General features: G+C 36.5%; 6 protein-coding genes and 1 non-coding gene across 11 annotated transcripts; 5 read left to right on the forward strand and 2 right to left on the reverse strand.

Annotated features, from left to right (window-relative positions):
* Positions 1-10119: 10119 nt before the first annotated feature.
* On the forward strand, positions 10120-25455 carry LOC127788946 (pectin acetylesterase 5-like). 2 transcript variants are annotated; one of them, XM_052317659.1, is made up of 12 exons: positions 10120-10439; positions 10520-10602; positions 16686-16815; positions 20547-20626; positions 20808-20897; positions 21856-21980; positions 22813-22873; positions 23373-23426; positions 23556-23633; positions 23729-23834; positions 24168-24313; positions 24932-25455. In XM_052317659.1, exons 1-12 carry the CDS (start codon positions 10223-10225, stop codon positions 25046-25048), a joined length of 1287 nt encoding a protein of 428 aa, XP_052173619.1. In that variant the 5' UTR covers positions 10120-10222; the 3' UTR covers positions 25049-25455. The 2 variants fall into 2 exon arrangements, with proteins under 2 accessions (XP_052173619.1, XP_052173620.1); XM_052317660.1 differs by lacking the exon at positions 23556-23633.
* A 4150-nt stretch (positions 25456-29605) lies between these two features.
* On the forward strand, positions 29606-29678 carry TRNAK-CUU (transfer RNA lysine (anticodon CUU)). The gene has a single exon. It is a non-coding gene; the product is annotated as a tRNA-Lys (tRNA).
* A 1799-nt stretch (positions 29679-31477) lies between these two features.
* On the forward strand, positions 31478-32739 carry LOC127787890 (metallothionein-like protein type 2). Its single transcript, XM_052315955.1, has 3 exons — positions 31478-31643; positions 32273-32353; positions 32440-32739. Exons 1-3 carry the CDS (start codon positions 31486-31488, stop codon positions 32531-32533), a joined length of 333 nt encoding a protein of 110 aa, XP_052171915.1. The 5' UTR covers positions 31478-31485; the 3' UTR covers positions 32534-32739.
* Positions 32740-34393: 1654 nt separating this feature from the next.
* On the reverse strand, positions 34394-71055 carry LOC127789242 (kinesin-like protein KIN-10B). The gene is made up of 12 exons (XM_052318080.1): positions 70648-71055; positions 70378-70546; positions 36483-36873; positions 36192-36397; positions 35802-36115; positions 35666-35720; positions 35283-35394; positions 35062-35192; positions 34912-34958; positions 34804-34825; positions 34632-34694; positions 34394-34533 (listed from the first exon to the last, which is right to left on the reverse strand). Exons 1-12 carry the CDS (start codon positions 70851-70853, stop codon positions 34450-34452), a joined length of 1800 nt encoding a protein of 599 aa, XP_052174040.1. The 5' UTR covers positions 70854-71055; the 3' UTR covers positions 34394-34449.
* Positions 71056-73978: 2923 nt separating this feature from the next.
* On the forward strand, positions 73979-75728 carry LOC127788008 (mitochondrial import inner membrane translocase subunit Tim9). Its single transcript, XM_052316125.1, has 2 exons — positions 73979-74189; positions 75303-75728. Exons 1-2 carry the CDS (start codon positions 74095-74097, stop codon positions 75487-75489), a joined length of 282 nt encoding a protein of 93 aa, XP_052172085.1. The 5' UTR covers positions 73979-74094; the 3' UTR covers positions 75490-75728.
* A 4092-nt stretch (positions 75729-79820) lies between these two features.
* On the forward strand, positions 79821-124140 carry LOC127788613 (transcription factor MYB3R-5). 2 transcript variants are annotated; one of them, XM_052317093.1, is made up of 9 exons: positions 79821-79990; positions 80422-80570; positions 87814-87865; positions 88214-88271; positions 101227-101321; positions 101447-101550; positions 102215-102343; positions 109635-110719; positions 123453-124140. In XM_052317093.1, exons 1-8 carry the CDS (start codon positions 79949-79951, stop codon positions 110707-110709), a joined length of 1704 nt encoding a protein of 567 aa, XP_052173053.1. In that variant the 5' UTR covers positions 79821-79948; the 3' UTR covers positions 110710-110719; positions 123453-124140. The 2 variants fall into 2 exon arrangements, with proteins under 2 accessions (XP_052173053.1, XP_052173054.1); XM_052317094.1 differs by having other exon boundaries at positions 79862-79990; positions 80405-80570; positions 123453-124139.
* Positions 124141-126198: 2058 nt separating this feature from the next.
* On the reverse strand, positions 126199-206797 carry LOC127788913 (E3 ubiquitin-protein ligase PRT6). 3 transcript variants are annotated; one of them, XR_008020463.1, is made up of 18 exons: positions 206453-206797; positions 190009-191085; positions 182947-184148; positions 182677-182817; positions 177624-177867; positions 176816-177538; positions 176330-176527; positions 175476-176161; positions 153583-153634; positions 152867-153497; positions 145793-146001; positions 145158-145696; positions 144974-145078; positions 144612-144678; positions 144415-144492; positions 127464-127532; positions 127076-127216; positions 126199-126884 (listed from the first exon to the last, which is right to left on the reverse strand). XR_008020463.1 is itself a non-coding variant. In XM_052317594.1 (18 exons), exons 1-17 carry the CDS (start codon positions 206516-206518, stop codon positions 127142-127144), a joined length of 6162 nt encoding a protein of 2053 aa, XP_052173554.1. In that variant the 5' UTR covers positions 206519-206797; the 3' UTR covers positions 126199-126884; positions 127108-127141. The 3 variants fall into 3 exon arrangements, 1 of the variants encoding a protein (XP_052173554.1); XR_008020462.1 differs by having other exon boundaries at positions 127072-127216; XM_052317594.1 differs by having other exon boundaries at positions 127108-127216.
* Between the last annotated feature and the right edge of the window lie 81561 nt (positions 206798-288358).

Consider the following 288358-nt stretch of genomic DNA (forward strand, 5'->3'; position numbering starts at 1 on the left):
ATTGTAAGTGACATATCCTGCAGATACTGTTTATATGGCTTGAATTGTTGTAATCTTGCATATAGTAGCTACTAAAAGTACTTTGATAATGTATTGTTTTGATGTTGATTCATGTAAATGTCAACCTTATATGCCAGTTATCTTACAAGTTGTAGTCTTAAAGTTAGCTTTCAATTCACATTTTCAAAAGTAAATTTATGGGACGATTTCATGATTCATAATAGAACAAAGACAGCTAAACCTGAACTTCCATAATTAAAGCCCAATGAGGTTACTATAATACATGAACCTTAAATCTTCATACAGCCAAAAAGGTTCAAAGTACTTGTTAATCTAAGATGAAAAAAGAAACACTCTGCAAACACAACTCTCTCAGCTTTCTCTGCACAACAAACTAACACAACTTTCTCTTCTCTATACACATCAAACTCAATCTTCCTACTCAACAAATCAAAATCTGTAAACAAGAACCCTGAAAACCAAAGAATTCTGCACAACAAAAAACTCCTTGTACAAAACCCAAATTTGAACGCACAATCCTAACAACTCTCTCTCTCTCTCTCTCTCTCTCTCTCTCTCTCTCTCTCTCTCTCTCTCATTTCGGTCATGCATGTCAAAAAGACAAGGTCAAATTCAACTGGGTTGACATTTGGCTTTCTACATTTGTACTCTACCACAATTAGGAACAGTAGTTAGGTGGAAATGGAGGAATTAGGACTAGCGATGCTATTGCTGACAGTTGGAGCTGGGATTCTAGATTCTACACAATTGGAATCCGTTTTATGCCATTATCAAAATTTATAGAACAAAATTTACTAAAAATTTTACTTAAAAAAATTAAATTAGGAAAGGGGCAATTCTCAATCGAAAATGACTTAGACTGCAAAATTACTTTACTAAAGTAATTTAATACCTAAACTATTAATTTAGTGAAATTTCACAAACAAAAATTAAATTGGGAAAGGGGAAAAATTAAATTGGGAAATCATTTTTGTACCATTCTTGAGCATGTAATCGACATGGTCTAGGCAGCAGCGATGGAGGGATGGGTGTGGAGCAACGGATGGCAACAAAGGCAACAATAACGATGGGCTAGGCAGCTTTGTTGTCGAGTAGTAAAGGGAGAATTTGGCTTCGGGCGATGGGGCTGTGAGGGAAGAAGAGGAGAGAAGTCAACTTTGCGAAAGAAAGTGAAGAAGAGGAAAAAAGTTGTGATGGAGAAGTGGGTTAAAGAGACTGAAGAAAAGAGAAAATGGCCCCCACAGGCGTAGCACGGTTGGTTTTCAGATAACAGATTACATTCAATAATGCAGATTCGAGTCATGACAATCGCAGTGTAAGAGTTTTACCCTCTTGTGGGGGTAGCTCCTTGTGGACACCATTCACTGTGTCTCTTACCTGGTGCGTTGTTGTGTACCGTGATTAATCTTTTTCATGTGCATGGGGTAATGTGTGAGGGGCCTTTAAGGTAAGAGATTTCACCTACACCCAAGAAAAGAGAAAATGAGAGAAGAAACCATGAGGGAGGAATGGGCTATGGAGTGGAATATGGGTTTTTGTTTAAAACGACACCGTTTGATTTAGCACTTCCACCTAAAAATTAGGAGCCTAGGCAGAGGAGCATTATCCCTCATATATATATATATATATAGATGTATGTGTGTGTATTGTATTTCATCGATTTGATACACTTATTAGTCAGTCTCATATTCGATTAATATTTCATCATTTATAATTGTTAACTTTTGTGAGAGCAGCATACGTTAAAATATTATATTTAATAATTTAATTTTAGTATCTAAATAATATTTATGCGATCATAAATTTGAGTATAGTAATATAATTGATTTGAAATTTATCTTAAAGATAATTATAGAAACATATTTAAATGCTTTTCACTAAATTTCCGGTTAAGCTTATAAAAACGTGAATTTTTACGATCAAAAATTCCGCAAATCCGTAGTCTATACACTTCCTAAAGATTAATGAATGTGTTGATAAAATTATAAGTTTAGAAATCATAATTTAAAGAGTTTTAAATATTAAAACGAGGGATAGATTTAGATAATTAAAACACATTTTTTTTGAACTTGTAATTTTGTGAACACTTTTATCTACTTTTAAAAAGTGTATCGACTATTTTTACAAAAAAATATATATATATATAAAAATTTCGACTTTAGATATATTTCTATTAAATTAAAAATGATTCGGCTATGAAACTATAAGGTTAGTAATAAATTTAATAAAAAATGTAAATTATAATAAATTTCATGTATGTTTTTATTATTAACCTTTGATTTGATTTTACGTTAGATATGAGAAGTTATGAATTGAAATTCTGTTCACATAATTTATTTTTAAATAAAATATTTTTTTAATATAATTTCATAATAGTAAAATGTTAAAACTTTCATGTTAGTGTTTTCTGCATATTTTGATTTTATCTAAACATATACTTTTAAATAAATTAAATGAGAATAATGAAAAATTCATCTTATTTTCAAATAATTTGTATTTATTATATATTATTTTTAGTTTCTAAACAATTTTATTAGTTGATTAAACAACACAAAATACAATCCATTTATGATCAATTAATAAAATTATTTGAAAATTAAAAATAAGCTAAAATCCACTAATTCCCTTAAAAAGTTTATTACTCGTGACACTTAACTATGGGTGTGCAATCAATTAGGGTGTGTTTGATAGGGGTAGAAAATGAGGGTAAAATTCATTTTCTATCTAAATTCAAAGAAATTCTATCAAATAACTTTTCAATTCCATGAAATTCGAATTCCATTTTAGTTCAAAAAGTGAAGATCTTCCTTGAAATCAAGGAATTGGAATTCCTAGGGGTTGGGGTGAGAATTGGAATTTCACCCTTATTTTTCACCTCTATCAAGCGCACCCTTATAATCGAATTGAACTGATTAAAATATATTAACTGAACCGGACCGAACCGAACCACATGTAATAATCGAACCGAACCAACCAACTAATCCCAACTAACCGAACTAATCAAAACTGAACTAACCAAAATCTAAACTGAGTTAACCGAATCGATAATCGAAAATCGATTGTGCAAAATCATAAATTGATATAGAAACAAATCAATTTATAAAAATTGATACAGAAATAGAGGAACATCATATGGGTAACAGAAAAATGTAAACCCATTTACAATGAAGAAAAACATAAGGAAATTCATACGAGAGAATACAAATTCATTTTTGCAAACAAAGGAAATATAAATGAACAACCTTAACGTAAATGAAGAAATACATCAAGAAACTAACCTAACTAAAAGTTAAAAAAAAATTGAAAATCTTACAAAACCCTAACCTAACTATTGATGTTAACCTTTGTAGACGGTCTGTCATCATTGGTGTGGGTCGATCGTCCAAGCACAAAGAAATGAAGAAACAAGGAAGTAAATAAACGGTTAGGATAGTCATCGGTGTGGGTCTGACGAATGATATGAAGGGGACGATCGGATAGCGAAGAGAAAGGTGGGAGCGGCCGACTGCCGACGGCAAAGGGAAAGGCAAAAGACCGGAGGTGACCATTATCGATGGCGACGCACCGACGAGCACAAAATTGATTGATTTGTGTTGGAGGCTCTCTCCCCCTCCCCTCCTCTCTCTCTCTCTTTCTCTCTATATCTATCTTTCTCGGTTTTGGTCTCCATGTGAGTAACTGCATCAGGGAAAGGGAAAACTTGGGAAAGGTCACGACTCACGGGTACCAATAACACGTGCTTTCGGTTCAGGGGGGTGGTTTCACAATTAATAACATTTCAGTTCGGTTCTTCGATTATTTATACAAAATAATTGAACCGAACCGAATACCGATTTTTAGAAGAAAGTATAATTGAACCGAATCGAATAATCAATTTTTTAAAGAAAGTATAACCGAAACGAATTGTTTTCTATGAAAAATCGAACCAAACAGATCGAACTTGTCGATTCAATTCGGTTAGTTTAGTTTACCCGAACTTATACTCATCCCTATAATTAACCCACTTAACCCTATTTTGTGATTTTATTTTTTATCGAGAACCCTTTTGACATCATTTTCTAGCCCCCAAAAAATGATCACAAATTCTCAATTAATTTTAGTCAATTACACATTATTTTGTTATTAAAATTAATTAAAATAAAAATATCAAACTTACCCTAAATAAATGAAAGTGAATGAAACTTACCCTTAGTCAATTACACATTATTTGTAACGACCCGTTAGGGGGTCTAGACGTTTTTGGATATTTTATTATGGGCTTAAAATTTTTTCTTTAATTAATTGAGGATTGAAAATATTTTTTTTTATTTATGGAATAAAGTGTAAGTGGAAATAAGAATTTGGTAGCCCATCCAAATGGGATTCAAAAATGTGGAAAAAATCCAAATGAATTGGACCATTGAGATGTGTTTAGAATTTTAATTATATTATAAATGGGTCTAGGTATTTTATTACTTAATGCAATTTAATGGCATTTTAAATGTAGGTCTGAGTATTTCAATATTTAATGATAAATTGCTCTGATGGCATAGAAATGATTTTGAATTGTATAAGTTTATATTATGGTGCATGTGATCGTGAAAATAAGTATATGAGTCTAATTTTTAAGAAATTGGGAAATAATGCAATGGGCCTCATCTGATTAGTTAATGGGTTCGTGGGTTTATCAGATGGGCTAAATAAATTATTGGGTTGGGCCTGAGTAAAGGATTTAAATTTTATTATGCAAATAAGAAAAAGGAAAAGTTAAAATAAAAATAAGTGTAAGTTGTCAATAGTGCCCTTGGTTTTTCTTTTGACCACTGTAAAGATGAGAGGCAATCAGGTAATTCGAAGGGGATACAGCATGTAGGCCTGCAACCCTCTCATTTTTCCCTCTGTTGCGCCCGAAGCTTTCCTCTTCCATGTAACCTGCCAACATCCAGCTTTTTCACTTGCCATCTCTCATTCTTCATCTGCATCTTCTTATTCAACATTTTTTTCATAGTCCTTCATCTTCTTCTCCTACTGTCTGTTTGCGTCTGGAGCTTCAACGGAGAATTCTTCATCAGGTAAGTTCCTTTTCTTGCAACACTCTTTTACTTTCATTTCATTCTTCCATTCAAGAGTTCTTTAATCATAAGAGTTATGTATTTGGAAATTCAGTTGAACTATTCTTCTTCTCTCTTCTATGTAAATATACTGTTCATATATATATATACACCCGATTAAATATTCCCTTCTAATCTAGCTTTGGATCACCCCAAATTCTCATTATTTTTCATTGGGATTGTCTTCCCCAATCTTCCTTCAAAATAGTGTAGCCCCTAGGTATTGCTTGTGTTATATATATATATATACATACATATAAATCGTCGTCTTCGTAAACGAGTTGCTGAATCGTTTCTTAGTCATCCGAATAGGAAATGGCTTATCCGAATGAGTCTTGGGAAGCCATGTGAGTAACATCTGGATGAGTGTGTTTCTCATCCAGATATATATCAACCCATTCGAATACTACCCTCCAAAGATAGCCATATCCGGATAGATCACCATATCAGCAACTTCAAACCCGATTTTGACCTTTATGAATCCAGAATCTCTTAAAACTCAAAACACTAAAGTTGTAGATCTTTTTCTTGTCTTTCCATATTATTTTGACTAATCTCAATCAAAGTTCGAACAAGAGAGATATGCACGGAATACCAAACGCTGTCGAACTGTATATTCACATTCGAATGTATCGCAATAGTAGCAAACTTCAAGCCAAATTTATACCTTCATTAAACCATAATATTTGAAAACTCAAAACATGAAAGTTTTATATCTTTTTCTTGGATTTCCATAGAATCTTGAATCATCTCAATTGGAGTTCGAACAAGAAAGTTATGCCCAAAATATAAAACCTTGTTGAAGTTGAATTTCTGGAACATGGTGCATCCGAATGTCCTAACCCATATCTGGATATCCATCAGGATGCGCTACTGTAGCATCCGGATATCACTCATATTCTTGACTTTGAACATCCAAATGTCTCCCCCTATATCCAGATATCACTCTCAATCACTCCCAGAGACATTCGAATATGCCTCCAGCCATCCGAATATCACTCAATGCTCCTCTAACATATCTGAATAGGCCATAACCCATTCGAATACACTTTCCCATATTTGAATATATATATGCTAAAATCCGAATACCCTATTTAATTTTCCAAAATTCATATGAATATCAATTTAGTATAATTATTAAATAAATCATCAGAAATTTTATGATGGGAAAATTAGCATATTAAATCTATATTACTCCTCAAATGGTGAATCAAGATTTAACCTTAAATAGCATCTCTCAAAAATTATTTATGTGTTATAATTTTCATCTTGATCATGGTAAATGTTATGAAGTAAGATATGTTGAATTATCTACTGATGGTAAAATACTCAGTATGGGTAAATGGTGTTGAAATTATGAATATTGAGGAAATGGGAATTTAAATACATGTGGTTGGCAAATGCATACATGATGTATACACGTACATGTTATATATATATATATAAATCTTGCGCATTTACTATTTTGCGCGAAGAGAAAGGGTACCCTAGAGCACCTGGCGCGAGACGAGATAGCCATAATCAGGTAGGTTGGCTCCATATTTATTGTGAGATTTTATGAAACTTATGCACTTTTGCATGCATCGATTTATGGCTTGTGAGCCGAGAAAATTGATATTGATAATGAAATGATGCATTCTTGCATGTATTGATTAATGACTTGCGAGCCTGTGAGAATTGATAATGATATTGAAATTTTATGCACATTTGCATAGTGATATATGGTGACATGATATATTAAGTTGAATTAATAAATTCATGAATTATGAATCTTGTATATAATTGTGGAGTCCTTGATTACTTTTCTTGGTGTCATCGAGTTCTTAAATCCTATATATTGTTTATTGTTTCTCGAACTTGCCGACCCTTGTGGCTCACTTGATCTTCTTTGTCATTCCAAGTAAAGGAAAGATTGTTATTGGAGGTGAGTCGAATAGGACTACAGTCAAGGGATAGTGGTGTATGGAGATACGTCCTAACTTCAAAGATCCTAGTTAGTGAATTGTGAGGTTTATAATGATGGGGATTTGTTATGTTTATGGGAATTTGAGCTTCTTATTATTTTATATGGCTATCGAGCCTAGAGTCATGAGATTTTGAAAATGTAATTAAATCTTATTTAAATTTCTGCTACTAGAAATGGAATGAGTTAAGTTAAGTTTTGTTTTATATCATCTTTGTAATGACCTTCTTTCGAGTATTCGGAAACGGGTCTTACACTATTCTTCAACAAGGACTTGGCAATAGGTCATTGACTCGTTGCTATACGATATTGATGGATTATATATTATTTTGTGATAAGTAATTTATTAAAAAGGTTTTCATGTTAAAAATGATATTATTATATTATTATATAGAAATTAGAGTAAAATAGCTTTCCTTGTACAAAAATTAGGATAATAATAATATTGTATAAACTTTTATAAAAACTTACACATGGTGCTCTGAAGTTTAAGATAATTGTAAGAATTATATGTGACATTTGAGAAAATATAATGAGTACCTCTCAGATTTAATGTTATGTTATAATTTTTCTCTTATCATTCGTTAGCTCTAGTTAAATATTTAAAAATATTGTTTCTCTTTATTTCTAGTGATCGAACCTTGCTAAGGTTCAATTCAAACTTACCTAAGTTTGATTATGAACCTAGATGCCTAATTAACCTAATGGTTGTTAAAGATTACTAGTTGTTTATTTTTTTTATAAAGGCAGATGAGACAGGAAAGAGATGAAAGAAGATAGAGAATAAAGGATAAAATAGTCATTTTATTCATTTATTTAACAATAAAGGAATTATTGTTATTTTTAAAAAGCGAAAGATAATTTTTACAATTATGTAAAATTTTAAGGTTAAAATAAGAGAAATAGGAGAAAGATGAAAGAAGAGAGACAATAAAGGATAAAATGGTCATTTATCTATTTGTTTAACAATAAAGAAATTATTATTATTTTAAGAAATAAAAATAATTTTTATAATTATATAAAACCTTAAGAGTAGTTATTATAGTCTTCTCAAATTTTTTTATAATTGGTAAAAATACAAAGAAGTGCTCTTTATTCATTTCTTTCTGAACAAACAATGCTTTTCTTGTGGGGTTTATTTTTTTTAATATTTTAAGGTAGCATTTGTTAAAATGAGTAAAAAAAAGTTGTATCAAGATAATATTAGAATGTTTTCCGAACTAAGATAAAAAATGGTCAAGATAAGATTGAAAAACATTACAAGATTTTCATTAAACTGTTTGTTAAATTTTTTAGAATACATTGAATGACATTTGCGTCATTTTTTTTTTATCTGTAATATCCAAAATATACTTATCTAGAACGAGAAGAGATAAACATATCTGAAAAATATCAAATAAAAAGTCACATGACTTCTTTTTTAAGGTATCGCCAAATAAATTTAACAAACACATTAAAAAAGACAAATTTGAAATGATTTCCATATCTTACATTTCTCGATCTATATCTTGATTAACAAGCACTACATAAATAGAATAATGATTCTCGATGTAAGTTATATGAAAAACTAAGGGCATGTTCTCTTTGTTGTTTTGAGTTTTGAGTTTTTAATTTTTTAAAATACTGAAAACGTATTTGTTTTCATATTTTTAAAAACACATTTTCGAAAATAATAACAAATTTTATAAAGAAAACTCAAAATAACAAGTTGTTTTGAGTGTTTTTAACTAAAACACTTCAAAAATCTGAAAATGCGAAAAACAACTATCAAACACTCATAGCCAACCCGAGCGTCCATCTCGCAACCTTTCCATGGCAACAACCCACTTTTTTTTCCTTCCCTTTCGTTCTCACACCAAGCCACTAATCGAAGCCCCTGGTTCCCTCTAAAACTAATTTTCTTTGACATCAATTGTTGTGAAGAAGAAGAAAAGAAGAATACAAAGCAAAAAGAGAGAAAGTAGAAGACGAAGAAGACATAGCAGCAGAAAATGAAGAAATCGAAGCAGAAACAAAGGAAAAATAAGATGACGAAGACAAAGCAAAAAGGGCGAAATTGGATCTAGCATCCAAGAGTCCCAAAGACGAGTTCGAACCAAAAGAGGGTGAACAGAAGAGTCATTGCTACCATGGAAAGAAAACGCATGACTGCTGAAGTAAGAGTTGTTGCTGCCATGGAATTTGTAGAAAGAGGGAGAAAGCTTGAAGCCTTGGGGCTTTCTTTGTGTCACATGGGCTTGGCTCATCTTAGGCTTCTAAAGAGTTACCATTAACATTGCCACACTCTATTTGTACATATTAATGAAAATAAGCCACATTAATACATTGTATATTTTGTATTTTATTCTTGTAACAAGAAAAATGTTGCAAGATTCATCAACTTTAAAATGTATATATTTTTTAATAATATATTAACATTAAATAGTTCTAATTTATTGAATAAAATGTTATAAAAAAATTATTCTCAAAATTTCAAACAGAACACGTTTTTTAATTTTTTATTTTGAAAAATAATTTTTCAGAATAACAAATCAAACGTATTTTTCAGTTTTTCAAAAATAGAATAATAAAATAAAAAATTAAAAATAAATTCAAAACTCAAAATTAAAAATTGAAACGCAAAGAAAACAAACCCTAAGAATTAGAGAGATTTTATCCTATTCGATCCAATATAATTTGAACCAAGTATCATCATACTTCTGAATTTATTTTTTTTAAACAGACAAATTACATTTAAATTCTTTTTGATTTAGGTTATTTATATGGTTACCTCTCAATCTCATGACTTCAAATTGTCTTTAAAAATTCTTATAATTTATTTAATTTAAAAATATTTATAAATAAGGTGTAAAAAGATAAATCACAAACACTTTTAAAGACGTATTTAAATTACATGAATTTAAAAATATTTTTAAATAAGGTATTTAAAAAAATAAGTAAACAAATTAAACAACGCAAACTAACGGTAACATTTGAAAAATAAGTATTTATACATTTTTAAATGGCAGAATGTTTCATTGTAAATGAGGCATGCAATTTAAAATAAAAGAAAAATTGATTATCGAACGGCGTCGTGATCTGCAATCGTTGACTAACGGTACGATCGATCAAATCGACTGTTCGATCCGGAGATTATCTGATTTGAAGAATGGTGAATCAGAGAGTTATTCGTCGCCTGCTTCGGTGGAGAAAATGGGCCAAGAGAGACTGGGCCATCGCCGCCTCCGCCGCCGGATTCGCCGTCATCATCTTCTCTCTCTCTCTCATCTTCGGTTCGTGGACGAAACGCTCGTCCGGCCACCATCCCCCCGATCCCCTCTGGGTTCACTTGTCCTTGTCGGAAAACGCCAAATCCAGAGGCGCCGGTAATTACAGTATATATGTGTATATATACCACCTATATATATGTGCTCTCTTGTAATTGTTATATGTTTCCTGGTTGCAGCTTGTTTGGATGGGAGTTTGCCCGGGTACCATTTTCAGAAGGGTTTTGGATCTGGTTCTAACAACTGGGTTGTTCACATTGAGGTCAAACCAGTGACATTTCCCCTTTTTTGTCTTTTTATTTTTATTTTTATTTTTCAGTTTTGTTTACTATCATTTTTATGTGTTTCCATCCTCGTCGTTGGTTGCCTTTTTGTGTAAAGTGATTCTATGGAAAGATTTAGTTTGCAATTGAAGGCTGGTGTTTGATTAAATGTTTGCCATAGAGGTATATTTCCAAATTCTGTCTAGTGCCCCACAGTATGTGTGGTACCAGTGCGTTTTCAGTTTCCATGTGTATGTGGGTATACCCACATTGTTCTTTTGCGTGGATTTATGTTGTCAATGTGATTTTTAAAAATCAATTGATATCATGAATGCCATGCCACCAACCCTAACTTGGTTAGGATATGGTGCCGTTAATGATGATGATGTTTGTATACCCACTTGTAACGCTGCTTTAACTTTACCTGTGCTTGGGGGCATAGCCTAAAGGAAAGGGTATACTTATTGCTATTTATTTTTTGGACAAGTCCCCTTGCATGTGGCCAGATTCCCCGTGATGAGAAACTGATGTGCATATGCATACAATCTGATTGTGGGCTAACAACAGTACAATAGCCAAGAGAAAACTTTCTCCTTTCTTCAGCAAAACAGAGACTTCATCCTCAGAATACACGGCACAGAAGGTAACCTCCCACAAATAGCTGTTACATAAACATGGAGACATGTGATGCAATTTTTGGGGAAACTCAGTTTTAATCCCATGCCATCACTCTCGTATGAACACGTTAACTAACAAATAGAAACTTGACACAATTAGAAAAAAAAAAAAAGACAAATAAGCAACTGAAATTAAAATAATTAATGCTTGGTTTAATTCCAAAATTGGCTCCCTTAAACCAATCCTTCAAGAACGCATCTGCTTTGCAACTTTATCTTCAAACAAAAAGCACTCCAGCACAATCTATTTGTCTTTTACCAAACCATGAATTAAGTATATGCTTGCTGTGACCATGGAACACTAGATTATTTGTGAAGCCAATTGTGATTTATTGCCACAAAAAATCTTTGTAGGCTTGTGTTGTTGATGTTTTGATTCAATAGGTATTCTTCTCAGCAACACAGCTTGTGTAGCACTACTTCCTGCTACATTATATTCTACATCAGCTGTAGAGAGTGCTACAACTTGTTGCTTCTTGGATTACCGAGAAAATACACCTAGGCAAAAATGGGAAGCATAACCTGAAGTGTCTTTTCTTGTTTCAATATCATCACCCCAATTGCTACCTGTATATCCAACAAGCTTTCATATAGTTATTACAGGAATTAAAAATGCCACCACTGTACGTACCTTTAAGGTATCTCAAATTACACTTCGCCGCTTGCAAGTGAGATTAACATGTGGTTTTCATAAATTTGCTATGATTCTAACACCATATTACCTTAGACAATATTGGGTCTTGTAGCCATTAGGTATCTCAAACTGCCTATGAAGCTTTCTAAAATTAGTTGAATCAACTAATTCATCTCCACCATCTTTCACATTCTTCAGTCTTTCTTGAACTGGAGTCAAAATAAGTTTCCATTTTGAAAATTTTCAAGATATCTCCAGCATTTTCTTTGTGAGATAAAGTTGCCATCAGATGTCTACATTTATTCTTTCAAGGAAATAAGACATTATCTGTCATGGTTTTCCCCGAAAATGGCCTTCCTTTTTCTCAAACTGGGTTATCTTAGTCTTCTTGAATTTTACCAGTAATTTTGAGTCGTTGACAAGAAAACATAGACCATCTATATACAAACTATGATGATGCCTGTCTCCATGTTAGATTTGACATATAAAGCATGCTCATAAGAACATCGACAAAAGCCATTCTCAACAAAATACGATTCAATGCATCTATACCACGTTGTAGGTGTTTGTTTCGAGCCATACAAGGCTTTTTTCGAGCTCTATACCTTGTCTTCTTCCCCTTTCTTCATATGGCCTATTGGTTTTTGGCATACATCTCCTCCTCAAGCCCACCATTCAAAAAAGCAGATTTTACATCCATTTGATAAAATTTATAGCAATAGTGGGATACAAGAGATACGAATACTATCAAACCTAGCAACTGGAACAAATCGATACCTGACTTTTGTTTGTAGCCCTTGGCCATCAAGCATGCTTTGTAGTGTCTAGCTCTCCATTTGGCTTGTATTTTGTTTTGTTCAGCCACTTAACTGTTAATACCAATTGATTTATTCTGTTCTGGAAGTGTAGTAAGCTCCCAAGTGTTGTTTTTCTTGAGGGCATGAATTATGCATCCATTGCTTGTATCCAATGGCCATCCATAGCAGCATCCTCATATGTTAAAAAGGATCACAATCCACAAGAAAAGCATGAAAAAAAGCTTCATCATAAATAGGAAATTTAGCATCATTACCATCCACATAATCAACTATGGCCCCGTTTGTTGCAGCTTAATTAAAGAAATTATAACTTCTAGCTTCTTAGATTATAGCTTCTAAAACTTAGAATAAGTTGTAAACTTGTTTGCTGCACCTTCTTAGAAGTTGTAGTTAAGTAGTTGTGGTGTTTGATACCATAAGTTGTAAAATAACTTATTTTTGTATAATTGTCCATAATACCCTTAATAGTTATAGAATGATAATTTAAAAATTAATTAGTGTATATGTATAAGTTTCAAGTGTTATAAAAAAATTAATTAAAGTATAGAGAGAGAGGAAGATGGCGAGAGAGAGGAAGAGATCTGAAAATGGAGATGGCAGTGGAGAAGAAAAACCCATGATTGCGTAGACAAGAGAGTAATTCTTTGTTAAAAATAAGGGCAAAATTGTCATAAAAATGTAATCATTTAAGCAGAAGTTATAAAAGCTGGGGTACCCCAGCTTTGAAAAAGTCAACTTCTAAAAGTTAGTAGAAACTATAAGTTAGAATTCTATAAACTAAAACAAACACTACATCCCAACTTTTTTTGAAGCTAGAAGTTAAAAGTTGCAGCTTTTAAGCTGCAACAAACAGGCCCTATAAGTAGGCAATCTGTGTTCACAATGTGGGTGACTAGATGACTCTGGAGGTACCACATCACTTTTAGACTACACATCTTGAAGCTCTATGCTTTGCAAAAATTGGCACTGGCAAGGATTTTTGCTTTTCAACTGACAAATCCCATACTTCATTCTCATTACGCATTGCTATTTTCTTATTGTCGCTAAACAATAACACAATAGCAGAGTGAAAACTCTCTTCTTTCTTCAGCATAAGTAGAGAACAAGATTTCATCTTCAAAATACATAAAACCAAAGGAGAACCTCCCACACATAGCAGCTACATCAACATGGAGAGATATAATGCCCTTTTTTAGGGAATTGATGACACATGGGATTTAATCCGATAGTATCACACTTATATTAACACATTAACTAACCAATTAAAGCAACTAAACTAAAATAATTAAATACTTGGTTTACATTAGATTGAAGGTGTCACAACCTGAATCAGTGATTACCCGACCCGGATCAATTGATGACCTGGATCAGTATTTATTTTTTGCAGAAAATTATTTTATTTTGCAGAAGGATTAGTTATTAATTTTATTTTCAGATTATTGTTGGTTATGGAGTGATTTAGGAGCAGTTACTGGTAGTGGAGGAGTGGTAACTGTTTTGTAGAAACTGTGGATAGCTTATATATAAAGCTATAACCACATTGCCTAGGGATTATGTATGATCAAAATTCAAAATTCCTCTTTTTTCTCTACAATTCTTCCCCACTTTCTCTCGGTTTCTCCCTATTTCTCTTTGTTCCACCCTTATTTCTATCTCTATTTCTCCCTTTCTTTCAACAATATATTCAAAGAATTCATAGTTAGGATAGTTAGGACTGGATTCTTGACAATTTGGTATCAGAGCCATTGGTTCTTAGTTGAGATCTAGGCGATTTCTAGTAGTGATTCCGATCAGACTTGAAGGCGAGCAGAACAAGATGATTTCTGGAAGTTGTTACCAGTGTTGTTAAGAGTGAAGTTAGAAGGATTCGACTGAGGAAATGGTAGAGGGGACCCGCACAAAACACATGGAGGCGAGGTTGGAAACCATGGATTTGGGTTTGCAGCAGATGTAGGAAGAAATGAATTGTCGGGAGGAGAACTGTTGAGAATCCCACATCGCCTCCACAAGGGAGACATGGGCTATATATAAGGAGGAGGATCCCTCCACCTGTTAAGCTAGCTTTTCAAGTTGGAGTTCCACCTCTAACTTCTCACATGGTATCAGAGCTAACCCTTGGTTGTCATGGTCATGGACCAGTACCCTGCCCGATCACCTGGGCATGTATCAGTTACTGGAGAAGTTTCGACGTGGGGGGGAGTGTTGAGAATCTCACATCTCCTCCACAAGGGAGACATGGGCTATATATAAGGAGGAGAATCCCTCCACACCTGTTAAGCTAGCTTTTTAGGTTGGAGTTCTACCTCTAATTTCTCACAAGAACATTGCCACCAGAGAAGCTATGCAGTCACTGGAGAAAAAAGTTGCTAACGTCGGCCAAAGGTTGGATGGGCTACTAAAAATGTTTTCTACAATGCCTCAAGCTAGCCTGCTGGAGGACTCTCCTCCAAGATCCATTTCAAAGCCGATCTTGACAAGAGTAGGCACTTCCAAGCCAATCTTGACAAGAGCAAGCATCCCTCCTCACGCTTCTACGTCACAGGAAGATGAGGAATGACTTGAACTAGAACAGGCATTCTAGGTAAGGGGTTCTTATCAAAAATCACAACACACACCAATGCCTAGGCTGGAAATCCCTACGTTTGAAGGTGTTAAACCAAGATGGTGGATTAGGAGGGGTGAAAGATTTTTCCAATACTACAATGTGTCTGAAAATCAGAAAATAAACCTGCCACAACCTACTTCAATGACATGGCTGATTTATGGTTTCAAGGGTGGAACAAAGTGAGGGTTGAGACCAATTGGATAGAATTTGTGGAAGACTTCTGTATTAGGTTTGGCGAGAAATCTATGACAGATATAATTGAGAAGTTTAATAAGTTGAAGCAAGAAGGATCAGTGATAGAATTCCATATCCATTTTGAAGCATTGAGGTCTTTAATGATGAATACACAACCTGCCTTGACTGAGCATTATTTTGTTTCTAGCTTTATCAGTGGATTAAATGATTAATCGAGGCCAATTGTTAAGATGATGCAGCCTACAACTGTTAAGCAAGCTGCCGAGAAGGCAAGATTACAAGAGTTGGCTTTGGAAGCAATCTTTGGAAAACACAAACTAGCGAAACTTCATCCTTCGACAAGACAACAGTTGGAAGGAAATTATGGGACTGCAATATCAGGACTGAATTAGGGAAATCTGAATCCTAGGGTTAATACTAGGATTCAATCCAGGAGACTATTGCAAAAGACAATTATTGTATATGGAAGGATTGGATGAAGGGATAGTAGAAGGAGAAAGACGTTGCTGGGATTGGATGAAGAAAGTGAGGCTAGTTACTGAGATTTCTTGGAACAACAAATCTTTTAAGGGGGAGGGAATGTCACAACTTGGATTAGTGATTACCCAACCCAGATCAATTAATCACTTGGATCAATATTTATTTTTTGCAGCAGATTATTTTATTTTGCAAAAGGATTAGTTATTAATTTTATTTTCAGATTATTGTTGGTTGTGATTTAGGAGTAGTTATTAGTAGTGGAGGAGTGGTAACTGTCTTGTAGAAATTATGGATAGCTTATATATAAAGCTATAACCACTGTCTTGTAGAAATTATGGATAGCTTATATATAAAGCTATAACCACTGTCTTGTAGAAATTATGGATAGCTTATATATAAAGCTATAACCACATTGTCGAGGGATTATGTATGATCAGAATTCAAAGTTCCTATTTTTCTCTACATTTCTTCCCCACTTTCTCGGTTTCTCCTTGTTTCTCTCTCATTTCTCTTTGTTCCTCCCTTATTTCTATCTCTATTTCTCCCTCTCTTTCAACTATATATCTTCAAAGAATTCACAGTTAGGACCAAGTTCCTTACATAAAGATTGCTAATTCTAACTCCAATCACTTTTTCTCAATTTTTAACGTTCTCATTCTTGTTATGTTTTCAGGGTGGAGGTTGGTGTGATTCAATTGAAGCATGCTCTTCACGCAAGAGAACTCCATTGGGATCTTCAAGATACATGGAAGATGAAGTCAAATTTACTGGGATTTTCAGCCAGGAATTGTTAGAGAATCCTGGTAAACCGTTAATTTGATTCCCATGGTTTGTTATTGACAATTTTAAAATTGCTAGACACTTTTGTCTTTGCCCCTGTTAAGAATTTTCTTTCTCTATGCTCTTCTACACATTTATTTTCTCTCAATTTTCTTTTTTATTTTTATAGTTAAGATTTGAATCCTTAGACCTTGTTACCTTGATATTTACACAAGTGAAGCTATCTGCATTTAGTTTCCATATGTCCAAATGGGATGGTTGTATGTTGTGCTATGTGTTATGTGCTTTTCTCATCTATGTATGTCTTGTGGGATGTGATACCTCCACATCTCTATGTATGCTTGGTGTGTGCTTCTTCCTTCATATGCATATTTGTAACTATCTGCTTATGTAACACTAAAGTTGATGAATACCCTCCCATTGAAAAATTTGTGGACATTTACCCTTCTTAAGTATATCAGATGTGGAAAAGAATACTTTTCTATATTATACTGTATTGTATTTTGTAACTATGCACTGTATATTAGGTACTTATTACTAGTGTGGATCCCGATTTAGGCAACCAATGCCAAATAATTAGGGATTAGTCAACTCAATCAAGGAAGAAAAAAAATAAGGGAAGCAATACCAAATAGGAAACATAATCTTATCCTAATAAAAAAAGGAAACTCTAGAAATAAGGAAATAGAGATATTCTAGGAAAGAAACAACAATTATAGGAAAGATTTCTGGATTTATGCCACTCCCCCTCAAATTGGTAAATGGATATCATCCATTCTCAACTTGTCCATGATCTCCTGAAATCTTGACACTGATAGTCCCTTGGTTAATGTATCAGCTAGCTAGTCATTAGTTGAAGTGTAAGGAGTACTAATCAATCCACAATCAAGCTTTTCCTTGATGAAGTGCCTATCTACTTTATGTTTGGTTCAATCTTGTTGAATTGGATTGTGAACAATATTGATGGCTGGCTGCTTGTCACAATAAAGTCTCATAGTCCCTTCTTGATTAACTTCGAGATCTTCAACAATGATCTTGAGCCATAAAAGTTTGCATACTCCATTCATCATTGCTCTAATTTAGCTTCCGCACTAGATCTAGCAACCCCACTTTGTTTCTTACTTCTTCAAGTTACTAAGTTCCCTCCCAAAAAAGTGCAATAACCTGATGTGTGGAACTTTTATCCGTGAGAGACCTAGCATAATGTAACATCTTGGTATTTTGAAAAATAATAGTAATTAATTTTTGTATTTGAGATGATTTATTGAAAATTTGTGGCAACATGGAATTTAATGGAGAATATTAAATTTTGAATAGGGAAGTGATTGAAAGTTTTTGGAATTTTCGGGATCTAAGTATAAGGTTGGAATTTGGGAGTTTCTTTAATATAAAATTAATTGTTGCAAAAATATAATTAAAGGGGTCTTGTAGCCTAGTGGTTACTTGTACACAAGAGAGCTTGGAATCCTCTTTGCTAGGTCCTATTCCTTCTGGGTGGCTAAGCTTTCCCTTCCCTTTAAGATGTGTGTTCACAATTTTTGACTATTGAATGTAATTCTTTCCATCAAGTCGGTATTCTCTCATATTCAGAAGTTCTCTATTCAATGAATTTGTTGAATTGGGAGCACTGGAATGCACTCAATCTCGGCCAATTCCAGTCACACACACACACGATTTGAATCTCAAAATACAGAAACAAAAGATAAGAACATAAACAAAAATCGAATAACAATGAAAGAGATACGCAAACCACAAGAAGACAGTCATTTATCCTGGTTCAGATTATCAAATGATAATTCTACATCTAGCCTCTTGATCCCAAGAGCAATCCACTAAGAACTTTGAAAAACAGTACAAGAATCCCTCACACGAGTACAGTCGCTTATGAGATTACAAAGACTATCTAGAACTCTAGGCTTTCCTCTCAATCACAACACTCGTTACAATAGAATGAATGATACCCAAGCGACTGCCTTATGCCTTCTATTTATAGACATTTTGTGCGGACAATACTAGGAATATAAAAAGACAACACAATACCTATTATACCCTTCATACATATGCTACCGTTAGACACAACCTCACTTAACTAATTCTGCCGCTTGAATATAATTGGACTCCACTGGTTTCTTCTAGGCTACACTCGATGCAAACATACAACAGAATTAGTTGAAGGCTGTGAAACAAGCTTGGTTGGTGTGGAGGTAACACTTCCTGAATGACTTATCATTAGAAAAATTGTAGAAGGTTGTTTATGGCTATTTAGGAAGAATAGAGTAGAAAGATGCTAGTTAGGCCCAGAAAAAATGGCAAGGGCACAGAAGGTAAGGCCGATTATCGGCAAGTTGCAAAAGGCATAGAGAAAGGAAAAAACGGGCAACAAGGCCGATTAACAATAGTGAAGGCTGATTAAGAGAGAACCTGAGGATGGTGGCTCTAATACCATGTGGGAAAGAATACTTTTCTATATCATATTATATTTTATAATTGTACACTGTACACTAGGCACTTATTACAAGTGTGGATCCCGATTTAGGTGACCAATCCCAAATAATTAGGGATTAGTCAACTCAATCAAGGAAGGAAAAAAAATCGAGGAAACAATACCAAGTAGGAAACACAAGCTTATCCTAATTAAAAGGAAACTCTGGAAATAAGGAAATAGGGATATTCTAGGAAAGAAACAACAATTATAGGAAAGATTTCTGGATTTCTAACACCCGGCTCCTAAGAATGTGGGATCAAAAGTCTAGCATCAGGCTTTGTCCAAGTAATAACTCCATTTCCAAATGTGGCACTTGAAATCCTAGTTGCCTCTTATTTAGTGAAGAGTAGGAAACAGAGCGTTCCCTTGGTTTACAATATCATAAAAAGTAGTTAGCAATGTTAAACTTATCAAGTGGTGAAGGATAAGGATATGTGGTGCTCGATTGTTATTCTTCCAACTAGACTATCTTTATTTGGTCCCTCTATTTAGGAAAAATCATCAAGACTAGAAACTGTATGCTTGGGCATCTTTTGTGATCTTCCCTTTTTAAGGAAGAGGAAAAACTTGTAGGTTTATGTCCATCAGGATAACTTTTCTCCTTGTTTTATGGAAGGAGATCAATGGCCCTCATGGTGCTTTTTTCCTGGACCATTTTATGGCTCCACCCTCACTTGTGGCAACTTGTAGAGGATAGGGCAAGCTACTATTTTTTTTTCTTTTTCTTTTTCTTTTTTGGGGAGCCTATTACTTTCTCCTCCATGGCTGAGTTTATAGGGAGGTGCTAATTTTATTCTGGTCCATCTATAGAATTCAGTGGGTGATGCGGCCTTGACATGCTTGGTTTGTTACTCCTTTTTATGGGTTTTGGTGCTTATGACAGGAGGAGACAACAAATGCCTTTTAAGTGTTCTATTTATCATTTGGATGGAAATATTTTCATATTTTTGATAGAAAATGCTTCCCTTTTTCTGTTTCTTCTTTCACTCGATCTTTATATGAGTTTTACAAGCATGTATCAAAGGCTCATTTGTTTTTGCTATTCTCTACATGGTTGTCCCCTTTCAAGGCAGTTTTCTTCTATAATGCTTTTATTTTTAAAGAAATAATAATAATAAGCCAAAGCATGCGGCCATGGTTTTTTGGGGTAATTGCAAGAAAGGAACCAAAAAAAAAAAGATGTGGTAAAGATGGTATACAGCTGCATATTTAGAATTAAGAAAATGCTAATATTGTATAGTTTAAACTAATGTATTGGGCATCTTCCAGATTTCTTCAACTGGAACAAAGTAAAAATACGCTATTGTGATGGTGCATCTTTAGCTGGGCACCATGAAAGTGAGTTTAAGGCAAGTGGAATAATGTTTCTCATCTTGGTTAGAGATTATGCAATTCTATACTATGCATATTGTACGTGTACATGCAGAAGTTCTTGTCTCTGTGTGTGTGTGTGTGTGTGAGAGAGAGAGAGAGAGAGAGAGATCTAGTGGCTTTTGAGTAATTGTGCATCTCTTGATATTTTGCTAACAGAACAGAACGCAACTCTTCTTCAGAGGTCAGCTTATCTGGGAAGCACTTATGAATGATCTCTTATCAATTGGATTGTCCAGTGCTAGACAGGTCAGTTCTGTAATTCATATTCATTTTTTCTCATTTTACTGGTATGCAGTGTGAATCTTGTTCTGATTATGGATAAACTCTTGTCAGTTGCCCTATCTAATGTTGGATATGTTTCCTTGACTTTGTTATAATTTTTCTCTTTTTTAAGATATATGATAAATTTTTCATGATCATATTTTTTGAGATTCGGGATACTTTACTCCTTATTCACTAGACAATATTAGTGGAAGCATGATGGAAATTTTCTTCCACTCCTTATTCTGATGGGCTAAGAATTGGCATCATGACTGAAGTTTCTTCATCACATTTATGCAAGGATTGTATGGGGTTTAACCCCTCTAAGGTGCTTCCTTTTGCGGAAATGATATACTGATTGAACACATCAAAATGTCCCGTGTCATTTGGATGCTGAATATTTCATTTCATATTTTGAAATTTACAGTGGTTTTATGTCCAAACAAATCTTGAATTTGTTCCTGTCATTAAAGTGGGTGAAGTTGTTGCTCTTCTTTTTTGCCCTTTCCTGCAACTGTTCATGAACTAATTTAGGTGAAGGCCTCTCTATCTCAAATCTCTGTTAATAGGCCTTATGTGGTAAAGTTCTTGTAGAAATGGATACAATGGATCCATTGTTTATGGGATCTCATCCCACAAATTGAGGAAACATGTATCTATGTTTCATGGGTTACATGTTTCCATTGTTTTATGGGTTTTACTTTTCTATCTTTTTGTGTATATAAGATTTTGTATGTAGATTAGATTGTGTGGAGATATCATTGTATTCAATATTGTCTTGGTTTGTTATTGGTTTGTTATAGTTCTGTTTGCATGAAATGTGAATGTATTAATAATTGACAGATTTTTCGAGGGGTAGCTTTCTTGTTCAATTTGGGAAAATTGTTGGCACCCCTCAGATTCGCATTTCTTGGTTTTAACTGATGCATTTGATAATACACAGGCACTTCTTTCAGGATGTTCTGCGGGAGGGTTGGCAACTCTTATACACTGCGATAATTTCCGAGAAATTTTGCCTAACAATGCCACTGTCAAATGTCTTGCTGATGCTGGTTTCTTTCTTAATGAGTACGATCTTGTGCCTGTTCACTTTTCAATACACCCCCTGTTTCGCATCTCTCTTTTGAGGAGTTTCAGATTTCAGATTTTTCTAAGATAATACTTTTCAGTTTCAGATTTTTCTAAAAAAAATTAAGATTTTTGTTGGTATTTACTGTTAATTGGCTTCTAATCCATATACCTGAGATCAGAGTGAAATTCTGGCTGTAAATTTCATTACAAGTTCTTACTCTGATCTCCTGGCTGTAAATTTCATTATAAGTTCTCAACGTGTTCTTTTTTTTTTTTCACCATATTATTAATTTGACCATGTTTCTGTGTCCTGTCCTTAAACTTCTACCTCAATGGTTTTGGCCACTCATGCAGTAGACATCTAAGCTAGTTAGGTGTAGAATAGACTACTTGTAACTCAAGATGGTCATTATTCTCCAACTTCGATGTTGGGCAAAGTGCAGACTTCCACCATAATGAACCCATTTCCCATACAATGAAGAAGACCTTTTTGACCAATTTACTTGGATGAAAATTTTGATGCATAACCCATGACGTGTGACAAATACTAGTGGTAACCAATGTTGTCATACAAAGCTTATCTTTATCATGAGCGGATTCCTGAAATTTGTTGGCATGTTCATTGTCCACATGATTTCCCAGAAATGCAACAGGACCAATCTATATGAAATGTCAAAGACCTTGATTTCTAAGACCTTGTCTGTAGGACTAGGATCTGTAAGAAACTACGCCCTGGATTAGGAAGAGCTTGTTTTCCCTATATGATTTGCGTGTTCAGCCTCTGAGCTTGAGATATGACTTCATTTTGGATACATTTTCTCCATTTCAGGAAAGATATTGCTGGACATCACACAATAGAATCTTTTTATCAAGATGTTGTCAGTCTCCAGGTTGTAACTCGGCATTACACTTTTTTTGGTTTAGTTATACATCTTGTCTATGGTTGTATTTTATACCCGCATTTTGATACAGCATCCTCTTTAAAAGTTAAAGCAGCAAATATTGCGTTAGCTTGTACAGGAGAATTAGCCTCATATTCTTTATTACTTTTATCTTATTTATTATTTATTTTTTGTGAGAATATATGACATTAATAGCTGAAATTTATGGATTTATAATGTTATTTATGGAGTGTCTCATAGCCCTATCTAAGGTGACTCTACCCACTATCTGTGAATAAAGGCATGATTTTGTCTGTACTCCCTCCTTGTTCCTTGTACTTGGCCAAAAAAAAAAAAAACAGATACAAATGACTGGTCAAATTTGTCTGCGTTGCTTTTGTTTTTATTCTTTTAACCTTTGAATTTGTTTTTGACAATCTTTGGTATCAATAGAATTTATGTTCCATCAGTATAGCTAATAGTTCATGCTTATCTATAATGGTGTCAGGGTGTTGCTAAAAGTCTGGACAAGGATTGTGTTGCTCGGATGAAACCATCTAAGGTGTGTTTTCTGTGTAACAAAATATTTTTTCAAGTTGGTGACGTTCATTATATAAGATGCTTTCCTCTTTTACAGCTCAACCTTATTGCCTAATTAGCAGTCACTGTTATTTGTTAACTCCAATGCCAGTGTTTTTTCCCTCAAGAATTTATTAACAACATAAGGACCCCGGTTTTCCTTGTCCACCCAGCTTATGATTTTTGGCAGGTGCCTTTCACAAATGACTTCTTCCAATTTTTTCGTTCTGTTCTTGTTAAATTTTGTCACCCTCATGTACCTCTTATTAGTGATATGATTTTCAGATAAAAAACATTTTTGTACCCATTGCATCTGATCCTCATGGCAACTGGTTCAAATGCAAGCTTAATATTCGTAATTGTGATCGGAGTCAGATTGAAGTGCTAGAAGGTATATTTCCTCACTATAACAGCTTGATAGTGGTTTTATCATGTGAACCTTGGCTATTTAGTCATGGCCATCCATAAATTGCCTTTGTTGCTCCAGGAGGACTAGTTTTAGCAATGTGCCATTTTGTAATTGACTTATCTATCACTTGATGTAAGATAGTTTATAGCTGAGATCATGGGAAAGCAATCCAACTCTTGAGTGGGAAGACGCCTTTCTAGGCAATGATTGACCTTACAGAAATACATTATATTCCATGCGCAGCAATGTTTAATTATTTTTTTTTTCAATCTTTCCAAATTTTGTTATGATTCACTGACTGGAGTTCTCATATAGGTTACCGTAACTCATTGCTTAAGACGCTGAGTGAATTCCAGCAAAACAAGGAGGGAGGATTGTTCATTAATTCTTGCTATATTCATTGTCAAACATGGATGGCTGAGACATGGCATTCTCCTAGTTCTCCTAGAGTTGACAATAAGGTAGGTTTTTATCATGGAATCATCTGATGGAATACTAAATTCCTGATAAAGATATAACTCGTGAATGTCATCTTTTCCCTAATAATTTTTTCATCATATCATTCTCTTCTGTGCCGAGCCCACCAAATGGGATTAATTGTGATTGTTGTTATATCATTCCCTTTCGTACATAAGATATAATAACCTTATAGAATATATAGCCTTTGTTAGATATGATTGGAGAACTAGGGTTCGTGTAGCAAACTTCACCTAGTGGGATTAAAGCTTGACATATTGTCATTTTGTATCCTTCCCTTTTGTGTCCAAATATGTTGGTGCAAATTGTTGTGCTCTCTCTCTCTCTCTCTCTACGTTCAGAATGCATGGATGTTTTATGAGGCAGCTTGTATGGTTTTCCTCTCTCAACCCACTAATTACTACTTTAGAGTTAGTTAACATGCAATATTGAAAAGCTCAAAAATCTATGGTCTCTCTCTCTCTCTCTCTCTGCTACTGAGCCATTCTTCTTGTTAGTTTGAATACTGTCGCCGCCTAAGGCTGTTGAAATCTGCTGCTTCTTTTCTTCTTTATGTTTGCATAATCGTATGGCAGACTGACTGCACTCTGCTTGCGAAACAGACAATTGCAGAGGCGGTCGGTGACTGGTACTTCAACAGAAATATTTCCAAGCATATCGATTGCCCGTATCCCTGCAACCCTACATGCTATAACATGGACTTTACCGGACATCGATAATCTCCATGGATTGCTCGGTGCTGCTTCTGTTAGCCAATGCAAATATCCTGTGGATGCCAGCGACGTTCAAAAGAAAACAACCCGGCTAGTTCATGCCATGGGAGGGAACAGCATATACAATTGCTGGTTGGCTTCTGCATATTTATGGAACAATATAGCCCGAAAACGGGGTCACATTTAACTGTACTCTGTCCTGATATGCTTTGCTGCATTAGGAGTGTTGCGACCCAAATGGGAGAGAGTTTGTGTAAACTTTTGGTTTGGTAAACCATATGACTTCTTGTGGGATAATGGAGGTTGATTTCGAAAGGTCAAAGTCAAGTATGCTCAAAGAGCCGTAAACAGAGGTGTCAAAAAATATTCAAAAATTGGTGAACCGAATCAGATCGGACCGAAACCGTATTTTTTAGATTGGTTCTATAGTTGAAAGGTTAGATTTTGGTTCTAAAAAATGAAGAATCAATATATTTGGTTTTATTATTACCGATATTATACTTATATATATATATATATTATAATTTCTTGGATATATATATACATACGTATAAATAATATCACTTCCTAGCTATGTGTTAATGTTGCTATTGAATTTTTTAGGCTGTTGTTGAGACTTTGAGTCTTTGACTTGATGGGAATACTTTCTGATGTTGTTGCTGGTGATAATGGAAACTTTGTTTTGATTATGATGCTTCAATTTTAATATGCTAGTTTTTGTTTATTTAACTCCGCCTGGGGATATTATCCACTATCGGTCCCAAGTTTGGATAAAGGAAGTGGGTTGTGTTTAGTAGCCGACAGCCAATGTAAAACTTAGTCGGATCCAAAACATGAACTCTAGACAAATTATGAAAAAATGTTTGAGCGTGGGCGTAACCCTTTATAGCGACGCGCTACACTGCCCGCGTGTAGTGTCAAGTGAGTTAGAGCCGCTGCATCGGCATCCAGATGTAGTGACAAATGAGTAAGGGTTCCCGTATTTGCTTGGACGAATGTAGATAAAGAAGTTAGTCCAACATCAAAATCAAAACCAAAACCAAAAACAAAATCAAATTCAAAGTCAAAGCCAAAAATAAAATCATAGATTAAGGATTGGGTCATGAAACATAGGAACATTAACAGGCAAAGCTATGGAAGTGGTAGATGTGATGATTAGGAGAAAGATTAATATTATGTGCCTTCAAGAGACGAGATGGGTAGGGAAAAAAGCAAAAATTTTGTCAGAAAATTGATATAAAATATGGTATACAGGAAATGATCGAGCAAAAAATGGAATGGGGATCATTATGGATAAAAGCTTAGTAGATGAGGTAGTGGATGTAAAGAGAATAGGGGATATGATTATTATGGTGAAGGTTATTCTAGGAAGAATGACTATGAATATCTTTAGTATATATGCACCACAAGCGGAGTTAGGTGAGGAGATAAAAGTAAAATTCTGGGATGACCTAGAGGGACTCATACAAATGATACCAAGAGAAGAGAAAGTGATTATAGGAGGTTACTTAAATGGTCACGTGGGTAGAAACGGAAATGGCTATAAAGAAGTACATGGAGGGTATGGATTCAGGGAAATTAATAATGAGTGTAAGTCTATTTTAGATTTTGCAATGGCATATGGGCTCATCATAACCAATACTAGGTTCAAAAAACGGGACGGACACTTAATCACATATAAAAATGTCACATCAAGCACCCAAATAGATTACTTCCTCATGAGATAAGAGGACCGGGTATGTTGTAGGGATTGTAAGGTGATACCGGGAGAGTGTTTGACTATTCAACATAAACTTCTAGTACTTGACGTCCAAGTAAGAAATTGGAAGAGAAAAAATCACATAAAACAAAATCCAAGAATCAGGTGGTGGGATTTAAAATAGGAGAAACAACTAATCTTCAAAGAAAAATTAAGGGGTAGAAGAGAATGGAATGGAAAAGGACAGACAAACTAAATATGGAGAGAAATAGCTAATGCCCTGAGAAACACAGCAAAAGTAGTGCTTGGAGAGACAAATGGTAAAGCCCCTAACCTTAAAGAGTCTTAGTGGTGGAATGAAGAAGTGCAATTGAAAATTAAAAATAAGAAAAATTGCTATAAGGCTGTATATCAGTGCAACAATAAAGAAAATCAAAAAAATTATAAAGAATAAAAAAAGACAGCAAAAAAAGCTGTTCGTGAAGCAAGGTCAAAAGCATATGAGAATCTATATAAACAACTTGATACAAAAGATAGAGAAAGGGATATATATAAATTAGCTAAAGTAAAAGAAAGAAAAACAAGGGATTTAAATCAAATGAAATGCATAAAAGATGAAAATCAAAATGTATTAGTGAATGAGAGAGCGATTAAGGAGAGATGGAAGGAGTATTTCACAAAATTATTCAATGATGATGGCGACACAAGAGTTAGGTTGGGACATCTTAGTAACTCCGAAAGGAACGTGAGCTATACATTTTATCGACGCATAAGTTCAAATGAAATAAGGTAAGCATTAAAAAAGATGAAAAATCATAAGGCGGTGGGACCGGATAATATACCAATAGAAGCATGGAAATGCATGGGAGAAGAGGGTATTTCCTAGTTAACGAAATTATTTAACGCGATTCTTAAATCAAAAAGATGCCAGATAAGTGGAGGAAGACTACTTTGGTCCCTATATATAAGAACAAAGGAGATGTTCAAAACTGTGAAAATTACAGAGGAATTAAGTTAATGAGCCATACCATGAAACTCTGTGAGAGAGTAATAGAGTAGAGGCTCAGAAAAGAAACAGAGGTCTCAGAAAATCAGTTTAGTTTCATGCCCGGTAGGTCAACAATGGAAGCTATATATCTACTGAGGGGCCTAATGGAAAGGTATCAGGATCATCAGAAGGACCTACATATAGTGTTTATAGATATAGAAAAGGCCTATGATAGGGTCCCTAAAGAAGTATTATGGAGGGTTTTAGAGAATAAAGGAGTCCAAATAACCTATATACAAGCCCTTAAGGACATGTATCATGGTGCAGAGACAAGGGTCAGAACACGCGGAGGGGATACTGAACCGTTTAAAATTACAATAGCATTGCATCAAGGTTCTGCACTAAGTCCATACTTATTTGCTTTAGTAATGGACGAACTCACTAAAGATATTCAGACAAAGGTGCCATGGTGTATGCTATTTGCAGACGACATAGTGTTGGTGGATGAAACAAAATGAGTGAACACTAAGCTTGAGTTATGGAGAAACAATTTAGAATCTAAGGGATTTAAATTAAGCAGAAAGAAAACATAATATATGGACTGTAAATTTAGTAAGAATGCAAGAGTGGAGGATATTATAATAAAATTGGAAGACCAAATCTTACAAAGAAAATACCATTTTCGATATTTAGGATTAGTGATTCAAAAAGATGGAGAAATTCACGAGGATGTCACACATAGAATTAAGGCAGGTTGGCTAAAATAGAGAAATGTATCGGGGGTGTTATGTGATGGTAAAATCCCATTAAAATTGAAAGGAAAATTCTATAGAACAACTATAAGACTAGTTTTGTTGTACGGCTCAGAATGTTGGGCAGTCAGATACCAACATGAACAAAAGACGAGTGTAGCGGAGATGAGGATGTTAAGATGGATGTGCGGCCATACAAGAAAAGATAAAATTAGAAATGAAGTTATTCGTAATAAGATAGGAGTAGTGCCAATAGAGGAGAAGATGGGAGAGACTAGACTAAGATGGTTTGGTCATGTGAGAAGGAGACTAAGAGATGCTCCTGTGAGGAGAGTTGATGAAATGGAACAATTAATTAAAAAAAGAGATAAAGGCAGACCTAAGAAGACTTTGAGTGAGACATTAAAGTTTGATATGAAATGTATGGATCTCAATGAAGATATAACAAAAGATAGAAATACATGAAAGTCTAAAATTCAGGTAGCCGACCCCACATAGTAGAATAAAGGCTGGATATATTGTTGTTGTTGTTGTTGTTGTTAGTTTTTGTTTATTTCTTTTTTTTTTTTGTTGTTGGTTATTGTTATTCTTGAAGTCTTTTATTTCTAGACTTTTATGCGTTATTGTTATATTAAATGGTCGACGTAATCTCATTTGATGAGATTGTCTATGAATTATTTTGTTCTACTTTTACTTCAAGACTTGAAGTATTAATGAAGTTATGATTTGGTTTGGTTTTATATATGTAATTATTTGATTACGATTCTTATTTTTTTTAAAACTATTAAAAATAATTTAGTTACTAATTTCTTATAGAACTGAACCAATTCGAACCGCTGATACCCATAACTGTGAGCTTTGGGTGTGCTCATCTTCTGGATCCAAACCACAAAATCAAAACTCGGTCCATTTACATGTAGATGCCATCTAGCTTTAATAAAGATCAGATCTAATAGATTTATGCATAATTTGTTTGAATTTTTTGATCAAATTAATCAGATCTGGTAAACTAGTGCTAATCAAATTCATTGGATAATAAATTCCCGACTATGAAGACGGTTGCGCAGAAGAGAAATGGGTCTACCATTTCAATTTATTTTATTTACTGCAACCAAGTGTCGCGTGCCCGTCTAGCTCAGTCGGTAGAGCGCAAGGCTCTTAACCTTGTGGTCGTGGGTTCGAGCCCCACGGTGGGCGCTGGTGGCCATTTGTGTGCAATTTATTTTTGCTCGAATCACTTTGTTATTCTTTCTACTGAACATTAAATCAGTTTTCTTTTTTTGTTTGTTTTTTTTCTCTTAACCATTTCAAAAGTATTAAATTACTCCACGTATGTTGCTTGGAGGGTAAATTGGACTTCGTACCTTTAAAATGATCAAAAAAGGTTCTTACTTACATACTTAGATTTATAAGAAAAATTAGATCTCATATTTTTGTAAGAGCCAAATAAATTCTTACCCTAAAGTTAATTAAAGTACATACAAATAATAACCACAACTGCCCAAACTACATTCGTTACAAGAATTAATGTTACCTTTAAGAATATAAAAAATAATCTGAAATTTGACCCCTTCTCTGCCTAGATAGATACGAGATCAATTATTTTTCTTTTGTCCTTCTAAATCTCTTAAAAGACTTTTCAGTTGTGGGCCGCACCAGAAGGGGATTCCGCAGTCACTGCAAAGGGACAGCCTTCGTTTTGGGCCCACCACATATCATGAAATGGGCCCATTCTCTTTGTCTTTAGTCCATCCATGGTGGGTGCCTTCTGAAGTAAATTTTGCAGTGATGCTTTGGAATAAAAACATTAAAAAATAAAAAAAAAGAAAAAAAAGCTTACAATCTACTGATTTGATATGATGATATATGATGGGATGGCTGGGACTGAGACGGAGAGTTCACTTCAGATTGGAACGCCGTTTGCCAAGATATTCACCTATTCTTTGATGGAAAAATGTTATTCATACATTATATTTTTGATTATTTAATAATATTAAAATATTTTAAATATCTTTTATTGAAGATGGTGGGACGCAATGAGACGAGACGATAAAATATAAGAAAATATTTGTATCATTTGTGATACATTATATAGTTTAAGATGTACATAATAATGTACCTATAACATGATTTTTATTTGGGATTGAGATTTTATTCATCCTATTTATCCTATTTAACGAGAGTTAAAATAACCCCTATGAAAATCTATTGGTCTCCCCTCTCTCTACTTCCCTTTTTTTCTCCAAATCTCTCTCTCTCATCTCTTATCTCTCCCATCTTTCCTCTTTTTCTTCAGGCCAGACTTATGCCACCATCACTGTTATCGTCTCCTCTCGCACGTCGACAATCAAGGTTTCCTCACACATAGACTGTTTTGCCTCGTTGTTGCATCCTCACCTCGTTGATTGTGATGCGAGGATGCAGCGATGGTAAGGAAGTGATGTAACGGTGAGACGAGACAAAGATGCAGCGACGAGGTAAGGTGATGTGATAGTGAGAAGAAGGCAACAAGAGAGTCAATGATGGGAGAAAGACAACGCAAGCAAGAGGGAGGAGTGAAAAAAATAGAATAAATAGCCCCCAAAAAATAACCTTTTTAACCCTGAGTAGTAAAATTACCCATTAAAGGAGTTAGAACAAAATCGCACTCATTCTTTGGGTCTTGCTTGCCATTGTTCAAGCGATATCGCACCACTACCGCCCCCCTTAATCCTTATCACAATCAAGCTGACTTCACCACTGATGATATCCACCGACTCGTCTCATTACAAGCGTGGCCTGGCCTGGCCTGGCCTGGCCTTAATATTTTTTCACTTAAAAATTAGATAAATGAAAAGTCCTGGAGAGGACGTACACTCGACGACACAGAAGTGCCCCTCATTTTGTTTGTTTGAAGCATACAAAAAACCGACCGGGACGTGGCGGATCTGCGCCCGTTGAATAGCGATGGGCACCGCATCAATCTTGACGCGTGTACGGCTGAGGCTCTACCTTCCCTCTATAAATGCAGTCGCCCGCTCACCTTCTCATCATCGTCGTTTGCCCTTCTTTCTTCGATCGACTTAGAGAGGAGTTTTTGTTATCCTTTTTCCAGAAAATGTCTTGCTGTGGAGGGAACTGCGGCTGTGGATCTGGCTGCCAGTGCGGCAGCGGCTGCGGAGGGTAAGGCTCTGGCTTTGGCTTTCTGTCTGTGTCTGTCTGGCTTTTGGATGCATATATGGTTTTCTTTCTTTTTCTCGATTTAATTTCTTCACGGGAAAGGATTTTCTTGTTTTATGTTCTGTAATCTTTGTATTCGGACGTAAATCAGTATTAGCTATTACGTTCTCTTAAGGTTTCTACGTAATTTCCGCGGAAGCGCTCAACGCAGAAACCTAAAAGGTGATGGATCTTTAGGTTTTCACTCTGGTTCTTCGTGAAATTACGCAGTTTCTACTGATCTTCCTATTTCTTAGATCCGAACGCGAGAATAACTTTGCTCCGCCTTTTGAGCCGCTTTTCTGTTCTCTTATAGCAAAACTGTCTCTCCGAGTTTCCAATTGTTGAGATATTTTATGCAGTCTTTTTACAATTTCTTTTGTTAATCCGAACAGGATACTTCTACGGAGATCTCGCTCTGTATAATGTGAAATTAGCTAGGGAAAACTAATCAAACAATTTATAACTGCAGAAATATACAAGTTTTGTACAAAAATTACGTATGTAATATCACGGTTTTAGTTTTGTGGTCAAAACATCCCTTTCAATTATTTATCATTGATGTGCTGTAACTTTCTGGCTGATGGTGGCAGATGCAAGATGTATCCAGACCTAAGCTACTCTGAGAAGACTACCACTGAGACCCTTATTGCTGGAGTTGCACCCCAGAAGGGGTATGTATTATTCATACATCTGTATAATTAATAAATTTCTAATTTATTAATTAAAGAAAATCTTATGTATGTTGATGAATTTGCAGACACTTCGAAGGATCTGAGATGGGCGTGGCAGCTGAGGACAATGGTTGCAAGTGTGGACCCACCTGCAGCTGCAACCCTTGCAACTGCAAATGAGAGCCTGATCAATCATCAGCCTTCCGTGGGAGCATCAAGCAGGGATGGTCTTTCCGGCTGTCCCTGTTAGAATAATAGATAATGCATCATAATATATGTTAGTAGTAGAGTTGTGTTTGTTTTGGTGGGTTTTGGGCTGCTTCATGTGCTGAAGAGCTCCTCTTCTAGCTCAAAATAAAGTAGCCATGGTTTCATGGTTTTGCTTCCTTGGTGACCTTTGTACAAAAGGTTAATGGTATTTGCTTTATTGGAGGCTGTGCTTGTCTTTTGTATGTTCACGAGCAATTGGGCACCAATTGAATGCTATAAATTATATGATACTATGTTTATCTTGAAAATATAATAATTGTATAATTGATGAAAAATCAAGGAAAATGTCGTTAGATTTTCTATTTTGTAGTTAAAACTGGCCCTTTTTATCTTGTCTTTATTCTCATGTATCATTTCAATCATAAATGAAAGTGTGATAAGTATGCTCTCACTTTCGCAGAATTGTCAACTTTATCGAGATATTTTGGGTTAAAAAAGTATTTTCTTTAGTGTGTGCATTACTTGCTTATTTTTAAAAATATATTTTTCAAACATAAAAATAATTTATACATAAAATTCAAAATGTTGAAATTATATTTTAGTTATTTTTAGACAAAACAAGCCCTTTAAATCTAAACGGTGGAAAATACTCTTCAAATTTATCTGTTTTTCTCTTTCATTTTTTTTCTCTTCTCTTTAAGGCTTGGTTGTCGCCACCATCCATGCTCGCTACTATTATCACATTTCTTCATCGTTCGATTATCGAATGACTATTGTTGATTGCCCTTGTTACTCATCTCGCATTTGTGACTGATAACTTATGTAACTTTTTCAAGATTTTAATTTTAGAATTAGGGTTTAATTTGATGGTGTTTATAAATTTAACGCGGTTGTAATAATCTTGTGCAATAGTAATGAAAGAGAAACAAAATATGTATGAAAGTTTTTTTGTTTTGTTTTATTTAAATACTAAACTGAATATGTAATATGCCTTTTTTTCTCTATTAAATTTTTTTTGAAATTCTAAATTTTGTTTATGATAAATTAATGTTATATTATTTTATAATTTATAATTTCGGTAATCTAAATCTCAAAATTAATGTCAAATTTTAATTTGTAAATAAAAATAAATTTATCATAAAAATAATAGTTGAGTTAAATCAAAAATAACTTTAAAAAAACACTTTACAATTTCAGTACATTACATATAATTAGATTAATAGTTACTTCTTATATTACAACAGTTTAAACCCTTTTGAATTAAATTTATAATTTATTTTGAATCGAAATTATTAAATAAAATATCATAAAATATTTTTTTTTTAATTTTAAAGTATATATATTTTTTATTTTGACAAATAATTTTTTTAAATTATTAAAAAAGTATTTTTAATAATTTAAAAAAAAAACTCAAAACATAAAATAAAAAATAAATTCAAAAATTAAAATCCGAAGATAACACTACAATTTTAAAATTTTCTTATATCTTTTACTCAGAACAGAAAGACAAAAAGCATTTGTATCAAAAATCATTTTCATCTCCAAAATTTCGAAGTGCCGCGTTGGTTAAAGAAGTACACTCTGAGGTGATGGTGGAGGTTGTGGTGGTCAATTTCATTGCTCGTCTCATCGAAGCCAGACATGAAAAGACAGCAACATATCTTGCAACAATTTACAATCTTATCCTAAATTCTAAACTTTAAAAAAACAACACACACGGGGACTTTGATGATATTCAGTCTCTGTCGGATCAAATTTGGGGCAAGCAAGAAAATTCCCATTCGACCCTCAAATCTGGTCCGAATTGTCCGACCGAATACATCACTATTCTAACCTCTCTTTTTTTTAAAAAAAAAAAACTTGGGTGTTGTGAGCACTGCAGAGCATCACAGAAAGAGTCCTCTGGCAGTTCTACCGAACATATTGTGCACCTGCTTCGCGGAAAGCCCGATCTTCTCCAGATCACTTAGCTGCATTCAAACACCAACCAGTTTCAGCATCGTTCTGATTGATACGAACAACCTTCCATCATCATTAATTTCGCACAAGTTTAGTTTAATTTCCTTACCGATTTCAGCGGACTCGATTCTCTTAGCTCCAGTATGTACTCCGCCATTCTCTCTCCGATTCCCTGGAAAATGTGGGAAAAACTGTTAGTAATGCCCGCCGCCCGGCGTAATGATCGATGTTTAGATTGGGGATCCATTTGATGATCCTTCCTCGTCGGTCGTTTCGTTTACCTTCAATTCCATGAGCTCCGCCCTGAAATCAAGAGCACCCATTGTTAATTTTAATCTCTCTTACCACTTTAAAGATAGAGCGGCGAACAAATAGAATTGGATTGGAACCTGCTTGCTGAATTCAGAAAATCGATGTATTCTCGGACCAGAGAGCTCTGTACGCACATTCAGCTCGAAAACGTTAGGACAAAGGAGAATGGCCTACTAACAATCCTAAGAAAGAAACGTAGTAGATAGATTCAAGTGTTTTGTGGGCACCTTTAAATTAGAACTGAGCGCGTTAAATTTATCAAGAGGAGTGCCCAACTTCTGCGACTTCTCCAAACTTATGTTCGAGTTGATGGGAGAAAGAGCTGTTCTTGGTGGGTTTTGAAGGGATTTGGTTTTCTCTGTAAGTGGTGACCAATGGAACCAAGTTTTTGAGTAAAAAAGCTTTGTTGTAAGTAAAATCAATCCTGTTGACAGAGTTAGCATATTACCAGGTGTGCACATTCTCGATTCCAGTTCTGCCTCAAGAACAGGTACTTCTACAGGGACTTCTACATTATTCAATGAAGCCTCCTCCTTGTCCCCCGTAGCAACCTCTGCAGCCTACAATGAAGTTTCAATGTGGCCTTGTTAGGATCGAATCACACATAAAATTTCCACTGCACAATAATGAGAAAAATCCACTCAATGGTAGTTGTAGTTTTTGAACAGGCAAAATTGTAAATCACACAATCCTCAGAAACTCTTTGATATGATCTTAGCATATGGGCATAAGTTTGTGTGTGGAGTAAATATCCAGGGGAAAGAAACTGAATAAATAAATAGTTGCTAGGTGATTCAACCATGAGGACCAAGAAACTGAATAAATGGTTACCTTCATGCTCTTATCAACTGGTCCTCCATTAGTGAATAAGTTTCTAGCCAAAACCCTGTAAATGAATGAGAGTAAGAGCCTGGGGTATGGCTATTCTGTGTGTAACACAATAAAAGCTTCTAATTGTGGAACTGACCTTTCTTTCATATTAGAGGCACCTTCGTTGGTGTTAGAATTCATTTTTCCACAGCTGAGGCACGCGCTGGGCTTCTTTGCCGAGGACAGAGAGCCGGGAGTGGTGCTAAAACATGGAGAACCAAAAGTCCCAGCCATTCTTTGTGTCTTCTTTGTCTTTCCTTTTGATTCAAGCCATGCAAGAAGCTTGGCCTCCATGTCAACTTTAAGCTTGGGTGTCTTGTTTTTCTGAGCAGAAGAGACAAAATTAGAGATGTGGCGCGAGCGAGCTGCCAAACTGACCGTGTGCACAGATTCCTGGTACTCCCCTGGATTCTGCAAATAACAATGAAAAGTTAATCCAGGATCATCACAATGCCATAGGAGATCATGAGATCGCTGAAGTCCTTACCAAACAAGCAACCATCAAAGCAAGACTAGTTCCACCAAGAGAGTCTTGCAGTATCCGGGTTAGTTTGCTCTCTCGATAAGGCACTCGGAGCTTGTTGTTATTTAGTGCATATATCACATTGGACAATGCAAATAAGGACTGATTGATTTTGGCACTTTCTTGCATTCGAATGCCTTCATTGCAGGTCCTCCGGTTGTCTTCATTACCTGGATAAATCACAAGTATACATTGAGAAGAAAGGAATTATGACTCAACTATAGTACAAGGTTGATCGGGATGCTCTGTCAGGACCTGCTAAATCAATGAGGGTCAGCTTCCCAGTCACAAATCCAGAACCATCACCGCGAGGAGATGAAACAGTAATTGCAAGCACTGCATGGCTCCTACTAGAGACATCATTAAGAGCTGTGTGCGCAACCTTTCTTCTACGATTTCCACAAGAAAACACCTCATGGAATTCAGACATTGAATGCACTGGAACCCGAGACAGTCCCTTGAGGTGAACCTGCCCATGTTTGTCTTCTAAAACTGCAATTTCCTGACCTTTGACTTCCATTATATCATAGCATCTGTCCATATAGACTTCATAGTAAGAAATCTCTGCAGTGCTCCCTGTGTTCTGGCACAGGGACAAAACTTTTGACATGGCCAGTGGTATTAAACCTGGAATTTTATCTGTTCCCTGCATCATCATCCATGCCATTGTTTGAAACAGATCCAAGTAAACAGTGACAAGAAAAGAACTGCACCAAGTATTATCTAAATGGGTTTTCCAGGTGCACGGTTTTACAAGAAGTACCCACTGTTCTTGGCAATTTGAACATCCATCAACAATATTTTGTTTACTGATGCAGGCATGTAAGACCTTCTCCAAAAATATCATATGCGTTTATTTTCTTTTTCACTGTGCATCAAGCTAAACAAAGTGAGCTCTATTTCATCCTTTACACTATTAACATTGCCTTTCTCTTCTATCTATATCAACTAATTATTACACTTCAAAATATAATGGCTAAAAATCATTTATAAAACTTTATTGTTTATCTTTTCTTTCATTCATGTTAACATTTCTAACTGGCCATACCAAGGGTGATTGAACAAGAGTTGAGGAGAGACCGAGGTCTAGGTTTTATGCCTTATAAGTCAATAATGGAAAGTATATATTCATTTAAGTGACTAATGAAAATGGATTAAGGGAGAAACAGATTTGCGTATCGTATTTGCAGACTTAGAAACAACCTAAATAGAGGTCCTAGAGAAGTCTTGTGGGAGAGTTATAAAGAAATGAGTTCATATTCCTTACACATACAAGGTATTAAGGACATGTGGATGTGGCCAGCAAAAAAAGAGTTATTAAGGACATGCATCAACAAATAGAAATGTGTGTTAGGACTTGTGGAGGAGATACTGAAACTTAAGAATCTGCATTGAATCATTACCTTTTTGCTATTCTGATGGATGAACTCACAAAACACATTAAGGAAGAGGCGTTATAGAGTACCTTGCTGTTTTGGTGGATGGAATGATAAAGATATGAACTAATAACTTGAATTATGGAGGAACAACTTATAAGAAATGTAAGTGGGTCAAAAAGCAAATATATAAAAATAGTTCAGGTTGTGAATAATTACCAAAATGGATAACCACTCAAAAAGGTAATTTTAAATCTATCTGTAGATCATTTGATCTTAACCATCAATTGTAGAGGTGAATCATTATAAATAGGGCTACCCTGTGACTCATTTGTATTATTCAAGAGATCAAGTATTCTATACATAGAGAATTCTTCTTCTCTTGTTTTATTTCCTTCAAGTTTTACAATACATTATCTACATGAGTCTCTACTAGATTGAAGCATAAAGATTATTTTTGTTCTTCAATCAAGGTATGTATGAATTAAAATACTTGAAATGATTTTATTTTTCTTTATTTTCAATAATCATTTATGATGGAAGTTCTCGAAGATCAATCTTAGCATACATGTTAAATGATGATCACATTATTCCTGAAGAACTATATATTTGCATTATTATATGTTGATTAATCTCAAAAATTAATCCTAATCAGTTCTTAAAGAACAATTTGATTACTCAACATTTCCCAATGGACTATATCTTGTTATTATTATATTCTTATCCTAATCAGTTTGTTAAGAATTGTTTTGTTACTAATAATAGTTACCAAAGAACAATATATTATGTTTTGGGTAATCCTGAAAATTAATCTAAATCAATTATTGAAATAGTTTTTTGAAGAACTGTATAGTTGTATGAATAAAACTACTTTCAGCCCAGACTGCACTTGTCTTTTGCAGTCCAGGCTATGAAAACCAGCATAACTAGAGAAGGGGACTATGCAGGAGGTATGACCTGGCCACAAGGTGAGCCCTGTCCAAGGCAACAACAGTCCCTCCTATCCTTTTACATGCATACCCACCCCTAGCTATCAGGATTAATGGTCTATAAATCAGATTTCTGATGCAGAGGATCCTACTAAGAGGCAACTGCAAAGCATACTCTCTTCACTACTATGCCCACATTTCATACCATCTTGGATGGATAACAAACAACCAGATGAAAGAAGTTTTAGAAAGCCAAGAAGGAGAAAACACACTAGTTTATTCCTTTCGTAGGCGATAGGATGCCTTGAGCATTACAAGCCTTCTTACTACTGACAAACCAAACTTATTACTAACAGCAACACGTGAACACTGACTTAATACAGACAAACAAATACAAACAAACTGCCAGTGCATATAGAAAACTGAAATTATTTAGCACGAGCAGGCAATACTGCTTCAGATTCCTTTAGCAGAAGGAAGACCCATGGTTTAACTAGATTAGCTTCAGGTCCTGGAACATCTGGATCATCAGAGTCAGAAGGAAGACCCATGGTTTTCCACCAAGGTTGGTTTAATGCTTCTGTACTAACTGGTTCCAGACTAGCTGAGTCTGCTGGTTTGTGATTATCTGTGAAAGTGTAACCTTGGTTGGAATTAAGATAATATATCTGAGCTTGATGGAGTTCTTGAGAATAATTAACTGGGTATTGCTCCCATGGAACATCATCACTTAGCTGAGGCCATACCTGAAGAGAAATAACCCAATTGATAATGGACATATGCCTCTGAAATTCTCTGATTTCCTGTGGGTATAATTCCCAATCAACATAAAACCATTCAAAAAAAAAGTTTAGCGTAAGGTGGAAATTTAGGAAGGCTACAACTCTGACCACTTCTGATCTTTCTAGGGGCATATTTGGTACTGCATCTTTAATCACAGCAACAATAACGTCAACCGATATGAGCATATCGGTGATTGCTTATCCAATGAAAGGAAGTTTGGACATGAAACTGGATATCAATGTCCAGTAAGTACCACAAAAACCATAAAAGGGGAGGGAAAACAGTCTGTGGAACCCAAGAAAATAGGTGTTAGAAAGGTAAGCTGGATGAACACCAAGCCCACCAAAAAGATGATTACCATAGGATCTAATTGTGGTAATTTGGTAATGGAGCATTAGTCTCTGAATTTCAGTGGGAGTGTTGAATACTGACTGTCATTCAGGAGGTTCTGTGGAGATAGAGTTCCCCATGGCAATGACTAGGAAGGGTAATGGCAGTAGGGAAAGAACAGGTGAGGGAGGTCTAGAGAGAAAATCTGCAAGGAGATTCTTTTTTCCTGGCAATTGTTTAACTTCAAAAGAGAACTTGAGAACCATTCTTGCCATCGGAGAAGGAGACTGGGTGGCAAGTCCTTTTACTTGAATTGTAACATTTTTGGGAAGGTGGACATGTCCATTTGGATGATGGAAGTATGTCCAATGAGATGAGCTTGAAATTTTTCAATGCCACATTTCACAGCAAGAATTTCTTTGAATCTTAAAGTGGTAATGTAGTTCACTTTCCTTGAATGCAACACTTTTATAACCACATATTCGAGTTTTGCCATCCTTTTTTTCAAGAAGAACAGCACCTCAGTGAATATCACTTGCATCTGTTTGTAGAATCCGGGTGCCTGTAAAGGGGATTTGCAAAGCAAGCAAAGTTGGAGCAATGGCTTTGACCTTTTAGACTGCCCATGTCTGTTAATCAAACCATGATCCTTTAGACTGCTTGTGTCTCCTACAGAACAAGTTCTCAATTGACAATCTGATAATCACAGCTTAGAATAAACTTTTGCAAAACATAGCCAAGACTCAATCCCGGTTTGAAGAAAAGGTTGACAGAATCCTGCCTGTTGTTCTCACTCCTTTACAACAAATGGAAAATAGAATGGCTGACCTTCAAAAATAAATACAAGTTTTTAAAGCAGACAGACAAAATTTCTACCATCTAGAACAAGAACTGAAGAAGTTGAAAGCTCATCATCTATTTTACAGATGGCCAAAGATCATCAAAACTCTTCAAACCCATCTTCCTCACCAACATCTTATCCCCATTCCCCACAACAATTCCAATCTAACCTAGCCGCCTTCCATGCTATCTATGGAGATTTCTCTCAGTTTTTACTCCAGAAGAATGGGCTAGAAAGACAAACCCCAACCTCATCTTCACCTACACTTACAGAAAAAAAAGCCTCATCTTCACCTAAAAACTTCCCTGCAACCACGTCCAATTATAAGCCACCCTTTCAAATGATGATGAGATCCGTCTATCATAATCCATCAAATATTTTAGAATCTGATGACTCTTCTGAAACTACCCCTTTTGTTTTTTTACCTCACATGACACTCAAGTTCCCACTTTTGGTCAAGATCCTTTACAATCTGAAGATTTTTTAACCCAAAAACCCCTAAATCTCCTTTACCACCTGAAATTCCTTTTTTAATCTCCCAGAACCGACCAGACCCTCCTACTATTTCTTCTTCTTTAACAGCACCAACTCCTTCAAGGACTCCTCAATGGTTTACCCTTGATGATATTCCTCCAACTCAGTGGCAAGCACCTATTCAAGAATTCTAAGCATGGTGTGATAGAATTACAATAACCCCATGCTACTGTTGCAGCAGTTATAACAAACTTTGCTGCTCGAACTGTTGGTATTTTGAAAAATTGGTGAAACAAAATGGATGACTACTGTAAAAATATGATTATTTCTGAACCCATAGTTGACAGATGCATGCTCCATCTTCATGTTGAATTCCTTGGCCAACCCTACCATATTATTGAAACTGCTCGGAAAGAATATTTCCAACTCAAATGTTGCTCTTTCCACCCCAAGGATCTCAACCACCACTTCAAGCAAATTGCCAAAAGATTCTATATCCTTGGTGGTATGTATGACTCCAATCTCAAGCAAGCTTACTAGAACTCCATCCCATTCTCCCTCAGTCAAGAGGTAACACGATATTTAGAAACCAAAGACCTTTATTTAGATACGGTGACTCTGGGCGAACTTCACCAAATTGTTCTTAAATCCCTGCAAAAACTTTTCCATCAACAACGGTCCTATTCTAAGTTTAAACAACTAAGCTCCAAGATTACCAACGCTTGCAATCGCTCTAATCTTGCTATCAAATGCTCATAAAGGGCTTGTGACTGTCCTACAGAAAAGAGTCACCACTTTAAGTTAGGCAGAAAGCCTTTCCAAAGAAGATTTCATGCTCCAAACAAAACTTGTTTAGCAGGCGCCGATTTTTCAAAAGGAGGACTTAGAAAGGCCACAACAAAGGTGACAAATGTTTCATTTGCCAACACACAAGGCATTATGCAAATAACTGTCCAGAAAGAAATCGAGCTACGATGATCATTTCCTCTGTCCAAACCATTACTCAAACATCTCTTCAGCTTGATGACTTAGAATCTCTGTTCTCCAAAACCAAGGAATCTAATCCCCATGTCATTTTTGGCATCTCCTATGAGGAAGATTCAGAGACAACTTCGATTAAAAATCTGAAGAACCTCTGTAGTATGAGTTAGACCCTGTATATACAAATCTTCCAACTCCCTTCCTGCAGTTACAAATCTTCCCAGACAAATACTCCAAACCTATTACAGTGATTTGATTATTTAACACTAGTGCAGCCACCTCTATATTAAATCCTGCTGTCTTTCCATCTCCATATTAGAAACCTCATCAACAATATTTTCAAGCTGCCAATGGGGAAATGTTTTCAATCAACTTGTGTAGCAAGCCTGTCTACTTGCAGTTCTTTCCCGATTTTCATATCTGGCACAAATTACTTGGCTTTACACTGCCTGGTAAAGACTTGATCATAGGATGGGATTTAACCAGCCAGCTCCGGAAAAATAAAATCCACCCTCATGCAAATGGACTCCTTTATAAAGAATCTTTTTTGCCTTTTATCACTTTAGGAAATTTATTCAACATCCAACTACTAACAAACATCCAAGCTTAACTTACCTCTGATTGTTGTGCCAAAACTCATTCTAAATTTCTTCAGAAATGTTCTTCTTCCTTATGGACTAATACCAAATTCTTTATTCGGTTGCCCTTTAAGAAAAATGAAGACATTAATCCTACAAAAGGTAGTCATGCTGGCATGAACCCAGAACATTACCAAAGTGCAGTAAAAGAGCTGTCTTAGCTCAAAGATGAATGTCTCATAGAAGACACATTCTCTCAGTGGGATTGCCAAGCGTTTTATGTGAAAAGAGAACTGACCAAAGACGGGGAAAACCATTTTCTAGCAAACACCAAATTTCCTTTACCTACCTGTACCAACACTTTTCTTACAACTCTCCAATGCAACAATATTTTCAAAGTTTGATCTCAAAGCTGGATTTTGGCAACTGGGTATTCACCCAGAAGATAGACCTAAAACCGCTGTTTGCATTCCCAACCATCACTACCAATGGACTGTTATGCCTTTTGGATTAAAAACTGTTCCATCTCTTTTTCAAAAGGCCATGACCAAAATTTTTAAACCCGTCTTATCTCAAGCCCTCACATCTACATTAATGACATCCTTTTTTACTTGTCTAACATAGATGATCACATCAGCTCTTGGAACAATTTCACTCTTTGCTAAAACAATATGGTGTAATGCTCTCAGCCAAGAAGATGATTCTAGGAGTCTCTTCTATTGACTTTCTTGGCATGCAAATTCAAGATGGTCAATTCTCTCTTCAACCCCATATTGCTGCAGAACTGCTCAAATTCCCATATGAGAATCTGTCTCAACAATAAACCCAACATTTTATTGGGATCATTACATACATGGCTGATTTTGTTCCCAACTTAACCTCCATCATTAAACCCTTGCAAGTCATGCTCAAGAAAAATCAGCAGACACGGGCAGCCTAAAAGGTCAAAGCCATTGCTCCTACTTTGCCTCCTTTGCAAATTCCCTCTACTGGCACTTGGATTCTACAAACAAGTGCAAGTGATCTTTATTCGGGTGTTGTTCTTCTTGAAGAAAAGGATGGCAAAACTCAAATATGTGGTTATAAAAGTGGTGCATTTAAGGAAGGTGAACTACACTAACACTCAACATTCAAAGAAATTCTCGTTGTGAAATGTGGCATTGAAAATTTTCAAGCTCATCTCGTTGGACATTCTTTTATCATCCAAATGGACATGTTCGCCACCCAAAAGGACTTGCCACCCAATCTCCTTCTTCAGTGGCAAGAATGGTTCTCAAAGTTCTCTTTTGAAGTTAAACACATCCCAGGAAAAAAGAATCTCCGTGTAGATTCTCTCTAGACCTCTCTCTCACTTGTTCTTCCCTTGTTGCCATTACCCTACACAATCATTTCCATGGTGAACCCTATCTCCACAAAACCTCTTGAATGGCAGTCAGTATTCAATCCACTAAAATTCACATACTAATGCTCCATTACCAAATTACCACAATTAGATCCTATGGTAATCATCTCTTTGGTAAGCTTGGTGTTCATCCAGCTTACCCTTTCTACCTCCGCCTTTTTTCTTAGGTTCCACATATTGTTTTTCCTCCTTCTCTCTTATGGTTTTTGTGGTACCTACTAGACCAATATTCTATTGGTATCCAATTTCATGTCCAAACTTCCCTTCATTGGGGTTAAGCAATCGCTGATATGTTCATATTGATGATGTTATTGTCCAACACCACTAGAGTGGGGCGTTCTAACTTGGTGGAGGCTCGACCATAAACCATCGAGACTCGAAATTATCAACATTGTTGGGTAGATCATGAAATAAGTCAAGTCCCATAACCTTTTGCAGTGTATTTAACACACTTGTCAACCCTCCTTAGCATATAAAAACAACCAAAGAATAGGACTGAAGGGACTATGTGTTGAGATCTTGAGTCTCAGCCCTTAAGGTTCGGGACACAACGGGCTCGGACAACAGCCCAAGCATTGGCGCAACTGGCAATAATTCAAGGCAACCCAATAGCGAGGAGAAGCATGATGCGCCAGTTGAGGCCCCACCTTGCATACCAGTGGACCAGCAGGGCCAACATGAGCCATTTGAGGCCTCAACCCACAACCAACCTGCAAGATTAGCCCACAGTGCAGCCACAGAAGGCCAACCCAATAGTATGAAGCCCATCAGACCAGGCCCATCAGCCCAATTCGTGGAGCCCATCAGAGGGAGAGACCAACAACCAAGTCAGTTCGCTTTTTTAATAGATACTTTAATTGTTTCCTTTAATTGTTTCTTTTAATTCAACATTGATGTATTCTCTTTATTTCCAGCATTCATGTGGATACATCAATTACATTTCTGCATTCATGTACTTAAGGCATCCAAGGGGTCATTGCCAGCCACTATATAAGGCTTTGATCTGCCTTCATTTGGGGACTTTTGAATCAATTAAGCTACGAAAATATCTAAATGTTTCAACACTTTTTCGATTCTCTCCTTCTATCCTATGATAGTTAGGTGAAAATTGGCCTTCTGAGAACTAGGGCATCCATCATTATCAAGTGAACTGACTTGGTTGTTGGTCTCTCCCTCCAATGGGCTCCATGAATTGGGTTGATAGGCTTGCTAGACTGGGCCTGGTTTGGTGGGCTTCATATTGTTGGGTTGGGTTGGCCTTCTGTGGCTGCACTGTGGACTAAGGCCTCAAATGGCTCATGTTGGCCTTGCTGGTCCACTGGTATGCAAGGTGCGGTCTCAATTGGCGCAACATGCTTCTCATCGCTATTGGGTTGCCTTGAATTATCGCCAATTGTGCCAACGCTTGGGTTATTGTCCGAGCCCGCTGTGTCCTGAACCTTAAGGGCTGAGACTCTAGATCTCAACATTCCCCGCCCCTTCAGAAACATCTTGTCCTCAAGATGCAGGTGCGAAAACTGGTAGGCCAGGTACTCGATTGACTCCCACGTTGCTTCCTCTGGTGACATGTTCTGATCCTCCCATATTTGCTTAGGCACGAGTAACGGCTACAGTAGGCCACTTGGCCGACCTTGCTACACAAGCACTGCCCCAATGCCTACGTTGCTGGCATCGGTATGGACCTCAAATGGTTGTGAAAAATTCGGCATGGCCAAGCGAACTTGTTGGCTTGCTAAGGTGAACTCCATGGCCAACTGCTTATAGTTAAACACAACCTTGCCCAGTTGGGCTAGCCATTGTGCCCCCAATATAATATCCATCCCCGACTAATGGTATGGCAAACAAATCAATAATAATCGAGATGTGCTAAATCTTTAGACTTACAGCCCTGCACTGTTGTGTGCATCCATCCCGACTAATGGTATGGCAAACAAATCAATAATAATCGAGATGTGCTGAATCTTTAGACTTACAACCCTGCACTGTTGTGTGCATGTGAGGCGCTCTTCGGTGGCAACTCGCACGTTAAAGGGCTCAATGCTAGTTGTGGGAATATGTAGCTTGTGGGCAACCTTGGTGCTGATGAAGTTGCAAGTTGACCCGTTATCAATAAACAAACTGATAACTTTGTCCCTGAGCCAAGCTGTCACTCGCATAATCTGTGACCCCCCGGATCCTACCAGCACATGAAGGGACACCTTTGGCAAATCCTCAGCCTCCACCCCATTGTTGGTTGCAATCGTGTCAAAGGGCATGTCGGGCTCTGCCTCTTCATCTTCCTCCTCCTCTGGTGGGTTATCTACCTCGATTAAAAAAGATTGGGCCACCTTGCACTTGTGGCCTGGGGTGAACTTTTCATTGCAGTTGAAACAAAGGCCTTAATCGCGCCTCTTCTGCATCTCGGCCCATGATAGCTGCTTGACTCCCGGTGGTATGCGCTTGCTAGCTGTAGCTTGCGACACAAGCGGTGGCTTGGGCTTGGGCGCCCCAGAACTGGATTCGGTCATGGCAAGCCCTTTGTGTGTCGTCACCTTACGCATGACGCGCAGCTGGTCTCCTTTAGTCGGGCAATATCGATTGCCTGGCGCATGCTGATGGGTCGATGAAGCTTGACTTCTGCAGCGATGTCCGGAAATAAGCCCCCAATAAACGCCCCGATCAATGCCTTCTCTGGCCAATCATTGACTTGTGTGGCCACCCCACCCTTCAAATTCCCGTTGGTAGTCCCTCAAGGATCCTATCTAGCGCATCTTTGACAGGACCTCATCATAGTCCACATAGCCTGTAAGGCCAAAACGAGTATGTACCTCCTGTTCGAAATTCTTCCAACGAATGCTTTTGCCTTGATTCTCATATGTGCGTGATAGCCACTGCCACCAATGGCTAGCCTCGCTCTCAAGGTAATAGGCGGCATGCTCCACCTTCTCCTTGTTGCTCATATCTTGTGACTTGAAAAATAAATTGGCCCTATTAAGCCACGAAATAGGATCCTCACCAGAAAATGTTGGAAACTGCAGGCGCGGTTTGAATGCTGACCGGTTGTTGCGTGTGTGGTTCCAATTGTTGCCTCGTCCATCTGTCTCGGATCCGCCATCAGAGACAGAATCGGACCTTTGGCTGGCAAAGGAAGTAGATCGTCGCCTGTGGGAAGACGAACAACTGCTGCCAAGCCCGGGCGTCTGTTGTTATTGTTGTTGTTGTTGATGTTGCATCATGATAGTCAGGTTCTGCAGGGTTTGCTCCACTCATGAGAATCTTTCGTCCATGGTGTTGGCCATGTTCTCTAGATTCTCTATGCGATCCTTGTGCATCTGTCCTCCTGCCATTGTTGGATGACTGTTGGATAGACAACTTCTGAGAACGTCTTCCAAGCACTAGAGCTTCGAAAGAGAGGATGGGAAACCTCTCAACGAGAGCACCAATGATGGATGCCCTAGTTCCTGGAATGCTGATTTTCACCTATCACAGGATAAAAGGGCAAAATTGAAAAAGTGTTGAAACACTTGGACAATTTCGTAGCTTAGTTGATTCAAAAGTCCCCAAATGAAGGTAGATCAAAGCCTTATATAGTGGTTGGCAATGACCCCTTGGATGCCTAAGTACATGAATGCAGAAATGTAACTGATGTATCTACACGAATACTGGAAATAAAGAGAATACATCAATGCTGAATTAAAGGAAACAATTAAAGTATCTATTAAAGAAGCCAGATCAAGTGAACTGACTTAGCTGTTGGTCTTTCCCTCTAATGGGCTCCACGAATTGGGTAGATGGGCCTGCTAAACTGGGCTTGTGATGGGCCTGGTCTGGTGGGCTTCATACTGTTGGGTTGGGCTGGCCTTTTGTGGCTATACTGTGGGCTGATCTTACAGGCTGGTTGTGGGCTGAGGCCTCAAATGGCTCATGTTGGCCCTGTTAGTCCATTGGTATGCAAGGTGGGGCCTCAACTGGCGCAACATGTTTCTCCTCGCTATCGAGTTGCCTTGAATTATCGCCAATTACACCAATGCTCGGGCTATTGTCCGAGCCTGTTGTGTCCCGAACCTCAAGGGTTGAGATTCGAGATCTCAACACTTTGTTCCTCTGATGGCATAAAATGGTGAAGGCTACCAACTGTTGGGATGAAGTTGGGCTGGGACGATGCGTTGTGACTACAACCATTGCATGCCAAATTCAGGAATTTGGAAATGAAGCTCCGAGTAAAGAGAGGCTTCATGTACCCTAATACTACCCTCGACTACTTCGGCAAGGCAAGTCTTCTCCCGCCTTGGAAGTCTGACGATGAAGTTCGGGGGAAATGGGAAAGAGGACTGAATTATCTCTAAGTCTCTTACCTCCAACTGGAAGCTCTTTCTAAGAAGAATTCAAACAAGAGAAGGGGGAAGAATTTGCAACCTAACATGCTTCATCCTAGGCATGATGATTGAAGTAATGGAATCACCAAGTAATCACCTTGGTAAAACACGTGGGTGAGTATTAAATCCGGGAGAGGTCACTTGGTGACTATAAAGCTGAGTGAGGTCTGAATGAAAAAAATGAATTGAATAATAGGTTTACTTGAGTAGGTTGCTGAATAGTTGAATGACAAAACTCAAGTAGAAAGATAACTGAAAGAGAATGATTTTTCTTCAAATGCGTTACTCGAGAGACATCAGTTTATATACATTAATACCTAATCTATACAAAAATAGTAAATAACAGGAATAGGAAATTGCTAATTTACAGTTATACATATTCTCCTTCCTATCAAGCTAAGTCATATTTAGAAACACGGAATAAAGGAGATAACTAGAGATTTGTATAGCTGGAGATTTGGATAACTAGTGATTTGGACAATCGTATCATTCCTGATTTTCCACAAGGTCTCCGGTCACAACTGACTATCACAAATGACTTAAAGCCAAGTGAGGTCACTGGTGACTAATAAAGTTGAAAAAAGTCATGGGTGATGGATATGGTCGAAAGCTTGTCATGGGTGACTGATGTTACAAATGAGTTCATTGGGAGAGTGTCACTGATAAAGTGTCACCGAGAGACTATAATACGTGTTGAATTTGGATCTCTGAAACACTCAAATAAAGCTTACAGAACCCGCACTCTCTCGCACACGATTACTATAGAATATAAGAAAACAAAACAATAGAATAGTATGAAAAATAAGAACATACAAGAACACTCACAAGACAAGAAGATTTATCCTAGTTCAAATCATCATGGGTTTGATGATCCTACATCCAGCCTTAAACCGAGAGCCAATCTTTCCACTAATCTTGATCGAACAGCACACACGAACACGAGCACACTTATAGAGATTACAAAGTCTATCGCTACTAGCATTTTCTCTCTTTAAACACTCATTTGATTCAATCGCACCTAATCTGGCAATCCAGCCTTCTATTTATAAAACATAGAGGTGGATTTTATAATGTAAATGACAAGTAATTTACCATTATAATTCTGTTAACTAACTGGCACCTAACTAACATAAACTTTACTTGGATTAGAATGTGCCTTTGGACTTACTCAATGCAAACAAATAACAATACGAATGACTCAAAATTGCCTGAGTGATCACCTAACAAACACTTGGGACATCTTTTATAGTGGGACCCCGAGAACTAAAGGATTGATGCATCTGTATTGTATAACACCGGGGGAGGTGAAAAAGTGAAAGATTTGTACTATCTAACAACTTACAAATTAATTAAAAATCAACAAAAAATAGTCTCTCAACAAATACAATTTCTCGAAGATAGCACGGTGAGAGGAACAAGACTCTTCCTTCCAGGATACCCAAAAAAAAGAGTAGGAAGCAATTGTTATATCCAATGACCAGCCTAAATCTAATGAAAAAGGACCTAGATGGGAGACCTTCAAGAGACTTAGGCATGGGACTAACCCCAAGTGACGGATCTAGAGAGGTTAGTCGAATAACCGAAAGACTACCAGGTGAATAAAAAGGTTAGTTGAGTAACTGGAGAGGTTAGTCGAGTGACCAAGGGAATAACTGAGGTGATAATCGAATGACCATCAAGACTAAGAGATTATTTGAGTAACCGAGAGAGGTTACTCAAGTGGTTGATTGACGATTACTTGAATAACACTAAGAGGACAATTGACTAACTAAGCAAATGAGAGACATGGCCGAAGACTAAATGACCTCACTAAGTAACCCTCTGGAAGCCTCTCTTGGGACATCACTAAGAGACCTTTCCAGAGTGCTTCATAAGTCACTCACCCACAAGAAGATATACAGAAGACTCTCGTAGGCCATCTAGACCCGGAAGCCTTTCTCTAGACCATGCGAGAGACCCTTCCAGGAGACTTAAACCCTGAGAAATATGATCTCTAAACGTGAGACCTTGAATAACAGCTCCCTTACCTCCGATATACTTGCCTATAAGTCCGAAAGGATGTCCAAGATGTCCGCCAAAAAACTCAATTTTTCTGGAGAACCACTCTCTTATTCAGGTACGCTCACAACTCTACACATACTATAGCTCTGCTTTCTTGACATTCTACACTCTCATCTAGAGATTGACTTAAGTATCAGAAAGTTCGCACGGGAGGTCACCTACGCCCCTAACTGATTTCTTTCTTGCAGGTCACCCGTAGGCTAGTCACATGCGAACTCATTGAGACACTCTCCCGCATAAAGAAATTTATTATTGTATTTGAGTAACAACAATTATTAACATCTAAGTTGTTTAAAACATATTCATGGAGATGTATATAAACCTATTCATCCGTCATATGGTCCATTTTATTATTTTATGATTTTAATTGATAATCCATCGGGTGGTCACATGTTTTATTTGTTACCACATGCAATGTTATATCTGTTAGATTCCTTGCTCAAATAGTTCATTCGAGGGTATGAAATTTATATTTGCTTAATTTGATTTTTTTTCTATTATTAGATATCTGAAGCTTTTGATGAGAAATATTTTTTGATTGTCACTTTGATGAGAATCTTTCCATCATTAGGGGGAGGAAAATTAACAATTGGAATATTTTTATTTTGTTTAATTTTTTATCCACATACAATTCAATACGAGTCAATGTGAACTAGAACTTCAAAATATTATTTATTTACAAAGTGTTGCAACTTAATTGCTTGATAGATGTTTTGATACAAAGACAATACAAAAATCATATAACAGTTATAATTTTTTGGAAGAATTGATATCCCTAAAGGATAATCAAAGAGTATAGCAATAGATGATTCATGCACACATTAGAAGTGTGGTAGACTTATTCATTTAAACGAAAAAGTTCCATGGAAGAGAGTCAAGCAAAATATGAATACTTATAAAGAAAATTTATCATATTTATATATATACTCTTAAAGAGAGTTTATGTCCATAAGAGATACAAGTACCCAAAATTTATAAACTCTATAAATTATGAAATTATATGGGACAAAAATAAAATTAACAGGGATGATAAATTAGCTTATGCAACCAGAAGTAATGAAGATCTTGAACTAAAATTGTCAGTGTTAACTTAAAATTGATTGGCCAAATTGAAAAGAAACAAGAGAAATAGAATTGAACTTCATTATCAACCCAAAAAATGTTTTAACTTGTCGTTTGAACACCAGAAGATGTTTAACCTATGGGATACAAATATGAATTTGTGCACAAAGATCATGAAGATATTGAAATAGTGCAATATAAACCATGATATATAGTATGAGGTTTCTCACAAAAATTAGGTATAGATTATGAAAACGCATGTGCCATAACAGTGGCAATTAGTGGATGGTGTTAGTAAATATAAACCATTGAATAATATATATATCCTAGCATTCGAATCATGTGAAAATCCCATAAGGAAATTATATTAAAATCCTAGAAGGATTCAAGATGCTTGAAATACAAAATCATAAATTATAGCTTCAATGACCATAATATGGATTAGAAAAATCCACATGGAAAATTTTTTATCTTATTTTTTAATGTTTAACCTTTATTTTGAAAAGGGTAAATCCTCTTATGGTTTGATGCATTTGCAAGAACACTAAATTGGCCATAGAAGTCCTTATGTTTTCAATTCTTTGCATACACGCATTTTTCATCAATTTTAAAACCTAACACCGTCTATTTTGAGTCATACAATGTAATTTTTCTATTAATTTTTTAAAATTAATTATATAAATTAAATTTAACTAAAGATAAAATCAAAAAATTGAAAGATGAAAAAGAAGAAGAGTTAGACTAATGAAGACCAATTTTTGGTCAAGGACTCCTTTGGAATGATCTGGGTTCGTTTCATATCAAACGATGGGTTGAATCAAACCCAATAGGCTTGTCAGTTCTAAATTGCATAATGGGTTGCATTTTTCAATCTAGATTGTCCCAGATTATGGTCAAATTCCAAATTGTTCACCAACAATAGATTGTTTCAAAGGAAGACAAAAAAAAAAGAAGAAGAAGTAGAAGGGTTGCCAACCTACAATGCATTTTGACTCTTTTTCTTCATTATCTTTCAATTTCTTGATTTTTTTATCTTATTTTTAGTTAAATTTAATTTATATAATTTAATTAAATAATTAAAAACAAAACTATATTGTTTTGACTTAAAGTAGACAATTTTAGATCTTAAAATTGAAGGAGAGGGTGCATGCACAAAGAATTGAAAGCATAGGGACTTTAAGGGTTAATTTTAAAGTATTGGGAGTGTCCATGCAAACGCATCAAACTATAGAAGGTGTGTATGCAATTTACCCATTTAAGAATGCTCAAAAAGAAATGAAATCTACTTTCAAATGCATACCAATGTATTTTGCAGTTGCCTATAAAATATATTTGTGGAAACAATATACCTTAAATTATTTACTAAAATATTTTACTCCAAAATAAACAAAGCCCTACTATAAAATATTTCTTTAAAATGCTTAATTAATAGTTACTACTATTGTATTTTTCAATCATTTTGCACATCTACAACACAATAATAAAATATAAATTACACAATATCGCACTCAATAATCAAATACTACTTTTATCAATGTTGCTTTCATGATACAACACAACAATGCCAAACATGCCATAAGCTTGAGAATGTTGTTCTTTTTTCTTTTCATGACCTCTTATTGACTAAAACTTTTGACTTTTCATGGCTTAATAGACCTCCAGTAGTTTGTCTTTGATGAGATTCAACACAATAGGTAGGATTCCAGTGAATTAGGCGAGTTTCGACTGTATTTCAACTTCCAATTATAAGGATAAAAATTGTAAACAAGCAACAAAACTGGGCATTCGAGAGGCCCAGGACTCTCCTGCAAGAAAACTCTAAATTCTTCACACCTTTCTCTCTCTTCTAATCTCCTTTTATAGGTTGTTATCCCTCCTCCATAACCGTATTTGGTTATGCACATGCACATGACAAACCAGCCAAGTGCCTACTTTACCCTTGGCGCACATGCTAGCTGTTACGCCCTCCAGCTGTGTCCCCAATAGTCCTTTGATTCTTGTAGCGCCTTTGGTATGTTTGCAGTACCGGAGGCCTAACAGTCTTCTTATCCACTTCCTCTCTAAGGTTTTCTATAAATTTTCTCAATGCCTCTTTATATTATCTTATTTTAGTCTTCTCATAAGCTTATTTTAAAGTCTTAACATTAATATACCTTTCACCTACAATATACCTCCATCTATACTCTAAACACTTCACTATAATAATGAAAGGAAGTTGGCATATCAGAAATTGACTAATGAAGGTAGATGAAAGATGTACTACTAATTGTTGGCGGTTGGAAGAATGAGCAGAACTAATTTTGGGTATTTTGCAGGTACCAAGAGATATTTTTAGTTACTTCGCAACCACCAACATTGATTTAACTCTACCACTATTGCTACTAATATAACATTTTTTTATATATTACATATGAATACTTCACAATTTTAGTGGATAAAGATGGTAGATAAAGTTAATGAAATAGATGAAAATTGTTCTACTATTGGTGATCGGAGTGACTAACACTCATATTGATATTTATAGGGTGTGATATAATATGCTCTCTTTACATGCCAAGCAAAATACAATATTACTTGGTGGTGATAAATAATAGCTTAGGACATGTTTAGAGAAGATAACTATATTACTTAGTGATTTATGCCAAGAAGATTGCAAATGTTAAAAGTTCTAAGGAGCTATGGGATATTCTTGAACACTCCCACAAATGAGTCAACAAAGTAAAAATAGTAGATCTCTCTTGCTAGAAGGAGATAAGGAAGAAAGAGTAGTTCAAGAATGCTGATAAAGATGATAACTGATATTCAATCCAAGAATAAGGATAAATCAGTCTAAGATCTGGATACTTGCTAATCTTAATCTGTAAAGTAGTTAGTAAAATTGTTGTAATCCACTCCTACAAAATAGGAGAATAGATAGGAGATTTTATAGTAGATTTTTTAGGAAGTTTTCTGTATATATATTTCCATAGTTCAATGAATCATTCAAGGTGGAATGTTTTCATAATTCTATACCTAATTCTTTCATGGTATCAGACCCAAGTTCTTGTGGCACCTGATAGCTTGAGTTCTAGTTCATATAGGACTCCTAAGCTCACAGTATGGTTGAGAATCAAGCAGCAATCGAGACTTCCACCACAACCCCTCTTCCAATGAAGAATACTCAAGTTCCAATTGCTCCTACAACACTCGACAACCATTCTGTTCAAATCACTCTACACAAACTGAATGGAACCAACTTCAGAGAGTGGTCCCAATCAATTTTGTTGGTAGTTCGAGGGAAGGGAAAAGTAGGCTACTTAACAGGAGCTATTTCAAAGCCAAGTCCCAAGGCAACAAACTATGGTGTATGGGAGGCAAAGAATGCCATTGTTATGGAACCTAAGATTGGAAGAACTTATCTATTCTACAAGACAGCTAGTGAAATTTGGAAGGTTGTCCAAGAAATCTACTCAGACCTTGAAAACACAACCAAAAGTTTTCAAATCCAGTCAATCATCTGAACTACTAAGCAAGGTGCAAATTTAGTAACTGTGTATTACAATACTTTAACTAAATTATGGCAGGAGATGGACCTTTTCTATGAGATTAAATGGCAGTGTTCAAAAGATGGCATAAAATATGACAAGATGGTGGAGAAAGAAAGGGTATTTGATTTCCTACATGGCTTAAACTCAGATTTAGATGAAGTAAGAGGCAGATTACTTGGGGCAAAGCCCTTCCCATCCATGAGAGAGGTATTTACTGAAGTAAGACGAGAAGAGAGTAAGAAGAAGATAATGTTACCAGCTTCAGGGCATTCAAGCAATGAGGTATCCATTCAAAACTCTGCCCTAAATATTTCTCGTGTGAGATTTCCTACTATAGCTAAAGGAGAAGTCTAGAAAGACAAACAATGGTGTGACCACTGCAACAAACCCTATCATACTAGGGAAACCTGTTGGAAAATCCATGGAAAGCCAGCTAATGGGAACCAAGGAATCAGAGAAAAGAATGTCAGTCTACATACATGGTAAAAGCTGAAAAAGGGAGTTCAACTAATGTCACCCTAATAGCTAATCAACTGGAAGTTTTGCAGCAATTATTCAACCAAACTAAGGTGAATAAGGCTGAAAATATTAGCAACATAAATTCAATGGTATCTCTAGCTAAACAAGGTAATGCAAATTATTCTCTACTTTCTCAAAATTTCTCTACAAATGTTTGGATCATAGATATGAGAGCATCAGATCATATGATAGGTTCTCTTAAAATCTTATCCAATTATGAACCTTGTGATCAAGGGATTGTTTTTTTTATGGCTGATTGTACAACCTCTTTAGCCAAGGGAAGAGCTTACATAGCAAGATTAACTTTAAAATCAGTACTTTATGTACCTGATTTAACATGTAACCTACTATCAGTGAGTAAATTAACCAAAGAAAGGGGTTGTGTAGTAACATTCTCTCAATCTTTTTGTGTTTTTCAGGACCTATCCTCGGAAAGATGATTGGCATCCTATCGAATTTAGGTCATCTATTCAATCCTCTTTGGCTACTATTTCAAAATTTGACATAATGTTATGACATCCTAACTTTGAGTATCTTAGAGTTTTGTATCCTTCTATTTCCAACAATAAAATTCAAAATTTCCATTGTAAACATTGTATTCTCGCAAATCAAACTATGAGCTCTCATCCAAACCACATCTATAAACCCTTAAAACCATTCCATTTGATTCATAGTGATGTTTGGGGACTAGCTAATACTCCCAATCTAACTAACACTAGCTAGTTCATCACATTTATAAATGACCATACAAGAGTTAGCTGGGTATTCCTAATGAAAGACAAATTTGAAGCCTGTCTTGTTTTCAAAAGGTTTCATCAAATGATTCAAAATGTCTTTCAATCATCTATTCATATATTAAGATTTGATAATGGCTAAGAGTATTTTTCCAATAAATTCAATCAATATCTAACTGAGATTATTCACCAAAGCTCATGTCTCTATAAACCCCAACAAAATAGGGTAGCTAAAAGAAAGAACTAACATTTTCTTGACACAGCAAGGGCTTTAATGTTTACTCAATCAATTCCATATGCCTATTGGAGAGAAACTGTTCTTACAACAGCTTATCTCATCAATAGGCTTCCCTCTAAAATTTTGGAGTTTAAAACTCCCTTGGATGTCTTTCTTGAAACCTTTCCTCGCCATACCAGAGTTCTAAACTCCCTTTTTCCTAAGGTTTTTGGTTGTACTATTTTTGTACACAAAAACCAACTCACTCAATCCAAATTAGACCCAAAAGCACTCGAGTGCATTTTTGTAGGATACTCTCCCATTTTGCAAGGATATAAATGCTATAATCCCACTACCAGGAAGTTTATTATGTCTTGTGATGTCTCTTTTATCAAGCATCAATCATTTTTTCAAGACAACTCCTTGCATGAGAATACCTCAAATGCTGAAGATTATTGGAATCCAATTAGTCCTATACCTGCTAGTCCTATGTCCATTTCAACCTATGATCTATTACTTGTGTAACACTCCACTTAATCAGGGCATGTTGTAACCTAGGAAATTCGGGACTTACTTTTTTTTTTAAATCCTTTTCACATGCTAAATTTAATTATTCCCAAAATTCCCATAAACCTATCTAGTGCCAGACTATACAATTCATACACTAGGTTTAAACAGAATCTTATATAGCGGAAGCTGGGATCGAACCTGAACATAGCATCTCATACATTGGTAACCGAACATGGTTCTTGATACAAAATCCTTCAAAACTTGGTACAATACATAAGCTTTCAAAATACGACTTAAAACATACATTCTTGTCATGACATAGTACATAATACTTGAAATATTTATGCTGAAGCAAAACATGGTACAACTTGCTCATTTCTCGACAACTTGTGTCGTAACACTTCTTTGGTTTCCGTACCTTCACTACAAGTCCCAACTGGAACGTTTGAATGTTCCAGGGGCATAACCCGAGTTAGATGATGAACCATCTAAGTAAGGGTACAAAATGTTTTATCATGCATGTATGCAATATCTTACTTCTTCGTAAGGGGCAACTGTACCTTCATGCTACTCACCATTTTTTACGGCCACCTCTTTCGAAGCCGAGGTGTGTGGGGCACCCTTGGTAAAGCAGCGGTGCCAGTTCATACTCCCAAACGGACAAAATGCTCGTGATCAATGATATCAATGTGTACATATGCATTTCATAGCCATGTCATGTATGTAGTCTACAGGATGGATACATATCAGCGCATGTTAATATGATGAAAACATTCCTGAGGATCAAGGTTTGAAACATAAATCACTTACGTAGCACCAAGTACCTACTTAAGGGTATATCACTTATAACCATACAAAGCTTATAGAAATACACTTACCTTTCAAAATTAAGCTTCCTTGATAAACGTGTCAACCTCGAGAGACGTGTTATTTCTCAATCCTTGGCCTCAATGTTCCTCATGCGTCTCCCTATTCGAGAAGTACACCAATATATCATCGATAAACACAATCACCAACGCAGCTGGTGCATTGCTCAAATCATCAAATCATGACTCCATGATCGCACATCGATCATAGAAATATCCCAGTCTCTTACAACTGTTTTATAATTCATCAAATTCGAGGTAAAGATATCGACTCTTAATTATCACTTCTTCCAAAGTCTGATAATTTACGTTCTCAATCAAGCCACTTATAGCTAAGCATCTAATAACCTCAAGCTATTATTGGCAATTTCATCATTAAGAAATAATTTCGATAAATCTTTCGAGAATATCTCCTAGTATTTTCCATTTTTCTTATGGCTTTTCACTGACCGAAGTGCCTGTACCACAGATTAACAGGCTCCTTATAATCATAACTTGCTGACATCACTCAGCAATACATCTCACAATTTGCCCACCAGGCTACCTAAACTAACCGTCTAGCCATACAAGTTCCATTCCCCAAAATAAAAAATCTCGGATTTCTAATCAATCTAGGTCTATAGCTTTTCCTACTGCGATCCGTTATTCTGGCACTTCTGTCATTACTTGATTCTCTCAATCACGCCAAATATTTGCACAATCTTCAAGATGGCAATCCATAACTATACTACCAGCTAGAGTAGGCAGGTACTTACGTCACCTATGGTACTCCAATCTTCGCTGGATTTCTTCCTGAAAACTCTAAAGTTTCCTCATAAATCCTTAGATCCTCAATTAGTTCTTTCAAGAAATTCCTCAAGAATCCCAAACCGATTTATCTCCAAAAATCTCGAATCAGATCATGATATCTAGTTCCAATCATCTTCCGTGAACTCTATTTCCTTGCAACTATTTCTCTCAATCCACCATTCATCATGGTGCTTCCGAGTTCTCCTCGTCGGGTTGATCACCAACAACTTTACCTGATTCCGTAGGTCTATTTGGCACACTGAACCGTAGTCACAACCTCTGTTGACTAAGTCACCTTATCATTCCTTTTACAGTCGATACGACCTATCAAGCAACTCTCTCCTTTTTGGTACCTGAACTCTACCTTGAATCTAGTTTGCCATCTCACAACTCATCGTCAATGTTTTAGACTAGCCATGCTCCACTACCTAAAATCTCATTTATCGAGAATCCACTAACTTTGGCATTCGTTCTTCAGATCCAGTTAACTATCAGCACACGACCATTAAATTAGTTCTTCCTAGGCACTACACTTACCGTCAGCTAGCACATAAGCTGTCATCATCACCCTGATCACATAGTAGGCTCACTCCTACACCATACGTCGACCCTCATACAGGTACGTCCCGGGTGAAAATTGCATGGTTTCGTCATAGTCCTCCAAGATCTATCATTCGTTATCGCTGCCCCAAGTCTAACTCCTTCTATAAGAACATTTATTCTTGGCCCTCATCACAGCCGATGATTTCCTTACCTCATAGGTAGCGCCTAAACGGCTCACGAGCATGCATCTACCATGTTCATTTCATACGTTGGGTAGCTTTTCCTTTGCAACCTAATTCTTTCTTTGAGCCAATTGTAAACGTGACCATCTCATGATCTCATTGCCATATCAGATACTGAGGTGTTCTATTCCTCGAGCCTCGCATTGTTCGTTTTGTCACCCTCTCCCAAGATGATCACGAACTCCGATGCAATTATTTAAATAAGACACTTAGTCCATCTTCAATCCATTTCATTTTGGGACTTAAACCTATACAAGGTACAAACCCTACTGGGATGTCCCAGATCTTCAGCATCTGATCGTCTCCCATGCAGTCCGCTATGATGCTCTGCACATGGGTCCCTAGATCCAGATCCGTCACTGCGAACACCGAACCAGTAGAGCTATCACGCTATTAGGGTTCCTTATCACATCTCTGCGAGTCCCATCGATTGTACCACTGTCATCTCATCTGATCGTCTCCCATGCAGTTTGTTATGATGCTCTACACATGGGTCCCTAGATCCAGATCCATCACTGCGAACACCGAACCAGTAGTGCTATCACGTTGTCAGGGCTCTGCGAGTCACATCAATTGTACCACTGTCATCTCATCAATTGGCGCAACTCATACGCCATCATTTGGCCATCTTCGGCCTCTTGCTTGACCAAATCCATTGGATCCCTAATCTTTACATCTCATTTCCGAAACACTAAATGATCCTCGAAAATACTTATCATTTGATCATAACTCTTTAACTAGGCCATGTCTTATCAGACTATTCATCCATGATTCGATTATCAATAACCACAGTTATCTTATCTTTCATTGTAAGGATTTCAACTAATGACCTCAAATCAACTATCTCTGAATCTCTCGAATCCATAATCATGGTTACCAAGTCAACCTTACACCTGAATCATATCATCGGATCCTAACTTCAATAGCTAGATCATTCTGCTTGTACTAGCTTCGATCAGCCTTCCATTATTCACTGAGAATAGTAACCGTATACTGGAACAGTGTCTGTACGTGAATAGTACACGAGGTAAGTTCCCAGGAAAGAGAAGTGGGTCACAAATGGACACACTTAAATACCAAGTCTTTCTTTAACTAGAACTTTCCTAGACATGCACTTCCACTACATAACACTTAAATCCAATAACCTCTAAGCCTTTAACCGACAATCCCTAAATCTCCAAATATGGATTTCGTCTTACGAACCCTTAGTCTCTTTCCCCTAAGCCTCCACTTGGGTTCCTACTAACTAGTTCTATCAACATCGAATCCTCTTAAGTCTCCAAGCTGCTATTCCCTAATTTTCAAATAGGGTTTAACTCTGATATCAACTACATCAGTCACTTAAGTATTAAACTTAAGCCCTGATACCAATTATAACGCCCTGTTTTTTTCTCGAGTGCGTTATAAATTTAAACAATTCTGGGATAATAAATTTTTTCTTCAATACTACTAAAACTAAACCACATAATTGCTCTTATCTATTCCAAAATTTTCATACATTTTCTCGAAAAAGAATCATTATACACATCAAACGCGGAAGCAAAGATCGAACCTAACATCTTTAACATTAATCGAAATTTAGTTCTTATATCATCGTTCCTCAACATAAATTAATACAAAGCATAAGTTCTCAACTAACATTAACCCTAAATAGGGTTATACATCATCATTCTTTCAAAACGTTCAGAATTCAAAGTAGCAGAACTTAAATACATGGGCTACATTACATACATTACATTCATCATGCACTTTGCTAAATGACATTTCATGCCTCATTCATCCTCATTTCTGCTACAATCTCCATCTGAAACGTTTAAATATTCCAGGTGTTCTTTTCATCCTCGGACTTATAAGGTGGTCCTTCGAGGTCATCTCTAACTTCTTCTATCTCCACCTCATCCTCGGAGTCAGCGTCCTCGAACTCAGGAGGGTTATTTTTTATCCAAAGCACAGGTACATTTTCTTCCTCCTCAACCTTGATCAGGTCGTCCTTTTCAGATTCCTCTACTAACACTGGTACATACAATTCTACCAATTTTTCGCGAATTTGCTCACAATAGAGATGGAATTCAGGAAATTCTTCGCCATGTCGAACCCATTCAACAAAGTCTTGTAGGTTGCCTTCTAAAACACCAATGAGCATATTCATTTGAAACTAAACTAAATTAGGTAGAGACGATAGCTAGGGCAAAGAATCTCTTCCATCTGGACCAAATGCTCCATAATGCCTTTGTCAGGTTCTGAGTTCCTGGTGCTAAGGCGATGAGCCCAGTGATCAATTGACACCTGTTAAATTTCCTGCCATTCTGCCATCATAATCCTCGTCAGTACCCCTAACTGACCTCGAGTTGGTATTTCTAATCCTCCAAGATTCTCAATATAAGCGTTAATGTTCAACCTAAATTCTCCTCACTAGGTTCTCTACTTAATTGGGCTCTGATACGAGCTCCAAGTCAGTTAGGGGTACTGACGAGGATTATGATGGTAGGAAATTTCTCGGAACAGGTGTTAGTTGATCACTGGGCGCATCGCCTTAGCACCAAGAACCCGGAACCTAACAAAGGCATTATGGAGCATTTGGTCCAGATGGAAGAGATTATTGATGACGTACCCCCTAGCTACCGTCTCTGGCCTAATTTAGTTCAGTTTCAAATGAATATGCTCGTCAGTGTTTTAGAAGGCAACCTGCAAGACTTTGGGGGTGTGTTGTCCTATTGCGCCACATGACAATAGAGGGGAATTCGTGTTCAGATATGGAACCCACAAATTTAGGAAAGGGTGATGAAATTAGTGTCAAGTACAGACGCGTGTCGTAATATTGGTAACTGTGTGGGTTGTGCCCTTAAATTGCGTGCGAGGGGCCGGCCCAAAGCCGCACGAGTCTAGAGGGGTGAACAGTTCAGATCGAGGACAACTATGGCACCTGCTGAGGAGATACGGATCCAATACTGTTTTAAGGGAGTGCACCTTGTGGTCTATCGAGCAGTCGGGCTCGAGCTTCATCGGGTGACTTAATGAGCTGGGCTGGGAGGAGTCCCTGATTTTCGACGGCCTCAAGAGGCTGTCCTATAGTGTAGCGGGCCCCAATGCAGCCGAGGAAGATGACATTCCTGTCACTTGCGCCAGGGACCGACACGCCCCCGGCCTTGACCCCCCATAGTCCCAGTGTAAAATGTACTGGTGCACTCATGAATTATAAATAAAATTTTATTTATAAATTCCAATCGTATTCTGGGTAGATACTAATACGGTCATAACGTATATCGTAGCCGGTACATAAAGGCCATTCGTCCATGGCATTCTTAATACAAATTAAAACTAAGTCAGGGAAAATACAGCCTACTGAGTCTATCCGGGCCATGATACGCTGCCGTATATGCGTACCCATAACCTGCTCCGGGAGATCGCTGCGAATCCGGCCAGAGATCCAGTACTTCAGGTGGATCACCCCCGTCGTCGCCTTCAGAGCTTTCCGGAGGTGTAATTAAACTTGATCAGGGTGAAGTACACGTGGTCGTCGAAACCTTTATAGTTGCTCTTGGGCCCGTCGTTGCATAGGACGATGCAAGAGATCCTACCCTTGTTCTGCTTTGGCTTTGCGTATTTACAGTTTGACTGCCAGTTTTTGTTAGCCCCAATAAATTCCTTCCAGTGCTTCAGGTACTGGGGGGGTCGTCGATGACGTTGTACCATGCGTCATCATTGTGTCGGCCCATGTCGAGGTGCCCCATGTAATAATTGTGCAGGCCGAGGCCCCTTGCCCAGTAAGTCTTGCCAGTCCTTGAAAGGAAAGAATGATGCTCCTGGGCCTGCTCCGCTCGGGCTTAACATTATCTGACGGCCCATTCAAGCATGTCCACGGGAACGTGTGAGAAAATACGAAATTCGGGCTCATATGCCTCAGGAAGCTTTTGGAAATGTTTTTCGAAATCATGAAAAAGCCTATCCCTATTAAGACAATAACCTTTTGCGTCACCTTTTTGGACAACCTCCAGTGCCTTCATCTTATCCCCGGTGGCAAGCGCAGCTGTGTAGAGGTCAGACATCTTGTCCGCGTAAGCCTTGTTCCGGCCGAAATGATCCCCAGTCGATGTAGTTGCCACCATTGGCAATGTAGGACTGGACCGCGGAGCATGACTTGGCCCGCTGTACATTGGGGTGAAAGTGGGCGGATCTAGTCAGAGAGACCAGGTCGAAGAACTTTTGGTTCCTCGTCTAGAACTTGCCCTCGAACTGGATAAGGCAGTACAGGTGCGGGGGCTACCATCTTAGTGCGCCTCCTGGCATACCCGTATGTGCACGGGTTTTATCGGATACTAGAGGTTGATGATTTGTTGGAGGCACTGGGATAGGTTAGGAAAATATTTTTGGCATTAATACGAAATTCGGAATGAGGGCGTGGCATTTTCGTAAATAAGGAAGGTGACACTGATTGGGAGCCCGTGGCCAAAGTCCCTGGAATGGGGGTAACTGGTGTCGCTTATATACCCCCCTATACATACGGGTATGCCAGGAGGCTCACTAAGACGGTAGCCCACACCTGCACTACCTCATCCAGTTCGAGGGTAAGTTCCAGACGAGGAACCAGAAGTTCTTTAACCTAGTCTCTCCGACCAGGTCTGCCCACTTTCACCCCAACATGTAGCTAGTCAAATCATGCTCTGCGGTCTAGTCCTACATTGCCAAGGGTGGCAACTACACCGACTGGGATCATTCCGGCCGGATAGCCGGAACAAGGCTTATGCGAACAAGATGTCGGATGTCTACACAGTTGCGTTTGCCACCGGGGATAACATGAAGGCACTGGAGGTTGTCTAGAAAGGTGACGCGAAAGGTTATTGTCTTAATAGGGATAGGCTTCTACATAATTTCGAAAAACATTTCCAAAAGCCTCCAGAGGCTTATGACGAATTTCGTATTTTCTCACACGTTCCCGTGGACATGCTTGAATGGGTCGCTGATAATGTCAAGCTCGAGCGGAGCAAGCCCAGGAGCATCATTCTAGAAGGCCTTTCAAGGACTGGCAAGACTTGCTGGGCAAGGAGCCTTGGCCCACACGATTATTACATGGGACACCTCAACATGGGCCGACACAATGATGACGCCTGGTACAACGTCATCGACGATGCGGACCCCCAATACCTGAAGCACTGGAAGGAATTTATCAAGGCAAACAAAGATTGGCAGTCCAACTGCAAGTACGCAAAGTCAAAACAGATCAAGGTGGGATCCCCTGCATCATCCTCTGCAACGACGGGCCCAAGAGCAGCTATAAAGAGTTCCTCGAGATGGATGAGAAATCATCCCTAAAGAGGTAGACCCTAAGGAATGCTGACTTCTACTTCATCTCCGACCTCCTCTTCTCAAACGGAGACTGAGAAGACACCCCTGAGCGTGAAGGTTCAGCATGCCATAGCCAAGAGGAATAAGAGGCGCAAGAAGTTTCGGCTACAATGCGGGTGCACCCTCTACCACGTCAATGGCTGCCTACGACCCCATGCTCTTCTTAGAGCTCATGCGATCAGGGGTCTACTCCGACACCCTAAAGAACCTGCTATACTTTAAGACGACGAAGGGCTTCGACGACCGCGTGTACTTCACCCTGATCAAGTTCAACTACAACCTTCGAAAGGCTCTAAAGGCGATAGCGGGGGTGATCCACCTGAAGTATCGGATCTCTGGCCAGATTCGCAGCGATCTCCTGGACCAGGTTATGGGTACGTGTATACGGTAGCGTATCATGGCCCGGATAGACTCAGTAGGCTGTATTTCCCCTGATTTAATTTTAATTTATATTAAGAATGCCATGGACGAATGGCCGTTATGTATCGGCTATGATATACGCTATGACCGTATTGGGTTCTACCTAGAGTACGACTGGAATTTATAAATAAAAATTTTATTTATAATTCATGGGTGCACTAGTACATTTTACATTTTACACTGGGACTATAGGGGTGGGGGATCAAGGCCGGGGTCATGTCGGTCCCCAACGCAAGTGGCAGGACCGTCATCTTCCTTGGCTGCATCGGGGCCCACTCTTCCCGGCCCAGCCCATTAAGCCACCCGATGAAGCCCGAGCTCAACTGCTCGATGGACCACAGGGTACACTCCCTTAAAACAGTACTAGATCTGTATCTCCTCAGCAGGCGCCATAGCTGTCCCCGGTCTGAACTGTCCATCTCTCCAGACTTGTGCGGTTTTGGGTCGGCCCCTCGCCCGCAATTTAAGGGCATGGCCCACACAATTAAAAATATTATGCCACGCGTCTATACCTGACACTAATTCCATCACCTTTTCCTAAATTTGTGGGCTCCGTATTTGACCACAAATTCCCCTCGATTAACATATGGCGCAATGGGACAACATACCCCCACCATCAAGTGACAAGTGTTCGCACCAGGGAGCAAGGGAGGGAGGGCCAAAAGTCACACCAGGCACACGTACTTCCCTCATGACCTGTCACATCAACCCATTTAAAATTTGAAAACACATAAATTGTTGCGCGTACCACCCTACAGGCTTTTGACTCACGAGTGGGCCCCCTCTGTACCAACCCACCCTCTTTCTCTAGGGCGAAGAATTTCCCGAATTCCATCTCTATTGTGAGCGAATTCGCGAACAATTGGCAAAACTGTATGTACCAGTGTTAGTAGAGGAATCTGAAGAAAAAGAAAAGGAAGACCCGATTAAGGTTTAGGAGGAAGAAAATGTACTTGTGCTCTAGATCGAAAATAACCCTCCTGAGTTCGAGGACGCTGACTCCGGGGATGAGGTGGAGATAGAAGAAGTTAGAGATGACCTCGAATGACCACCTTATGAGTCTAAGGATGAAAAGAATACCTGGAATATTCAAACGTTCCAGATGAAAATTGTAGTAGAAACGAGAATGAATGAGGCATGAAATGGCATTTAGCAAAGTGCATGATGAATTGAATGATGAATGTAATATATGTAATGTAGCTCATGTATTTAAGTTCTGCTACTTTTAATTCTTGACGTTTTGAAAGAATGATAATGTATCTATTTAGGGTTAATGTTAGTTGAGAACTTATGCTTTGTATTAAGTTATGTTGAGGAACGATGATGTAAGAACTGAATTTCGATTAATGTTAAAGATGTTAGGTTCGATCCTTGCTTCCACATTTGATGTGTATAATGATTCTCTTTCGAGAAAATGTATGAAAAATTTGGGATAGATAAGAACAATTATGTGGTTTAGTTTTAGTAGTATTGAAGAAAAAATTTATTATCTCAGAATTGTCCGAATTTATAACACACTCGAGAAAAAAATGGGGCGTTACAACCTGCTCTTATTCTTGATCCTAAAACTTTTAATGACAGTTCAGATTCTATTCATCCAACCCGAAACCATCAAAAGGGAGAGAGAGAATGCCAAAATTCTAGAAGATGATCAAGTCTAGAATAAACCACCATTAAAGGTTTATTCTAGAAAGCCATGTGATCCTCAGGCAACCAATTTATCTAACCTAGAGATAAATCTAGAAAATATGGTTGCAAATGATGTTGAGGCACTGAACGGGATGGAGCATGAAGGGAGTAACAAAGAAGATGATCTAAGTATTCCAATTGCTCTCAGAAAAGGGATAAGATCCTGCACAAAGCATCATATTTCTCATTTTTTGGGATACTTTTAATTATCTCCTAATTCAGAGCATTCACTGTTAATCTAGATAGTGTGGATATTCCTAGAGACATTCATCATGCACTACAAGATGATAGATGGAAAGGCTGCGTCTTGGAAGAAATACAAGCCTTAGAAAAGAATGATACATGGGAAGTTGTAAACCTACTAGAAGGAAAGAAAACAATAGGCAACAAATGGGTATTCATTGTGAAGTATAAACCTGATGGGAGTATTGATAGGTTCAAGGCTAAACTTGTGGCCCAAGGCTTTACTCAAACTCAAGGCTTGGACTATGAGGAAACATTTGCTCCAGTGGCTAAGTTAAATTCCATCCGGATATTGTTATCCTTGGCAATTAATCTAGATTGGAGATTGCATCAATTAGATATCAAAAATGCTTTCCTGCATGGAGAGCTGGAAGAAGAAATATACATGAAAATGCCACCTGATTTAGAGGAGAATGACACAAGCTGAAAAAATCTTTGCATGGTCTTAAACAATCCCCTAGAGCATGGTTATGGTTTAAGAGATTCAATGATACCTTACACCAGCTTGGATACAAGCAAGGGCAGGCAGATCACACTTTCTTCACAAAGATCGAAAATGATGGGAGAAGAACAATGTTGATAGTGTATGTAGATGATATCATCATCACGAGAGACAACAACCAACAACATACAACAACAACATATCCAGTCTTTATCCCACTATGTGGGATCGGCTACATGAATTCTAGACTTCCATGTATTTCTATCTTTTGTCATATCTTCATTGAGATCCATACACTTCATATCAAACTTTAATGTCTCCCTCAAAGTCTTTTTAGGTCTGCCTCTACCTCTTTTTTTGATTAATTGTTCTATTTCATCAACTCTCCTCACAGGAGCGTCTCTTAGTCTCCTTCTCATATGACCAAACCATCTTAGTCTAGTCTCTCTCATCTTCTCCTCTATTAGCACTACTTCTATCTTATTACGAATAACTTCATTTCTAATTTTATCTTTTCTTGTATGGCCGCACATCCATCTTAACATGCTCATCTCCGCTACACTCGTCTTTTGCTCATGTTGATATTTGACTGCCCAACATTCTGAGCCGTACAACAAAACTCGTCTTATAGCTGTCCTATAGAATTTTCCTTTCAATTTTAATGGGATTTTACCATCACATAACACCCCCGATGCATTTCTCCATTTTAGCCAACCTGCCTTAATTCTATGTGTAACATCCTCGTGAATTTCTCCATCTTTTTGAATCACTGATCCCAAATATCGAAAATGGTTTTTTCTTTGTAAGATTTGGTCTTCCAATTTCATTATAACATCCTCCACTCTTGCATTCTTACTAAATTTACATTCCATATATTCTGTTTTCTTTCTGCTTAATTTAAATCCCTTAGATTCTAAATTGTTTCTCCATAACTCAAGCTTAGTGTTCACTCCTTCTTTTGTTTCATCCACCAACACTATGTCGTCTGCAAATAGCATACACCATGACACCTCTGTCTGAATATCTTTAGTGAGTTCATCCATTACTAAAGCAAATAAGTATGGACTTAGTGCAGAATCTTGATACAATCCTATTGTAATTTTAAACGGTTCAGTATCCCCTCCGCATGTTCTGACCCTTGTCTTTGCACCATAATACATGTCCTTAAGGGCTTGTATATAAGCTATTCGGACTCCTTTATTCTTTAAAACCCTCCGTAATACTTCTCTAGGGACCCTATCATAGGCCTTTTCTAGATCTATAAACACCATATGTAAGTCCTTCTGATGATCCCGATACCTTTCCATTAGACGCCTCAGTTGATGGAAGCATTTGAGGTGAAAAATTCGGGAGAATTAAGATATTTCCTAGGATTGGAAGTAGCTAGAAGCAAGGAATGTATATTCCTTAGATTTGCTAAGGGAAATGCACCTTAGATTTGCTAAGGGAAACCGGCAAACTAGGGTGTAAACCAGCAAGTGCTCCCCTAGAACCCAATTGGAAGAATAAAGAAGAAAAAGAAGAGTATCAAGTTGACAAATGAAGTTATCAATGCCTAGTAGGGAAGCTTATCTACCTTTCCCACACGAGGCCGGATATAGCATATGTTGTGAGTATTTTCAGCCAATATATGCATATTCCTACTAAAAGACATCTTAAAGCAGCTCACAATATCCTCATGTATCTCAAAGAAACACCTGGGAATGGGCTAATATTGAAGAAAAATTAGGATAAAGGAATATATGGCAATGCTAATTCAGATTAGGTAGGCTCTATTGATGATAGTAGATCCAAATCAAGGTATTGTACTAAGTTGTGGGGTAATTTAGTGACTTAGAGAAGCAAAAAACAATAGGTTGTTGCTCGCAGTAGTGCATAGACTGAGTATCGAGCCATTACTCAAGGTATTTGTGAAATCATATGGATAGAAAGATTGATGAAAGACCTATCCATGCATGTATCATCTCCTAAATTATTTTACAGTGACAACAAATTAGCTAACAGTATTATGAATAATTCGGTACAACATGACTGAATGAATCATATGAAAATTGATAGACATTTTGTCAAGCAAGAGGAGACATCTTGAAGATCAAGAAGCAGATATCTTGACCAAAACAATGCAAAAACAAGGCTTTGAATTGCTTAGAGGCAAGTTAGGAATGATTGACATCTATTCACCAACTTGAGGGAGAGTGTTGGAAGGAGATAAGGAAGAAAGAGTAGTTTGGGAATGCTGATAAAGATGATAACTAATATCCAATTAAAGAATAAGGATAAATCAATCTAAGATCGGAATACTTGCTAATCTTAATCTATAAAGTAGTTAACTAAAATTGTTCTAATCCACTCCTACAAAATAGGAGAATAGATAGGAGATTTTATAGCAAATTTTTTAGAAAGTTTTCTGTATATATATTTCCATAGTTTAATGAATCATTCAACTTGGAATGTTTTCATAATTCTATACCTAATTCTTTCATCTCCAAATTCTTAGAGGTAGGTTTGAATCAATTTTGAATTTTTCTAGAATCTTGACTAGTTAAGAAATTGAAAAAATGGAGAAATTTTAGATGGTACTTGAACGAGGAATGCAGTGCTGTGGCAAAGAAATGGTGGACACTAGCTAGTTGACATAAGATTAAATATACAAGAAATCATTAAAACTTGTAATAAATAATTTGTGTTAACAGGACTTGATTTGATCGGAAATACTAGTTCAGATAAGCCTTTCCACGAACCAAATGGCAAAACCCAGAACAAGCATGTCTGTGAAATACTTAAACTTGTGAATACTAATTGACATCAATGGAGAGTTTCCTGATAAATACGAACAGAAGAAGCAGAAACTTGCACCTCAATCGGCATTGTTAAGTTGAGCTGAAGTAAGATACCTGCATGGTGTAGGTTTTTCCACTGCCAGTAGCCCCATATGCAAAGATAGTAGCATTGCAGCCACGAAATATCCCTGGAATCAAAGGACTGACTTCTCTGTCGAAAATCTTACTTAAATTGTTGTCTTCTTGCCCGAAGAATGAATCCAACTTGTAGCACTCGTTCCGGCTATACTTGCCCCCAAAACAAAAAAGTCAGCTTCCTTGGCAAAAACTCAAAACAGCTTTCCCTGCAAGTTGTGCTGGTATATAGAAGAAGAAAATCCTCACCTGGTTTCATGGTCTTTGAGATGAACAGAGACTTCTTGGTCCTGGCCGGTCTGGAGGAGTTCCGATTCGGGAACGGTGACGCAGGGAGTGGAGTTTCCGTTCCTGGAAGCGACTTCATGGAGGAGAAATGGGCGGACCCTTACGATTACCCTCACCTTCGAGATCGAACCGGGATTTGATTGCGAAGGCTTCGCCGGAGTCGACATTTTCGCTGTTTGTTTCTCCAGAACTGAGCGAGAGAGGAAGAGACTGGATCTGGTAAAGGAACGACGAAGAAGAGGTGAGATTTCGATTTTCCGGGCTGAATGCGGAGGAAGTAAGGGGAAGACGAGAAAGAGGAAGAGAGTTTGGAGGATTTGAATTTTGACCGTTGAGGCGCCCGTTTTAAAACGCTGGAGTGGAAGTGCGCTTGTTTGGTTTGTTTGTTTGAATTTGAATGGGAAGGAGGGGAGAGATCGCATTTCAACGCTTGTCTCCTCGTGTAGGTCTTCTTGTCGTTTTTTTTTTTTTTTTTTTTTTTTTTTTTATGAATAATGTTATTGGTATATCTTTGTGTACATTTTAAATTACACAAAAGTGTATCAATGATAAAAATATTCCTCATGAGGCGTATAGAAACACGTGAGGCGCATGAAAAAACACAGGGTATTTTGGTCATAATACCCCTTGTGTAGCTCAAGATGTACAAAAATAATGTACACGTAACATGATTCTTTTTTTATTTTTTTATTTATTTTTTTGACTAATTACCAAATAAATATTCACTTTTGAACCCTTCTTTAATTTAAAAATAATATTTTATTTTATTAAAATTCATCATCACTTTTGTACCTACTATTATTATTGTCACATTTGGTTATTAAATGTTAACCTACATAATTAATGCACATGTATAAATAACAATTGTCGTAGATTAAAATAAATTAAAAATTAAATTTAGATTAACTAAATCTAAGTATTAAGTTTTAATACATTTAATATTTTTAAAATTACACTACTTTTTTTTGTATTAAATGGACATTAAAAAATTCATGTAATTATAAAAAAAATGTTTTGAGTATCCCATAAAATCATAAATTTAATTTAATGGGATGGGATGAGATCATATAACTTTCATATAGTAAGAATTAATTAGTATAATTTTTGAAAGAATAAAGTCATCACCTAGCAAAGAGTAAATTTCAATAACTATCATTGATATTTGCTCTAATTTGCAAAATGTACTCTTAATATTTTTAAAATTACATTGACTTCCCTTCATTAATAGGAGAAATAGAACCCCCACAGTCATGGCTTAACGGTAAAACATTTGAAGTTTCACATAAAATATCAAAGATCAAATCCTTGTGGTGATATTTGTCTCATGTGAAAGTATGAACTGAATGTTTTATTTTATGTGTGTATATGTTGTGACTGCATTCGACTTTACTCGACAGGTCAAAAAAATATCACACGTCCCCAAGACTAGTCAGGTGAAACTTAAAAAAAAAAAGTTAAATAACTATTTTACTCGTATTTGACATCTTTTCTCTTTTTCTTATTTATGTTTTTATTAATAACTATAAATAATAATAATAATAATAATAATAATAATAAAAAGAAACTACACCTCCACTCATAAGATTTTACAAAAATTAGAAAAAAACAATAAGGCCTTGTTCTCCATTAATCTAGTGTGAAAATTATTCATAATTTTTATAATAAATTTTATTCCTCTCTTTTATCGTAGGTTATATGAAAAGGGAAATAAAAATATATATATTTAAAAAAAAAGAAAAAAAGTAAATAAATAAAATATGAGATATTTTGTAAATATATTTTTTAATAGATAATATTATAAAAAATAGTTATAGTTATTTAATAAAAAATAAATATAAATTTCATATTACATTCAAATAAATATAAACATAAGTTATATCATTCAAGAATCATGACTTACTAATTAAAAAATAAATAGTAAATTTTAAAAATAAAATAATAAAACATAATTCAAATAATAAATTTAAAATTTTACTTATTTTTAAAAACAAATAATAGATTTAAAAATTTTGAGTTTGAGACGAAAAAAGTTATATCTCTAACCATTCCATCTCTAACATCTTTGTGGAGGAAAACGCGTTTCAATATTTTTCTAATATTATAAAATAGTTTCAAAATGTTTATGAAATTACAAAAATTATCTGAAAACGTTTTTTGGTGTTTTGAAAACAAAAACGTTTTAAAAAAAGTCAAAACGACACTCTTGAAACGTTTCCATGCTTCATAGTTTTATCCCTTTTTTTCTTTCTATCTCATATCTCTTGTTGAAATCTTTATTTCTCTTCTTAATTTTATCCATTTGGTCGTCAAGAGGGTTCTCATTTTTCTTGAATACGGTTTCCATCATTAAAATCTAATAGTGACTAGAGTGAGAAGAAGAGAAATGGAATGAGAAAAATAAAAATGTATAAAAAAGTAATTGACGGCAACCACTAACCAACAAAGACTAAAAAAAAAAAAAATGAGAGATATGAGACCTATAAAACATAAAACCAACAATAAACAATGATAATAATAACAATAAATAACATTTGGGCATTGTCAAACCTTTGGAGAGAAAAAAAAATAGAAGTGTAACTTATACTAATTTTTTTTTGGAGATTTTAAAAGTTGTAAAGGCATCAAAGTAATCGCAAGATGAAAGTCAAGTGAATTAATAAAATCGAGAGAGATATTTTTTTATTTTAAAAAATATAAAATATTCAATTTTTATATTAAATTTTACGAATGAGAAATGTAACTTACACTAAAAATAAAAGATACCATTGTTGGTTGCTAGTTCATCAACTAATTGAGCATCATTGAGTTCCATATAATAAGTTTACTACAATTTAACACATTGAGAAAGAAAAATATATAAATTTTAATAAGATTTTTACTCAAAATCAACCTCATTGTAAGAGAAAAAAAAAAAAGGGAGAGATTTGACGGATGGAAAGACAAAAAGGGAGGAGGGAGAGATAGTATTCTAAAATTTTAATGGTGAAAAATAAATATAACAATATTTTTAAAATTAAAAAATTATTATTATTATATTATAACTCACTTTCAATTAAATCTCAAGATTATAGGCATAATATCAATTATTGCCCTTATATTTGTGGTTATGTTAGGAGTCGAAATCTGTCGATTATATTTCTTGATTTATTTTTCCTGTTGAAATCATGAAGTCGAACAGTGGAAGCATTTAAGATGTGCATTAATAATAAAAGAAAAAAAATCTCATCCTCACCCAAAATAAAAAAAAAAAAAACTGAATATTTATAGCGACAAAGGAGAGAAAATAAAGAGAGAGAGAGAGAGGGTGTCGCGCGATTACTAGGGTTTTAGGTTGCAGTCGGTGATAGCATTGCCCCTCCCCCGTCCAAACCAAAACCTCTCTCTGTCTCTCTGCATCTGGAAAGGAAGATGGACAAGAGCATGCTCGGAGACCTCGACTCCCTCCCCGATGAGGACAAGTTGAGGATGTCCGCCATGATCGACCAGCTCCAAATCCGCGATAGGTTTTCTCTCTGTCTCCCGTCTCTCTCATGTTTTTGTTTACAGCCGCCATGCTTTGTTTTCCGTGATGCAATTTGAAGTAGGACCTTGATATCTGCGATCTAATGAGTTTCCTGCGTGTGAATGTGATGCAATTCCTTCGTTGGGCTGCCAAAAATGGAGCCCTAATTCTGATTGTGTTGGCCGGCAAGGATGGCAAGTGCCGTAATTCGCGTGGAGCCGACAGGGTTTCAACATGCTTTCCGTATTTGATTTACGTTTTAGAAATTAGATGATTTGTTGCCGGGTTATGGATCCTTATTCATGCTTAAAACAAAAAAGGAGCAAGTATCCAACCACGGTACCAAGAGGAAGTAGAAAATGGAGGAACTACAGTACTCAAAGTCACCAAATTGAATGCCTGACTATGAATGTGAGTTAGAAGTGAGACAGAGCCATGCCATGCATTCACAATCTTCCTTTCTACATAACTTTCACAGATGAACCCTTATTTGAATGCTTCAGTATGATTAGAGGTCAAAGATCAATGATTAAAATCAACCCTTGATTGACTATAAATATATACAATAAGTGCAGATTTTGTGTATGAGCTGTGATCTATCTGGTGCTTTTTTTTCTTTTCCCTTATTTAGTTATTTTGGTGTATATTTTCCTTTTGATGAGCAATATGGAAATTGTCCCAAATATATTGCTTTATATGTTATGAACTCTATTTTGATTATATGTACTCTATTAACAAATGATACTTTAATCTGACTTCAACATAAAGTCAACCTTCATTTCTAGTGGCCAATGTGTATTATACTTTGCTGTCGGGGTTGGTATCATCTTTGAGATTTGCAGATATTCTGGGAATCGTATTTGTGTGTGCTCTGCAATTTGTCTTGTCCTTTTCTTTCATCTTTTTTTGGGAAAATATAAGTCTGGGTTATGGTTGTTGTACATGTTCCCGTCTATACTTCATCTCTTTGATCAACAATCGATATTGTTCCTCAACTAAGTTGTTTTGTTGTATTAGTTCACTGTTGTATTTCTTGAGGAATAAATGGTTCTGGGAAATTGACATAATGACGGAAGGAGATAAAACTTACTCATACCCATGAATCCTCTTGCAGTTTAAGGATGTATAATTCACTTGTAGAGAGATGTTTCACCGATTGCGTGGACACCTTCAGGCGCAAATCCCTTGACAAACAAGAGGAAACCTGTGTCCGCCGGTGTGCTGAGAAGTTCTTGAAGCACTCAATGCGTGTTGGCATGAGATTTGCAGAGCTCAACCAAGGTGCAGCTACACCAGATTAAGGTGGGTAGTAAACTTGGAAGTGGTTTATGTGCCAATCATTTCTTCTGGACTTGCATTGTTGCCAAATTGTGTTACGCGTTCATGTTACAAGCAGAGGAACTTTTAGTCTCTGATTATTTCCGTCATTCAGAAGAGGTCAAATAAGTTGGATCATCATAGCTTTTTCTTTAATTAATGTATTTTGGTTGAAACTAAATATATTCTTCTCGAGTTAGTGTTAATGTGTCTTTAACTTGAAGGAAGTGTGCTTGTTTTAAAATCTTGGCACTCATTAACAAATACGAGTTCTTTGGAACCCAGTGTGTTTGGCCAACTCGTAGCTTGAAACCGTGGGTTATTCTCGGCATCTTATTGATGAAACTTATTGAGTAAATCCGTTACTAAGAGCATTGACTTCAGTGAAGTCAAATGTTTATGATTCTCAGTTCTCTGAACTTCCATTGCGATATTGTTGTGGACTTATGTTCCATGAAAATACGTTGTAGGAGTTGTTTTTTCGTTTTCGAAATATTTCATATTTTTATTTCGAACTTTATTTATGTCTATTTTTTTTATAAAAATATCCGTTTTCATGTTTTCGTTTTCTATTGAAAACGTTTCCGTTTTTGTTTTCGTGTAACATAGCTGTGGACTATGGGCCTATTTGTTGCAGCTTAAAGGTTGCAAGTTTTAGCTTTTAGCTTCAAAAAAGTGGGTATGTAGTGTTTGTTTTAATTTTTAGAATTATAGCTTATAGCTTCTATTAGCTTTTAGAAGGGGTAGAAGCTGGCCTTTTCAAATCTGGGGTACCCCAGCTTCTACAATTTTTGATTAAATAGTTATATTTTTTTTTGACAATTTTGTTGCTATTTTTAACAAAGAATTACTCTTTTATTCACGTAATCAAGAGTCTTTCTTTTCCACTGCCATCTCCATTTTCAAATATCTTTTTCTCTCTTGCCATCTCCCCTTCTCTCTATACTCTAATTAATTTTTTTATAACACTTGAAACTTATACATATACACTAATTAATTTTTAAATTATTATTCTATAATTATTAAAAGTATTATAAATAATTATACAAAAATAAGTTATTTTACAGCTTATGGTATCAAATATCATAACTGTTTAACTACAACTTTTAAGAAGTCGTAACAAATAAGTTTATAACTTATTCTAAGTTTTAGAAGTTATAGTCTAAGAAATTAAAAGTTATGATTTCTTTAATTAAGCTATAACAAACGGAGCTTATGTTGGGACCTCGTCACCTCCAGAATATGAAAATCGCTTAGCAGTGAAAATATGATTATAGAATCCAAAAATAATACGAATTTTATTTCTTCTCTCAATAAATTCAAAAAAGCATACCGTTTAACGGCTTCGTGAAATTTGAAACATAATTACCTTTGCAGAAAATTGGAGAAGATTAGACCAATATTTGAAATCAAAACCATGAAAATAGGAACGGAGTACCGATAATCTCCTGCGCCTGTTCTCGTCAAATCTTAGCCGTTCATTTCAATCACTTACCGTTGATTGACGTCCCAGCAAAGATCCGTGCCCTAATCAATTCTCAAGTCGGTTAAAATGTATCTTTCGTACTTCATTCACGTATCGGCTTAAACATCGACCATAGATTCCCAATCCGACGGATAAGGAGCTGCCAGCAAGCCTTCGATGGCTTTAAATATGTTCGACCCTTAAAGGATGGCTGTATCCGGAGAATGCCGTTTGAGGTTCAAACTTTTGTCCCCTAACGTTCACGTGAACCACTGACGCCGTTAAGCCATGCAGGGGATTTACAGAACACGAGGCACTAAGTTCGGGTTTAATTACATATAAGCCACTTTACATTATTTTAACTCCCTAAAAGTTAAAATAATCAATTACCAAGCAATATATATAAACCAACCAACCTCTAACTATAAAACGATATTTGAATTTACCATTATTAATTGAAAACTATAGATTACTTTTTAATTTTAATAAGTCAAATACTTTTTTAAATTCATCGTTTGACAACAGTGATATTTTAAATATTTTATATATTGATATATTTAAATTGATACGTAATATTTTTTGTTTTTATAGTGTAGTACATTAATGGTAATTATAATGTTAAACATGTATATTTTCGATATATATATATATATGTTTTTTAAATAGATTTTTCTATCTTGTGCTTTTAAGATATATGATGAGAATAATTAATGATGTTTGTTAAATTATTATTTTTTGTATTACAATAAGGCATAAATTATAATAATCACTTTTGAGATTTAATGCAATTACAAAACCATATTTCGTGTTTAAGAAATAATAATAATCTTCTATATTGTCAAAAAGGAAAATAAAATAATTATTTTATCTTCAATTCTCTCTCATCTCTCTTCTAATTTGAGAAAAAAATAAAAATAAAAAACAATCAATGGTCATCGCCAATAATAATTGGATGTTGGCTGCCAAATATGGGCGACCATTGAGTTAATATGGGTTTGATTCGCCAACTTAAAACATTCAAAAATTATTCGTTAATAGTATTTGAATCTAGATGGAATTTTAGTTTATTTGGATTCTTGAATAGTTAAAAAATTAGGTTGCATTCATTTTACTATTTTCAAGTTATTTTTAATTTTTAATTTTCTAAAATAATGAAAACATATTATCTTTATTAGTTTTAAAATGTATTTTTGAAAAAAAAAAATAAATATAAATAAAACTCAAAATAACAAAAAATTATTTTGAGTGTTTTCATCTAAAATAAACTCAAAACTCAAAATATATTTATTTATTTATTTATTTATTCATATTTTATTATTGTAATGAAAAAAAATATTATAAAATTCATTAACTTTAAAATGTATATATTTTTTTAATAATATATTAACATTAAATATTTTTAATTTATTGAATAATCAAATTTATTAAATAAAATATAATTAAAAAATTATTTTCATAATTTCAAAGAGAACATGTTTTCTAATTTTCTGTTTTAAGAAATAATTTTTTAAAATGACAAAAAGAACGCGTTTTCAATTTTTTAAAACAGACTACCAAAATAAAAAACTGAAAATGAATTCAAAATTCAAAATTCAAAATTAAAAACAAAGATAACGCAACTTAAATTTTGATTTATCTGGATTCTTGAATAACAAAGTAAATATATGTTTTTAAAAAAATATAAATTTAAACGTTGAGAGAAAGAAATTAAAATGGTTATCTTATTGTTGTCTTCATGCTTTTATCATATTAACGCGTGTCATCCTAAAATTAATGGTGAAAACTTATTATTTATTTGATTGAATGAATAATCTAAATTTTTGAGTTTTTCAATTGAACTTCTTTAAGTATAAAACTTCAAAGGTCCAGAAAGAGATAAAAAAGAGAAAAAATAATACCAACTCTAAATTGTCACCTCCATTGCCACTACTACTCGTTAAGAGGGAGAAATAGATAAAATATTTGATAAGAAAAGAAAAAGTAAAATAAAAAATGAAGAAAAAGTCTTTAAATATGAGGTTATTTTGATCATTTTTGAACGCTCAACTAGAGTTAATTAATTGTAAGAGAAAATTATAATATAGAATTAAATGTCAACGGTACATTTTATATTTTTTTATATATTAAAGCTAGTTCTTATAATTATTTTAAATCTCAAAAGTATTGAGTTTAATTTTCTCACAATATATAACAATTATTATTGTCTTTAACTATTTTTATTTTTTTGACCATAATAATAACTTTCAAAAACAAAAACATTATTTTTAAAAAAAGAAAACTGTTTTAAAAAATAATTATTTTTAAAACTTTTCAAATTTAAAATTATCTTTAAATGCTAAAAATTAATTATTTTTATGCATAGAATAAAAAAAGCCTTAAACATATTATTATGACTCAATAATTATTAAAAAAATTATATCATTATTTAAGATAGAAATAACATGGCAAGCATAGATACTCGATAAGAAAATATTACATACAATTGTGTATTATATTATAAATCATAGTTTAATTATATGTTTTTAATATATTTATAATTTTAGTTCATAAATACATGATAGTAAATAGTTTATAATAAATTTTAAAACTAAAATAGAATTTATTCTTATTTATTATCATGTATACATAATTTAAATATATATGATAATTGAATTACAATACCATAGTCAATAAATATAATCCCATAATTATATTGAATATGTTTTTGGGAGAACATGCTGCGGAGGGGTTTTTATGTAATTAAGGCGAAAGCTCTAAGTAACGGCACGCAATGGAGACGTCAGGGACCTATTCGTTATATACAAAATTACTTGTACAAAATTCCATTGATTTCTTTCCTAATCTCTCCCCGGCTTTCAACGGGCAAAGGGACTCTCTCTCTCTCCCCCCTTCCCCCCCCCCCCCCCTCTCTCTCTCCCTCTCCCTCCACACATCTAAGGTTTCTTCGGCTTCAAGGTGATGAAACTCTCCAGGACTCGATGAGCTTGACTTCTATTCCCGCCACTTATCAGCCAGCGGAGGTAGTTTCACTATTAGATTTTGCTTGAACATCAGAACATCGGAACAATTTTTTTTCCCAATACGTTTTCATAATTCGAAATCGTCCTTTGATTATTTGAACTTCCTCTGATTCCTTTGATTTGGTTTGGTTGTTTGTGTTTTTGGGTTTTACGGGAACTGATAATTGTCCGAGTGGGATTGTGCAACTCGGATTTTGCTAATCGTGCTTTGATCTGATTGTTAGTTTCACGATCTGGCTGTAGTTTGTTTTTATCGTCGGTAGTGCGGATTTAGAACAATTGTTTTGTGAATAGGGTTTGTTAGGGTTTATAGTGCCTAGGGCTTTGTTTCTGGATTCGGTCGGAAGGGTTTTGTTTATATTTTCTCTATGCTATGACGAGCTTTAATTTTTTAGGTATTCCATTTTTAATTAGGGTATTGGGTTTTGGAGGTGATGGCTGAGGTGAAAACAAACGAGCCTTGTCTTGAGAACAAACAATCTGTAGCTGCATCAAGTTCTTCTCTTTCTGAAGGTAGTGGCAGTGCTACGCTGAAGTCACCAGGGATATGCAGCCCCACTCCCACATCGCCATCTCATCGGTACTGTTCTCAAACTTTTTTGTGCTTCTTCATTCATTTATATGGTCTATACTGTGTTTTATAATTGTTGCTATAATCAAACTTGGGGCAAGAGAAATTACATCTGAAAACTGCAGGCAATGACTTGGGTTGTTTAGTCTATCGAAGTTCTTTGTATTAGACTAAATTATATTTCATTATTCAGTTTTGCTTCTTCCCATTATATAAGCTGTATGTACGAGTGGTGCAATTGGGTAGACATCAGAATATTATCAGATTGTAGGGGGCAGTTTTATTGTAATTGAGCTAAGAATTCTTACAAAAACAGATGATCTGTTAAATAACCAGTATATTAAATACATCTTTTATTTAGGGAGCTCTTACATCAATGCTGCAACAATTAATAATTAGAACATTTAGAATATGCAAAACTGGAATCGAATAGTGAAAACAAGTCTGTGAGGCTAAGAGATGCACTATCACTGTAGTAAGTTATTTTTTCAGCTAAAGGTTTTGACATCTATAAATCACTCTAAGATAAGGCTCAGTTATGTAGTATACATCTACTAGACAATTTGTGTTATTGAAAATGGATCATATGGTGGAGATAGAGATTTTATGTTTATATTTCATACAGTGGAGAGAGAGGATTCTCTTATATGGTAGGCCAAAAGTACTTGATTTAACGACCAAAGAAGGGTAAAAAGGAGTTTTAAGGGAGGCCTTAGAAACCAAATGGCGCGTGTTTGTGAAATATGACTCCTTGTCCAAATCATAACTGCCAAAAGAAATTTTAAAATGAATAATGTTTTGGATTAGTAACTTTTCTATTGTTGTTACATTTGGTGAAGGTTGAGTTTGGGGCCCTTAAAGTTGAAGATGGTGTGCTATTTGTTGTTGAAGGAATTAAGGCTGGTTAAAGCCTTTTCGAGTTGCTGATTACTTTCTATTATGTTTGTTTTAGTAATAGCTGCTGCTTTGTAGTTGTTATTTTGTTATGTTTAAAGTGTTATTAGAAGGATAGGTTAGCTGTATAAATAGTCTGTTCTCCTATCATTAATTCAGTGTGATCGAGGCACATTTTCAGAAAGTCTCTCTCTCATCTCTGTCTGTTTTTCTTTTCAATTCATCAACGCTAATTACATTTGTTGTAAACTTTTTAACCTTCTTTGTGGACTAAAGGTCTTATTGGGGAAATTTTCCTGGGGGTTGCTATAAAATGCATTAGTGTGTGCTAATAAATGAATATGTGGGCATTCATGAATGATGAATTGAGAGGAGAGGTGCTTCAATGGAGAAGAGAGCTTCTTGAATCAAGAGGAGAGAAGAGAGCTTGAATTGAGACTCGAGAGGATAGAGAGATGCTTTTTGCGGGAAAAGGGTGTCAAGCCCTTAGGTTAAGGGTTGGCAATTGGCGGAATTCTGAGAGGAATTCCGGTGTGAGAAGTAGAGTTTAGGGATAGAGAACGAGATAGGGAGAGAGAAGAGAACGAGAGAGATGGAGAGAGAATCGAGAAGCATGAGAGAGAATTCTGTTATTCAATCCAAGCATAACACTTCCTTCTACAACAGCCTACTTAATAGGCTCATACTCAATCTGTTAGATGGCTAACTGCCATTCCTGCTAGTTACAACAGCCCCTCCAGTTAGTTTCCTACGGTTGGTTGCCACCTCTATTGATTACACTGGGTCATAACAAAGGGGTGCACAGAAATACCAATAGTTCTCGGTGGTGACTGCTGCAAAAGTCCTAATGTCATACTTGTAAATATGCATATATGTTTGGGAATTTTCCGTAAATTTTAATTCAGTCTATCTGGTTTTTAACTGATTTATAATCTCCAAAATTGAACCGAAAACCAGATTTCTAAAAAAACTGAAACCTAACCTAATTGAATTTACCAAAAAACTGAACCAAATTGACCAAAATTAGTTGGTTTTGTTTGGAAATTCAGTTTTTCCCCAAATAATTCTCACCTCTAGATATAGTGAGTCATCATTAAACAAATAAAGAAACAGATAAAATATTTGAGAAATGAACATAAAAAATTTTAAAGTGCATAAATTAGTCAAGTACACTTTTTCTTAACTAAAGCAATAGGTAGGTGAGGATAGAAGATTATAAGGTTATATTAGGAGAGATTTTAACATTGCACAACACAGGTTGATGGTTTTAGATGTGGAAATAAGTAATGAAAAATGAAGATCTTGTTTGTCCTAAAATTAAGTTGTGGAGTTTGAAAGAGAAGAAATTAGAATTGGTTAAAAATAAAATATTACAAGAACATGGCATTTGAAAAATGTTTAAACATGTAATTGAAAGATGTTATTTGAGAGCCAAATGGGAAGTGTCCACACTATAGATTAGTCAGGGGCTTGCTTATCACCCCATAGCCCTTCACAAACCGCCTATAGTACCCAATCAAGCCCAAAATTCCCCATAGGGCCTTCACATTCATAGGTCTTGGCCAAGCTAACATAGCAGCCACTTTTTTAGGGTCAGTACTCACCCTTGCACCGGATATCACATGCCCCAAGTACTCCACTTGTGGTTGAGTAAAGGCACACTTAGATTTCTTGATAAACAACTGATTGAATCTAAGGACCTCTAGGGCAGTCTTTAGGTGGTCAATGTGTTGCTGAAATGAAGGGCTATAGACAAGGATATCATCGAAAAAAACTAATCTAAATATGTTAGGTAAGGTTCAAAAATGTTGTTCATTAGGGCTTGAAATGTGGCAGGAGCATTGGTAAGGCCAAAAGGCATTACCAAGAACTCATAGTGCCCTTGGTGAGTGGTGAATGCAATTTTTGGTATGTCATTAGGGTTCATACGAATTTGGTGGTACCTTGATTGAAGATCTAGTTTAGTAAAGACCACTGGATTCTTTAGTTCGTCTAATAGGTCTTCAATTATAGGAATGAGAAATTTGTTTTTCATTGTATAAGTGATGAGTTGGCGGTAATCAATACAAAATGCCAACTCCCATCTTTTTTCTTAACAAGGAGTATTGGGGATGCATAAGGGCTTTGATTTGGTTGAATGATTGGCATTGTCAGCATATCTTTGATCAACTTGTCAATCTCGGCTTTTTGTTTAGGAGGGTATCTATATGCTCTTATGTTAATGGGTTCGGTGTTGGGTTTTAGGACAATAGAATGGTCATAATGTCCTGGGGGGGGGGGGGGGGAGTGATTGGGGTTCTTCGAATAGGTCCCTAAATTCAAGTAGAAGTTTATTAGGGGCATCTAGCTCATGTACCTTCCAATGCAGGTTGTTAGATAGATCCTTCTTTCTTGCCTCATGCTCCAACTCCTCCTTTTCATGTTCCATTGCATGGATGGAGAAATGTTGGGCCACTTGAGTCCATTTGGACTTCAAAATTTTTTGTAACTTCCTCCCAGTGATCATTTTACACACCCCAGTCTCCAGACTTCAAGTAAGGGTTATCGTTTTGCCTTCCTTCTCAAACGTGACTTCCATTTTGTTGAAGTCAAAGATAATAGGATTGACCCCCTTCATCTAATCCACCCCCAATACTATGTCATAGCCCCCAACTTCAACAATCTTAGGTTTGCTTCAAAAGTCTCCTCGTGTATTTCCCAACAAAATTCCACACAAGCAAACCGACACATCACTTTGTGCCCGTTTGCTACAGTCACAGATAGTGGTTGCGTCCTTGTCAATTCACATTTCAGTTTCTTAGCTGTCCCTTCGTTGAGGAAGCTATGAGTGCTTCCTCTATCTATCAATACCATGAGCCTGCTGTCTTGCACCTTCCCCTCTACTCGGATTATCTTACTGTTGGTAAGCCCTCTTAGGGCGTGGAGTGAGATCTCCACATTCTTCTTTTCTCCTCCCTCCACTTGTGAAATTACCCCTTCATCATTGTCTTCTGTCTCCTCTTCTCCTTCAAGCGACAAGAGCTGCCTTTGGCATTGTTGTCCTGGGGTATACCAGTCCCCACAATGGAAGCATAGGCTTGATTGCCTCCTTTGTTCAACTAGCTTTCCGTTGTTTATAGGCATGGGAACAATTGCAGTGGATAGGCTCATTCCCCTACCTCCGTGATTGTTCCTTCCTCCATCCCTTCCTACACTTCTTCCTCCTAACTAGAGTGTTCCCAAATTCATGCTCCTCATTTGCCACCTTTGTTTCTTCATCTACGCCTCCACTGTCAACTCCTGCAACCATGCATGCTCCGCTGCTTGTTTGATAGTTTTGGGCTACTACATCTTGATGGTAGGCCTTAGCTCTTCACTTAATCCACTCACAAAACTAGAGACAAACTATCCCTCCATTATATGTGAATTCAAGATCAACATAAGTGATTTGAGCTCCTCAAATTTCAATTGGTAGGATTGCATTGATCCTTCCTGACGTAGTTTGTTGAACTCCTCCACTACGTCCATCATATTCCTATCACAGAATCGTTCATAGAGGTCCTCTACAAATTCAGCCCACTAACATCCTTCCTTAGCACCTATCCACCCTTGGAACCATGTATCCCCTGCATCATTCAATTAAGCAGCGGCGAGAGTCACTCACTGTTGTTCAGGTACCTAGTAGAAATTGAACATCCTCTTGCACCTATGCACCCACCATCTCGGATTCACTCCATCGAATATGGGGATCTCCAATTTCAAAAATGGAAAACTAGGCTGATGAGGAGCATCTTGAGTTCCTTGTCTTCTCTCCATTGTGTTTTCCCTTACTACCACTGGATTTGCCTCAAATTCAGAGGCATCCTCCGCTCGTGAATCTGGAATGTGTCTCGACAAGATCGGGTCAGATCTTTCCCTAGAAGGGAATTCTGGAGAGAGTCTAACCGGGTGTTAGCTCGTGAACATCTTGACGAACATCTGCATCTACTCCTTTAATTGATTATGCTGCTCCCGGTTCTCTTGCCGCCATCAATCCATGGCTCCTTTAATTCTTCTTTCCACCACTGTCTCCATGGACGACTCCATACTTCCCATCCGAATTTGCATATTGGTCACTATCTCAGTGACTTGCTGCAACTGTGCCTCCATATGCTTCATGTGGGTGCTATCGGCCATGGTGAATTCTGGAAGTGACCTCTGCCGGAGATTGTGCTCTGATACTAGAATGTCAGAATTGTATTTTGACATGTTAAAATTGGGAGCATTGTTAGTCCAAAAAATCACACTATAAACCAACTAATATGTTCACTCTTGGACACTCTCATAATCCTCCCGGTTTGGACACAAACATCACAACAGAAAATAAATGTAATCAAAACAGAACAAAATGAAACAAATAAGAAAACAGAAACACAAACCACAAACAACAGATTTTATCCTGGTTCGGATTGCCTTTTTAGGACAATAACCTTCTCGAGGAGCCTTCTTTTATTCAAAGAATGATCAGTGTATAGTTAGCTCTCTTCCCTTTATTTCCCGAGTACATCAAGTCTTCGCCCCAAGATTACAAAGCTATCAAACTCTAGCCTTTCTCTCAGAATGATCACTACTTGTTACAAATAGAAAATGAGAACTCTCCCTCTCTCTCGGCTACCCCTTTGCCCTCTCTATTTATAATAGTGGGTGGATATCCCAAGGAAGACTATTAGTTATTTACAGTTTAACCCCCCAACTATCACTAATTGCATGATTGAGATATAAACTTCTATTTAATGTTTCATTGGCCTTCAAAATGAATTGCTTTCATTGATCTTCTTATCCTATACTTGAGACAACCTTTTCAACATGACGTGAGTGAATTCTCCTTGAATTGAGGAGAATTGGGGAAGTGAGAGGAAGAACAAAGAGAAGTGAGGGGGAAAGGGAAATTAGAGAGAGAGAGAGAGAGAGAGAGAGAGGGATTGGCGGGAGAAAGAGAAGTTTGTATTGATAATTCTCTGAATGGTTTAGGAGCGGTATCAGTGTGCTTTATATATTGATCCGGCTCCCTAGTAGGTGTTAATGGCCACTTGATCTCAATTTCAAAATAGTTCGAATTTAAAGATGTTTGAAAATTAGGCCTAAATGCCCGACTAACATTCTCGCCTATTCTAACAGTTTAGCTAATTACAATTCACCCTACTATATCAATTGCAATTGAAATTAGTTTTTCTTTCAAATTAAATATTTAGAATGTGGATTTGTTTGTGGTTGATCTGTTAAACTATGAAGCATGGACGTGAGATTTTCCGAAAAAGTGGGACATTAATCCAAGATAAATTTACAGTTGGGATGAAGTACAAAATCTATATTCCAAACTCTTAAATATGCATTTAAAATTCTTAATCCAAGTTTCCTAATAAGTGATCTAACTAGCAACCAACTGACAAGTCATTACTCATTTCAAATTCAAACACCAAAGCAAGTATTTTATCATCATCATCATCTACTACACCTTATCCTAAACAAGTTAGGGTTGGTAGCATGACATTCATAGTGTCAATTGACTTCTAAAAATCACATTGAGAAAACAAATCCATGCCAAAAAACATAGCAAAATTTTACACTAGCAAACCAAGTGTTTTAGATTCATAGAAAAACTCAATCTAAAAACTAGAGCTAGGAAATAAATAAACTAAAAATGTAAATCAATCCTTCATTTGTTCGGCTTCTTCATCTTCAACTTAGTAACAGCATCATTATCATCTGCAAAAACCATATCCTTTTTTTGTTGTTTTATAAGTCCTCAAACTATTATCTCTTTTAAAATTTGCAATTTTCACCCAACAGTGTTCATGAAGGGTTGCCTTCATTGTCCATTGAAATGATAAAATTTTTTTGGACATGCCACATGGGTGTGTGATGCATATTGCCGGCATGTCTGTGCTTTATAGCTGTTAACTGTTTTGATTTTTACAGATAAAAAAAAAACTGTTGATTTTTCTCTTGCACTTATTTATTTTACTATTTTTTATTGTATTTGTTTAAACAATATGGTTGCACCTGCCCATGATGAACTCTTAGTATTTGAGAGAAACATTGGGCCTTTGCTGTCTCATTTATGTATGGACATGATCTGTTAAACACTGCCTCAGTTGTTGTAATGGAGCAGGATAAAGTTTTAAGCTTGGTTTTAATCCTGAAACTAGGTGCTTTCTTTATCTTTTTTTCTTCTTTTCCTCCAGAAAGGTTTCATTTACCTTTTATATGGAATCAGTGCCTCCTGGATTGGAAAATTTATATATTTTAGTGAGAATTGCTTGACAGTTCAATTATTTTTTTCATTCTTTTGTCAAATGTTCTGGCTAATAGCCTAACTATTGTGAGTTTTACATTGCAGGAGAACCACTGGACCTATTAGGCGAGCAAAGGGGGGTTGGACTGCAGAGGAGGTGAGATTTTCTCTTACATGTGAATAATGAGATTACAGGCCAGCTGAAGCTTACTTTATGTTAATTTGCTTGTAGCTTATGGTTATGTTGATTTATTTTTAAGATTGTTGTGTATGCTTCATATCTATTCCTACTATTAATGAATTTGAAATGATTTTGATTTTACATAGAATTTCTGCATTAGTTAATATACACGTGCAGAGTCATCATGCTTTCTCATTGTTGTGACTTGCCTCTGCAATTGCCTACCTTTGGACCATTGTTCTCCCTGTTAGTTGCTACCTGTGGTTTTATGACCATCTTCCAGATTATACTGTTGATGTGCTAACACTGTTGTTTGTGCTGTAGGATGATACACTGAAAAGAGCTGTTGCAGTTTTCAGGGGGAAATGCTGGAAGAAAATAGGTTATTCTCCTCCCTTTGTTTTCTCGGTATCTATTTATTAGCAGGGCTTTAGTTGGTTTTGTTACACTTATATGGCTACTTATGAAAGTATTCTGCACCTTTTTGGATTTATCACATCACTTTTCTCTTTCAAGTTCATGCTTTTCCCCTTCATGGCCCTCTCTGTCAGAATGTTCCATGGGTTGATAAATTTTGGGTTGTTTAGAATTATTCATATTTTAGTTACTCTGGAAGTTTGTGTTGCCCCTTGTCAAACTTGGTGAGATAATTGGGTGATTTTTGCAATTTCTTTTGATTTTTAATGACTTTAATTGAGGAAGGAGGGAAATTTGATTCCAATAAGAGAACTGAGGTCTATTAGGTAGTTTTATGTAAGGTTCACCTCGCATTTATGTTTCCTGATCCATCCTAAGTTATGCTTAGTAGTGTTAACGATTAATCCTTTGTGAGGCCTAAAATGGGTTGAATGGCTTATTGAAATATTTTGAGATTGGAGAATCAAATATATGAAAAACTAAGTTTAGTGAAAACGTGGATGATGTTATGGTAAAAATTGAAGATCAAGTCATACCAAAAAAGGATCAATTCAAATATTTTGGAGGAATCATTCAAAAAGAATGGGAGATTAATGAGGATGTTACCTATATAATCAAGATAGGATGGTTAAAATGAAAAAGTGTATATGGAGTTTTATGTCATGGTAAGATTTCGTTAAAAAGAAAGGGAAAATTTTATAAAACAGCTATAAGACCAATTTTGTTCTATGTCATAGAGTGTTGGACAACAAAGCACTAACATGTATAAAATGTGAGAGTAATAGAAATGGGGATTTAAGATGGATGTGTGGTCATACAAGAAAGGATAAAATTAGAAACAGGGTTATTGATAATAAAGTCTGAGTGGCTCCTAGGTATAATTGTGATGGTCTGGTTATGTGATAGGAAGACCAATAGAGGCTCTTGAGGGAGAGCATTTGAATGGAACTACTATTTTAGCTAAACAGGTAGAGGAATATTAAGAAAAACTTGGTGGGAGACTTTTAGGTATGATATGAGTTATATAATGACCTTATAGAAGATAAGACCATAGATAGAAATGATTGGTGAATTAGAAGTGCCAACCCCACATAGTGGGATTAAGGCTTGATATGATGCAGTAGTTGTTCTTGTTGTTGGAGAATCAAATGCATGTATTAATTACGACGTAGTGTTATATCAATTATGGCAAATTTGGTAGAGACTAGAACTTTGCGTCCACACCCAGTTACTCTTGATTGAGGATTAGTCATTTAATATTAAGGGGTAATTTATGATATCTTTTGTGTTTAATCCGTTGTGCAGTATGAAAAATGTTAAAGAGTTCCAAGTACGGTGGTTTGAGGCTTGTTGTGCACTTTGTGCAAGTAAATCTGAAGTTTAAACTTTATCTCTCAGCCCCTCCTGCACCTTGCATTTGGCAGGATGGACACCAGATAATGACCTCAAAAGGATGTTCCAAATGCATGTTTTGAGTTCCAAGCTCCTTGATTGGTGGTTGACATGCATGCTTATGTTTGGCTTGATTTTTATGACTTAGCATACTGAAATATGGGTTCACTCATTTCTTTTGTCTATATTTCCTCATGCTTACGAAGCTCTAATCACACTTGCAGCTGTGTGACCACAAAAGAAAAAGTAAAATAAAAGAAAAAGTACAAAGTAAAATAAAAGAAAAAATAAAAAGTAATCCAAGTGCATGGTCAAATAACTATATAAAAATTTCCACCAAGTACCTTTTTTCCAATAGTGTTGAATTAATATGCCAAAATAGCAAAATTCATGCACTTGGAGTTCTTTTTTTGCGCGTGGTGTTGGAGATTGTGAGAATAATTTGGAGAGAAAAACCTAAGAGATCAGTCTTTCTCAGTTTGTTATTTATAATAGGCACAATGAGCCTAACTTACGGGCTTAACCTAGCGCTAATTATAAGGCCTAATAATTACAAATAAAACACATGTAAAACATGTGCAACTATACTAATAAGTCTAATACTCCTTAAGTTGGAGTATAAATATCGTATGTACCAACCTTGTTACAAATATATTCTACCTGAGGACCCTTTAAAGACTTGATGAAGACATTTACAAGTTGTAACAATAACACCTTCGACTAACTTATCTCTAATAAAGTGATAGTTGATTTCAATGTGTTTGGTCTGTTCATGGAATACTGGATTAGAAGCAATGTGTAAGGCAACTTGATTATCACAAACAAGCTTCATAGGGGACACTTTACAAAACTTGAGTTCCTGCAGGAGTTGCTTAAGCTAAACGAGCTCACAAGTTGCATCATCCATAGCTCGATACTCTGCCTCTACACCGGATCTAGCTATTGCATTCTATTTCTTACTTTTCTAAGAAACCATATTTCCTCCCACAAGAACACAATATCCAGAGGTGGACCTACGATTAGAAGGAGATCCTACCCAACCTGCGTCTGCATAACAACAAATATCTGTATGTCTCTTATCCTCATAGAGTAACCCTTTACCTAGTGCTTCTTTGATGCATCTTAGAATTCGGATAACATCCCAATAAGAATCACATGGAGAATTGAGAAACTGACTAACCACACTCACAACAAAAACAATGTCGAGATGAGTGACTGTGAGATAGTTCAACTTGTCTACCAGTCTTCGATACCTTCTAGGATTTGAGAGCTCCCCTTCCCGGCAAGAGTTTGATATTCAGATCCATTAGAGTGTCAATCGGCTTGCAGTCCACCATACCAGTTTCTTCTAAGATGTCAAGTGTATACTTCCTCTGAGAGATTGAGATACCATCTCTTGATTGTGCAACTTTAATACCCAAGAAATACCAAAGTCTGCCCATATATTTGGTCTGAAAGTGTTGATGTAGATGTTCTTTCAACTTCCGTATGCCAACCTAATCATTCCCTGTGATAACAATGTCATCTGCATAAGCAATAAGATAGATGCATAAAGAAGGAGTGTCGATAGAAAATCGAATGATTAGCTTCACTCTGGGTGAGGCCAAAGGCTTGAACCACAGTACTGAACCTGCCTTATCACACTCGTGGAGATGGGGATTGTTTTAGACCATAGAGAGATTTCTTGAGTTTGCAGACTACATTGGACTCCCCCTGAGCAACAAAACCAGGTGGTTGCTCCATATAAACCTTCTCTTGCAAATTGCCATGAAGAAAGACATTTTTAATGTTCAACTGATAAAGCAGTTAATGATGCGTGACAACCAGAGAGAAAAATAGGTGAATAGAGGCCATTTTAGCAACATGAGAGAAGGTATTATTGTAATCTAGCCTATAGATCTGTGTAAAGCCTTTGGCAACCAAGTGGGCCTTAAGACGATCCACCTGCCCATTGGGGCCTACTTTAGGGGGCGAACACCCACCTATAACCAACGGGAGTCTTCCTTGGTGGTAAATGCACCAAATCCCAAGTACCATTTGAATGTGAGTTTTTAATCTCATCTAACATAGCCTGACGCTAACTAGGATGGGACATAGCTTCACCTGTGGTTTTAAGAATAGAAACAGAGGAAAGACTCGAAACAAATACACTATAAGCATGTGACAAACGGTCATAGCACAAAAAATTATAAAGAGGGTGTGGATTACAAGTAGACCTTGTACCTTTGCGGAGAGCAACATGAAGACTATCTGGCTTAGGATCCGTGGCAGGAGGAACCACTGGCGGAGAGAGTGAGTCAGTAGAGTCTTGTTTTGGAGGAATGTTGGCGCCAGTAGCGGGCTGAGGATGACGATGATAAGTAAGAAGTGGAGGATCTGTGGAATGTGGATTGGAAGATGGTAGTGGAGGATCCACAGAGAAGGAGACAGACGGACCTGAAGAGGGCAACGAAAGAGAAGAAAAAAGATAGACAATACTTGATTAAGACTTTGTGAATCGGGCTGAGCAACTGAGAATAAAGACTACTGTTCAAAGAAGGTGACATCAGCAAACATAAGATAGCGGTTCCACTCAGGAGAGTAACACTTATAGCCTTGCTGCAATCGGGAGTAGCCGAGAAAGATACACTTGAGAGATTTGGCAGCAAGTTTATCCTGTCCAGGTGAAAAAGAATGCACAAAATAGATACATCTAAGTACATGAAGGGAACAGAATAAAGTGGCTGTGTGGGGAACAAAAGAGAATGAAGAATTTTATCCTATAAAACTGAAGATGGCATGTGATTTATTAGATAACATGCAGTAAGAAAAACATCGCCCCAAAATTTTGTGGAAAGAATGGCATGTAAAAGTAGTGTCTGTGTAGTTTCAATGAGATGGCGATTTTTACGCTTAGTAACACCATTTTGTTGAGGTGTGCAATGACAGAAAGATTGATGCAAGATGCCATTAGTAGTCATGAAAGTAGTAAATTGAGAGGAAAAATACTCAGGTGCATTATCACTACGTAAAGCACGTGTAGAAACTCCAAACTGTGTTTTTATTTCAACAGTAAATGTTTGAAAAACAGAAAACAATTCAGACTGGCTCTTCTTGAGAAACAATCAAGTACAATGAGAAAAGTCATCAATAACAGTAACAAAATATGAAAAATCTAGAGTAGAGTTGACGTGACTGGGCCCCCATACATCAGAATGCACAAGGGAAAAGAGAGCCTCGACTCTATTATTGATGTGACTAGAAAAAGAACTACGAGCATGTTTACCACACTGACATGACTTATAATTAAAAGTGGATAATGACGACAGACTAGGAACCAATTTCTTAAGTTCAGAGAGGCTGGGATGATTGAGACAAGAGTGGAGAAGGTTTGGGGAAGCAGCACTGGTGCCAGCTACCGACAAACTAGGCACAACAAGATGATAGTGGCCCCGTGACTCATGCCCGATGCCAATCATCTGCACTGTATCCCGATCCTACACACAAACAAAAGTAGAAGTAAAGGGTTACTGAACAATAGAGTTCTCTAGTAAGCTGACTAACATAAAGCAAATTAAAAAGACTACGCGAGACATAAAGGACATAATTTAAAGAGAAAGAGGAGGCAAGAGAGATTTTCCCTACCCCTTTAACTGGTGTTTTGGTGCCATATGCAGGAGCGATTGTTTGTAAATGTTTAGAAAATGTAAGGGTAGAGAAAAGGTCTTTATTACCACATATGTGATTGGTGGCGCCAAAGTCCAAAATCCAAGGCCCAATAGAAGGGCTTTGAGTACAAGCCATGGGATTACTAGTAGATTGTTGAGGGGCCTAGAATTTCAAGTAAACCTCATAGTCAGTAGCAGGCAGGGTTACTGTCAGAGGGCCTGATGTTAGACTAGGGTCATTTTGTGCAACGTGAGCCTCCTAGGATGCCTGAGAGGCAGGAGGGGTAGCTAGTCTACCATGTTTCTTCCAACACTTGTCTTCCTCATGCCCATTCTTTTTGCAAAAGTTGCACTAAGAGTGAGAGTGGCTACTAGACTGGCCCTGATTATCGCTTGAAGTTTGAGCCACAAGAGCAGAGGCCTCAGGAGGGGTACTTGTAAAAGCACTAGTAGAGGAAGAACTACCAGCTGTCATAGGCCGAGGTTATATGAGTAATTAGAATAGTATGGGCAGTATTGTAATAGCTGTGGAGAGGAATAATTCAAATTCCTAAAGTGGGCACGCGTTGGGCAGTTAGTTACTGCCGCGCCATCTTGTATTTTGCTTATAAATAACAGTTGGTCGAGGATGGGGAAATCATGCGAGGATTATTCCACAATTTCCTTTCCCTCCCTTTCTCAATTCGCTCTCATTTTCTCTCTCTCTCCGATTCTAGAACTTACTCTCCCTCTCTTTTTCCTTCTCAGTCTTTCCCTCCTCCCACACTTCCTTCTCAATTTACGGAAGGAATTCGCTCGTCAGATCTGAGTATGACATTTGGTATCAGAGCCAAGCTGATGGAACGCGCGCTAAACAATTGGAGAACCGACTGGATGCAATCGAAATTGGATTGCGACACCATCAGGAACAGGTGGACGAGAGGTTGGAGACGATGGAGTTGGGAATGAGGCACATGCAGGAGGAGATCCACAGGAGTAGATCTGAATACACAGAATCGCTGGATCGTGCGGTGAATGGCCTTCGGGAAGAATTCGCGGGACTCAGTCAGCAACTCACGGCAGCTTTGAGCATGTTTGCAAGGCAACCGAACGTCAGCCTGCCAACGGATTTTCCCCCCAAACCGCCATCCGCACTAATCTTGACTTCCTCGACGTTCCGTCCACAACATCCGGATCCAAGAGGAGGTGGAGATCCAGCGGAATTCGGCGAAGGTATGAATTACCGGTGCCAGGGAGGGACCAATCCATCCCATCTTGGTCCACGAATGGAGATCCCCGTTTTCGATCGGGAAAAGCCGAGGTGTTGGGTACGTAGGTGTGAACGGGTATTCTACCAGCATCGCGTCGTTGAAGGGGATAAGGTATGTTTGGCTGCTTCCTACTTAGACGATGTGGCGGATGCTTGGTTCCAAACTTGGAGTCATGGGAAAGGAGATTTGAGTTGGCCGAAGTTTGTTAGTCAGTTGTGTCGAAGATTCGGGGAGAAGAACCGTTCGGATGTCATTAAGGAGTTTAACAAATTGAAACAAAATGGCACGGTAGAGGAATATCAAACTAGATTTAAGGAGTTGAGGGCCTTACTTTCATTGTCTCATCCATATTTAGATGAGGAGTATTTTGTTTCAAGCTTTATCAGTGGGTTAGAGGAGCTAATTAGGCTTACGGTTAAGATGTTGTTTCCCACTACAGTGGCCCAAGCAGCTGAACAAGCTCGCCTGCATGAGCTGTCGATGGAAACCTTTGCTAGGAGGCATCGGCTATCATCCAAAACCAACTGAGAGGAGCACAACCTGGGGACGTATCCCAGGGGAAATACATCCCATTGGCAGAGAGGAGGATCCATGGGGAGGACCAGTTAGCCTACCGTGCAGCCCAAGAATCTGTCGGTAGATCAGAAGAGACAATTAGGCTCTTATGTTTCTGCTGTGGAGAGAAGTATGGACTGGGCCATCAGTGCAAGAAACTTCTCCTAACTATGGAGGGATAGGCGAAAGGAGAAAACGAGGAAGCAGGAACAGAGGAGGAGGAGGAGGATAAGCCAGAAGGGGATGAAAGAGGTGAAATCTCCATGCATGCTCTTCAAGGTCAGGCAGCTGGTAGAGTCATTAAGGTGAAGGGAATGGTCCGCAAAAGAAGTCTAGTGGTGCTGATTGACAATGGCAACACTCATAGTTTCCTCGATGAAACAACTGCTTACAGCTTGCAGTGCAATCTTCAGGAAACACCTCCTCTCTCAATACTAATAGCCAACGGAACTAAAATGGTCAGTCAACTAAGGTGCAGGGGATTCAAGTGGTTAATGAGTGGGCAAGAGTTCTCAGCTGATCTGAGAATACTCAAACTGGGAGGGTGCCATGTGGTGTTGGGGGTTAACTGGATGAAGACCACGAGTTCGTTAGTGTTTGATTTCAACACTTTGGAGGTCACATTTAGCTGGGAAGGACAGCAAGTAACCCTTCACGACAGTCAGGAAATGGGTGAATGTAAGGTGGTGTCTGGAAAGAGAATCCAAAAGTTGTTGGATCAAGGGAGTATCACCGTGGGACAACTACACTTCATCTACACAATGGAGGTAGGGGGGAAGCTTGCAGGGAGTCAACAACATGTCCCTCACAGAGACAAGTTGCTGTTAACCATGAATGGCCAGGTACACCCTCTTAGTCCTATTCACGATTTATTAATGGAATTTGAGGATCTGTTTGCCACTCCCCAGTCCCTTCCACCCCAATGAATACTTGATCACTCCATTCACCTTAAACCCAACAGTGAACCGGTTAATTTGAAGGCCTATTGATATTCTCCCATATAGAAGGCAGAAATAGAGAAACTTATACAAGAAATGCTGACCAAAAACCTTGTACAACCCAGCCAAAGCCCCTATGCTTCACTCGTCCTCCTAGTTAAAAAAAAGGATGGATCGTGGAGGTTTTGTGTGGATTATAGGCAGCTTAACTCACTAACCATCAAGAACCAATTCCCTATTCCCATCATTGAAGACCTATTGGATGAATTAACCAGAGTATCCATTTTTTCTAAACTAGACTTAACCTCCGGTTACCACCAAATCCGCATGAACCCCCTAGACTGCCCAAAGACTGCTTTTAGAACCCATAAAGGGCATTACAAATTCTTGGTAATGCCCTTTGGCCTAACCAATGCTCCCGCTACGTTTCAAGCATTGATGAACCACATTTTTGCTCCATATTTGCACAAATTTGTCTTTGTATTCTTTGATGATATCCTCATATATAGCTCCAACCTAGCCCAACACCTAACCCACCTAAAGCTGGCATTTCAGATCCTTGGATTCCATAAACTATATGTGAAGAGGTCTAAATGCTCATTTGCAGAAGAAAAGGTGGAGTACTTGGGCCATATTATATTAGGATAGGGAGTGAGCATCGATCCACACAAAATTGAAGTGATGAGGAGTTGGCCACGACTAAAAACACTGAAGGAGCTGTGGGGTTTCCTAGGCCTTTCTGGATATTACAGAAGGTTTATAAGAGGCTATGGGGTGATAAGCAAGGCACTGACTAATCTATTGAAGAAGAATAGCTTCCATTGGGGCCCGAAAGCAGAGAAATCTTTTGAATCTCTCAAGGCAGCCATGACTCAGGCACTGACATTAGCCCTTCCGGATTTCTCCAAGGAATTTATCCTAGAAACGAATGCATGTGATACTGGAATAGGGGCTGTGCTTAGCCAAGAAGGGCAGCCTGTGGCGTACCTAAGCCAATCACTGGCTCCACGTCACCTGGGTCTTAGCATCTATGACAAAGAATTGCTGGCTGTTCTAATGGCAGTGGAAAAATGGAGATACTACTTGGAGGGCAAGAAATTCACCATTAAAACTGATCATGAGAGCCTCAAATTCTTAGCTCACCAACGAGTACATAATCAGTTACAGCGGAAAGGAATTACAAAGCTCATGGGCTTTGACTTCGTCATCCTTTACCGATAAGGGAAAGAGAACAGAGCAGCCGATGCTCTGTCCAGGAGGGAGGGCTCAGCATCTTGCCTTGCCATTTCAGCGTTAGTTCTGGATTGGGTGCAGGATATTGCCCACAACTATGATTAGACTCCATGGATCAAGGATTTACTCACCAAGTTAGCAGTTAGTACCACGTCTGACCCAAACTATCAGTTAAAAGGGGGACTTCTGAGGTTCCAAAACAGAGTAATTATTGGGGATGACACTCAACTGAAGCAGAAGATCCTACAGAGCCTGCACGACTTGCCCATTGGGGGTCATTCTGGGCTCAACGTCACTTACCAGCGGATCAGACAACTCTTTTACTGGAAGGGGCTAAAACGAGACGTGAACAGGTTTGTCTTGGCATGCAGTACATGTCAGAGGTGCAAACATAAACAAATACCCTACTCGGGCCTCCTTCAACCGCTGGAAATTCTTTCGCAAGCTTGGGAATTGATTTCGATGGACTTTGTGGAAGGGTTACCGAAATCTGAGGGAGCGGACACTCTATTGGTGGTGGTAGACAAACTGACCAAATTCAGCCACTTCCTTACTTTGGCTCATCTGTTCACAGCAGCTGAAGTAGCTCGGAAGTTGATGGATACAGTCTTTAAGATTCATGGCTTACCCAAGGCGATTGTATCTGATCGTGACAAGGTCCTTACCAGCTAATTCTAGAAGACTTTATTTCAGGGGCTAGGCATCAAGCTACACCTATCTTCGGCTTACCATCCTGAAACGGATGGGCAGACGAAAAGAGTTAACCAGTGCCTTGAAACCTATCTAAGATGCTTTTGTATTTCCAAACCTTGAAGCTGGAGTCGTTGGGTGGCCTTGGCACAATGGTGGTATAACACCAACTACCATACAGCACACAAACGAACCCCTTTTGAAGCTCTGTTCGGGTATTTACCTCCCATTATTCCGGCAGTAATGTAGTATTCCCCCGCCGAAACATCGGCTGACCTTTACTTGAAGGACAGGCAAGAAGCTCTCCACTGATATGAAATGATATCTCCGAGAAATGAAAACAGAGAGGAATAGTGAGAGATTTGAATCTGGAATTAATTCAAAAACTCAAGTTATAGAAAATGAGGACTACACTGATATATATAAAATCAGCCAGCCTCTAATACAAACACAACCGCATAACAATCACTTAATATAACCAATTAGCTTAACAACAAGCTAACACAAACATAACATAAACACTAAACATATAGAAAAGACTAACTAAAGATCAGTTAGTCATGTTACGTGATCTCCAACATTTCCCCGCAAAACAAACTTCCTATCAGCAGCTGATTGCTCTTCAGTTGTCTTAGAGTGAGCTTCTCCAACATCCACACCATCAAGCAGGAACTGATCCTAGCTAGCCAGAGAATGAAACAGCTGGCCGATAAGCATAGAATGGAAAGGCAGTTTGAAGAAGGAGAAGAGGTTTATCTAAAAGTCAGAAGATTCCAACAGCATTTGTTTTGCAAAGGGCCCATATCAGAGCTCAACCCCAAGTTCTACGGGCCATTCAAAATTCTAGCTAAGGTGGGACCGGTGGCTTACTGCCTGCAGCTGCCGGACGGAGTGGGGCTGCATCTCGTCTTCCACGTCTCGCTCTTGAAGAAATCGATTGGCCCCACGAAGCTCACCAGTTGAACACTGCCAGCCCCGCTGGAGGCCATAGAAGACACAAGTGAACCCTTGGCCGTGTTGGACAAACGCGTAATATACAATGAGACTGCTCCATTGACTCAAGTCCTGGTCCAGTGGTCACACCTCCATTTGGACAACACATGGGAGTATCTTCCCGACCTCTTACAACGATTTCCAAGAAATTCCAGCCTCCTCTAATTTCTTGAGGACAAGAAATACTTTTAGGGGGGGGGGGGGGGAAAATTGTCATAGGCCAAGGTTATATGAGTAATTAGAATAGTATGGGCAGTATTGTAATAGCTGTGGAGAGGAATAATTCAAATTCCTCAAGTGGGCGTGCGCTGGGCAGTTAGTTACTGCCGCGCCATCTTGTATTTTGCTTATAAATAACAGTTGGTCGAGGATGGGGAAATCATGTGAGGATTATTTCACAATTTCCTTTCCCACACTTCCTTCTCAATTTACGGAAGGAATTTGCCCGTCAAATCTGAGCTTGACACCAGCCATATTAAGCAATCTTTTGTATTTATCTTTCATAATGGGGTTAGTGGACCCTGTCAAGATCTGATGGCGGACAATCTCAAACTTAGGCTTGAGATCGGATAAAGGAAGGACCATGATTAGTTTTTCCTGTTGAGAATCACGAGCAGCTTTAGAAGCGAAGTATGGAAGAAGAGCTTTGAACTCTTGCATGAGAGAATGCATCTGGCCCAGATAGGATTCCATAGATTGACCCCGTTGGATGTTCTTGATAGAGTGGACAATAGTATAGAGATACTGAATGTTGTTGGTATAACCCTCAACGACTTCTTTCCAAACCTCATAACAAGTTTCAAATGGTCGAAAGAGTTGCAAAATAAATCAATCAATAGAATTCCATAAAATATTACATAACTGAGCATCAACTTGTTCCCATTTAGCCTTGTTGGCTTTATCGACATCTTCTGCCTACTTGGTGAGATGGTTTGCTTGTCTCTGCCGCTTGAACCACGTCTTGACAGAGGCTGTCTATGGGAGATAGTTAGCAGACCCTATCAAGTTGTCAGAGGTGGTAACAGGGGTCTCTATGTTGAAAAGGGTGAAGGGTATGCAGATGAAATACCAGGAGCAGAGTTGGCATAACTCGAGGATGACATGGTGGGGTTCAGGCAAATAGACTGAAACTTAGATGTTTGGATGATAAAAGTGGGTAAAAAAGGTGTTGGTAATTGATACATAGATCGAGATGGTTTTTGGGAAAACGGACACCAGGGATGGGTCTAGGAGGCTTCGTCAAGGTTCTGGTGAGAAGACAACAGAATTCCGGTGAGGCAAATGCTCCCACATGTCGGCATGTGGCAACTGGCCAAAAAAATTTGGACGGCAGGTGATGGCTTCGGCAGCGATGGGTCTCAGGTGGTTGGCCGATTTGGCGTTGGTGAACACTATGGTGGCGGTGGTGTTGGCAAACGATGGCTGGATAGTAGAGTTTTGACCTTGATAGGGGTAGTGAGGAGAGAGAAAAAAAGGAATTTTTAGGGTTGGGAGACTGCTGGAGAAGGATACATAGCGACGTCTTAGGATTTTCTTACCGGTGGCTCTGATACCATGTGAATAATTTGGAGAGAAAAACCTAAGAAATTAGCTTCTCTCAGTTTGTTATTTATAATAGGCATAATGGGCCTAATCTACGGGCTTAACTTAGGGCTAATTATAAGACTTAATAATTACAAATAAAACACATGTAAAATATGTACAACTATACTAATAATTCTAATGGGGATCAAGGAGGTGCATGTATTATATTCCAATTTCTTTTTTCATTTGACAAGTAGAATTTTAATTCTTTTAGCATTTCTTATTTGGACTAGAGAATGTGTGTATCAAGGCGTTGGCAAAATGTGTATTGAGATTGATTTTTAAGAATAGGTAGATTGCATGCTTGGCTTTTTTGTTAATTTTCTCACTTTGTTTTTCTTTTTAGTGCCTCTTTTCCCTTGTTCTTTTAGTGTTCTCTTGCTCTCCTCTCCCTCTCTCTTTGGTGCTACTTCTTCACCTTTTTTGAAACCCATTAATTTCAAGGGTTAAAATTGTATTGCAAGTCTAGTTGCTTTTTTTTTTTTTTTTTTAAGTCTATGTTCAATGCATTAGAGTAGAATAGCAATAATCATGTGCACGCTTTATGATTACTCTTGCTCTTTATTTTCTTGATATTCCTTTAAAAATCGTGATTGCACTGAGACATTACCTGATACTGGGTGCTGATTTATATGCAGCTGAATACTTTCCTGATAGATCAGAAGTGCAATGTCTTCATCGATGGCAGAAGGTTCTCAATCCTGAACTTGTTAAGGGGCCATGGACGCCAGAGGTTGGCACTTACTTCTCTCTCTACCTTGTTGATATTTGCCTTTTTGCGTTGCCCCTTGAAACATTTTATTGTTGAGATACCATTTCTTTCAAGCACTAAATTTTTTCTATTTATTTCATTTGTAGGAGGATAATCAAATCATCAAGCTGGTATTAAAATATGGGCCAACAAAGTGGTCTGTCATAGCAAAAGCTTTGCCAGGTCGTATAGGGAAACAATGTCGTGAAAGGTAATATTTTGAGCAAAAATCATCTTTTGGGGTTAAAAGATGAGTTGTATTTTTGTAAATTATTTACTGCACATAAATGTAAAACTGTTAAGATTATATGGCAGGAGTCTTCGCCACTTTATTTCTATATTGATCCTTTCTAAATCTAGTTATAATATTTTATGATAGTAAAGTGTTATTAGTTTATGACTTCTCAGTACCAGTGGAAAAAGACATCTCTCCAAAATTACTTGCTTCCTTCACTCATTTATATTGCAAATTTATGCTCTATCACATGTATTTTAATTATATTATTGCCTTTACACTAGTTTGACACTTCACTGTTCTATTAATTCTTTTTTCACTAAATCCAGTTATCTGTACATTATTAATTTTTCATTTTTAATCATGTGATAGTAAAGAATTATTGATTTATTACTCCTTAATTCTAGTGTCAGAAGACAACTCTTCAAAGTTACTTGCTTATTTCAATTGCTCATATATCTCATTCATGTTTTATTGGATTATATATTAATTGATAATATTGTTACCCAATACGTATGTTATTGAAGATGCTAAGCGTTGTCCATTTTGACATCCCAGGTTTCAAAATCCATTGTCTTTGCCAGCCGTTAAGAGTTGGTCTTCTATATTTATTGTCATTGTGATACTTGAATACTTTCAGGTGGCACAATCATTTGAATCCAGATATAAAAAAAGATGCTTGGACATTGGAGGAAGAATTAGCACTCATGAGTGCGCACCGGACACATGGGAACAAATGGGCTGAAATAGCTAAAGTTCTACCTGGAAGGTATTATTCAAATCAAAATGAATGAACTATCCTTGTCCATAAATAAGTTACCGTCTTGGACCTCCGGAGAGGCATGCTGTTTGTTTCAGTTAGTGTATATTCCTGAGGGCTTCTCATTTGAAAAGGGAAAAGTAGTTCGTAATTTTAAGTCGTAATATCTATGGCTTGTATTCATTAGAATGGTGGAAATTAAATGACAAATACATTAACAAAGTTAATCTGTTTGGTCACCATCACCTGGAAGGGCTGTTTCAAATTTAGATTTGGTTAAAAAATCATGGGTGTTGATGAACTTACTTCCCATCCACCTTTTTCTTTTTTTTTTTTTGGTGAGAAAACCAACCAAAATGATAAATATATTAATGGTCTTTTACTACAATAGCTCTTCTTGGCTGCCTAGAATAGATCTGTCTGTAGCATGAGCTTGACGAATGTCACGTATGTGCCATCTTTTCATGAATGGATCTTGTTGAATGATCCACGGAATCATGGAATGGGCACCTAATCTACCTTTCCTAAAAACAGAACAGATCTCAACCTCAGCATTTGAAAAGTAATCTGATTTTAGAGATTTCCTAATTCTGTTCTTTGTATCTTTTATTTCCATTTTGTGTAGCTTTCCTGAGTTATAGTTATCTTCCCTATTAATAGGGAATGTAATACCGTGCATGGATATACGAATATTGAGAATTATTCTTGTTCTTCTCCTATATTCTTCAACCTATTTTCTACATGGTATTAGAGCCTTCTACATCTGATTTAGTTGTGAGCCTTCATTGCCCTGATCCCTTCTTGTGTGAGCCTGCATTGCCATGATCTCCTCCCAATTTCCTCAGGACTTTTCCTGCTATATCTCCCTATAGTGTCGAAGATTTCTAAAACCGCTTCTCCTATGTCAATAAGAGAAGCTGTGCCAATTGAACAGGTTGCTGGTGGGGCTTTGACCAGTGAACTATCGGGAATGCACCATTCCTACCGTCTAGATGGTGGAAATTATCTCCAGTGGTCCCAGTTGGTGAGAATCTTTCTGAAGGGCAGAGGGAAATTACAAATTAGTCCATCTCACTAGACCAACACCTAAGGTGACAGATCCTAATTTTGTTGCCTGGGATATGGAGGATTCAATGTTGATGTCCTGGTTATGGAGTGCAATGCTTCCTGAGGTAAGTAAAAACTATATGTTTTTATCTACTGCCAGAGATATTTGGGAAACGGTGAAGAAGACCTATTCTAAGGTGCAAGATGCATCAGTGGTGCATGAAATTAAAACCAAAATCAGTAGTACAAAGCAAGGATCTTTGACTATAACTGAATATTATAATCGGATGAATGGTTTTTTGGCTGGAATTATACCACTATCAGGATATAAAAATGGTGTGTAGTGAGGATACTAGCATTTTAACCTCTATGTTGGAGAGAGATAGGATAGTGGAGTTTTTGGTAGGACTTAATCCTGAGTTTGATCAAGTAAGGGCACAAATACTTAGCCGGGAGAAGATGCCATTACTAAATGAGGTTTATTTTATAGTAAGGAGTGAAGAATACAGGAGGACAACCATGTTTACTGATCATAACATGAAGGGATTGACTATGATAACTAACAAGGTGTAGGGTACATGGATGAAGCCTCTAGAAGGCAGAGATCAGTCTTCGTTGAAAGCCTAGGCATATAAGAGACACATGCTTTAAATTGCATGGTAAAGAGGCAGTACTAAACAAAATGGGGGGTTTCAAGAACTTGCAGCCCAAGAACCAAGTAAAAGCCTATCTCTCAACCAAAGGACCAGAGGAGCCAACTGAAAAGGCTGACTCATCTGCCTCCTCAGACCTAGGAGAGTTGAATGCAGAAGAGATTGGAAGACTTAAGCCTTTCTTAAAAACTCTCCAAGGTGAATGTTCTTTGGCTCAAACAAGTATGTGATTTAATTCTAAGCTCTTTAGTGCCTCATATACAGCTAGGAATGACCTATGGATCTTAGATTTTGGAGCCACATCACATGACACCTAAGCTAAAAATGTTTGAAACCTTTGAACCAATATCTAGTTCCAGAAAAATCACAGTTTCTAATGACCAAGCTGTCCCTATAGGTTGGGCAAGGGAATGTATATTTGAACCCATCTCTACCTGCCCAACAGGTGCTTTATGTGCCTAGCCACTCCCCCAACCTACTTTCAGTTCATAAACTTACCCAAAGTCTTAATTGCTGTGTAACTTTCTCACTTCATAACTGTGTATTTCAGGATTTAGCCATAGGGAAGATGATTGGTGCTACTAAGGCACTAAATGGGCTTTACTACCTACAAAGGAGCAGGGAGCCACCTGTAGGAAATCAGTCTAGCCTAACCTACTCCTATCTGCTCACTTCTACTTAGTCCGATATTTGGCTTCAGCATTTTAGATTAAGGCAACCACCTTTTCCTTTGTTAAAAACCATGTTTCCAAACTTATTTAAAGGTGTAGATGTTAGCAATTTTTATTGTGATGTGTGTGAATTATCAAAACCTCATCGGGTGCCCTATATTATCAGCAATAAACTTTCTTTGTTTCCCTTCTCTTTAGTACATTTTGATGTGCGGGGGCCTTCTAGAATTCCTAATTGTTCTGGGACAAAATGATTTGTATTATTTATAGATGACTACAGTAGGATGACATGGGTATGCTTACTCAAAGACAAAACAACCATCAACAACATCCTACCCTTGTTTCATAGGATGATTCTCACTCAATTTGGAGTTTCTATTAAAAAATTTAGAATTGATAATGCAATAGACTACTTTAATCACCACCTTAATCAAAATTTTCAACAAAAAGATATTGTTCATGAGTCCTCTTGTATTAAAACTCTCCAGCAGAATGGAGTTGCTGAGAGAAAGATGAGGCACGTCCTAAATGTTGTTAGGGCTCTCTTGCACCAACATTTAGTTCCTAAAACCTTTTGGGGTGAGGTAATACTAACTGCAACCTATTTAATCAATAGGGTTCCCTCAAGAGTGCTATATCAACTTACCCCATTTCAGTGTCTCTCTTCCTACGTCCCGGAAATTGGTCCTTCATACTTCTCTTCCTCTCAAAGTATTTGGGTGTGTGGCCTTTGTCCATGTCTCTAAATATCACAAGGATAAGTTTGATCCTCGAGCCCTTAGGTGTGTCTTTCTTGGCTATTCTCCTACTATCATCCTCCTACTTGAAAGGTCCTTGTGTCTAAAAATGTAACTTTTGTGGAAAATCATTCTTTTTTTCAACTCTTCTACTTCTACTCCTCAGGGGGAGGTTGCACTTGTTGATCATGATATACTTATTCTAGAAGAATCTCAACCTTGCCAGCCTCACTCCTCTCTGGATCCTATCTCCTTTGATTTACCTATTTCTCCTAATCCCAAGACAATAGACTCAGGAGACTTGGAAATTCTCCAATCTCTGGCCAACCAAGGCTATCTCTTGTTAGGTTCAAAGGCTCACCATACGTATATAAGAGGAAGGAACAACCTAATCCATGTGCCAAGCAAGGCCCATCATCTATCTCATGGTCAAGTTTGGAACTTACTTAGTCCTCTGATTTTCCTAAACCTGCTGATTATTCTAATCCTGTACACTTTGACCTGGATTTACCTATAGCTGTTAGAAAAGGTGAGAGGAGCTGTACAAAGCACCCTATAGCCCAATTTGTTTCTTATCATAGGCTTTCCTTGAAACACAAAAGCTTTTTGTCCTCCCTTGATTCCATAGCTATCCCTAAGCCTGTAGAAGAGGCATTACAGAATCAGAATTGGGGTACAAGCCATGCATGAAGAAATGAGGGCGTTTGAAGAGAATCAGACCTGGGAAATGGTGCCTAGACCAAAGGGAGTTCAACTTGTAGGGTGCAGATGGGTATTTAATGTGAAGTACAATACTAATGGCACATTGGAAAGATACAAAGCCCACTTGGTGGCTAAGGGCTATACTCAAACGTATGACATAGATTACTTGGAGACATTTGCACCTGTGGTAAAAATGACTACAGTAAGGGTTTTCCTATCTTTAGCTAGCTGTTATGGTTGGGAGCTGATGCAGCTAGTTGTCAAAAATGCTTTTCTACACGGTGACTTGGAGAAGGAGGTCTTCATGGAACCTCCACTTGGTTTTACTAATGGGGTTGCAAGTCATGTTCGCAAATTTAAGAAGGCTCTTTATGGGCTAAAGCAATTCGCAAGAGCTTGGTTTGATCGGTTCTCAAGGGCTATGAAGGAAATGGGGAATTGGCTAAGCAGGGGGGATCACACGCTATTCATAAAGCATTCAAAGACAGGTACTCTAACAGCCTTACTAGTGTATGTAGATGACATAATTGTCACGGGCAATGATGATGATGAATAGAAGTTATTGAAGGAGAATTTGGCCTGTGTGTTTGACATTAAAAGACCTTGGCAGGCTTAAGTACTTCTTGGGGATAGAGGTTGCATACTCTGAGGATCCTTTTCCAAAAAAAATATACCATGGACCTATTGGAGGAAACTAGGCTGCTAGGTGGCGGGGTAACAAGTACATCCTTGGACCCTAACCTGAAATTAGGACCAAGTGACAGTTCGGTGGTTGATAGGGGAAGATACCAAAGATTAGTAGGTAGGTTAATCTACCTATCTCACATCAGGCCTGACATAGCATTTGCTATTAGCTTGGTGAGTCAACTCATGCATAACCCTACTAGAGAGCATATCCAAGTTGTACGAAGAATTTTGTGCTATCTAAAATTAACATCGGGAAAAGGTCTCTTGTTTAAATTAGGGAAGGAGTCAGAAGTCACATGCTACATTGATGTTGACTACGGAGGTTCCCTTGTTGATAAACGGTTCACTACAGGCTACTGTGTATTTTTTGGGGGGCAAATTTGGTGTTCTGGAGAAGCAAAAAGCAGTGTGTAGTAGCCTAGTATAGTGTTGAAGCAGAGTTTAGAGCAATGACTCTTGGTTTATACGAGTTATTTTAGCTGAAAATTGTGCTAGATGATCTAAAAGTCCCTAGTCATGGTCTCATGAAATTATTGTGTGACAATCAATCGGCAATTAGTATTGCACATAATTTAGTGCAATATGACAGCACCAAACATGTTGAGATTGATCGTTATTTTATCAAAGAAAAGATAGAAGCTGGAGAGATTTGTCTAGCTTTTGTTCCTCCGGAAAATCAGCTAGTTGATTTACTAACAAAAGACTTACCTATCAAGAGGTTTGAAGAGCTTGTAAGCAAGTTGGAAATAATAGATATTCATTCACCAGTTTGAGGGAGAATGTTGAACAATTCACAGAATCATGGAATGGGCACCTAATCTACCTTTCCTAAAAAAAGAACAGATCTCAACCTCAGCATTTGGAATTTAGAGATTTCCTAATTCTGTTCTTTGTATCTTTTATTTCCTTTGTAGGTGTATAACTTATATTTCCATTTTGTGTAGCTTTCCTAAGTTGTAGTTCTCTTCTCTATTAATAGGGAATGTAATACCATGCACAGACATACAAATATTGAGAATTGTTCTTTTTCTTCTCCTATATTCTTCAACCTATTTTCTAAAGATCTGTTTCTTCAACTAAGAATGTGTTAATGTTGTCCCAGTTGATATCTGGTGCATGAGGTTGCATATAGATTATCTTTCCCATGCCATGGAATAGAATTTTAATTTTGTTTTGTGTTTTTTTTCTGCCATTGAAATGGTTTTTATTGTTAAAAGATGCACAATGCATGCACTTTTTGATGGATCAAATATCAGTACTTGATGTATAATGCAGATAAAAGGATATCTTCTATGTCATTGGACCGAACAAATTTATTGTTTCATGATATGTGCAATATCACATTAATAATCTCCTAAACCATAAAGAAGCCACGATTTTGATATCTCATAAAACAAAAAGGCTGTGAGAAAATAATTATGAGAGAAAAATCTAAGAGATTAGTCTCTCTTAGCTTGTTATTTATAATAGGTATAACGGGTCTTAAACACCTACGAGCTTAATTTAATTACAAATAAAACACACACATACAATTATTACAATATATATAATTATACTAATAATTCTAACACTCCCCCTCAAGCTGGAGCATAGATATCATATGCACCAAACTTATTATAAATATATTCCACTCGAGGACCCTTTAGAGATTTGGTGAAGACATCTGCAACTTGTTACTAATAATTCTAACAAATGCAATATTTTTTTTTTTTTTTGCTTTGCATCTTTTAGCATGATTCTCATCATTGGAGGATGGTAAGGATAGCAAAAAACCTGTTGGTAGTTCATGAGTGTTTGGAGAATTTTGCATAGAAATTTATGAAGATAAATTTTTAGAGGAGGGGACTAATAAATATTGTTTCTGAAAATAAAATTCTATTTATAATCAAGCTGACAATTCTTTGCACAGTGTGCTTTCCTACTGATGTCAGTCATAATTTCTGAAGTGGTTTTGTAATATCAGTAGTCATCTTAACAGTGTGGTTTTGTGGTACTATGTACTCTACCTAATAGCTTGAGAATATCATTGCCAACAACTATTATTGTTTGCTTGCGTCTAAAACTTGAGATGCGTAAAGAATGGAGTTTCATTAGGGGGAGCTGCCAGTGTTCATTGTGGAATCCATCTGGCACCCCTAGAGTTGCTTTGAGGAAGAGCTATTTATACAAGTAATTGTCTAGTTAGATATACCAAAGTGTTTGCATGAGTTAATATATTGAAATATTACTTATCTAATCAGAGATAATTTTTTTTTTGAAGAAATCCGTCAAAATTTTAAGTTTTGGTCCAATGCATAATGTCATAGACATTGGTTTATTGATTTAAGATACTGGTACATGCATGTCATGTTGGCGTTTCATTTTAGGTAATGCAATACATATCATTTCTCCTTTTATTTCTCTTTAGTTCTTTCTTTATTTCATCGAGTTTTGGGTGGTGGATGTGGGTATTCCTTTCTGGCATCCATGTTATGTCATAATACACAGCCTTGGTATTTGACTCACAGTATTAATGGAAGGTTTCAATCAGCTGCCGCTCACTCTGTTATTTGACACAGTATTAATGGAAGGTCTCTAAATCTCAATACTAGTTGTAGCTTGTTCTAGGCTTAGAATAGTAATAAAGCATGCAAGTGGCCCAATCTTAGTACTTTTACTTGCCTGATTTCAACTGAGGAATCTTGAATGCACTGGAATTAATTTGCATGCCTTGTGAGGGATTTATTGTGTGTGTGTTGTGTTAATGTGTTTCCATATTGACTAGTTCTAATAATTCTTCATGACTGAGTTTTATTTTACGCAGGACTGATAATGCAATTAAGAATCATTGGAATAGTTCTTTAAAGAAGAAATTGGATTTCTACTTGGCTACTGGAAACCTTCCACCTGTTGCAAAATCCCAGAATGTGCTGAAAGAGACAAGTGGAGCTGCTTCAACTGAACAAGTGCCTGTATTTCCAAATAAAGAACCAGAGACAACTGCCCAGACTTCATCAGGAACTACAGATGCCTGTAAAATTGAAGATGATAGCAAAGATCTGGAGTCCTCAACACAATTCCAAGATATGGTTGCTTCTGCAATTGCCCCAGCAAATGACTCAGTTGATTCTGATGTTAAAGTCTATCCACTGTTATTGGATACAGATCTTAGTAGTAGCCATCCAAATACGGTGCAGAAGTTTGAGAGATCGAGCAATGACATTGACCAAGACAAAGCAATAGGAACATCACCACAACTTGAAATTCCATCATGTGGTTTATTGTACTATAAGCCACCCCAGCTAGAAAGCTTACCATGGGATTCGAATCATTTGAATTTGTCTTGGACGAAGGAAGAATCTATCTCTAGTCAAACTTCATCACCTATTAGTTTGTTCACGCCACCTTGTGTGAAGGGTGTTGGTTTTATTAGGCAGAGTCCAGAATCAATATTGAAAATGGCTGCCAAGAGTTTTCCCAATACTCCCTCTATATTACGCAAGAGAAAGGCAGAAGCTCAATCACCTCTGCCATTGAAGAAAATTGAGAAGGTTAATGGGGAAGCAATCAGTGACGGGTCCCATACTCCGGATGGCCGAGAACAATCTACAAATACTTTGGAGGATTCTGGGTTGCGAGATGGTAGTTTGTGTGGGAGTCCTGCTTGCCTTGTAAATGATACCACTGGGCAATGTAATGGTAAAGCTTTTAATGTATCTCCACCTTATCGGTTAAGATCAAAGCGAACAGCAGTTTTCAAGTCTGTGGAAAAGCAACTTGAGTTTACATTTGACAAAGTGTACAAAGGTGGTGATGACAACAGATCTTTGAATTCAAATGTGAAAGGAAATACTCCTTCAACAAGAGGTTCCCGTGCATCAAAGATGGGTGTGACCTAGATTATAAACTGTAAGTGCATTCCTGACTTGTGGCTTTGCTGGTTATATAAGTTTGTGCTTTTATATTTTTCCTCCTGTTCTATATTAATTGCACGGTAACTTCACTTATCAAAAAAAAAAAAAGAAAAAGAAAAAGAAAAAGAAAAAGAAAAAGAAAAAAATAATTTGCATGATAACTATTCCATACATTTTACTGAATTGGTGCTTGCTTTGCATGATACCAGTTGATGATATATTGATTGTTTTTGAGCTAGAGAGTCATTGTTGCTTCATTTGGGTGTGGATGATTTCTCTTGATTTTTAATAATTTGTGTTCCTAAATATGTGTATGCAGGAACATATAGATCTGTGTTAGAAGTTTACTTACTTTGGTATAAGGAGAAATTATTAAGGAGAAAAATAGATATTTACTTAAAATACCAGAGTAATATCATTTTGCCTGATCTTTTGCAGAGAATCTATATAGGCTATAGGATATTAAATTACATCAGGACTATCTAAAAGATTGACCTACTTTATGTGTTAGCTTCTCTCCTAGGATGAAAAAAGATGACATAAGCTGTTCCAGATATGTCAAAGCCATAAGAAAATATCATGGGGAAAAATACACCAACCACCCTTGAGGTAAGGCCTAATTTAAGGGATCATCCCTCAATTTTCAGAAATTACACTCAGTACCCCTGAGGTTTAAAAAGTAGTAATGCTTAACCCCCCTTGCTGTTAATAAACAACCTTTAGATTTTGAGACTTGCCCTCAGCTCTCTCTCTCTCGCGGTGAATTGCTCTCTCCTCTTTCATTCTTTGGCAACGACCCACCCCCCAAAAGTAAAAAAAAAAATCCTTTCTTATGCTGGGTTTTGAATTCTAGGTTGAATCCCAGCCATCTCTCTCTCTATTTGGGGACAATTTTTTTTAGTATTACACTAGCCTGTTATAGATAGGGTTCAATAAAGCCCCAATTGGGTTTCCTCAACCCCCTTTGAGATGGGGTTCAATGAGTGGCAAGCACTGGTGGCCAAAGAGAAGAGGCAACCTTCTTATGATCGTTGTGCCCATAGTTAACAGGCTTCAATAGCATAGTGATTTCTTGGGCATTAGAGAAGACCCTCTAGATAATTGATTATGGTAGTTTGCCTTGTAAAGTGATGGTTTACAGAAGAGACAAACTGTCAGTTGTCTGCATATAGTATAAATTTCTTTATGATCTTGTGATGTGGAAAGGGATAACACTTATTTGGAATTGTTAGGATTGGATCACACAAACCATAAATAGAAATCAATGAGACACAAGAAATTAGTGTGGTTTGGCTCAACAACCTACGTTCACAATAAGCACTAAATCAAATCAAGTAACCTTGTGGCTTTAGATAACTGGTCACGCCATATGCTCTGTTTATCAAGTTGTGGAACACACATTATAAACTAAACCAGTCACACTTATTTATAGGCAACAAAACCAAGTCATGGTGGGATTGGGATTCTCCAAACCTATTTCTAATCCCTAATCAAACTCACCATTAGATAGGATTGACTTGAGAGGTTTTTCCTCCATTAGATTTTCCTCACATTACTAATCTAGACAAAAGAGATAAAAAGAATCACAAACAAATTAGAATTTGAGTTTGAAAAATATGGTAACGGAAGTTTGTAATGAGAGGAACGAACTTCCTTAGTCTTCATTGCTTCACAATATGCAAATATATACACAAAAGTTCCTGAGAATTCTCATAATATTTAGGACTAGATTACACTTCTAATATTTAGGAGTAGATTACAACAACATGTTTAGATTAGAATCAAACTTGTATTAGGATTTCCTTATCTTTTTTCTTTTTTAAGGAATATCCTTATCCTCCCAGCTGGACATTTGTTTCATCTTTATCTTTATCATCTTGTCTTCTTATCCTCTCGGTCATAATTTAATTTCTTTATTTATCTTCTTCAACACTCCCCCTCAAGTTGGTGAATAAATATCTATTATTCCTAGCTTGTCTCGAATAGATTCAAATCCTTGCTTTTGCATTGCATTAGTAAGGATGTTTACCTCTTGGAACTTGGTAGGGATGTAGGTAAGGCTTATATCACCTCTTTCTACTTCTTGCTTAACAAAGTGTTGGTTAATTTTCACGTGTTTCATCCACTCATGTTGTACCAGATTATTCACAATGTTAATGGCCGATTTATTGTCACGGTAAAGTACTTTTGGTGAGGATATTGAAAGCTGTAAGTCTTTCATCATCTTCTCCACCCAAATAATTTCACACAGCCCTTGTGCAATAGTTCTGAATTTTGCTTCTACTTCTGCACTGCTCCTTGCAACCACTGATTGCTTCTTGCTTCTCCAAGTTACCAAATTGCCCCATAAGTTTGTACAAAAACCCGATGTAGATATGCTATTTTCAATAGAACCAGCCCAATTAACATCTACAAATGCATTTATTCCTTTTGTTTTGGTTTTTCTTAAATAAGAGTCCTTTCCTGGGTGTTCCTTTGAGATACCTAAGAATGTGATATGCTACCTCAAGGTGCCTTCTTTTAGGTGAATGCATGAACTGACTTACTATGCTTACAATATATGTAATATTAGGTTTTGTGAGTGATAGGTAGATCAATTTACCCACTAATCGTTGATATCTCCCTTTGTCTACTTGATACTCCCTTTTGCTATCGTCTTTATTTTTCCAGTTAGGTTCTAACGGAGTACTAGTAGGTTTGCATCCAAGCTTACCTATTTCTTTCAACAGATCAATAGTGTATTTCCTCTGAGATATACATATTTCTTCCTTGCTTTTGGCTATTTCCATCCCCAAAAAGTATTCTAACTCCCCCAAGTCTTTTACTTTGAATGCAACCCTTAGTTTTTCTTTTAAATGCAACCCTTAGTATTGTCTCCTGTGACAATAAGTGTTCTAAAACGCGCTAGGCGCCAGATGGGGGCCTAGCGCCTAGGAGAAATGTTATTTTTTTTTTGATTTTAACTTTTGATGTAATTTGATGTTATTTTCAAATAAAACAAAGTTTGAAAGACAAGTAAAATAATGAAATTAAGTCTGAGAAAATAAACTTTTAGATTAGTTCTAGGTTCAAGAAGCAGAAGTAGCAAAAATACAACATAAACCATATCGGAAGAATCTAACTATCTAATTGGACTTCTTCCTCTCCATATTCTTCCGGGACACGATCTTCATCGAACTCAAAGTCAAATTCATTGATTTCTTGCTCATCTTCTGACTAAAAATCATCTTCATAAAGCTCTCTCACCCTAGAACTTCTTCGAGGTTGAAGCATCTCGTCTAGTCCAAATGCTTCACCAACCACTTCCCAAGTGAGTCTCGTACTACGCTCAACTTCTTCATCATCTCCTCTATCAACGATCCATCATTGTGCATTACTAGCAGCACTAGCAAGTAGCACATCAACATTCATTTCCTTCTCCCTTTTGTACTTGTTCATCAATTTTGCATTAAATTTTACATAGACTAGATTGTTCAATTAATTCAAGTCCGGTCTATTTCTTTTCTTCGTATGTACTGCATACATAAAATAAAAACAATATCAATATAAATGATAAGTGGATAAGGATAACTAATTGATATTAAATAATATAATTAATAGAGATAATAAAATTAAAATATTAAAAACGTTTTAAAGTATACACTAACCTCTTCAAAAGTGCTCCAATTTCTTTTACAACCAGATGAACTAGTGGTTAATGAGAGAATCTTTCTCACCATTCGTTGCAAGTTTGGAGTTTGATTTCCATAAGTCATCCATCATGTAACTAGATAGGCCAAACAAATATAAAGTAAACAAATTTATACACTAATATACAATAGAAAGGATTAAAGAAATTTTATACCTGGATTATAATTGTCATCATTTTTTACACACCCTTGAGCTGCCCACAGTTTTCCAAAAGCTCCCTCTTTACAAGTATACTTTGGCAAACTCAACATTTATGACATGGTCTTGTAATTCACCATCATAAAACATCTCCACACAGTTAAAAAACCCATCCATCACTTCATTATCAAGTTGTATATCCATATCCTTGAAAAAGTAGTAGGAATTCAAAAGGTAAGCTGCAAAATGTAGTGGACTATCTAGCCTTGTCGATTACTACTTGGAAGACATTTTGTGGCCCAACTTGCTCAATGCGCTTGTCCACATATTCAAAGATGAGTTCACTTGTATGTGCTTTATCTGAGGACTCTTTGGAAGAAAGAAAAGCAGTACCCACGTCAGAATTAACACACCGATTCATGATGCTTCTTCTTTTTCTGTTTGTCCAAGCATCTGTTATAATGGAGCACTCATTTTGTTCCCACTCTTCTTCATACTTCTTCAGTAACTCTTTCATTATGTCAACTTCTCTCTTTAATAATGGTTCCCTCAACTGGTATTAACTGGGAGGCTTGAAGCCTGACCCAAATCGACCAACCGCCTCAACAAACAATTTGAAGCTATCATGATCAATAGCATTGAAAGGTATACTCGCTTCGTACACCAATCTAGTACAATATTCGTGAACAGATTGTGTTCTCTCTTTAAAGAGTGCTTCGCTGATATTTTGTTGCCTTTGTGTCATTCCTGCACTCAAACAAGTTTCAGGGCTGATGGAGCTTGCAAACTTATCCATAAGGCCAAGAGTGAATGTTTTTTTGCTCCCTTTTCAAAGATATTAATAGAGGATCTCATCAAATCTTCCTCTTGCTTCTTATTCTTCTTCTTACTCTTTACCTCGGCAATAACATTCTTGCATTTGGCTTAATCATCCAAAGTAGATTTTGGACATACAGAAACATTTCAAAAAATGTGGCCAATGTGTTCTTTTACTTTATAAACACCTCCAGACATAACTTTACCACACAACTTACATTTAACTTTATCCATATTCTTCGGATCGATTAACATTCCATACTCCCATTCGACATCATTTGACTTGCTTTTAAGAACTGAAGAGGCCTCGGACGATGTTCCCATACTCCCAATCCCATCCGACATCATTTGACATTTTTTTTCTCTTGAGTATTGAGTAATTGACATTGAATTAAAATAGACAACTAAGAAAGATGAACAAGCAACAGTAACAACAATTTGTGAAGTTACTAGTAACAACAATTTGTGAAGTTACACTAGTATAACTGTATAAGTTATAACAGTGTAACCTGTTGCTTGCTGCAAGGAGGAAGATGGAGGAAGATGCTTGTTGCAAGGACGGAGATGGCGCAACAAGCAGCAAGTAGCAAGGAGCAAGGAGGAAGATGGCTATACGTACCGGAGGAAGAAGAGCAAGAACCAGTAGGGAGAGAATGGCCCGATCGACGGAGAGAGAGAGAGAGAGAAACGACGAGATCGGTGGTGAGAGAGAGAGAGAAACGATGAGATTGGTAGTGGCGACAAGTCTGACAGGAGAGAGTGAACGGGAAAGCAGCGAGAGAGAGTAACGATGAGAGAGAGAGAGAGAAAGGGAAAGATAATCGGCTCAGGCCGCGCATGACCTAGGAGGAAAGGGGAGTCTTCAAACTGGAGGAAAGGGGAATAGGTAATAGATTCTGCCACGGAACAACAACTCTGATACCATGAAAAATATGGTAATGGAAGTTTGTAATGAGAGGAATAAACTTCCTTAGTCTTCATTGCTTCACGGTATGCAAATATATACACAAAGGTTCCTAAGAATTCTTCTAATTTTTAGGACTAGATTACACTCCTAAAATTTAGGATTAGATTACAACATGTTTAGATTAGAATCAAACTTGTATTAGGATTTCCTTATCTATTTTAAGGAACATCCTTACCCTTCCAGCTGGACATCCGTTTCATCTTTATCTCTATCATCTTATCTTCTTATCCTCTCGGTCATAACTTAATTTCCTTCTTTATCTTCTTCAACAGAGTTATCTCAACAATTTCTCACTTGACTTGAATTCCCAAACACTTCGACCACATCAAAAAACTAAACATGCTTCATTGTCTTCTGAGTCTTCTTTGGATTGTTGCTTCCAGTCTTCATAGGTAGGGAATGACCATCAAAGCAATAGATTCTTCACATTCTACATCCCTTGCAACACTAAGCTATCTCCTTTGCGTACTTTGCACCAATTCTTATTACGAACATATCTATATCCACGACACGTTAACTCTGAAGAACTTGGAGAATAATGAATTTCTCTACTTAGTACTTCCTTTGATTGAGAAGTACAATTATATAGAAGTAGGAACTTCCAAATACAAATTAAGAAACTACTAAATACAACTTAGGAAACTTCTAAATACAGCTTATGAGACTGCCAAAAAAGAATCATTAATTTCATGGGATCAGAAAATTAGGAAACAGATTAGAGAGTCGACAAGAGGCTCGTATGGGAATATCTAGATCAACATGGGGCTTATATATTTTGGCTTTAGGTTCAGGTTCACAAGTTTCGGGTTCCAATAGAGGTTTTACCTGTCAATTTTGTGTTCCTCGGGATTTGGATCTGATTCTTGGTCATTGTTCGGAGGTGTGCAGTCCTCTACTTCTGAGTTTTCTAGCGTCTTGAGTACACAAGTAACTCCTTAGGATTAATTGGCTGATTTTGAGAGACTGCAGTAGTTGGTTGAAGGTCTAAAAAATGATATTCTTTGTGAGTATGATTCCCCCCCTAAATATCATTTCCGGTGTAGAAGGGCTGGTTTTCTAAAAAGGTGACATCCATGGAGCTGTAAAATTTCTTGGTAGCTGGTGAATAGCACCGATATCCCTTTTGATTTGGTGAGTAGCCAAGGAAAACACATTTAAGAGATTTGGGATCAAGCTTGCTTCGGTGTGGTTGAATGATGTGAACAAATGCAGTACAACCAAAGACTTTTTGGGGAATGGAGGAATAATCTAGTTAGTGGGTAAATTTCATGAAAGATCTAATGTGGAGTATTGAAATTCAGAATTCGGGAAGGCATTTTGTTTACAAGATAGGTGGTAGTAAGGACAACTTTACTCCAAAAATGTTTAGGGACATTGGATGCCAACGTAAGAGATTGAGTAACTTCCAGGAGGTATCTATTTCACCTCCATTTTGTTGTGAAGGGTTAACAAAAGAGGTTTGGTGGATAATACCATGTTTGGATAAATAGGCACTAAGGGTAGAGTGAAAATATTCTCCTCTGTTATCAATTTTGAGGACTAGGATTTTTGCTTGAAATTGAGGAATAATCATGTTGTGAAAGAATCCAAAGATTTTCCGGACTTCTGATTTTTCTTTCATTAGAAACACCTATGAGAGTCTATTATGGTCATCAATGAATGTGACACTATTTAGAACCAATGATATTGTGAATTCTAGAGAGTCGCCAAATATCACTGTGTATCATGGAAAAAGGGTGAGAAGACTTGTAAGGAAGGCTGGAATATGAGGCACGAGTGTGCTTTGAAAGTTGACAAATCTCACGTTGAAAGGTTTTTGCTTTCTCATTAAATAAGAGGGAAACAATTTCTTGAGATACATAAAGTTTGGATATCCTAATCGATAGTCCCACAACATAACTGGACTATCAATATTAATGCTAGAGTTCAAGGCCATACATGGTCTTTGTGATGGTTGGGGTTTGCTGGCATCTTCAACTAGAAGAAGGTAGAGTCCTGCACATAGCCTAGCACTGCCAATCATCTTCTCCGAGCTTGATTCCTAAAATTCTCATAGGTTGGAAGAGAATTTAGTGATGCAGTTTCTCTCTTTTGTAAATTTGCTCACTGAAAGCAGGTTACAATTGAGGTTAGGGATGTAAAGAACAGATTCATGGTTAATGTTTTTAGAAATCACAATAGAACCTGTGCCCTTTACTTGAGAGAGGGATCCATCAGCTATATGAACAGTGTAGTTACCATGACAAGGGTTATAATTGCTAAACAAAGATAGATCTCTTGTCATATGGTTTGTTGCCTTAGAGTCAACTATCCAAGATTTTGGATTTCCTCGTTGGACACTTAGTGCATGCAAGGAGTTACCTTTTAGGGCGAGTGAACTGGTTCCCATGGGGGCAAAAGTGCTTTGGAGGGTTTGTTGTAGTATCTTTTGGAGGACTTCAAGTTATTCTTTGTTGAATGGGTTAGTCTCTGAAGTATTTTGAGAGTCAGCCATGTTTCCACAACCCTCTCTTTCTTAGGTTGACTTCCTGTTAGCTGGTTTGCCATGTACCTTCCAGCATGTGTCCTTTGTGTGCCTGATTTTCCAATAGTGCTTGCATATTGGTTTATTCCTTTGCTACTTGTCATGAATAGATTGAGCTCCTTAAACTGCCAGTGCAGAGTTTTTAGCAGGAGAGAAAGAATGTTGTGCGCCTAGCATTACTTCTTTCGGCTTTCTTCCCAACAAACTTCTGAGAAGGCTTCCCGAACATTGGGAAGGGGCTTGATACTTAGGATTCTTCCTCTCACATCGTTTAGATCCTTATTGAGCCCGAGAAGGAACTGGTAGACTCAGTCTTTTTCAACAATTTTCTTGTATTGTTGACCATGGGCACTTCCAAACCGTCTCTTCAAGGATATCCAACTGCTGCCATTATCAAGTCAAGGCATTGAAGTAGTCTGTCACGGACAACTCTCTTTGCCGTAACTCACGCAACAGGCTTTTTCTTCCAAAGATCTTTGAGGTGGTGTCAACATTGGAATAAGTCTCCTTAATTTCATCCCATATTTCCTTTGCCATTTTGTAATACATAAAATTCTCACTTGTTTTCATTTGTCATGGAATTTATCAGCCACGACATGACCATACTATTTTCTACCTTCCAGATCTTGAAGGTAGGATCAGTTTCTTAAGGTTGTATAGCTAGTCTGGTGAGGTAATCCTCCTTGCCTCTCCCACAGACGAACAACATGACAGATTGCGACCATTGGATGAACTTTTGGCCGTTCAACCTATGTCTAATAATCTGAAGAGTAGGGCCTTCAGGAAGACTGGATATTGGTGCTATTGCTCCTCCAGATCCAACAGATACTTCAGAGACTTGAGTTCTCGCCTCCACTAGCCATGGTGGCTTATTCGGACAGAATCAATGGTTCAGATTAAACTGCTCTGATACCATGAAGAATTTGGAGAATAATGAATTTCTCTACTTCTGTTGATTGAGTAGTACAATTATATAGAAGTAGGAACTTCCAATTATAGCTTAGGAAACTACTAAATACAACTTAGGAAACTTCTAAATATAGCTTAGGAAACTATACAACTTAGGGATTGCCAAAAAAAATCATTAATTCCATAGTTCTTGAATTAGGAAACAGATCAGAAAGCCAGGATTCTACAAACTCATCTAGTGAAATCATGTTGGCACTCGCATCTAGCACATACCTTACATTGGGAAGTGTCCTTATAGCTCCATTGTGAAGTTTCAAGTAGACACATCCAATGCTTTCAATCTTCCAACTTCAACTTGTTTTCCAAATTGTATGACCTAAATCTACATCAATGTACAAAGTATCAAACAAACTTGGTCTTTACAAACATGCATTGAAGTAGCCGAATCCATTATCCAATGATTCTCAACAAAATCACAACCAATATCATCTTCACCACTAGCCATCAGGATATCTCCACCATCCGCTGAACTAACCTGGTTTATGAATCTTCATTAGTCATCATCAATTTTCATCTTGCACATATGCTCTTGCATCTTTTGTTGCATCTTCAATGCATCTGTTAGCACCTTAGAGCTGACAAGGGTGGTTTCGGATATTGATAGAAAAATTCTGAGGGAATTCGAGAGAGAGAGAGAGAGTAACAAAATTAGAGAGACAAAATCAGATTCTTTCATTTCATGATTTGGGCTACTGCCTCAACACATTTATATAATTGTCAGCTGTGTCTTCTGGAATGTACTCCAGGAGATGCCTAGCTGATAACCGTTCGGGTACACCCCCTAACAGCTTGCAACAATTATATGGACTATTCTACCCTTAGGAATGTGGCAGCATCAAACCACTTTGTGCAATGACTTTTCTTGTAACCCATTTCCTTGCAGTGATAACACACTACATTGTTGAAATGTCGACTAAGATCTCAATCTTCTACTATGGTCACCCTTATTCCTACATTGGTTCCTCCCTCGAACAAAACTTTCCACAGGTAGTTTCATCTCCAATTGATGTGTGTTTGGACCTAATAATCTTCTCATTCTCAAGCAGAATAGTGATCACATCATCCAATCTCAATATGCTCCTTTTACCAACACACTCTGCACCAACCAACTATATGATGAGGCCAAAGATGCCAAAAAGAGCAATGCTTGCTGTTCATCCTCGAGCTTCCCTTGAATTAAGCAACTGGCGTACTAACTGGATAAATGATATAATATGATTATGCATATTACCTCTTTCATCCATTCTAAACAAATATAGTTCCATCTTCAAACACAAGTGGTTGGTTATCGACTTTGAGCCATAGACAGTCTCCAACTTGTTCCGAATATCCTTTGCTCTTGTCTCTTTCAACAAGGTAGACTTTATTTGAGGGGTAAGGGTAGAGATGTCAAATAGGCCGGGTGACCTATGGGCCCCCCAGCTCGGCTTAGCTCGGGTCAGTTTTCCATTTATCAATTTAAGGGCTCGACTCAGCTCGATCGAATTTTGATTTATAAAAAATAAAATTATAAATAATTCAATTTTGAATTTGAACTTTTGATATTTAATTTAATGACTCTAATACTTTAAAAATTATATAGACAATGTCACAAATTCACAATGACAATGAATAAATTCCAAATAATTTGTCTTAATACACAATTTTACACTTCTTACAAGAAAATTTATATCTCATACACAAAAGGCCATAACACTTTAAAAAATTCTGAATATATAAAAAAAACGCATCTTGTACACAACCGTTGGAGTTTGAATTCAAAATACGAAGTAATTTTTATAATTTTTAAATATTTATAAAACTTAATACTACTTTTAAAAGTGGAATTGGAAACTATTAAAAGTTTCTATTTTGAAACTTTAAATTCTATATTCTAAATTTTTATTTTACAAGTAGAATTTGCATTTTTAAAAATATTTTTATATCTTACATATTAATTAAATAAATATATTTTTAAAATTATTTTCAAGTTGTTTTAAAAATGGGTTGGCTTAACAGGTTTTTGCCAGGCTGAGTTGGTTAAGGCTTGCGAGCTCGGGCCCGACTCTGCCTGCTTTAGGCGAGCTCATGGGTCGAGTCAGCCCTATTTTGCGCTGATGAGCCAGGCCCAGGCTTGACTCATCTCTTTAGGGACAATAGTTGGGTTCGTTTAACATCACCAAGCAAGGGTTAACCAGATGGTACTAACAACCTTCTTTTGAATGGGTTCCCAGTTGCTATCAATCATCTTAGTGGGCTTTTCATCTTCCAAGGTAGCTTCAAGAATTAAGGCCTTGTTGCAACAGAATGTCTTCAATTGTGATCTTCTACAGAGTATAGTTTCCCTTTCCATCAAAGAGTGGGAGGTCAAACTTTAATGGGTTTGGTACCATCAGAAGCACTAATCTCTGTCACTATCAACCAAGACAGAAAAGTGCAACAGATCGGGGATTCACAGACTCAAACTCGAAATTTGACCCATAACAAATCCCTGAACTCTCAACCCAAACTGATGCAAATCACTCGAAGAATCCTATAAGATACCCAAATCAAACTAAGCACACTCAAACAAGTGCACCAAAAATTCCCAATTTTGTGCTCAATCAATGAACTCAAAATCACTCTCAAACAAAAAAAAACCCAAAAAATTGTCCAAAAATTACCAAACTGACCTTTGTTGCAACCCTAAGTCAAGCCTTGTCTTCAACTTGAAGAATAGTGGCAGCAAAGTTGTGGGGGGCCGCACCTCATGGTGGTGTGTTGCATGCTTCTTTGATCTTGGTTGTGAGGCGGCAACTTGCGGTGGTTGTAGATTTGCAATGGTGGCAGTGAGTGGTGGCTGGCCTCCTGTAGCTGTAGTCGACTGGGGCTTTGTCTCCTTCCAACTCTGGTGACCAGCAACGGGGAGCGACAGGATGAGGCGGTGACCTCCTCCAACAGCAATCATCGGTCTCTGTCAAATAACAAGGTAGTGGGCAATCAGTGGTGATGATTGACTCTTTGATCTCCTTCGATCTGCAATGGTTGGTCTTTATCTGGTAGCTGCGGGTTCTCCTTCCTTGCGGTGGCTGGGCTTCTATAGGTAGCACCGATTTCTCCTCGACGACGATGGAGAGGAAGTCTTCTCTGTCAACTGTCACGATGGACTGTAGGTTGACGGCGAGGCTTCAACTTCACAATGGCAATTGGTGCTCTACTTCTCCTTCAGCGAGTTTAGCAAACCAACAAGAAGGCAACACGGAATTCCATGTTCTTCTCAACACTCACTAGAAACCTCACCAAACCGGAAAAAAAAAGAAGAGAAAAATTCTATATCATGATCACAATCAAATCCAATCAAAGATCTGATATCACTTGTTAGGATCATATCGTGCAAACCATAAACAAAAATCAATGAGAAATAATGACACAGAAAATTAACGTGGTTTGGCTAAATAGCCTACATCCGCAACAAACACTAAATCAAAAGGAACTATTTTGCATCGGTTTTTATAATTTTTTTATTTGCCCATTTTATTATTACTGTTTATGCCAGAATTTATTTTTCCCAATGAGTTAATTAAGAGCTGAGAAAAAGCATGCTGTGGTGTTTTCGTTGACTGATTCCTCACTGATTTATAACTACTAGTTGTTATGTTGATTCAGGATGTGAAGGCTAGGATTCATCTGAACTTAGCCAAATTTTGCTGAGAAACAGCTCTGTGCCTGAGCAGACTCTGTAAACTCCACGATTCGTGATGAAACCATCACAAAGAAGAAAATCATGCTCTATCAGTAGTGTAGCATCGCGAGTAAGTTATCATCATACATTACTCATAAGTTCAGAGGCTTTGGATTCGTCGTCATCTGTGTATGTGAAGAATAAGGTGCGATGATTCGCATTGGACCCAAGAAGGAATATGTCTATATTACCATGGTTCTGTACAGAAACCCCCCAAAAGAAGGGCTTCAGAAAGCATGATCTTAGACTGGAAGTATAGTTCTTTTTTCCATTGACCTTCCTTGCTTTAAATGTAGTCTCATGAAGTACAAGGTCATAGTTAACTGCTAATTTTGTTGCTGGAATCCCTTGAATATTTATCAGACCAGGGATACTTTATAGAATCAACATTTTCTGTTGGTAGCTAATTGTTTTAGACAACTTGGAGGTGTAAAGGATTTGCTCTCTTCTTAGGTTTTTATATTTTTTCTTTGGGAGTTTTTTTTTTTGGATAAATAAAATTATCACTTGACTTCTTAGGGAGGGAGCAACTGAGGCTATAACTCCTGTACGATTTGGTTAGCAAGTACTTGTCTTTTATCTTATAAATTTGTTTCTACAGTTGAATTTGGAGGGTTTGAGTACCATTTAGTTTAGTGCGTTTAGTCATTTAGTGCATGCAAGTTGTGAGATCGGGATATATTCATTATGTTTATAGCAAGCTTGTGAAAATATATGGAGTTGGGCAGATATAGGTTTCAAAGTGTTTGAATTTTGTAGGCAGCTAAAGTTTATCTAGTTCATTGCAGATTTAAGGTGGGTGGGTTGTTGTGTTTATAAAAGCAGCGAGTGTGAAGGTGTACTTATTAATGTCAAAAATAAATAATAAATATTTATTAACATGAGAAAAATAAAAAATATAAATTAAGAAATTATAATTATCAAATAGCATGTTAATTTTTAAATAAGCACAAGTGGTTTAAAAAAGTAATAACAAATAATTTGAAACACTATTAAATATCATTTTTCTTATGAAAATTAAAATTAAAAACTAAAAATTTAAAATGCTATTTTTTCCCCTCCAATTAATAGACTAGTTAATTCTCCCCAGATTTCAAAAATACCCTACAATTAAAAAAGTTTTAAATAAATAAATATTACAGCTTAACTATTATTATTGAAATAAATTTAGATCTGATTTTTTTTTTTAAAAAACTTAAATGTATGATTTGAATTTAAAAGAAATAACCTAAAATGTGGTCGGAATGCCAAATTCAATGTTTGGCTTCTTTGAAAAAACTCAAAAGATTTGATTAAGGTTCAAATCTATACCAAATAAAGAAACCTAAATTTGGCAATTGGGTTATTCTGAGAAACAGAGAGAGAGAGAGAAAGAGATAAACAAACTTGTTCATCTATTAGCTCTATCATTGGTGGCAAATCTAATTTTGTTGATTTTTTGTTTGGATTCTTTGATGGATTAGACAAAAAGAGATAAGACTCGAGTCTTGCGATTTATTAGTTGCACGTCTTCAATCACTAATAAATTTTTGTTTTGTTAATATGTCAAGTCACCTATAATTTCTCTTTCATTTTTATTTATCTTTTTCTCTCAAATTCTAATTCCTTGTTTTCTATAAGGTAGAAATAAGTATCATTGTCAAACAACTAATGTGAGTGGGAGAAGAAAACAATTGAAGCACATTGAGACCCATGGTCATCATTACTTGCATCAATATGATGGGAGAAAAGAGAGAAAAAGAAAGGAGAAGATGCAAATAGAGGTGAAATGATCAATCTCCATGAAATGATTAAGAAGAAGAAAGGTGCGTGCCCTATTAAATAACCTTTTCTATGTTTTAAAACATAGTGAGAGAATTGGAGTTTTACAATAAATGAGAATTTTAGTATACAAGAAATACCTTCTATTTAAAGCAAGATCCCTTTTGCCTTAAAACAGTTTAAACCAATTTCTTTTAGAAGAAGTAACAGTAATTAAACAGAAAAATTGTGCTTAACCAAACTTTTAGAAAACAGTAATTCTTCCTTAAAAAGTCACAGCGAATTAGAATATTTGCAGTTCGGACTAGTGACATTCTTGTACGGTTGGCAATGGAATCCCATCCCATAATGGGCTGGGCTGGGCTGTAAAATTAGGCTAGGTATTATGTTGTGGGCCATTAGGCCTAGGTGCGGTGTAAACGGAGCGGCTTGGCTTGGAGATGGGCGACAATTCACTTCCGTCGGCCTCGGCTGGGCTAAGCGGGATAACGCGCAGAGAGTGTGCTCAAGAACCGGGCCTCACTTTGATGTACGTAAATGGGTCCTAAATGGGCTTAGAAAAGTGACGGAATGGGTCCCAGAACTTGCAAATGATGCGCCACTCGCCAAAATGAATTCAGCGGTGACAGGTGTCGATTCCACCGCACCCAACCCAAACTTAAAACTCCTAAACCCAAACACTTTTGACTTGAGAGACTAAAACCAACTTCAAATTTCATTCCCCACAAAAAGTTCATGGATCCCACATATTTCCATTTCCAATCCCAGAGTTACTCTTAAAATCACATCTATACTATTCGTAGCTTGTCTCAAACCTTACTCCAGACATGTAATGAAAATGAAATACTACTAATAAAATAGAAAAATACATCATAAATATTTAAGATTAAAAATTTAACAAAAATGAGATTAAAAACCTAAAATATAAAATAAAGATAATAGTTTTAGTAATATAATATAATATACAGATCTGAATACCCACCCCGAATCACCCAGTTTCTGCACCCGACTCTTCCCCTAAATCTACACTCAAAAACTCGTATTGATTTAAAAAAAAAAAAAAAAAAAAAACACCCTTACCCTTTAAACGAGACTAGTTCGGGTGAAAACTCGGTGAGACTAGTACAAATGGCCAAGCCCTAAACACTGGCCCCAAATAGCGATAATATGATGGAAGTTTCACCGAGGGATTGGGCCTCATGCACCAGCCGAACGCCAAAGCCTTGACGAACAGAGATCCCACCACTTCGGATCGCCCCAACATTGTGGAAGAGGCCCAAAAAATTAGCCAAGCCACCATACACCGGTTTAAGCCCAAAGCATCTTGATCAATCTCGTGCATTAGGCCTAGCACCTTACACGCAACGCAACCACACACAACAGATAAAACGGACCAAGTGCACGAAATTAACTACAGGGTACAACCCTAAAAGCAGATAAAACGAGAATATGCAAATTCCTTGTTTGTCCCTTGAAACGAGTTTTTGTTTGATTTATACAACCAACTGTACAGAGTATGCACCAAATAGACGTAGGAGTGGCTGCTACCAGAAAATCCACTTTCAACAAGTAAATTCCCAAACCACGCTGAGTAGCTGGCAAAACAGAAACTGAAATGAGACAAACAGAAACTGAAATGATGGAAGTCAGGAAAAAGATCAAACAAAGCTAAAGTGACCGGAATTGATTCGATCAATTATAACAAAAAAAAAGAAAAGAAAAGAAGAAGAAGAAGAAGAAGAAGAAGCTGTGTTGCAGCGCTGCAAATAATTATTTCTTAACTAATCCGAGTGATCTGTGGCGTAACAGAGCACAAACCATATCTGACATCCTTGTGTTTAACAGGAATCATCTAAAGCATGAAAAGACCGCCAGTAGTTGTCTGCCGAAGAACTTTTGAACTCCGGTCAAGGCCATGAGATGCAACCTACTCATACAAAATGAGACAGTCATAGACTTGAAAGAACATATTATCAGGGTAAAACCAAAACTATAATGTCCAGTTACCATCAAAGGATATTAGAACATTTCGAGCTAATTTATCCTTTGGGGTGTTCAAAAAGGATTGTGCATTTGGCAAAACAACTTTCTTGAATTGAAAGGACTTATTATCAAGATGAGGTACCAAGTTGACAGAGTACTTGCTGCTTATAAGACAACTGAAAACTCCTTACCATGTGAGTAAGGGCTGCATAACGTTCCTCATTCAAAAACAATGGCTTCCCCCTATTCATTTGAACATCCTGCAAGAGCCAAAAATTTACGCCATGCAAACTATATATGTATGCTTGTTAGGAAATAGACATGTCCAAGATGAGGTTGGCTTCTACTCCATGCTATACTGAACACACTCATTCTTCAGACACTTTGAAATATATAAAAGAAACTCATGAAAATGCAAGCTCTTATGTAAATTTTCTACAACACTAGTAGGAGATGCTTGTACAAAGAATCAACATGTGTGCCCTCCATTTACACTGATATAAGCATGAAAATGATTGGGATAGAAGGGAATTTTATGGTTAAAGAAATTATTTAATGTAATTCTTAAATCAAAGCATTCCTGATGTTTGATATAATGACTAGCTATTAACTACCTAATACAAACCCTTTTCCTTTATCTAGGTTTAGAACCAACCAAAAATAGGAGTAATTCTTTCAATAAGGAGATTGGATTGCTTATGTAATGTATCATCAATAAAAATGTGTTAGGACATGTGAAGAAGTTGAGACATTCCTAATTACAATGAGATTATATCAAGGATCTGTATTAAGCCCTTACCTCTTTGGTCTTGTGATGGATGAATTCACAAAACACATCCAATAAGAATTGCTTTGGTGTGCATGTTGTTTGCAAATGATATTGTTTTGGTAGACAAGACAAAAGAATGCATGGATAATAAATCTAATTATGGAGAAACATCTTAGAATTCAAGTCTTGAATTATGTGGGTCATAAACTAAGTATCTTTAATCCCAAGCTTGGATGAAAGGGTGGGATGGGGCATTAGGTAGCCAATAGCTAGTGTAAAACTCGTTGGATCAAAATCTTAAGAATTCTAGACGAATGATAAAATGGTTGCATGTAACCCTCTTAGTGACTGTATTGACCAGGTGCAGTGAAAAATGAGTTAGGGCCATTGCATCAATTCTTGGATGTAGTATCAAGTTTGCAAGGGTTCTCGCATTTTCATGGATGGATGTGAATAAAGAACTTAGTTTAGGATTATAGATTAAGAATTGGATCATGAAATATTGGGACTTTAAGTGGTGCATTTGACAAAATCTAGATATGATCTCTAGAACTTGGGGAAAGATCACGGAAGGAATGGAGTGGGGATTATTATGGATAAGACTTTGAAGTATAGGGTAGTGGATGCAAAGAGAATAGGAGATTATTATTGCATGAATCATTATAGGAGAAGAGACTATGAATATTGTTAATACACATGCAAAGCAAGTTGGGTTAGGAGACGAGAAAGATAAATTTTAAGAGGATTTAGAGGGGTTGATACAAAGACTACCTACAGAAGAGAAGACCACCATAGGAAGTGACTTTTAGATGGCCATATGGATAGAGAAGGGGATGGGTACAAGGAGGTAAGGCCTGTAAATCTACTCAAGACGCAGAATTGGGTTTTAGATTCGATTATAGATATAATAAACAGTTTGAAAACGAATTTATTAATTTTAATATGATTAGGATCCAGATCCATTTAAAATTAAATATATAATTGATGATACCTGAGATCTTGCTCAATTGACATGTGTATATCTTACTTGGGCCACACTTGGCCTCAGTTTGTTTAACCAGGCCACCCTCGGCCTTGATATTCTACTTGGCCCTGGCTTTTGCCCCAAGAAGGTGGTCTTCCATAGACTCAAAGGCAAACCAGTTATACTCAGGAGTTAACTACCCAATCCAATTAGGATTCTAACCTATAGTTAACTGACAAACTTGATCATAATGTAGAATTACTTCCTACTGTTATGACTCAGGATTCTATAGAAGGGCATTATAGTAATAGACTTAGCAAGTTGTTAGGAGATATTTTGTAATGCTGTTACAGCACATGGATGCCGTTATTTTTGTTAGATGAAGCCTATAAAAGGTTGTTGGTAGGAGAAGGAAAGGAAGGTTGTTGAAGGAATGAAAATCTTATTTCCATCTCTCTCTTAATTCTCCTTCCCCTCTCCCGTCTCTCCCTCTCGTTCTTCTTTCCCCTCTCCCGTCTCTCCCTCTTGTTCTTCTTTCCCCTCTCTTCTGTTATTCTGTTTCTCCCCCTTTCTTCTTCTGATTTCCCCCCCCTCATTCTTCTCATTTCCTCCCCCAAACCAGGCAATTCTGGATTCTAAACCTATCGAATCCTTTCGATTTCCGATCTAATCCTAGATTAAACCCTAGGATCATGAAACCTACAATCTAGCTATTAATCCTGGGATGACGTCCCCTTGTAGACGCCCTGCCATGGTGCCCCTTTTCGTGACGAGGAGTTTAACCCGGGTTTGATCCACCAACGGCTGCGCTGGGGGAGGATTCGAACCTGGGTATCCAGGCTAGCCCACCTCCCCTAGCTGACCGCTGGGGCAACCCCATGGGGCACAATCTAGCTATTAATCCTAATCTTGATAAACTTGGGATAAATCCCTCCTCCTAAATATTAGGCAGGCAGTCTAGCAGGATGATCCTAATCCCTCCAAATTTGTATAAGATAACTATTTCTAAGCACTGCTTAATAATGAGACCTAATCCTAAGCGAAGGGTTATCTCTAAACTATTATAAATAGAGGAGGATCTCTCATCTAGGATAAACATTCTCAATTACAATCTTTATATTCCTTGCTTTATCTTCACTATTATTCCATGTCTGACTTAGGCATCGGAGTTGCCTTCCTAGAAAGCCTTTGGACAGTCCTCACAATCTTTGTTTTGCAAATTCATTAACCTAAACTTCTACTTGTAGTCCAAGCCAATTGTCGTGCTCTTTGAACAAATATACTTATGGTCAGTTTTCTGCATCATCAATAATATATTATTTATAATATGCATAAAAAACAAAAAAATAATAATAAATATAAATAATTAAAAGAGATTGACAGGTCCATCCAAATACTCAAACCCATTAAAAGAAGTTGATTCCCTTTGTCTCCCATCTCAAACCCCAATGTGTTGCCATCTCTCTCTAATCTATATCTTCTCATTCTACAATTTTACTCACCTCTCTGATCTCTCTCCATGATGATGAGTTTCTCTCCCTCTCCCTCTCTCTCTATATACACATAAATATATTAACTATTACACTGATGAACCTGTCAACGAATCCAGTTAGGATTTGGGCTGAATCCGATTTCAATCTATTTTGGGTTTGGCACTAAATATATAACTGATCACTCGGAATTGATTCCAGATCTAATTATAAATCTAATAAACGATCCAGATATGGAGTTGCTAATTTTGACCCAATTAGTTAATTTGGAGGAAAAAAATAAAGAGGGTAAAGCTATTTCAGATCATGCTACGATATATGAGCTCATGATAGCTAATATTAGGTTTAAGACATAGGATCAACAATTAATCACATATTAAAATAGCTTATCAATTACTAAAATAAAATATTTTCTTATAAGACAAGAGACTTATGTCGTAAAGATTGTAAGTTATATCAAGAGAATGCTTAGCCACTCAACATAGGCTGCTTATAGCTTTTGATGTCCATATCAAAGCATAGTTTTAAAAGAAGAAAAACAACATTTTCAAGGAGAAAAAAAGCTATTTTCAAGGGAAAAACATGCAGTAGAAGAGATTGAATTGTAGAATGAGAGGCTAACCAAATGTGGATTTGGGATAGCTACTACTTTTTAAAATATGACAAAATGGGTTTTAGGAGAGCCGAAGGGAAAAGCTCCAAACCAGGAAGAGTGTTGTTGGTGAGATGAAGAGATATGCCCCCCCCCAAAAAAAAAAAATTCAAAACTAAGAGAGCTTGCTACAAGATATACATGCCATAATGAAAAAAATTTGAGAAGGAATATTTGGTTGGAAAAGGGAGCAAAAAAGGTAGTAAATTCCACTAGAACAGGACAAAACCTTGAGAAAACCTGATGAAAAGATGTGATCAATGTGTAATGACTCAAAAGAGGAAAAAAATGGAAGCCAACAGAAGGTTGGTCCCCTATTTTCTTTGTTTACTACAATAGTTTAGCAACTCTTTACCCTGACCAACTTAGAATTCAATCATTTTACCATTTGACTGAGGGGAGCCACAACTATGAAGAAGAGACCTTAGGAAAACTTTCAGGTGCTTCAGAAGAACCCTACCTGCAATTGAAATATCAAGGGTGCCAAAGGGCACCTTCTTGGTTGAGGTTTTTTGCTCGTTCGATAAGAGAATCATTCTCTATTCCTTGAAAACTCTTGTATTCTTTCGTTCAACCAACTCTCTTGTTGAGCATGATGCAAGTGGTCTGTTTAAAATATGTTTTTGAGTATGTTATTCATAAGCATTATGCACTTTTGTGTATGTGAAAATACGTTTTGAACATGTATATTTTAGAGCATCATTTAGCTATATACATGAAGCAAGTTGTATTAGCAACAATATTCTTTTCTATTTGGTTTATTTTACTCTGCTGTGTTGTTGGTTTATTTTAATTCATTAAGCCTTGTAAGTTGTTAAGTCAGTAAGAGGCTTGCTGTCATATATATATACAGCAATGCGCTCCTTTTCAGTGTGTATTCAGTTTGAATGAAATACAAAATTAGTTCCTCCTTCAAACTCTCTCTCTGCTCTGTTTGTAATTTGCCCTAGGGTTTTCCTAAGAACTTTTCATGGTATCAAAGCATTAGACGAAAGTCATGGCATCCAATCCTTCTCACAATACCTCTTATTCTCTTCCTCCTTGATCATCCTCCTCGCTTTCTACTGCTTCACAATCTGATTTTGGTGCAATTGTGAAGGCTTTGAATTTCATTCTGATTACGCTCAATTCAGGAAATTATATTTTCTAGAAAGCTCAAGTGTTGGCTACCATTCGAACGTTTGATCTAGTACCGTTATTACACAAATTGACTCCTCCTAAGTGTGTAGTTGATCCAGAAAGTAGTAATGCTGAGGCTACGAGATTGAACGAGAATTATATGAATTGGTTGAAATCTGATCAACTTCTCCTTGGTTGGTTGTTTTCAACTATTGAACAAGAAGTTTTAGCTCAAGTAATTCAGTGCAAATCTACTGTAGAGGTATGGTCTACACTAGAAAATTTATATGCTAGACAGACAATTGCAAAGTCTTTGCAATTAAAGCAGCAGTTATATTCCATCAAGAAATCTGATCTCTCCATTAATGACTACATATTAAAGATCAAGACAATAGGTCATTCTTTAGCAGCCATTGGAGAACCTTTACAAGATAAAGAACTGTTGTTGGCTTGTATCATGACTATGAAACAGTAGTTGGTTTTATAACCTATCAAATGGATGAGATAAATTTAGAGAAGGTTTAATATCTTGTCCTAATGCATGAGCAAAGATTAGCTTCACAAAATTTGCCACAGTCATCTACTGTTTTTGATTCATTTATGTCTTCAATGTCTGTAAATGTGGCATCGTATTCATCTCAAGGAGCAAATGGATCTATAAATAACACTAGAGGAGGAAATCATGGTGCTAGAGGAGGTCGAGGTAGAGGTAGATCATCTGGTGGAAAAAGAATATACTGTCAACTTTAAGGAAAACCAAGGCATTTTGTTGATAGATGCTATCACAGATTTGATAAAAATTTTCAAAAGAACTTTGGTCAGTCTTTTGAAAGAGGTGGTTCAACTGGTCCTCATGCCTATTTAGCCTCTCATCGTGACTCTAACGAAGCCTACATGACTGAAATAGGATCTACTCATGGCATTCCTTATGGAACCATTTCTCATCCATCAAAAACTTATCAATCTCCACCTGTTCACTCTGATTCTTATTGGTTTGTGGATTCAGGTACCACAAATCACATTACTTCAAACCTCAATAACCTGTCTCTTTATTCTCCTTATCATGGTGGTGATAAAGTGACTGTTGGTAACGGTAAGTCTTTACCTATCTCAAGTGTTGGTACCACTCAGTTTTCTTCACTTGTTTCATTACCTAATGTTCTTCATGTTCCTTAAATAAAGAACTTAATTAGTGTATCTCAGTTAACTTGTGATAACAATGTCATAACGGAGTTTGATTCAAATTCTTGTGTGGTCAAGGACAAGGACTCTGGACTGGTGCTACTCCACGGTCACCTTAAGGATGGACTACACCAGCTGGATTTAGCATTTGTTCCTGTTAGAACCAGCAACTTCGTTCATCTTATTGAGTCTATTGTTTTCATTCAGCCTAATATCTCTTTGAATACATGTAATAAACAGTTTAGAAATGCATGTAATAAACATCACTCATTTTGTCATGAGTTGCCAAACTACTGTATCAATGTTTCTCTTACAAATTCTTCACTTTGTAAACAATGGCATGCAAGATTGGGGCATCCATAATCTTGTGTATTGTGACATATTTTGAATAAAATTCAAGTTCCTTGTTCATCTTCTATTCCATTTTGTGACTCTTGTAAAGTTGGGAAATTAAACCAGCTTCCATTTAGTGATTGTGATATTACAGCTACAAAACCATTGGAACTTGTCTATTCAGATTTATGGGGTCCATCTCCAAGTTTGTCCATAGAGGGCTATAGATATTATATCATCTTTGTAGATGTTCATACTCGGTATAATTGGCTTTACCCTTTGAAACTTAAATCAAATGCATTACCTACATTTATAATCTTTCATAAATTTGCTAAGCTTCAATACCATTCAAAACTCACAGTCTTACAAACTGATAATGGGGGGGAGTTCAAAGCCTTTTTTCCATATCTTAAAAACCATGGAATTCGACCAAGGTTTTCCTGTCCTTATAGCCACTAACAAAATGGAGTAGCAGAAAGAAAGTATAGACATATTGCTGAAATGGGTTTAACTCTTTTAGCACACTCTCATATGCCTCTCAAATTTTGGGTAGATGCTTTCCAAACTGTAGTTCATACAATTAACTTGCTGCTTGCTTCTCCCATTCGATTTCTTACTCCATTTGAACTGCTATATGGAAAACAATCGAACTATCTTTTGTTACAACCAAAAGGTTGTGCTTGTTTTCCCTTCCTAAGACCCTATAACAACCACAAATTTGACTTTCATTCCACAAAATGTGTGTTTCTAGGGTATTGTCACTCTCAAGCCAGGTGTAAGTGTCTACATCCCTCTGGGGAAAGTTTATGTTTCAAGGCATGTTTAGTTTAATCCAAATGAATTTCCTTTTCCTTCATTGTTTGCTTCCTCTTGTACTTCTTTTTCTTCAACCAATGGGCTTGGGTATTCTACTTCTTATCTTCAATCATTTACTTCAAGTTCTTTCTCTCCGAGAGTAGCACAGTCCTTAAATCCTTCCTTGTCACCTATTGTTTCAAGTTCTAATGCCCTCAGTGCTTCTGGTACAATGCCAATTGAAAGGGAACAACAACCTATTCCTTCTTGTCCTCAAACCAAACCCAGTTTTGTTTCTAAGCCCAAACCTGGTATTACACCCTCTGTTCATCCAATGATCACAAGATCTAAAGCGCAACAACTTGTCACCACCTCTCCTCATGCCTTATTGAGTAGTTTAGAATCTTATTCAGTTCGGGAGGCTTTGGTAGATTCCCGATGGTTGCAGGCTATGAAGGAGGAATTCTCAGCCTTGTAGCACAATAATATGTAGGATCTAGTTCCATTTTCTAATGAGATGAATCTTATTGGAAGCAAATGGGTTTTTCAGGTGAAATACAAATCTCGCTTGGTAGCTAAAGGGTTTCTACAAACACCCGACATAGACTATGGTGATACTTTAAGCCCTGTGGTGAAGGCTCCGATGATTAGAGTTCTGTTTTCTCTTGCTGTTACATTTGGTTGGGACACCTAACAAGTGGATGTCAATAATGCTTTCCTAAATGGTGACTTAGAAGAGATTGTGTACATGACCCAACTGGAAGGTTTTGTGGATCCTAAGTACCTTTCTCATGTATGTAGATTGCGAAAATCTCTCTATGGTTTAAAACAAGCACCTCGTGCTTGGTATGTGAAGCTAAAATCTGCTCTTCAGCAGTGGGGTTTTACCAGGGCAACATCTGATGCATCTCTCTTCATTAAACGTACTGCTGCTTATGTGCTCTTTCTTTTAGTATATGTTGATGATATTCTCATAATTGGTTCTTATTCTTTGGCTCTAAAGCAGTGTATTCAAGATTTGGAGAATACTTTTGCATTGAAAACCCTAGGATCAGTTAATTATTTCCTAGGGTTTGAAGCCTTTAGAGATGCAAGTGGGTTTTATTTAACTCAATCCAAATATATTCTGGATTTGTTGAAGAAAGCTGATATGATTGATTGTAAGCCCTGTGTAACTCCTACATCATCTGGATTTTGTCTCGCTGATGAAGGTGAAGTGTTTTCTAATCCCTCATTATATCGGACTCTCATTGGATCTCTTCAATACCTAACCTACACATGTCCAGACATAGCCTTTGTAGTAAATCATTTAAGTCAGTTTGTAACTGCTCCTAAGCTGCAACATTGGATTGCTTGAAAAAGGCTACTCAGATACTTAAAAGGGACAGTTTATGGTTTATTCTTCTCTCCATCTCCAGGAGATTTAGCAATTTCAGTTTATACGGATGCTGACCATGCAGGTTGCAAGATCACATGAAGATCAACTAGTGGGCTTTGTGTCTATCTTGGGTCTAATTTGATTGTTTGGAGCTTAAGAAAACAAACTGTAGTTGCAAGATCGGTTGGAGAAGTCGAATATAGGGTTATAGCTCAAGGTGTAACTGAGCTAATATGGTTGAAATCTCTATTCACAGAGTTGGGATATCCTTGTAATATTTATTCTAAGCCTATTGTATGGAGTGATAATTTGGCTGCTAAGAGCATGGCCGAAAACCCTATTTTTCATGGTAGAACCAAGCACATTGAGCTTGATGTACATTTTATTCGAGAAAAGGTTGAAAATGGAGAAGTTGAGATCAAATATGTGCCCACAGAATATCAGGTTGTTGACATTCTCACAAAAGGATTATCAAAGAATCGGTTTAGTTTTTATGCGACAAGCTTGGCCTAAGGTTTTCTCCAGCTCACAGGGTTTCATATGCCTCTATAAACAATCAACAACCAGAAGGAAAAGGGAGTCCTAATTGAGGGGGAATGTGAAAGCATTTTGTATTAGCAACAATATTATTTTCTATTTGGTTTATTTTACTCTGTTGTGTTGGTTTACTAGCGTATACCCGTGCCTAAAGACACGGTGTAAATAATATTAAAATTAAAGGGTGAGAGCCCTCAGGCATAGCTCAGTTGGTGGGATTGGGCACGCAATAGGCTCGCTAGCCTGTGTTCGAATTCTGACAGCTACATTTCTATTTTACATCATCCATTGTACCTTGGGGTTGGTTGGTGGGGGTGTCTGCAAGGGAACATAATCTCAAGATTAGAGGGTGAGAAACCCATGTCCCATCCGAATGTTAGACACAAAAGGTGAGAAATCCATGTGAATGACATCCAAATGTGTGGTCTCTCCATCTAAATACTTCTCCAAGCCATCCGAATGCATCATGTCTCATTTGAATCAAGGATCCAACACATCTGACTGGCTCAAGCCTCATTCGGATGCCTTAGGTTAAACACTACCATTTTCTTTCTTATACACTCGATCACACCTACCCACTTACACATAACACCCAAACAACTTACACCTAACATCAACATTTCAATCCATTAAATCCTACAACATTACATTATAATCAGATTACTATCAAGGCATGCAAAATCATTCCTGAGTCCCAACATCGAGTCACTAAACAAATTTACTATTTTTTTTTCAAATGTCACAAATTAATCAAATATTCGCATACAAACAAATGTATAATCAAATATACAAATTAATCAAATATTTGCATACAAACAAATGTATAATTAAATACACAAATTAATCAAATATTCGCATACAAACAAATACATAATTAAATACACAAATTAATCAAAATATAATTAAAACCCAATACTTCAATATATACAAAATTTATATAAAATACATAAATAAAAATTTATATAAAATACATAAGAAATCCAGAGAAACTTCAAAGAGAAACCCAGAGAAACAGTGACTAAGTGAGTGTGAGTGAAGTTTCAACACATCAAGAAGAAACGAATTAAGCCTCAGGAATCCGATGAAATTTTGGGCGGAAGAAGAAAGTGAAAAGAATCAAAATGTGTGTGTGTGTATACTACAAATGAATGACCTATATGCAAAGATCAAGAACAGATTGAAACTTCAAACAATACCCACCCCCACCTAAGAAAAGAATCAAAGAATGGAAACAAAATACTGAAACCTACCAGTTGTCGCTCAGTTCATTGGGAGCCGACAACTTGACGACCGACAACGGAGGCGATAGTGGGTCGAACTTGTCCATGGCAGCGCTGCCCCCCTTATTTACTTGTTTCAGTGAAATGGGAAAGGTGAGTCTCCCACATTCCTCTAGAGTCTTGACAATCTCCTTTGTAATATCCCTCCATGATTTGCAAACTAATGCACAAAAAACAACTACCGTTCTTGCAGGCCAGGATGTTTCACTCTCTTCAACCCTTCAGATTATGTCCAAAAGCAACTCTGGAGGTAAGTTAACCCATTGTCCTTGTTCAACTGGCAAAAAAGGGAGGGCCACATCGAGGGCAATGTGAGATCGGGTCCGACTACACCAATGCTTGCCTTCCACCCCTCGTTTGGATATGCTCCCAATTCCATCTTTCATCTCCCTTATCTCACGTATGAAACTTTTGAAGGACATCTCTATTGAACATAAAATCCACCTTTTCTTATAAATATTTCAGCTGCAACCACGTCGAAAGAAAAAATAAATGCAAGCTATGTGTGTGTGTGGGGGGGTGTTTATCCAACCAGGAAAAATCTCAAAAATAATATTGCCAAGAATAAAGCTGCTGCAAATAAGATCCACTTGAAGAAAGATAAACCGAATCCACATTCAAAAAATTTGGAGAAGAACTGTGGCATTTAAAAAAAAAAATAGCGTCTCTCTAAACGTCCTATCAAAATACGTCAGAAAAAAAAAAAAAGAAAAAGATGAGAACTTCAACTTTCATAATCCTGCGTAATTTATCTCGTCTATGTTCCAAATCAGTTCAATCACCCCTAAGCTATAGTTCAATGAACTTATTAAAAAAAAATGTGCAAAACTCATGAAGTGGATTTAAGCCTAAAAATGCAAAAGGATCCGCACAAATTTCAGCAAGCAGAAATAATCTCTACCACAGAAAACCTTCATATCCAGAAAATTCACTCCCTCATGTCATTCTAGCACCGCGATCTGATCAGAAATCAACAATGAAACTAAAAAACAAAAGGCAGGATCAGGCTGACCGCGGCGACGTCGTGGGCTAGGGTGGGGAATGTGCCGAGCCAAATCCGGACGCCAGGTCGTGGGAAGAAGAAGAGACCGAAGTGATGAAGGCAATAGTGAGAGTGGTCTCTGATGAAGGAGAGAGGAAACAAAAGCTGAGATAGGGAGAGAGAGAGAGATAGAGGGGGAAGGTGGGGAGACAGAGGTGATGGGCGGGAACAAAAAATCATCACAGTCATTCATTTCAGCCAAATTGATCTCACCCATTGAAATGTCTATACATTTGAGACATTTCAAAAACCTTCCTGTTTTATTATATAGATTTTAATTCATTAAGTCTTATAAGTTGTTAAGTCAGTGTAAGAGGCTTGCTATCATATATATATATATACAGCAATGCTTTCCTTTTCAGTGTGTATTCAGTTTGAATGAAATACAAAGTTAGTTCCTCCTTCAAACTCTCTCTGCTTTGTTCGTAATTTGCCCTAGGGTTTTCCTAAGAACTTTTCACAATGCATGATTAGGAACTTTATTGGTGTAGGCAAACTCTACTTAAGCTATGACTATCCCATTATCTTGGCTTGTTTTTGCAAATGTTGCGAATCAGATTTCCTAAGGTACGATTCACCATCTCTATCTGTCCATCAGTTTGGGAATGCACTGTGCTATTGAAATTCAAAGACAAATCGAACATCCTCCACTCCGGAAGTGACTCAAAAATCTTGTATCACGATTCGAAGTAATGGTTTTAGGGACTCGTTGTAGTCTAACAACCTCCTTGAAAAACAATTTGATTGTGGTTTACTCACTCTCCCCCCCTTTACAATCAACAAGTGAACCTCTCGGGTATCCCTACACTCCCTCACAAACTCAGTGTGTTTATGTGTAACGGTAAGAAAATTCCTCCCCTCCACTTTAGAAGCTTTCGTTTGGTTCTTTCCCACCATAGGTAACAAGGTATAACGCACACCCTCTTTCTCAAGTTGATATGTGTAAGGGTTTGGATGTTTCTCAGGAGTTAGCTGCAAGCCTGCAACTTCTCCACCACATCTCTTCCTATGATGTTCTCTTGACTTTCACTATCAATGATCAGCTCAAAGATCTTCCCCTTCACCGTACATCTCGTGCGAAAAAGCTTATGCCGCTGAGTAGTATCTTCGTTCTTTTGAGACTATATTAACTTCCTCACTACACGTGTATATTCTTCATGTCCATACTCTCCTTCATCATCTTCCCCATCAGGCCCACAATATACCTCCTTTTCAACAACATCTTCCTCCTCCCTTTCTACAATATTTAATAGTCTTTCTCCTTGGACAATCACTGGACCTATGCCCAACCTCATTGCACGTGAAACACTTTAAAAGAATAGGCTTTGCATAAGGATTAATGGATTTTGGAAGATTAGAAATAGTACCTCTAGTGTTTCCTCCTGTTGTAGCCTTATTAGGGTTGACTACATTAGGTGGATTGGAATGTTGCACTCCTTGAACCAACTTGCCTCTATCAAAAATTGTTTGTTTATGGTCATTCCCACTATGCTGGCGATAGTTGTCATTGCGGTTTTCTCACTCAACATTAACTCAGCCTTTAAAGCTAAGTTCCTTGCTTCTGCCACACTCATAATCATCTGGACCCCAATTTTATCACGAATAGCAAGCTTCAACCCATTCAAATAATGAGTTGCTTGTTGATTGTTACTTTCTGACAATTGGTTTCTTTCCGCCAATCTCAGATTCTCAGAGGTATACTCATTCACTCCTCATTCCCTATGCACATCTTTGATAAGCTTCAAACATGTATTGTTCATAGTTAGGGAGTAAAAACCTACCTCTTAACAGCTGTTTCATTCATCTCCATGTCTGAACAGGATATTGTCCTTCCCTCAAGAGAGTCTCTCAATTGTTCCCACCAAACAGATGTGCCTCCCTTCAATCATAGGCCACCATCTTGACTTATCTTTCTTCTAGGATCTCCATGTATTCGAAAAAATAGTCAACTTCAGTGATCCAATCCAAGAACCCCTTAATATCAAAATCTCCACTAAAGATAGAAATATCAACCTTTAGTTTATACTCATCGTTACCCCAACAGTTGTGTTGCTGCACATTCCTCCTAACCCCTCTTACCACCAGGGTTAGCTATTACTCGACCAAGATCATCCTCTTCATTTCTATCTTCCGTTATTGGTCTTCTAGGATTAACAAGGACATGATTATTGGTTGGTCTTCCCACTCCGGCTTGATTCACCCCAATATTCTGGTTCCTGTCATCATTAACTCGTAGTAGGGCGCTTAATTAGTTGCGGATTTGCTCCAATTACCGCTGGATGGTACGAGTTACTCCCTTCTGTTATTCGACTGCTCTCCAAATCGCGGACAACCCTTGATCATCGTTACAATGCTGGTTGTTACCATTACCTTCAAGATTGGCCATCTGATTGGTCGATTAACTGCCCTAATACCACCTGATGCAGCGAATAACGAGTGTGTAAAGAAACACATGGAAGAAACCCTTAAAAACAACTTCAATGGCTAAAGCTTGGCTTTCAAAGAGGCGCAAAACTGAACTTGTTTTGCTGGGAAGAAACCTGAATAGCCTGCTATAATTGAATTGATAAAAAGTTGATTACAAACCCTAGTGTCTTAAGCATATATATATATATAGTGTTCAGCTAATCCATCTAATACTTGTAAATAAGATCAAACTAGAATCCTAATAGAAGTAAAACCCTAACAAACATGAAATAGAATTAACATCCTAAAACATATGAAGTATTAAAATCTTAAAAACTTATGAAGTTTTGGTCCTATGGAATTCAACCCCCCCCCCCCCCCCCCCGGGAGACTATTTCGCTATTGTTCCACTACTGTTCGGTCCTATGCAAGCACGAACAGGTTCCATACCTTGGCTTGCTTCAACCCCTAGAGATACCTGAGCAAGCATGGTAGCAAATTTCAATGGACTTTGTGGAAGGGCTTCCAAGGTTTGAAGGGAAGAGTACTATCTTAGTGGTGGTGGACAAGTTGATTAAGTTTAGTTACTTTCTAAGTTTAGTCCACCCATTTATAGCCCTGGAGGTGGCCAAATTGTTGTTGGATTCCATGGTTAAAGTGCATGGTTTACCAATGTCCATCACTTCAAATAGAGACAAAGTGTTCACCAACAATTTTTGGAGGGAACTGTTCAAACAGTTGGGAGTAGGGTTGCACATGTCATTTGCCTACCACCCTGAGACAAATGAACAAACCGAACAAATGAACCAGTGCCTAGAGGCCAACCCAAGGTGTGTATACTTCTACAAACCCAAGAGTTGGAACCAATGGCTGCCACTCACCTAGTGGTGCTACAATTCCAATTACCACAGCTCCCTCAAAAGATCCCCTTTTGAGGCATTATTTGGTTACAAACCCCCATTGATCCCAGCAGTAATGCACTACTCAAATGTGGAGTTAGCAATAGACCAACACTTAAAGCAAAGGCAAGAAGCCTTGCAAGTCACAAAGGACTGAAGGAGGAGTTGACAGTGGCACAAAATAGGATGAAACAAATGGCAAATCAAAAGATAAGTGAAAGGATCTTTGAGAAAGGGGATAGGGTGTACCTGAAGGTAAGGAGGTTCTAGTAACAGTTATTCATTGGGCAACCCCATCTAAACTTGACCCAAAGTATTTTGGGCCATTTCGAGTGCTAGCCAAGGTGTGGAGGGATTCTTATAGACTATAACTTCCAGAAGGGGTTAGAATCCACCCTGTCTTCCACGTGTTGCTACTGAAGAAGTGAGTAGGACCACATGATCCAGTCAGCTTAGTCCTACCCACATTCGAGATAGATCTTCTGGAGGTGATAGAACCTTTGGTTGTGCTAGACAAGAGTCACATATCACAATTCCCTGCCATTAACACAAGTGCTGGTATAGTGGACCAATCGTCACCCAAACAACACTACATGGGAGTATCTACCTGAACTATTCATGCAATTTCCCCAAGTAGCTAGGCCATTGTAAATTTCTTGTGGACAAAAAATGTTTCTAAGGGGAGGGGTATTGTCACGTTCCTAGGGGTAGTTTGGTCCATGTCCTTGATTTCTATATCTTGTCTATATTTTTTCCATGCAAAATTAGGTGCCCTCAGCCGTTATAAGGTTGTACTATGGTAGGGCCACCTTCTAGAAGGACCCTAGCCATCTATATATATGTAAGGGCCACGCCTAAGGAAATCAATCGATGAGAATATTCTGATCTTTTCTCTCTCCTTTTTGTTATTCTTTCTCTCCTCTCAATTCTCTCTCTTCCTCTTCTTTCTTCGATAACCAAAGAATTCCTTCCAGAATTGTGTCGATAATCCTTGTCAGTCCCCCCGGTACTGACATAATTATTCTGTTTCCTATTGTCTAACTTTCATTTTCTATAAAGCAACCTATTTCCTAGTTTTGAGTAGAGAGAATAAATCAGTTCTATTTCCTAATTGTAGTGTATGTACTAGGAAACCAGAAAGAAGTGTGATGTATATATATTCCGTTCACTATGATGAATGAAATCAGTTCTTCTCCCTAAAATTTCTGCACTTTGTATTTGTCTAAATGGCTACATCTTAAATGATTTTTAGGGTTATGAAATGCATGTTAGAAAAAGGTAGTTTAAAGATGCATTCATGCCCAAGTCTTGCTACGGATGTGGTGATGAAATGGTGAAAAGTGGGGACTTTAAGCAAGTTTATATGTTTTGCCAAAGAAATCCCTAATGTACGTGCAGCAACAAAAAATGGAAAGTGGATACAAAATTGGGTTGAAAAATGGGTTACCCAAGACACCACTAACCTAAACATTTGGACATGAAAAGGGCTAAAGATGGTTTGGTTTGTGTATGGCCTTAAAAGAAGGCTGCAAGTTGTGGCTGAACAGGGCAAGAAAATAGAGCCAATCAAAAGGCCATTATGGGCCAAGGGCATAAGTGGAGGCCTAAAGTGGTTTAAGCAAGGCCTAATCCCTAATTCCTAATAATGTGTTAAAATTTAGTCCAAAGAGGAGCCCAAATAAGTATTTAAAAATGTGGTTAAAAGGGATACCACAACCAGATGACTAGGAGGCCCAAATTTGAGGAAAAATGAATTGGGCCCATCTAGGCTCAAAGAGATATACTTAGGCCCAACGAGAATCTCCTAAGCCCAAACAAGAATACAAACATGAAAACATAATAAAGGCCTACTAAATCACACAAGGGCCTAATTAACGTAAATTATGCTCTTTATAGCCTAAATAAAGAATTAGCGAAATCTTAGTGAGGGCTGAGAAGGCCAATGGATCATGAAGCCCATAGGGCCAAGAGGTCTTAAGTGCATTAACTGTTACAATAATCGCTTTACTACACGAGGGGCCACGGGTACTAGTCTTTGACCCGGTCTTGCCCGACCTGGCCTATTGCCCAGTTTGGGTCTGTGCTCGTAGGTTATAAGCGAGAAGGTGACGGTCTCTGTTGAAGGCCAATGTACTGGGACTTTCTCCGATTACAACGTTTCTAAAAAAAAAAAAGAGTAATTTTGGGAAATAAAAAAAAAAAAAACAGCTTATAGGGTTGACATATATCTATGTTTGTATATATATATATCATGCATAATGAGTGGATCTTTCATTAAAAATATAGTACTGCTTACTTCTTCACCAAATGCATCCAAGTATGGGGAAGGCCAAGGTGCCTGACGTGCAGATCTCTGGAGCAGGATTGTGGTTTTCTGCATAATGAAGTACAAGTTAGTCATCTTGAAGAACACACCCAAAACATAAAATAAAACGATTAAGTACATAGAAAGACAAATAAATCAAGTTTTCTAGCAAATGACCAAACACTTACTTTAATCAACAGGAATACTCCTATACCAGCACCACAAGCCATTGCATGAGTTTGGCACCCACTTTCCCTAGGAATCAAAGTTTTAACTCGGAATATCAGATTCAAATATAAAACTCTAAATATCAGGCGTTGAGATTTTAGCAGCAAAAAGCCAATAGTCCTAGTACCAAACACGAGGAACCTTTTAAATTCATAAGCATTAGCTTGGTGTATTGTCATCTAATATTTGAATTTTACCAACAATTTTTTTAGATGTGCTTGCTATCGATCATTATTGCCAAATATATCATACTGACCAATAATAAGATCATGCTCATATGAAATAAAGTTACAGAAAGAACACCATCAAGGATATTTAAGACCTGCAGCAAATCTTCCAATTCGGAGAGCACACTTTACCACATAGCAGGCACAATGCTGGCTCTTCCAGAGAAAGTCCGCAAGCAGCACAGCGCTGCTTTATATACCTGATGAACCACACATCTTTTACAATGAATAATGATTCATATAACATAGGAAACACAAAATTGATTAAGTGGAGTTAACCTCTGCAAGATATCCTGATAGAGGTATGGCAGATGCATCAGCTTAAATGGAACTGCAGGGTTTAAGTGCAATGCACATTGACAGTTACGAACTTGGAACTCCTTGTTAAAATGATGGAACCATCTCAAAACTACGGGCCGTAGCATTTCATCATTAAGAACAACATCCAGAGAGGGAAGTTTAAACATCTTCTCCAGCTTTTCAACTTCAATAAGTTCACCCATAACGCCATTGCCATATTCCATCATGTCATCAAAAGCATGAGATGACTTATCCAACACTTGGTCTCCATCATGAAATGATGCAGAGGTGGAAGATTGCAATACTTTCCATAGCAATGCACATCTTCGCAAATAAGGAAAACTCAAGCTACGGATAGTATCCTTGATATCATAAGAAAGATCAAGATAGTTGGAAACAACATATTTCCCAATAACTTCATAATCTACCATAATTTTGAAGATGTCAGTGATCAGACCATCATGACACCCTAAATCTATTGCGTCGTGTCTACATTTGCTGTAATAAGTTATTATGGCCTGCAACAACACATTATTTCATGATTATGATACCAAAATCAATAGAGAAACATTAAAATGTATGTTCTAGCAGCTTAGATAAAGTGTGTCACAAACCTGAACCACGGAGACAACATAGAAAAGATGCACAAGGGATAAGAAGGATTCTTCAGAAGACAGAAATGGGGATGGAAGACAAAAAAGTACCCACATCAATGATGAAAAAGCATCACGAGAAAGAACAGGATCAGAAACTTGTCTCCAAAATTGGATATCTGGATATGGCACATCTGTCTCAACATTTTTCAAGATAGACAACATGTTACCTGTCACACAAACAGGAAATCAACATTTCAAAGAATTTTTACCAAAAAAAAATTGAAGTTCATAAAGAATCTTGCAGACTCAGCAATCTTCCCCATAAGCAAATGCACATGGTCCATGTATTATGGGCTGATCTGCATCTCTTCCTACATGGCCATTAATGTTTCCCCGTGAAATACTTAATCCTCCTTGAGGTATTTCCCATGTCAATTCATCTATATCATCCAAAAATTAAATCTTAATGTGTTCACCTAGTCTAAATTAAGCATTGATTACATTTATAACATTCTCTCCGAATACAAGTTCTAATAGAGTTGTGTTATTCAATTTCCAAATCTAATCACCATTACTATCTATTCTTTGAAATTAGTATTATGCTAGTGGTCATTTCAGTGCCCATCTTTATTGGTATAATGAATAAATATATTAAATCTATAGCTTTTTTCTCTCACATTTAGTTTCTTGTAATGTATGCTATGTTGAGACTTCTTTTAATCAAACTGTTTACCAGCTTTCATTAAGTGTTTCTATATTCCAGGTTGCTAACCAATGCTTAGTTATTTTGGAGGAACTTCTGTACTCACACCCGTCTAAAGAACAAGAACTCATATTCATCATCAAAATAGAGCACCACCATGTCAACTCTTGCCTATTGTCCATTTTTTGCTGCATCAAGTGTAAAAGCAACACATTCCTTATCCTAACAGGCTTGCAGGAACCAGAAGTTTAGCAGATGAATGTAAATTTTTATCCTTAGTACATTAGAACTGTGAGAACAGGTGAGTCAGAAGTTAAGTTCCTTACCAAGAAAGAACCAATTGCCTTCCCCCCTCCCCCTCCCCCCCAACATTTTCTTTTTATATGTCCTCTCAACAAATAATATAATTGCATCAACAATTATTGTGACTAGTGATAATATCTTTGTTTCAAAGGAAGTCTGTTCATCAATACTCCAAAGAGGTCAACATTAGCTGGACAAAAGTGCTTTAAAATGACAAACAAATGCAAATTTCAAACATGTCCTTTCTCTTGTAAACTGTAAGGCATATCAAAAGCATCAAAATTGATTTTACCATGTTGAGGAGGAATTCACGATGGAAAGAAGATAAAATCTGAAAAAAGAGGAAGAAGACCAGATTGAATAAAAGAAGATAAAGCCCTAGTCGTTCCTAAGAAATAGGAAAAGATGAAGCTTCAGCTATTCCTAAGAAGTAGGAGAAAACTTCTCTCCTTATCTATTGTTGTGTTTGTAATTTAAATTCCTAGATTTTAGGTAGATTTTCTATATTTAAAGAAGCAGCGTGTAACATAGTAACATGTGAAGCTGATAATTCCGTTCACCCTTTTTTTTTCTTAAGAGTTTTATTCTCAATTCCTCTAGGCTTGTTCATGGTATCAGAGCCTTTGGTTCTGTAAATTCCATACCGACGGCTTCAAGATGGCTACTTCTTCCCCAACCAGCAAAGGATCAACGATCTTCCCTACAAGCTCGAGATCCATACTCCCAATTGCTGCTTCTAATTCCCTAGACAACCACAACATTCAAATCACTCAACATAAACTCAATGGAACTAACTTTCGAGAGTGATCCCAATCAGTCTTGTTGGTGATGAAAGGAAAAGGCAAGGTAGAGTATCTAAATGGAAGGATTCCAAACCCAGCCCCTGAAGCTACAGATTATGATGCATGGGATGCTGAAAATTCTCTAGTTATGGCTTGGCTCATCAACTCCATGGAGCCAAAGATAGGGAGGACCTATCTATTTTACAAGACAACCAAAGAAGTATGGGAGGCTGTCCAAAGTTTGTATTCAACTATGGAGAACACAACATAGTGCTTTGAAGTTTGATCAGCCATACGAAATACTCGCCAAGGTAATCATTCAGTAACTGATTACTTTAACGTGTTATCTGAATTATGGCAGGAGATGAACTTGTTCTAACATTAGTTGGGAGTGGGTGGAAGCATCTAATAGTTTTCTATAACAATTTGTTGTTGCTGCTATGTTTGTGTTTAAATTGATGTAGTTTATAGCTGCAATTTATGTTTTGATTATTGATGTCTAGTATAGGCGGTATTCTTATTTCCAACAATCAAGCTGCCTATATAAGTAGCTTACAGATCCTTTGTATGTTTCAACTCTCATTTTCTGATTCTCTTAATAAGAGTTCTGCTCGAGGTATTATTTTTTTCTCTCTCTCGTTATGTCCTTGATCTGATCCTAGGGTTTCTACACACAAAAGATGGGATAAAGTACTCTAAAATGATAGAGAAAGAAAGGGTATTTGACTTTTTACATGGCCTAAACTCTTGACTTATATGAAGTTAGAGGAAGGCTGTTAGGAACCAAAACCTTTCCATCTATCAAAGAAGCCTTTGCAAAAGTTAGAAGGGAAAAGAGATGAAAGAAGGTGATGCTTAGTACATCACCTGAAGTTAATAATCAAAATGGATCAGCTTTTGTTGCTTCCAAACAAAGGGCAACACCTACTCGTGGAGACCCTCCTAAGGACAAACAATGGTGTGACCATTGCAACAAACCCTACCACACTAAAGAAACCTGCTGGAAGATACATGGGAAGCCAACAAACTAGAAAGGGAGAAATCAGAGGAGGCAACAAACAGCTTATATAGTTGATGTACAAATTTTACCTTAACCTCAAAACAATTGGAAGTATTGCAACAGGTTTTGAACCAAACAAAGGTTACAAAACCATCAGATTTTGTTGAAGTTCCTAACCCAACAGTCTCCATTGCTAAACAAGGTAATTTCCATAAATGTTATCTCTCTAAGAAGCTGAATATGAATGATTGGATTGTGGATACTGGGGCTTCAGACCACATGACTGGTTCTTTGATTAGTTTTTTTGGATACAAACAGTGTGACAAAGCTGTAAAAGTGACTGGCTGATGGTACCATCTCTTATGCTAAGGGAGAAGGCTCTATTTACCTATCTAATTTGTGGTTAAAATCTGTTCTATATGTGCCTTATTTGAGATGCAATTTGTTATCTATCAACAAGATTACTAAAGACCGCAATTGAAAAGTAACTTTCCTTCCAACTCATTGTGTATTTCGGAGAAAATGATTGGCAATGCTAAAGAAAGAGAAGGCCTATACTATGTGGAAGGTGTTGTTGGTACTCCTAAGTTATACAATTCATTTTTATCCTCTGCTGTCTCAGATTCCAGCATACTTTTATGGCACAAAAGATTAGGGCATCCAAGTTTTAGATATTTAAATCTCTTGTATCCTCATTTATTTGTCAATAAAATGAGTGAATTTTTCAATTGTGAGCAATGCATTCTTGCCAAGCAAACTAAAGCTTCCCATCCTATTCATTCTTATCAACCAACCAAACCTTTCTATCTTGTTCATAGTGTGTATGGGGACCAACAAAAGTCCCAAATCTAACACACTCGCTGGTTTGTCACTTTTATAAATGATCATACTAAGGTGTGGGGTATTTCTATTGAAAGAAAAATCTGAAGTATACAAGGTATTCAAAAAATTTCATCAAATGATTCTTAACTTTTTTCAAACTTTAATCCATATCCTTCGATTGGATAATGGAAGGGAGTATTTCTCAACAGAATTTGAAACCTATTTGAGTAAAAATGGCATTGTTCATTAGAGTACATGCCCTTATAATCCCCAACACAATGGAGTGGTTGAAAGGAAAAATAGGCATTTGCTTGAAACAACTAGAATCCTAATATTTACTAGCTCGATTCCTACTTCTTATTGGGGATAAGCCATTCTCACTGCTGCCTATCTCATTAATAGACTCCCAACTAGGGTTCTAAAGTTCAAAACTCCCTCGAGCACTCTCATTGCTTCCTATCCTCTCCTTACCCAAATGCTTAATCCTCTCTCTCCAAAAGTATTTGGATGTATAGCCTTTGTCCACCACTATTACTCCAAATTAAATCCCAAGTCTTTGAAGTGTGTATTTGTTGGTTACTCTCTCACACAACAAGACTACAAGCGTTATTGTCCTAACACTAAGAAATTTTTTGTCTTGTAATGTCTCCTTTTTCGAGAATCAATATTACTACTCTACCATACCTCTGCAGAGGGAGATGCCTAGTGCAGAACAAGGTATGGATGGTAGGGATATTAATGTGTTTCCTGAGATAGTTACATCCTTTACTTCTATTCCTAATTGTGTAACTAATCAAGGGAGAGAACAATAGTAGCAATAGCAAATTCAAGAAGAAATTCCTAAGTCTCAACCACCTTTTCAATTGTACTCTCGAAGAAGCCTTTGAATCAAAGCACAACCATTCATTAACCCTGGGAAAAGGTCTGGTACTTGAGGAGGGATGAAAGAGCTGAAATAGCAATACCTATTGATGAAAATAACAAAATAGACAGTGCAGAAAGTATAGAGCCAACTGCAGAGCTTGAATATGATTTAGATGTTCCAATTGCTTGGAGAAAGGGGGTAAAATCATGCACTAAATATCCTATCTCTAATCATGTGGTATATTCTCGATTATCCCCAAATTTCGGGGCATTCATTGCTAGAGTTGATGAAGAGAAAATTCCCAGGAATACCAATGAGGCTCTACAAACACCACAATGGAAAAGAGCTGTGATGGAGGAGATGGAAGCACTAGAGAAAAATGGCACATGAAAAATGGCGAGTTTCCCTCAAAATAAAAAGTGTGGTAGGAAGTAAATGGATGTTTACAATAAAACACAAATCTGATGGGAGTATTGAGAGGTAATAAGGCCAAATTAGTGGCCCAAAGATTCACCCAAACACACGGTATAGACTATGATGAGACTTTTGCACTAGTTGCAAAGCTCAATTCTATATGTGTATTATTATCCCTTGCAACCAATTTAGATTGGGAATTGCACTAATTAGATATCAAAAATGCATTCCTCAATGGTAACCTAGAAGAAGATATATATATATATATATATATATGAAGATCCCTCTTGGTTTCGAAGAAAAAAGAAAAGTTTGCAGATTGAAGAAGTCATTGTATGGGCTGAAACAATCCCCTAGGACATGGTTTAAAAAGTTTAGCACAACTTTAAACCAACCAAGATATCACCCAGGGCATTCTGATCACACTTTGTTCTAAACATGCTGTTAATGGCTTGAAAACTATTTTAATAGTTCATGTGGATGATATTATCATCACAAGCGACAATTAGTAGGAAATGAAGGCTCTAAAAAGGTCAATTACAGCAATAATTTGAGGTCAAAGACCTTGGATAGTTAAGGTATTTCTTAGGGATGGAGGTAGCAAAGAGCAAGGAGGGCATTTGCATCTCTCAAAGGAAGTATACATTGGATCTACTAAAGGAGACAGGTAAGCTGGACTGTAAACCAGCTAGCACTCCCTTGGAACCTAACTAGAAAGCTAAGGAGGATGGGACAGAAACTGCAATGGAGATAGGTAGATACCAAAGGTTAGTAGGAAAACTAATTTATTTGTCTCTTACACGACCCGATATTACATATGCGGTAGGTGTAATGAGTCAATGTATGCATTCACCCACTAATAAACACCTTAATACTGCCTATCATATCCTAAGATATTTGAAAGGAACTCCTGGTAAGGGAATCCTATTCAGAAAGAATGAAGACCGAGGGATTCAATGTTTTGTAGATGCTGATTGGACAGGCTCTTTAGAAGACAGTAAATACACTTCGGGGTTTTGCACTAAGTTATGGGGGAACTTGGTGACATGGAGGAGCAAAAAACAGAGTGTAGTGGCTAGAAGTAGTGTTGAGACAGAATACCGAGCCATAGCTCAAGGCACATGTGAGGTAATATGGCCGGAAAAATTTATGGAAGACTTAAAGATACCAGATTCCACTCCTACAAGGCTATGTTGTGACATCAAATCTACTATAACTATAGTAAATAATCCAGTCTAACATGACCGGATGAAACATGTGAGAATTGATAAACACTTCATCAAGCAAGAGATTGAAAATGGTGGTATCAATCTGGTATATATTCCTACAGGTGTACAAGAAGCTAATATGCTCACTAAGGCAATGAACAAACAAGGGTTTGAGCTAATTAGAGAAGTTGGGAATGAAAGAAATTTATTCACCAACTTGAGAGGGAGTGTTGAGGAGAAATTCATGATGGAAAGAAGATAAAATCCGAAAAAAGAGGAAGAAGACCAGATTGAATAAAAGAAGAAAAAGCCCTAGTCATTCCTAAGAAATAGGAAAAGATGAAGCTTCAACTATTCCTAAGAAGTCAAAAAAAACTTTGGAGAAAAATTCTCTCCTTATCTATTGTTGTATTTGTAATTTAAATTCCTAGATTTTAGATAGATTTTCTGTATTTAAAGAAGTAGCATGTAACATAGTAAGATGCGAAACTAATAATTCCGTTCACCTTTTTTTTGGCTTAGAGTTTTATTCTCAATTCCTCTAGGCTTGTTCATACCAGATGATGTAAAACCTAAGCACGTGATGGAGAAAGGAACAAGCATTTGTTTTCCATTTATATTTTGGGCAGTGGTGTGTGTGACACAGTTCATGGGCAATATACAGCACCCTATCACACAGAATGTCAAGAAATGTTTTCCACTGTATGCAATCTATTTAATTCATGATTGTACAGGTACATCCAAGGTAATGTCTTCTCATATAAAATACTTCATTCTCAAACTGGCCAGAGTTTGATCATAAACACAAACACGGAATCTGCCATTCAAGCTGTGCATGCTCAACACTAATCCACAGGAGAAAATCATACGAACACCCTAAAGAAGCTAAGGTAGCTATCCAAGTTTCATGGTGAATCCTCACAACTGTTACCACTCAAAAAAGGTATATGACAACAATGTACGAGCTAAAAAGAATGACATAACATCAATTATACCTCGTCTATATTTCCGCATTGGAAATTCATCTAAAGAAACACCAGAGCACACTGATTCTGCAAAGAGCTGAATACCTCTCAGTCTAAGAAGTATACTAAGACTGTTCTTCGTCCTCATGCTTTGCACAATCTTTAGCAACAAGGACAATGTAAACCCACTTGAAGAATTTAGTTCCTTATACAAAGAATTAATGGCATGATTTGGAGCCAAAGAAGTCCTTCCACAGCGAGCAGCAATTTCTGTAGATATAAGAGAGTACTTGAGAGTGTCCCACAAAATCATAGAGTGATTAACCCTAGCAGACCCTGAAATCTTATCCTGTTTTCCAGGAAAATACATTCCAGATAGCACACGAAACAGGGATTCGAGATTTGGTCTTATCCTTCCAGTTCGATGCATTGGAAAAGCTTGCAGAATTTCACTCCTACCAGCAACATCAGCTGCATTACGCAGAAGAGACAAAGCTTCCCGAAAACCAATGACACCAATTTCTCTGTTTAGTGAGGTCGAATGTCCTGTAGCATCTGACAAACTCTCAGTTGACTCCATTGGTGGCCTAAAAGAATCTCCAGGTATTGTAGGCAAGACTGAATTTGCAAGGCCACGACATACTGGGCAAAGAAACTCCCCCTGCCAATGAGTTTATTGAGTATTGAAGATGGTGAAATAAAATTATCAAATGCAGAAAATGAGATAAAAAAAAACCAGCTCATACCTGATCTGGATCTACAATGTGACCTCCTTCAAAAACAATTCTTCTACTATACCTGCTTTGAACAGCTAAAAACATTACATTTCAGAATTAATGCATTGAACAGCTACTGGAAGGTGATTGAAATTAAGTAAATTAGATTTAATTAATGAGAACTCAATACTTGGTACTTCATAGGTTATTGCATCTCATAATTAATGCATTATGCATCTGGATATTATCTAGCTACATTTATCATTGAATGGTCAACATATAGGTGCATGCATACATGTAGCATTGAGTCTAGTCAGCATACATGTACATGTATTTGTTTGGTTAATAGCTCACCTATATATAAGACCTACATAAAAGACGGCCGGCTAAAAATAGATATAATGTACATAACTAAGTGTTTGGTTCCCATTGGTTGGTGCAAAACTGTAAGGGGACAAGATAAAATCCAAGCTAAGTTGAATCCTGAAGATAGAGTTGCTTGATCCATTGCACAGGGTGAGGCTCTGACTATCTAATCCTGAAAATGTCTTCCATATGGAGGGTGAGCCTACCCCTTTTGTAGCTACCATGATCTCAAAAGATGACGTTTTCTGGAAGGAGGCCATTGATGATGAGATGCATTCTCTCATGTCCAACAATACATGCATTTTGGTTGATTTACCACAAGGCTGCAAACCCATTGGCTGCAAGTGGTTTTTTTAGAAAGGAGTTGAGACAAGATGGCTCAATCCAGAAATATAAAGCAAGACTTTTTGCAAAGGGCTACAACCAACACTGGGCATATGATTGCTTTGACACCTATGTACCGATTGCAAGGTTACTACTATTAGATTCATGATTGCTTTGGTTGACTCATATAATCTCCTTATCACTAAATGAACATTAAGATGGCTTTTCCAAACAGTGATCTAGATGAAAAGATATATATGCAACAGCATGAGGGACTTATTTCCCCAGGAAATGAAAACTAGGCCCGCAAATGCATCATATTGCCATATAGACTGATGCACGAACCAAAACAATGGCACCAGAAATTTGGAAATATCTTTTCTTACTGATGGCTATGAGGTTAATGTTTTTGACTCTTATGACTACAAGAAGTTTAAGGTGATTTCTGGAATCATTATACGTCTAATACGTGGATGATATGCTCTTATTTAGCATTAACATGGTGAGTATAAAAACACTAAGAACTTTCTGTCTACAAACTTCAGTCTCAGAGATTTATGATAGGATGATTTTATTATTGGAGTTTATACCAGAAGGTTTGATGATGGCATTGAGATCACTTAGTCAAGCTATGTTGAGAAAATTCTCAGGAAATTCAATTACTATGAATGTTTTCCAGCCTCTACACTAGATGACTCAAGTGTCAAATTGGTAAAGCACAAAAGAGAACCTGTTCCTCAGCTCAAATATTCTCAATTGTTAGTCTTATGTATCTAATACACTGTACTAGGCCTGACAGTTGGATACTTATGCCAGCACCCTGGAAATCCTGGAAATTCACATTGGACTGTGCTTACTAGAGTTCCCAGATACCTTACAGGTACTTTGAGGTATGGGCTGCACTATGGAAAAGTTTCCTACCGTACTGGAAGGGTACTGTGATGCTGCATGGTATTCAACTCTACATGATGGAAAATCAGTCAGTGCAAGGATTTTTATAATAGCTAGCGGTTTTATTTCCTGGAAATCTAAACAAACTTGTACTGAATATTCCTCTATGGAATCAGAATGTCTAGCTTTGTCTTTGTTAGAAGGATACAGCTTAGTAGTATTGTACATGTGCTGTTTCTATTTGTTGTACAGAGTGAGCAAGTTTGGTTTTTAGAGCTGTATATATGATTAATGGTGAATAGAGAATTCAGGATTTCTTTTTCCCTCCATATCATTGTCTCTCTCTTTCCTCTCTCTTCTTCACATGGTATCAGAGCCATAGCATGAGAGAATTCATAACATAGGGTTTCTGTGTTACTCAATCTGCTCTGTTGTGAGAGATCAGTCTTGGTTCAGAAATTGATCTGAACTTCTGTAATAAGAAGTCGCCATCTGACCAAGAACTGGAAATTCACGTGATCTGGTCTGTAGATCTGGGAGTCACGCAATCTGGTCTGGAGCAGTGTTGTTAGAATCGCATGATTTGCAATTCAACTCGATTCATATAGAAATCAAGTCGAATCCATAGGGTGAATCGAAAATCCCTTAGAATCAACTGTGAATTGAAATAATCGGCAAAGAATTGATAGAATTGGACAAATTGCAAGACTGAAACAAAGATGAGGTGAAACGGCAGGAGCTGAAAGCCTGAAACAGAGAAGAAAAATGCTGCATATGAGCATGAGGTGAAACGTCAGAAGCAAAGGCGAGCGCCACGATCGCGAGACTTCAAGTTCTGTTCAAGGTGCGTTGCTTTCTTCTTCTTCTTTGCTTTCTCTGAGATCGTACAAGTCCTAAGAAGAAGAATATCGTGTTGCTTAAAACCAGTGACTTCATGCGCTAGGTACCTTATAGGCATAAGGCTCACATGACAACAAAGAGGTCACAAGTGTGGGCGCATGAGACTCAAGCATACTACCACCTACTTTTGCTGAATTTGGGGTCGTCACTTGTCAGAAGCAAAAGAACCTCTGGCAACCTGTTTTGTAGTTCTTATTGTTTTGTTTTTTTGTTTTGATTTTTCCTTGTTGATGCACTGCAGTGGTGTGTCTTTTTTTTTTTCCTTTGATTTGTTTTTTTGTTATGTTTTGTTTTCTTATACAATTTCTCTTCAAATTTGTTCTGCTTCTTTTAATTTTCAACTAATTCATATTATTTTCAATGTTATTCCTTTTTATATGGTGAAACTTCTAGTTTTCAACTAGTTTATATTATTTTCAGTTTTATTTTCTTTTATGGTGTCTTTTATTTCAAAAGTTTGACCTTATGTTGTTTTCAATGTTAGAAGAAGAACATTGCTTTCTTTCTCATTGAATATGGCGTTAAAATCAAATAATGATCTACAACAAAGAGTAATGATCCTACTTAGGAATATTGTTCTCGGATTAATGGAAATAGAATGAACTTAAAGTGCAATTATTGTGGACTTGAAAGATGGGGAGGGATAAATCAAATGAAACACCATTTTGCAGGTGATCATGATAATGTGGCTCCTTGTACACAATGTCTAGATAATGTGAGGGAACTTTGCATTAGCCATTAAGATCTTAGGAGAATTAGAAAGACAAAAGGTGAATGAAAAAGAATGTTTCCAAGAATAAGAGAAAGAAGTTCAAATGTTAGGAGGAAAAAGAAAAACTAGTATGGATGTCTTTGTCACTAAAGGGAAAGAAAAACAGCAAACTTTAAATGCAATGGTTAAGAAAAGGGAGCCCGTTGTTCATAGCATTTGTAGATTTTTGTATGGACATGCATTGCCTTTTGTTTTGGTAAAAAGTCCCCTTTTTGCTTCAATGATGGAAGTGGTTGGTGAATATGGTAAGGGTTTAAAACTTCCTAGTTATCATGAGGCTAGAGTCACATTTTTCAAGAAGGAAGTTGACAATGTAAACTCAATGCTAGAGAAGTATAAAAAGGAGTGGAAAAGGACCAGTTGTACTTTGATGTTGGATGGGTGGACGGATAGGAAAAGTAGGTCTCTTACAAACTTTTTGGTGAATAGTCTAAGTGAAACAATTTTTCTTAAATCTGTTGACACTTTGGATGTTATAAAAGATGCACAAAAGTTGTTTGAGTTGCTTGACTCACTGGTGGAGGAAATTGGGGAGGAATATGTTGTTCAAATGGTGACTGATAGTGCTTTGGCCTACGTAGCTGTGGGTGACTTGTTGATGGAGAAAAGAAAAAAATTATTTTAGTCTCCTCATGCAACACATTGCATTGATTTGATCTTGCATGATATAGGTGGGTTGCCTATTTTCATAGATACAATAAAGAAGGCTAAAATAGTTTGTATGTACATTTATAGACATGCTTGGATCCTTAGCATGTTTAGGAAGTTCTCTAAGAAGAGAGAGTTGAAGAGGCCAGGAGTTACAAGGTTTGCCACATCATTTCTTACATTGAGGAGCTTTGAGGAAAACAAGATTCCTCTTAGGGCTATGTTTGCATCGGAAGAGTGGGCTAAAAGTCATTATGCTTTTAAGGTGGATGCAATTAAGGTGGGAGCAATGTTGTTATCCGATGACAAGTTTTGGAAATCGGTCAGGTACTGTTTGAAGTGTGTAAGTCCACTTGTTAAAGTTTTAAGACTTGTTGATGGGGATGTGAAAACGGTAATGGGATACATATATGAAGCGATGGATAAGGCAAAGGAGAAAATTGCACAAAACTTCAACCATCAAAAGATAAAGTATGAGCGCATTTGGAACATTATTGATACAAGATGGGATTTACAACTTCATAGGCCACTCCATGCGGCGAGATATCTTTTTAATCCCAAGTGAGTTTCTAAAATCATATTTCCTATAACCAACAAATCCTTGTATATGCTTTATTGTTTCTTACTTGTATTGCATTTTTTTTAAGGTTTCAATATGATGAGTCTTTTAATGTGGATATGGAAGTTAAAGTTGGTTTGTACAAGGCAATAGAAAAGATGTATCCAGATATTGAAACAAGACTCAAAATTGATGAGCAATTAGAAAAGTTTAAAAAAGGAGAAGGATTGTTTGGCATGAGCATGGCTACTTTAACAAGAGACAAGAAGCAATCGGGTATTATTTGATTTAAAGTTTGCATTTTCAAATTTCAATTGCTAGCTCCTTCAAACTAATTAGACTAATTAGTTTTCTATTTTTCTATCTTAGCTTTATGGTGGGAAAGCTATGGGGAGGAATGCAAAGAGTTACAAGACCTTGCCATACAAGTCTTAAGTCTCACATGTAGTGCTACAGGATGTGAAAGAAATTGGAGCACATTTGAGCATGTCCATTCCAAAAAGAGAAATCGTTTGGAACAACAAAGATTAAATGCTCTTGTCTTTGTTAAGTATAACATTCAACTTGAATTGAGGCAAGACAAGAGGGAGAAAAGCGGTGAAAATGATGATCCTATTTGTTTGAGTGATATGGAGTCCAATGATGAATGGATCGTCGAACAAGAAAACCCTGGTTTACCCCAGGATAATTCATGGATGGATGCTAATGAATGCTTTGAAGATGATGGAGGTATTCAACCAAGTAATAATATAAGAGGTATATGTCTATACTCTATAGTTTCCTACTTTCTAAAACTAAGTTAATGTGTTTGTATAAGTTTGAGTTGAATTCTAATATGTTATATTATATTATATAAGGCCAAGGAACTTGAAGCTAGATAGAAAAGGAAAAGTTGCTAAAGACAAAGTGGAAGAAGAATTGAATTTAGAAATGATTGATGGTGAGGAAGATGTAGAGGATGGAAAGCAAGTGGATTTGGCTATGTTTGGAGTCAAAGAAGATGATGAAGATGATGATGCTCTTGAACTTGAAGATGAAAACGATTGATAACTAGTGAAGATTATGGACAATGGAGTTTATTAGTAATTTAATAGTTGTAGTTTTTTTTTTTTTCCTAGCTTGTTATTTTAAAAGTGGTTTGGTTTGGTGCAATTTGAATTTAAAGACAACATGAATATACTTTTTGGTATAATTTTAATATATTTTATTTATTTTCTATGGATATATATTATTTATAGTTAAAATTGAGAATGTGTACCGAATCTTACGATTCGATTCGATTCAATTCTCGATTCACTAAGGATTTCAATTCTCGATTCGAATCTTGATTTAACAACTATGGTCTGGACTGGTTTGGTTGCTCCTTCAATCTGATCTATTGATTCTTCTTCAATCTGAGATTTCATACCTGGATTCTGTCTCAAGTGATCCCCAATCAGCCTATATCCAGTCAATTTTGTTGTCTCAGGTTTGAGCTATGACCTCATCAAATTCTGAAGTGGTGAGTTCATCTTTTCCTGTGACTGTACCATCATTTTCCAGTATTCCTGCCATTAGAACTGACAAATTGAATGGTAAGTAATATCTTTCCTGGCCTGCCTCTGTCTGAATGTGGTTTTGAGGGCATAGTGTAAGTGATCATCTGACTAAACAGCTATCTGATACAGCTGAATCAGATAAGAATTTATGGGATAGAGTCGATACACAGTTGGTTACATTGCTGTTGCAGTTGATAGATGCTGATTTAGTCCCTCTATTTCACATTTATGAGACCTGTTTTGATATTTGGTCTCATGCTTAGCAGCAGTACATGGTCCCATGCTTGGCAGCTGTACACTAATGATATAGTCCATCCATACACATCATTAGTAATTTGTTCTATATTCAGAAAGGAGATTTGCATGTGGCTACTTATTTGGGTTGAATCCAGTCTGCTATGACAGATTTTAATACTATGCTCCCTATTACAGCTGATCTTGTTGAGCAGAACAAACAGGGGGATAAATTGTTTATAGTACTTACCCTAGCTGGTCTTGGGGCTGATATGGAGGGAATTCATACTCAGGTTTTGAGTGGTCCAGCTGTACATACTATGGAAGAGGTATCTGCCTGGATTCTTCATAGCACATAGACTTTTTTGAGGCTTCAGTTGGACAGAAGTCTGTTCTTGCTTCTCAGACTCATAGATCTTCATCTGAGTCTAGTTCTGGTGGTGGTTGTGGTAGAGGTACTGGATGTGGCCAGTTTTTCTGTAATTACTGTCATCACCCTGGACATTATAAGGAAACTGTTTGAGCCCTCCATGGTTGGCCTCCTAAGGAAAATGTTACAGCCCCTGTGAGTGCAGAAGAGCAGTCAGTGATGCCTGATACTCCTACTCACTCCCAGAGACCAACCCCTACTTATACTATCTTTGCTGAGGAGTAGGTAGACTATCGTCAGTTGCAAGTGGCTCAGCAGGCATCCTCTCCTATAGTCTCTGTTTCACAGGCTGCTTCTTCTTCCACTTTGTCATCCATTGGTAATATTTGTATGTCTTTCACATGCCTCTCTTAGTCCTTGGATTCTTGATTCTGCCACTTCAAAACATATTTTTGGTAATAAATCTTTACTTTCTTACTTTGATTCATCTGTTTCCCTTCCTCCTATTGCTATGGCTGATGGTTCTAAAACCATTCCCACAGGTATAGGTAAGGCTTATCCACTTCCATCTGTTTCTCTTAATTTTGTATTACATATTCCTAGTTGTCCATATAATCTCATTTCTATTAGTGTCTCGCTCGGTCCCTTCATTGTTGTGTTATTTTTTATTTTGATTTTGTTCTTGTGTAGAACCAAGGTCCTAGAAGAATAATTGGCATTGAACGTGAGTTTGAGGGACTTTACTATCTTGCCTTGCCATCATCAATGGCAAGTGCTTGTGCTACTATGGTCGCATCTCCTCTTCATTCATTCTCAGCTTGGTCATCCTCACATGCCCACCCCTTCGATAAATTGTTCCTTCCTTGTCTTCAGTGACTATTCTAGAGTGTGTGTCTTGTCAACTAGGCAAGCATATCCATTCTTCTTATTCTAGTTGTCATAATAAATGAGTTCATGCTCCTTTTAATCTTCTACAGTTTGATATTTGGGGTCCTAGTAGTCTTAAGTCTAAGCAAGGTTTCTCTTACTCTGTTACATTCATTGACGATCTCTTTGCTTTCTTTATTCCCTACTTTTTGTAATGCGATTATTACTCAATTTCCTCGTTCTATTTGTATTCTTCAAGTGATAATGCTAAGGAATATAGTTTTACAATCTTTCAAGCTTTTCTCTCATTAATTCTCTTGTCCTTATAATTCGCAACATAAAGGGGTGGCGGAATGTAAGAATTGTCATCTCATTGAGACTACTTAGACTTTTGTACTTCACATGCATGCTCTTGTTTCTTTCTAGTATGCAACTATTCTCACTTCTTGTTATCTAATCAATTATATATGCCATTCTTTGTTTTGAATGGGTCCATTCCACACTCTTAACTTTTTCCTTGCGATCCTATCTATCCTATTCCCCCTCGTGTCTTCAAATCTAATTGTTTTGTCCATCTTCTCTTGTTTGGTCATGATAAATTGTTCCTCACACTATTAAATGTATGTTTTTGGGTTACTCTCATCTTCAAAAGGAGTATAAGTGTTATTCACCTGATCTTGGAAGAGACTTTCTCTCTTTTGACGTCACTTTCTTTGAGTCTACTCCATTTTTCTCTTCACCATCTGGTACTTCTTCCCATCTTGATTATGTTCTTATCCCATCTTTTCATCCTACAATCTCTATTCTAGCTCCTGTTGTTCATGCTTCTCTTTAGACTTATCATCATTGTTCTAGACAACCATCTACTCGAACACCTCTTGTAATAGCTCCAACACCTCCTATTGTTGTTGGTGATGTTCCTTGGACCAATGTCTTTCTATAGATGGTGCCATTGCTCCATCTCCCTCTAGTTTTGTCAATGCTCCTATTTGCCAAGGTACACATTCCACTTGGAACCCTCATCCCATTTACACTTTTATGAGCTATCATCATTTTGTCACCTATCCCTTCTACTTTTTTATCTGCTCTTTCTTTTGTTTCTATTCCTAAGATGCAAAGGCTCTCTCTCACCCAAGGTAACGGCATGCTATGGATGAGGAGATGTTTGCCTTGTTGGCTAATGAGACATGGGACCTTGTAACTCTTCCTTTGAGTAAGTCTACTCTATGCTACATGGACCTAGGTATAGGTGTTGAATGCAAATTTGTACTTAGTGGTCAAACTTGTCAATTTTATGAATTACTGGATATGGGGATGTGTCAGAACCTAGGACACGAGTATTGAGATACAACATATAGAATTAATAAATCTGACTACCCTACTCCGACACATAGAAATCTTTTTTTATCTTTTATTTCTATAACTAAACTGGTAGGTTGGCAATTTGAGTGATCTCATACAAGCATATATTTTAAAAAGCTAAAACAGATTAACAGAATAATAAATCAAAATAAATTGTTAATTTTTATTATTTTAAATTAAAAGTAGATTAAATACATAAAAAACAAGAATTAACCGAAATCGATAGACTTGAAAAATGAAGAGTCTGACACATATCCCATACCAGTACTAGTTTCATTTCATGTCGACACCAATACAATGCTTGAAAATGCAAAGTCCATGTAACATTGAATCTATTGTTGGTTGTTGGTGGGTCTTCCTGTTATCGATGGCACCATTGACTGTCAAAAGGTCTAGTTAGTTGCTAAGGGTTATACTCAAATTTTTGGGTTGGACTATGGTGATACATTCTCTCTAGTGTCTGAGATTGCTTTAGTCCATGTCTTCCTTGCTATCATTGTTATTCATTACCAACTAGATATTAAGAATGTTTTTCCTCACAGCTATTATCATGTACCTAGGGTTTGAATTGGCAGCTAGAAGGATCCGATAGAGCTAAGTCCAAGAACAAAAGGAATTAGGGGGAGATTGGACAGAAATGGAGAAGAATTTAGAGAGAAATGAGGGAGAGTAGCAGAGAGAAACAAGGAGGGGATTGGAGAGAAATCTAGAAAGAGAGATGAGAATTTCATTCAATCAATTCAAGCATGATTTCATTTGATTGCAATAGCCCTTTATATAGGCATATCTGATTGCATAACCACCACCATGCTTCTAACTAATTGTTAAAATATCTCCTAACAACTATCATAAACATATTACTATATTACCCCTTGGGTCATGACAATTTCCCCCTACTTAAAAGAGTTCTTATCCCCAAGAACTTGCAGCAAGTAGCCATTGCTTCGTCCAATTCTAGCCTTTTCTATCTGGTTTATTCTCCTTTCTTTCATTCTGCTTCTAGGCCGCTTCTTCTTTGTTCTTAGGTTCTCATCATCTGGAACAAAAATGATGATCATTGTAGTCAAGGCTGAATCTACCTCCAAAGAGTAACAGACCATTTCCCTTGGGTTTGCAATAGCTATCAAATTAAGATTGCTGGTACACTCTGAGGATCCACTATGATGCCAAAGCCTGATGTCCACATCAAGTGCCTTTAGTGAATTTAGTCGCTTCCTGTCGTAGGTAGCAGCTGAAACCTACAACCCTAAAGCCTTAAAATGATGTTCATTTTGGAATTCACCCATCCAATGGGTTACCAGATATGTTCCTCTCCTCTCATCATCTTCAAAAATGACAGCAACACAATGACACCATTTAGGATCAACAAGACTTCCTCCTGTTGGTGCGGTCTTCCTCTTATCCTTCCCAGCTATCTCCTGCTCGCTGCCATACACCCCAAATTTATCCTTTGCAATTTTCTCCTCCAACGGTGTCCCAGTGTCCCTCCCAACAATTTCCCTTCCTATATAGTCATACTGATTGCATAGGAAGGGATGCGCAGGTTGCATAGGTCCCTCAATGGCTGAAACATGGTTTCCATCCCAACCTTCATCCCCAATATGATCTGTAGCCAGATTATCTAAGGAAACCATCCTCCTATCCGAACTATCAAAGGCATGAAAGCCAACCTCAAAGCAGTTCTCATCTGCAATCTGATTTGTAGACTGATCCTCAACCAAATTTTCAACTTCCTGCTCTTTCAAAATGTGGTCTGCACGGATCTCTTTATCCAATTTCCTTTCTTCTTCGGGACCTTGCGCTCCCCTTGACAAGTTTACTTCAATTCCAGCACTCTATTCCTTAATATTGACTGGATTTTTAGTCGAAACCTCTAATTCCATGCAAATAATTCAGCAACTCCTTCCTTGTGTTTGCTGGAATTTTCCTCTATATGAACTTCTTTTTCAACAATATCAGATTGTCCCTTTGCCTTTGCTACCCTATCAATCTGTCCATTACAAATTCCCTTTGGATAATGTCATTCACCACCAATATCATCATTGATGTTGCATTCCTCCTCCTTGATAATTCTGCTGAAATCGATATACTTCTTCCACTCTACATTGGAAATAGGTAGTTAATCCATTTCCCGCCGTCTCGACTTCTCCTTTGACTGCTCCATTTTAAGGAATTCCTCTTTGTTAAAACTTTTGTGATAATCATCGAAGAATTCAAAGGGAAAGCTATAGTGATACTTCTTAGTATCATCGCAAACTCCTGCAACTGCTCATCTCACATATGGCCGAATTCTTTGCTCGTATCATGTACCACACTTCTTGTTTCCTTGTCCAAGTGTTTAATCTCATTCTCAAACTTCTTTTCCCATGCATGAGGCTTTTGGCCAAAGTCCTCATGATGTCTACCTCCAATAAAAAATGCAGCATTCTTTTGCTGCAATTGCGACCTCATCTGTTTCACGTATGCACTACTCCCCATGGCTGACATCTCTTGAACAATACACTTCGAAGACCAAGGGGTAGAAGTTATGTACAATGAATCCCTCATCTCCCTTCGATATCTGCTTCACAACAAACACCTAGGATAAACAATTGTCTCTCAACACTCAACGGCTTTCAATTTCTCAGCAAGATGAGCCACCTACCTTCCAATTCAACTCAGACTCAATGCTAAGGTCGCTTATGTCAGCAGTCACCAAAGAAACTGTTGTAAACTCACCTATGTCGGCCTCAATTTTGCAGAATAATCGGACTCCAGATCCTCTTCACTTAATTCACCGGAATTCCGCCCAAATCGCCAAAATTCACCACTGGAATCGCCTGTGATGCTACGACTTTGCTTAGCAACTTGAATCCGCTTCTGTCACTGTCGTAAAGCAGCTCGCGTGGCATCAACAAATCTGATAAGAGAGTTCGCCCAACCTGCCAGAAATCACGACTAAGAATTGTTGGCCTGTTCCACCAGTTTCTATAAGCCGCCTCTGTATCCGCTCCTCTAATTCGCCATTATCTCCCTCTCAAATCAGGTTGGAGTCGTTAATCGCACTCACCTATCAACACCGAGGCCCTAAAAATTTTTGAAACTCTAGAATTTGCTGGAATTGAAGTCGCAATCATGGAGACTCACGATCGCCCCAACCGACGCTTCTTTCTTGCCTAATCATCGTTCAAGCTAGAATCGAAATCGCAATCACGGACACTCCGATCGCACCACCTGCTGTGGATCGGTAGTCTACAATTTGCTGCCAACCGCGAAATTCACTACAATCGATCGCCATGGATTAACTACCACTAGATTTGATCGCGATCACTAGTAATCAATTTTGTTGCAGTCGTTGGGCTCATTGAATCGCCGTTCGATCACGTCACTGGAGCCACTTGGGTTATCTCACAAGATTATAGCCTACCTTGCTGCTGCCTGTTTCCAAAATCACCTTTAGATTTCGTGAATCCACTGCATTGGACAGTAACCATCGACATCCAACAGACCTTAATCAGCAACGAAAACGACCGAGAAATGATGCACTAATATCATTTGTCATGTACCTAGGGTTTGAATTGGTAGCCAGAAGGATATGATAGATCTAAGTCCAAGAACAAAGGGAATTAGGGAGAGATTGGACAGAAATGGAGAAGAATTTAGAGAGAAATGAAGGAGAGTAGCAGAGAGAAATCTAGAGAGAGAAATGAGAATTTCATTCAATCAATTCAAGCATGATTCCATATAATTACAGTAGCCCTTTATATAGGCATATCTGATTACATAACCACCCCCATACTTCTAACTAATTGCTAAAATATCTCCTAACAATTATCTTAAGTCTATTACTATATTACCCCTTTAATGCTCTTTGGGTCATGACGGCTGCCTTTAGGAGGTGTACCTGGAGCAACCTCTTGGGTTTGTTACTAAGGGGGAGTATGCACTATCATTTCCAGATCAAGGATTTGGATAGGTTGAAGTATTCTTGGATTGAGGCAACTCAAGCTATACATGGTGCGTACATTTCTCAGTAGAAGTATGCCTTGGATATCTTCTAGGAGACTAGCATGTGTAGAAAAAAACATATTAGAAGATGTAGAAGAATGAGATTAGAATTTCTCTCATTGATTCTATTGAGTTGTATATAGAGGCGACTACTATGTTTGTTGTATTATACCTAGGGTTAGTTTATGTTAGGGCCTAAGATCCGTTTAGTATTGTATATATAGGTGTACTATTTATATGTTTGTTGTATTACACCTAGGGTTAGCTTTATGTCTAGGCCCAAGATCCGTTTAGTATTTGTATATATAGGTGTATTATCTATTAGTTCAATATACAAAATTTTTCTCCCACGAGGGTTCTCTCTCTCTTTCTCGCTCTCTCTCTCACTAAGTTCACATGGTATCAAAGCCTCTAGGAGAAAAACCCTAAATTTAGAGTGCGGTAGAATTCCTCAGTACGATCATTCGGGAAGTCCCTCTTTTATTCTCTCTCCTCTCCTCGCCGACGCTGTTTTGCCTAAAAACCCCTTTTCCGACCACCGATTGCCCGAGCCACCGCCACCGTCATGTCCATCGACCTCAGACCGGCCCAACCCTGAAGCCTTGCCATCGACACCACCGCCATGCGCCCCTCGCTGGAAAAGTTCGCCGCGACACTTTTTTTGCTCCAATCTCTCCCTCCAGTGCTCTGAACACTGTCACCACCGTTGGACTCATCTCACTTAGTCTATCCCAATCCCAGTGGTTTCGTCGCTGTCTGCCATTTTAACCCTTTTGTCATCTTTTGATCTTATAAGGCTCCCTTTGATCCAACAACATGTCAAGTGCTAGCAAATCAATATCCTTCTCCAGTATTCAGTCTCCCTCTCTGACAATTGCTACTGAGAAGTTAATGAACGATTCCAATTATATCTCTTAGTCTAAGGTTGTTGAACTGTGGTGTATGGATCAAGGTTTGAAGGATCATCTAACCACCAAGTTTGAGGATGTGAAAACAAATAAAACTAAGTGGATGAAAGCTGATGCTCTATTGTGCAATCTCCTATAGCAGTTGATTGATCCCTCACTTCACCCAATCTATACCAACTATACCACTTGCTGTGAATTGTGGACTCAGGAGGCTCTCTATACAAATGACATCCAATGCCTGTATTCAATGGTGTCTAATCTGATTAACTTGAGACAACAGGCTTTGACTCTTCTCGATTTTCTTGGTCAGATGTTGGTTTTTGAAGAGATTATTACATCATTTGTTAGTTAATCTTCTTAAAAAGGCATTATAGGGTTCACAACTTGACTTCATCTGTACCAAGATAGACACATATAATATATATGCACCTACTTGAGGGTGAGTTAGGGGCACAACTTAGTAGTATTACATAGTGTTATTTCTCTTAGTTGTACAAAGTGAGTTTGTTCTGTAGAGCTGTATAGATACCTAACAGTGAATAGAGAAATCAAAACTTTTTCCCTCCGTATCATTGTTTCTCTTTCTCTCTCTTCTTCAGAATCTTCTACATAGAGGAAGTGAAATGGTTGCAAAATATATTGCTAGATGTTCCAATATGGAACAAACCAGTACCTGTTATTACAATTTTCTGTGATAATCAAGCTACAATGCATAAGGCTTACAATGATATCTATAATGGAAAGTCGAGATAAATAAGATAGGCATGCTCTTGTGAAGGAGCAAATTGCTAATGGAATTCTAGCCATTCAATATGTGAAATCAAAGGAAAATTTTTAGCAGATTCTTTTTGTAAAGGCTTCGGACAAGATTTGAACTAATTGACAACAAAGGAAATGAGACTTAAGTTATGCAACTAACGTTGTATTTAGCAGAAGCCCAACTAATTGAAACAAAAAGGTTCAATGGGAGATAAGCTATGTATCAACTATGATGTATTTTGTTTGAAATGATAGTAAATAAAGTCCAGCTCTATGATTTGTGTTTTCCAATTTTATAAAGATGAGTGCTGGTTGTTTTGAGGGTGAGATTATTCTCTTAATAAGTCCATAAACCAGATTGTTTTGAGTGTGATAGGACACGCACTGATAGACTGACTTAACTAAGTGTTGAAGCTAGTCACTTCATATGAGACACTCAAGTCTATAGAGCACTTGGTGAACTTGGGATCAAGCAGAGACTCTAAAATTGCTAGCACCAGAAGTACGAAGACCTCTAAAAGGAATGTGTGTGACACCCTTGGTTTATTAGCATGGGTTCCAAGTTCAACTTCCGTCCACTTAAATTCCCTAAATGGATTCTTGTGTTCAAAGATTGTCCACTTAAGATAAAAATGTGAATTCTAAGTTCAAGGTTTATCCACTTAGTTCTTGCCTATTTCTTTTTTTTTTTTTTTTATCAAATCGGTAAATATGTATAAATGATCAAATGTACAAGCAATCACTGGGCATACCCAGGAGACATGGATTACATCCAAAAAACCCTATAAGCCCAAAGCTAGGCCTTCAAAATGGACCAAAACATAAGGATACATAGTAAACATTACTTTATATACAAAGGTTTTAATCCTATGAATTAGCCCCTCAATTGAAGGTTGAACATTCTCAAAAATTAAACAATTTCGTGCCACCCAAATTTGGTAGACCAAACAAGCTAGAGCGATTTTCTTAGCTTTGCTTATCCAAGAGGATCCTCTAGCTTCTTTCTTCAACCATTTGAGGGCACTAGGGACCGAAGTCATGGCTCTAGAGATGCCAATCCACGATCTTATATGCTCCCAAACTGCCGAGCTGAATGGGCAGCGGAAAAATAGATGGCCAACAGTTTCCTTAGCCCCATTACACAAGGGGCAGGTGCGATCTATGTCCAAAAATAATAGCTTGTCATGAGTTAGGATGCTGGCCCTAACACATAACCATAACATGAAGGCGTGCTTAGGTACAAGGCAGGAATGCCATACAATCATCACCCACACCTTGACACTTCCTTTCGGCCGAAAGAAATCATAGGCAGCTTGCACATCAAACCTAGGGCCATTGGCCCAGCTCTCAAGCAGGCTCATAGCAGCCTCCGTTGAACCTCGCGCCTCACACATGGTATCCCTTATAAGCATCATCCTCTTCATCAGAGGGGAGTCATCATTCCTTGCCTGCCTCTGCCAAATGGAGACCGAATGCAAGAACTCATGGTGAATTCATTGAACCCACAACATATCCTTTTTGTGGTGAATGTCCCAAAGGTTCTTAAATACCCCAAAGGTATCTTAAGAATTACATTCTAGATGCCCAAAAATAGAGATTCAAATATACCTAATTTAAATCGAGTGGGGTAATGTTAGAAAGTGTTTGGACCGAGAAAATTTCTCCTCTCAGGAAATTAGGGTTAGGAAGAAGGGAAAAAGGGGGAAAAGAACGAGAGGAAGAGATGAACAAGGAGTTGAGAGACAGAAAAATGGGAGAGAGAACAGAGTATTAATTTTGATTATGAAATTCGTTACCTCCATTATTGAATACGAAGCTCTTATACAGCCCCTTTCCCGCCAATCTTTGGAGGTTACAACCTTAACAATCTGATGGTTACATCCTTCAACAGACTAAGAGGGTGTTTGACACTCCATTTTGACCACTTATAAACTCTTCCTTTAGCTTATAAGCTACCAAACTTATTTAGTTATACATTTGTTAAAACTCCAAGAGCTTAAACGCTACCGAACTTATAAGCTATTTTAACAGCGTTTTCAATAAGCTGCTCCCCAACTTTTTCAAATAAACTATTGGTAGCTTATTTTGATGACCAAGTAAATGATAAATTTGTCCTTAAACAACTTCCTAATTTCCAACCTCTACCCATCTCTTTCATCTCTTTGCCTTCTCTGACCACCTCCCTCCAGCTCCTCCGTCGCCATTGCCGTCTCCCTCCAGCTTCAGTCGTTGTTGTCACTACCTCCATCTCCTCCATGGCAATTGCCACCTCCAACCCCATCCCCATCATTCGTTGCCGCCGCCTCCTCCATCAACCGGCACCCGCACTTCCTCCATCTCTGTGTGTATATATCTATATTTAACATATATATATTATATTAATATATTTTTTAATAATTGTGTATAATTTATCAACATGTAATTGTAATAATTTTATTAGTTGGACGTCAATTTATAATTTATTTTTATTAAAAATTAATATTTTTATGAATTTTATTTGTATTATTCAACAACATATCCATTTTAGTCTTTTTGTTAAGTTCTGATAACTTATCAGTTTTTTCAAACCAAACACATAACTATATAAATGACAGTTTAAAGCACATTTATCCAAACACGTTATTAACTTAAACGCTAGTCAGCTTTTAACCTTTACAGAACTTATAGGTGAAAAGGCTTATAAGCCCTTAAAAAAAAAGGTAAGCCAAACAACCTCTAACAGCTTACTACTTCCTATTAATTGCTTATCTGCCTACCGTTACAATCTACAGCATTTACCCACCTACTGTTACAACCGTAGGAAATAAAGTACAATTTTACCCCGAGTTCCACATAGGGTCCTGACAATTACCCCTCGTTTAACTTTCTTGTCCTCAGGAAAGAAAGAGAAGCCAACCAACTTCTTTTTTAGAACTTGCCACATTGATTGACCTGGGCTGCTGATTGTTGCCAGCAACGGCTCGCTTTGCGATTGGATCTCCTTTTCTTCTCCAATGGCTTGCAAAGAAAACAGTTGCGCTACCTAGTTCAACCTTGATTTTAACAGTCTTCCCAACCTCTTCCCTGTTATTATCTTGCACGACCCACTGTCCACCCTCCCCATCAAAGTTACTGTCCTTCCGTCTTTTGTGATCATTACTTCTAGCCTGTTGAAGTCGAAGCTGATGGAACTAATTGTCCGCATCCAATCAACCCCCAACACCACATCACAACCTTCAAGCTTCAATAGTCGTAAATCTATCAAGAACATGTCTCCTTGCATTTCCCAATGAAAATTCATACAAGCCATCCTACTTAACATTTTTCCCCATTTGCAACTATTACCGTCAATGATTGCACCCTCACAGTCATACACCCCAACTTCTTCGTTATTTTTTCGTCTATAAAATTGTGTGTACTTCCACTATCGATAAGAACCATTAGTTTCTGGTTTCTCGCCTTCCCTTCCACCTTGATAGTTTTACTGTTCACTAGTCCCATTAATGCATGTAAGGAGATTGCTCCATCCTTCGCTTCTTCTTCCACAACCTCTTCCTCATATGGAACGTTATCTAACATGAGCATTTCTTCACCTCCTTCCAACATTAACAGTTGTTTTTTACACTGATGCCCCAGAACGTACCAATCTCCACACTCGTAACACAGGCTAGCCTGTATCTGCTACTCAAAGATCTCATATCGGCCTTTGAACGACAGATTTCCCACTGTCACAAATAGAACAACATTGCCCTTCATGTTTTGGCTAAATTTCATTGCTTCCTTGCTACCCTTACGGTAGAAGGCCATTTCATTGCTGCATAAAGAAAGCTATTGTTTCTTCATCAGGGCTTCCACCAGCATCTCCTGTAGCCCAGCACCTTTAGCTACCTCCTTAACCAATTTTGGTCGTTGCATCTTAACTGCCGACCTAAGTTCATCATTCAGGCCGCTAATGAAACTTAAGACAAAATAAGCCTCATTTGACCCTGGATTCATCATACGCATAATGGACTTAAGTTCTTCAAACTTCTCTTGGTATTGCTGAACAATTCCCGCTTATTTCAGCTTGTTAAACTCTTCCACGAAATCTGTCAAATTCCAATCCCTGAACCTAGTGTAGAATTCCTCAATGAAATCTGACTAGTTGCCACCTACCTGCGACTCATACCAACCCTAAAAATAGGAGTCGGCCACGTCGTTCAAGTAAGTTGCCACCAATGTGATCTTTTGGTGCTCTGGAGCTTGATAGAGAACAAACATCTTTTCACATTGTCGGATCCACCATCATGGATTTTGTCCTTTGAACATAGGAAGATCCAATTTTGACATGGGAAATTGAGGACGGGACGGTGCAGTCTGCGTTCCAAGTCTCATGTTTGTTGTCTGATCCTCGAATACCTCTCCTACTGCTACTGTTTCTGCTTCTAACTCCACCATTTCTACTCTTGGGCCTAGTCCTCATCTAGACAACACTAGTTCTATCGTTCCTTGGGGGGAAAAATTAGGGGACAATCATACCTGATTTTGTTCTACGAACATGAGCAAGAAGCTCTGTATCTGCTCTCAAACTTCTCGGATCTAGCTTGTCATGTCCTCCCGCATGTGCGAGAGTGCCTAATCCAGCTTTTGGCCAATTGCTTCATCGATAGCTTCGATCTTCCCTTGCATGTCCAACATTACTGCATTAATTTGTTGAAGTTGCACCTCCATTTGCTTCATTCGTGTTCCATCCACCATCCTTTATGTTTGGATTAAGTTGTTGTAGGCTAAGACTCAAGCTTCTGGTCAGCCTTTTGCAATTCAAACAACAAGTGCCTATTGTTGCCAATTCACTTTTCTGGAACGCCTTGTTTGACTTCAAGATCAGATCGTAGCAGCTGGTCTTGCTCGCCAAACAATATCGAATCAACTAAGCCTTCCATGTTCGACTCCAAGATCAAATCGTAGTAGCTAGTCTTGCTCGCCTAATGTACAAAACCCAATTGAGATTGACCGGTTCTTGAATCGGTGGAATTTGGCTATCGGAATTTCTGGGTTTGCCTCCTCTTTGCACTTCAAATAAGAGCTGCCACAATTCCAACTTGAATCGGTGAAATTTAGCCAGTTTCCAATTGCTTCAAGGTTGGAATTCCACCCACGAAATAACCACTCTGATAACCAATTTGTTAGGATTGAGGAAATTTCTCCTCTTGAGTGGGAAATTAGGGTTAGGAAGAGGGGAAAAAGGGGGAACAAAACAAGAGGGAGAGACGAACAAGGAGTTGCGAGAGAGAAAAATGGGAGAGAGAACAGAGTAATAACTTTGATTATGAAATTTGTTACCGCCAATGTTAAATAGGGAGCTCTTATACAGCCCCTTTCCCACCAATCCTTGGAGGTTACAACCTTAACAATCTGATGGTTACATCCTCCAACAGACTAACAGCTTACTAAACCCTCCTAACTGCCTACTAACTACTTATCTGCCTACCGTTACAATCTACAGCATTTACCTATGTTGGTTTTTGTGTTTCCTAATGAGGCCCAAGGCTATGACGAGGTTTCGAGTTTATCTTTATAGGGTTCGGCCCGGGATTGAAGTATCGTCCAAAGTACCACTCATTGGCAGCCCATTTAGAAGTCGGGCCATAAACCCCCTAGTTAAGCCTTTGGAGGAGAAATGGGCTAAGCCCATTTGCTCAAGGCTTAAGGAAACCCAAGCCCAAACCCACTCACTTGTTTGCCTTGCCCTAGGGATGTCATATAAAAGGACCTATTTGTTCTTAGTGGCCGATCCTCTCTTTTGCTTTGTTTGGACGATTGTTTCCTTTGATGGCCGATCTTCATGAGTCTCCCTTTCCTTTCTCGGCCCAATCCCTCTTTCCATGGCGGTGGTCTTCCTTTCCTTGCGAATCCCTTGGTTGATCCGTCGGTTATCCCTATTTATACTATCCGACAGATCTCTCTAAAGTAAGCTCTCGATTTACAATTGTTGATTCCATCTTCTTTGTGAGGGTTTCTCTCTGTTCCTTTGTGGATCGTTTTGGTGAGTAACCGCGGGTGGTTTTGGCGAGAGATTTTTTTCAATCGACCGAGAGGGTTTGCGAATTTGGGAGTTTTGGTTCTTGGGATTTGGGGCTTCTTTATGGTTTGGTGGCCTTATTTGATTGGCGTTACTTGAGTGGTACGACCTGGACAAACTCAGATCCGAGCCTTGAATCGCCTTACAGGGAGTTCTATATTTATGCTCTTCGTGTTCTTGTTTTTTGGTATTTTGGTTTTGATTATTATCAGTACTAACCCTTTGTTTTGTAAGTGATTTCCCGCAACAACCCGCCTGTTGTTACAACCATAGGAAACAAAATACAATTTCACCCCGGGTTCCACATAGGGTCCTGACAGAAAGTGACTGAAATTAAGTAAAAATCAGTTATAATTAATGCGTACTCTGTATTTGGTGTTATACAAGCTATTTTCATCTCATAATTAATGCATTATGCACCTGCATAATATCTCGATACATGTATCGTTGAACAGTCAACATACAGCAACATGCATACAAGTAACATTGAATCTAGCCAACATACCATATACATTAATTTGGTCAACAGCTCATCTATACAGAAGAAGAATGACTAAAAAATCGATAAAATATACATAACTAAGATATTCACAACACTGTTCTACGTTGGCCATCTAGATCTGAGATTTTAGAAGAACTTCGTTCCAATAAGCTAGTGCAAAACCATAAGGGTATGTTGAATCTCAAAGATAGAGTTTCTTGATCCATTACACAATAGGAGGCTTCTCGATTATCTTCACGAAGTGTCATTGTGCCCCTTAGCTAGTTTGACACTAGTTTCTATTATATTCTTTTTTCCTAACACATGCCATACCCAAAGCAAGCTTAAAGAAAGCGTATTTTTATCTGTAGTATCACAAACATCAAGATACAAAAAACTAGTCACAAGCCCATGTTTGTGCTTATGAAATGGAATACTCAAGTACATGCAAGTTGTTCAAATTTACTGCACAATCAGCAATGAATACAAGAACCTAGATCTTTTTTTGGCCAACCATAGGGATGTAATTTTGAATAAAAAATTGTTAAAAAGGTTGCTTCTGGCAGCTAAAATCTCCTGAAACACAATTACCACTATAAAGTGGAAAAGATTTAAGAAACAATCCTTGGAGATAAATAAAAGATGGGATTGCTCCTTGCTGCCAACACTTGAAAACTGAAAGAAGCTATTCAAATTTACATTTTCCTTCTATTCCTACAACCAAATAGTGCCACAGTATGATGCTTCAGTTCATGATTGCTCCTAAGTACTGGAATTCTTTAGTGATTGACCATAATTATAGTTTTAACACAAGTTAGAAACACTTTTGAACATAGATTCCCAGGGAAAACGTACTCACAAATATAAAAGATCATAATCCTCTCGCAAGGAAGAAAAGGTAAGAATATAGGACTTGCCTTTCCCTCAGTGATGATAAATAACGATCAAGACATGCCTGATGCACAGCATGCCTGCAGGAAGAAACATGGATTCCATCACAATCTAGGGGACCAAATCCTTGATAGTCAGAAAGAGGCGTAGAGGATTCGGATAGTGCTGCACTTCGAGATCGTGTATTTCCTGAAGCTGAAGGCTTGTTGATTGTCTCTTTTGAAAGAGAAGCAATATATTTTCCAAGCAAAAGAGACTCGGCAACTCCACCTGTCGAATTGCGGTCAATTGCTGGTGAGCTTGGACCAACCTGTACAAAATCTGAATCTAACGATGACTTCCCCATCTGTTCGCGAATGGTTACATACATGTGTTCTTCTAGTGCCTCAAAAGAAAAAATAGTCCTTTCCCTTGTATCATTCGATGAGTAAGGCAGTTGAATATTCCTAACTGATGGAAACCGAGCCTTGATGAATTCTATGAAAGCGTTGACCTCTCTAGGTTGTCCATCAGAAGCGAACTCATTTACTGCATTCTGAATCAACTGATTCAACTGAGCAGATGAAATCAATCCTGAATTGCCCATCGCAGTGTCCCTACTAGATGGAACATTTATCTTGGTTGAGTGGATAGGATCATATTCCCTGTCTGAGCAACAAACTTGTTCCCACAATGGGGGACTTCTGTTAACAAGGCTCAGAAGCCTGGATTTCTTGTTTCAAGAATACAGATAAATACATCAGCTTGAATTGAAATTAGAACTCACATAGAGAAAGAAAAGGGTAATAGTAATCAACGGAGCTCAAGATGTTATATACTCTAGTCCCACTATAGGACCTAAAACCAAGCAATGGTAAGTATAAGATAAGCAGTAACTTACCTGGAGAAGAATCAGATAAGATAGAGGATTTTTTGATTGAGGATCATGGCAAAGAGAGCAGACATCTTGTGTGTGCTCTACAGAATCAGTTCTGATCTCAGGACATGCTTCTTCTCCTACTTTTGAATCACCCAACACATCATGTTCCACAGAATTAAAGCTAGCCAAAAATTTTGATTGTTGAGCTCTCATTTTTTCCTGCATATCAAAGATTCAGAAAAACATTATCATCGGGTTTAACGAAACCTGTGCAGACACTGATTGATCTGGCCCAATCAAGGTAATTTGGGTTCTGTTCTCTTCTCACATCTGTGTGCAATTAAACAAGAACAAACCAACTACTGGCATGTCTTAGGCTGATAATTTGAGGCAAAACAACTGAGTATTCCTTTACTAATATACTATAGAAACTAACAAATATAAAGGGAGAAACTGATCCATCTAGATTGATAGCAGAATATCTACAAAAGAAATAGTAAATCTCACCAACATGGCAGCTTGTCTCTCTCGAGCTTTTGCCTTGCGGTTATCCCCTTCAGTGGCTGAACCACCAAGATCCATACTACTACTTGAACCAGAACGTGATAGATGATTGATCACTTCAGGTGCAAGTTTGTGTAGTTTAGTCATACATCCAGAGTCAAGCTCTGCAAACTTATTTAATAAACTTTCAACCAGAGAGGAAAGATCATAACCACCAGCTTCCAGAGAGTTGCCTAATTTTTCCTTCCTGTACTCCCTCATCAATGAGACAAGAAGTGATAACAAGCTCTGGCCAGCAGATCTATTATTGAGTTCTACACATACTTCTTCACCAGCAAAAGCTAAGATAGGAACTGAATCACCACTACAATAGAATAGATCACCAGATTCCCTCTGCTGAAAACAGATATCCAATGCTAATGACAGTAGATGCAATGCTGTCAGCAGTACTGCATCAGGTGCACGTGATGCAGTTGAATTATCAGCTTGAATGGCATAAAATAATGTAGCACGGACAATTTTGAGAACCACCCTACAAGTAGCCAGCCTAGCAATGCTAGCAAGAGGATTATATATCTTTATCCACCTAGGAAGCTGAGAGGTCAATGCAGAAGTTCTGCAGAAGCGGAAGTACCTCTCTTCCGCAATTTGTAAATCCCTTGAGTTCCAACGTGGGTGATATAAATCCAGTTCTTTCCAATATTGCAATCGCAGCTTATACATGCCCTGAAATGAATGTCCTTTTAAGATAACTTGTTGACAATGAAAGTAAATCCAATGAACCCAAAGATGTGCAGATCACAAACTAAACCTGGTTCACGCCTGACGGATTAGAATAAACAGCTATTCTATCCAAAATTTCCTGAAGATGATCAATTTTGGAAAGATCAGGGGGCAGTGACTTCACCAGCTGACTGTGAGTGGCATCTCCCGTAGCTAGCTTATAGATTAATTCTCGTTGCAAACACTCATCTGTGGTTAGTCCAGAAAACCGTCTTTCTTTTACTATTTGTATGATAAGTGTGAGCATTTCCTGCACCAGTACTGGTTCATACCTGAAACAAATAGCGCTTATTTAGCTTGTTCTTCAAACAATATCTTCGTACTTTATTAAAACATCAATAAAACTAATTTTGAGGTTCTTTAACAGATGGTAAAATGGAAATGATTGTGGGCATGCACAGATAAATTAGAAATGCCACACATTTTCTATGACATGAATGATCAAGTGATGAGTGATGAGTAGGGGTAGCCCATGCACTACAATCCCAGTTCTACTTCGATGATGAAAAATTCTACAAGGAAACTTAACTAGTATAAACAACTCTCTTTCCTGTCCAATTAAATAGAAATTTGGCACACAAGAAACTTAACTAGTATGCACGATTCTTTTATCTTGTAATGGACCTAGTACAAATAGATCAAGCAGAACGTTGGGGGGAAGCTACAAATAATACCTTCTACACTACTTATATTTCCATCAACTTCTGCACAGGCAGAAAGCTAGTCAACAACATATCAAGACTTGATGCTGCGTTATGGAGTCAGCAACATGAACTCTAGCTCACAAATCATTTTTATCTACGGTTTTATCTTTTATATGGCCCTTATAACTCATATCATACCTAGGAGTTGTGCACGAAGTTCTTCATCATCTTCCTCTTGTCTCTTTTACTAAATACTTGTTCCATTCCATCCACTCTCTTAACAAGAAATGATACTTGTTCCATTCCATCCACTCTCTCAACAACTCTCTTAATCACGTCTTACACATCTTATCTAAGAGCCATTCCAACCTTCATATGACTAGCCTCATTTCTAATTTTATCATTTCTTGTATGGCTCCACATCCATATTAACATAGTCATCTCCATAACACTCATATTTTGCATGTTGGTGCTTTACTTCCTAACATTCTGTGCATACAACAAAGCTAGCCTTATAGTTGTCTTACAAAATTTTCTTTAGCTTTAATGAAATCTTACCATCACATAAAACATTAGATGTACTTTTCTATTTTAACCATCATGCCTTAATTCTATGGGTAATATCCTCTTTAAATCTCCTCATCTTTTTGAATGATTGATCCAAGGTATCTAAACTAATCGTTTCTTGGTATAACTTGATCTTCAAGTTATGCTATAACTTCATCTACACTTATATTTTCACTACACTTACATCTATATATTTGATTTTTAATTTGCTTAACTTAAAACCTCTATATTCTAAAGTGTTCTCCATATTTTGAGCTTAACATTCACACCTTCATGTGTCTCATCTACCAACACAATATTATTTGCAAATAGCATATAACAAAGCACTACTTCCTAAATATGTTTGTTTAATGAGAGGTAAGGGGGTATAAAACCTTGATGTCATTCAACTATAATTGGAAAAGACTTAATATCTCCGCCACAAGTACTAACATGTGTTTCTACTCCAGGATACATGTCTTTGACAACCTATATATAAGCCACTTGAACTCCTCTAAAACCTTCTACAAGACTTCTCTAGTAACTTTGTCAAGCTTTTTCTAAATCTATAAATACCATATATGAATCTTTTCTATACTTTTTCATTAGGCACCTCAGCAAGCATATAGCCTCTATTTTTTACCTATCATCAGGCATGGAATCTTAATTGGTTTTCAGACACCTTGGTTTCTCATCTTAATCTTTGCTCAATCACTCTCTCCCAAAGTTTCATAATGTGGCTCATTAGCTTGATTCCTCTAAAATTTCTAGAACTTTGAACATCTCCTTCATTCTCATAAGGAGGCACACAAAATTTTGTTCCTCCACTCATCTAACATCTTGATAAAAGCATGGAAATGCATGGGAGAAGAAGGCTTTGTTGGTTAATGAAATTATTTGATGTGATATCTAGTCCAACTACTTTATTATTTTTCATCTTTTTCAATGCTTGCTTTAACCTATTCGTACATTTATGTCTATAGAACAAGGTTGTGTTTAAATGTTGTACCGGTTAGTATCACAATATCTATGTGATGGAACACAACCATATCAATTTTCTTCATTCATTAGTATCTCACGAAACATTTCTGTATAAAGATGTGCTAGAATTTTATCTGATCATTCCCTTGCCAAAAGATTGCATCAAGAAGAGCATCTAGCATAAATATTTGCCACATTATACTTTAACATGGATTTTTATTGCAATGTGACTTTTAGGAGTCAATTGACATCATGAATGTCATGCCAACAACCCTAATTTGGTTAGGATAAGTTGCAATTGGTGACAATGAGGAAATATGTCTATTGAACATGTAATTCCTATTTTCTTCAGAGTTACTAAGATGCCCCAATAAAATACTTGGTTCTTCACCTTCATCGAATAACTTTGAGAACTATTTTTTCACCCCTCCACAACCACCTTCCATCTTTTATGCACTTTACTTGGCCTGCCTAAATTTCTCATTTTTCTTTCTCTTGCTTTAACTAGTTTATACATATATATATATATTATCTTTTCCTATATTTTATATCAAGCATTCGTATAAATTTACACAAGTGTTTGACTTTGCTTCACTAACTGTCTCTTTTGGCCAAAATATAGCTCTTCAGGTTTCCTTCATTACAACATTTATTTGAAGTCTTGTTGCAAGCTCTCTTAGTTTTTTTTTTTTTTTGGGCACCTCTTCATTCCACCACTAAGGCTCTTTTTCACTTAGAACTTTCCCCTTTCACCCTCTTAGATTCATTTTTTGTCATATTTTGAATAACAATAGCCATTTCAATCTGCATTTGATTTGCCCCTCCTACAATCCCATCTCTTCTATCACACATTTCCGATGCTATTCTTATCTCACAATCAAGATGGCAAGCTCACAAATTACAAGCCAGATATTTACCATAATGGAAAATAATAGTATAATTGAGCATAGAAATTGATGTGCCCAACACTCCCTTTTTATCTCCAAGTAAATAGAGTTTTTCCACACAGGAAAAGGCACGGATGCAGAAGGTTCTCTTTATCCCATATGGTGAACCTAGAAACAAATAGGTGTAGGTAGAAAGTTGAGGGAGGCAACAAAATGAAACTTCCTATACCATGCTTCCACTGGACAAGAGACAAGCAGAAATTCAGTGAAATGCACAAAATAACAGTTTGTACACCATGCTCATTTTAATCATGCATTTCGCTCCAACTCCCCAACCCCTTTTCTCTGTACATATGCCAATGACAAGCCCACATTTTCACTAATAGAAACTAATAATATATTCAAGTATAGAATGCAAAACAGACAGCATTTCGTTTACCTCCAATTAAAGAGATCTTTGGCTCATGGGAAAATGGAGCAGTATGAAGGTTTATTGATCTCATAATGCAATTAGAAACAAATAGGTCAAGCAGAATCCATCAAGAAGGAGAAAATAGAAAAATTGGAGACAAAAAATAGCACTTCCTACACCACGCTTATTCAATCATGCCTCTGTAACACCCCCACTGCCTCTTTTTCTTTCTCCCTCTCCCTCCCATTGTATATATAACTGAAGAAGACAAGCCCACATTTATCCTGACAAAAAATAACATTTATCCTGACAAAAAATAATAATATAATTCAAGTATAGAATGTCACACACTGCACTTTCATCTCCAATTAAGCACATATTTGGCACACAGGAAAAATGGCCTTGATATAGCTTGAAGAAAGAAATAATTCTTCAGTATCTTGAACTGAATATGGCTTTAAAATATATACTAGAGATCAAGAGATCACATCCCAATATCTTAGGAAAAAGAGTAATAGAGAAGATCACAAAATATACAAAAGGAAAAGAAAGGTAAAAACAGAAAAAAAAAAAATCTAAGAAATCTCCAATAATCCTAAGAAATAGGAAGAGGGCATATTTAGAAAGGAGATATATTTAGGAATAAATCCTAAGAGATCTCCAACAATCCTCAACATAGCTATTATAAGGTTTGAGAAAATGTGAAAAAGAAATACAAGTAGAAATTAGAAGAAAATATGGGTATTACTTGTTCTCTTGCTTTGTCATTACATGTAGGTATAATGGTAACATCAGAGTTTCTTGTTTGCATCCTACTATTACCACAATCTAGCTTTTCTTTAGATGGTATTCTAAACTAGCCAGGTTAAACTTTTTAAGTCCAACCTTTTGATATTCACTGTCCATTATTGAACTCTATTTCTAATATTGTTATATAGAGAAAATTAACTGAAAAGAAGAGGGTGTCCCTAGTGTTTTCTCCTCTATTCCAATTTTCAGGTATCAGTGATATGGAAGAAATAATGGGTAACTAAAATGATATACAAAGTTATTTATGGGAAAGAGAAAGGAGAAGAAAGCAGGCTAAGACTTACTGAGCTAATGCATACACAAAGTTTTGTGCATTACACAATTAAGGACTTTGCATCAAATGAAAAGAGTAGAAGTGAGGTAAAAGAGTTGGAAAACACAACACAACATGACATTATATAGGATTCCAAGCAGAAACCAAAGGGAAAATAGAGTAACTCAAGAAAAATATTTTCTACACACACTCGTCACTCTAGAGAATAGTTCCCAACTGTTGGGAACTATTGCTTCTGAACAACATTTGAAGGGCCTGGTTCAAATGCAATTTTTTTACTAATGGTGGTACATAAATAAATCAGGTATAAATTGAAACTTGTAATTAGATACTGACATACCATCAGAATACCACATTGTCTGCTCAGAATAGGCAGACACTGTCAGGAGCATGCTTTGAGTTTTTAAACTGGAAATAATAATAATAAAATATTGCACAACAAGAACCAACAAATTCTAAAACTAGAAACAATAATGAAGGAATGATTCAGAACTGGAGGGAAGAAACAAGAAAGATACGTTACATACTCACTAGAGCGATCAGGAGTAAGAGACAGGTAACTTGACAACCCAAAACGCTCTAAAATCCTATTGACATAAAGATCTGCTGGAGCCAATGCAGCACAGCATTGCAGCAGAAATAGATCAAATTCTAAGCCTTGCTCAGACCTACAAAACAAAATCAACAAAGAAGAAATCTTTAGAAAAACAAATAATCTAAATGAAAAGAATGTAAAAGAGTGAGGCAAACTGTGTGTAGAGACGTACAGACTAAATAAAACATTATTCATGACATACCCGCGAACTGAACGATACCACTCCGAAGATAATATAGCAGTGTCCCCATTCTTTCTCCACATTCCAGCATGAACCTGAGCACAGAAGACTCTAATCCGTAAAGGATGCTCCATAACAAAGGCAGAGAACCCAAAAGGGTGGCACCCTCCTAAGATATGCCCAAAGAAATCCTGGTAGGTAGCTGATGATGAATCAGAACTGGCATTAATTGAACTCGGTGAAGTGTACTCACCATAACACCTCCTCAGTACTCTTTGTAAAACCAGTGACAACAATCGGTGTAAAGGGATGTGCACAGAGATATCCTCTGAACTAACATCATATTGTATAACTGGCCACTCTGACAGACTTAGGAAATGTAGGGCTTCTAGTTCAGCAGTATACTCCCTTTCTTTTGTATTGTAATCATCAATAGCAGGGATAATGTCCTGTCCCGTGCCTCTTCCAGTCTCTGAGTCAGTACCTATATTTATTCCACCCTGAGTTGGTGAAGAATACTGTGAATTCACAAGGTTACTGCTGGCTGAAGATGAACTGGATGACCGGAAAATAGACTTTTCCTTCCTAATCTTGGATAATGTCTTCTTAAATGCAAAAAAATTGTCGCCCGACTTGTTGTCTGTTTTCACTGATAAGACATTAACATGACCTCCCATTGTATTATCCATTCTTAACCAATTTTCAATAGCCTTCAAACACTCAAATATTAACCATGAACTAGAAGGCTGAATTAAAAGGACATCAGATTTTGCTTCAGCAACCTTGGATGCAAAGCTTGATGTACTACTCCTGCCCGTTGCACCACTGACTGAGCTTTCTTGTGAAAGCCTTCCTACTTTTGCATGTCTTGGGCTGTCTCGGTCATCATAATCTACTTCAGATTCAATGACAATATTTTCATCATCTGTCTCCACATTATCAGCAGAAAATGCCCCTGCAACTAAAAGAGCATGGATGTTTGCAATAGAATGACCTAAAACAAAAGGGGAATTTATATCGTCATTCTCTTCTTCTATATGAATTCCCATTTCCCTCTTTTGAGGATTCATTCCTTGCACAAAAGCCAATAGCTTCATCCACATCCTCGTTATATCTCGCCGATTGTGGGTCACATATTCAGGAACTGTGGTATGGCTCATGATGAATCGAATATCTCCAACCACCCGAAGAGTAGTTTCATATAAAACACCCAACTTAGTAACCTGCAAGGAACCTAATCAACCATCTAGTTCTAAAGATAGAACTGGAGAAGAAAGAAAAATCAAACTAAAGTTACCAAAGCATTTGAAAAAATAATAAAACAACATGCAGAAGCCATGTGAATTCCTCAAAAACCAATCACCCATTCCTGTATACAAGAATCCTGCTTTTGCTTGGAAAGCATCAACAAGTGACAAATAAGAGGGGACTAAGGATCACAAAGGATTGGGTATTGGGTGGGTTTGCTTCAACTCTACCCCAGCCCAAATAGAAAACTCAGCCTCATGCCTGAGTCAATACCCCCATCAGGTTTTCTCCGAGAAATCTCGTCTGTCATCTTTTTCCTACTAGAACCTATACTGGTCATGTTACATAAAAGAAATTTGGTTATGTGGGTTTAAGTAAGGTATTTAAAACCAATAGGAAACTAATACAGTTGTCAGAAATTTTAATCTGACGCATTAGGAATTTTTTCTCTTATTATTAAAATCTTAAGGATAATACTATAGATATTAGGGATGTTTCTCTTAATATTAAAACATTCAATCAGGTAGGATTTGGGGAAAACGTGTTATTGCCAAAACCTGACCTTAATTCAAATTGAGTTTTACCAAAAGTCCTATAACACGCCCCATTCCCATATAGAGCACTAGCATATCCACCCAGGGTCAGGTTCATCTTAGCAACCCACACTCTAGACAAATTGCAATCCCCAGTGGGGATAAAAAAGCAAAGAAAGATGAAGAAGTCTTCTACATATAAATGGTTACATCACTTGCTTAAACCAATAAATTGTTTTTCTTTAAGCTTCTGTTTGTTCATATCAAAAGGAAACTACAAAATCAACTCAAGATACAGTAGAAACAGCAACTCCTCACTTGAAACACATAAGCACAACCCAAAGGAAGAAAAAACTGACAGAAGATAATTTCTTTTTCATCGAAACAGCTGAAACATTTATGTTCTTAGGAAACCAACACGAAACGATATTAGAAAAATAAAATTTCCAAGCATATAGAGAAATGTAAGGAAACTTAACGAAACTTATTGAAACTCCTTCAATTGTTTCACTCGACAATGGTTAGGAAAATATAACAAAATTTATTTTGTTCTTTTGTTTATGACATAAAAATTTATTTATTTCTTTTTTTTAGTAAAAAAAGATTCTAGAGAACAAATAAAAAGGGCACTGGGCATCCCCAGTGCATAAGGTTCCTCAGTATGCAAGGATTAGGGAAAGGTCATTTTTGTATACAATCTTAACTTAGGTTTTTTTTTTTTTTGCAAAGAAGTTTTTTCCACAACTCAAAACCGACCTCCCAATTAAAGTTGATACCAAAGTTCACCCTCCTACTAGAGAACAAACAGAAAGGTGTATTTCAAAAGAGAGTCAAAAGAGCTAAAGGGTATTGAAATTTGAAGATTTTAGGGTAATTTGTGGCACTACTCTTTGAAATTTGATTTAATTTCTTGACCAATATGGGTCAACCGAGGACATGAGGAATCCATGAGAATGGAAACTGAATAGTAAAATGATCATTTGACCATCAGGATCAAAATATTAATTTTTACCAATAGGGGCAAGTTGGAAATTGTGGAAAATTGAAAGGATGACCTAAATCTGCTAAGGAACATGTAGCAATTGGGAAGCTGAAAATAATTCTGGAAACCCTAAAAGGTGTTTGATAGAATGCCCAAGTGAACATAAGCAATATGATGAGGGCGAGGCCAGTTTCAGGAGAGCAAATGAATGAATCTCTATCCCAGATTGTTATTGGAAATAGAGGAGGTGTTGGCAAGTAAGAGGCACTAATTAGATCCATTTTGGTTTAGGTTTGACTGATCAAAATCAGGGACAAAGTAGGCTGGTTGAAAAGATTGCATATCTGGCTGAGACTGAAAAGCTGTTGAATTTCTGATGCAAAACCCAGAAGAAAGAACACGAGAATAAACTCAAAAACTCAAACCAATTCTCAAATTCAATAATTGAAGTATTCTTAACAATAAATCTCTAAGGGGTTTATATAGACTAGAGATCCTAGCTAATTAGGAAACATATCAAAGATCAAATTGTATCCTAACTAGAATGGAAATATAATCTCCCTAAAACTACTTAGGAAAGAAATAATCAAAGAAGAAAATGGAATATACTAAAACAAATATATTACTTTCATTTTCGAGAATAAACTCGAAAACTCAAGCCATTTCTCAAATTCAATAATCGAAGTTCACTTAACAATACATCTCTATGGGGTTTATATAGACTAGAGATCCTAGCTAATTAGGAAACATATCAAAGATCAAATCATATCCTAACTAGAATGGAAATATAATCTTCCTAAAACTACTTAGGAAAGAAAAAATTAAAGAAGGAAATGAAATGTATTAAAACAAATATATTGTGTTTTATTTTCTATATTTTGCCCTGAATAATACAATAACATATCCAGCCTTTATTCCACTATGCGGGGTTAGTTACATGAATTATAGACTTTCATGTATTTTTGTCTTTTGTCATATCTTCATTTAGGCTCATACACTTCATATCAAACTTTAATGTTTCTTTCAAAGTCTTCTTGAGTCTGCCTCTACCTCTTTTTTTAACTAATTATTCCATTTCATTAACTTTTCTCATAGCAGCGTCTCTTGGTCTCCTTCTCACATGATCAAATTATCTTAATTTAGTCTCTCTCATCTTCTCCTCGATTGGTACTACTCCTACCTTATTACGAATAACCTCATTTCTAATTTTATATTTTCTTATACAGCCGCACATCCATCTTAGCATTCTCATCTCCGCTACGCTCGTCTTTTGCTCATACTGGTATTTGACTGCCTAACATTCTGAGTCATATAACAAGACTGGTCTTATAACTGTCCTATAAAATTTTCCTTTCAGTTTTAATGGGATTTTACCATCACATAACACCCTCGATGCATTTCTCCATTTTAGCCAACCTGTCTTAATTCTATGCAGTGACATTCTTGTGAATTTCTCCATCTTTTTTAATCACTGATCCCAAATATCGAAAATGGTTTTTTCTTTGTAAGATTTGGTCTTCTAATTTTATTATAACATGCTCCACTCTTGCATTCTTACTAAATTTACATTCTATATATTCTGTTTTCTTTCTACTTAATTTAAATCCCTTAGATTCTAAATTGTTTCTCCACAACTCAAGCTTAGTGTTCACTCCCTCTTTTGTTTCATCCACCAACACTATGTCATCTGCAAATAGCATACAGTATGGCACCTCTGTCTGAATGTGTTTAGTGAGTTCATCCATTACTAAAACAAATAAGTATGGACTTAGTGCATAACCTTGGTGCAGTCCCATTGTAATTTTAAATGGTTCAGTATCCCCTCCGCATGTTCTAACCCTTGTCTCTGCACCGTGATATGTGTCCTTAAGGGCTTGTATATAGGCTATTCGGACTCCTTTCTTCTCTAAACCCCTCTATAATACTTCTCTAGGGACCCTATCATAGGCCTTTTCTAGATCTATAAACACCATATGCAGGTCCTTCTGCTAATCCCGATACATTTTCATTAGGCGCCTTAGTAGGTATATAGCTTCATTATTAACCTACCAAGCATGAAATCAAACTAATTTTCCGAGACATCTGTTTCTTTTCTGAGCCTCTGCTCTGTTACTCTCTCCCAAAGTTTCATGATATGGCTCATTAACTTAATTCCTCTTAAAATTTTCACAGTTTTAAACATCTCATTTGTTCTTGTATATAGGAACCAAAGTATTCTTCCTCCATTCATCTGGCATCTTTTTTTATTTAAGGATCGCGTTAAATAAAACTTCTCATGAAACTTGTATATAGGAACCAAAGTATTTAAGGATCGCGTCAATTATCATGAAACTTCGCCATATGAAGATGGTATTGAAACTTCATTTCATCATTACTCCGCCAAGGGATGTTATCCACTGCCGGTCCCAAGCCCAGATAAAGGAGGAGGGTTGAGTTAGGTAGCCGACAACCAGCGTAAAACCTAGTCAGATCCAAATATGAATTCTAGACAAACTATTTGTTGGGGCGTAACCTACATAGAAGTCTAGAATTCATGTAGCCGACCCCACATAGTGGGATAAAGGCTGGATATGTTGTTGTTATTGTGTTGTTGATCGCGTTAAATAATTTTGTTAGCTAAGAGATGCCCTCTTCTCCCATGCATTTTCATGCTTCTATTGGTATATTATCCGGTCCCACCGCCTTATTATTTTTCATCGTTTTTAATGTTTGCCGTATTTCATTTGAACTTATGCGTCGATAAAATGTATAGCTCGCGTTCCCTTCGGAGTTACTAAAATGTCCCAATCTAACTCTTGTGTCCTCACCATCATTGAATAATTTTCTGAAATACTCCTTCGATCTCTCCTTAATCGCTCCCTCATTCACTAATACATTTTGGTTTTCATCTTTTATGTATTTCACTTGGTTTAGATCCCTTATTTTCCTTTTTCTTGCTTTAGCTAATTTATATATATATCCCTTTCTCCATCTTTTGTATCAAATCGTTTATATAGATTCTTATATGCTTTTAACCTTGCTTCACTAACAACTCTTTCTGCTGCCTTTTTTGCTTCTTTATAATTTTTAAGATTTTCTTCATTGTTGCACTTATAGGGAAAAGAAAAAAAAAAAAGAAAAGAAAACTAAAACTGTTACTAGTGTCAAATACATTGTTGTTAGGATGCGTATATCTATTGTTATTGCTTGTAGTGCAAGGAGTAAGGCTGGCTCCACTTCTCATCCACCTGTGTGCCAGGGTGCCACATAGGGAAACATGACAGGGCCATGACAAGTGGTATCAGAGTTGTGCCATTGCACATTGCCATAGCCTATCCAATGGCACGCACTAGGTGATCTTGGAGTCAAGCATTAACAAAGAGGTTGGTGTGTATTGCTAGTGAACGCATAGGAGCAGGAGGGATGTGCTGGAAGCATTATGCACCAAGCACTCTACAAAGGTGGAGCAAGTAGGGGTCGCCCAACACAGCCTAGTTGGGGAGCTCCACAGAGGTGAGAGTCGACTGGAATCCACAAGGGCGTTGCGAGTTTCAGTTGGGGAGCAAGTCACGGCCTGACACTCCCCAGTGCAAGAAGCAGTCATGCACTGGGGGTGGTCTCCATATTCCTATTGGGTTACTAGGAATATGCATAGCTGTCAAGATGCTTATATATATTGCTACTGCTTGTCACCCAAGAAGTAAGGTTGGCTCCACCTAGGGGAAGGGGCACTGCAGGGGAACAAGCCAGGTGTAAGGGACACAGCCAGCCTGTAACGCCTCTTTGCTGACCAATGCTCCTCCAGCCTTTCCTTTTTTGAAATCAATCTAATTCAGTCACTTTGCACTATGATACCTACAAATTGTCTTCTTTTACAACCCAATCTCTAAAGCTTTCTTTCCTTATGAATCCAACTGTAGCAAATTCATCACAAGTTTCCTAGAACTGTCCTCATGTCCAAGAATATTATACAAACAAGTATAAATTGTCCTAACCAATAGAAGATACTGACAAAATACCAACAATCAGCAAAACTTAAAAGCAGTCAGGGACTATGATGGATCAACAGCAAAAGTTAAATCCAGTAGAGATTTGGAAATATGCTCTTCCAACAGAAGATAAAATCTAATGAGATTAACTGTAGCAGCTCTATTTTACCTTCTACACCTTTAGTCAACCAGACATAATGGAACACACAGTTCTATTAAAAAATTGCTCAGTCCTTTAAATACAAATTCAAAATGTTTCCACATATAAACCTATGGCTTAAAAACTTTATTATGCATAAAGAATAGTTAAGGTAGATAATCGAGCACAGAAGATATAAAATCAATGCAATACCTGTAATCGCCCATCTTCTCCAGCACAAGATATAAAAATGTTACCCAGACATTCCAACAGCAAAACCAGGAGATTCTTTTCCTTCACCAGACGTGGAGTTAGGGTAGGCACGGTGAAAATTTGAACAGAGAATGTGGATAGCAATGGGTACTTTCTATAAGCATTCTTATTTAACTCTTTTATGGCTTCACTGACAACAGTTGGATAATAATTTATAAAGACCTTTGCAAACTCATATTTGAATAAAGGTTCTCCCAACAATTTCAGAAGTAACTCATGGAGCTTCTTCACAATATCATCACTCAAAAACCTCTCGGCCCTCACCAGAATATCCAGTAAACCAAATGAAGAAAGCATCCTCCCAGAAATAAAACTCAGCAAACTTTCACTATACTTGCAAAACACCAAAAGCATCTCCAAAACAACAGATGTCAGCTCATCTGCAACCTTTCTGAATTCTTCATCATGGCCATCTATTCTAGAACTTTCTTGAGATATAGGTTCTGCAGCCATGAGCTTATTTTTCCAAAAAATGAAAATCAAATCAAGAACAGGCCGAATAGAGTTGGCAAACACCTCTGGAAGGGGCTGTATTTGTTCTGCACCTTTATGCTTTGAACAAAAACCATCACGTTTCCAAGCAGTCACATCTCCGCAGTCACAGCAACCACCACCAGTATAAATGATAGAATAATCATGATCCTTGTGATTCCCATTTTGGAAACAAGGAACACATATAGCACAGGTCGGATCATGCTCACAAGTTCTGCAGCGGTATGCTATATCGTTGTCGCCCCAAACAGCCCCACAGACACCACGATGGCCAACACTCATTTTGGCTAGATTCTTCAAAGCAGCAACTGGTTCACCCTCAAACATCAACCACTGCAACCAAACCATGCTCTCATGGAAGTGATCTGCAAGCCTTGGATCAGCAGCCAACACTACCTCATTGTCATTAGGTAAGATAGCAGAAACTAAATCAGGAATTCGGAACTTGTTATCCTTAAGAAAATCAACTAGACCTGGCTGAAGCTTCTCAAGATTCTCAGCAGGAAGACCTTGTAGAGTAAGTCTCTGCTAAGAATTACGAAACAAAATAAGAATGTCCCTTACTACTTCCTATGCATGCTCCAAATTTTCATGGGACATTTAACACATTCTGATTAAGAGAATTACCAGCAAGATCAAAGGAGAAAACAACTTAACCAAAAAAATATATATATTATATTTATCCCCAAAAAATGGTTCAAAAGGACAATTATGAGTACAATTAATGCAAGAAAATACATAACAAGAAATGCAGAAATAAAAATTAGTAATTACATGCATTACATTTAATAATAGACAGAAATAAAATTACTGAGCACAACATGCCCATTGCTCTTTCAGAGTAGCTAATAGTATGTATTATGCACCTTTTCCATCTCTTTACATATGGGAACAACGTGTGTAGGGTTGTGCCCTGTTAATAAGAAGTTCCATCGTCCTAGACTCCCTTTATTTTTATTTTTAATTTTGGTTCAAAGGGGGCCTTGGGAAACTTCTTTTAGTTTCAATTGATGTAAATCAAAATCAAAGATATTTTTAACTACTTCACTTTATCTATCTACATTAACTCGGAAACTATCCATATCAAAAAGGAAGTGAATGATCAGAAACAATATATCAAAGCTCAATAGACATAAGTAAAAATTCCCAAAAAATGAATTATATTTCTGTAGACAATCAAGACAACAACCAAACACTATGACCAAAAAAAGGAAAGAAAACATTGGCAATTTGGCATCAGGAAGCTTGTCCTTTACAACAAAACTAGGAAAACAATAATGGAGATTTACGTCCAAGCATAAAAGCCTATAGAGAAGGGTACCAGCCACTAAATATGGCAGCTCCTTGCAGGGAAGACACCGCCATAAAACTAAGACTATTACAGTTGTTTGGAAGGGCTCAAAAAGTGGTGAGATTTGTTCCTAAAAGAATAATGCCTTTAATATTGGGGATTGGACTATAGTAAAGTTTTGACTTGTAGCTGGTCCAGCCATAACCGTTACGTAAAGTGTTTAGTTATGCAGTGATAGAAATGCTTCTGTAAAGGATTATCTTTCTTCTGGGCTGGAGAGGCTTGTTTCATCACCTTTCTTTAGCAAAACCTCCAAGATTTAGAACTTGTCTCTACGTCAACTGGTTTACAGATTAATAAACAACCAATCCATCTTTAGGTAGAGGAAAGGATAGCTGGGTATAATTGCCCATCAAAAAGATGCTCTTTCTACTCAGTCCTCCTACGAAGCTCTCAAATCAGGAAGGAAGGGTATCAAGCTTTCCTTGGATATCCATTTGAAAAGTGAAAGTGCCTCTTAAAGTGGCTTACGGTTAGATAGATTCATAAGTTCTATAATCATCAATGGAAATCTGAGGAAGAGAGGAAAATTAATAGCTAATTGGCACTTCTGTACAAAAACGACAAGAAGACACAGGACCATCTGTAATTATATCGACCAGTAGCAAGGCCATTATGGATGATTGTTCTTACTCTTTTTGGCAATTCTTCAGTGATGCCGAAGTCTGTTTTGGAATTATTTTTTTCCTTGGACAACCAGTTGTCTGAAGAGTAGCTTGAAGTTGTGAAACATCACACCTTTTATGAGATATGTTCCATACAAAAAGAAAGGACTAATCGGGCCTTTGAAGGTGTAGAAATCTCTCTACAGTTTTGAAGGGAACACTGTTTCTCCTTTTTGCAGTCCAAAGAGGATCAAAATACAAAGATGGTCAAAAGGTTCAGCCACGTCTAACACTAAAAACCAAAATGAATCTGAAACAACTATTCAAAGGCTGGAAGCATAAACATACACAATCATAAAAACAGTAAATAAAGAACACATTAAGATTTTACTGTGGTTCACCCTCAAAAATAGGGCTACATCCATGTTGAGCTCCGGCGAGAAGAGCTCACTACATTAGTCGGAAAAAATGTTTACACCCCCACAGTACAAACTTTCACCCTCACTATACACTCATTGGTTCTCTAACAAAAATGCCCAAAGATTACATACAAATTGGAAGGCATCCCTATGAACCAGAGGAAATGAAGAACATGTACAGAAAAACAACGAGAAAGAAAACCTTAAAAAACCCGACTGCCTTTTCTTGCTTTTCGTTGCACAAATATCAAGAAATAGAGGGATATAAATAGGTAGAGGATGAAGCAAAGCAATGGTATAGATAGGCACCGGGAATCAAATCAACGGCTTTAATAGCAGCAGGCTAAACGACAAAATGCTACGACATAATCAAACGAGCCATGAAACAACGAGGGAGGTTGCCGTTTTGGGCCATCCAAGCACACGGGCTCCAAAACGACAGCGTTTTGGAGCAGCCAGTGTGTGGTTGCCACTTGGCCTTCCATCCCTTATAAAAATGACAACGTTTAAGGAGTTGATGTTTCACTATACTCAACAATCTCTACCTTGAAGCTTCAACACCTCGAGGTCACACTCTCCCACATTGTGCAACATGCTTCAATCCTCACCATCATCACTCTGGTTGGTCTACCCTTCAACCAACTTCGACATGCAACAAGTCCAAACAATGTCTAAACTTGGCTGTCGTCACTATTTTTGTTCCCATGTTGATTGGATTGTCTTCAGTGGGCACTTTCTAAATCCTCACAGCATCATTAGCCACCTGATCTCTTACAAAATGGTATCTCACATCCACATGCTTGGTTCTTTCATGATACTCTAGGTTTCTGCAAAAATGGATAGCACTTTGGCTATCTGAAAACATCACAAGTTTACTTTGTAGAAGATGGATCTCCTTCAGAAGGCCTTAAAGCCATATAGCCTCTTTGAATGCATCTATCACTGCCACATATTCTGCTTCAGTGGAAAACAGTGCAACCAGAGACTGCAACTGTGATTTCCAACTGATGCAGTTACCCCCTAAAGTGAAGAAGAAAGCAGTGGTAGATTTTCTAAAGTCTCAATCCCCTGCAAAATCAGAGTCTACAAACCCCACGAGATCAAGTGTATCACATCTTTTCTTATAACTCAAACCAACATTTATAGAACCACCAATATCCCTCAACAAATATTTCAAAGCATACCAATGAGGTTTCCCAGGATTAGATATAAATCTATTAAGTAATGAAATTGAATATGCAAGGTCTAGCCTGGTACTAATCATTGAGTACATGACAGTTCCAATCACATTTGCATATGGAATGTTTCCCATCTTAATAAACTCAGAATCAAATGAAGGACACTAAGACTTTGATAAAATAAAATGTTTAGCCAAAGAAAAACTTACAGGCTTACATTCAGACATGCCAAATTTATACACTACTTTCAATAAATAGTCATGCTAATGTATCTTTAAACTAAATCTACTTCTATCTCTCTCAATCACTATTCCCCAAATTTGCTTAGCAGGTCCTAAGTCTTTCATGTCAAAGTTTGTATTTAACAAATATTTCAATTAACAAATTTTAGACTTGGACTTACTAATTAGTAAAATATCATCTACATATAATAGCAAGTAAACAAGAATATCAGAGAGTATGAAGTAAAAGCAATTGTCATATTTACTTCTAACAAAACCAATCCCTATAGCAAAATTATCAAATTTTTTATACCATTGTCTAGGGGATTGTTTTAGTCCATACAAAGATTTTTTAAGCAGGCAAACATGTTCAGAGTGAAGAGAATTAATATACCCAGCAGGTTGCATCATATATATTTGCTCATCAAGGTTGTAATGAAATTCTAGGGCACAAAAGAAATGAGAACACGAGAGAAAGCAAAAAAAGTCTCTTGGTAACTTTACTGATCCAGAGAATCAAAAACATATCAAACAAACAAGAGGTGTGGTTATTTATACATATAACGCAACACTTTTACTAACAATTAGCGCCTAACTATCAATAACAATAAGAGAAACACAATAGAAACAAACTAAGCACAACAAGTATAGCAATATAAAACACTTATAATTCCACAAAGGTCACCAGGTAGAAAAACAGTTTTGACATTGTTGAAATATGGTGAAGCTTCATCTTCCAGAACGATGTCGTTCTGATAAGGGAGGAGGGTCACCTGGCAACCACGTACAAGATGCTCAAAACGATGGTGTTTTGGAGCCCTTGAGTTTGGAGGGCCAAACGACAACCCCCCTCGTCGTTTTACGGCTCAATGATGTCTCCCGTACTACCTTGTCGGTTAGCCTGCTGCTCTTTTAGCCGTCGATCCCATTTCCAAATTAAATCCCCACCACTACTTTTGCCTATTTATTCCCACCGATTCCTCGAGATTTGTGCAAGGAAAGAAAAAGCGAAGCAAGAGGTTCAATTGGGTCATTTTTTATCTTCTAGGGTTTTTCTCTCGTTTGTACATGTTCTTCATTCTTGTTTCTAGTTTCATAGGCTGCCTTCTAATTTGTATGTAATCTTTGGGCAAGTTTTGTTAGGAAGCCAATGAGTGTATAGTGAGGATTATTGTTTGTACAGAGAGGGTGTAATTCCTATTTTCCGACTAGTACAATGAGTTCTTCTCATTGGAGTTTAACGTGGACGTAGCCACCCACGATAAATCTTGATGTGTTTGTTTTCTTTCATTTCTGCTTCTATTTTATGTTTATGTTCATATGCGCTTCCATTCTTTCCAAATAGTCGTTTCAGATTCGATAAGGGTTCTATATGTTAGAGGTGGCCGAGTTTTGTGCTTGACCCAACAGTGGTATTAGAGCCATTTTTCTGGTATTCACGTTTAGGGTTATATATTTAATCGAAGTCTATGTTGTTCAAATCTAAAGGTTTTTGTGTTGCTCGAGTCAATCTGATACTCTAGGGTTTGCTGAGAGTCTTTGTCAGTTGGGTGTTTTACTGTGTGAGTCGCTGTCAATGTTTAGGGTTTTAGGATACTTGCGTGCAAGGCAAAGATGACATCAACCTGATTTGAAATCGAAACATTAAATGATTTTGGAAGTTGATGGGAAAAGCGATTTTGGAAAAGTCTGCTCTCTGTCAACACCCAACTGATTTTGGAAAAGTTGATGGGAAAAGTCTTTGTCAACCTGATGGGAAAAGCAATTTTGGAAGTTGGAAAAAGAAGATGAGAGTTCTACTCTCTCATCACAAAGTGCTTATTGCACTAGAGCCCGATGATAAGAAATAGACAGCAGATCAGTGAGCAAGAACTGATGAGGTAAGAGAAGAAGCCTACAACCTCATATTTCTTCACCTTGGTGACAGTGTCATTCGCAAGGTTGATGGTATGAATACTCCTATTGATCTCTGGAATAAACTTGATTCCTTGTATTCAATTCTGACTACTCCTAATTTGGTTTATCTTAAGGTATGTTATTTAATTTTAAAATGAATGCATCTAAGTCTATGGATGAAAATATTGATGAGTTCACTAGACTTACTTTATTATTAAGAGATACTGACCAAGCTTTAGGTGATACCAGTGAGGCTACGATTTTGTTAAATTCTTTGCCTGTTGATTACAATATTGTTAAGCATGCTTTACAATATACTGGAATCGTGCCTAGTTTAGAGCTTGTTATTTCTGGAATTAAGGCCAGATAGTTGGAATTAAATACCTCTAATAAACCTGGTAACAATCTATTTGTTAAAGAAAAATTTCACAAAAGGAATTATGCTAGTAATGGTGATCAATTTGGGGGTTCTGGATCCAAGGGTAAAAATAAAGAAAAAAAGGGTAAACAAAAGCAAACTAAGTGAAAATGTTATTATTGTGGTAAGGAGGTTCACATAAAGAAATATTGAAATGATTTTATAAAGAAACAGAAACAAGGGGGGAATGTGACTGTAGCTGCCAGTAGTTCTAATACCTTAGCTAAAGTGCTTACTGTTTCTAGCTCCTCGATCACTAATAAATAGATAATGGACTCTGGGTGTTCATTTCACATGTGTCCAAACATTAAATGGTTTCAAAATTTTAGTAATAAGGAAACAAGTACAGTGTACATGGGAAATAACAATTCTTGTAGTGTGCAAGGCATAGGTGACATATCTTTGAAAACGCATGATAATAAAGTTAGAATGCTTACTAATGTAAGATATGTGCCTAGATTAAAAAGAAACTTAATATCTCTTGGTACCATAGATGAATTAGGTTTTTCTTATAAAGCTGAAAACGGTTTTATGCATGTCCTTAAAAATAATGACCTGATTCTTACTGGTAATAAGAAGCATGGTTTATATGTCTTAAATGGTTGTTGTCAATTCTCTGTTAATATTTCTTCTACATGCATGGTTAAATCTGATAAGACAGATCTCTGGCACTTGAGACTTGGTCATATGAGCCAGAAATGACTACAAGAACCAAGGTTACCTTGCTCCAATGTCTGCAGATCCCCTGGACTTCTGTGAACCTTGTACTCTAGGCAAGTAACACAAGTTGAGCTTCCACAAAGAAACTCACCTGGCGAAGGCATGCCTGGAATACTTATATGAAGATTTGTGGGGTCCCTCACAAATGCCCACTCTTGATGGTAGCATGTATTTCTTATCCATTGTTGATGATTTTACAAGAAAAGTTAGGGTGTTTCTACTTAAGACTAAGGATTAGACTTTAGAGAAATTTAAAACATAGAAAGCCTTAGTAGAAAACCAAACTAACAAGAAGATTAAAATCTTAAGAACTGACAATGGGTTAGAGTTTTGCAGTAGGGAGTTTGATGAATTTTGTAACTGACATGGTATACTTAAGCATAAAACAATAAGGAACACACCCCAACAAAATAGGGTGGCTGAAATAATGAACAAAATATTATTAGAGAAGGTCAGGTGCCTTCTGTTCACAGTTGGTATGCCTAAATCTTTTTGGGGGGAAGCCCTCTCTACTGTTGCTCACCTAGTTAACCGGAGCCGCCCTTCTACTGTTTTAAACCTTAGGTGTCCTGAAGAGAAGTGGAGAGGTAGGAAAATGAACCTAAATTATCTCAAAGAATTTGGGTGTGAAGCCTATGCTCATCAATCTGTTGGAAAATTAGACCCAAGGTCCATAAAATGTGTGTTTGTGAGTTATCAAGATGGGACTAAAGGCTATAGGTTGTGGGATAGAAATTCAGGTGGAGTGAAAATAATTATAAGCAGGGATGTCATATTCAATGAAACTATTTTCCCATGCAAACTTGCAAACATGAAAGTAGACCTCAAACCTAGTACCCCAGATGACTTTGTTATAACAGATGGTAGGCAAATTAAGGTGGAGCAACTCGTAAGAGTTGATGACCTGTCAGTTGTTCCTGACTCTCAAGTTCTTAACCTAGAAGTTGATCCAACCTCTGACCACAAAAGCGATCATGAGAAGTAAACTGATGTCCCTGAGGTTGAGGTAGAGCATCATGACTCTCCTCGGCAAGACTTAAGGGACTATCAGTTGGCTCAGGACAGAAGCAGGAGGACTATAAGACCTCCTGCTAGATATGTTTATTCAAACTTAGTTTATTGTGCCTTAGTTGTAGGTATGGAGATGAGGAACAGTAAGTCATCCTGCTATGAGAAGGTTGTTAGCTCTCATGACTGCACTAAATGGAACCAAGCAATGGATGAAGAGATGGCTTCTTTGATGGCCAATAATACATGAAAATTGGTCCCAAGGCTTGAAAAATAGAAGCTGGTAAGATGTAAGTGGTTGTACAAGCTCAAAGAAGGTATGTCTCTCTCTAACCCTATAAGATACAAACCTAGATTACTGGTTAAGGGTTTTACTCAAAAGAAAGGTATAGATTATACTAAAAAAATTTCACCTGTTGTCAAGTTTAAAACAATTTGTACGATACTTGCTATAGTTGTGCATTTTGACTTAGAATTAGAACAGTTAAATGTCAAAACTGCTTTCTTACATGGTGATCTATATGAGCTTATATATATGGACCAACCAGCTGTTAATATTGATAATCTTCATCCTAAATATGTATATTTACTTATAAAATCTTTGTATGGATTAAAATAATCCACAAGGCAATGGTATAAAAAATTTGATAATTTTGCAACTGGGATTGGTTTTGTTAGAAGTAAATATGATAACTATTTTTACTTCATACTCTCTGATATTCCTGTTTATTTGCTTTTGTATGTAAATGACATTTTATTGATTAGTAAGTCTTGAGTCTAAAATATGTGAATTAAAATTATTGTTAAATACCAATTTTGACATAAAAGACTTAGGACTTGCTAGAAAAGTTTTGGGAATGGTCATTGAGAGAGATAGGAGTAAGTCTTGTCTAAAGATACATCAGCACTATTATTTGTTGAAAACGGTACAAAAATTCGGCATGTCAGATTGTAAATCTGTGAATGTTCCCTTAGCTAATCATTTTATCATGTCTAAGTTACAGTATCCTACATCTGATTCAGAAATGCTTAAGATGGAAAACATCCCTTATGCTAATGTAATTGGGACTATCATGTACTCAATGATTAGTACTAAGCCTGATCTTGCATTTTCAATTTCTTTACTTAGTATATTTATGTCTAATCTTGGGAAAACTCATTGAGATGCTTTAAAATATTTGTTAAGATATATTAATAGTTCCATTAATGTTGATTTGAATTATAAGAAAAGATGTGATGCACTTGATCTTGTGGGTTTTGTAGACTCTGATTTTGCGTGGATAGAGATTCAAGAACATCCACTACTGCCTTCTTTTTTACCTTAGGAAGTAATTGCATTAGTTAGAAATCATAGTTGCAGCCTCTGGTTGCATTGTCTTCCACTAAGGCAGAACATGTGACAGTAACAGATGCTTTTAAAGAAGCCATTTGGCTTCAAGGTCTCTTAAAGGAAATTCATCTATTACAAGGTAGAGTTATGGTGTTTTCAGATAGCCAAAGTGCTATCCACCTGTGCAAGAATCCAATGTATCATGAAAGAACCAAGCATGTGGATGTTAGATACCACCATGTGAGAGATCAAGTGGCAAATGGTATTGTGAAGATTCAGAAAGTGCCTATCGAAGACAATCCAGTTGATATGGGAACAAAGGTAGTGACTGCAGCTAAGTTCAAACATTGTTTGGACTTGCTGCATGTCGAAGTTGGTTGAAGGAACAACCAACAAGAGTGATGATGGCAAGAATTGAAGCATGTTGCTATTGTGAAGATTCAGAAAGTGCCTATTGAAGACAATCCAGTTGATATGGGAACAAAGGTAGTGACTGCAGCTAAGTTCAAACATTGTTTGGACTTGCTGCATGTCGAAGTTGGTTGAAGGAACAACCAACAAGAGTGATGATGGCAAGAATTGAAGCATGTTGCACAATGTTGGAAGAGTGACCTTGAGGTGCTGAAGCTTCAAGGTGGAGATTGTTGAGATACGATGAAGCTTCATCTTCCAAAACGATGTTGTTCTGATAAGGGGAGGAGGGCCACCTGGCAACCACTTACAGGATACTCCAAAACGATGGCGTTTTGGAGCCCTTGATTTTAGAGGGCCAAATGGCAACCCCCCTCGTCATTTTATGGCTCGGTGATGTCTCCCGTACTACCTTGTCACTTAGCCTACTACTCTTTTGGCCATCGATCCCATTTCCAGATCAAATCCCCCACCATTGCTTTTGCCTATTTATTTCCACTGATTCCTTGAGATTTGTGCAAGGAAAGAAAAGTGAAGCAAGAGGTTCAGTCGAGTCATTTTTTGTCTTCTAGGGTTTTTCTCTCGTTTGTACATGTTCTTCATTCTTGTTTCTGGTTTCATAGGTTGCCTTCTAATTTGTATGTAATCTTTGGGCAAGTTTTGTTAGGAAACCAGTGAATGTATAGTGAGAATTATTGTTTGTACAGGGAGGGAGTAATTCTTATTTTCCGATTAGTGCAGTAAGCTCTTCTCGCCGGAGCTCAATGTGGACGTAGCCCTAATTTAGAGGGTGGTAAATCTTGCTATGTTTGTTTTCTTTCATTTCTACTTCTATTTTATGTTTATGTTCATATGCGCTTCCATTCTTTCCGAACAGTCGTTTCAAATCCGATAAGGGTTCTAAGTGTTAGAGGTGACCGAGTCTTGTGCTCGACCCAACAAACATCTAATTATTCCAGTTCTAAGTCAAAATGCACAACTATAGCAAGCATTATGCAAATAGTTTTAAACTTAACTACAGGTGAGAAAATTTCATTATAATCTATGCCTTCCCTTTGAGTAAAACCCTTTGCTACTAATCTAGCTTTATATCTAATGGGGTCAGAGGAAGTCATACCTTCTTTGAGCTTGAACAACCACTTACACTAAACCAACTTCTGCTTCTCTGGTTTTGGAACCAATTTCCAAGTTCCATTGGCCATTAGATAAGCCATCTCCTCATCCATAGCTTCCTGCCACTTGGTGCAATCTTGGGAGCTGACAGCTCCTCATAACTGAACGGCTCACTTCTCCTTATTTCCATTCCTGCAACCAAGGCACATAAAACTAAATTTGCATAAGCATATCTTGAAGGAGATCTTACAGCCCTCTTACTTCTGTCTCAGGTTAGTTGGTAGTTCCTGAGATCTTGCTAAGAGGAGTCATGCTACTCCACCTCAATCTCAGGATCATCATTCTCCTCCTGATCAATTTCAAGATCAAAGATTTGATCCAGGTTGGATGTTGCCGGTAAGGGATCATCTCCTATGTCAGGCTCTTGAGAGGTGGGAGCAACTAGCAAGTTATCAACTCCTGCCAGCTGCTCCACCTCAAGTTGAGTATGTCCTGTTATAACATAATCATCTGGGGTTCTAGGTTAAGTGCCTACCTTCATGTTAGTTAATTTGCAAGGAAAGACAACCTCATTAAATAAGACATCCCTGCTTATAATTATCTTGACTCCACCTGAATGTCTATCCCATAACCTATAGCCTTTAGTCCCTTCTTGATAGCCAACAAATACACACTTCATGGACCTAAGCTCTAGCTTTCCTTTAGATTGGTGTGGATAGGCTTCACATCCAAACACTCTAAGGTAGGTTAGGTTTAGCTTCCTACCTGTCCATTTTTCCTCTGGGCATCTAAGGTTTAAAACTGTTGAGAGGCTTCTATTTACTAAGTGTGCAACAGTTGAGATAGCCTCTCCCCAAAAGGATTTTGGCATACTAGAGATAAACAATAAGCACCTTACCTTTTCTAGCGGTGTTCTATTCATTCTCTCAACCACCCCATTTTGCTAGGGTGTGTTCTTTACTGTTTTATGCCCAAGTATACCATGTGAGTTACAAAACTCATCAAACTCCCTACTGCAAAATTCTAACCCATTGTCGGTTCTTAAACTTTTAATTTTCTTATTAATTTGGTTTTCTACTAAAGTTTTCTAATTTGGTTTTCTACTAAAGTTTTCCAAGTTTTAAATCTTTCTAAGGTCTGATTCTTAGTTTTAAGCAGAAACATCCAAAGTTTCCTTGTAAAATGTTAAAATTGGGAGCACTGGCAGTCCAAGAAATCACCCCATGGACCAACAAATATGTTCACTCTTGGACATTCTCACAATCCTCTCGATTTGAACACAAACATCACAACAGAAAATAAATGTAATCAAAACATAACAGAGATAAGAACAAGAAACAGAAACACAAACCACAATGACACCAGATTTTATCCTAGTTCGGATTGCCTTTTTAGGACAACCCTACATCCAGTCTTGAACCTCCTCGAGTAGCCTTCTTTTATTCAAAGAATTATCAGTACACAGTTGGTTCTCTTCTTTCTATTTCCCGAGTATATCAAGCCTTCGCCCCCAAGATTAGAAAGCTATCTCTTCAAACTCTAGCCTTTCTCTCAAAAGAATCAGTACTCGTTACAAACAGAAATGAGAACTCTACCTTATGTCAGCTATCCCTTGCTCTCTATTTATAATAGTGGGCAAATATCCCAATGAAGACTATTAGATATTTACAATTTAACCCCCTCAACTATCACTAATTACAGATTGGGATATAAACTTCTATTTAATGTTTTATTGGCCCTCAAATACACTGCTTTCACTAATCTTTTTATCATATAATCAAGACAACTTTTAACATAAAATCATCAACAATTGATAGAAAATACCCATTACCACCATGAGTAAGCATTTGCGAAGGACCCCACAGATCTGCATGCAAGTATTCCAAGCATGCCTTCGCCAGGTAAGTTCCTTTATGGAAGTTTAACCTGTGTTGCTTGCCCAGAACACAAGGCTCACAGAAATCCAAGGGTTCTACAGGCACTGACAAAGCCTGTAAACCTTTCTGGCTCATGTGACCAAACCTCAAGTGCCATAACTTTGTCTTATCAGATTTAACCACACAAGCAGAAAATGTATTAATAGAGATTTGACAACAACCATTCAAGACATGCTTCTCAGTACTAATAGTGTTCTAAAATGCGCTAAGCACTAGTCGGGCGCTAGACTGGGGCCTAGCACCTAGGATGCCTAGGCAGGGCCTAGGCAGACTACTATTTTTTTTTTTTTTAAGTTTTTAATGTAATTTCATGTTATTTTCAAATAAATCAAAGTTAAAAAACAAATGAAAGTTATATATATGTATAAATCAAAAACTTATATATATTTATATATATATATATAAACAGAAACTTATATACATATGTATAAACTAGGGTGATGGTTAGGGCGGAGGAAGAACAACAGAGACAATTGGCGGCTACATCCAAAGGAAATCGGGGCCAAAAGAGACAACTAGAGCAACGACCAAGGGAAATCAAGAAATCACGGGTTAAGAGAGACGACTGGCAACGGTGGCGACAAGGAAGAGCTTTCAAAGAGGCAATTGGTGGTCCAACACCCGGTTAATCGGATCAGTGCCTAGGGAAGCCGATTAGCCTATATTTGCGGCGGCCAGGGGCTGCCTAGGCCAATTTTTAGAACACTGAGTACTAGTAAGAATCACATCATCATTTTTAAATACATACATAAGGCCATTTTCAGCTTTATAAGAGAAGCTTAATTCATCCAAGGTACCAAGAGAAATCAAATTTCTTTTTAAACCAGACACATATCTCACACCAGTAAGCATTCTAATTTTATTATCATGCAATATCTCTCTTATCATGCAATTTAAGAGAGATATCACCCATGCCTTGAACACTACAAGAATAATTGTTTCCCATGTACACAGTACCAGTTTCTCTATCATTAAAATTTTGAAACCATTCAATATTTGGACTCATATGAAAAGAACATCTAGAATCCATTATCGATTCATTAGTGATAGAGGAATTAGAACAGTAAGAACTCTAGCCAAACTGTTAGAACTACCAACAACTATAATCACATTTCTCCCTCGTTTCTGTTTTCTAATGAAATCATAGCAATATTTCTTTATATGTCATTCCCTTTCACAGTGATAACATTTCCACTTAGTTTGTTTCTATTTTCCCTTCTTATCTTTCTTTTTACCCTTAGACCCTGACCCATCAGATTGATCAATGTTTCCAACATTACTCTTTTTATCACTTTTTCCTTTTACAAACAAATTACTGTCAGCTTTCTTAGAAGTATTTAGTTCTAATTCCCTAGCCTTAATCCCGAAAATAACAAGCTCTAACCTAGGGACAATACCAATATACTGTAAAGCATGTTTAACAATATTATAATCTTCAGGCAGAAAATTCAATAATATCATAGCTTCACTAATATCACTTAGAGCTTGATCAGTACCTCTTAACAGTAAAGTAAGTTTAGTAAATTCATCAATATTCTCATCCATAGACTTAGAAGCATCCATTTTAAAATTAAACAGCATTCCTTTAAGATAAACCAGATTAAGAGCAGTCATAACAGCATATAAGGATTCAACTTTATTCCAGAGATCAATAGGGTTATCCATACCATCAACCTTACGTATTACACTGTCTAGCAAATGGAGGAATATGAGGTTGAAGGCCTCTTCTCTGATCTCAGCAGTCCTTCCAATCTGCTCCACATTCCATTTCTTGTCATCAGGTTCTATTGCTATAAGCACCTTGTGATGAGAAAGCAAGAGTCTCATCTTTTTCTTCCAGCTTCCAAAATCACCTTTACCATCGAATATTTCGATTTCAAATCGGGTAGACCCCATCTTCACCTTGCACGAAGGTAACCTAACTCTCTAGACACTGATCGAGACTCACACAGTAAATTACCCAACTGACTGAGGTTCACAGTAAACCCTAGAGAATCAAATCGATACGAACAACACAAGGTAACCCAAGATTTGAACAACCCAGATTCTGATTGGACCTAACCCTAAAACATGAACACCAAAACCATACTCTGATACCACTATTGGGATGAGCAAAGGCTCGGCCACCTCTAACACTTAGAACCAAAATGAATCTGAAACAACTATTCAAAGGCTGGAAGCATAAACATACACAATCATAAAACAGTAAATAAAATAAAAAGAACATAACAAGATTTTACTGTGGTTCACCCTCAAAAATAGGACTACATCCACGTTGAGCTCCGACGAGAAGACCTCACTGCACTAGTCAGAAAAAATGTTTACACCCTCACTATACACTCACTAGTTCTCTAACAAAAATGAAGAACATGTACAGAAAAACAACGAGAGAGAAAACCTTAAAGAACCAGACTGCCTTTTCTTGCTTTTTGTTGTACAAATCTCGAGAAATAGAGGAATATAAATAGGCAGAGGATGAAGCAAAGCAACACTATAGATAGGCACTTGGAATCAGATCAATGGCTTCAATAGCAGCAGGCTAAACGACAAAATGCTACAGGAGAATCAAACGAGCCATGAAACGACGAGGGAAGTTGCCATTTTGGGCCATCCAAGCACACGGGCTCCCAAACGACAGCGTTTTGGAGCAGCCAGTGTGTGGTTGCCACTTGGCCTTCCATCCCTTATCAAAATGGCAGCGTTTAAGGAGTTGATGCTTCACTATACTCAACACTCCTCATAAATTTTGTAATGCAGCTAATGCCAACCAGGAAATTGTTTTTACAGAACATGTGAAAGAAGATTATCAACATAATTAGACCACCAAATGCCAGTAAAAGCAATCTAAAATCAACAATATTAAATTAGGTTGCTTCATCTACATTAACTCAGGAAATACCCAAAGGTAGGTTGGAGTAAAATATGTTATGCTACAAAAAGTAAGCCGACTAAAATTCCCACTAAGTGGTTGAAACTGTTTCTGCAGAATCGCAAAACAGTGCCCCAAAACCCCCATATCACAAACACATACAGTCTTCTCATAGAAATTTCCTATGAATTAACATCATTTCCCACTTTTACCACAATGAAACCACAACCTACACAATGAAACCACCAAATACCATAAAAAAGGGTTAGCGAGAACAAGTATCGACAAATAATGAACCAAAAACAACAAAATTTTTCAATCGCATAACACGGGCCAGCACATAAGCCGCAATCGAAGTCTAATTCTAGTGTTCAAACAGGAATGACTCTTAAACGATCAGAAACTCGAGTACTTACCTGTATTATACGATCTCGAGGAGAAGTGGTAACATCCGGAGGGGAATCAATCGCCATTTTGAACATGAGCCGAAGCCAATCGACGCAACGACAACAAACCCTGGAATGATTGCTCTCACTCCCCAGGGCTGAAGCAGAACGGTAACTTCAATTTCCAAATTTACATATATCTATACATGTATGTATTAGAAACCCTAGTCAATTTTAGGCTCTGATCATCGAATTGGAAAATGATTCAAGCGCTGAGCTTTTTCTCTCACTAGATTCGCTCTTCTTCCTCTCAACACCGAGGCGGTTCACCTATCTGGAATCATCTTTTGTATTTGCAATTGCGTGCTTGCCCGAGCCTGTCGGCCTTCGCTTCACTTGAACATTTACAACTTTCACTAAACACCCTTTGCCTGGAAAATATTACAAATTAGCCCCTCACATTTGAGTTAATTCATAAAGCGAGACAGCGGGGGTAAAGCGGACCGACTCTCGTGGCTATTTATAAAGAGATTTGTTATAATTTAAAAATAAAAAATAAAAAATAATAATGAATCATTTATTTATTTATTTATTTTAAGAAAATTTTAAATAAATCTTTCTTATATTTTTATTTGTATCCTTAATTTAATTTTAAAAAAATAATTAAGACCCATTGTCGTTTCTATTTAAAAATCTAGTTAAAAAATCATATTTTTATTTTTCATAAACAGTTGGTTGTCAGTTTATTCTAAGTTTTATCTAAATCTTTTATCATTTTGACTATTTTCAATTTTTCACACAAATCACTTACAAGTTACTTTAATTGTTTATAATTCAAATCAAATATTTGTTTGGCAAAGGCGTATTGGCTTATTAATGAACAAGGGTTTGTGCCAAAAATTAAAATAAAAATTTCATGAACATTAAAAAATATTTTTAAATTACAAGAGCTTTCTTTATAAATAACATAAATAGTAAGAATTTGAATATAATTTACCTTTCCTTTTATTATTGTGGAGATTTTCAATTAACGTAAGTGCCATTTAGTTAAAAATGTTTATTTTAATAATAAAATTATATTCTAAAAATTATGGCATATTATAGAAAAGATTATTTACGTTGGTTAAAATTTAAAATGTCATTTTAATTTTTTTAATTATAAATTAGGTAAAATACATTTAGAGTTCTCCAAACTATTATAAAATATAGTGTTTCATCCTTCATTTAATTCGTGTCTAGTGTTCATCCCTTAATTAATATTTTAAGTTTTTTTTATTGATAAATGAGTAAATATATTGATAAAAAAAAACTACACAATATACATTGGGTATATCCAAATAAGACAAAAAAGGCCCCGTAGCACACAAGTCAAGATGGATTAAAATATGAGAATACAAAGTAAATAAGACCTTGTATACATGTGTTTTAATCATATTGATAACATTACAAACTAATGGCTTACAATATTTAAAAATCCCACGATTTCTCGTTGCCCATAAGTAATAAATGGTGCTGGCAAATACTATCTGCTTAATCTTGTTACGCCAAAATGTGCCCCTCGCTTCCTTTTTTATCCATTTCAGGCCACTCAAAATAGTTGACATGGCACGAGAAATACCAAACCAATATCTAATATGTTTCCAAATTGTTGCACTAAAAGCACACTGAAAAAATAGGTGGTTAATTGAGAGTAAATGAAAAATTTAATGGTGACGTCTTAGTAGCTTTATATGATATTTCGTCCATCATCTAATTCATGTTTACTATTTATTTTTAAACTAATATTTTAAGTTATTTTTTGTTCAAAAGTTAACTCAGAGTAAACAAAAAATTTAACGATGACAACTAATAAGGTAAATAAGAAAGATATGAGATACAAGTCAAAAAAGTTTGTACACGTTATAAAAATATTTACATGTCAACATTTAAATAACATTTACATCATCAATAATTAAAATTTTTACTATCATTGCACAAACAAAGATAAGATTTAAATGGTATAGTAATTTAAAAAACATGTTATCAACATTTAAATAACATGTCATAATTAATTTAAATGACATGTCAACATTTGAATGACACGTCAAAAAATGTAACTGTGAAATCAAGGTTGTCCAAGTCCCTATAACTATAAATTTATAATATAAGTTAGATATTTTTTGAAAGATAAAACTTGTTCAACTCTTCAAAGTATATTGACAATACTATTTATATTGAAACAATTGGAATACATGAAATTTTGAGGAGCCAAATTGAGTTCATTCCACAATTATTGTGAACGAGCCTAGCCAAATTATTTTGAATATATCTAGTTGACTTAATCTTAACAAAATATAAATAATGATAAATATTGTTTTAAATCTACAAACAAAATTCATTTAGGCACAACATATGCCTAATAGAACAACAAAATCAACACTCAATATTCTAAATCATTTCTAAAAAAATTGCAGACTATTGAGTCTTCATGTTTGTTGCTTTCCTTTGCTATGCAACTCTTTTTTTATGGTGCCTTTGTAGCTCAGCCCTTGTTAGAATTGATTTTTTACGTGTATCTGGCATCTTTTTTATTCAATTTGTTAGATGTAACTATTAATTTTTTCATTACTCTTATTTAATTTTTTATTTAAAAATAATTTAAAATATTAGTTTAAAGATGAACAATAAGCATAAATTAGATGAGGGATGAAACATCAAATTTTTTAATAGGTCAAGGAGTCCTAGATATATAAAGTCACTAATGTGTCACTATTAAGTTTCCATATACTCTCGGTTACTTTTGGTCTAAAAATGATTTAAAATACTAGTTGAACGATGAACAATAGACATGCATTAGATAAGGCACGAAATATTATATTTTGTAATAGTTCAAGGAGCCCCAAATGTAAAAGGCCTATAAATTATTGTCACCTTCAATCCATGTCCATTTTATAAGTAGAAATACTATCTATGCACCAACGTTGTACACTTCATTACATAAGAAACTATAAAATATTTTTTCATAAAATTATTTCTAAATTTAAAAAATGAGAAACATTGAGCAGGTGTCTCCACATCCTTATAAGGCTATTGATAAAACAGTTGTAGTTACAGGCACATTATTATCTAAATGCTTTATATTTCTAGTCCAAATCTTTGAAAAATGTGATAATTGTGATCCAAATTTTAAATTTGTCTATGATTAGGGCCTTTAATTTAACCATGATTAAGATTTCAAAATTAACTATAATTGGGACGTCAAATTTGACTCTGATTGGGATACATCTCAAATTAAAGACTTATTTTTATGGTTCTTTTTTTAATTAGAATATGATTTTTTATTTTTTTTGTAGATCTATAAATGAGTGGTAGATTTATAAATAGGCTCTCAATACCTTGGAATTAATAGCAACTATATCACTATTGTAATAACAATATTATCATAATGAGAATTTTTTTTTCAAGATTTTTTTCAATTTGGGTTTTTCACGTTAAAATTCTATGTTCGTTTTTGTGTTTGATGGTTTGATCATAGTTTATTTTTTTATTCTAAATCCCTACAAACTAGTATCAAAGCTATTGGATTAAACCATCAACTTTTAGCAATTCTAAGCTGTTGGATTTGCAGTTTTTTATCATCTTCCATAGCTAGGATTTTTAGTTGCCATAGTTGCAACCGTCGTTAACCACCATGCTTCTATCGTCAACCAGCATTAGTCCTATTGCCATCGTTGACCGTCGTAAGCTCTTTCCAATTGTCGTTGGTCATCGCGACCACTTTTTTAAGTGTCTTTTCAGGCCATCTCCTTCGCGATCAACCATTGAACACCTTTTTTCGCCCATTTTCACCAATGACTTACAATCATCCACTTCGTCTCATCTAGCCTCTTACCATCCACCTACCTTCGTTTTCTTCTGTCATCTATTTCCCCTCGCCTTGTCGTCAATCGTTCTTGTTAGGTCTACAACCTCATCGTCAATCCTCACCTTGCCATTACACTACAAAAAAAATTAGCTTTTAGCGACGGAACAATCCGTCGCTAAAATTAAAAATTTCGTCGCTAAATTATTTAACAACGGTTTTAGTGACGGACTAATTTGTCACTAAATTATAGCGACAGATACATTTAGCGACTGAATCAACGACGGGATTTTCCTGTTGTTGATTAGCGACGGGATTTTCCCATCGCTAATTCAAAAAAAAAAATTAACATAAATAAAATATATATATATATAAAATATAAATACTAAATTATTATATTTATTTAACAATTTTTAACGTAAATTTTTATATTTATTTAATATAAATATATAAAAATAAATTTCTAATAATTATTTATTTTTGATATATAATTTTTTGTTATTTATTTTAATTAGTTGAATATAAATTAAAATTTTATTTATATAATAATTAATTTAGAGACAAAAAATAAATATTAAAATATTTTAAATTTAAATTCATATAAATATGAAAGATAACAAAAATAAATATAAAATTGAACTCGATTAATTCAATTAATGAATCATAAATATTAAATTACAATTACTAATCATCATTTTGTTCCTCTTCATCACCATCATTACCCTTGTTATCATAAAACGGGCCTTCACCCAAGTCTGTCGACGGTCCAGCAGTAGTGACAGATTGCTTTAATGTAACGGCCCGCCTTCCGGAACTTCCGCTCACATAGAAAATCCATGAGATGGTCATTATTTGAATGATATCGAACAATAACACAAACTAAAACTCACACCCAACCATTTTAGAAACCATAACTCTTTATCACAAAATATTTAATAATCATCCTTACATAATCATTTACAACCTGAGCCCACCTAGCTTTCATAGAATACACCTATCTCAACATATAAAACATTACTTTAACATAAGCACAATGACACCAGGACCTAGTCTCAAGAGGACTTTGCACTTGCTATCCTGACTCGACGATCTGGACCCGACTCTATCGTACGCACCTGCGATCTCAGGATTCTCTTACCTAGAATGATGGAAAGCAAATGCGAGCCACAAGACTCAGCAAGCTCTAGAAAGAAAGGCTGTAGGTTACAGACATAATTCTTCTCATAACATCCCATGCAATTCATGTCAATACAACGTCATACAATGCCATGTCCAATACCTGCCTTATCCCTAGATGCATAAACATAGGGTAAACTCCACATAAACGGTCCTTAGGGCCCACATCAGACACATATTGGTGCCCAAATCCAACATGCAATCCTGTTAGCAGCCTATCATAGGCTATTATACCATTTTCCTTACACGTCCCTTTCTGTCACGTTCAACATAATCAATTGTAGTGGGTCTCACCCCAAGGTCTTACTGTTGCCGTGGGTCTCACCCCAAGGTCTTTCTGCTGCCGTGGGTCTCACCTCCAAAGTCTTTCTGCTATCGTGGGTCTCACCCCCAAGGTCTTTGTGTGGGCCACTTCCACGGTATACGCTCCGTGGTGGGTGTTGTTTTTAGTTTTATATACTTAGTTTTGATGATGAAAAATAATATTTTATTTAATCCCTAAGTCATGAATCAAGGTTGTGGTTTTCAACATAAATCAATTTCAATATCAAATATTACTTTGTGAGAATGAAAACCAAATAAATTTTCAAGTATCGAAATTTCAAAGTCATATTTTTCTAAGTCTGGAAAGTTAGCACCTTATAAGAAGACATATATGAAAATGTTTTCTTTTTAAAAAACTAACTCCCGATAATTCAATAGCTAACATTCATTAGTGATAAAATGATTTTTAACGAATTTTTCAAGAAATAAACAGTGTATATCTTAGAGGTGGTAAAATTGCAAAATCCTAAATTTGTACTAAAACCCAAATTCTACTTTCTTATTCTTATGGATTTTGATTTTTTAGATATTTTTATTGAATTCAAATGGGGGTACTTTCTTATTTACATTTATATATTAAAGTAAATGGAAGGTAAAATATAAATTAAACAAAATGAGGACATTTACTTATGTAAATATGTTGGAATGTTTTCAAGCTTCATTCTGTTGACTATCTTTTTCATCTGTCGACTGTGTGCTTCAATCTGTCAACTATGCCCATAAATAGTCGATTATGTGTTTAAGGATAGTCGATTATACCTATTGTTCTGTCGACTATGTATGGCTTCTGTCGACTATATTTCATTATTTCGACTATTATGTAAGGATAGTCGACTATGGTATTTCTTCTGTCAACTATGTTTGTATATGATATTCAAATTTTTTTTTATATTTTCGAATCTGTCGACTATGTGAATGTGATAGTCGACTATGACATGTTTTTGTTAAACAATAGTCGACTATGCCTTATTGTCTGTCGACTATACATTATATTATATCGACTATCTTTTTTGCAGAAAGCTTCCAACAGCTAGTTTTTCAAACTCCAACGGTCACAAACGACTAGTTTCCTCTTCAATCTTTATGGATACTTATATATACAACTCATGGATGATCAAGAAGAGGCTAATGGATGGGAACGAGTTGATCTAAAGAGTTCAAATTATTTTTCTCGAGCTTATAAAATTTGCGCTTTCACTGTGCTTTAATTTTTCTCTCAAAAAGGCTTCGATTATCATTTGTATTATCTTGTTCAAGCTTTTTACTTTATTTTTGAGAGATCTTGTAACTAAGAGATTTATCTCTTAGATCCTCTCTTTATTACACTTCTTGTATTTCCTAACTTGTGTAGCTAGAGGGCCTACTTGGTTTAAGTAGGAAGTTGTATTTCCTAGTTTATGTAGCTAGAGGGCCTACTTGTGTAAGTATGAGATTTTAGTGAATTGGTTTCAAATCCTTAGTGGGAGCTAAGGTAGTGGATTAGACTTGGTTTAAGCCGAATCACTATAAATCATTTGTCTACATTTGTCATTTCATATGTTCTATATTGTAAATCACTAAAATCTCAATTGGGTCAAAAAGAGTTCAAGTTCAAAATTATTTTTAAAATATCCAATTCACCCCCCTCTTGGTGTGTGACATAGCACCTACCCGTTCTAACAGTGGGCGCTACCCATTCCCATCACTTGTAACCACAATACATCCTCACCATGCAATGTAACAAATAGGAAATGCAATGGTTTTTGCAGCATAAACGTGATGACAAGGCCCCTATAAACCAAGTACCAGGCCATGCTACACCCACATAGAAATTCACACATGCGATATGCTCTACATGCACCGGCTCACTTAGAGTACCTAAGTTGGTTCTTAGACCAACCGGGTCATGCAAATGCTCACACATCCTACCACACACAAAGCATGTCGTGGGATGCTTTATTATTTGTTATAATTTTAAATTCTTTTATTTGTTATAATTTAAAAATAAAAAATAATAATGAATTTGATGATGGTTTTTGAGACTGATTACCACGTGCCACCTCTGCGAATGGACCTGGGGAATAGGACCTCGAACTCGGCGATGTCAAACATCAGTGATAAAACCTGCAAGACAACGGAGTGACGGGGCTAGGGTCTACCCCGAGTCCCCTGGGGTGGACTCCGACGCTCAAATTAGTAGAGTAAATATAGATAGTAATGAATGTAAGAGTTAGAGAGCTTTTTATACCTGATGAGGATCTTTGTTTTTTATAAGCGGACCCGCTTTATGGTACCCGAGATAAAACTTGAGATAGGTGGGCATGACTCTCGAGGACCTTGATCAAGATGGAACGGGTCTCGCGGTTCGGCCCGGATCTTTCGGACTCCGCACTAGATTGTTGACTTGCCATGTGTCAGCCTTTCGGGCAATCCACGTGGCCAGCGAGCCCACTAGTGCGTAGGGGTATTCTTGTAATTTTAGGTAGTGCAATATCACTTGCCCCCCATTCCTTGAGCTGAGCTGAGAATCATGTTGGGTCGAGGAGTAGCTTAATTTATGAGATTATTTGACTGTAGATTTTTCCCAATGTGCATAAGAGTATTTTTAGCTCGACAAATGATGATGATGATCTGCGAGACCAGCCACCATGCGCTACCTCGACAAATGGACCTCAGGAGTGGAAGCTTCGGACTTGGGTATTCCTAGCCTTGGATCTATAACCTGCACTTTGGACTTGGTTATGCCTGGCGCTGTTTGTGGGGATGTAGCCTGTAAGACAATGAAGCAACAGAGCTGGTCAGGTTGGGATTCCCTGGTCTGGCTAATCAAGTTGGGATATCCTCTGGTCAGGTTGGGATTTCCCCTGGTCAGGCTAGGATCCCTTTGTCTGGTTGATCAAGTTGGGATATCCTCTAGTCAGGTTGGGATTTCCCCTGATCAAGTTGGTTTTTCCCCTGGTCAAGCTGGGATCCCTTGGTCTGGTTGATTAGGCTGAGATATCCTCTAGTCAGGTTGGGATTTTCCCTAGTCAGGTTGGGATTTCCCTTGGTCAGGCTAAGATCTTTTGGTTTGGCTGATCAGGTTGGGATATCCTCTGGTCAGGTTGGGATTTCCCCTGGTCAGGCTGGGATCCCTTGGTCTGGCTGATCAGGTTGGGATATTCGCTGATCAGGTTGGGATTTCCCCTGATCAGATTGGGATTTCCCCTGGTCAGGATGGGATCCCTTGGTCTGACGCTGATCAGGTTGAGATATCCTATGGTCAGGTTTGTGGACAGTCTAGGGCACTTGACCCTTGGATTTTTGCCACTTCCATGCAAAGATAACATTTAAATGATAACGGTAATTTAAAAAGCACATCATCAATATTTAAATGACATGTCATAATTAATTTAAATGATATGTCAACATTTGAATGACACGTCAGAAAATGTTAGTCCCTATGATTATAAATATGTAATGTAAGTTAGATATTTTTTGAAAAATGAAAACTCTATTCAACTCTTCAAAGTATATTGACAATACTATTTATATTGAAACAATTTGAATACATGAAATTTTGGGGAGTCAAATTGAGTTCATTCCACAATTAATGTGAACGAGCCTAGCCAAATTATTTTGAATATATCTGGTTGACTTAATCTTAACAAAATATAAATAATGACAAATATTGTTTTAAATCTACAAACAAAATTCATTTAAGCACAACATAAGCCTAATAAAGCACCAAAATCAACATTCAATATTCCAAATCATTTCTAAGAAATTGCAGGCTGTTGAGTCTTTATATTTGTTGCTTTCCTTTGCTTTGCAACACTCCTTATGTGGTGCCTCTGCAACTGAGCCTCTTGTTGGAGATGATTTTTTTTAGGTATATCTGATATCTTTTTTATTCAGTTGGTTAGGTGTAACTATTAAGTTTTTCGTTACTCTTATTTAATTTGTGGTTTAAAAATAATTTAAAATATTAGTTTAAAGATGAATAATAAGCATGAATCAGATGAACATCAATTTTTTTAATAGTTCAAGGAGTCCTAGATATATAAAGTCACCATTAAGTTTTCATCTACGATCAATTAACTTTTAGTCTCAAAATGATCTAAAATATTAATTGAATGATGAACAATAGACACGAATTAGATAAGCCACGAAACACCATATTTTGTAATAGTTCGAGGTCCAAATGTAAAAAGCCTCTAAATTATTGTCACCTTCAATCCATGAACACCATTTTATAAATAGAAATACTATTTATACACCAACGTTGTACACTTCATTACATACTTAAGAAACTATAAATATTTTTTCATAAAATTATTTCTAAATTTCAAAAAAGAGAAACACTGAGGAGGTGTCTCCACATCCTTATAAGGCTATTGATAAAACAATTGTAGTTACAGGTGCATTACTATCTAAATGCTTTACATTTCTAGTCCAGAGCTTTGAAAAATGTGATAATTGTGACTCAAATTTCAAATTTGCCTATAATTAAGACTTCTAATTTAATAGTGATTAAGACTTCAAATTTAGCTATAACTGGGACGTCAAATTTGACTTTGATTGGAATACATCTCCAATTAAAGAATTATCTTTGTGGCTCTTTTTTTAATTAGAATATGGATTTGTTTATTTTATTATTATTATTTTTTTTGTGTAGATCTATAGATGAGTAGTAGATTTATAAATAAGCTCCCAATACCCTGGAATTAGTAGCAACTATATCACTATTGTAATAGCAATATTATCGTAATGATATTTTATTGTTTTTTCCAAGATTTTTCTCGATTTGGGTCTTCCACGTTAAAATTTTGTGTTCGTTTTTGTGTTTGATGGTTTGATCATAGTTTGATTTTTCTTCTAAATCCTTACAAACTGGTATCAAAGTCATTGGATTAAACCATCAACTTTTAGCAAATCTAAGCTGTTAAATCTGCAGTTCTTCATCATCTTCCATAGCTAGGGTTTCTAGTTGCCATAATTGCTGCCATTGTTGACCACCATGCTTCTGCCGTCAACCACCAATAGTCTTCTTGCCATTGTCGACCGTCGTAAGCTTTTTCCAATTGTTGTCGGTCATCGCAGCCACCTTTTTTAGCGTCTTTTCGGGCCATCTCCTTCGCAATCGACCATTGAACACCTTTTTTCGTCAAGCTCTTTTGTTTTCAATTTCGTTTTCCTTCACCCATTGTCACCGATGACTCGCAGTCATCCATTTCGTCTCCTCTAGCCGCTTACCATCCACCTAGGTCATCTCTTTCCCCTCGTCTCGTCGTCAATCTTTCTTGTTAGGATTACAACCTCGTCGTCAATCCTCATCTTGCCATTAATTGCCTAGCCATCACCATCGTTTGATGACACGCTATAGCCATCAGCCTTTCTTCATCTTCTGTCGTTAATAAAGCCTTCCAAGGTTTCCCAAATCTACCCATATTTAAATTAGATCCACATAGATTTGATCATTCAAGACCAGATTCGACTTGTCAAATCTGCCCAGTCCAAATTTGACATATTCAGATTTGCCTCGCCTAAATTTTTTACCTAGATCTGTTATTCTAGTCTGATTTATGTTGACCTTTTGTTTATTGGCTTTTGACATTATTTAGGGTTATTTGATCTTCCTAATGGCTACTTTAAAGTATGAAATTCCATTTTTGAATTAGAATATTAGAGTTTCACAATTACAGGTTAAGATGTGTGCAATTTTTGCATAGATGGATTTAGATGATGTACTTTTGAGCTTTGATAAAATGCCACAATCATGGAGTACTAAAGAAAAACATTGTAAGGATCGTAAAACCCTTATCTCATATATATTTTCATTTATTGAATCAAATTTTGTAGGATATTTTGAAAGAAAAAACTGTTGTTTCTTTATAGTTAAAATTGGAATAGTTGTGTATAACTAAGAGCTTGACTAGTAAATTACATCTAAAGCAAAGATTATATTCTCATCGAATGATATAAGGTACGTCTATTGAAAACTATTTAACAGTTTTTAAAGAAATTGTTTTTATTTAGAAAACATGGAAATCAAATATGATAATGAATATTTGAGCTTAATTTTGTTATGTTCTTTATCAGTTTCATATTCAACTTTTAGAGACACATACTTTATAGCCGTGACATTCTCACCTTAAATGAATTCTATCATACTTTGTTCTCAAAAGAAAAAATTGATAAACAGTTATTGAGAAATTTAAAAAATCAGGGAGAAGGTCTTTTGATTACAAGGAGAACACGTGATAGAAATTATAGTAACAAAGTAAAAAGTAAATCCAAATCTAGAAATAAATATAAAACCTATAACTATTATAAGAAAAAAATGACACATAAAAAGGGAGTTTTTAAACTACAAAACAAACTTAAGACATAAAAATCTGACCAAAAAGGAAAACAAGTAGATAATTCAAGAAAATCAATGTTGTTGAAAATAATAGTAGTGATGGGCAACTTATGGTGGTAACCAATGAAAATACCAAATCTTGTGAAAATTGGATACTTGACATAGCATGCACATTTCATATGTCTCATAATGGGGATTCATTTTTTGACATATAAAACTTCATCTACTAATGATGTGTTGATAGAAAAGAATTATTTTTGTAAAATTGTTAGCATTAGAATAGTTAAAATTAAGATATTTGATGGTATTGTTAGAATTTTAACTGATGTCAGACATGTTGTCGACCTTAAGAGAAATCTTATCTTATTGAGTACTCTTAATTTAAATGGGTACAAATTCATTAGTGAATATAGAGTCTTTAAAGTCAATAAAGGTGTTTTTATTGTGATGAAATATAAAAAACAGTATGGTAAATTATATATTCTGCAGGGTTCTATTGTTATAGGTGATACTTCTGTTACAACTTCTTTGTCAGATACTTATATCACTGAATTGTGGCATATGTGTCTTGGACATATGAGTGAAATAGGTATGACTGAATTAAACAGAATAGGACTTCTAGAAGGGCAAAGTATTGAAAAATTAGAATTTTGTGAATATTGTGTTTTTGACAAGTAAAAATGAGTCATATTTAATAATAATATTCACAATATCAAAGAGACACTAGACTATGTCCATTCATATCTCTAAGGTCCTACCAAAGTACCCTCTAAGGGTAGTGCCAAATATATGTTGACTTTAATCGATAATTTTTTTAGAAAAATTTGGGTATTCTTCTTGAAACAGAAGACTAAGGCTATGTTCTCTTTGCTTTTCAATTTTTAATTTTGAGTTTTGAATTCATTTTCAATTTTTAGTTTTGATAGTCTATTTTCAAAAAATTGAAGATGTGTTCTCTTGATCATTTTGGAAAACTATTTCTCAAAACAGAAAACTAGAAAATGGGTTCTCTTTAAAATTTTGAAAATAATTTTTAATGATATTTTATTAAATAAATTTAATTATCCAAAAAATTAAAAGTATTTCATTTTGAATAAATAAATAAATTAACTTAGAAAAAAAATAGTAAGTGCAATTATAATGCAATTATAATTAAGAAGCATTAAAATAAAAATTGAAGACTTGAACTAGTATTACATAATGTGATTATAAATGATAAGATTGCATCATTAGAAAACGCGTTTACTTTAAAATTTTGAGAAAAAATATTTTATAATATTTTATGTAATGAATTTAATTATTAAATGACAAAATTAGCTCTTTTTAATAAAATTTTATTATTAAAATAAAATAATAATTTTAATTAATAAATTACTGACATCTGAATAATAATTTATATTAAATATTATTATACATAATATGTGTAATATACTTAATATTATTATTTTTAAAATTTAAGAATAATTTTTTTTCTATCTTCTTTTCTTTTTTCTTATTTAAAGCCAAAAAATAAAAAATAAGTTGTGTTTTTCATGTTTTGGATTTAGAGATTGTTTTAGTTGAAAACAATCATAACAACATTTGTTGTTTTGAGTATTTTTTATAATTTTTTTTCTTGTTTTAAAAAATGCATCAATCCATCAGAGTATTGTATTGCAAAAGACAAACTCAAAAAAAATATCAAACCCCTTAAAAGTTATGATGAGACTGATCTTCTTATCTATACTTTGAGTGTGCCTAAAGATATCAATTATAGCAAGCGTTGTGTGGATTTGGTTGATATTCATTAAGGAGATTAATTTTTCATGATTTTCCTAGAAGAAAGAATTATAAATAATTTCATATTTGAATTTTGTGTCAAGGTGGAGATTGTGATAATTGCGACTCGAAATTCAAATTCTTCTATGATTGAGACATCTAATTTAACTATACATAGAAATATTTTGGTTGATGTGTGTGACACCCCGATCCCCACTATCAGGTGTCACTGTAACCCACTGTTACAACCTCGGCCTATCTCGAATGACAGTTATATCTTGCCAACATAAAGTTTTAAAATAATATGGTGTCCTAGGTGGGGTCTAGGCTTCGCCGCCTTCGACTATCGAGAACTCGGGTTTAAAATACATAGGCAATAGAAATTCACCTGATTCTCATGCTCGAGTAGGCCTTTAAATATAAATCCAGCTTCCGTAAATAAATAAAAATAAATATCAACATGCTCATTAGACACGCCACACAATCAAGCATATTTAAACATATTTTATATCCCAACCGCAACTGACCGGTTCAAACACACACTCTGAGTTACTCATAGCAGCAACTTTAACTTGATCTTAATCAAATTTTATTTAAATCATAGCCGTCTCCCGTAGTCAAATACAAAGCATATATATATATATATAAATATTACATAAACGATACAGAAATGCGACCCACATTCTCACTGTCCGTAATCACTGTTAACCGACAACTCTTCCACCAACGTCACTTTCCTTTTCTTAAACTCAAACCCATTTGTTGGGTTAGTGGGGGCAAAATGAGGTAAGTCTGGAGACTCAATTAAGGTAATATGCAATGCAATAAATTAATGAGCATTATATCATAGATAAAAATGAAGTGCAGCATGCATGCAAGCCCATCCACCACACTTATCTCAGGCTCTAGGTGGCCCCTAGCGATTTCTTCTAAGACCCCATCTTAAGTCTCTCACGGTCAAAAAATCACCGCCTCATGCCTAGACATTCTCTCGACATCTTATGCAAGTCATGACAAAAGTAATTTACACACAAAACATATTAAATCCTTACCTCAAGTTGCTTGTCACATGATAATTAGTTTTGTTTCGTTGAGCAAACAGGTATCGTACCACAAGACCCTTATCACAATTATATATATACATAAGGTTAAGTAATTAATTAAATAGCCATGGCTTAAATTTACTAATTTAACTAATTCAACTAATTTAGCAATTTAACTAACTAATTTAATAACCTTTAACCCAGTTAAGCTAATTATTGAATAAACCAAAGCTCTAATGTTCTTACCTTATTGCCAAATTTCCCTTCTTCAATTTACGTTGAGAGCTTTTGCTTCTGCATTCAATTTCACTCACCAAGCCACTTCTCCCTATTTATAAACCTCAACCACCCACTATTTATCCTCAAATTCACAATAAAATCCACTGAATTATCTTCACAAGGCACAAGGCTAATTATGCCTCTATTACATGGCTGAAGGCAAGTCCTTGAGGGCCAAGAATGCACTAGAGGTTGCCATGTGGCAGCAAAATAAAGGAGACAGGTGGCTGGTGCGGCAAGGGCACGCAAGCCCACGTGACGCTGCATGGCGCTCGCATGGGCACCAGATGGTGCCCTGAAACGGCGTCATTTTGGGCATTGAAGGCTAATTAAAATCAACCAAAAGTCCCCCAGCGCGCATGCAAGCCCCAGCCTCGATCCCGCATCATCGGCCTAGCCTTCCTCCCGCACGACCACCTACACTGGCTACTTCCTCATTTATTATATGCCTCCCACTGAATTTAAGGAGACCTCACCGGTACTTTCAAAAATTGCTTCTAAGACCCCAAAGTTCTGGAAACCAACACTTGACCCCCTTTAAAATTTACACTATTACCCTGAAACTTTTGGAAATCCCACTTACACCCTAGATTAATAATTACACCCATATCCAAATTTACCAAATATTCTCCTATTTCCTCAAATCAATGTAAATTAATATTTTCTCCTAAACCTTCAAAAATTTAATAACCATCTCATGTACCAAAATTAATAATTATTTATTTCCAAAATTCTAGAGCATTACAATGTGGTTAAAGTATTTTACTCTAATGGAAACAATAGTTATAATAACAGAAAATCATATAATAAATTTTAGACCAATATTGGTTCCACATCTTTTAACGTTAACATGAATCTAATTCATAATATGTTTGGAATACTCGAAATAGGAGAAATAAATACATCTTGGACATTTAGCCTTGTAGAAGCCTCCTATTTAATTTTTGAAGATGATTTTGTCACTGAATTTATAGATGATACATTTGATGTTTTACTCTTGTGTTCAGTTTTGATGATGAAAAATATCAAATAGTTTTATACTCTAAATCAAAGTATATGATTTGGAAACAAAAATTAATTTCAAATACATTTGTGAAAATGAAAACCAAATGATCTATAATTTTCTATAGATGGAGATTTGCACAAACAAGTATTAAGATTTAAAAGAATCTCCTAAATATTTTTTTCAAATTGTAAATGAAGCAAAATGTTTCAAAAGCAAAACACCATGTTGTTGAGCCAAATTTCTCAAATCATCCTATTGTGTATTTTAATATTTAACTTCTAAGTCTGGAAGATTAAAGCATTATAAGAAGACATATAAGAAAATGTTTTCATTTTGAAAAACTATCTCTTGATATTTTGATAGCTAATATTCATTGTTGTTAAAATGATTTTAATGAATTTTTCAGTAAATAAAATGTATGTATTTTGAGAATTGTAAATTTGTTAAAACCTGAGTTTGTACTAAAACCAAAATCCTATTTTCTTATTATTATGAATTTTGATTTTTTAGATATTTTTATTGAATCCAAATGAGGGGTATTTTCTTATTTACATTTATGTATTAAAGTAAATGGAAGGTAAAATATAAATTAAAGAAAATAAGTACATTTACTTAAACTAAATAAATGTAAATATATTGTAATGTAGACTGTCGATTACGTGCTTTCAATATGTCGACTAACCCTTCAAATTGTCGACTACATGCTTTCAATCTGTCGACTAATGCCTTCACTCTGTCGACTAACTCTCTTACTTTGTTGACTAACAGAATAGATGAATTGCATATGTTGACTAAATTCTTGTATCTGTCGATAGATTGATTCATAGGAAGCCTCTAACAGCTATTTTTTCAAATTCCAACGGTTACAAACGGCTAGTTTTTTCTAAGATCTTTTGGGATGCCTATAAATAGAAGTTATAGATGAACTTGAGAAGGCTAATGGATGGAAATGAGTTGATCTAAGGATTGCAAATCATTTTACTTGAAGCTTGTGAGAGTTTGTGCTTTATTTTTCTCCAAAAGGCTTTGTATTAAATTTGTTTCATTTGATTCAAGCCTTGTATCTTTATTGAGAGATATTGTAACTAAGAGTGTATACTCTTAGAAACTCTTTTTTGTATCTATCTTGTATTTCCTACCTTGTTGTGCTAGAAGACTTGCTCTTTGAAGCAAGGGGTTGGAATTCCTAATTAGGTGCTAGAGGGCTTGTTTGTATAGGCAAGAGGTTTGTAATTTTATAGTCTTGGACTAGAGGATCTACTTGGTCAAATAAAAGGATTTTTAGTGGATTGTTTGCAAAATTCTTAGTGAGGAGTTAAGGTAATGGATTAGGCTTGAGTTAAGCTGAACCTCTATAAATCCTTTGTGTTCTCTTGTACTTATGTTCTTTGTTTATTTATCTTTTCAAACATCTCTTTATTCCTCACTTGATTCATATATTTAATGTTTCATTGAAAAAGATTTCATATTTTTCAATCTTATGTTTTCCATTGTCAAGACGAGATTGTCTCTATACGGTTGATACCTCATTGTGCCATTTCAAGGTCTTGATATTTAACGAAGTTGTGGTTTTCATAAACGACATCTCCTTCTTATCAAAAGAATTTTTAAGGAAAAAGAAATTTTATATACCAATTCACCCCCTTTCTTGGTGTGTGCCATAGCATTTCAAACCTAACAGCATTGTACTATTAACTATTACATATAATATGCAATCAAGTTATGGTACCTTGAGAAGGAAATTTTGCTCAAGTTACATAGGAATATTTATGGCTTATGCAATGTATTATCACCAAAAGGAGACCAAACTTATGTCTGTGATGGTAAATCAAATGATACGAGCCTTTTGTGAGAAAATTCAATCACTATCATATGGAATGGCCATGACAGCCCAATACACAAACTAGGTATAATACAACAACACGGTGTTGTTGAAAGGCATAATCATACTTTAATAGAAATAGTCAGGAGTATGATGAATCAATCTTCTATACCCTTATTGTAACGGCCCGCCTCCTGGAGCCCCCATGCACCAAGAGGATCCGTGAGAGGGTCATTACTAAAATGATACCGAACAATACACACATACAACTCATGTACAATCCTTATTAAAATCATATTCTTTTTATCATTTCACATATCATAATCATTTTTACAAAATCATTCATCACTTGGGCCCACCTGGGCTTACATAACATACGATGACACCCGGGATCTAGTCTTGGGAGAGCTCTGCACTTGCTACCATGACACGACGGCCTGGACCCAAACCCCGCTGAACGTACATGCTATCACAGGCGTTTCTCTTACCTGGAATGATGTAAAGCAAACATGAGTCGTGAGACTCAGCAAGCTCATGAAAAGAAGGCTATAGGTTTAGGATAGGACTCTCCCCATGACACCCCATGCAATTCATGCCGATGCAATCACGCCATGTCATGAGCTATACGTACCTTACTTCTACATGTATAACATAAAGTTAACTGCACATAAGGAACTAGGGGCCCACATAAGTCACATTGGCACCCAGGTCTCGCATACAAACCTGTTGCAGCCTAACATAGGCTATCATTTCATCATTCTCTTAGACCAACCTTTTCTTGACATGGTCGGCTTTTCCTGACATTCAACATTTATCTTTTCCTGATACTCGTTACATGTTCTTCCTGATACCCATCATATTCTCATGTGTTCTTCATGTCATACATCACATAATCATATACTTCCGCGATCTTGGTCTTCCCTCGGGCTAACCCCGAACTAATATCTAAACCGAGCTGAAGCTCACATGAGTCGGTACTCCCGACACCTAGCACGGTACTCCCGTCCAGAATACAAGTAACAATAAAACCATGCAATGCAACACATAGGAAATGCAATGGACTTTGTAGCATAAACGTGATGACAAGGCCCCCATAAACCAAGCATCAGGCCCTGCTACGTCTCACATAGGAATACACACATGCAGCATGCTCTAAATGCATATGCTCACCTAGGATACCCAAATTGGCTCTTAGACTAACCAGGTCATGAAAATGCTCATACATCCCATCACACACAAAGCATGTCCCCACGTGAATGCAACCCAATCCCCTATAGCACACACATCATGATATGCACAAACCAAGGCGGGAATCTGGAGTACCAGCTCTTTTGGCCGTCTAGCGCTTATCGTAACAACCGATGACTGACGCCTATACATCCAGCCATCAACTGCCACGACCCACGGTCGACAGTCAGTGGCTTTGTACCCATACCCTTAAACACACTTACTGACACTATTAACTTTATATCATCTAAACTTAACATTACATAACATTTCTCCATAACTTTTCATGTACATAACCACATAGCATCATGATACCATTTTCATTTCCTTCTCATTCGCAGAAAAACCATCTCAACTTACATAATAGACTTTTAACGTATTTCTATAATATCATATCATTTTCTAAGAACCTAGCTCCAGTGGGTTCGGCATCATTCCCAAGGATAATGGAGCGATACGAAGCTCCGTAACGGTCAAAATGAAAGACACCAAGATATCTTTGCTTAACTTATTCCATCAACAATAACCTAATTAATAAAATATAAATCATAGAGTGGTTGCCACGTGGAGTATTATTATTAATGTGTGGAACCGAATTAAGGTGAGGGAGGGTTTTGAGTGCAAGAAACCTCGAAAACTTTCACGAGAAATAAATAACGCGAGGAGAGGGTTAGGAGCTTGTCTGAAATAGGCTGCTTTCGGCCTCTCTTGTGCTCCCGTTGCGAATTAAAATATTTCCTAGCAGATAACACAACCGGGACTTAAATTAATTAATTCTAACGCATAAATTGTGTAATCTAACCGTATAAAAGCTATAATTTGAACATATAACACTAATATTAATTTTTACCCACATACCTAAAAATTTTAGACACCAATTAATCACAAAATTCCACTGATTTTCCTCATTTCCTTCCATTTTCCATTGCCGCGCGCCTCTTCTTTCTTCTTCAATTCTTCTCTCTTTCCTCTCCCTCTTTTCCTCTCTGATTTGGAAGAAAAATATGGCCGAAATGGCCACTGGAATGGCCTTAAATTGCCTTCAATGCTTGCTGCCCAAGCTTTTCCTTTTATATATCAACTTAAGTGGCTTTTAAGCCACAAAATGAAATGGCTAAGGATGGGCCACGCACACACACATACAAATATCTATATATATATATATTAATTAATTAAATTTAATTTAACTAACTCTTTTATTATCATTATTATTATTATTATTATAAATACTTTCAATTAAGTTAATTAATCATCTTAATTTTCTATTTCTTCAAAATATCATAAATAAATAAATATTTTCTCAAAAATCTCCAAATATTCTAAATTATCCTCAAACACCCCAAATTAATTATTTTTACTTGTCTCCAAATTTTTGGGATGCTACACTTATCTTTGTGAATGCATGCGCATTAAAGACTGTTTTGTATTTGCTAAATAACGTTCCTAATAAGGCAATTCCAAATACTCATTTTAAACTGTAGACATGTAAGAAATCTAGTTTAAGGCACTTGCATGCTTAGGGTTGCCCAACAGAAGTAAGAATTTATTATTCATATGGAAAAAAAAATGACTTTAGAATAACCAATGGTTATTTCCTTGGGTACCCAAAAAAGTCTAAGGGGTTAGATTTTATTGTCCTAGTCATAGTACTAGAATTGTTGAATCTGAAAATGCTAGGTTCTTTGAAAATAATGACATTAGTGGGAATGAAATAATGCATGATGTTAGCATTCAAGAAACCAAAGTAAAATTTCCTATGCTCAAAATTGATACGTTTTTCCTCAAGTTGCAATTCAACCAAATAACAATAAAAAACAACAAATGAGTGATCAAACATTCTATGATGAAAATGTCAATAATAAATCTATAATAGTTGAACCATAAGTGATACTATTAAGAAGATCTCAAAGAGAAAGAAAATTTGTTATTTCTTATGGCTATGTGATTTATCTACAAGAGTCAAAAGACGTAGAAATTGATAATGATCTAGTTTCATTTACATAAGCCTTAAAATGTGATGATTTTACTAAATGGTTAAATGCCACGGAAGAGGAGTTAAAATATATGGATCAAAATAAAGTCAAGGATTTCATTGAATTGCCTGAAAGGTGTAAAAGAGTTGGATGTAAATTGGTCTTTAAGACTAAATTTAATTTAAAAGGCAATATTGAATGACATAAAGCCAGACTTATTCCATATGTTTTACTCAATAGGATAGCATTGATTATAAAGAGACTTTTTCACCAGTCTCAAAAAAAATTCTCTAAGAATTATTATGGCTTTAGTGGCTCATTATGATTTAGAATTACATCAGATAGATGTTAAAACTATCTTTCTTAATAAAAATTTGGAGGAAAATGTTTATATGAACCAATATGAAGGCTTTTTAGTTAAGGAAAATGAACACATGGTGTGCAAATTAAAGAAATCAATATAAGGATTTAAACAAGTCTCCCATCAATATATCTTAAGTTTAATAATACCATAACTTATTTTTACTTTTTGGAAAATACTCTTGATTGGTATATATATATAAAGGTTAGTGGGAGCAAATTTATTTTTCTGATTCTGTATGTTGATAATATATTACTAATTGCAAATGACTTTGGTTTATTACATGAAACTAAGGAATATCTCTCTAAAAATTTTGAAATGAAAGATATGAGATAAGTAAGCTATGTGATAGGAATAGAAATATTCTTGATAGATCATAAGGATTGTTAGAGTTGTCTAGAAAAACCTATAATGATAAAATTATAGAGAAATTTAAGATAGATAAACAGGGGTAGTTCCAATTCAAAAGGCAGATAAAGTTGACCTTATGTAATGCCTGAAAAATGAATGGAAATAAGAGCAAATGAGAAATATTCCTTATGCATTTGGATTTGGGAGTTTAATGTATGGTTAAACTTGCACCAAACCAAACATCAGTTATGTTGTCAGAATGCTGGGAAGCTATCAAAGTAATTCAGGTCTGGATCATTGAAAAACTACAAAGAAAGTTCTTAGATACTTGCAAGGAATGGAAGGTCATATGCTCACTTATAGGAGATCTGATCATCTAGAGATGATTGGATATTCAGATTCAAATTTTGTCGAATGTGTTAATACCAAAAAATCTATTTTTGGCTACTTGTTCTTGTTAGCTAGAGAAACGATTTCATGGAAAAGTGTGAAGCAATCGGTCATCGCTGCATCCACTATGGAAGCTGAGTTCGTGGCATGCTTTAAGGCCATTATTTATGGATTATGGCTATAGAACTTTATGTTAAGACTTTGAGTCATCGATAGTATTGCCAAACTGCTAAAAATTTATTGTGATAATTATACAACAATATTATTCTCTAAAAACAACAAGTATTCTAAGGATGTTACGTATATAGAAATAAAATATTTAGTCGTTAAAGAAGAAGTTCAGAAACAAAGAGTATTAATTGAATACATTAACACCAATCTTATGATTGCAGATCTTTTAACAAAATGATTGTCACCCAAAACATTTAATGAACATGTTGAAAGGATGGGTATTTTTGGGTGTCATTAGGGATATTGTATTTTGATTCTGTTAAATTTATACATTTGAAGCTAAGAGTTTGTATGTGTTTATAATATTTCTTGTTTTCTAATTATATACATAATTGTCTTAGAGTGATGTTAATATGAATAGTCTTATAAGAAAAACATTAAAGTTGGATCTTTATGATTATCTTCATTAAATACCATGTTAAGTTGAAAATTAGTTTTGTAGTACATGAAAGGGACTAGTTTAGAAAATTGATATACAACCGACATGACTCGTATTAATATTTTAATTTAATAATGACATAACGTTATAGACAAATAAAAAAAAATTTTAGTATGATGTTTGCGCACATTACGCTATTTTTATTAAATCGTGACAGTAATATCATATGAGTCAAGTAAGAGAATGTAAAAATTATTTGTAGCTCACATGATAATTAAATAATATTTTATCAGATATGATTACATTTATCTGATGAGATAATTAAATGATTTAATAAGATAATTGATTACTAAAATTTTAGTTAATTTAGAAGATATACACAAGTCTTGATAAGACTTGATGGGATGTCTACAATTATTAGGAGTTTGGTCTTTTCCTACCCCATATACAAAAAAAAAAAAAAAAAAAAAAATCATGTTTTTTATCCATCATCAAGGTAATAGGTTAAGGGGAAGAAAATCAAAATTTGTTGTTCCCTTCATCAACCAAAAATGTCTTTTAGGGCTTCAAGTCATAATGGATCAAGGTATGCCTTTATTTGTTCACATTATGTGAAATATATAAAGTTTTTAAGATTTATGTACATGATGGTTTTTTTGTTTATTGTTTCTTTATGAACAATATTACGACTTACACCTCTGTCAAGGTGTCAATGTGAATAGGTTATCCCAAAGTGCTAGCTATGATAAATGGACCATTCGCAGTCCATGATTCCAAAGGAATGTTATAAACAATGGTTCCAGTATTTCAAAAGCGACGGTTTACCTACAAATAACCATAGCCCTGGCTCGAAGATGGCATTCATTTAATCATTGTTGTCGAATTGGAAGAAAAAGAATCGAGTTATTAAAGAAGACCTTTGTAAGAATGTGATGTTTCCAGACCTTCATGGCTATATATTGTCGGGAATGGAAAATGGATTGCGTGCTGCTAAGCGGGAAGGAAGGATGTTAGCCAATGATTATCGGCTCTCAAAAAGGACCGCTAGAGTATTGTTCTAGAATTCCACGCCTTCTTTTATAACTTGGACAATGCTATACGGACGAACGGTTGGACGCACGGCTTGACAAACCTGAGTAAAATTACAAGTTAACCCTCCATTCAAATTTACAATTTTACCCTCAAATTGGACGCCCTTACTCTGGCTCGCTCGATCTCTCTCACACTTTCTGATTTAGGGTTTACGGACGAATGGTTGGAACCCCATTGCTATCGCACGGTTCTCTCTTGCTCGCTCTCTCTTACCGACTGAAAAGACAATGCTACTGCTCGAGAGATCTCTCGCTCCCTCTCTCTTATTGCTCGATCTCTCCATTGCCCCATTGCTATCGCTGGATCGCTCACTCGCTCGATCTTTTACCGTCTGAAACCCCATTGCTGCCGACGAGGAGCTCTCTCATTGCTGCCCGTGACGAGCTCTCTCTCTCTCTGTATATTTTAACCAATCGCATCTCCTCCTGCCACCGGTAAGAAATAAATATTTTTTAAGCAACTCGAAGCAAGAACCCGAATACAGAGGTATATTTTTATGTTAATGTTTTTATGTATTTTTATGATGCAAGTGATGTTATGTTTCTTCGTTTTTTATGTTTTTTGTCTGATGCATGGCACCTAAAGCTCGAACAAGAACAATGCATATATGGCAATTTGTATATGAGCAATCTGTGTATGGAAATATGTATATGGCAATCTGTTTATGATGCAAGTGATGTTTATAAAAATTAGGATATGCATAAACAATCGGGCATGATTTAATGATTTGATTCCAAGCATTTGGAAAATGATTTCGTTTGGGTCACTGCAGACATAATTGGAAGCTGCCAAAACCTCTGTTCATAGCTACCTATAAAAGTCATTTTTTGTTTTGAAAAGGCTATCATTTCTATTAATTTTTTTGCTCAGTTAGTATTATTATTAGACATAACATGCTAAATTGTTGTTGAGGTATGGTTGAGATAGATTGCTTGGGCTTGGTTGTCTTGGTTTGTTGTTAATACAAGTTGTAATGGTAGGTTTGAACTTAGGAGTGTTGAGGATTGCTTGGGCTTGGTCTGCTTATTTAGAATTTGTATATTTATGCAGTCTTTAAAACTATGCAGTGCATTTGCATATTTTAGAAGACAATCAATTTTATTTTAGAAGACGAAGGAAACCAACAATGAGTGACATAGGTATGTTTGATTTTTTTCATTAGATTTTAATATGAAGGAAACCAACAATAATATATGTAACATTATATTCTGATATAATTTTTTTTTTTTTAAGAAGGAAATCATATTGTGCTTGCAGAATCATTTGAAGATAATGAGGAAACTTTCGTTAATAATGAGGAAATTACCAAAGATAATGAGTGTCCTGCATCAGAAGAAGAGAGTAATGTTGTCCCTAAGGTTGGAATGAAATTCAATGAGGAGAAAGACATTTTTGAATTTTACAAAAGATATGCTTATCATGTGGGTTTTCCCGTTAAGAGAAGGAGTTCGAGGAAGGGTGAGGACGGTGTTCTAAGGTATGTGGGATATGCATGTAGTCGAGAAGGCAAAAGAAATATTAAAACTAGCACCTCTCTGAATCCTCAACCAACTATTCAGTTAGGGTGTAAAGCTAGGATAGCAGCATGTTCAGACGTTTTAGGAACATGGCGAATTACCATTGTCCATCTTGAGCATAACCATAAAACAAGTCCAACCAAATCTAGGTTATATCGATGCAACAGACAATTAAGTGAACATGTGAAGCGACAGCTTGAAGTTAATGATATAGCTGGAATTCCATTACATAAAAGTTATAACTCAGCTGTTGTTGAAGCTGGTGGATATGAGAACCTGACGTTTGTGGAAAAGGATTGTAGAAATTACATTGATCAGGTTAGGAGGTTAAGACTTGGGGAAGGAGATGCTGCTGCTATTCAAGCTTATTTTTCCAAGATGCAAGCCTTTTCTCCGAGTTTTTACTTTAGTGTAGATTTGGATGAAGATGGCAGATTGAAGAACGTCTTTTGGGCCGATAATAGGTGTAGACAATCATTTAAGGAATTCGGCGATGTTGTTACATTTGACACCACATACTTGACAAATAGGTACGACATGCCGTTTGCTCCATTCGTTGGTGTAAATCACCATGGACAGTCGATACTTCTTGGATGTGGTATTATTTCCAACGAGGACACTAGGACTTTTGTGTGGTTGTTTAGGACATGGCTTGAGTGTATGGAGGATCAAGCGCCTGCAGGAATAATTACTGATCAAGATAGGGCCATGCAAAATGCTATTGAGATAGTCTTCCCTAACACAAAGCATAGATGGTGTTTGTGGCATATATTAAAGAAGTTACCTGAAAAATTTGGTAACCATAGTTGTAAGGCATATATTCTTTCAGGCGTACATGAGGTGGTGTATGAATCACAGAGTCCTGAAGAATTCGAGGAGGCCTGGAATTCAATGATTGAGAAATATGCACTACATGACAATGATTGGTTGTCTGGACTTTACAAAGAAAGAGGTCGATGGGTCCCATGTTTCGTGAAAACCAGTTTTTGGGCAGGGATGTCAACAACGCAGCGTAGTGAGGGTATGAACGCATTCTTTGATGGATATGTACACTCGAAAACCTCATTGAAGCAATTTGTTGAACAATATGAGCGGGCAATGAGGTGTAAAGTTGAAAAGGAGTTTCAGGCCGACGTAAGGTCTTTTTCTCAGATGGTCCCATGTGTATCGAGGTTGGGCATTGAGAAACAATTTCAAGAAGTGTACACAATTGCAAAATTCAAGGAGTTTCAAGAAGAGTTAACTGGGAAGATTTATTGCTCGATTGTGTCTACCGAAGAAGGACCACTTCGTACGAGGTATGAGATGCGAGAAGATATAATAATTGATGACAGAGTAAAGGAAAAAAAAATTTCAATTTTTTTTGAGAAAGATAGCTGTGATATTGTTTGCAGCTGTCACATGTTCGAGTTTAAGGGAATAATTTGTAGACATGCTGGCACAATATTGATCCAAAATGGTGTCAGATCAATACCTGAGAGATATATCTTACGGCGATGGAGGAGAGATGTCAGTAGATCCTACATGAGGGTAAAGATCAATTACAATGGTTGGATTAGTACGCCTAGCCAATTAAGATACGATCAACTGTGCAGTGCGTTTGCTAAGGTAGCAGACAAGGTAGCAGACGACGAAGAGCGAACCCGAGCAACTATGGAGTGGATCCAATCTCAATTGAATGCATCAAGCCCATCCAATACAAATCCAAGCTATGGTAGTAATATATATGCTGAACACAGTGTGCAAGAACAAGTTCAGAGTTGTGGAGAGATAGCAATAGGTTCAAGCATGCAAATAATGGATCCGATATGCTCCCAAAGAAAGGGAGCCCCTAGAAAGCTTCGCAAGAAGGGCCCATTGGAAACACGTACAAAGAAAGCTAAGGTATGTGTTTTATGTATTTTTAATTGCTTTAGAGCAAGATGTTGTGCTTGAATTCCCAATTGTAATGAAAATTATTTTTGTTTGATGTCTAGGTGGGATCCTCAAAATCAAACAAAGGCAATACCCCAATTCAAAACATTGTCGAAGATGCTCAAGTATTCAATCAAGCTTTTTCACAAGATGCACAATATCAGGCGCTTCCACCTTTTAACCACTCACAACAATTGATGGTAAGTAGTGTATAAAATTTGGGTAAAAAAATTATCACATTGTCTTTTGGGTTGATATACATACATCTTTTTACAGCTAGTTTCTTGGAATGCTGCTCACGGAGTGCCTATGGTGCCTACCTCTCGCACAGCCTATCCAATGTACCCGCCCCATCTACAGCCCAATGACAATCCACCAGAAATTTGAGATCATTGTATGTCCCTAAAACTATGTTGAGATGATTGGTTTTTGTTTTTCTCTCATTTTTGTTTTTACAGCAATAACCATCTCCAAACATTAGCTTGATGTAGAATTAATGCTTGTATATTCTCACCCATTAGTTAGCTTGAACTAACGTTAGGTTCACTTTTAATTTCTTTTATTGTTAGGCTTACATTGAAGCTGCTGGCAGGTATCCCTTTCTTGTTTCTTTGAGCAGATATTATGACTAGTGTCCCAAATGCCTCATACTAAGATATTAGTGACAATTTTGTTGGAGATAATAATGCCTTGTAATTGAAATAATATATTGTCGCATGACAGAAATAATGCCTCATAATGTTTCTCTTGCTCCAGCTATTATGATGCCAATTTGGAGTTGATTCCTTTTTGCTTCTCTGCATGGTTCATTATAATTCTCTAACACATTTTCTTGTATTTTTGTTGAAGCAGGAGACTTTTGTATGATTCAAGAGTTCTGATTCAAGACGCTGTACGAGGAAATGAATTATTGTACTCCGGACGTAAACTAGTTTAAGTGAATTCGTGGTTTTGTGTAATGAATTTAATTTGTGGCTGCTTTTGAATTCGTGGATGTAATGAACTTTTTTTTACCCACTCCATCTATATTATTAGATAGTATTTTGGATACGTAAGAGAGAGCGAGCGAGCGAGAGATCGAAACAGAGAGTAAAAGATCGCGACCTAAACCCTAAATCAGAGAGATAGAGAGATCCGTCGGCAATGGGGGAACAACCCGTGATGGTGAGGACGGAGAGCGAGTGAGCGAAAGAGAGAGACAGAGTCGTCGGCAATGGGGGGTGAGGACGGATGGGGAGCGAACGAGAGAGAGAGAGAGACAGACAGACAGAGTCGTCTAAAATGGGGGTGAGGACGAAGAGGGAGAGAACGAGAGAGACAGAGACAGAGACAGAGACAGAGAGAGAGTCGTCGGCAATCGGGGTGAGGATGGAGAGGGAGCGAACGAGAGAGAGAGAGAGTAAGACAGAGCGACCAAAACCCTAATTTTTTTCATTGAGTGAGGATAGAGGATGAAGATTAACTCAAAATTGAAACCCAATTTATCGCGATATTTTTTGTCTCAAAATATCGCGATTACTCAGGTTTGTCAAGCCGTGCGTCCAACAGTTCGTCCGTATAGCATTGTCCTTATAACTTTGGGAGGCAATCTATTGGCGATAAAATCAAACCTGATCCTAACATCACATCGGCACTCAAGGAAACAAGATTGCTTAGTCAAAATAGAGGAGGTTGCAACTGATATTTCAGCGCAACGGTAGCGTAGTGATATTGTTTTTATTTTAAAATAGCTTATGTATAGGAGGAATTTATGGAGAGTTTGTATATAAATATTGTTTGTTGTATACACTTTAGATCACCTTAAATGAAAATATGTTATTCATCGTTTCTCTTTTCTAGTAAATTTTCATATGCTATCAGAGCCATTAAGACTCACGTCTAACCGATCTTGTAATACCCCATGTTTGTATGAGCTTGTCACGTAATTTCGATGATTTTAAAATACTAAAAAATTAGTTTGATAGTAGTTATAAGTACCGAATCAACTACAGGGAGTATCTCGGAATGAAATTGTCTAAGAAAAATGACATGGTCTCGACAAGCGTTTTGAGATAGAATTTATGGTATCGAAAGAAATTGCATCAGGAACGATTTTCGGTACAGCTAAAATATAACTGCCATTTAGGTTGAAAAATCGAATCGTTGTAGGAGGCTCCCGAAAAATCAACGGAACCTTAGGGGGGTCTGGTTTTGTGTAACAAGCAACCCTTCAGTGGTTTCAGGATGAAACGATAGCTCGGTAAAGACACTGGGGCGAAATCATCAATATCGAGTAAAATTTAAGTTATTAATTTTGTGTTTTTAATATTATAATGTAAATTAATTCAATGTTTGAGGGTATAATTGTAATCAAAGAATTGTTCTAGTGAAATAAAAATAAAATTTGAGATTAAATGTGTAAATGTTTTTATAATATATTGTAATATATAGGTATATATAATATATATATGTATACGTGTCTATATTCATGGGCGTGAAGCAGTGGCTACAAAATTGAGTAGATTGGAGGCCAAGTAGTAAGCCAAATTGAAAAAAAAATAAAATTGCAATTGGAGAGTGAGCGGCAGAATCAGAGCAGTAAATCTGGGATAGGTAAGGAGCAATATTTGGTATTAAATGTGATGTGTGTGCGTGTACGTGGATGCCATGCCTTTGCAAATCTGTGGCAGCAAATGGAGTATTTTGCACGCCAAGGGGGATGGGCAATGCAGTGGGGGCGGTGGAGGTTGCCTATAAATAAGCAGGGAATTTGGCCAATTGAGAAGCAGCAATGGAGATCGACAGAAAGAGAGAGAGAGCTTGGGCCGAAGTCGGCCATGGCAGCGCTGCTGGAGGGTGGCAGCAACCAGCAAGCTGACGCGAAGCAGAGCTTCCAGCAAGCTCGGGCGGCTAGCGAAGGGAGTACCAGTGCACGGTGGCTCGAGATGGTGCTTGGAGGCAACAGGGGCAGAAGGAGTGGCTGGTTGGATCGGCCATGGCAGCCGGTGCGTGTTGCAGGAAGCATGGAGGAGGCGAGCAGATGCGGCCATGGCAGGTGCAGCACCTGGGGGTCGTGGCAACAGCTGGCGGCGCCGTGCGTAGAGGCGCGGGACGACCGATCGACAGCGGCCGCAAGTAGCCGATGGCAGCACAAAGGAGCAGGTGGCGTGCGGCAGAGTTGCAGGTGATGTGCGCGCTGATGCGTTGCAGCGGAAGGAGAAGAGGAAGAAGAGAAGAAGAAGAAAAGAAAAAGAAGAAAGGAAGAAAGAAAAGAAAAAAAAAAGAGAGAGGAAGTTCTGTTGTACGCAGGGAGCAGTGAAGATGGAGGAGGAAGAAGATGAATAGGAGAGGAGGGAAGAAAAAAAAAAGAAAAAAATAAAAAAGAAAAGAAAAGAAAAGAAAAAAATAGAGAGAAAATGTCGAAAAATCTTAAAAAAATCTAAAAAAATAGGATTTGGATATTTACTAATATTTTGGAGATTTTGGATGAGAAAATTGTTCGAGCACGCATTTCGAGGATATGACACGCATATCGAGGAAGTTAGAGATGCTAAGAAAAGGTAAGTAAAATTTCTTAGAAAATTTTAAAAATTCAAGAATATTATTTTATGAATTTTCGTAGTGAAATATTTTAGAAATATTTAGTTTGGATTTATTGAGAAAAAATAGGAAGAAATAGAGAGAAAATTAAAGAAAATACCAGAAATTATGAAAAAGTAGGTTTTAATGTTTATTTAAATAATTATGGTGATTAGGATGCTTTGAGGCTTAAGTTGAAGTGAATTGTCAAATTTTGAGGTTAGCACGCAAATCGAGGCGATGTACGAGGCAAGGCACGGATATCGAGGTAGTCTGATAAGCTTGAGAAGGTAAGTGATACTCCCTAATTAAAGTTAGTTTTATGAAAAATGCTTTCAGTATATTGACATACTCTGATATGTACCCATCACGTAGATTGCATACATGACATGACTATGAAATGCATAAATACACGTTGATATTATTGATCACTCGCATTTGTGGCCGTAGGGAGTACGACTTAGCACCGCTGCTTTATTAATGGTGCACCCATACACCCCGGCTTCGAAAGAGGTGGCCACTAAAATGGTAGGTAGCATGAGGGGTGCAGTTGACACTTACGAGGAAAGACATTGCATACACACATGACATATCATTATGTACCCTTACTTAGATGGTTCATCATCTAACTTGGGTTTTGCCCCTAGAATATTCAAACATTCTAGATAGAGAGCATAGTAGATACGAGGATGAATGAGGCATGAAATGACACTTAGTAGAATGCATGATAAATGAAATGTATGTAATGTAGCCCTTATATTTAAGTTCTGCTATTTTAGATTATGAACGTTTTGAGGATGTAAGAATTTATTTATGATTAATGTTAAGATATCAGGTTTCGATCATTGCTTCCGTATTTGATGTGTATAATGATTCTCTTTTGAGATTAATAGATGGGAATTTTGGGACGGATTCGATGCATGATGTGGTTTAGTTTTAGTGTTTGAAAGAAAAAAAATTATTGTTCTGAAATTGTTCCAAGTCATAACGCGCCCAAGAAAGCGAGGCATTACAGATCCTCTTCAAGATGTCAGCCTCCCCAAATTCCTTAACTTCAAATGTTGCCAAAACCAACCTTACCACCTTCAACCCACCTTCCTCCATCAAGCCCACCAAACTCACACATATGAATTACCCAACATGGAAAGCCACCATGTTACCATACCTCAAAGGCCAGAAAGTCTACGGATATCTCATTGGAACCATTCAGCAACCTACAAAAATCATCACTACCTCTGATGGCTCTACAACCCCCAACCCATCTTATGATATTTGGGAAACTTAGGATAATCTTATCCTTAGCTGCATAAATTCTTCTTTTTCTGATGAGATTCTTACCTTGGTTGCTTAATGCAGCACCTTCACTAAAGTCTGGACAATTCTTAGCTCTACTTTTGCATCACAGTCACGTGCCAAAATAATAAATGTTCGCTCTCAACTCTCTACTTTGCGGAAAGGTAATCAATTTGCAACTGATTACTTCATGACAATCAAACGTCTCATGGATGAATTAGCCATTGCTGGTCAAGCCTTGAAGTGTGATGATAATATCACATATTTGCTCGTTGGGCTCGCTCCAAAATATGGTTCTCTTGTTTCCATGGTATCTTATCATGATAACTCTCTCACCTTGGAAGAAATTTATTCCATGCTCCTAATGCGTGAAGCTCGCATTCAACATAAGAATCAAATTTTATCCTTGCCCATGACTTCAGCTAATGTTATCACCTGACAACAACCGTTTTCAGGAGGACAGGGTCGTAGCTACTTATCAACTCCTCGAGCCAGGGGGTGTAATCCATTCATTGGCAACCGTGGAGATGGCCACAACAATACCAATGTGGTGCCAATTGTGTGAGAAGCTAGGCCACACAACTTCCCGCTGTTGGAAGCGTTTTGATTCTCATTTCCAAACCCCACCACCACGCCCAAATCCTTAAACAAACCTAACCTCCAACCACTCTCAGCAACACTCAACTGAACATGAGCGGCATCCTGACACTGGTGCGACACATTATCTGACCAACAACATAAATAATTTGAATATCCGAAGTGATAATTTTTTTGGCATTGATCAAATTTAAATTGGTGATGATACAAGTTTGAAAATAACTCATATTGGAACTACTTCTTTATCTTTCTCGTCTTCATCTTTTATTTTTGACAAAATTCTTGTTGTATTTCAAATTATAAAAAAATTACTCTGTCTAAAAATTTGCTCAAGATAATAATGTTTATTTTGAGTTTCACGACTTTTTTTTTTTTTTGCTTAAGTATTACTCGGGAATGTCCTATACAAAGGATTTATGCCTGAGTTTCCAATAAATTTTCACACAGTCGAACTAGTCGGATCCCATTAAAAGCAGTCTTTCGGGGAATATAGGAAAGTTTTTCCGGAATGCGAGGTCCCCGCTTCTCAACAATGTTTGCCCAGGTCCGAGGGACCCATGTTTTGGCGCGGACCCTCTTTGGAAACATTCGAACCACCGCGAGAGAGATCACTCTCTCTCTCTCTCTCTCTCTCTCTCATAGTACTTCTTCTCACTTGACCCCAGCATACACTTACCTCGAATAGGGGGATTCAAATTCGCAGGAGACTCCTGGATCCCATTTTTTCTTTTTTTTTTGCTACTTACATCCCTGCCCATTCTGTAACCTTCCACGGTTAACATATTAAAACCTGGGACCAACTGCGTGGTTGTCTGTCCCTGCCTGACCTCGTCACTTCCAAAATTTCCAGCATTAACTATTGGATAATGAAAGGCCCCATTCCCTATTTGCATAACATCGTCATTTAATGCTATTGGTTGCAAATTTAACTTTTCTCCACTAATCTGCCGAAAAATCTGTTCGGTTCCTTTTAACACCCACTTCACTTCAGCATTAAAGGCCAAGTGAGAGGTGTCGGAAGGCTTAATATCAGTGGGACCCCACCTCTTTTAAAGCCCTACAATTTGAAAATCCTCTGAATAAACAAGGCATTATTAATGAGATTTTGATGCACTTTCTGGCCAAGGGCAAGCTCCCCTCACCGGTACTTTCGTTAATATCAACATTAAATGTGAGATAATGCTGATTTACAGGTTGTACATCTCCTGGGCCCACAACAATGAAGTCGTTTCCGGCCTCCTCCACCCACATCCTGCCAACTTCCCCGATTTTCATTATGTTTCTCCCAGACCGACTCTTCTTCTCCGTCATTGACACGCCCCGACCACGTTACTCACTTGGAACGGGCCTCCCTGGCTGGCGTGACTTTCGCTAACTTGCGTAGCCTTCGCCTTACCTGCACCATGCGGCTTCGAGACCCTCCCTGGATTACCATGCTCGCCAGCTCCCAAGCTATGCACACTGCTCTGCACCGCACTCTCTGCAGCAACCATAACCTAGGTCGAGCCCATTTTCCCCGCGCATCTGATCTCAGGACCACCTACGTTCCAATGTCTTTCATGGTTAGGTCCTCAGATCCCACTTGAGCAACGACCTTCACCATAGCCGACATTACCATGTCGTCCTGAGTGCGATTTTGTTTACCCCTTTAACGAGGGTGAAACTTTTTATGAGAAATGCACACTTAAAACATTTAGGGCTTATTCTCTTTACTGTTTTTGATCTGTTTTCTGTTTTCAATTTTTCAAAATACTCAAAACGTGTTCTCTTTGTTATTTTCAAAAACACATTTTCAAAAATCAGAAAAAAATTTGTGAAGAAAGTGCAAAACAGGAAAAAATCGTTTTGGCCGTTTTCAAGCCAAAACACGGTGAAAATTGAAAACACAAAAAACGCCTCATCTTCCTTCTCACGCAGGCCTTCTCTCCCAGACTCCATCTCTCTTCCTTCTTCCTGAAACTCGAGCACTCCCTCTTTCTTTTCTCTTCCAAGCTTCACTCTCTTTTCCGACCAGCAACCCATATCTTCCTCGCCATCGACCACGCCAGCCATGGCCATCAGTGCTGCTAGCGGTCGTCGACTGTCATCTATTTCCCTCTTCCAAGTCTGACTCCATCTCGCCTGTCAATCGCGCTTGCCACAACCATTACCACCGGGAGCAGTCGTTGGCCGCCATCTCTTTCTCTCTTCCAATCGTCGTCGACTCCTTCTCTTCCTTGTTGGCCATCGCAGTGCCTGCCACTATCATCGCCACCGCTGCACGTCGTTGTGACCAGCAACCCAGATCCGCTGCGCCTTGCCTTTGCCCACGCCGGTTGTTTCTTCTTCCCCTTGGCCGTTCGCTTATGCCGGTCGTGTCTTCTTCCTCGTCGCTGGTCGCCGTGCCTTGCCTTCGCTTAATTTGATTTGTATTCTGATTTAAGTAGTTCTTTGTATTCTGATTTCATTAATTTTGTTTTAGTGATTTCATTAAGATGCTTAAATCTGGATCTTTGTTTGTAATTTGATGCTTAAATTTGAATCTATGTTTATAATTTTTGGATTATGAATTTGTTTTTGGTGAGGAAATAGGGTTTTAGATTTCAAAAATATGATATGTTCCTTGATTCTTTTAAAGATTTTGAAAAAAGGCTCTTGGATTTCAGATTTCAAAAATATGTTGGGTTGATTGAGTTTGTTCGGTGATTGTTGGTATGATAAATGGAATTTTTATTGGTGATTTTTTTTAGTGTAATTTTGTGTCTTTTGTTTTGAAAGATGGCAGTGGCCTAATTCATTATAACTGATTACATGTGCTTGTTGTGAATAGATGCACAAGAATTTTAGATGCACATGCGCGTTATAACTAATTATGTGTCTTTGTGTGTGTCAAATGAATAGATGCATTCAAAATGTATGATGAAAGTGAATAATTATATATGGCATTATAACTAATTATTTTGTTCTTGTTGAGTTATGTTAAATTGTATATATATATTTTTTGTTGAAAATGTAATATATAGGTACATGTATATATCATTGTCACCATACAATTAAACATTTTTTTGTTAAAGTTAATTTATTTTTTGTTTGTATTTTTTTTTTTTTGTAATGAGAAAAAAATATTACAAATTTACTAACTTCAAAATATATATTATTAATAATATATTAGTATTAAATTATTTTAATTTAATAAATAATAAAAATTTTCAAAATTTCAAAGTGAACGCGTTTTCTAATTTTCAATTTTGAGAAACAGTTTTTCAGAATGACAAAAAGAACGCGTTTTCAAAAATTTCAAAACAGACACTCAAAATACAAAACTGAAAATGAATTTAAAACTCAAAAATGAAAACTGAAATACGAAGAGAACACCACCTTAATATTTGATGTCTTCGATTACACCCCCAATATTTCGTTTACCCACCATTCTCTTTCTCTTTTCCTCCCCAGCTTGCGACTGCCATCCGTCGCTTCCTGCCTCACGTGCAACCGCCATCACTATCTGTCATTTCCTGCCTTCCTCATCAATTGCTCCCGCCGCGAGCTGCCATTGACTGCCTCTCATCGTTCAACCAGCCACTAATTTTGTCTCTTCTCTCATCTCTTTTCTCCTATCTCATTTTTTCTCTTTTTTCTCTTGTTGGTTTTTGGGTATGTTGGTTGATGGGGATAAGGGTGTTGGGTGGTTGGATTTAATCACCAGAAACCACCGGCCACGATGGCCGATGGTGACTACCAGTGCGTTGATGCAGTTGTGGGTTTGGCTAAAAGTTTAAGTTTAGATCTATAGAGATTCGGCTGTTAAATGTTGCTGATTTTTTGGTATGTTGGTCAATGGGGATGAGGGTGTCAGGTAGTTGCCTCTGATCGCCAAAAATCACTGATCATGGTGGCTGATGATGACTGACAGTGCGTTTTTTAATTTTGGACAAAAATAAAAAATCAAATTTATAAAATTCAGCCGTTAAATCTGACCCATTTTTGTATATGTTAACTCCTAGTTTAGTGTTTTAATGGGATCGTGTGAATCTTCGGTTGGTGATAGTTGGACGACGGAGAAGATGCAAGGCGTCAGCTAGAGTAGAAGAAGAAAAAGAAAAAAAAAGAAAAGAAGAGAAAAAAGAAGAAAAATTTATTCTTAAATTTTGAAAATGAAATTATATATTTATTTAAAATTTTAAAAATATAATATATTTATATTATAATTAAAAATATAGGCTAGCATATAATATATTATTAAGTGTATTGTGTATAATAATATTTAATATAAATTATCTAATTAAATTTATTATTTTATTTTAATAGTAGAATTTCATTAAAAATAGTTAATTTTATAATTTAATAATAAAATTAATTAAATAAAATATTATAAAATATTTTTTTAAAATTTTAAAATAAATACTTTTTTAATTTTTTATTTTAAAAAATAATTTTTCAGAATGACAAAAGAGAATATATTTTTAAAAATTTTAAAATAAACACTCAAAATTTATAATTAAAAATAAATTTAGAATTAAAAATTGAAAACTAAAATAGAAAAGAGAATACAACCTTTATGTTTAAGAGTCATGCTACAGTGCCTGAAAGAGGTTGACGCACGGGTTTACCAAAAAATTGCCGGGTGGACTTCAACAAAAAATTGTTGAAGTCCGCCCATTGTGCAGTAGGCGGATGATGAAATCCGCCCAGCACTATGCTAGGTGGACTTCATTTATGTTGAAGTCTACCCAGTGTGGACAGATTTCAACACACATGAAGTCCGCCAGTTCAGTTTGGGCAGATTTCATCATAGATGAAATTCGTTCGGACTTTATTTAAATGGGCGTGCAGTGTATTCGAGGCGAGGCAAGACGATAATTTCAAGATGAGAATATTTTTGTCATTTTATGTCTTTAATAATTTCCTACGTCAATCGAAAAAAATCAAATAATCCTATGTTTAAATGTGCATTTCTCTTAAAAAGTAACGAGAGTGACGTTCACCCCGTTAAAAAGGGTGAACAAAATCATCAACGGCCTCAATACCCGGATTTGCCATCTTTAGGTCAGTTCTATTAACTTCCAACGACTTACCGACGAGCTCTCCCGATTGAACTCAAAACCTGCAGTACTTTGTACCTTCCTTGCCCTCACTGCGCCATGGACAGCTTTTTGATGCCAGCCCCACAGAGTTTCTCTTTTGTCCCCTCTTGTTCATCAACGTGACAACCCCTGCACCATTAACCTTACAAGACTCACCTAGAAAATCTCCTACCTCTACTCCAGAGTTCCCTGTAGAGCGACACTTCACCTTGGTGCTTCGTTTGAAGCCATTGGAGGGGCCCCTCCTAGACTTGGAGAGACCTTGGGATGGTGAGCCGGCGAGGGATTGTGGTCGATCCTACACTAACGCTGTGAAATTAAGACCCTTCGCACCAGAAGCTCAGAGAGAAAAGAGAAGAATGGTTTGGTTTTTATTAATTTTATTGTTAATAAATTAATGTATAAACAAAGAAGACAATTTTAGAATAAGTGATAGTCGTTAATAACTGTTTTTTTTTTTTTTTACTTTATAATAAACTTCAAAAAAAAAAAAAAAAATAGAGCCAGCTAAAGAAGAACGTTTGTGGGTGTTTCAAGCTTTTCTACAGACTTATAATATATGCTTACTTAATTTGCGGTCTCTCACCGTTTGTGTCTTTAATTTCGACAAAGGAAATAAATCGCAGGCGAATTTTTAACCCTTATTTAAGTCAAGTATCGAACTCATGACCTATTAATACTAATCTTAACATATCATTTACCTATCATTTGATTTATGCCCTAGAGCCTACTTAATCCACTAATCTTAGACTTATAATATACTCACTAAGAGGTCCATAGCTGATTATAGTAGCCTACTTAATCCACTAATCTTAGACTTTATCTAAGAGGTCCATAGCTGATTCTAGTTCAGCTATGTTATATTTAATGAAACCTCAAATGAGGCCCAAGGCTGGGAGGCTTCTTATGGCAACCGTGGGCTACTCCTTGGGCGCCTACTGGGGGGCCATAAAAAGCAGCCACTTTGGGCCAGCCCAATTGTCCTGTGGCTTTTGTCGTTTTGTCTACTGCTGTCCCGTTTGCACGATTTGATCCAGGCCATTGGTGCTGCTTTTACTGAGAGCAATCTGAGCCATTAAATCAGATTATATCACGCCTCGAGATTGCTGATTCTGATCGCATTGAAGACAGAAACGATCGAGGGGTTTGTAGAGGGTCGGTCATTTTCTAGGGTTTGATTAAAGGGTCGCTGATTCTGTTCCTGATTTTGGTTTTGATTAAAGGTAAGCTCCTAATCTGTTAGTGATTTCGTAGCTTATCGTGTAGAAAATCAGGGTTGTTTTGTTTACGTTTTTCATTATAATCAGATTGAATCTATTTAGTGGAGTGAGCTCTTCTCACCGGAGCTCAAGTGGACGTAGCCCTTTTTGGGGGTGAACCACTATAAATCTCGTGCCTCTTATTTCTTGTTTACGTTTTCAATACTGTCTATATTGATTTGTGTTTATCGATCAGTTCGTGTGAGTTCATCTGTGGAGATTTTGAACTGTGTGTGTGCGTTTGGAGATTTTGCTATCTCTGTTTGTTTGTAACAGTGGTATCAGAGCCTTCTGGTTTATCGTATCCAACATTTTAGGGTCAAAATCTCGACCAACTCTCTTTTATGAAATCTAGGGTTTCCTTTCCTTTTTGTGTCGGTGTTGTTTTTTTTAAGAACTCTAGGGTTTTCTGAAGAGACACTGTCAGCGGGAGTTTGCTGAACAGGTCTTAGTCAGTAATCTAGGGTTTATTTTTGGGCATTTTTCGTGCAACACGAAAATGACAACAACCCGATTTGAAATCAATACATTCGATGGAAAGGGGGATTTCGAAAGTTGGAAAAAGAAGATGAGGGTTTTTCTCTCTCATCATAAAGTGCTTATAGCACTGGAATCAGATGACCAAAAATGGTTACCTGAGCAGCTGGGTCGAACTGATGAAATCAGAGAAGAGGTGTTTAATCTGATTTTTCTTCATCTTGGTGACTCTGTAATTTGTAAGGTTGACGGTATATCTCTACTTCTTGAACTTTGGAATAGATTAGAATCTTTATATTCTGTAATGTCTGCTCCAAATTTGGTTTATTTAAAAGGCATGTTGTTTAACTTTAAGATGAATACATCTAAGTCTATGAATGAAAACATAGATGAATTTACTAGACTCACCTTGTTATTAAGAGGTACTGATCAGGCTTTAGGAGATACTAGTGAGGCAATGATTTTGTTAAACTCCTTACCTGATGATTATGATGTAGTGAAACATGCTTTACGTTACACTGGTATAGTCCCTAATATGGAACTTATTATATCTGGTATTAAGGCTAGAGAACTAGAACTTAGTACATCTAAGAAAACTGGCAATAATTTGTTTGTTAAAGGAAATACAGATAAAAGAAATTATACTGTGAATACTGAACAACATAATGGGTCAGGATATAAAGGAAAAATGAAGGATAAGAAGGGAAAGCAAAAACAAAAGTGGAAATGTTACCACTGTGGGAAAGAAGGACATATAAAGAAATATTGTTATGACTACTTGAAAAAACAAAAGCAAGGGGGTAATGTAACAATAGCAGCTAGTAGTTCTAATTGTTTGGCTGAGGTGCTTAATGTTTCCTCAAGCTCAGTTATAAATGAATGGATTATGGACTCTGGCTGTTCTTTCCATATGTGTCCTAATATAGACTGGTTTCACAACTTTAATAACAGAGAAAGTGGAATAGTGTATATGGGAAACAACCATTCATGTAATGTTCAGGGTAGAGGTGACATAACTCTTAAGTTGCATGACAACAAAGTTAGAACTCTCACTGATGTAAGATATGTCCCTGACCTTAAAAGGAATTTAATCTCACTCGGTACACTTGATGAGTTAGGATTCTCATATAAAGCTGAAAATGGTTCTTTGAATGTTTTTAAAGGAGAAGAATTAATTTTAACTGGTTTAAAGAAAAATGGTTTATATGTTTTAAATGGCTGTTTTCATTCATCTGTTATACCAAATTCTGCATGCTATGTTGACACTGATAAGACTGAACTGTGGCACTTGAGGCTTGGCCATATGAGCCTGAAAGGTTTGCAGGCACTGTCAAACCAAGGATACCTTGGTCCAGTGTCTATTGAGACCCTCGATTTTTGTGAATCATGTGTGCTGGGCAAGCAACACAGGATGAGTTTCCATAAGGGAACTCACTTGGCGAAGGCATGCCTTGAGTACCTACATGCAGATCTCTGGGGACCTTCACAGGTTCCCACCCATGGAGGCAACAGGTATTTTCTCTCTATCATTGATGATTTTACTAGGAAGCTGTGGGTTTTTTTGTTAAAAACTAAGGATCAAACATTAGAGAAATTCAAAAATTGGAAGATCCTAATAGAAAACCAAGCTGACAGGAAAATCAAAACTCTTAGAACTGACAATGGGTTAGAATTCTGTAATAAAGAGTTTGATGAATTTTGTAACTCCCAAGGAATAAATAGGCATAAGACTGTCAAGAACACACCCCAACAAAATGGGGTGGCTGAAAGGATGAACCGAACCCTCCTTGAAAAAGTGAGGTGCCTTTTGTTCACATCTGGCTTGCCTAAATCCTTTTGGGGGGAAGCCTTAGCAACAGCTTCACATCTAGTAAATAGAAGCCCTTCAACTGCCCTTAATTTTAAATGCCCTGAAGAAAAGTGGACTGGAAGGAAATTAAACTACAACTACTTAAGAACTTTTGGTTGTGAAGCTTATGCTCATCAGTCAGAAGGAAAATTGGAACCTAGATCCACCAAGTGTGTTTTTGTTGGATATCAGGAAGGAACTAAGGGATATAGGCTATGGGAAAGACAATCCAAGGGTGTAAAAATTATCATCAGCCGAGATGTTATATTCAATGAATCTGTCTACTGACTGCACTCTCACCCTGCAATTAAAACACAAAACAAAACACAATAAAAATTTTATATTTTATTTATTTATTTAGGCGAGAGGTTTATACTCGTCAGTGTACGAGTGCAGTTGTAGTTCAAATTTAAATTTATACTTTCTGGATAAGTCCAGGTCGTCCACTGAGAGATTTATTTATGGCAAAAGAAAAAAAAAGAATGTCACACACACGCACACGCATTTAGATGGATTGATAACATGATTTTTTATGATTTTTTTAGATAACAAATACTAGAAAATAAAGCAAGACAGAAGTTGAAATAAATACTAAACGTGAGAATATGAAATTGGAAAGTACTTGAGTTAAGACAATTTCAGTGACAACCCGTTGATTCCCAAATATTAGCATAAAAGATTAGCAACATTAATTTAATTTCAGATATAAGGATTTGTTATTAAATGCAATTAAAGATAATGATAGCTCTAGTTTAAGCAATCCCCATACATGATATGCGGGATTCTAATTTAAGAAACTACCATAAATTTAATTACAATTAATACACAAAACAACTAAATTAATCATCCGGGTTTGGGTATGATAGCGTTTCCAGTTCTAGTAACTCTCATGCGTGACATGAAAGCTCTAAGTTAGGCTTACGCTCCAATCCAAACCTAGTGATTTTTCAATAATCAAAACACACTCATATTGAAGTTTAAACCAATGTTACTCATTTAAAGCGTAGCTTTCTTTGGGAATCATTGGCGTTAGACACTGTCCTTGCCTTAACCCAAGATTAGATTTAGCTACTCATCTCTATTAAATTAATTGACAACAATTTAAATGACATAATTTAAATAACAGAATTTAAATGACAGGAATTAAAATAGAAGAAACTAACCGGCCATTTAGGCGGTAGATAATTAAAATACAAGAATTAAAATTGCAAGAATTTAAAGGCAAGAAACTAACCGTCCATTTAGGCGGTGAACAATTAAATGACAAGAATTAAAATTGCAGAAATTTAAAGGCACAAATTAACCGGCCATTTAGGCGGTGAATAATAAAGTAATAATAAATGACATAAGAATTTAAAAGAAGAAAGGAAGGAAGTAAGATCACAAGAGAGAATACTAAAGAAAAGGGGAAAGAACAAGAACAATTCTCAAAGAGAGAATTATAAGGAAACAACTAAACTTTGATTCAAGAATAATAATCACACTTACAAATGCAATCAAGTGATCTATTTATAGGCCACAAGATGCAATACAAACCACACAATTTCAATTATTCAACTAGACATAATTATATCTAATGGGCACTCACACACTTAAAGTTAAATGGATTTTAGCTATAATACACACCTAATATTAAATGGATTTTAGCTAAAATACATACCTAATAAAGCATTCATAAAGTTAAATGGATTTTAGCTATAATATCCACCTAATAGTTAAGTGGATTTTAGCTAAAAAACACACCTAATAAAGCTCTCACATAAAAAATAAAAATAGATTTCTATAAATTGATTTTTAATCTTCATTAGGATTAAAAATAATCCTTGGGCCTTCTCCAAATAATATCTTCCATGGGTTGCTCAAATTGGGCCTTAATTCTTCATGGGCTTAAATTCTTCATGGACTTTAATTTTTCATGTGCTTGATTTCTTCATGGACTTGAATTCTTCATGGGCTTGATTTCTCCATGGGTTTGATTTCTTCATGGACTTGAATTCTTCATGGACTTTAAGTCTTCATGGGCTTTAATTCTTCATGCCTAAAAAAATAAAAATAATTTAATATTATTAATAAATTATATATTATATATATGTATTACACATGGCACATATATATATATTATATTATATTATATATATTACATGAATGCATATAATGATGTATATGTATTATATATAATTTTATATATTATTATTATTATTATTAAATTTTACTTTAAAATTTCATTTCATTCATTTTTCAATTTAAACTTGCATATAACCATAAAATATATATTAATATCTAATTTAAACTATTTTTAAGATCAAAAGAAGGATATAATTATAACAAAATTTTTATAAAATTAACCACTAATCATACCCCCCAACTTAAACATTGCTAGTCCCTTAGCAATCAGATTATACACCTGCCAAACTTTATTCACAATAACTGTATGAATGTAAAAATTTCAAATTCGAAACCGAAATGCATAAAATTAAATAAATAATTTAGCATTCTAAATCAGATTTTTGGTTAAAGGTCATACAATCTCAGGAATGGAAATTAGGATAACCAACACACAGACTTACTCCCTCGAAGTTTTGACTTCAAATCTTACTATGGATTTTCTCTCCAATAAAAAGGATTCCTCAGGTGTACACACAAGGGGGTGCACCGTTATAAGAGTAAATGCAGAACAAGTTCAAAACTCGGTGCCATCCCAAATACAAGGAACGTATTTTCATGAAAGAATAAGGAAATTGACATAGCTTCATGATTGGAATAATGCTCTAGATGAGTAACTTCTGAATTTAAACATGATTCCCTACTCCAAACTCGAATTCTGAGATCACATGATTTATAGCATCAAAAGGGACCAGACTGGGTTGTAATGGGGCTATAAGGTTAATACGGGTTGTCAAAGAAAAGGTAGAGTGTGCAAAGGGTGTGTCGGGAATTTTTTTTTTTTTTTTTTTTAGCATTCATTTTGAAACAGTTATGCTGAATAACTAAGAAAATTTGCCCCCTTTTTTTCATTTTTTTTTTCATTTTTTTTTCTTTTTTTTTTCTTTTTCTTTTTAAATATGAAAATAGATAAACAGACTAATTCCCAAAATCACACCAGATTGGATAAAATTCATATGGTTATGGGTTAAACAAGGGTAACGAAAGAAGTTGTACTACAAATGGCTCAAATGAGCTAACAAGAGGTTGATTTAAAGAAAAAAAATAAGCTCAAAATGAAAGAAATTGATCCCCCTATCATGCTTCTCAGTCATCTAATTCATAGTTTGAAACCAGTCAAATTCATCCGCTATCATACTAGACATTCAAAGCGAATTGATATTTTGAAGCCATTGAAAAGATAAGATAAACAAGAGAGCATATTTAGAGTAAGTGTTATTTCACTCAGAATTAACGGTTATTAGGCTCAAACACTTGCTTGGGTAATAGTCTCCACTTCTGTTGAGGGATCATACAGTGTACTAATCAGCTAATTACTGTTACCTTTGACTTTATGACCGATAACCAATTTCTAAATTTTGAATCCCTGATGAATGTAAATTACTTATTCTCATGCATAAACGTTTTCAAATGAGAAATCAATGCATTCATGTTTCGTATTGCAAACTTAACCGGCTATCAGTGCATAATTTTAAAGCTTTAGGAATAGCATTATTTAAAACACATAATAATTTTTTTTTTTTTTTTTTATAAGAGTAGATAAAGACAATCAATTCCCACAAGACTACAAACTAGTAATTACAAACTCACAGTTAAATATAAACCAGATGATTCATGACTAGACCTTACACCCCCCAACTTGAATTGCAGTAATAAATCAGGGTTGTTAGGAATACCTATAACTCCACAAGTCCATAGATTTGCTGTGAACTGCTAAAACTTAAACAACAAATGAGCACACCATATAGATATATATTTATATTTTCACACCAAAATAAAAATTTCATGCAAGTCATAAGATAAGCAAAATGCGTCTCAAGAGTACAAAAAGTACTCCTTACTCAGCCATCTTATCAAAGACTTTGCTAACAACATTCCACAGTTTTGTTTTTTTTTTTTTTTTTTTTTTTTTCAAGAACACAACCAAAAAAAATCCTGCAAGTTGTACAATAACTAGATGCGTCTCAAGAGTACAAAAAGTACTCCTTACTCAGCCATCTTAATAAAGAGCATTTCTCACAGTGATAAATCTAAATTAATCGGACCCCTTGGGCGCTTGTTACTAATTGCCTTAGACCAGTCTATCCGAGGCTCATGAGGATCGTACTGTGGAACATAAGCAAGTAATTTCTCTAACAGCTTATCAATGGTGGATGCAGAAATGAGAATCTTTCTTGCTGAACGAGAAATGAACTGTTGGTCCACAGCCTGATCAAGAAAAGAGAGTAACCCATCGAAAAAATGGTTAACATTTAAAAGTCCAATGGGTTTGGTATGGAGATTACTCTTGGCCCAGGAGATTATACAAAAGATTTCTTCAAGTGTTCCAAAACCTCCTGGTAAAGCAATGAAGGCATCTGACTGATAAATCTTACAAGCCATGCGCTCAGACATAGAAGTCGTTTCTATAAGTTGACCGCGTGTAATCCCAGAAATATGTGGTTCAGCTAAAGGGATTGGCATTATACCTACCACAGATGAATTTTCAAGATGTACAGCTTGTGAAACATAACCATTCAATCCACGACTTCCCCCTCCATATACCAAATTAATTTTTTTCTCTCCTAATTTTTTACCAAGTTCGTTCGCTGCAAGTGCGTAACAAATATCACTCCCAAGTTGAGAGCCACAAAGTACACATATGGTTTTAATTTGACGAACGAACTGCCCTTCCATGTTTGTTTCTTTTGTATGTCCTGAAAAGAAGTTTGGAGATCAAAAGTAGCTATACAACAATTCAACAAGAAATAAATACAAACAAAAATCTTGCGTATATATAAGTAGTTGTGATTGTGGCTCACATCTTCCTCTGGTTTTACGTCCAGAAACGGCTTAAACACTTTCTATGAAGTGGGGATAAGCTTCCCATCCAATTTTCTTATAGATTGGCAAATAGGGTCGTTTTTAGTCAGATTCCCAAGACTATAGCGTTGGTGGTCACTTCTGAACTGGGTCCATAAAGCAAGAAGTTCTCTTTGCACTATTCCACACGGATGCGTCTCAAGAGTCAATCGGATATCATCCAGAGACTCCTTACTCAGTCCATCCTTTATGAAACTAATTTTATCTTCTCGATTTATGGACGTAAACCCCACAGATTTGCATCGTGTGTTACAGGTCCATCGAGCACATTTGTAACAACCATTCACTCTTTTCGCTTTTCTTTTCTTCGCAAAACTACTCTTCCCTAAGCCTGGAAAATGCTTAAAACTAGGTGAAGTTTCACCAGCTAATCGAACTTTTGCTTCGATCAGCCAACGAATGTCTTCAGGGATGTTATTAAGCATCAACAACCTAAGTCTTTCACACCTAGCAACATAAATTTTTTTCAAATCATTCTGCGGGAGAGATGGATAGTACTTGTGAATTTTTGAGAGATAAAGATCCATTTTTTTTTTTTTTTTTTAAACTATACTAAGAAAAAAAAGTAAAGAACTATAAACTTTACAAAAGGGATGAGAGTACCTGATCGGAGAATAACACAAAAGAGAGAAGACTGAGCTCAAGAAGGGTGGCTTGCCTTATACAGATATGGAGTCTCTTATAGAGCAATGACCATCACTATTTTACACTCGGCTCGAGGCATGCCATAATTACAGGGTTATGCTTGGCGTCTCTTTTTCAACGCTTGGTGCCTCATTTTTCAACATTTGGCAGTGTGCCTTATCCTTTATAGGGCAGTATGATTGCACTGCCCAAGAAAAGATAGCTACCACCAGCGTCAATTCTGTCTCTCTCAATTCAAAATTTTATTTTATTTTTATTTTTTTTATTATTATTTTATTATTTTTTTAATTTTTTTTTATTCTTATTCTTATTATTATTATTTTTTTTTTTGATTTTTTTTTTTTGTTAATAAATGTTTTGTTTTAGGGGCCCAATAAAATCATACATACCACACAAGACAATATTATCGAGTCTAACAAAATTATTTGCACAATAGATCAGTTTCAAACACCAATAAAATCAAGTACACCTTACCCCCCAACTTAAATTGCGCATTGTCCTCAATCGACAATAAAAGGATAGAAGATAGGCATACCTGGTGGTCTTCAATGCATGAACTCGTATGCAAAAAAATTTTTTATTTAGACTGCACACAGAGAAACACTATTTGAATCAAAGTTAATTAAGTAATGCAGAAAATGAACAACTTATATATATAATTCTTTATTATTTTATTTTATTTTTTTCTTTTTTATTTATTTAATTTTATTATTATTTTTTTTTATTTTTTTTTCAGATCTATAAACATCCATTTAACCTAAATGGAAAGGTGGTCTTTTAACGTCAGATTCCCAGACGATAGGAAACTTTCCCTACTCATCAGATGATGATGGATCATCTAAATCCACAACTCCTTCATTCTCCTCAACACTACCCTGGTATGGTTTCAACCTATGACCATTGACTGTTAGAAGCTGTCCTGACTCCGGATTTTCTATCTCAAATGCCCCATATCCTGAGATGGACTTGATTACAAAGGGGCCGACCCATCGAGACTTCAATTTTCCTGGGAATAGATGCAATCGAGAATCATACAAGAGTACCCGTTGCCCTACCTGAAAGCTTTTTCGAATGATGTGCCGATCATGTAACTCTTTCATGCGAACCTTGGCCAATCGTGCATTTTCAAATGCTTCATTCCGAATTTCCTCAAGTTCATTCAATTGGAGCTTCCTGGATAAGCCTGCTTCAGTTAGACTCTTGTTGATCTTATGAATTGCCCAATATGCTTTATGCTCAATTTCCACCGGCAGATGACAAGATTTACCGTATACTAGCCTATAGGGAGACATTCCCAAAATTGTTTTGTAAGCTGTTCTGTATGCCCAAAGAGCGTCTACTAGTCTTAAGGACCAATCCTTACGATTAGCAGCAACAGTCTTTTCCAATATGCGCTTAATCTCCCTATTGGCTAGCTCGGCTTGACCATTGGTTTGGGGATGGTATGGTGTTGCAACTTTATGCAGTACACCATATTTCTTCATTAATCCTGCCACTACTTTATTACAAAAATGGGAACCCCCATCACTGATGATTGCTCGTGGCATCCCAAATCGACTGAATATATTTTCTTTCAAAAATTTCACGACAGTCCTATGGTCATTTGTTCTGGCCGGGATTGCTTCTACCCATTTGGACACATAGTCAACAGCAAGTAAGATGTATTCATGACCAAATGAATTGACAAATGGGCCCATAAAATCCATACCCCAACAGTCAAAAACTTCTAACACTTGGATCAGATGTAATGGCATCATGTTTCTCCTTGACAGACTTCCTAACCTTTGACATCGATCACAATTTGAGCAGAACTTGTACACATCCTTGAACAGTGTCGGCCAATAAAATCCACTCTGAAAAATTTTTGCAACTGTTTTCTTGACAGAAAAATGGCCTCCACATGCAAGAGTATGACTGAAATTGATGACACTTTGTTGCTCATGATCGGGTATGCATCTACGGATGATTTGGTCAGGACAATACTTGAAGAGGTAGGGCTCATCCCAAAAGAATGTTCTGACTTTTCTGAAGAATTTATGCCTATCTTGCTTACTCCAATGGTCTGGGATCAGACCAGTTGCCAGGTAGTTCGCAATGTCGGCATACCAAGGGACAACAGATGATGCACGAATAACATTCACTTTAAACAGTTGCTCATCAGGGAAATTGTCATGAATTGGTTCATCAAATGTGTGAGATCTTGACTTGGAATCCTTGACAAATGGTCAGCCACCACATTTTCTACTCCCTTCTTGTCTCTGATTTCAATGTTGAACTCTTGCAAGAGTAAGATCCATCGGAGCAGACGGGGTTTTGCATCTTGCTTTGTGAACAAATACTTCAGAGCAGCGTGATCAGTAAAAATGATCACTAGTGACCCTACGAGGTAAGATCGAAACTTGTCCAGGGCAAAGACAACTGCTAGTAACTCTTTCTCTGTAGTGGTGTAATTCTTTTGTGCCTCATTAAGAGTTTTGCTAGCATAATATATCACATGAGGTTTCTTATCCTTCCTCTGCCCTAACACAGCTCCTACCGCATAATCACTAGCATCGCACATAAGTTCAAAAGGGAGGGACCAATCAGGGGACTGAATGATAGGTGCTGAAATGAGTGCATCTTTCAATTTATCAAAAGCATTTTGACAGGCAGGACTCCATTCAAACGGAACATCTTGAGACAACAAATGGCACAAGGGTCTTGTTATGGTGCTAAAGGAAGCAATGAATCTCCTATAAAACCCTGCATGTCCCAAAAAACTTCTGATGTCTTTCACATTCCTAGGGATGGGGAGTTTTTGAATTGTTTCAATTTTTGACCTGTCTACCTCCATCCCCCTAGATGAAACGATGTGCCCCAAGACTATGCCCTGTTTCACCATGAAGTGACATTTTTCCCAATTGAGTATCAGATTTGTTTCCTCACATCTTGCTAAAACCTTTTTCAGATTCTCCAAACAGGCCTCAAAGTTACTTCCATAAACAGAAAAGTCATCCATAAATACTTCAACAATCTGCTCAACCATTTCACTGAAAATGCTCATCATACACCTTTGAAAGGTGGCTGGAGCATTGCATAACCCAAATGGCATGCGCCTGTATGCAAATGTCCCAAATGGACATGTGAAAGTTGTCTTCTCTTGATCTTCTAGTGCAATTTCTATCTGATTGTACCCTGAGTAGCCATCTAAGAAACAATAGTAGGCTTGGCCTGCTATTCTCTCCAGAACTTGATCCAAGAAAGGCAAAGGAAAATGATCTTTCCTTGTCACAGAATTGAGCTTTCTATAATCAATGCACATACGCCATCCTGTCTGGATGCGCGTGGGAATCAGTTCATTGTTCTCATTTTTTACAACAGTGACTCCAGACTTTTTGGGTACTACCTGTGTTGGACTTACCCACTTAGAATCAGAGATTGGGTAAATTATTTCAGCATCCAATAGCTTAAGCACTTCTTTTCTGACAACTTCTTTCATGTTGGGATTTAATCTCCTTTGCATTTGCCTAACTGGTTTTGCTCCTTCTTCCAAGAATATCTTATGAGTACAGATCAAAGGGCTAATACCTTGCAAATCTGAAATGGTCCATCCTAATGACTTCCTGTGTGCTCTTGCTGAGGTGTCAAACTTGAAGAGATCACCACTGGGAATGCTTCCCCTTCTCCTAGAAAGACATATTTCAAATCACTGGGCAATGGCTTTCTCTCAGGCGTGGACTGATGGCTATCAGGAGCCATGAGCTTACTGTCCAAGTTCCTTAATGGCTCTAAACCAGGCATCCATGTAGGCTTCTCACTTTCTTCGCTTATGACTTCCACTTCTTTTATTTCTTCGAGATCTTGATTTCCTTCTTTGGGTCTTCTCATGAACTCTTCAAAACAGTCATTGGTCAGTGTTTGGATCAAGTCTACCTCCTCCACTTCACTCTCAGTGTCCTGATGTTTGGCTACCCTAAAGATATTCATTTCTACAGTCATGTTCCCAAAAGATAGCTTTAACACACCATTCCTACAGTTGATGATGGCATTTGATGTGGCAAGGAATGGTCGACCTAAGATGACTGGCACAGGAGGTTGAGGCCCCTGATGCGGCTGGGTGTCCAAAACGATGAAGTCCACTGGAAAGTAGAACTTATCGATTTGTACCAGAACATCCTCCACAATTCCTCGTGGAACTTTGACTGATCGATCAGCCAGCTGAAGGGTCACTCTAGTGGGTTTAAGCTCACCTAATCCCAACTGTTGATACACACTGTATGGCAACAAATTGACACTAGCTCCTAAATCCAAGAGTGCCCGATCAACCTTTTGACTTCCTATGATGCATGTAATGGTTGGACAGCCTGGATCTTTGTATTTGGGAGGAGTTTTCAATTGGAGAATGGCGCTGACTTGTTCAGTCAAGAATGCCTTTTCATGCACATTTATTTTCCTTTTGACAGTGCACAGATCTTTCAAAAACTTTGCATATGAAGGTGTTTGTTTGATTGCATCCAACAGCGGGATGTTGATTCTCACTTGCTTAAACACTTCATATATATCTGCATTTTGTTGCTCTTTTTTCAAATGATTCAACCTTTGTGGAAAAGGTGGTTTGGGCCTGTATTGAATTTCTTTCTCATCTTCTTTTTGTTTTTCATTTTTCTCATTTTTTTCATTTTTTTCATTTTTTTCATCGGTGGATTCATGATCTTTTGGTTCTTTTTCTTCATCAACATGTTAGTTTATCCTAGGATCAGTTGGTTTCTCAATTATTCTTCCACTTCTTAGGGCAGTCACTGCTTGCACTTGTTCATGAGTGTTGGTTTCACTATTTGAAGCTTCTACCTGGTTGGTTTGCCTAATTGGGTTAGGATTAGTTTGGGATGGAAACCTCCCGGGTTCTCTCACACTCAATGTTTGTGTTATCTTGGTCAACTGGCTCCTAATGTCTTCTATGGCTCTGTTTGTTTGGTCTTGATTTTTGACAAGCTGAGCAACCTGATTATTGATACCTGTTTGACTTTGGATGAACTGGTGCAAGGTATCTTCCAAAGATCTCCTATGAGGAGGTTGGTAAGTATTGGATGAAGAACCTTGATTTTGTTGGAAGGTATGTTGTTGTGTAGGGAAGGGAGGTTGGGAATGATTTCCAGAATCATTTCTCCAAGAAAAATTGGGGTGATTTCTATTATTGGGATGGTATGAATTGTAGTTCTGATTATTCCCATAATAGGCTCCACTCTGATTTTGATTTTGTCTCCCCTCAAAGTTGTGTGAATGATTGTTATTAGTCTGCCCATACAATACCTCCTTAAAAGCAGGTAGGGTAGGACATTCTTCAGTTGAATGATCTGTTGCATCACACACAACACATTTTACTTCCACTTGATTAACAGATTGCATCTTTTTGGGTTGCATGTTTTCAACTTTCTTTGTTAAAGCAGTTAATCTTGCATTTAAATCGTCACTCTCACTCAGTTGGTATCTCCCTCTAGGTTGTGGATTTTCTCTTGAATCAAGAGCAGATGTTGGACCAACTTCCCAGTTCCTTGTATTCTCAGCCAATGTGTCAAAGAAGTGGAAAGCTTCTTCTGGAGTCTTCTCATAGAATTCTCCATTGCACATTGTAGAAACTAGCATTTTCAATTGGGGAGTGAGTGAATCATGAAAGAAACTGACCACTCTCCATTGCTCAAAAGCATGGTGCGGACAAGTGTGAAGAAGGTCTTTAAACCTTTCCCACGCTTGCGCAAAATTCTCATTTGGTTTACAGGCAAAGTTCATGATTTGTCTTTGAAGAGTAGCAGTTCTGTTGGCAGGGAAGTATTTTTTTAAGAAAGTTGTTTGCATTTCTCTCCAAGTTCCTATAGATCTAGGTGGGAGAGTGCTTAACCATATTTTTGCCTTATCTTTCAGTGAGAATGGAAAGTGTTTTAATCTTATGACATCCTCATTTGCTGTATGGTCCATGCAAGTGCTACATACTTCCTCAAATTCTTTCATATGAGTATATGGATTTTCAGAATCCATGCCATGAAAAGTTGGCAACAATTGGATTGTGCCAGGTTTGAAGTTAAACCTATGATGATTGATGGGAAGAATAATGCATGAGGGGGTTGTCTGCCTAGGAGGATGAAGATACTCCCTAAGGGGTCTGATCATCTCCTGATCAATGGGATCAGGGTCACCGTGGTCACTACCACGTGCAGACATGTTCTGTGGAAGTGGCATGTTCTCATTGTGTTGAGACATGAGTGACTGATTTTCTATAGTTTTACCTGACCTAAGTATCATACACTATGCAAAAATAAAAATAAAGTAAAAAGAAACAGAGTTACCGAATTTATCAGGAGATGCTTCTTCTTATATTTTGTTTTTCCTTTTTGTTTTTGCCTCAATCTCCCCGGCAACGGCGCCAAAATTTGACTGCACTCTCACCCTGCAATTAAAACACAAAACAAAACACAATAAAAATTTTATATTTTATTTATTTATTTAGGCGAGAGGTTTATACTCGTCAGTGTACGAGTGCAGTTGTAGTTCAAATTTAAATTTATACTTTCTGGATAAGTCCAGGTCGTCCACTGAGAGATTTATTTATGGCAAAAGAAAAAAAAGAATGTCACACACACGCACACGCATTTAGATGGATTGATAACATGATTTTTTATGATTTTTTTAGATAACAAATACTAGAAAATAAAGCAAGACAGAAGTTGAAATAAATACTAAACGTGAGAATATGAAATTGGAAAGTACTTGAGTTAAGACAATTTCAGTGACAACCCGTTGATTCCCAAATATTAGCATAAAAGATTAGCAACATTAATTTAATTTCAGATATGAGGATTTGTTATTAAATGCAATTAAAGATAATGATAGCTCTAGTTTAAGCAATCCCCATACATGATATGCGGGATTCTAATTTAAGAAACTACCATAAATTTAATTACAATTAATACACAAAACAACTAAATTAATCATCCGGGTTTGGGTATGATAGCGTTTCCAGTTCTAGTAACTCTCATGCGTGACATGAAAGCTCTAAGTTAGGCTTACGCTCCAATCCAAACCTAGTGATTTTTCAATAATCAAAACACACTCATATTGAAGTTTAAACCAATGTTACTCATTTAAAGCGTAGCTTTCTTTGGGAATCATTGGCGTTAGACACTGTCCTTGCCTTAACCCAAGATTAGATTTAGCTACTCATCTCTATTAAATTAATTGACAACAATTTAAATGACATAATTTAAATAACAGAATTTAAATGACAGGAATTAAAATAGAAGAAACTAACCGGCCATTTAGGCGGTAGATAATTAAAATACAAGAATTAAAATTGCAAGAATTTAAAGGCAAGAAACTAACCGTCCATTTAGGCGGTGAACAATTAAATGACAAGAATTAAAATTGCAGAAATTTAAAGGCACAAATTAACCGGCCATTTAGGCGGTGAATAATAAAGTAATAATAAATGACATAAGAATTTAAAAGAAGAAAGGAAGGAAGTAAGATCACAAGAGAGAATACTAAAGAAAAGGGGAAAGAACAAGAACAATTCTCAAAGAGAGAATTATAAGGAAACAACTAAACTTTGATTCAAGAATAATAATCACACTTACAAATGCAATCAAGTGATCTATTTATAGGCCACAAGATGCAATACAAACCACACAATTTCAATTATTCAACTAGACATAATTATATCTAATGGGCACTCACACACTTAAAGTTAAATGGATTTTAGCTATAATACACACCTAATATTAAATGGATTTTAGCTAAAATACATACCTAATAAAGCATTCATAAAGTTAAATGGATTTTAGCTATAATATCCACCTAATAGTTAAGTGGATTTTAGCTAAAAAACACACCTAATAAAGCTCTCACATAAAAAATAAAAATAGATTTCTATAAATTGATTTTTAATCTTCATTAGGATTAAAAATAATCCTTGGGCCTTCTCCAAATAATATCTTCCATGGGTTGCTCAAATTGGGCCTTAATTCTTCATGGGCTTAAATTCTTCATGGACTTTAATTTTTCATGTGCTTGATTTCTTCATGGACTTGAATTCTTCATGGGCTTGATTTCTCCATGGGTTTGATTTCTTCATGGACTTGAATTCTTCATGGACTTTAAGTCTTCATGGGCTTTAATTCTTCATGCCTAAAAAAATAAAAATAATTTAATATTATTAATAAATTATATATTATATATATGTATTACACATGGCACATATATATATATTATATTATATTATATATATTACATGAATGCATATAATGATGTATATGTATTATATATAATTTTATATATTATTATTATTATTATTAAATTTTACTTTAAAATTTCATTTCATTCATTTTTCAATTTAAACTTGCATATAACCATAAAATATATATTAATATCTAATTTAAACTATTTTTAAGATCAAAAGAAGGATATAATTATAACAAAATTTTTATAAAATTAACCACTAATCATACCCCCCAACTTAAACATTGCTAGTCCCTTAGCAATCAGATTATACACCTGCCAAACTTTATTCACAATAACTGTATGAATGTAAAAATTTCAAATTCGAAACCGAAATGCATAAAATTAAATAAATAATTTAGCATTCTAAATCAGATTTTTGGTTAAAGGTCATACAATCTCAGGAATGGAAATTAGGATAACCAACACACAGACTTACTCCCTCGAAGTTTTGACTTCAAATCTTACTATGGATTTTCTCTCCAATAAAAAGGATTCCTCAGGTGTACACACAAGGGGGTGCACCGTTATAAGAGTAAATGCAGAACAAGTTCAAAACTCGGTGCCATCCCAAATACAAGGAACGTATTTTCATGAAAGAATAAGGAAATTGACATAGCTTCATGATTGGAATAATGCTCTAGATGAGTAACTTCTGAATTTAAACATGATTCCCTACTCCAAACTCGAATTCTGAGATCACATGATTTATAGCATCAAAAGGGACCAGACTGGGTTGTAATGGGGCTATAAGGTTAATACGGGTTGTCAAAGAAAAGGTAGAGTGTGCAAAGGGTGTGTCGGGAATTTTTTTTTTTTTTTTTTAGCATTCATTTTGAAACAGTTATGCTGAATAACTAAGAAAATTTGCCCCCTTTTTTTCATTTTTTTTTTCTTTTTTTTTTCTTTTTTTTTTCTTTTTCTTTTTAAATATGAAAATAGATAAACAGACTAATTCCCAAAATCACACCAGATTGGATAAAATTCATATGGTTATGGGTTAAACAAGGGTAACGAAAGAAGTTGTACTACAAATGGCTCAAATGAGCTAACAAGAGGTTGATTTAAAGAAAAAAAATAAGCTCAAAATGAAAGAAATTGATCCCCCTATCATGCTTCTCAGTCATCTAATTCATAGTTTGAAACCAGTCAAATTCATCCGCTATCATACTAGACATTCAAAGCGAATTGATATTTTGAAGCCATTGAAAAGATAAGATAAACAAGAGAGCATATTTAGAGTAAGTGTTATTTCACTCAGAATTAACGGTTATTAGGCTCAAACACTTGCTTGGGTAATAGTCTCCACTTCTGTTGAGGGATCATACAGTGTACTAATCAGCTAATTACTGTTACCTTTGACTTTATGACCGATAACCAATTTCTAAATTTTGAATCCCTGATGAATGTAAATTACTTATTCTCATGCATAAACGTTTTCAAATGAGAAATCAATGCATTCATGTTTCGTATTGCAAACTTAACCGGCTATCAGTGCATAATTTTAAAGCTTTAGGAATAGCATTATTTAAAACACATAATAATTTTTTTTTTTTTTTTTTATAAGAGTAGATAAAGACAATCAATTCCCACAAGACTACAAACTAGTAATTACAAACTCACAGTTAAATATAAACCAGATGATTCATGACTAGACCTTACACCCCCCAACTTGAATTGCAGTAATAAATCAGGGTTGTTAGGAATACCTATAACTCCACAAGTCCATAGATTTGCTGTGAACTGCTAAAACTTAAACAACAAATGAGCACACCATATAGATATATATTTATATTTTCACACCAAAATAAAAATTTCATGCAAGTCATAAGATAAGCAAAATGCGTCTCAAGAGTACAAAAAGTACTCCTTACTCAGCCATCTTATCAAAGACTTTGCTAACAACATTCCACAGTTTTGTTTTTTTTTTTTTTTTTTTTTTTTTCAAGAACACAACCAAAAAAAATCCTGCAAGTTGTACAATAACTAGATGCGTCTCAAGAGTACAAAAAGTACTCCTTACTCAGCCATCTTAATAAAGAGCATTTCTCACAGTGATAAATCTAAATTAATCGGACCCCTTGGGCGCTTGTTACTAATTGCCTTAGACCAGTCTATCCGAGGCTCATGAGGATCGTACTGTGGAACATAAGCAAGTAATTTCTCTAACAGCTTATCAATGGTGGATGCAGAAATGAGAATCTTTCTTGCTGAACGAGAAATGAACTGTTGGTCCACAGCCTGATCAAGAAAAGAGAGTAACCCATCGAAAAAATGGTTAACATTTAAAAGTCCAATGGGTTTGGTATGGAGATTACTCTTGGCCCAGGAGATTATACAAAAGATTTCTTCAAGTGTTCCAAAACCTCCTGGTAAAGCAATGAAGGCATCTGACTGATAAATCTTACAAGCCATGCGCTCAGACATAGAAGTCGTTTCTATAAGTTGACCGCGTGTAATCCCAGAAATATGTGGTTCAGCTAAAGGGATTGGCATTATACCTACCACAGATGAATTTTCAAGATGTACAGCTTGTGAAACATAACCATTCAATCCACGACTTCCCCCTCCATATACCAAATTAATTTTTTTCTCTCCTAATTTTTTACCAAGTTCGTTCGCTGCAAGTGCGTAACAAATATCACTCCCAAGTTGAGAGCCACAAAGTACACATATGGTTTTAATTTGACGAACGAACTGCCCTTCCATGTTTGTTTCTTTTGTATGTCCTGAAAAGAAGTTTGGAGATCAAAAGTAGCTATACAACAATTCAACAAGAAATAAATACAAACAAAAATCTTGCGTATATATAAGTAGTTGTGATTGTGGCTCACATCTTCCTCTGGTTTTACGTCCAGAAACGGCTTAAACACTTTCTATGAAGTGGGGATAAGCTTCCCATCCAATTTTCTTATAGATTGGCAAATAGGGTCGTTTTTAGTCAGATTCCCAAGACTATAGCGTTGGTGGTCACTTCTGAACTGGGTCCATAAAGCAAGAAGTTCTCTTTGCACTATTCCACACGGATGCGTCTCAAGAGTCAATCGGATATCATCCAGAGACTCCTTACTCAGTCCATCCTTTATGAAACTAATTTTATCTTCTCGATTTATGGACGTAAACCCCACAGATTTGCATCGTGTGTTACAGGTCCATCGAGCACATTTGTAACAACCATTCACTCTTTTCGCTTTTCTTTTCTTCGCAAAACTACTCTTCCCTAAGCCTGGAAAATGCTTAAAACTAGGTGAAGTTTCACCAGCTAATCGAACTTTTGCTTCGATCAGCCAACGAATGTCTTCAGGGATGTTATTAAGCATCAACAACCTAAGTCTTTCACACCTAGCAACATAAATTTTTTTCAAATCATTCTGCGGGAGAGATGGATAGTACTTGTGAATTTTTGAGAGATAAAGATCCATTTTTTTTTTTTTTTTTTAAACTATACTAAGAAAAAAAAGTAAAGAACTATAAACTTTACAAAAGGGATGAGAGTACCTGATCGGAGAATAACACAAAAGAGAGAAGACTGAGCTCAAGAAGGGTGGCTTGCCTTATACAGATATGGAGTCTCTTATAGAGCAATGACCATCACTATTTTACACTCGGCTCGAGGCATGCCATAATTACAGGGTTATGCTTGGCGTCTCTTTTTCAACGCTTGGTGCCTCATTTTTCAACATTTGGCAGTGTGCCTTATCCTTTATAGGGCAGTATGATTGCACTGCCCAAGAAAAGATAGCTACCACCAGCGTCAATTCTGTCTCTCTCAATTCAAAATTTTATTTTATTTTTATTTTTTTTATTATTATTTTATTATTTTTTTAATTTTTTTTTATTCTTATTCTTATTATTATTATTTTTTTTTTTGATTTTTTTTTTTTGTTAATAAATGTTTTGTTTTAGGGGCCCAATAAAATCATACATACCACACAAGACAATATTATCGAGTCTAACAAAATTATTTGCACAATAGATCAGTTTCAAACACCAATAAAATCAAGTACACCTTACCCCCCAACTTAAATTGCGCATTGTCCTCAATCGACAATAAAAGGATAGAAGATAGGCATACCTGGTGGTCTTCAATGCATGAACTCGTATGCAAAAAAATTTTTTATTTAGACTGCACACAGAGAAACACTATTTGAATCAAAGTTAATTAAGTAATGCAGAAAATGAACAACTTATATATATAATTCTTTATTATTTTATTTTATTTTTTTCTTTTTTATTTATTTAATTTTATTATTATTTTTTTTTATTTTTTTTTCAGATCTATAAACATCCATTTAACCTAAATGGAAAGGTGGTCTTTTAACGTCAGATTCCCAGACGATAGGAAACTTTCCCTACTCATCAGATGATGATGGATCATCTAAATCCACAACTCCTTCATTCTCCTCAACACTACCCTGGTATGGTTTCAACCTATGACCATTGACTGTTAGAAGCTGTCCTGACTCCGGATTTTCTATCTCAAATGCCCCATATCCTGAGATGGACTTGATTACAAAGGGGCCGACCCATCGAGACTTCAATTTTCCTGGGAATAGATGCAATCGAGAATCATACAAGAGTACCCGTTGCCCTACCTGAAAGCTTTTTCGAATGATGTGCCGATCATGTAACTCTTTCATGCGAACCTTGGCCAATCGTGCATTTTCAAATGCTTCATTCCGAATTTCCTCAAGTTCATTCAATTGGAGCTTCCTGGATAAGCCTGCTTCAGTTAGACTCTTGTTGATCTTATGAATTGCCCAATATGCTTTATGCTCAATTTCCACCGGCAGATGACAAGATTTACCGTATACTAGCCTATAGGGAGACATTCCCAAAATTGTTTTGTAAGCTGTTCTGTATGCCCAAAGAGCGTCTACTAGTCTTAAGGACCAATCCTTACGATTAGCAGCAACAGTCTTTTCCAATATGCGCTTAATCTCCCTATTGGCTAGCTCGGCTTGACCATTGGTTTGGGGATGGTATGGTGTTGCAACTTTATGCAGTACACCATATTTCTTCATTAATCCTGCCACTACTTTATTACAAAAATGGGAACCCCCATCACTGATGATTGCTCGTGGCATCCCAAATCGACTGAATATATTTTCTTTCAAAAATTTCACGACAGTCCTATGGTCATTTGTTCTGGCCGGGATTGCTTCTACCCATTTGGACACATAGTCAACAGCAAGTAAGATGTATTCATGACCAAATGAATTGACAAATGGGCCCATAAAATCCATACCCCAACAGTCAAAAACTTCTAACACTTGGATCAGATGTAATGGCATCATGTTTCTCCTTGACAGACTTCCTAACCTTTGACATCGATCACAATTTGAGCAGAACTTGTACACATCCTTGAACAGTGTCGGCCAATAAAATCCACTCTGAAAAATTTTTGCAACTGTTTTCTTGACAGAAAAATGGCCTCCACATGCAAGAGTATGACTGAAATTGATGACACTTTGTTGCTCATGATCGGGTATGCATCTACGGATGATTTGGTCAGGACAATACTTGAAGAGGTAGGGCTCATCCCAAAAGAATGTTCTGACTTTTCTGAAGAATTTATGCCTATCTTGCTTACTCCAATGGTCTGGGATCAGACCAGTTGCCAGGTAGTTCGCAATGTCGGCATACCAAGGGACAACAGATGATGCACGAATAACATTCACTTTAAACAGTTGCTCATCAGGGAAATTGTCATGAATTGGTTCATCAAATGTGTGAGATCTTGACTTGGAATCCTTGACAAATGGTCAGCCACCACATTTTCTACTCCCTTCTTGTCTCTGATTTCAATGTTGAACTCTTGCAAGAGTAAGATCCATCGGAGCAGACGGGGTTTTGCATCTTGCTTTGTGAACAAATACTTCAGAGCAGCGTGATCAGTAAAAATGATCACTAGTGACCCTACGAGGTAAGATCGAAACTTGTCCAGGGCAAAGACAACTGCTAGTAACTCTTTCTCTGTAGTGGTGTAATTCTTTTGTGCCTCATTAAGAGTTTTGCTAGCATAATATATCACATGAGGTTTCTTATCCTTCCTCTGCCCTAACACAGCTCCTACCGCATAATCACTAGCATCGCACATAAGTTCAAAAGGGAGGGACCAATCAGGGGACTGAATGATAGGTGCTGAAATGAGTGCATCTTTCAATTTATCAAAAGCATTTTGACAGGCAGGACTCCATTCAAACGGAACATCTTGAGACAACAAATGGCACAAGGGTCTTGTTATGGTGCTAAAGGAAGCAATGAATCTCCTATAAAACCCTGCATGTCCCAAAAAACTTCTGATGTCTTTCACATTCCTAGGGATGGGGAGTTTTTGAATTGTTTCAATTTTTGACCTGTCTACCTCCATCCCCCTAGATGAAACGATGTGCCCCAAGACTATGCCCTGTTTCACCATGAAGTGACATTTTTCCCAATTGAGTATCAGATTTGTTTCCTCACATCTTGCTAAAACCTTTTTCAGATTCTCCAAACAGGCCTCAAAGTTACTTCCATAAACAGAAAAGTCATCCATAAATACTTCAACAATCTGCTCAACCATTTCACTGAAAATGCTCATCATACACCTTTGAAAGGTGGCTGGAGCATTGCATAACCCAAATGGCATGCGCCTGTATGCAAATGTCCCAAATGGACATGTGAAAGTTGTCTTCTCTTGATCTTCTAGTGCAATTTCTATCTGATTGTACCCTGAGTAGCCATCTAAGAAACAATAGTAGGCTTGGCCTGCTATTCTCTCCAGAACTTGATCCAAGAAAGGCAAAGGAAAATGATCTTTCCTTGTCACAGAATTGAGCTTTCTATAATCAATGCACATACGCCATCCTGTCTGGATGCGCGTGGGAATCAGTTCATTGTTCTCATTTTTTACAACAGTGACTCCAGACTTTTTGGGTACTACCTGTGTTGGACTTACCCACTTAGAATCAGAGATTGGGTAAATTATTTCAGCATCCAATAGCTTAAGCACTTCTTTTCTGACAACTTCTTTCATGTTGGGATTTAATCTCCTTTGCATTTGCCTAACTGGTTTTGCTCCTTCTTCCAAGAATATCTTATGAGTACAGATCAAAGGGCTAATACCTTGCAAATCTGAAATGGTCCATCCTAATGACTTCCTGTGTGCTCTTGCTGAGGTGTCAAACTTGAAGAGATCACCACTGGGAATGCTTCCCCTTCTCCTAGAAAGACATATTTCAAATCACTGGGCAATGGCTTTCTCTCAGGCGTGGACTGATGGCTATCAGGAGCCATGAGCTTACTGTCCAAGTTCCTTAATGGCTCTAAACCAGGCATCCATGTAGGCTTCTCACTTTCTTCGCTTATGACTTCCACTTCTTTTATTTCTTCGAGATCTTGATTTCCTTCTTTGGGTCTTCTCATGAACTCTTCAAAACAGTCATTGGTCAGTGTTTGGATCAAGTCTACCTCCTCCACTTCACTCTCAGTGTCCTGATGTTTGGCTACCCTAAAGATATTCATTTCTACAGTCATGTTCCCAAAAGATAGCTTTAACACACCATTCCTACAGTTGATGATGGCATTTGATGTGGCAAGGAATGGTCGACCTAAGATGACTGGCACAGGAGGTTGAGGCCCCTGATGCGGCTGGGTGTCCAAAACGATGAAGTCCACTGGAAAGTAGAACTTATCGATTTGTACCAGAACATCCTCCACAATTCCTCGTGGAACTTTGACTGATCGATCAGCCAGCTGAAGGGTCACTCTAGTGGGTTTAAGCTCACCTAATCCCAACTGTTGATACACACTGTATGGCAACAAATTGACACTAGCTCCTAAATCCAAGAGTGCCCAATCAACCTTTTGACTTCCTATGATGCATGTAATGGTTGGACAGCCTGGATCTTTGTATTTGGGAGGAGTTTTCAATTGGAGAATGGCGCTGACTTGTTCAGTCAAGAATGCCTTTTCATGCACATTTATTTTCCTTTTGACAGTGCACAGATCTTTCAAAAACTTTGCATATGAAGGTGTTTGTTTGATTGCATCCAACAGCGGGATGTTGATTCTCACTTGCTTAAACACTTCATATATATCTGCATTTTGTTGCTCTTTTTTCAAATGATTCAACCTTTGTGGAAAAGGTGGTTTGGGCCTGTATTGAATTTCTTTCTCATCTTCTTTTTGTTTTTCATTTTTCTCATTTTTTTCATTTTTTTCATTTTTTTCATCGGTGGATTCATGATCTTTTGGTTCTTTTTCTTCATCAACATGTTAGTTTATCCTAGGATCAGTTGGTTTCTCAATTATTCTTCCACTTCTTAGGGCAGTCACTGCTTGCACTTGTTCATGAGTGTTGGTTTCACTATTTGAAGCTTCTACCTGGTTGGTTTGCCTAATTGGGTTAGGATTAGTTTGGGATGGAAACCTCCCGGGTTCTCTCACACTCAATGTTTGTGTTATCTTGGTCAACTGGCTCCTAATGTCTTCTATGGCTCTGTTTGTTTGGTCCAATGAGTCTGATTAGACCAGTTGACCTGGTAGTTGCAATGTTATGATGCACGAATAACATTCCAAACAGTTGCTATCAGGGAAATTGTCATGAATTGGTTCATCAAATGTGTGAGATCTTGACTTGGAATCCTTGACAAATGGTCAGCCACCACATTTTCTACTCCCTTCTTGTCTCTGATTTCAATGTTGAACTCTTGCAAGAGTAAGATCCATCGGAGCAGACGGGGTTTTGCATCTTGCTTTGTGAACAAATACTTCAGAGCAGCGTGATCAGTAAAAATGATCACTAGTGACCCTACGAGGTAAGATCGAAACTTGTCCAGGGCAAAGACAACTGCTAGTAACTCTTTCTCTGTAGTGGTGTAATTCTTTTGTGCCTCATTAAGAGTTTTGCTAGCATAATATATCACATGAGGTTTCTTATCCTTCCTCTGCCCTAACACAGCTCCTACCGCATAATCACTAGCATCGCACATAAGTTCAAAAGGGAGGGACCAATCAGGGGACTGAATGATAGGTGCTGAAATGAGTGCATCTTTCAATTTATCAAAAGCATTTTGACAGGCAGGACTCCATTCAAACGGAACATCTTGAGACAACAAATGGCACAAGGGTCTTGTTATGGTGCTAAAGGAAGCAATGAATCTCCTATAAAACCCTGCATGTCCCAAAAAACTTCTGATGTCTTTCACATTCCTAGGGATGGGGAGTTTTTGAATTGTTTCAATTTTTGACCTGTCTACCTCCATCCCCCTAGATGAAACGATGTGCCCCAAGACTATGCCCTGTTTCACCATGAAGTGACATTTTTCCCAATTGAGTATCAGATTTGTTTCCTCACATCTTGCTAAAACCTTTTTCAGATTCTCCAAACAGGCCTCAAAGTTACTTCCATAAACAGAAAAGTCATCCATAAATACTTCAACAATCTGCTCAACCATTTCACTGAAAATGCTCATCATACACCTTTGAAAGGTGGCTGGAGCATTGCATAACCCAAATGGCATGCGCCTGTATGCAAATGTCCCAAATGGACATGTGAAAGTTGTCTTCTCTTGATCTTCTAGTGCAATTTCTATCTGATTGTACCCTGAGTAGCCATCTAAGAAACAATAGTAGGCTTGGCCTGCTATTCTCTCCAGAACTTGATCCAAGAAAGGCAAAGGAAAATGATCTTTCCTTGTCACAGAATTGAGCTTTCTATAATCAATGCACATACGCCATCCTGTCTGGATGCGCGTGGGAATCAGTTCATTGTTCTCATTTTTTACAACAGTGACTCCAGACTTTTTGGGTACTACCTGTGTTGGACTTACCCACTTAGAATCAGAGATTGGGTAAATTATTTCAGCATCCAATAGCTTAAGCACTTCTTTTCTGACAACTTCTTTCATGTTGGGATTTAATCTCCTTTGCATTTGCCTAACTGGTTTTGCTCCTTCTTCCAAGAATATCTTATGAGTACAGATCAAAGGGCTAATACCTTGCAAATCTGAAATGGTCCATCCTAATGACTTCCTGTGTGCTCTTGCTGAGGTGTCAAACTTGAAGAGATCACCACTGGGAATGCTTCCCCTTCTCCTAGAAAGACATATTTCAAATCACTGGGCAATGGCTTTCTCTCAGGCGTGGACTGATGGCTATCAGGAGCCATGAGCTTACTGTCCAAGTTCCTTAATGGCTCTAAACCAGGCATCCATGTAGGCTTCTCACTTTCTTCGCTTATGACTTCCACTTCTTTTATTTCTTCGAGATCTTGATTTCCTTCTTTGGGTCTTCTCATGAACTCTTCAAAACAGTCATTGGTCAGTGTTTGGATCAAGTCTACCTCCTCCACTTCACTCTCAGTGTCCTGATGTTTGGCTACCCTAAAGATATTCATTTCTACAGTCATGTTCCCAAAAGATAGCTTTAACACACCATTCCTACAGTTGATGATGGCATTTGATGTGGCAAGGAATGGTCGACCTAAGATGACTGGCACAGGAGGTTGAGGCCCCTGATGCGGCTGGGTGTCCAAAACGATGAAGTCCACTGGAAAGTAGAACTTATCGATTTGTACCAGAACATCCTCCACAATTCCTCGTGGAACTTTGACTGATCGATCAGCCAGCTGAAGGGTCACTCTAGTGGGTTTAAGCTCACCTAATCCCAACTGTTGATACACACTGTATGGCAACAAATTGACACTAGCTCCTAAATCCAAGAGTGCCCAATCAACCTTTTGACTTCCTATGATGCATGTAATGGTTGGACAGCCTGGATCTTTGTATTTGGGAGGAGTTTTCAATTGGAGAATGGCGCTGACTTGTTCAGTCAAGAATGCCTTTTCATGCACATTTATTTTCCTTTTGACAGTGCACAGATCTTTCAAAAACTTTGCATATGAAGGTGTTTGTTTGATTGCATCCAACAGCGGGATGTTGATTCTCACTTGCTTAAACACTTCATATATATCTGCATTTTGTTGCTCTTTTTTCAAATGATTCAACCTTTGTGGAAAAGGTGGTTTGGGCCTGTATTGAATTTCTTTCTCATCTTCTTTTTGTTTTTCATTTTTCTCATTTTTTTCATTTTTTTCATTTTTTTCATCGGTGGATTCATGATCTTTTGGTTCTTTTTCTTCATCAACATGTTAGTTTATCCTAGGATCAGTTGGTTTCTCAATTATTCTTCCACTTCTTAGGGCAGTCACTGCTTGCACTTGTTCATGAGTGTTGGTTTCACTATTTGAAGCTTCTACCTGGTTGGTTTGCCTAATTGGGTTAGGATTAGTTTGGGATGGAAACCTCCCGGGTTCTCTCACACTCAATGTTTGTGTTATCTTGGTCAACTGGCTCCTAATGTCTTCTATGGCTCTGTTTGTTTGGTCTTGATTTTTGACAAGCTGAGCAACCTGATTATTGATACCTGTTTGACTTTGGATGAACTGGTGCAAGGTATCTTCCAAAGATCTCCTATGAGGAGGTTGGTAAGTATTGGATGAAGAACCTTGATTTTGTTGGAAGGTATGTTGTTGTGTAGGGAAGGGAGGTTGGGAATGATTTCCAGAATCATTTCTCCAAGAAAAATTGGGGTGATTTCTATTATTGGGATGGTATGAATTGTAGTTCTGATTATTCCCATAATAGGCTCCACTCTGATTTTGATTTTGTCTCCCCTCAAAGTTGTGTGAATGATTGTTATTAGTCTGCCCATACAATACCTCCTTAAAAGCAGGTAGGGTAGGACATTCTTCAGTTGAATGATCTGTTGCATCACACACAACACATTTTACTTCCACTTGATTAACAGATTGCATCTTTTTGGGTTGCATGTTTTCAACTTTCTTTGTTAAAGCAGTTAATCTTGCATTTAAATCGTCACTCTCACTCAGTTGGTATCTCCCTCTAGGTTGTGGATTTTCTCTTGAATCAAGAGCAGATGTTGGACCAACTTCCCAGTTCCTTGTATTCTCAGCCAATGTGTCAAAGAAGTGGAAAGCTTCTTCTGGAGTCTTCTCATAGAATTCTCCATTGCACATTGTAGAAACTAGCATTTTCAATTGGGGAGTGAGTGAATCATGAAAGAAACTGACCACTCTCCATTGCTCAAAAGCATGGTGCGGACAAGTGTGAAGAAGGTCTTTAAACCTTTCCCACGCTTGCGCAAAATTCTCATTTGGTTTACAGGCAAAGTTCATGATTTGTCTTTGAAGAGTAGCAGTTCTGTTGGCAGGGAAGTATTTTTTTAAGAAAGTTGTTTGCATTTCTCTCCAAGTTCCTATAGATCTAGGTGGGAGAGTGCTTAACCATATTTTTGCCTTATCTTTCAGTGAGAATGGAAAGTGTTTTAATCTTATGACATCCTCATTTGCTGTATGGTCCATGCAAGTGCTACATACTTCCTCAAATTCTTTCATATGAGTATATGGATTTTCAGAATCCATGCCATGAAAAGTTGGCAACAATTGGATTGTGCCAGGTTTGAAGTTAAACCTATGATGATTGATGGGAAGAATAATGCATGAGGGGGTTGTCTGCCTAGGAGGATGAAGATACTCCCTAAGGGGTCTGATCATCTCCTGATCAATGGGATCAGGGTCACCGTGGTCACTACCACGTGCAGACATGTTCTGTGGAAGTGGCATGTTCTCATTGTGTTGAGACATGAGTGACTGATTTTCTATAGTTTTACCTGACCTAAGTATCATACACTATGCAAAAATAAAAATAAAGTAAAAAGAAACAGAGTTACCGAATTTATCAGGAGATGCTTCTTCTTATATTTTGTTTTTCCTTTTTGTTTTTGCCTCAATCTCCCCGGCAACGGCGCCAAAATTTGACTGCACTCTCACCCTGCAATTAAAACACAAAACAAAACACAATAAAAATTTTATATTTTATTTATTTATTTAGGCGAGAGGTTTATACTCGTCAGTGTACGAGTGCAGTTGTAGTTCAAATTTAAATTTATACTTTCTGGATAAGTCCAGGTCGTCCACTGAGAGATTTATTTATGGCAAAAGAAAAAAAAGAATGTCACACACACGCACACGCATTTAGATGGATTGATAACATGATTTTTTATGATTTTTTTAGATAACAAATACTAGAAAATAAAGCAAGACAGAAGTTGAAATAAATACTAAACGTGAGAATATGAAATTGGAAAGTACTTGAGTTAAGACAATTTCAGTGACAACCCGTTGATTCCCAAATATTAGCATAAAAGATTAGCAACATTAATTTAATTTCAGATATGAGGATTTGTTATTAAATGCAATTAAAGATAATGATAGCTCTAGTTTAAGCAATCCCCATACATGATATGCGGGATTCTAATTTAAGAAACTACCATAAATTTAATTACAATTAATACACAAAACAACTAAATTAATCATCCGGGTTTGGGTATGATAGCGTTTCCAGTTCTAGTAACTCTCATGCGTGACATGAAAGCTCTAAGTTAGGCTTACGCTCCAATCCAAACCTAGTGATTTTTCAATAATCAAAACACACTCATATTGAAGTTTAAACCAATGTTACTCATTTAAAGCGTAGCTTTCTTTGGGAATCATTGGCGTTAGACACTGTCCTTGCCTTAACCCAAGATTAGATTTAGCTACTCATCTCTATTAAATTAATTGACAACAATTTAAATGACATAATTTAAATAACAGAATTTAAATGACAGGAATTAAAATAGAAGAAACTAACCGGCCATTTAGGCGGTAGATAATTAAAATACAAGAATTAAAATTGCAAGAATTTAAAGGCAAGAAACTAACCGTCCATTTAGGCGGTGAACAATTAAATGACAAGAATTAAAATTGCAGAAATTTAAAGGCACAAATTAACCGGCCATTTAGGCGGTGAATAATAAAGTAATAATAAATGACATAAGAATTTAAAAGAAGAAAGGAAGGAAGTAAGATCACAAGAGAGAATACTAAAGAAAAGGGGAAAGAACAAGAACAATTCTCAAAGAGAGAATTATAAGGAAACAACTAAACTTTGATTCAAGAATAATAATCACACTTACAAATGCAATCAAGTGATCTATTTATAGGCCACAAGATGCAATACAAACCACACAATTTCAATTATTCAACTAGACATAATTATATCTAATGGGCACTCACACACTTAAAGTTAAATGGATTTTAGCTATAATACACACCTAATATTAAATGGATTTTAGCTAAAATACATACCTAATAAAGCATTCATAAAGTTAAATGGATTTTAGCTATAATATCCACCTAATAGTTAAGTGGATTTTAGCTAAAAAACACACCTAATAAAGCTCTCACATAAAAAATAAAAATAGATTTCTATAAATTGATTTTTAATCTTCATTAGGATTAAAAATAATCCTTGGGCCTTCTCCAAATAATATCTTCCATGGGTTGCTCAAATTGGGCCTTAATTCTTCATGGGCTTAAATTCTTCATGGACTTTAATTTTTCATGTGCTTGATTTCTTCATGGACTTGAATTCTTCATGGGCTTGATTTCTCCATGGGTTTGATTTCTTCATGGACTTGAATTCTTCATGGACTTTAAGTCTTCATGGGCTTTAATTCTTCATGCCTAAAAAAATAAAAATAATTTAATATTATTAATAAATTATATATTATATATATGTATTACACATGGCACATATATATATATTATATTATATTATATATATTACATGAATGCATATAATGATGTATATGTATTATATATAATTTTATATATTATTATTATTATTATTAAATTTTACTTTAAAATTTCATTTCATTCATTTTTCAATTTAAACTTGCATATAACCATAAAATATATATTAATATCTAATTTAAACTATTTTTAAGATCAAAAGAAGGATATAATTATAACAAAATTTTTATAAAATTAACCACTAATCATCTACCCTTGCAAATTATCTAAAACTGATGAATCCAATCAACATAGTAACACAGATAATTTTATCAGCTTAGGAGGAACCCAAATAGAGGTGGAGCACCAACTTATAGATGATAATCCTCCAAATGATCCAGCTATACCAGAGGCTTTACTTGAAGGTGATCCTTCACCTATATCAAACCTAGACCAGACCTCTGATCATGAATCTGATCATGAGGAACAAAATGATGAAACTGAAATTGAGGTGGAGCAATATGACACCCCCCAACATAATTTGGAAAACTACCAACTTGCTCGAGATAGAAGCAGGAGGTCTATAAGACCACATTCAAGGTATGCTTTCTCAGATTTGGTGTTTTGTGCCCTAGTGGCAGGTGTTGAGATGAGGAGCAGTGAGCCTTCCTTTTATGAGGAGGCTGTCAGCTCAAAGGAAAGTAAAAAATGGCAACAAGCCATGGACGAGGAAATGGCCTTTCTGATGGCCAATGGTACTTGGGTTCTTGTCCCTCGTCCAGAAAATCAGAAACTGATCCAATGTAAGTGGCTGTTCAAATTAAAGGAAGGTATGTCTCTTGATGACCCTATTAGATATAAATCAAGACTAGTAGCTAAGGGATTCACACAAAGGGAAGGGATAGATTATACTGACATTTTTTCCCCTGTGGTTAAATTTAAGACAATTCGTATGATGCTTGCAGTAGTAGTTCAATTTGATCTAGAATTTGAACAATTGGATGTTAAAACTGCATTTTTACATGGAGACCTCGATGAACACATTTACATGGTTCAGCCAAATGGTTATGTTGTGTCTGAAAAATCTGATCATGTCTGTTTGCTGAAAAAATCTTTGTATGGTTTAAAAGAGGCCCCAAGACAATGGTACAAAAAATTTGATAATTTTGTTCTAGGGGCTGGGTTTATTAGAAGTCAATATGACAATTGCTACTATTTTATGCACACTGATATTCCTGTTTATCTACTGCTTTATGTAGATATCCTTCTTATTAGCAAGTCTAAGTCAAAGATTAAGGAGTTAAAGTCTATGTTAAATTCAGTTTTTGACATGAAAGACTTAGGCCATGCTAAGAAAATACTAGGAATGAAAATTGAGAAGAATAGAAGCAACAATAGCCTTAAGATACATCAGCATGATTACTTGGTAAAAACTGCTCATAAATTTGGAATGGAAAGCTGTAAAACTGTTATGATTCTATTGGCAGGTCACTTTATTTTATCAAAATTACAATGTCCCACATCCAACTCTGAAATAATAGAAATGGAAAATGTCCCATATGCAAATGTAATTGGAACAATTATGTACTCAATGATAAGCACTAGGCCAGACCTTGCATATTCAATTTCATTACTCAGTCGATACATGTCTAACCCTGGTAAAACACATTGGGATGCCTTAAAACATTTGCTTAGGTACATAAATGGTACTGTGTGCATAAGTTTAAATTTTAAGAAAAGATTTGATACACTTGATCTTGTTGGTTATGTTGACTCTGATTTTGCTGGAGATAGAGACTCTAGAAAATCCACCACTGCTTACTATTTTACCTTGGGTGGAAATTGTATAAGCTGGAAGTCTCAGTTACAGCCTCTTGTAGCTTTGTCCTCTACTGAGGCAGAGTATGTGGCTGTAACAGATGCCTTCAAGGAAGCCATATGGCTTCAAGGTATCCTAAAGGAAATTCACTTGTTTCAAAGCAAAGTGATGGTCTTCTCGGATAGCCAAAGTGCCATCCACTTGTCCAAACATCCAGTATATCATGATCGAACTAAACATGTGGATGTGAAGTATCATTATGTAAGAGAAATGATAGCCAACGAAACTGTGGGAATCCAGAAAGTATCTTCAGCCAACAATCCAGCTGACATGGGTACCAAGGTATTAACTGCAACTAAATTCAAGCATTGCTTAAAATTGTTGCATATCGATGATGGCTAAATTTTTTTTTGGTCATCTAGAGCTGTGAAGGTGAGAATTGTAGCATGCTGTACTTATATTTTCATATCTGATTACTTATTCATTTGATGTTTCAAGGTGGAGTTTGTTATATTTAATGAAACCTCAAATGAGGCCCAAGGCTGGGAGGCTTCTTATGGCAACCGTGGGCTGCTCCTTGGGCGCCTACTGGAGGGCCATAAAAAGCAGCCACTTTGGGCCAGCCCAATTGTCCTGTGGCTTTTGTCGTTTTGTCTACTGCTGTCCCGTTTGCACGATTTGATCCAGGCCATTGGTGCTGCTTTTACTGAGAGCAATCCAAGCCATTAAATCATATTATATCACGCCTCGAGATTGCTGATTCTGATCGCATTGAAGACGGAAACGATCGAGGGGTTTGTAGAGGGTCGGTCATTTTCTAGGGTTTTCTTTTTGCTCTCTCTCTCGCTCTCTCTCTGTAAATGTTGTATAGATCGTCTTCTTTAGCGTTCCTGATTTTGGTTTTGATTAAAGGTAAGCTCCTAATCTGTTAATGATTTCGTAGCTTATCGTGTAGAAAATCAGGGTTGTTTTGTTTACGTTTTTCGTTGTAATCAGATTGAATCTATTTAGTGGAGTGAGCTCTTCTCACCGAAGCTCAAGTGGACGTAGCCCTTTTTGGGGGTGAACCACTATAAATCTCGTGCCTCTTGTTTCTTGTTTATGTTTTCAATACTGTCTATATTGATTTGTGTTTATCGGTTAGTTCGTGTGAGTTCATCTGTGGAGATTTTGAACTGTGTGTGTGCGTTTGGAGATTTTGCTATCTCTGTTTGTTCGTAACAAACTAATTAGGAGGATCTAATTTCGTTAACAATTAATCACTTGAAAAGATGAAAAAGCATTATGTAAACTAACCCTGATGCACCATTTCCTTACAACCTCAATAAGAACTATGTACTATGAAGATCGGTAAACTCGTTTGATCATAATTAAGTCCAAATGAAGCCGCATGGAATGGGAGGAGACCAATAAAACTGGCCATATCCAAAAAGTCCAAGTTGATTGACTTTAAATTATTTGTCTATATTGGATTGTTGAGTGATCATGGATTGTAAAACTTAGTCTGAGGATAAACCAATGCTTCTTTACGAGTGTTTAAAACTTTGTTTTAATAATTTTAAGTTGCACTTATTGAATGACATGATGAAGGGAAATTTTATTCACAGCCCACACATTTGCTTTTTATAGCCTATATCCCGTCAAATATCACAACAATTTTAAAATTTTTATTTTACCCCTCCCCCAGTCCACAACCCACTTTTTTCTCTGACCACCCTTGACTGCAAATCTCCACCTCACCTCTCTCTTTCTTTCTCGCACCATATACACACATACACACACATGCGGTTGCCATGACAAATCCAGCCCATTCAAGGGTGGATTTACGTGTGAGCTGCCCTGGGCTGAAGCCCAGGGCAGCCCACAAGAAAAATGAATTAGGTAGGCTTAAATTTGCAATTCTTTAACCCCACCCGACCCCCAGCCTACCCCATCCCCCCTCTGGAAACCCTTCTTTTCTCCACTTCTTCTTCCTCTCCCAACCTCACTCTCGCTCTCTCTCACCCTCGCCGCCTCTCGCTCTCTGCCTCCTCTCTCTTTCTCGTCCGGCGTCCGCTCGCGCTGGCCCTCGCTCTCTACATCTCTCTTGCTTTGCTCGCGTCGCGTTTGCCCTCGGCCCCTCTTGCTCGTGCTCGCCCTTGGCCCCTCGCTCTCTTCATCTCTCTTGCTCGCGCTCGCCTTCAGCCCATCTCGCTTGCCCTCGCTCTCTGCTTCTCTCACTCGCCCTCGCCCTTTTCTCTTGCTCTCGCTCTCACTGGCCTTAGCTACTGCGACGCTGCCTTTCGGGTCTCGGCTCTTAGCGTCTCGCCCGTTTGCTCACCCCGACGCCCTCTGCTCGGCCTCGCCCTTGCTCGCTGCCTCTGCTTCATTCGATTGAGAGCTAAGTAATTTTTTATTTTTTTTTGCCTCTGCCTCTGCTTAACAAGTAAAATAAATTGTTTGTGGGTTTCAACTTTGTTGTTGATTAATTCGTTGAAACTGCTGTTTTTTTTGAACAAGTTATAAGTGATTTTTTTGCTAATTTTGTGTTTGCTTGGAGTTAGCTGTTTGACTGCTGCATTCAGTTAGGATTAGGAATACAATTGTCAATTGTTAATTTGTTATATTGGCCTTGCATTTGTCTCAAATCTTGAGTTAAATATTTTAATTGTTTGATTATTGAATTATGTTATTTTTTGTTTGTGTATCTTAGAATTTAGAATGGAACAACGAACTTCTGCGAAGAAAGAAAAAACATTGTTATCTTTTTAAAATTTCAGCCCCCAACCTAAATTCCTAGATCCGCCCCTGAGCCCATTACTGGGTTGACCACGGCGGCCGACCCACACACACACACTCTCTCTCTCTCTCTATATATATATATGCATGGGCTGCGAGGTGGGTCGACGATGGCAACCACTCTTGTCAAAATTCTTTCTCTCTCTCCCCTGAATACACACATAAATATATATACACATATATATATACACATACACGAAAAGCATGTGGGCTGTGGGAGAGATAAAATAGAAATTTTAAAATTATTGTGAAATTTGGTGAGATATGGGCTGCAAAAAGCAAGTACGTGGGCTTTGAATGGAATTTCCCCATGATGAATGGTAGCCATCATTACCATATTATATTGAAGAAAAGAATAGGTGTTCATATTTTTTAATGATCATATATGGGCCATTAACCATTGATATGATTCCTTTTGGTTATTTAGTTATTATATCATTTGAACTATAAAAATGAAATTTCTTGTTATATAACTCACAAACATTTCTTAATCATAATTGAATTAGTATTCTGTGAAAAATGAATGCATTGACCTCAACATAAGTGTGATAAATGTGAATTTAAATTTCACTTTGATTGGAATTTATCAACAATTGAAAATATATTTTCGTACCTCATTTTTTAATTAAAATATACATATATAAAGTAATATTTTTTGTATAATTTTATAAGATAAGTTGTAAATTTAAAAATGTGTCCAATATTTTGAAATTATTGTACTAATATCATTATAGTGATATTCTTTCTTTTTATTGGTAATTTTTTAATTTAAAATTTTCAAGTAAATTTTTTTATGTTTTTTTGTATATTTAATGGTTTCATCATGAAAAAATTTCAATCCGAAATTCTTAAAAACTAGTATTAGAGACATTGAATCAAACTATTAACAACTTTTAATCTCAGCCATCAGATTTGCAGCTCTTCATTATCTTCTTCACCTAGGGTTTCCTGCCATCGCCACCAACCACTTGTTCACTATCACCATCGACCCCCATTAACCTCATCACAGTCACTATCAATTGCATCAGCTTAGGCGATTGGCCGATTGCCTTTTTGCATTCTACTGTCGCCACCTTTCTTTGTGATATATACATGTCGAACCTCAGTCGCCTTCGATCCTTTCTTCTCTGGTTGGTGAAATCGGTCGTCGTCATGACCGTCCATTCACCTTGTTCAGTTGTTGTTGTACCTTTCGCAACCGACTGTCGAACCTTCTTCGCCTTTCGCCATCAACGCCGATGATTCCGCCATAGTTGATGACCGTCGACCTCTTTACCTTTTGCCATTGCCGATGACTGCTTTGCCATAGTCGTAGGCTATGTTGCACGGAAACACCTCATAGGTGTCGTTTCTCCGTTTCGGAAACGTTTCCTATTCCCGTTTCGGATCCTATTTATGTCTATTTTTTTAGAAAAATGACCGTTTCCACGTTTCTATTTCCTATCAGAAACATTTCTCGTTTCCGTTTCTGTGCAATATAGATAGGTCGTAGGTCCTTTTGCCATTTTCGTTGATCACTTGCCCAAATTTTCCCGATCTGACAAATCCAACCCAGACTCTTTGATCCGTCAGATCTATCTAGCCCAGATCCTATAGAACTAGATTAATTTATGTGGCCTAGATTTGTGGCCTAGATCCGTTATCTGGTCTGTGTACTGTTAAGCCCTTCTTTTATTGACTTTTTACACTATTTGGGGTTATTTGATTTTAATAGTGGGAACTCTAAAATATGATATTCTATCATTGGATTACAATATTAGATTAAAATGCAATATTAGATCAAATGATATTCTATCATTTGATCACAATATTAAATTTTTATTATGACAAGTTAAAATATAAGCAATTTTTGTATAAAGGAATTTAGATGATACATTGTTAGAATTTGATAAAATATTGCAATCTTGAAGTACTAAAGAAAAAATAATGTGAGGATTGTGAAACCTTACCTTAGATTCATATGCATTTATTAAATCAAATTTTACATAATGTTTTGAAAGAAAAAACTGTTGTTGCATTATGGTTGAAACTGAACAGTTAAAGCAAAAATTATATTCTCATCGAATGACAAAAGATACGTTTATTGAAAGTCATTTAATAATTTTTAAAGAAATTATTTTTGATTTAGAAAGCATGGAGGTTAAATATGATGAAGAATATTTGAGTTTAATTTATGTTTTTTGTCAGTCTCATGTTCAATTTTTAGAGACACTATACTTTATAGTCACGACATTGTTTCCTTAAAATAAATTTATGATGTTTTATTTTCAAAAGAAAAAATTGATAAAATTTATTTGATATTCAATTGACAAATATGCAACCTTGGGCTCCCCGGTGAACTTATCTAAACCTTAATCCAATGCAATGAACTTAGGAAAAGAAGAAGATGCATGTATCTCCATGCACATCCTAGCAAGCCCAAACTTAAATCTATTCTCAGTCTTGGGGTTCGCATGAACTGGTTTCCCCAACTCATTAGAGATAACTGCAATACCTTTTATGGACCAACCCTTCAAAGGCACGTTATAAATTTTGACCCATATGAGAATAGATGAGTGAGAGTCCTGTGATAGGATCATCCTAGGTTCCCAACATTTCAAGAATAAAGGCCTACTTGCAAAGTGCCATGGACCAGTATCAAAGACAGGCAAGATATGGTCTTAAGTATCAAAATGAAATAAATAAAAACTACTATTGTTAGAAATTACCTCAACGAGTTCATATCATATCGCTTCCATAATTTCATAATAATTGATTGAACCACTAGAAATGTTTATCTTTTTTCAATAAAATATCCCACCAACGTGTTGAGCCAAAAAATTGAGGTCTTCTCAAGAATATCTATAGACAACTTTACTTTTAGAAGTTATTCTCCAAACCTTGGGAATAGGGCTGTAATTAAATCGAGCTGAGCCGAGCTTTGAAAAGCTCAGGCTTGGCTTATTTCTAAACGAGCATGTTTATTTATAATCGAGCCGAGTATCTTGTGGTTCACATTAAGCTCACGAGCCTTATCGAGCTTTAATTTCATTTAATAAAGTAAATAATAAATTAAACTAATGATAAATTTATTCAAGAATTTCAATATTTAGTATATAATTATATAAATTCATGAAGTATTATAACTTTTCTATATATATTTTTCAATAAAATTACTTAAAATATATGATTTTGTAAATATTCTAAATAAATATATGAAAAATTCAAACTATATATTAAATTATTTATAAATTTTTATATGAGTTAACTCACGAACCTATAATCGAGCAGTTCACGAACCTTATCGAGCCGAGCTTTGTCTAATTTAGGTTTGGCTCATTTATTAAACAAGTTTTGAAAAACGAGCTCGAATGAGCTTTTATTGAGTTGAGTCGAGTCGAGTCTTGAGTAGCTCATGAGCAACTTGGTTCATTTACAACCCTACTTGGGAAGGAGTATAATCAAGCTTAGAAAGAATCCCAAGACCACTTGAGCCCAAGATGGTTTCAAACCACCCTATTTGCTTCTTGAAAGTGCCATATAAGTCCTTCAATTCTGATCATAAGCCTTATTAGTCTGGGATCTCTACCACTACCAGAGGACTTATGCAGACCAAGAGCTCACTGATTGTCCTTCCTCACGCGATTTTGGCAGCTAACCTCATCATCCCTAATCCAATCTTGGACGTTGAATATAGGGTTTACAACCTTCGATATTGACTCCCAAGTAGCCTACAAGTCCTCATCATCTTCATGTGACGAGTCACGATCATAGGAAGCCCTGTCACGATCAACCACCTCTTCTTGAATTTTGGAGCAATGAGAATTTTCCTCAGAGCTTTCCCAATTGGCCGATGCCATCACCTTGTCCCCCAAACACGAAGAAGACTCGTTATCAACCCCTTTCTTCTGTGTATCAACGGTGGAATAACCCAATTATGTGCTAATTAATCAAACAAATCCCATCCTCATCCTGAGCAAATCAAACAACTTGGATAATCACAAACACAAAGTGTCGCTCATCTAGAGAAAGCTTGGTATGTGGGTCATCCAAGATGAAACCTTTCAAAAATCTCTCAAGTACCCATAACAGAGCCATCTTTACCATCATCGGTCATGCCTTGAAGCTTCTTAATGTGCTCCTGCAATGATAAATCTTGCTCTTCCGTAATAAATCTTGCTCTTCCGAAGTCTTTAACAAATCTTGCTTCTACCATGATTTGGACCACGCCCGAGCCTTAAACTCACCAATCGTACCTTTCACTATCAGGGCACGACCCAAAGGTGTAAATCTCAACAGCAAATCTCATTGGGAGCCCATAAAACCCTAATTATTGCCTATATCATTTACCATTATAATGTAATAATAGTTCTACGTACTAATATCATTATTTTTCCAAGGCCTATCATTTTAATATAAATTGTTTTCTCCAAGTAGTCTTTTTATATTATTTTTAAACTAATTTTATGGTACATACATAAATAAAATACTTAAATCTTGTAGAGATTACAAGAATATTGTTGTCCAAAAAAATATCCAAAAAGGGGGTAAATTGAATTTTTCAAAAATTAATAACTTTAGCTATCTTAAAAACTCTTAAATTTGTGATCTTAATATGTGATGATTGCAATAGGATTGATAATAATAAAATCACACAACCACAAAGAACAAGAAAAATTTATAGAGGTTCGGCTCTAAAGAATTTAATTCTCTCTCTTAAGATTTAACTTGAGTCTTTCAAGATTTAGCTTGAGATTCCACTAGAGAAGATCAACACTAGCTTTTAATTGTAGTTAAAACCAGCATACAATCATTTGCCTAAGTAAGAACCACTAGCACACTACTAGCAAATACAATCCCCTTACACAACAAGTGAGTAAAAATAACAAACTTACAATCAGAGCCAATTACAAACAAGTCACCAAAAGTTGAAAATTCCACCAACTAGCACACTTCCAGCACTTTGAACCTTCTCACTCTTGTTTGAATGCTCTATCAATTTTTTTTATACCTTGAGCCTCCATACTTATCATATATATATACATCTTCCAAACAAACTAGTCATTAAAGAAAAGGTTAATATGAAGTTTGAAATTCAAAAATTGTTTAAACTTTCTCAAACAACAAGGATCAAAAGAAAGAAACATGTTTAAAGATAATTCACATTTAATTCAAAATAAATTTACTTTTTGCATGATAAATCAATATTTAAAAATTCAAATATAAGTTTTTGAGATATAAATGATTAAAACAAGAAAACATGTTTAAAAATAATTCTCCTTTAATTCAAAATAAATGTACTTTTTGCATGATAAAGAAATACTTTTATCAAAATATGAAAATTTAAATTAAGCTTTTGAAACATAAATGATTAAAACATGGAAACATGTCTAAAAGCAATTCACTTTTAGTTCAAAATAAATTTACTTTTTGTATGAAAAAGAAATACATTTATCAAGATATGAAAATTCAAATATAAACTTTTGAGACATAAATTATTAAAATAAGAAAGTATGTTTAAAAGTAATTAATCTTTAATTTAAAATAAATTTACTTTTTACATGAGTAATAAATGTATTTATCAAAATATAAAAATTTAAAAATAAACTTTTGAGACATAAATTATCAAAATAAGAAAACATGTCTAAAAACAACCCACATTTAGTTGAAAATATATTTACTTTTTGTATCCACTTTTAATTCAAAATAAATTTATTTTTTGCATGAGTAAAAAATACATTTATATCATAAAAATATTTTTATTATCATCAAGATCGTATTTACTTACCCTTAAGTTTAACAAATGTGATAACAATAGATTACATGAATCCAACATCTTCTAGAATCTTAAAAACACATTTCAAGCTTTCAAGGCAAGACAAAATTTAAGAGTCGCATCGATTAATTGAGTTTTCTTTAATTAAATAATGAACTAATTGTAATAAAAATGCATATAAAAATAGTAAATATGGTGATAAGGTGCATGAATAATATACTTAATCTTGTAAAGAATAAATAAATCAAATTATAACATTAAGCTTGCATATATCACTACAACAAAAATGATTTGTTGAGGCATTTTTTTTAGGGCATTTTTTAAAAAATGTCCTCTAAAATACCATTTTAAGGCATAATTTAAAAAAGTGCCCCAATACAATAACTTTAATGAGGCACAACAATTAAGTGCCCTATAAAATATCATTTTAAGGCACAATTTAAAGAAGTGCCCCAATAAAATAACTCTAATGAGGCACGAGAATGAAATGCCCTAATAGACAAATATAAGTGTCTTAATAGATAAATCTAATAGGACAGAATTTTTAAAATGCCACATTAAAATAATTCTAACAAGACACTCTAACAAAGTGCCATAATAGACAAATCTTAAGTGCCCCAATAAAATAATTCTAATGAAACTTAGATATACTATAAAATAAACATAGGCACATATATTAATAAGATAATGCGTAGATTAGGTGGTCACGCGTGTGCAAGAAGAAGGAAAGGTTCAGGGTTCGAGCTGAGGGAGAAGTAAGTTAGAGTTAAGAGATGGCCGGGGATATGAAAAATAAATTTATAGTGATTTTTGAGACATTTTTAAGTGTCGCAACAAATTTAAATTTATAGTTATTTTTGAGGCATTTGTAAGTGTCTCAATACGTTTTTGGGACACAGTTACATGAGGCATTATTATTAATGCCCTAATAGTTAAAATGCCCCAATAAACTATTTATTAAGACATTTTTAAATGTCTCTTAATCTAAAATTTGTTGTAGTGTATTACTTGATTCCAACACACAAAATCTTCTAAAATTTAGAAAGAACATTCCATGGATTTAAAGACATGATGTGCAAAAATGAATATAAAAGTGATAACATGATGATAAGGTTCATGAATAATGTATTTAATCTTGTAGAGATTACGTGAATTTGATAACATTGATCTTGTTTAGATTACATTAATCCAGCATCTTTTAGAATTTAGAATGAACATTTCATGGTTTTAGAAGCAAGACAAAATATAAGGACATGGTAATTGGGTTTCCTTTAATCTTTTATTATCAAAATCGTTTGCCAGAAGGTGCAACTAAATGCAGGAGGTGCAAGCTTGGTGGTCATGCTGGATCTTTGGTTTTTCTACTTGTTACCTTATTTTGGTTTCTTCTCATGCATGCATGTATGCTGGATATATTGGGATTTTTAGTGAAAATTTTTAATTAGTCTTAAAAATTATTTCTTATTTCTAAACTTAATTTTTTGTTCAGTGTATAATCCTATTTATTGATCAGTTGTTAATTGTTATTAGGCAATAAAATCTTTAACCTTGGTGAACAAAAAAACTAGTTTATAAATAAGATATTTGACTTATTATTCAAAGTGTGCAAATCACTTGTGAGAGACCAGTGAGACTAGGAACTGGGTGTAATTGGGACTTAGATTTAGAGAGAAAATATTAAGTTTTGTAGTTGTAAACTTTACTACATAGCGATATTTTTCTTTGTCGTCCTGACAACTATGATTTTTTTTTTTTTTTAGGGTTTTTCACGTAAACATCTCTTATGTTTGAGTGTGATTAGATATTTTGTTTTCCATCTTATTTTTTTTCTCCAACAAGTGGTATTAGAGCTTTGGTTATTGGTCACCTAGTACAAAAAAGATATATTAAGTATGTTGAAGTTTGATTGTGAAAAGTTCGATGGGAAGATTAATTTTGGCTTGTG

Source organism: Diospyros lotus, chromosome 13 (assembly GCF_014633365.1).
Source record: "Diospyros lotus cultivar Yz01 chromosome 13, ASM1463336v1, whole genome shotgun sequence".
Classification (NCBI taxonomy): Eukaryota; Viridiplantae; Streptophyta; class Magnoliopsida; order Ericales; family Ebenaceae; genus Diospyros; species Diospyros lotus.

Bases quoted from the DNA above. Each gene is read 5' to 3' on its own strand.
- LOC127788946 (XM_052317659.1), top strand. From the start codon at position 10,223: ATGGTGAATCAGAGAGTTATTCGTCGCCTGCTTCGGTGGAGAAAATGG. The intron at 10,603-16,685 runs GTCAAACCAGTG...TTATGTTTTCAG, and splicing joins ACTGGGTTGTTCACATTGAG to GGTGGAGGTTGGTGTGATTC. The intron at 21,981-22,812 runs GTACGATCTTGT...TCTCCATTTCAG, and splicing joins GCTGGTTTCTTTCTTAATGA to GAAAGATATTGCTGGACATC.
- LOC127787890 (XM_052315955.1), top strand. From the start codon at position 31,486: ATGCAGTCGCCCGCTCACCTTCTCATCATCGTCGTTTGCCCTTCTTTC. The intron at 31,644-32,272 runs GTAAGGCTCTGG...TGATGGTGGCAG, and splicing joins TGCGGCAGCGGCTGCGGAGG to ATGCAAGATGTATCCAGACC. The intron at 32,354-32,439 runs GTATGTATTATT...ATGAATTTGCAG, and splicing joins GGAGTTGCACCCCAGAAGGG to ACACTTCGAAGGATCTGAGA.
- LOC127789242 (XM_052318080.1), bottom strand. From the start codon at position 70,853: ATGTCGACTCCGGCGAAGCCTTCGCAATCAAATCCCGGTTCGATCTCG. The intron at 70,547-70,647 runs GTGAGGATTTTC...GGGCAAGTATAG, and splicing joins CTCAAAGACCATGAAACCAG to CCGGAACGAGTGCTACAAGT. The intron at 36,874-70,377 runs GTATCTTACTTC...ATGATGATGCAG, and splicing joins GAAAAACCTACACCATGCAG to GGAACAGATAAAATTCCAGG.
- LOC127788008 (XM_052316125.1), top strand. From the start codon at position 74,095: ATGGACAAGAGCATGCTCGGAGACCTCGACTCCCTCCCCGATGAGGAC. The intron at 74,190-75,302 runs GTTTTCTCTCTG...ATCCTCTTGCAG, and splicing joins CAGCTCCAAATCCGCGATAG to TTTAAGGATGTATAATTCAC.
- LOC127788613 (XM_052317093.1), top strand. From the start codon at position 79,949: ATGAGCTTGACTTCTATTCCCGCCACTTATCAGCCAGCGGAG. The intron at 79,991-80,421 runs GTAGTTTCACTA...TGGGTTTTGGAG, and splicing joins CCACTTATCAGCCAGCGGAG to GTGATGGCTGAGGTGAAAAC. The intron at 87,866-88,213 runs GTGAGATTTTCT...TTTGTGCTGTAG, and splicing joins GGGGTTGGACTGCAGAGGAG to GATGATACACTGAAAAGAGC.
- LOC127788913 (XM_052317594.1), bottom strand. From the start codon at position 206,518: ATGTTCAAAATGGCGATTGATTCCCCTCCGGATGTTACCACTTCTCCT. The intron at 191,086-206,452 runs GTAAGTACTCGA...AATTCTTAGCAG, and splicing joins CTCGAGATCGTATAATACAG to AGACTTACTCTACAAGGTCT. The intron at 145,079-145,157 runs GTTAACTCCACT...GTGGTTCATCAG, and splicing joins TATCAGGATATCTTGCAGAG to GTATATAAAGCAGCGCTGTG.